Here is a 288,358-nt window from a genome sequence, read left to right on the forward strand (position 1 = left end):
AAAAAACTTATTTAAAACTTAACCTGTGTATTTGGTAGTAACAGCAAGTAGTTTGTTAGTAGTTAAACTCCCTGTTTAAGCTGCTAAAATAGCACACGTGATGGCTACCAGTGAGTTAGTAATACAATCACTGGGGAAACTCATAGGAAGATATGAAAAAGGTTATCAAGAAATCAAATTCAAGTACTTGTTTGAAAAGTGTGTGGTGCAGTGCGGGGAGAGAAATGAGAACATTAAAGTGAAAAATTAGCTGGAGGCAAATCCCAGAGAAAGAGCAAGAGGTTGGAGGAGAAGAAATGACAAGAAACAGAAAGAAAAACATGTGGCTAAGATTGGGGGGGTGGCTTAAATCAGGAGATAATAAATTTTTTGTTATACTTTTATGGAAAGTTTGCATAAACAATAGTCAGCTGTCTGTAGATTTAAGATACAGCTAAAGGGAACTCACTGTGACCGTGGGCATAAATACTCCAACGGCTTCAGGAAGACCCTCCCCCTTGGCTGCAGCCCTGCACAGCACACAGCCTCAGGTTTCTCCCACCCAGGGTCTGCACGTTGGCTGAGCAAGGCTGACCCCCTTCACTGGTCAGTGGCTCCTCCTGGTCTCCTGCTCAGTGGTGTCCCTACCTTCTGAGCTCCCCTCCCACTGTGAGTTTCCCCTTCAGCTTCTAATTTTTCAACAAATTGACATTTTGAATGCCATAGCTTTGTCCCTGGGTTTTTTTTTTTTTTTTTTTTTTTTTTTTTTTTTGGTGCTAAGGAAGACACCAAGGCAGTTGGGAAGCAGCAGCGAGTGAGCATATTTCCAGAAGGTCACTTAGGGTACAAGCAACCTTGACCAAAGTACTGAACTTTTTCAAAGTCTTGGGTGAATCCATCATGCTGAGCCCACTTCTCGAAGTCAAGCCACTGAGGATTTAAAGGCTTGTCAGGGTCACTGAGAAACAAGGACAAGAGGAGTTTCCCCTAGGGAATCCAATAAATAGCATAAAAGTGGGATGAATTGTTTTAGTGAGGTGTGGTCTTGGGCTGAAGTCTGTCACTAAGACAAAAAAATAAGAACACAGGGTTGGAAATGATGAGTGTTTGTAAGGGAAAGAGGCTTTACTTTTGTCAGAGTCTGGAAGTGGAGAGGGGTGATCAGAGAAGCCCCTGAGAAAGACATGGCATTGACCTGGGCCTTGAAATATGGCAAAAATTTAAATATGCAGGGATTGGAAGTAGGGAGAAGGTAGGGACTTGCTGACATATTACTAAAGTCAACACATTGCTTACTTTCCTAGTACTAACAGTGCAATATAAGGAAACAGACACTTCAAATAACAGTTATGGTGCCTCTTTTCCCTCTGAACCTTATAATTCTTTTGAACAGTCCCATTAGGTGCCAATAAGTCAACTAATAAAATTATGATCTTCACTGTACTGTCACATTAAGTAAGCCACCTACTAGGAAAAATTACATTTTTTTCATGTTTTGCTTTTCTGTGTTTATTTATATCTATCAAATTAGTTTTATAAAATGCTACAGATACCATTGAACAATTGAGTCAAGAGATGGTGGGTGGTGGGAGTCAGTTTTTAATTTTTTTTTTTTTTTTGGTACCAGAGAATAAACTCAGGGGCACTTAACCACTGAATTTCATCCCCAACCCATTTTTATATTTTATTTAGAGACAGGGTCTCACTGAGTTGTTTAGTGCCTTGCTAAGTTGCTGAGGCTGGCTTTGAACTCACAATCCTCCTGCTTCAGCCTCCCCAGCCACTGGGATTACAGGTATGCACCACCAGGCCCGGCAGGAGCCAGTTTTCTAACTATTGGAGTGGGAGTCAGCAGACAGGCATGGGAAGGATGCTAAAATGATCTTTGTCTTTCAGGATTACAATTGAAGACCTCAGTATGAATCACATTTAGTCTAATAGAGATAGAGATGGTTACCTATGGGAATAGCTACAGATTGTGTATCTACACAGGGTGGGAAGCAAATGTCTCCTTGCTGGGTCATCAAAGAGAAGATGAGAAGTAATGAATTCCCAGAAATAGTACACACATTTAGCACCCAGATTTTGGTATCTAATACTGTTCTCCAATAAGAAACCAGTGATTCCAAGGGTAGCGCAGGAAATACATAAAATGAGTCTAGATCTCTTATAGTGTCAGAGATTCAGGAAGTGCTCACTAACAAAGGGACGTGCAGACCCAGAATACATGGACCATAACCCAAAGTATAAAACAAACATCCATGAGTCTATGCTGATGTAAATAAATGATTTAATAAATAGTAAAAGGTGAAGAAGATACAAGTATCCTGTACAGAATTCCAAAGAATCTGTGGACATAACTCCCTACTGCTTAGGTGTCAGCTGTACATAATGACTTTCCTTCAAAGACGACAGTATGGAAACGGAAAAAAAGTGTAGTAACTTCACATTGAAGAAAGTCGACAGGTGCCCACCTCAACCCAGGCTGTCAAGGTCAATATCAATAGAAGTCAGTCATATTAAATGGTATACACTCATGAAATATAATAACAGGACTTTATGGTTGGTTCCCAGAGCACATCACCCCAGCCTAATCATGAGAAAAGCGCGAGATATACTCAAATGGAGTCCCATAGCATAAAATACCTGAATGGTACTACTTAAAACTTTCAAGGTCATTAAAAACAATTTCAGGTCTGGTAGAGCACATGCTTAGCATGTGTGAAGTCCTGGGTTCAGTCCTCAGCACATGAGCAAGCACACACACACACACACACACACACACACACACAAGCAAAGAAAAAAAGAGAATAAAGAAACTATCTCAGACCAAGGACACGTGACAGTTTTATGTAATATGGTACCTTAGATGGGCTCCGGGAATAGAAAAATAAGTAAAAAAAAAAAAGTAGCAACAAACGAAGGAGATTTAAAAGTGTATACAGTTTTGGTTCATTAATTGTGACCAACATACCATATTAATGGAAGATGTTAATAATAGCAGACCTGGTTATAGGGCATATAAGAACTCTTTATACTCTCCTTACAATTCTGGAAATCTAAAAATGTTATAAAATAAAAGTTTTATTTTTTAAGTGCAGTGGAAGTGCTTTACTCTCAAAAGCTCTCAACAAAATATGCTGACTGCTGAAATCCTTGGGCAAGTCTCCCCAAGGTACTGGTAGTTCGACCAATTGGCTGGGGCAAAAGTCCATTCTAAAAGATATCCTCTGTCACACCCTTTTGCCTGACATCTTATGAGACCATCAGGAGCCCCTTGATTCTCCCAATTAGGTCATTTTTAAAGACAGAAGACATGGAAGGGACTGTGGAAGTGGAACCTTCTGTTTCCAAGTTCATGGCCCTATCCCAAAGACGGCGAAACTTCCCCACTCTGAATGTCAATCCTTTGACATTAAAAACAAATGTCAAATAACACATGAAGGAAAATGAGGGGAAAAAAACTCCTGTCTTCTCCAATCCATTGGAGATTTGTTGTTTATCTATTGTACTTGTCTTATCAACAATGACAAATGACATGAAATTCTGCTATGCAGACCTATTGATCCCTCAATGCCAGGACCACTGAGCCATTATCTAACTTTAAGAGAGGTGCTGTTCAGGGCCAAACTTTTCCCACAATATGGTAGAGTAAAGATGGCAGCTGTTGGCTTGCAGCACAGATAAAAAGGTTCAAAACTTCCCTTGGGAGGCTGAGACAAAATTGCAAACCCAAAGCCAGTCTCAGCAACTTAGAGAAGCCCTAAGCAACTTAGCAGGATACCATCTCAAATAAAAAATTAAAAAAAAAGGTTGGGTATGTGGCCACATGGTTAAGCACCCCTGGGTTCAATCCCTGGTACAAAAACAAAACAACCAACTAAATTCTCAACACATCTTTAAAAGGGGGTGATACAGAAGTCAAACAATATCTCTTTGCATGACATCTCTTTTTGTTTCATTGCCATTTACAGAATATAGGAATGCAGAGAGGTAGATAGGTAGATAGATGATAGGTAGGTAGATAAGATGATAGGAATTCTGTAAGGGAGCAGGGCACTCCCCTATTCTTGAAGACTTAAAATGCAAATAAGCATAACATGTTTTGAGTAATTTTGCAATAAAGAAACCTGTTCAACTTTGAAAACATGCAACATCTGTCATCTAACCATCTACCTATGCCTGTCTGCAAGTTGCTAGCTACTTATCAGGCCTCTGATGAAGCAATGAGTGGCAGAATCGTACAGAAGCATTGGATATCAACAGATTCCCAACACAAAGACAAGTGAAAATGAGATGGGGAAGAGAACAATGTGAATTTTAACATACTAGTAATAAATTGTGGTTATCAATGATTGAGATCAGGACTGAGTCCAAATGTTAATAGCATATCATCAAACGAACAGATATCCTTAGAAAGTGTAGTAAAGTAAGAGAAAGTCAAGGTAGTAGAATAGAAAAATAATGCATGAAACTTCACAATAAAGAAAGAAACAAGGGAAATGTGAAGGGAGGTGATCAGAGAATTTATTTGATGGAATTTGAGGGATGGATGAATAATCAACCTAAATAGTCTCACAGACAAGTGCATATGGGCTTTGGGTAGATAATAGCCCCAATAACCTAGACCTACCCGTAGAGGAAAAAAATTTGCTCTTTATCAAACGTCGATAGATCAATTTTTGTTTTTGTTGTTGTTCCAGGGATTGAACTCAGGGGTGCTTAATCATTGAACCACATCCTCAGCCCTTTTTGTGTTTTAACTTGAGACAGGGTCTCAATAAGTTGCTTAGGGCCTTGCTAAGTTGCTGAGGCTGGCTTTGAACTTGCAATCCTCCTGCCTCAACCTGCTGAGTTGCTTGGATTAGAAGCGTGTGCCAGCACACTGGTTGTCAATAGATCAATTTTGCCTTTTGGATTCCAAACTAACTACTTTGGCCTTAGTTCTATTGTTTAATGTGCACTCATCACATCTAAATTCTCCCTATCTTACTTTATACTCTCATTGCAATTCTTTTAAGAAGATTTACACACACAAAAAAAATCCTACCCAGTCTCTCTTGAGTGTAAGTGCCTTGCTTTTTCTTGAGACTCTTGCACAGGGCAATATGCTGTGTGAATATATTCATTACACATTTGTTTTGTGTGTTAGAAGAGGAACTATTGACAGGAAGAGTCTGGAGTCACTGTGCCTAGAGAGAGGGAACTATCAATAAACCAAGTATTCCCACGGTAGGCAGAAGACTTTACAATTAAATAAATTTGAAAGTCAGGTGAATAACTTCTTTTTATTATTCAATTGTTCTCAATTTCACAGCTGCAAACAGGGTAGGAGGCAAACATTGAGCACTTTGCTTGGGTTTTCCTTATGGAGAGAAGGAAAAAAAATTCCCATCACCACACTTAAAAATAAGTTAAAACCATACCATTTCCTTTGGAAAGAAAAGATTTTTATGAGGTGTGACAATTCTCTCATAGGAGCCAGAATGTTGCCACATTTCCTCCATGCATCAAGTTCACTGGATCTTTCTGAAAGGAATATGCAATGACCTTCCCTTACCACAGAGGCCTGTGGTTCTAGAGTCAAACACAATGGATTTGTTCTCCTAACTTTGGGCCTAAAAAAAAAAAAAAACTATATAGACAAATTTACACAAGGAAACATCCTCACCTAGGGGTCTCCACGCTAATTCAAAAGATACAGTCACTGTGCAAAACAGGTCTTGAAAGTTTGCTTTGGGTAATGCCTTTACAAGAAAACTGGGCTCAATTGTATAAAGCCCCATAGATATTTTGACTAAAAATGCTGTTTCCCAGTTTAATGGTTCACTTGACAGCAAACTACTATTTGTTTGAAAAATCTGAATAAAAACAAAACCAAAAAACAGTATTCATTCTCCACAAAGATTTGCCACCACTGAGGAGAATAAAATGTACAGTTATCCCTCTGTTTCCTTAGGGAACTGGTTCCAGGACTCCCAAGATTATCAAAACCTGCAAATGCTCAGCTCTCTAATGTAAAATGGTATTGTATTTACACATACTCTAAGTCATCTCTTGATGACTTGTAATACCTAGTAAAATGTTAGTTTAAGTAGTTGTTATACTGTATTGTTTAGGAGAAAGTGGTATAGAAAAAAGTCTGTACATACTTAATACAGGCACAATTTCTTGAAATATTTTTGATCTATGGTTGAACACAATTGGAATTTGGAGCCTTGTGGACACGGAAAGCCGACTCTAGGAGATTCTGAAGACAACTGAATGTGGAGGCATTCCAAAGTCATGCAAGTGCCTCACTAGAAACATTAAGAGCCGCCTAGTGTTTACCTGGGAGGGGGCTCCATTCAGCTGGGGATAAAAGCCATAATAGGAGTACTAATACAAAACAACTCCCCAAACCAACTGCATTGCTTTATACTTTCTTATAAAAAAATTAATTATATCCATCCCTCACCCTCACTCTGTTTCAAATTCACAATCCAGAATGTGACTTTTCAACATTCCTGGGAAAAGGATTTTGATCAGAAATTTCCGTTTTTAGTTGTTTTCACTCAAAAACTCTCATAATAAAGAATGTACAACTGAAATTTGTTATGAAATCATATTAACTGACGAAATAAGTTGATCTTACCTAAAATGTTCTCTCACAAGTACCAAAAAAAATCCACTTAGACATATAACCAAATGTTATTTAATATCTTAAAAAGTAACACAATCCAAAATGGATATTTCACACAACACTACATAAACAACATGAACACAATATTACCATATGGAGGGACTTTCAAATATAGACTTACAAAAATCCCTGTCCTTTTTTTCTTTTAAGTTATTATACTAAGCATGACAAGTAATCATCATTTACAATATGGTACACTGACACAATAAAAACCATGTTACAAATGTGCTGTTATAAATCAGTAACATTAGGGAAGACATTTCATGAACTGTAATTATTTCATATGAAATACTATACAATATAAACAGAACATCCATCTTGGATGACCTTTACAGCAACCAGAGACCAAGTAATTTAAATTTTTTTTTTCAGTGCAAACACATTTTATTCAAGGCAGTCTTGGCTGCAAAACTCCTTCCTAACATACAGTAAATCCCACTTGCACTTCTTAATTCATTTACCCTAATGCAATAGTCACATTCAGTCACTCAGAGAAAGATACCTGCAGAATTATGATCCCTTTAAACTTGACGTTTAAATTTAATTCTCTTCCAGAAAGTAGTATCTCTGTCAACTGCTCTAAGGACTTTAATTTGTAGTTTTCAATACTTACATGAAGGTGACCCTAGGGCAGCTCTATTTCTAACCGGCATGTGTGCACAATACTGCACAGGATCCTGCCCTTCCAATGTGGAAACCGTGGCGGTGTCAGTGTCTAGATCAGGGGATGGGAAGGAAGCAGGAAGGGAGACTCTCAAGGAAAGGAAGGGGAGGGGCTGCTGAGTACTGCAGGATTAACTTTCTGGAACTGTGGAGGACTGGTATTGGAGAACTCAGATCTCAGACTTGGTACCTTTTTGGTGGGAGTGAGAGAATGGGGATCCCAAGGTCAGCCTTTGTACGGGGGAGATAGGCAGCTGCACAGGGCCCAGCCCAGTTTGTAACCTTACATTCCAACCATGAGTTTCCACCTCTCCAGAGTCATTGCTGCCTACTTGGAGACACCCTATTCCCTTGCTGGCATTGTGTGGGTGTGTGTTTGTGTGTTCACATGCAGAACCAACAAGTAGCAATTAAAGCCCTAGAACTGATCGTATATACAATCATAAGAAGAAGGTTCAGGCCCCCTTGAGCTTTGTGGAATTCTGAATCTTACAATTCATCAATTGTAAGTCACAGAACTGTAAAAACACAGGATTGTGTGTTAGGAGAGATCACCGGGGAATCTCTCTCTGGGATGCTGCTGCAAAAGATGCAGAGATTACACTCAATCAGAGAGGTGCCAATGCCTGTTTCAAACACACGAGGAAATTTAATAGTTTTTTTTTCATATACATATAATTTATGAAATGTCTCCAAAATAAAAATCTATGGGAAGATATTGGATGTAACGTTAATACCATAAAACCTTCTGTGAGAGGGCTGGGGAGACAGCTGATTCTTTATCTTCGTTGGCAAAGCTCAGACTGATAGTAATCTCCTTCATGCTCATATTTTACAAAGCAAAACAATATCTCCCATGGCTTTTGAAATTATTTTCCCTGTGTTCCAGCTTCCCGGAGCCCTAAATGTGTTCAGAAGAGTCTCTCACTAACAGGAGAGTACTGGATGGCTTTGGCAATGGGCAGGATGGTTCTGGGGGAAGGAGGGAAAAGCAATCATTTGCTTGGATCTACTGTGGTCCATAGCACTGCTAGTTGGTTTGAGGACAGGCCTATGGTAATGGAGAAGATTCCTATAAAGGGTTTTCTGTCTCCTAATTTGTGAAAACATTTAGCACTGGATCAGATCCTACAAAGCCGGGCTCAATATATTGTACTGAATTTCTATTGTGCCATGGAGCACTGTGAAGAGTACTTGATAAAGTTTTTAATTGAAATTTGTTTCAGCACCTTCCACTGCCCAGAGCAGTCTTGTTCCTGAAGATATTTTAGCACAGGAATTATAGAAACCCAATATGAAACTGTAAACAAGGGTGGACATCTGGATCTGCCTTGGACTGCAAGGGAATCTGGGTGGATCTGTTCATCTCCCACTTCATCATTCAATACCAGAAAGGTGTGCTGAGGTGCAAGATTCCAAACACCCTAAACTTTTTGAATGAAAATAGACAAAGGTGTAAGATTGTACTTGTTTTTTTTGACTTTATTAGCACTCATCAGAAAAAGAGCATTGTATTTAATGATTTCTCATGATGGTCTATCAAACAGATAGAAAATAGGTCATTGATAGCTGCCACTGTGTTTCTAGGTAATCTAAATCATCCCAAGTATAGGTATTACAAATATGACCTTCCTTGTTAACTGTCTGTGAACCTAATGCTTTGGAAGCACTTTGAGATCCCCAAATGAACTGAGCAACATCATCATTGGTTGTTGATTTTTAAATGAAGCTTCTAATACTACCCATGTTATAAATGGTGAGACTTTTCCAAAAATGATCTCTATTGTATCGAGAGAAACATGCCTATCATTTAAGTTAAAAATTTTATTTTCAAGTACACTTTGTGGTGATAAGTGGTTTATCCTGGGTAGAAGCTTACCAAGTTGTGCCAAACTGAGAGGGGAATGATTTTTTCTGTTTCCACAAAACAGGTTTCTTCTCCTGATGGTGACTGCAATAAAATTTAAGTTTACATTATAGAAATGCTGGTTGGGTTACGAAAAATAGAGATTTGGGAACAGCTGGTGTTCTGATCACTGTTACTGTGGATTCTTTCAATTTATCCTTCCTGAACTTGAGCTCCAACATCAGAGAAGTATTCATGTGTTATTTTTACCCAGCTAGGCCCTTTTTAGCTCTATTTGTTTTCACTATTAGATGCACCCCCTTTTCATATGCTCATTAAGGTCCCCTGAGATGTGCAAAACATATCAAATGGAGTATGAATTACTTAACAGAAGTCATGGAACTATATGGCACAGCTTCTTTAATAAAAGTGAAATTGGGGCTTGGCTCGATAGGGTGGCATATGATAAAGGCAGAGAGGCCCAAAGTGCTTCAGAGTTGGCAGTCCAAATTTCTTGTGTGACTTCTGTTACTGAAAACCTAGCCATCAAATCAGATTTCCATAGGAGTAAATAGCTTGCCAAATTATGTTTACCCATTGGCTCTTGGCCAGAGAGAACTTTAAGCAGGAATGGAGAGTGGGAGAAAGACAAGAATTTTGAAACTTCCGTTCCTTCGTGACCAAGTCAAGTGTACTTTCATGGGAAAGAGAGGAGAAGACAGAATTATACATCTGAAAGCCAAAAGGGTGCAGTGAAAGAAAACCATGGCAATGGGATAGTCATGAGTCCCCAGAGGCAATCACCGACACACACACAATGCATGGCCTCATGTTTAAGAAAGTTTTAAATGTTGCTTTTCTGAACAATACACTTTAACACGCTGCTGCCATTTCATCAAATTCATGGAGGTAGTTATATGTAAAAATAAAAATTACCATAAAGTAATATGCTGTATCATAATAATACATAAGTGTGCAAAATGCCGACAGATGGGTTGACCCTTTAAAGTTGAACGCCTCACAGAGATTCAACCAGATTCAGTTTTGTAAACCTTTCAGCTGATAAACTCTAAGACTAGATAAGCAGTTGTGTGACACAAAGCTATGGTATCACTGGAGGAAAAGAACACAAAGCTTGGAGAGGGCCCGAGGGCTTGGGCATGGAGAGCCTCACCATCCCCGTGAGACCATCTTGGACATGCACAATTGTCGCATGTCACATATGTCATGCGCTTCCCACCACCACTTCTCCTCCACTCAAGAATCCAGATTCGATTCAGGAGAGTATTTCTAAATGGAACATCTGCTGACATGATATATCACCTTGACAGTCCATCATTTCTACGCTAATGGCTACTGGTCTAAGGAAGTTTTCTTTTAAAAATCATGTACCCCGGAGCATCAGGCAAAGAGTATACACATTTTCTTTGAACAATGTTTCCTGTAAACCTATTTCTTGTGAAATATTAAGTTCATACTTTAAAGCTTCTCTGAAAGGTAATGATTTCTTTTCCTGCTCACACAGCATCTGATTATTTCAATGGCTACTTTCAGAGGGTCAATCAGAGGCCGATGTACTGTTTTAATGGTTATATTATTTATGAATTGAGGATGATGAAAATTTGAGAGCAGGTTTTTGGAAAAAATAAATTTAGACATAAAAATTTAGTAACTGTATGGTATACAAACTCCCCAAGGAAACAGATTATGTAGTCTACTAGATACGTTATCATTTCTTCTGGACATATTTAAGCAGTGAGACAGACGGTGTGTTTCTGAGTATTCGAGGCATGCCTTGGAGAAAATAAGGCATGGGATTAAAAGTCAACTGGCTTAAGCATTTCAATGGGGTGGCAGTTTACTAGGAAATGTACTTAAATTTCACTATAATAAGCACTAAAAGAGAATTATGCTAAACTTTGACCCACTGAAACTTTCAAATAGCGATAAAGCATGAGTATTCATGTTTAAAAAATTAGTCTGACTATGTATATGACTGTGTTCTTTAAACTGATTGCTAGTGATTAAATTTAACATGGGAACAGAAGTGCCTCACAAATGTTATGCCAATTATTTAAATCTGAGGTGAAAAATTATATATATAGGATTATTTTTTAAAAAATGGTGTTTGGCTCCAAATAGCACATGCCACTAGTCTAAATATGACTTTTTATCAGACCATTTACTTGGGTCAGACGAAACCCTTTTGCAAATAGTTTTCCATGATCTATAACATGTTCCATTGTTCTCAGAAAATAAAGCTTGGGAACTTTGAAATGTCTTTTTCCTATAAGGTTGGAGCTTAATTATTTGTAATCCTTTGCTGCTGAGCCTTCTTTGTGTTCAACATGACATAGTAAACCAAAGCAAAATGTTAACAAATCATTTTTGAAATAAGCTGGGCTAATGACTATACATCTGCCTAAAAACACCTCCTGAAATTGGTTACAAAGTATCTGTAAACATTACTCTGGCATAGTTCATTATGCATAATTGTTATTCTGATAAACTTTAGGGGAGTACAAATTATGATTATACCACACTAGCAGAATGAGCTCATTCTGTTGCTTATTACATGGGCATGTATATTTCTAATCAAAAATTACTTTAAAAGTTTTCTCTATAGATATCTTCCCAGGAATAAAAGGCCTGAAGTTCAACTCTCCCTAAATTTGCTCTTTCCTATAACCACTAAAAATCATCTCCCACAGCCTAATTTAGGCATTCTATTTAAAACTACATAAAATAGATTTATATCCTTCCATTAGAAAGAATAACATCCCCAGGCCATACTCTCCATTTGTATCACAAAGAACATTTTGCTTTTAAACAAACTGATTATTGTTATCTATTATAGTAAGATAGGATCATCATTAAGTATCACAAGGAGGAAATTATCTTCCTTCAATATTCGATGAATACCTTTAAAAACGTCCACATCACCTTTTCCCTCACTTAGTGCTGTGCCCCAGCCAGAATGGGAATTCCCTTCCTTTATCCACTTCAGCATCAAAGGCCTATACTCCTGTTTGTGATCATGGAAGGTTTAAAATCAAGACAAGCATCTGTCACACTTGAAAACAAAATCCTGAAAACAGACACTCCTGGTATTTCCATCGCTACCCCTTCTGACATACTTCCATGGACTCCTGCAGAACAGTACCACGAAACTCACAGTGGAAAATGACAGGTGCATAAACGGTTTACACGCAAAGGGCCAGGGGGTCCCTTCTGGTCAGTTTGGCATTGATTTCCCTCAAGGTGGACCCTTGCATTTGACATTTTGCGGTGGCATGGGTTTTTTTGTTAGTTGGTTGGTTTGTTTGGGAAGTGTCAAACATCAGTTCCGTGGCCCCACTGAACCACAGACTGGGAGCAACACACACCTGTGGCATTTTAAAAATGGAATTGGCAACTGCATGACATTGAAAATGCATATTCCACTTACAGTGTCTAGACTTTCCTATGTGTGCTCAGATACAATTAGTGAAGCCAAAGTATACATATCACCCCTACTGCTATTCAGTTGCTACAGAGCCATAAATGTGAAAAGCAATACTCTGAAATAAAGATTTTTGTTTTGTTCTTTTTTTTTTGCCCTAGCCTACTTAGCTGCACAGTTTAAGTAAACACGAAAACTGTGCTTGAGATGCTTGTCTTTCCAAAGATGTAAACATCAGTCCCAGTGTCGTAAACTTTGCTGTATTGAATGAGACAGAAGATCTGAGGCAGAAGGACTATCACACACTAGTCACAGAAGCTTGCAAGCAGTTGGAAGGTTTCTGTAATTTCTCAGCTTCGCTGGTTGGGGGGTCTGTACTCGCACGGAAGTTGAAGGCTGACCCAGCCACACCGTGGGCTGGACTCAGAGCGGGATTCTGACGACGGTTACTCTCAACAATGCTTGATGTGTTGGAAGCCAGGCTCTCCCGAGTACTAAAAGAGTAAAAAGGTTTGGTTTTGTTTGGCTTTGAACATAAATAGTTACATATTGAGCCCCAGAGGAAGAGCGAATGATGTAGTTAATGGATTTCCTGTGTCGGTTCACCATGTCATATCAATATACATCTCCACTGATGACTCGCATCCGCTCTTCCAACCGGGGCTCCGGGAGCTTGAACAGACACGTTACCATCTGCAGCATGCAGAAGGAATCAAGGGGTTCTCAACCACCAAGTGCACTTGGAAATGGCTGCGCCTTCTTTTCACATTCAAGGAAACTACTTCAAAATCCGATGTGATAGAGAAGCTATCACATTAGTTTGAGAAGGGAATTCTCATACCAGAGTGATGATTTCATTTCAGGCCAGAAATTCAGCGGGCACAACTACTCCTGAATAAACTCAATAATTTTACCCTAATGACCACATTTGCCTCTTTGATTAGGAGATTTTGACTTTGTTGGACTTCAAGCATGCTACTAGCTCATTTCTCACAGTGATGGGGATAAAATTCTTTTTCAACACTGTGTACCTCTGTGTCAAATTTTAACACTTTAGTTAAAATATATTTTCTGACAAAGGTCCTTAGGGTTTTTTTCCCCATTTATTTATCAAGTTTACATTCATTTCTGCCTTCCTTTGGTAGAAATATTTTCTTTTTTAGAGGATTCTTATAGAATAGAGGCTAAAAAGCTTTATTCCTCTCATTTTTTTTCTAACAACTTTTCTAAATTAGAAATCCTTGAACCTATTTCATTGCTTAAGCGATGTAGAACATTTAACATTTCAAACATGTAGGGCAATAACAGCAATGAAGATGACTGAGTCTGATTGAGGGGAACTGAGTAAATCCTTCATGTTCAAGGTCCTCAGAGTGGCTGTAAGAACCTCCTTAGCTTGTAAGCCTGCTCCAGCTAGTCTACAGGTCCATGTACTATGGTGGGGAGGTCTTTCCTTTCCTCTTCATCCCTAACATCACCTAAGTGGGGAGCTGTCTCTGCTATAAGATGCCTTTGACCATTCCAACGTATTAATAGTGATAAATATAGGTAGTATTCCAGTTTCTGTAAAGAATGTATTTAATAATGAGTACAGACTATGACATTCATACTGAGGTCTCAGGATATGATGATAAAAAGTTAATAGAAATGGACTGTTATCAATAAATTTAATTATTTTTTAGAGGGAGCTAATTGAATGCAACCTTAAAAATAAAAATTCCAGGAATAAGTCGGAGAAGTGAACTAAGTAGCTGTGTTGTTCATCCTCTTACTAGCCATGTGTTCACTTGGCCCTAGGCTGCTCTAGCACATGTCTCTTGCCATACATTAAGCAGGCACATCCCTGGTAGACTTTGGTCTCTTACTTTCATATTGTGTTTCTCAACCATTTTTTGGCCTTAGCTATGGAGTAGCAGGCTTTTCATGTCAAAATTTTTCATTTTTATTACAAGACCTCATAGTATAGATCAAGTTTCTGATCTTTTTATTTTTTAATTTCCAATAGATTGGACTAAAACATTTTGGAAATGTGGCTGAACAGGACTGATGGGTCAGGACTAAAACCTTTAAGTATAGGGAAAACTCATCTTGCTGGCTTGCATCTTAGTTGCTTAGTGAAATATTTTACTCAAAGATCTGAATGAACACCCCACTAAAGATTCCCATGTCTCAGCAATGGGAAGGTATCAGCATGATAATGTTACTTAGCTACAACACTACTCGTGTTGAAAACCCTGTAAATCAAATATTCTCTTGCACATCCTCATGCATTAAAAAGGTAACTTAGTGACTTTATCAAGGCGTATAGAAATGAAGTTTGTCATCTGGCTTCTAACCAAATGATATTAAATCTGAAAGGGGTAAAATTAGGAATTGTTCTGTAGGTTCTCTAACTGCATGAAATTTATGGAAAAATCTACATGTTCCTATAGAGAAGCATAGATAGACATGTGGCTAATGTGTGAAGGCAGTCTCCTTACAACAAACTTTACTACAACAAAGCATTTAACTTTTGAATGTTATTTAAAAAATCCTACAGTCTGCACTCCAAGTTTTGAGATACTAGATTATGCAGAGATACTCATTTGGTTATTTCCTGAATACTTCTGTTAACCCCTAAACAAACAAAAACTTTCAATATTATGCAGTAGTAGGGTTTTATATTAGAATCCACTAAACTACTCCTGATGTATCCTTAGCAATGACCTCTGCATGTGGAAGTCTAGGGGTCAAGAGGGCAACATTAAGAGTCTGAAACTGTAGTATGAAAAGCACTAGGCAGTAGAGTCTACGTCATAAGCAATAGGGGAACACAAAGATACAGGGACATAAAACATGCCTTCAATAAGCAATGACTTTGAGCTTTTGCCACAGACTACAGACCTTCAATTATGCATATCTGGTACCCACTACATAAAATCTTTCAAGAGGAAAAAAAAAGAGCAGAATAGGAAAATAGATAGAAAAGATTAGAGAAAATAAATTGGAGAATACATGAAAATTTGGTTTCGGATAAAAAATGATTTAGCAAAAACAATTTCTTAGAAAAGTCACTAAATAGGCCAGTGATTTAAAGACTGGGTGTGATGGCTGAGGTTTCTCAAGGATCCTCAAGGGACAGGTAGAGGAGACCTGGGGCTCTTGGTCTCCCACCCACTTTAACCAGCATGCCATCTGTGTGGTCTGTTTGGACATCAGACTTACACATATTAACTTGCAAAAAGTTCACATGACAATAATAATAATAACTATTATTATAATCATCAAGAAATAGCCCTTTTAAGAAATAACAAAGGCCTAATATGGGACAAACAGATTAATGATTCCCAGTTCTGACTTTGGGATGCTCTATCCCCAAAGTATCCAGAGAAATGGCCAAATGGTCACAACAGAATTAATTTTAATTCTTAATAATTAAAATAAAAATATGAAGTCCATAATCATATCTGGGTACTTGCTAAAAATTGTAAGTACTGTAAAATCTTGGGAATCACAGCTGATGAGGAATGTCAGTCTCTTCGAAGTATTTCTGCATCTCAGAGTCACCAATCTGGAGTAGAATTTAGAAGGAGATTTAGGACCCAAGTTGCCCTTTTAAGGAGAAGAAAGCGTTAAGGAGGAAAAAAAGGAAGTTATCTAGACTCCTCAGTTTGCTTTTGTAATTCCTGAACCACTTCAGTGCTTTGGACATGACCATCAGGCATTATACTCTCAATTATCAACTCTTCTGAATTAACAAAACCTACGAAAGGAAGCGATTGTGACGGCAGTGCCTAAATGGGTTCTATCAATTCTGCAGGACGAGAAATAAAAGCACTGGTGCATGTCTTGATTTACTAGAGCACAGGCCCCCGACCTTTCTGTGAGAGGAACATGTTTCATTTCTTTGTAGACAAGAGGGCAGAGGCAGGAAGGTGCATGAGCAAGTGAGCAGGCTGCACACAAAGTGAAATTGCAATGCAGCAAGATTCCAGGTCCTCTGGAAAGGTTTTGAGGTCTGTGATTAATATTCTCACTAGAGGGACCCCTCCTTAGCATCAGGTGACTCTCCATCCCTGTCCCCATTGACTATTCCCTCTTCAAAAAGTTATTATTTCTGAAGGACTTGTAAACAAAACAAAACAAAACCCTTTTCTTTAGCATGATGGCAACAGGAATAGAAGAAATACTGGGAAGTGCTGGTCTTAGTTAGACCAGACTGATGCAAGTCTGAGGGAAGGAGCCAACCCACCAGTCCAGATTGGTGATCTCTACAGCTGCAGAAACTTTTTTTTTCAATTCCTGAAAAAGAAGTCAGAAACAGGCTGTTAACAACACAACACACACAACTCTTAGCCCTCATTCACAGAAGCGAGACTGTGAGATCAGAAACTTCTCAAGTTATCTGCATAAAGCCCCAGGCCCCAGTGGGTGGGTGTGTGTGTGTAGACCCCTCTCCCTACCGTGGGGAGTTGAATCCACTGTCCACGGTGATGCTGCTGCTGTCCATGCTGTCGAGCCGGGCTGAATGGGTGGCTCTCTGGTTGCTGCTGCTGTCGGATTCTTTTGGGGTGAGGAGGGTGAGGTTCTTCTCAAACTTCCTCTGCAAGTCTCTTTCCTTCTCCCTCTCAAGAAGCCACTGCATGGTGCCTACATCATCTCTATTTTTCTCCTCCTCAGCGTTTTTGTTTGCCCCTTCCTCAGAGTCGTCGTCATCGGAGACATTGTAATAGTCAAAAGAGGCTTCCTGGTTCCCTCCAGACTCCTGCTGACGCTGGGAAGCTGGCATGGCTTGTGCTGCCGAGGTCCCCAGGGACGGTTCCAGTTTCTCACATCGGCCTGGCAATGTGTCAGTAGGGGTCTTCGGGTGCGATTTGAGGAGGGACAGGCTTGACTTGTGATAGCTGTTTACAGACAAGGTGCTGTGAAGAGGCTTGAACAGTGTGTCTTTGCTGAATATCTCTTTCCTCTTGTCCAGGCTGCTGGGTTCTGCACCGTGGTGCTGGACCAGGCGTCCGTTGGCAATGCCTTCAGCCACTCCACCCGAAGCAGCAGGGCCCCCGCCTGACCCTTTTGGTGACTCCTCCTTGTGGCCGACAGGCTCCCTGGAGGAATGCGGGGCCTGCCTATCAGAGGGAGACAGCTTTTTCACGCCTTCTGCCAGGGTCAGAGTGGCATGGTCCTCCTTATTCTTCCCCAGAGGCGACGGTGCAGTAAGTACCGTCTCACTAGAAGTGTTGCACTGGAAATAGTCATCAGCAGCTGTTTTGGTTGGACAGGTGCTGAGTTCCCCGTAGGGTGGCAAACTCTCGGGTGGTTTGCCTGGCTCCAAGAGGCTACAAGCACTGGAAGGCTCCTTGCTGCCACCAACTATTTCTGGAATACATACCTCTTTATAGCTTGCGGATGAAAGGAGAGCCCTTTGGTGACCAACAGCCTGAGCAGGCCTTAAAGTACTGTCGTCGATGTAGGACTGGCTGGGGGTCTGGTCGTCTTGGCTACAGCCTTCAGCCAGGTCTTCGGGTGTGCCTAGAGAAGAAGCGCCCAGGGGGCCTTTGGAGTTATCCATGGATCTGGACCTCTCCTTGGCTTTGCTGGGTCTCTCATTCCTGGACCTTCGGTCCTGGGTATGGCTGTGGCTTCGGTGCACTTTGGAGTGCGAGCTTCCCCTGGAAGGTTCAGGAAAAGGCATCTCAGTTCTCCTTTTGGCCAATTCACCGGACACATCCCATTCTGGTGTCATGGGGAAATGGGACTCAATCATGTTCGTGTTACTGTGCATGATGAAGTTGTCACCTTTGTGTTCGATGATGAAGCAGCCCTCCCTGGGCGCCCTGGTCAGAGGGTCACAAAAGTCATACTCTCTTTCACCAGGAATGTCCAGATGCGAACCGTCGGAAGGGTCTCCTTTGGACACCCGCGTCTTGCTGTGTGACCGAGACTTCCCATGGGACTTTCGATGAGTCCTGCTCTTTTTACTTCTTCCGCTGTGGTGGGCAGAGGATCCTGCTTTACTCCTATGCGCTTTCTCTTCTTCAAGTTTCTTCATTAGTGCAGTGTGCCTCATGACATTTTCCACAGTCAAGTCCGGGTTTATCCGCCGAATGATCTCCATCTCCACTTCCCGAGGGATGGTAGTGGGCGTGTCTTCGTCGCGCAGGGGCCACTCCTCTGGAGGAAACTGGGCAGAAAAATTGGCCAGCTGTTTGGTCTTGTCTTTCTTAAAACTTAGCCGGAATAACTTGAGTCCGAACTTTTTGGACTGCTTTTCACTATCTTTAGGTTTCGAGAGAGTTTCTGTCTTATAAGAAAAATTTACAGTACTTTTGCTCTTTTCAGTGGGTGGCACCTGGCACAGAGAAGGAGGGCAGTAAGGGTCTTTGCAGTCCTTGGCAGATTTCCTCTGCAGAGTGGACGCGTGCATGCTGTGCATGTCTTCTCGGCAGCAGTGGCAAGAGTCGCAGTGGTTTCTGGGCAATGTCCTTTCCCTGACACAGCCTGAGGCAGAGGGCGTTATGGTTCCAGGTTGTGGAGAGGTACACTGAGACCTGTCAGGTATCCTCTCGTCCAAATGGTACCATTTACTGTTAGTTCTTATGAGGGAAGGAGTTATGAAGTAAGTCTGTGGGGTCACAATGAAATAGCCATCCGGAGTGGGATAGATCTTCCTCTCCCGTACCAGGGTGTTCAACGTGTGCCGCAGGATTTCTTGGCTTGGGGTTGGAACACCTAAAACCAAAAAGCAAACGAACAACACTTGTGAGAGTGAAGCGGGAACATGTTGCCGATTCCTGATTTTCAGAATCTTATTAGTAATGGCAAGCTTCCAAGTATCATCTCAGGGCGTGTAAGTGGGAACAAGACAAGGTTGACCATTAAGTTTAGTGTGCGTCTTAGTCTCCTCTGATAATGTCTATTGCTATTACTTCCTATGGACTGAGAAAATATAAAAGCTTGAAGAGGGCGGGGGATGTACCAGGGATTGGACCCAGGGGCACTTAACCACTAAGCCACATCCCCAGCCCTTTCTTTGTTTTTGTTTTTTTTAATTTTGTGACAGGGTCTCACTAAGTTGCTTAGGGCCTCACCAAACTGCTGAGGCTGGTTTTGAACTTGCAATCCTCCTGCCTCAGCTTCCCAAGTCGCTGGAATTACAGGCATGTGCCACCTTGCCCAGCTAGGTTGCAACTGTCAATACAAACCTTTACTGAACTCAATCATGAAAGTGAGAGGAAAATGAAAAGTTTTACATAATGTGATATCAACTTGCGGAAAAGTCATCTTCAGTAAAAGTAACTAGGGAAGAAAGGTTAAAATAGCTATCTTGGGCTGGGGATGTGGCTCAAGCGGTAGCGCGCTCGCCTGGCATGCGTGCGGCCCGGGTTCGATCCTCAGCACCACATACCAACAAAGATGTTGTGTCTGCCGAGAACTAAAAAATAATAAATATTAAAAAAAAATTCTCTCTCTCTCTCTCTCTCTCTCTCTCTCTCTCTCTAAAAAAAAAAATAGCTATCTTGATATGAAAAACAAATATAACATATATAGAGGCTACACATTAGAACTACTTCATATACTCCTTTTTTAAAATAAGTTTACTTAATTTTATGAGTTATATAAAAGGACAATTAGACTTGATCCCTATTTCTGATATGACCTCTAATTTTGCAATCATCAACACCTTCAATATTGACTGGTGCACTGGTCAAAGTCAGGTGAGAACATTCTCCTTTTAGTCATAAGTCAGCAGGTGGAGATATTTCTTCTAGTTTCTAACCAGTGGGCCTGAATAAACACACTCGTAAAAGAAAAGACTATCAGGTTGATCACTAAGTCCCAAACCCCCTGCTTTTCTAGAATAGAAACACTAGGAATAAAAATGATAGATGCTTCTTTGAATAATGACTAATAATGTTTTCAAGGGGTTTTGTGTGCATGTTTATGTCTTCTCCACCTTAAGAGGCAGAATCAAGAGTATAAATCCTTCAGAGAGTATAAATTCATCAGGCTATAGTCCATTTACTTTATTTCCTGGGTATTCTGCAGTCCTCATCACATAAAGGGTGATATACTTATAAAATTGATCTGAATGATATAATTTAGAAACAGGTCAGGTCGAATCATATGAATAACTGCCAATATTCAACCGTGTCTGACCCACAAAATGGCAATTTCACATTGTCAACCAAACATGGTTAAGGCGGTGTGATGTGGAGACTGAAAGCTTGGGTCCTGGGGCCAGACTACTGGATGGAAAGCCCAGCTCTATCACTGATAGCTGGTGTCAACGACTGACTCACGCACCTCACCCACTGTCATAGTTTGTGTCTGGAATGTCTCAAAGGCCCACGTGTTAAAGATTCAGTCTCCAGATTGGTGCTCTGGGAATGTCATAGAACCTTTAAGCTCTGGAGCCTAATGCGAAGTCTTTAGATCATTGGAAGTGTGGCCTTGAAGAGGACTGTGGGACTTCTGCCTCCTCTCTCTCCTTCTGATCATGAGGGGAGCAGTTTTACTCCATTAAGTGGTCCTGCCAAGGGCTGCCTCAGTACAGGGTGACAAGTAATGAGGTCAAATGATTATGGGCCGAAACCTCTAAACCTGTGCGCCAAAGGGAGCCCCTTCCAAGTCAGTCATCTCAGGTATTTGTTATAATAGGAAGTTGACTAACACCGCTACCCCAAATTCATGGGTTGAAATTCTAACTGTGGTAAACACGTCCTAAGATGACCTTTGTTTTTTTTGTAGATAGGATCTTTGCAACTGTATTCAAGTTCAAATAAGATCATCAGGATGGGCTGTAGTATATACTGATGTCCTTCTGAAACAGGGAAATGTAGACACAGAGACAATAATATAAAAGGAGAAAATAATATAAAGAGATACTGGTAGAAGTTGGCCATCCACAAGCCAAGGACAGATCCCTGAAACAGATTCTTTCCCCTTATACTTCAGAATGACCAACCAACCTGCTGACATCTTCATTTTGGATATCTGGCCTTCAACTCTAGGATGATAAACTTCTGTTAAGCAGCCCTAGAAAATCAGTGCAGTTGGTATCATTAGTGAAGCTGGCAACCTTACTTCTTGGAGTTTCTGTTTATTGTCATCAAAATGTGGATAATAATGGTACCTACACTCCTGGCGCTGTTAGTCTGAATTTGGTGCCTGTAGAACAGTGACTGACATATAGTGAATGCTCAACCAATACTACTTAGTATTGGTCTTAAACTTTTGGTCAGAATCCACGAAATCCCACATTACCTTCCAAGAATGTTGTGTAGCAACCTAGAATAGCTGGGTGACCTGAGAAGTTTAGGATCCTCCAATCCTTCCAAAACTATGAAGTAGGATATAAAAATATTAGAAATGGTCTGTAATTCTCAGAGTCTACAAAGTATGATATAACACACACATTTATGTCATCCTCCTTCCTCCTTAGAAGGCATCCTTAGTGACCAAGGTAAAAAAAGATAACACTGTTCATAGATAATGTACTGATTGACATAATTATTTAATTTTTGAGTTGCACAGTTTCCTTTTAATTTAATGTTTTACTCTTTTTATTTATTTTTCATATATAGGGCCTTGCCCATGTTAGGCAAGCACACTATTACTAAGCTGCATTCCCAGCCCTAATCTAATGCTTAACTTTTTGCGGGGTGAGGGAGGGATACCAGGGATCAAACCCAGGGGTACTAGAATCACTGAGCCATATCCCCAGCTCTATTTTGTATTTTATTAGAGTTGATTAGTGCTTAGATTTTGCTGAGGCTGGCTTTGAACTTGTGATCCTCCTGCCTCTGCCTTCCGAGCTACTGGGATAATGCATAACTTCTGACCAATGTACATTGGTTATTTTGTACAAATGATTTCAAGACTGATAAAATAAAAGTTGTTATTTAAAATTTTGTGGTACTTTCTATACAAAATATAAATGCATTTTAATTTTATTAGTGTATAACCTAAACCATACACATGCCATTTTTGAGAACCATCATAAAATGAAAACAACAACAACAAAAAAATGGTTACAGGTAACCATTTTTAAAAGAATTTCTACTCTCTACTATTAGGGCCTTCTAACAGATAACTGAAAGAAGACTTCATTCACCCAGAATGCTACTCCTGAGAGGAGAATACACAGTAGCCATACTGGAGTGTCAAGAATAGTGTAGTTATTGGCACCAGAAATTAAAAGAACAAACCCATGTTTAAAATTGACTGTATCTTCAATGGTCTGAGAACTCATGATTGACTAATTTACCATGACTGCTACTAAAGGAAAGCTGAGGTGTGATTCATAAGAACAGCTATTACTTTAAAACAAGAATTGAACTGTTATAGAATGGGCTGGTTTATGGCACAGGCCTTTTAAATAATGATCTTAGAAACCTCATGAAACTATAGAGAATCATGATTACAATGCAGTCATCTTTACTTACCGTTAAGAACAAGTTCTCTGGTTGTTCCAAAAGAGATAAGAAAGAATTCCATAGAGCATTTGCACCTCTGCTTTTTGTTTTGGATTTTCGGTTCATAAATCAAATCATGTTTACTTGGAAAGAAAAAGAAACCATAAACATTCTTTTCTCTCCATCCATTTTCTATACTTCTACCTTGAATTTTCAAAGATTTAACTGAAAATTGCTGATACCTATTATTATTATTTTATTATTAAGCCCTTGTATCATGACTAACATTTTCAATTGTCATAAAATCTTGAGTTCTACCAGGAATCTGTAGGGCTGACCTGGAGAGTGGTGGCGGTGAGGAACGTCTGTGTATTCCATTACTTTCGGATTCTACTCCATCATGACTTCAAATTTTGAGGGCTTAAAGAACAAGGATAAGCTTTACATATGAACAGAGCTGAAACCTGACTTATCTCATTTCCACACCTTTACATCTTCCAAAGCAAAAACATATATTTAAAAATGAACTTGAACCCCATAACCAGCCTGATAGTTCTAACTGCATTTTGTTCAAGGCCAGCTGTCCTCCCAGAAGGATTCAATTCGAACATAACAATTTAAACAATCATTCATTCTGCATGAATGGATGAGAAGGTCTTTAAAAATATAAGAAGTCGGGTGTGTTGGTGCACACCTGTACTCCAGCTACCTGGGAAAATGAGATAGGAGAATCACAAGTTTGAAGTTAGCCCCAGCAACTTAGCGAGACCCTGTCTCAAAATAAAAAATAAAAAGGGCTGGGGATGTTGATCAGTGTATAAGTGCCCCTGGGTTTAATCCCCCTTTCCCCACAAAATGTGAGAAGCAAGTATATATCCTTTTTAAACCTTTTAAGAAATATACTTGAATTCTGTAATGGAGACTGGTATATAAAAGTTGTTGAATTGGATTTCAAAAAATTCAACCTATATAAAAGGTGATAAGATTTTTTTTCAGTATATCATACATTCTTTACTAGAAGAACTTTCACTGAAAACTCTTTATAATATGGATTCCACAATAGGAACAAAGTCCCCAATTCTAGACTATTCTTTATACTTATTGACCATGTGCTAAATATGAGAATTCAAATATTTTTATATTTAATTAAACTTCATCTTCAAATAATAAGGCATTAAAAAATAAATACTCTTACCATTAAAAACAAAAAATATAAATATGATAGTAAGCACTGTCATTAAAAAACCATTTTTCAAGCAGAAAAAAAAAACTAACAATGTTGAGTTTTTGAAAGTGTTTTGTTCTGATGTCACTTAAGTGACAACAAAAGAAAGGCAAAAAAAATCAAAGGAGGGAAAGAAAAGAATGGAGGAAGGAGGTAAGAAAGAATAAAAAAGCAGGCAGGATACGATATCTCATTTTTTAATGAACTAGTTTAAAATTTGGAACTATTGCTGAACAAAATTTTAAATAATTGTCATTATGTCCTAAGCCTGGGGTTGTCAAACTTTTTCTGTAAAGATCCAGATAGTACATATGTTAGGTTTGGGGAGCTATATGATCTGTGTTCCAACTACTCAACTCTGACAGTGCAGTATGGGGAGCCAAAGCCAATACACTGTCCAGCAGGCATGGCTGAGTTCCAGTTAAGCTTTATTTACAGATACAGGTCGTGGGCTGCACTAGGCTTGCAGGCCATAGTTTGTAAACCCCTGTCCTAGACTCTAGTTTGAACGGTGTCCTTCCAAACTTCTGGAGCTGGTCAATAGTCACCAGTGTCACAGAGAAAGTTTAGTTAGCTCCTCTCAGTTCCTCTGAAGACCAAGGCCTTGGGATTTCTGTTCATCCACCATAAAGGTTAGCAAAGCACTTATTCTTTTAAGTACGGATAATCTATGGATTTCTCTATGAGGTACTTCAGCTTAGTGATACTGTTACCAGCTGCTTCCGGTGATGAGCATTTTACCATGACATGCTGACTCTGTGTTCTTTCTCTTTCTTTTCAGAAACGGGAAGTTGAGTAGCCAATTCTGAAAAATCTAAATGATCTCCCGTGAAGCTATATAAAAACACAAGGGTTTCAAAAGCTGCTGGGTTGTTTGATAACAAGTGGCTACCCAGGAATCAGGCAGAAAGAAGGGCCATCCTTCACAAAAGCACAGAATCTGCCAACAGCATCTGTCCCCTCTGAGACAGTGTGCCCTGGGATTTTGCTTATCTTACTACTGAAAGAAAAAGTTCTATCTGCAAGTTTACGAAAAGAAACGATCAGATAGTGAAGAAAATTCAGAGAAAATAAAATATTACAACATTTAAGATAATTTATAGGTTGCAAGGGTGGGTTCATATTAGAGTTTTTAAACATCACATATAATATCAAAATATATTACTCAGATAATCGAAATTGAGGGAAGAATCACTAAGAGAGAAATTTAAAGTTTCTCTCAGGAAACCCAGTATGGTCACGCAGATTACCATTTCGCTTAGAGTTGGCACTTCCAACCTTCCACCTGTGTGGGGTACACTTCCCCACACCTTTACTTTGGGAATGGTCAGGTTTGCTTCGGGGCATGCAATGCTAGCAGAGTGAGATCAAAGGGTTGAGGAACTCTTGTACCAAGGACCTGTGTTTTTGTGCTTCTGCCATCCCTACCAGCAAAGTGAGCCTCTGCTTGCCTCTTTTCTAAAAAGGATGGGGTACAGGTAGAGCATGACCACTCTTTTAGGCCTCAGCTGAATTAGCTGACCACTGGGGAACCCACAGATAAAGGAGATAAATAAGCAGTCATTGCTACAGGCCCCTAATGCTCTGTATCATTTGTTATCCAGCATTCTCATAGCTTATATTTACTAAGGTCTCTTCTAAGCAGAATGAACAATCTATCATCTATCAAGCATTCTTTTTTTTTTTTCCTTCTTAAGCCAGGCTCTTGCTAAGTTGCTGAGGCTGGTGGCTGGCTTTGAACTTGCAATCCTCCTGCCTCAGCCTCCTGAGTTGCTAGAATCACAGGTGTGCACCACCACAGAGAGCAATCATTCATTTTTAATATAATTTCTATTTCAACCTAGAAACAAATTCTGGTGGCCCCAAAATGTATTTTACTTGACGCATATGTTGCTGGGATATACACAATTTTTGTGTTTGTGTGTGTGTATGTATACTTGAACATACACACAAACACACAAATTGTAGCATTTAAGGAAATTTAGGGATTTCACATAAAATGAATTTCCAGTTCTTCTGAAAAATTAAATTTGTCTACTCTGGCAGGATTCTGTGCCTTGCAGGTGGAGTGGTAACAATTCATTGGAGCTGAGACATGGGCTGTGTTGAGATGAGGCATCCATTCTTTAGCTTATTACCATTCCTAACATCTTCTCGCCTCGGAAGCATCAAATGTGGTTCCTACAGCCCCTGGGTTATTGCCTTCATCTTTATAATATTTAGGAGAAAAGCAAATATTTGTATTTTTCTTTTAAAACGAAATCTTAACTAACTTACCAAATAATACTTTCTTAAAGCTCACCAAGCCATGACATGAACTTGTGAAATATGTTTACTCTGAATATTATTCTTTCCATAGTTTAATTACTTTGGATGAAAATTTGGGGTTGTTCTGAACTAGCCCTTTGAACACTCATGTTCACGGATTTAAGAAAGGTTGGATGACAAAGATTGCATAGAATTCTGGTCATTTTTGCCAGGTTCTTTATGGATTCTGATTTAATTTTCTTTTTGCTCAGTGCCAATTAAAGACTATCAGAGCTGAAGCGGTGAACTTATTTTTGATGTAACTCAGGTGCCTTGACTTTTAATGATAGAAGGAAGAAAGGCTTCTGGGTAGTTTTGGTGAAGTGCCCCCCCTCCCCTGCCCCATTATAGCTAAACGTGACAAGAATGATCCCTTTGAAGTCCAACAGCCACCAGCACACATGTCCATTTGGCAAGTGCTCTGTTTGTTTCTCATTACCTGGAAAACAAGTTGTCAGGTGTTCCATCAGTGCTTCTTGGGTAACAGGTTTTCTTGCCGAGTTCATTGCTGATATTGCCAAGCAGAGGATTTCCCCGAGTGGAATAAACTGAGATTGACTGATGGGAGACATACTGATTGGTGATACATCACCTGCAGAAAGACAATTTTCAAGTGAGCGGTTCATTAAAACACCCAGTCATTTGTCACACACACACCTTCACACATACATGCCTGCTCACGACTACCCTCTATCCCTTGGATTATGAATTATGAATACTATCAGCTCTGAATGCTGCAACTGGTTATGGCCACAGCCAATTCCACTCTGATGGGGGGACTTCCACACATGGTGGAAGCTCCTGAAGTATCAACAAATAAAACTTTCCTTTTAAGACCTGAGATCTCATTTGAATAGACAGAGTACAGAAAGTCTTGCAGCAGTGAGACTTTGAAGAATGATTTATGTTTTTATTAACTTGGAGCTGATTTATTTAATAACTGCCATTCCCATCTTCCCATGCATCCGTGGTAACTTGATGATTCATTCATTCAAATGCTGAGTGCCTTTATGGGTCACACATCTGTTGGGGCCTGGGAGCTGCAGATAGAAAGTGAGTAGGCTCCCTCCCCACAAACATCTCTGTCCTTGGTTTCTATTTAAGTGGAGGAGACAGACAGTAGGTCAAAGGTCACAATGCTAATTGACAGGGGCACAAGAGAAGACTGCTCAGAGCAGAGAGAGAAAGGTAGGACACCATGGCCTGGGAGTGAGATGAGGCTCAAAGGTAGGAAGTTGTGCCAGGGATGTAGCTCAATGGTAGAACACTTGCCTAGCATGTACAAGGCGCTGGGTTCAACCCCCAGCATTGCCAAAACAAAACAAAACAAAACAATAAAAACAAAACAGGAAGTAGTAAAGTTTATCTAAGGATGTACAATATGAATCCAGTACTAAGGAGTAGGAGGGTACCTGGAGCTGGGAGGTGGGGAGGCCTTGGTGCTGGTAGGAGCTATAAGCAGGTGTTTTCTGGGGAGCAGCAGACAAGGCAGACAGGGACATGAATAAAACCAAGAGGAGAGAGCGGAGCACTGGGGGCCTTCCTCCTATGAGGAATGGTGAGCCATAGGAGGAACTTAAGGAATGACAAAGGCAGATGGAACAGCAGAACGATGTGTGGGGGCCACACGGATGATGCCTGGAGAGAGCAAGACCGAGCAGATTACAATGCACTAGGAGACTGAGGCCTCCTGCATGCATATGACCCTCAAAAGAAGTAACGGGAGCAGGAGACGCTGAAGACCCTGTATCAAAGAGGCTACGGATGGCAACTCTTAAAAGAGGTGTCCACCTGCAATGCAAATATCCATTTTCATTTAAAAAATTTTTACACCATAGTGTGGTGATTGTCAAGGAATGCTCCAAGGATCCCCAGAATTTTCTGTGAGATTTCAGGGGGCAGGAGTGACCCCACCAAAGGAGGGAGTTAGGGGAGCAGGGGAGTCTGTTCCTGACACCTTAGTGCCACCTGGTTTATTCTTTGAGGTTCTCTAAGATGTCAATTAAAAAGAAGTCCTGTAGAAGGAAGGTGGCAGCTGGGAGGGCTGAGGCAGGAGGATCGTGAGTTCAAAGCCAGCCTCAGCAGAAATGAGGTGCTAAGCGACTCAGTGAGACTCTGTCTCTAAATAAAATACAAACTAGGGCTGGGGATGTGGCTTAATGGTTGAGTGCTCCTGATGAGTGTCCCTGAGTGTTCAGTCCCTGGTACCAAAAAAAAAAAAAAGATAAAGAAAGAAAGGAAGGTGAAAACTATCAGCAGAGCAGCATACATATCTATGAGTTCCTTATCTTATTTCACATATGTATTTACATGAGCTCTCCCTTTTTGCTTTTTAAGCATTATTTCTCATGTCACAAGCTACTGTGGCTGGCCAGAACTGAAAGCAGGGTGAGATGGTGGGTGCTTCATCTTCACTGTCACTTAAAGCTGTGCATAACCACAACCCCTTGCTTGTAGGAAGGTACAGTGGTCCTCTGGGAGAACCAGAACCCGCTCGGATGGACTAGAAGGAAAATGGTTTGATGCACAAAACCAGGTGGCAGAGTTGGAGATCACCATTTGTGGGGATATTCCAGCACGTGCATCAGACAGGGCAGTAGGACAGTGTCCAAGTTTGAGGCCTGAATCCCTGCCAAGCCCAGCTCCTTCCCCTTCCCTGAGTCACAGGAGGCTCCACCAGCTCTGTTGTGGCTCCACTCTCTGCAAGACGGATGTGAGAAGAGGAACAGTACATTGTTTCAATGGCCAAAGGAAGAAGAAATACCCAAATTCAGAAAAGGAGAAGGTCCACGAAGATAAAAATCAGCAGAAACCAGAACTGATGTAACTTAGAACTCACAGACTTCTGAGACGTAAGTGTGACAAAGAGAAGCCCTCTGCAAAAGTCCTACAGTATTTGGTGGGAGAACAGCAGATGGAAACTATCACATAGAATTTGGGGCTGTTACTGAGGATGTGAGCTTTGCTCAATGACTGGGAAAGCTCAATTCACACTGAAGATTCAAAAAATGACATTATCATGTGGGTCAGACCCAACTGAGTGGGCAGGTTTGCCACTGCCCAGAACCATGTATTTCAACCTTTTAAAAGAATTGGTGTGGCCTGGTGTGGTGGTGCACACCTGTAATCCCAGTGGCTCATGAGGCTGAGATAGGAGGATCTCGAGACCAAAGCCATCCTCAGCAATGGCGAGGACTAGAAAATAATTTCTTTTGATGGAGTATAAAAACAAGATCACATGGAGATATTTAAGCATCCAAATTCCATCTTTTTTCTATACCCTGTGATTGAAATAAGCAGGTTGAAAGATTTCCTGATTGTGTATGGGTTGCAAGAGGAAATTTCTCTTTAAAAAGAAAATGACGATTAGCAAAATTAACACGTTACATCATGCATGTCCTTGTACTTTTGGCTGAAAGTATTTACTTAGTTTCACTGCATCTTCTTGGTTAATTTCTTTTCATGTACTGCAGCCAACTATAAGAAGCAGCATGCTTTCAGTGTGTCAGGATCACATGTGCTCTGGAAAAGCTCAGCTTCATTATAATTATGAATATATGCAATAACTTTGAACTCAGGGTATAGAACGAAAATGGAATTTGGATGCTTATATATCTCCATGTCATCTTGTTTTTATACTCCATCATGAGAAATTATTTTCTACTCCCTTTCCATCCCCCACCTCCATCAGCAATCCTATCTCCTCTACATGCTAAATGCTAAATGCTGCTTGGACCTGTTCCCTCTATTCCATCTCCACTGGCACCTCAACTCCAAACTGGCTGGTGACAACGTCTCAATGATGCCCAGCCTTCCTTCCTGCTCCTGACACAGCCTTCTGCACAGAGCAGCCAGGGTCCTCTTGGGAAACATAAAACAGGCCACTTTCCTGCATATAACCTTCCAGTGACTGCCTACTGCCTGTGGAGGGAAATCAGAACTCCTCATTAGACCTGCAAGGGTCTGCGGGGTCTGCACCTGTTCATTTGGAACACCTGTCTGCACACCATCTCCCTTCCCATCCCATGCGCACATCTCCTCTCTTCTTTGAACTCAGGCAAAGCCTTTTTAATTTTTGTGCTCTTAGCCTGGGATGTTCCTCAGACAGACCTTGTCAGGATTGGCTCCTTCTTCTTTAGGTCTCAGGTGAAACATCATGTCCTCATGATGTTTTTGTAGTACGGGGGATTGAACCCAGGACCTTGCACATGCTAGGCAAGTACTCCATCATGCAACCACGTCTGCAGTTCTGGGACGCAGCCCTTTCTTGACCACTGTCTAAAACAGTTCCAACATGACTTGAGTTCACTGTGTCCCTTCTCTGAATGTGTGTGTGTGTGTATGCCTGTGTTTACTACTTTACCATCTGTCTCTCCCACTAGCATGTAAGCTCCATAACAAGGATATGATCGCCACATTTCCTGGTTCTGACAATAAAGCAGTACTGACACTGGACACCCAATACGGCTGTAGAATGAATGAATAACCATTTTATAACAGTATAATTCAAGGAATTTCTTGGGGGCATTTTAATGGCTAGTAGTTTTATTAATATTTTCTGCTAAATAATTTCAAAAGAGACCAAATATACTTAACCAGGCAATTTTTAAGACCCTCCCAGATTCATTTCATCAATAGTTCCCCAAACACAGTAGTTACCATAGAAAAACAAATGTCGAGTGAGATTTAGAACATGTATTAAAAATCCATATTAAAGACATCATAGGTATCTCTCGACATGTAACACATGCAAGTTTACCAAGATTTTCTGTGGATCTTATACAAACCTATTTAATGAACCAACTAGTCATCTTAAAATGTGCTAATAGAAAATTCTTCCAATAACTAGATCACTTTTATTTCTTCAAATAAGAGACTGTAAATACTGCTACAACAACTTTGGTCAGCATAATCTACGAAATTACCAATTTACAGCATTTTGCATGAATTATTAATTATAACTTACTGTCAATAATTCTTAGAATGGATTTTTCTAATGTTAGGATGAGTTCTGAACACACGCATAAAGCTAACTACAAGCTCATGGGTACTTTATAGGCTAATGAAGTCTTTCTAAACTGCTCTCATTCTGTGCTACTGCACTAAAAAAAATGGAGCAAATATGTTTTATTTTAGCTTTATTTTCTTACAAACATCCATGTAAGTACAGTCCTCGGGGGACATTTGCTAAATCTAGGATAATTCAGATAACACCAAACACAGTGCTTTGTACTAAGTAAGCATTCAATTAACACCAAACACAGTGCTTTGTACTAAGTAAGCATTCAATAAACTTCTAAGTGGACTTAAGAGTGTAGAAGGACATGAAAATACGACACTAGGAACTGAACTTTCATTTTTTTGTTTGTTTTTTTGGTACTGGGGATTGAACCCAGGAGTGCTTAACCACTGTGCTATGCCCCCATCTCCTTTTATGTTTTTATATGTATTTATTTGTTTGTTTATTTTTGATACCAGAGATTGAACTCAGGGTCAGTTAGCACTGAGCCACATGCCCAGCAACACTGAGTTGCTTAGGGCCTTACTAAGTTGCTGAAGCTGGCTTTGAACTCGAGATCCTCCTGCCTCAGCCTCCTGAGCCACTGGAATTACAGGCATGCACCACTCTGCCTGGCTATGTTTTTATTTAGAGACAGGGTCCCACTCGGTTGCTTGGGGACTTGCTAAACTGCTGAGATTGGCCTAGACCTTGCCTTTCTCCTGCCTGAGTCTCTAGAGCTGCTGGGATTATAGTCATGCGCCACGCCCAGCTAAATTTAGGTTTTAAGAGCATTTAATGTTTAAAACAGGTCACTGAAAATTTGGACACTGCTTTCCGGTAAAGTGCTTTGGCGGCTGATCTGCATGAGGAGCAAGATAATTATTGGGGTGGATCATGAGTGGAGTGAAAGATGGATCCCTCCACAAGAGGAAGGAGAGAGGGCATGCACAGCATGCAGCAGCATGCTGAGCCTGAGGAGCTGTGCGTGCTAGGGGCTCAGCTAGAGCAGGCTGATGGTAAGGTGCAAAGAAAAGCTGAGGCCAGATCTTGGCAGACCAGGAGGCTCAGATCTTATTTTTGATGATCATAGGACACCACCCATGTTTTGATATAGAGGAATCACATGACCTATTTGTTTTAGAAAATCCCTCTGGAGCAACTGTGGAGACCAAACTGGTGACAGCTACCTCTGTTCACACAACTGCCGACAAGGGCCTGAGACAACAAGTGGAAATCCTGCAGATGCCAACTTGCTCTGCCTCATTATCTACAGCTAGTCATTTCTACCTGGGGAAATATTATCTGGCGCATCCATTTTTACTACTTAAACCCCTACATCTATTTTCCCTTTGAGCATCTGGCCAGTTATTTTAGTTGGAATTTTTATTTTTTTTTTTAAATCTAGCACATAATTTATCCTTTCAAGAAATACCTGAATGGCTATTATGTATCAAATACTTGTAGGCACTCAAATTCCAAAATTATTCCTCTATCATCCAATATGTGGGTTTAGAAAAAGTACTGTATTCTATGAATGCTATTTTTGTCCTTTTCAGTCATGAATTCAGGTTCTCTGTACTCCCAACCTTTGCACTGGAGGGAGAATAACACAACTCTTAAGATGTGACTTCCATGGTAAATGTACATTCATTCCCTCTGGGATGAGATCCATCTTTCCAAAAGATACCTACTAAAAAAAGCAAAAAATCTATTTCATCTTGAAGTATTCATCTTCATGTAACTATGTAAAGAAAAGGAAAGCCATAATTTTCCCAAGTGAACTGCATCATAATAAATGACATTCTTGAAGGCACCCCAACATCCGTCTTCCCTCTTAGTCTTCTTTCAATAATCTGTGCTTTACCCTTGCCCCAAGTTTGCATTTAGTATTAATTATCTTGTTTTACTGTTTATTTTTAGGTACTGTTTTTCACGGTAAATGTTAATCTATACTCTGCACTTAACAGTTACCTCTGACTCTAATGAAGTTCATATACCAAAACAACCTGGTTACAAATATGATTCTGAAATGGTACTAAATTATAATTGAGAAATTCCCAATATAAGAAAGCATGCAAGAGATATGCTGATAAGAACCCAGAATCTTAAAAAAAAAAAATACAATTACCCACTCTGTGCCCGTTTCCTCATCTGTAAAATGAGGGTTTGGATGAAATTATTTCAAAGATTCCTTCAAACTCCAAAGTCCCATGATCCTGAATCAATGAAGCAGAATTCTGGCAGAAAATCATAATAAGGCACTTGTGTCCAGTTCTATTTCCGTGTTTTGGGGGAAAAACATTTTAATCTCATTTGAGCTGAAAATTTAAAAGAAATGGCTAACTATACTAGCTATTATTTTTTACCCTTATAATAAAGGCTTCTTTCTAATTCAAAATCTTATTCAGCTTTGTTCCTCAGGACAAACATGACTCTTTTGATCTCCATGCTACCAAAATTAACACTCAAGTAAAAATTATAGATTCTAATAAAATTACTGCATGGAGTTGATACTGTGACTCCTCATAAAAATGGTCACCCCAGTCTGTAAAGTGCATGGAGGCCACACGGACAATACAACTCTACTCCTTTCAACACACTATTCACAGAACCTACCGACTCGCCAAGTTTTACCTTAAATGCCCTTGAGCTTGGGGAAATCATAAGCTCTCTGAGGTTACAGTGAAGTGAACAGTTTCTCTGATGCACAGCATCAGACAAATCTTGTGTTTTACAATTTAATTCAATTTGTTAACCCCAATTTTATGTATAGATGCTGTCTGGTTCTTTTAACAGAAGGTCTACTACAATGTTTTTTAAAGAGCTGTTTGAAACGGACACGTTTTCCTTTCCTACACTCTCTCCAAAAGACCACAGCACCCTTGGTGTGGGGGGAGCATATGGCTCCCATTAGTTCCCTTGCTTCTGAGTTTCCTTTGAAACCAGATTACCGTACTTGACTTTCAAATGTTTGCATTTGAAATCTGAAAGGAAACTGGAATTGCACTAAAGGCACCTTTACCAGTTTACTGTAGGTCTGTTTTAAATGCCACTGATTTCAAAACCTTAAGGCTGGGTCTTCTTTTAAAATTTTTTTATTATTTATTTTTTAGTTTTCAGCGGACACAACATCTTTGTTGGTATGTGATGCTGAGGATCGAACCCGGGCTGCACGCATGCCAGGCGAGCGCACTACCGCTTGAGCCACATCCCCAGCCCAAGGCTGGGTCTTTATTGTAATAGTCAGTGGAAGGAGACTTAATATTTAAAAAAAAAAGTATTTTAGAATATTTAGAAATTCTAAACAGCTTTTCTAAGGTTTCCCAATCTTTATTTCAACAGGTGAAGGGCCTCTTAAAGAAAGTCCAATTTCTGAGTTATTAATTTGAATAAACTTTTAATTCAAAAGTGAACATATGCAGAAGGCTTCTAGTAATGATAATGAGGTTCATGATGTCCATTAAGAAACTTCTAGTAAGAGCTGAGTCAAGAATAGTAATTACTGTGACTTAGGGCACACACACACCAAAATGAGTCCATGTCCCTCGCCTCTGCTTATCAGCTGTCTGATGTGGAGATGGGCAGCTGGAGAAATGACAAATCAATCAGCTCACAGATGTACAGAGGGAACCGTCATCATCTCAGTCTACACACATTGTTCAGTCATGCCAGCCTTTGCTCCTATCACTGAAATTCGATTTCTGATGAATAACAGTCATTGAGTAAGAGGCAGACCAGTCAAGAGGGGTAGAGTGGCAGGGAGAGGGGGCAGTGGGGGAGAACTGCCCTGCTAGGGAGTTGCCCTCCCTAACCCCAGAGACGACTCCTGACATCTTATTGTGATCCATAACATCTCACCCTCTGGACCACTTGGCTCTTCACAATAGACTGCAGCTGCAAAGTTAGGAAGGAAATATGAGCCATCAGACCAATTACACGCTTTAGCACTAAACCTTTGCTAAGGCTTCATTCACATGATAGCCCAACAACTACTACAAAGGTGGTGTTTGTGAGGCACTGTGGACTAAACCCTAGCAGTGTTATTTACATAGCAGGCACTCAAATGTTTGTTGAATAAAAAGGTCCCACACATAAAGACAAGGCAAGGCAAGGCCCTGCTATCTGCCAGATGGTCTCAATACAAGCTGCTGCCCGGATCTCTAGTCCCTCATCCAGAATTACGTCAAAGCCATTTATCACCTGGGATAAAATCATGATGAAATACCAGTCCTAACTGACAACAGTTGGTGAGATCTCTCAGATGTCACACAGTTGTGTAATGAGCCTGGCTAACCAGAACTCCTAGGAAAGATGCCATTTTCCTTTCCTGTGTAGTAAGTGCCTTGTATAGAAAAGAATCTGAGCTGGGGGTGGTAGAGGATGCCTGTAATCCCAGCGGCTCTGGAGGCTGAGACGGGAGGACCTTGAGTTTAAGGTCCTCCTCTGCAATGGCAAGGTGCTAAGCAACTTAGCGAGACCCTGTCTCTAAATAAAATACAAAATAGGGATGGGGATGTGGCTCAGTGGTTGAGTGCCCCTGAGTTTAATCTCTGATTTCCCCCTCCCCACCTGAAAAAGAAAAGAATCTGAATTCCTATTTGGAGTCATTGTGTACTTCTCTTCCTTCTCCATGATACAGCAGAACCTACTCTACTCTGGAGACGTAGGACAGGCTCCAACTCCCACTGATGAGGTTTCCCAGCTATGATTCAGTAAAGCAGCCTGACTTCTCCAGGGTTATTCTTGGCCCCGCTCTTTATAAGTCAAAGTTTCTTTAACTGTTTCTCAACCTCTGTATTCTTTGCTTCATCAGTTTAGGTATCATGACTCTACTCTGAATGATTTCTGTAAAATATAAGTGTAATGGAACTAGGCCTAATTTCAATTCAAATGTGTACAGACCAACAGTTCCACAATTACAACAAAACTTGACTGAATCACTGCTCCAGACTCCCCCACCACAGAATACCCTACCTCTCGTTCCAACAGGCATAGAGGCAGTTATGAAAGAAACGTGTAAGAATTTAGAGGGATGAATGGAAGTAAAGCAGGTCAGAACAGACACATGGAGAAAACTTCCAACTCATTGTACCATTAAGCAGTGGTAAAGACCACGTACTTCATCATCAAAACATGAAATTCAGATCCCAGTTCTGCTCCTCACTGATTGCATGATTTTGGGCAAATTATTTAATTTTTGAACTTCCATTTCTTTTTCTGCAAAGTGTACATAGTGACGTTTATTGCAGAATCACTGATGGGATTAAATGGGGTAACGAATACTGAGTGCTGTACTGACCCTAAGACCCTAATAAATATTTAATAAATAGTAGTATTAAAAATATCTTCCCCAAGCCTATCTAATTTCAATCAACTTACTCTTTCACACTGTTTTGATTTTATACCAATAAGAAATTCATTTAATCCTAAAAAGAAGCCTCTGAAAGAAACAAAAACATCTTTTCCAATGCTGAGAGGGCAGTTTGATCTTTCTTATGCTCGTTTAAATGAGTTTAATCAGGTTGCTTTTCTCCTGTCTGGTAGCTGTGCGCACCTGCACTGAGTGAATGGAATAGTAGCTGAAAGGCAAGAAAAGTGAGGACACATTGAATTTCTAACTTTGGGATTTATCATGGGCTGGAAGAGAATGGTCTTAAGGCCAAAGGGAAAAACACACCTTGCACCGGGGGCTTTAGAGGAAGCAGCTGGGGAACAGTGTGTCATAGTAATAAGGCTGTCAGAGAAACCTTGGCCTGCTTCAAAATTTTGGCTGGGCCAATCCTTCACCTACAAAAGGGAAAGATGTCTCAGTGCTTAAGTAAGATCTCTTGGTGCAAAGATCAATGGCACCAGAAGTTAAATGGTTTCCCATGGGACCTGGGATGCTCATGGCCATTGCGGTGCTTTGCTCGTAGTAAAATGCCCTGTAGGCTAAGAAATAAAGTGACTTTCACCCACTTTCAGAGTTTTACATGCCCTCCCTTCCTTAGGGAAGGCTTGTCCAACAAAATCCAAGCAAACCATAATTAATGTCCATATTTAGAGCCTCACATTCCCATTTGCTCTTAATGATAACCGTCCTTTACAAGCAGTGTATGAGCAGCCTTCCCAGATGTGGATGTATCTCACAGTAAGAATAACCATGATTTCCAGAGAGACTTGCATAACTCTCAAGGTTTACCTTACCATTACTCTATCGTGTGAAGATTCTTTCTTTATTTTTTTTTAAATTGGCACATAGTATTTGTATATATCTGTGGAATACTGAGATGATAATTTGATATGTATATTTGTAATGTGTAATTATCAAATAAGGAAGTTAGCATTTTTGTTTCTTCAAACATTTATTGTTTCTGTATTTTGAAGAATTCTGAAATCTTCCAGTTATTCTGAAATATGTCATAAATTATGGAAGACAAAGGTTACTGCACAGTGCTAGAGAACACGGGCACTAATTCCTCCTATCTAACTGTAACTTGGTACCCACTGTCTAACCTCTCTCCATCCTTCTCCCCTACCCTTCACAGTCTCCAGGGACCAATGCTGCACTCTGGTCTTCTTTAAGACCCATATTTTTAGCTTCCTTAAATGAGTGAGAACATGTGATGCTTGGTTTTCTGTGCCTGGCTTATTCACTTAACAAGATCTCCTCCAGTTCCATCAAAATGAACAAAACAGACCATTCTAACTCCACAACAAATGAATACTTCTCATTTGCTGTCCCTCTGAATCAGGTATTTACTAAGTAGTTTCTACATATAGGAAATTGCAAGGAGATGCTAATTACAGAAGAAGACACAAATCTTGATCCCTACTTCCAGTGAATTTACAATCTAAGTAGAAAAACAAGATACAAAGACATGAAAATATAAGCAATTATAAAATATTCACATTAATGTTCCAAACATCCTTCAAAGAACTGTAACAAAAAGATACATGAATTACTAGCAAACTGATTTTATGGTGGGGGTTTAAAAGATTAAGAAATGACTATCTGTTGGGGGTAGTCTCTCCCACTGGGAGAGACTTCGAACTGAATTTTTAAGGATGAGTAGAATGGATGGGTGTAGAGTATTATGCAATTACATCCTCAACATACTACACTTGTGTTTTTCCTGACCGAGCATCCTTTCAAACAGACTTAACATCCCCAAGTTTGCCTTAAAGGTGCAATGTACTACGCACAGACGCATCCTTGACAAGGAAGAAAGGAAACATGCTTCCTTCTCTTTATTTATTTATTTATTTTTATTTTATTTATTTTTAAAATTTTTTTTTAAATTTTTTAGTTCTCAGCAGACACAACATCTTTGTTTGTATGTGGTGCTGAGGATCGAACACGGGCTGCACGCATGCCAGGCGAGCGAGCTACCGCTTGAGCCACATCCCCAGCCCACATGCTTCCTTTTCTTCCATGAAAGGCCGAGCTTCAGAGATGGATGGAAGGGTAAAAGGAAAAGAGAGGTGCAAGGGTCCTATCCAATATGGAGTTTGCACTATTTTAAGATATTCTAATTATCCTTACAATTATGCAAAGGATTCAACACTCTCAGAAATACCTTTCATACACACCAACACTAAAACTACACAGTGGATGAAGTGGGAAAACCATGTTTTCAGATGTGCCACGTTTCACTTTGGAAATGGAGCACGGAATGACACTTTTGAGGACCAACATTTACTGTTTTGCTATCAAAAAAAAAAAAAAAAAAAGCTTTGTGTAAAAAGCCCATGAATGTTGTAAGAAAACAGCTGTCATAATCGGAATCCTGAAGCAGACCATAGTGAAACATGTTCACTTCCTTAGTCATTCAGAGCAGCCCCAATACAATGTTAGTCTTGGAAACAGACCCTGAAGATATAAATCAGGATTTTACATGGATTTTAGTGCATTGCATGTAGGATCACAGGACAAATAACATGCAACATTTCAGGGACTACACATTAATTGAGAAAAAAAAAAACTTCAAATAGTATTTACTAGAATTCTCCCTCCGAGGAGTGTGAGAAAGAGACACAGCTGATGGAAACGTGAAGAAGTTTGTTTCCTATCTGCAAGTCCTACAGCTGTTGACTTTTCAGTTCTGGTATGACAATGACTCACACTGGTGAGCTCTCGTGCAGCGGGCAGCCTCCACAGAGGACTTGAGCTGTATGTAAGATTGAGGCTGCAGGAGGACTCCAACGGGAAGTCCACTTCTCAGGGTCCCGTTCACCCTCATCACAGGTGTGAGAGACATTTTACCATATTTCTTTGCACATAACAACTCTTGAACTAAAGCAGGGGGAACCTACCTGACCCGTTCTGGACTGGCTCCATCTCCCAGGTAGCTTTGATGCTAAAGCCTGGTGCAAGCTAGGGGGTTGCATCCAAGCGCAAGAAGGAGCCAGTAACAGAAACGGACGTTCTAGAGTCTGTAATAAGAAGAAAGAGTAAACTTCTGAGTAACAGTATCCCAAATGAGCACTTCAGACTGGCTGCTGAGGGCCCGTGGAACACAACAGGAATCAGGTACTTTACCTTGGTAGATCTACTTTTAAAACATGAGCTCCAGAACTCTCAGCTCTTCTTATAATTCAAGGCTTGAGATACTGGCACAAGTTCAGTTCAAAAGCTGGCAGAAAGCACCTCTCAAAGGCTTTGTGAATATACTTTGCTGGTAATGATTTTTAGAAAGGAGGAAAAACAAAAAAAAAAAAAAAAAAAAGAGGAGAGGAATCCTCTTTACCATTCTTTTATCTATTTGCATGGAACAGCATGCCTATCCCATATATCACAGCCACTTGCACTGACTGAGCCAATGTCCCACTGCAGTGCCTCGGGAATCTGCAGTGTCACTCCTCTTCTGCTCGTTCTCTGCAAAGTGAAGTCATAGGGATGGATCAGCCAACCTGACTTCTCACTACCCTGCCCAGAATCCTTTGTGAGCTGAAATGAGTCATCGCTCCAAGAAAAGCTACAGCCTCCGTGTGTGTCTGGGCTAGCTCCTTTGTCTGTGCAATGCAGAGATTCTAGGTCAGGGACAGAGCCCAGGCACAGGGCTGCATGGGGCACATGCTTCTCTCCAAGGGGCCCAGGTGCCTCACATGCATTAGCACCAATTCATATTTTGTTAATCATCAAAACATTAAAAAGGGCACATACCTCCCGATACTTGAAGAAAGAACACACACATTAAAATTGATCTGGCATCTAATATACTCACCAGTTCATAATTATACACCTGACACATTTTCCTATCTATTTTTTTAAGGCTGGCTTCTCATTGTGATGAAGGACGACTCTCCACCGTGTGTGTAATAGGCGGTTCTACAATATACTCACTGGATCAAAGTTTAGCTGCAGCGAGCTATCTGTCACAAATTCCAGTTGCCGAGCAAGTCTTTGCAAGCCCGGGTCTCATCATTCCCGACACATCCCCGTCAGGCTTGCAGCCTGGGCAGCCAGTGCAGCTCTGCTACTGCCTGCTGATAAAGCCAGCGTTGGGAATGAGGTCACTATGTCAGGAACTCGCTCTCAGCGTGAGGTTCTCTGAGCTTACAACACAACTGGTAGGAGTCATAGGATTTTTATGTCACTGCTTCATGTGCCTTTTCTTTCTTTCTATTTTTTAATTTCGATGTCTAAGATCAGTAAAGCAAAAAAAAAATCAATTATATATCTGCATCAAAATGTCCTTTTCATGATATCATAACTCATGCACATATGGGTACATGTTGTTTTCACACACACACGTACACACACTCAAGACACATACACAAAAGGACCCCACTTCAGCAGAAACATCGACAAAGCATTTGGTCTTTTATTTACAGTACAAGAAAGGACATGTCAACATCTCAAGAGGAAAGAGGGGCGGGGCTTGAGAGTGACAGGACAGAATGACAGGAGTATCAGAAAAAAATAGAGTCACAGTGGAAAAGAATAATTAAAGGGAAAAAATGAATTCTACTGTATTAGTAGTTCTAATTGCCCAAACTCTTCCAAACCAAAAGTAATTCCCAAACAAGCACCCCTCACTGTCTCAACTCAGGGAACATACACCCGCCCGTTATCCCATACTCAGAGACTGACTAGATTTGGGCAGGAGAAGCCATGATGAGCGCAAAGTGGAGATGAAACCTAAAACAGGAAGCACCAGAGCACGAGGAACCATTAGCCAGGCTCTCCCAGATCTCAGAGCTGGAAGGGTCCTGACTGGGTCCCCAAGCTCAAATCCCACCAGAATCAGAACCTCTCTTAATTCCTGGGATTCAACCTGTTCTCAAACATCTCCTTCCACAGATTCAGACCCCATCACAAGTCACACATACGCTCTGGTGAGCCCAAATTGGCCTCTCCCATCACCCCACACAAAGATTCCCATTCTGCCCTCAGGGAGCTGTTAACTCATCCCTCTTCAGTCTGTTAACTCATCCCTTCTCAGTTCATTAACTTATCCACTAGCTACAAAAAGCAATCTGGTCTTCACCTTCCAGATCACCTCTTCTCTCATCACCTACACTTTTGGAAGCCTAGTAAGCATGCAGCCTATATTTTCATTCATTGGTGAACAATACATGGGATCAGAACATTGTTAGCACCTCTTCAGTGCCTCCACCTTCCAATGAGTTGCCCTTGTGGATTCCCTCTTTACTGGCAGTCAATTTCCCTCTTACAAGGCTGTGGACACTGGCTCTGTTCTCCACGTGGCACTATCCCCTCCCTTGTTCTGGACTCTGTGTAGTCGTAAGACTGTGGTAGGTTTTTGGTTATTATGTCTCACTGTCCATACCACACTAGCTGTTAAATCAGGCCTCCTTTAAGTACTTTTAAAAAACCTCATCAGTAATACTTTTATGCTTTATGATAAATAGTCTGGTCTCTATTTCGCCCTCCAATGTTCACTTGATATGCCGCAGGTTCTGACCTATGCTGTGGTCTCAGCCTGTATCCCACACCAGGGCCCCCGACCAAAGCGACTTGAAGTGACTCTACTAAGCTCAATCCACCCAAATTCACACAATTCAGGCCATTTCTGTCAGTCACAGTCTAACCACTGTGAGGTCAAAAATATACCTAAAAAAATTCGCACCTTAAGAATGCAGTGATGTAACTATATGATAAATGTATAAGAAATTAAGATCTAAGTGGAGATATCTTTGGCCCTGGCAACTTAAGACCGTTGGCAGGGGGAATCTCTAGGTTATTGTACCACCTCTTGACCGAATCCCAAGTTTCTTCTATAATCTGTAACAGTTTAAATAAGTAGATTAAAAACATCCAAATATTGAAAGAAAGAGGATGGAAAAAATTATTTAAAAAATGTATCCAAATTTACTCATATCTGAACATGCAAGTTTCCATCTCTGTGTGGGCCTATAGGACTTATATACAGATACTTCTAACCCTTATGAGAACCCTATCAGGCAAGTACGAATATGATTTCCTTCCTCAGAAAGTTAAACAGCTCAGGGTTACACAGCTCCTATGTGTCAGAGGGAGGATTTGAACCAGGAAAGCTACTGCCTCTCCACTATTATAATAACCACAGGAAACAAAAATAGTTATAGAACTATCCCTCAATTTTTAAACTTAACTTGAAGTCAATTGCTTACTTGGCACATGGGGCCCGTGGGTGAAGGTCACAGCTTGGATCCTTGCATTACCAGGTACCTGGGTCTAAGACTTCTGACTGACTGCCCCCCAACCTCAGCCAGCAGACTTTTATTGAACCTCCATGCAAAGGAGTGTGAAGGATCAGTCAAAACAAGAATCACAAACTTTTCTTGCTGTCCTACTAATAGCAAGACAGGTTTTATGATGAATACCCAGTGGCCTTGAATCAAAAGAGACAGGTAAGAAAGGCACTCTGAAGTTTTTGACACCAAGATCTGATAGACAGGGAAGCTTAAGAACTGACTCCAGCCATAATCAGCAGCCCTCCTCCTGCCCCCAGCACCTCCTGCTCCTTTTAATAACAGCTTTGGTGTTACAGTAAAGATCTACAAACATCATATAGAATATCCCAGAGGTGATTTGCTCAGTTGATGAGGTGTGGGCAGAGGTTGTGCTTGGCACTCGACTGGTTCCTTGGCAGAAGATTAAATAGTAACAGCACTTAGTGACATCGTCATGCAGAATCTTAATAAACATTTTGATGACTAATGGGCTAGCACAGTCTTAGAGCTGCTGCACTTGATAAAGCAGAAAGCAATAAATATCCTTAAATCAATTTAAAAATATCTACCGGGTGCCTAATTGCAATGTCCTATAGTGACTTGGGGAATTTAAATATGTGCAAGATAGTGTACATAACGCAAGGCATGTACATTGGTACTTTTGCATGAACAAATGCCATGGTCTCTACCTTCAAGGAGCTTAAAATGCACTCAAGGAGAAGAGATACTCACACATAACAAGTGCAAAGAATACAAGGCAGTGTCTGTCACAGGGAGGGAACAGGAAACAGGTGCCCCTGAAAATTCAGGAGAAAAGAACCTGGGTTAGAACAATCAGGAATGGCTTCAAGGAAAGGTGAACTTTCACTATAAAGAAAAAAGAAAGGACGTCCCACATGTTAGATCACAGACTCCATGCAGAGGGGGATTTCTGCATGTTTTGTGTTTACAAATGTATTCCCAAAAAGTGCCTAGCACTAAATTAATATATACTGAAAGGAGGAAGGAAGGATGGATGGATGGAAGGAAGGAAGGAAGGAAGGAAGGAAGGAGCGAGCTGGAGGGAGGAAACATAAACCCAGATGTGGAAGTATTGACAGGAAGAGGTGGAGGATCATAAGACAGTTCTTATACGTGGAAGTAAAGGGAGAGGAAGCATAAAGGGTGGTCCCAGATCAGATTGAGAAAGTCTTTAAAGGATCAGAAAAGGACGTGCCTTATATATGCAATGCATTTCACCTGGCATCTGTTATAGCCACCAGGAGGCTTTCTGCTTAGGAAGCCTCACCCCTCCATGAACCAGAAACAATTACCGCTCAACTCTGGGCAGCTGGCTATGGGAAGGAAGGTTGGCAGGTGAGGTGTGGCTTCCTCAGGGACTTCTCTTGCCTCCCCTCACCACCAGAAGTCGGAGATGCCAAGACTCTCTCTGCTTTGCAAGACTATATCCGTAGAGAAGAAAAAAAAAATCCTAGAGTGTTACAATATTACACTCACTGTACCCTAGTTCAAATCAACAGACATTTATTAAATACAAAACTTAGGAAGTGATGTGGTTTTTTTTTTTTTTTTTGCTCAGGTGAATATAAAAACAAATGAACTATAGTTCCTGTCCTCAGAGTTTAGCATCAATATCTGAGTCACTCAAAGCAAAGAGGGAAAGAGTGCCACAAGTAAAAGAAAGATGGTTACTTTTGAAAAAGAGATGTCCAAAAAATATGGCGGGAACTGAGAAGCACTTTGCGAAGGAAAAGGCACCCAAAGTGGCCATGCAGGATGAGTAAGTAAAGGTAGAAAAAAGAGGAAATGCGTCTTTCTAGGCAGTGAAGCAGAATAAGCAGACACAATGTAGCGAGAAAGTGCAAGATGTTTTGGAGAATGGCTGATGGGCTATCTGGCTTGGCTAGGATGGAAGGATGCATATGCAAGAGATTGGCAAAGATAAAGCCTACGAAACCGGGCTGGGATACGCTTTTGAAGAACATTAAGTTGGTGGAGAAAATCATCATAAGTTTTTCCAGAAGAGTGATGTTCTTGATGCTGAATGTTTGGATTATGCTGGCACCAGGGCGTAGGATGCATCCATAGAGCGAAGATGATTACTGAGACAAGGTGAAAGGGAGACTGTGGGAACCTGAACAAGATGCAGAGTGCTGAGTCAGGGAAGAGAGAAGCAGAGGGAGGTAAGAGATAATTTTCTGTTTCATGAATGTACTATCCAAAATTTCCAGCATGAATGTTAGAGTACCATGGGGAAAGCGTTTCTAATAGTAGCACATGGCCTTAACACTAATTGCTCAGGCTCTACCCAAAAGACGGTGCCCACAGCAGCAGCCTGACATTTGGAGTAGGCCCAAGGTAGAATATTAGTTCAAACTGAGAAATTCACACACACACACACAAAAAAGAAGAAGAAGAAGGAGGAGGAGGGGGGGGAGGAGGAGGAGGAGGAGGGGGGGAGGAGGAGGAGGAGGAGGAGGAGGAGGAGGAGGAGGAGGAGGAGGAGGAGGAGGAGAAGAAGAAAGAAACAATGTAAATAGCAATTCCTGGGCACCAGTAACAGATCTGATTTTCCTGGTTGCGTAAAATCTGATAAAAAACACAAATTAAAAATTTGAAGAAAGCAGTTTTGAAAACTGAAAGTTCCAGAGTTTTCAAGGCCTTTATAACTCAAGATCTACTGAGTTAAGTGCATTTTTCTAATGGGGAAGAAACAATTTCAATTAAAGCTGGATTAGATACAGCACAGTATAGGCAAGAAAATTAAATATTTAAAGAGCAAATACATTTGCTATCCCTACAAGCACAAGAGAGCATCAATACGAACGCTCAGGGAAGAACATGGATATTCTGCTACTTACTGAAATTCTCCTAAGTCTTTTGATCAGATCAATTCTCACAGGATTAGGAACATAAAATAATGACATTTTGGAGCTAGAGGAGACACTGAAAGTCAGCTAGTGCATCATTTGACAAGAGATAATTTTAGCACCCTAGTGGGGGAGGTGACTTGCTCAAGGTGACAAAGAGTTTGCAGCAAAGCAAGAACAGTGCTCAGGTCTTTTGATTCTCAGTGCACGCATCCCTCTGTGACCTGACCACACCTGATGTCGTGGAGTAATGGGAAGATATACGCTACAGTACATTAAATAGAAATAAATAAATTGAAAAATTAAGCTCCAAGCTTCCAAATGTACTTTGGATAAGAAATTATAAATTAAATATGCAGATATCTGATTTTCAATATTACAGCAATGATATAAATTACATTTTTCTCTCAGTTCTTCTAATCAAGGCCCAAAGAAGAAAAGGAGGGAAAAGATGAAAGTGAGAAAAACTAAGAGGACATAGTCTCAATAGTTTCAACATTATGTACAAGAACTCTGGGAAAACGTGGAAAACGGAAATGTCACCCTTCTCCATTTTGTTATTACTACAATAGTATTTGGATTTGTGAACTACTCATTTCCAAACATGCCTGAATCTCTCCTGGATGTTCCTCCCTAGAACTTTCAACTGCAAGAGTGATGGTATGCCCAAAGAAGCCTGCCATATATAGGGGTTAAAACTGATTGCATTTTGAAAACTTCCTGAAATTAATGCAAGGTATGCATTCTACACTGTCACAGATTGCTACGCATCTTAATAGAAAAAAAAAGAAAATTTAAAAAAATTTGTTTACATTGGACACTGGACATAGTACACTGTTCAACACTATGTTCCCAAATTTACAGGTCAACTGACCCTGCAGAGAGTCTGCTTAAATTATCTTGAGGTCAAATAATAAATTGCCAATGTAGGGTCCCTATCCCTGGGGGTAAAAGTGTCCCCAATTTGGAAAACAACAACTATACTTGAAAATGGCATTTCCCAGTACGCTTTCAAAACTATCACAAGTAAATGGTAATGATAGACCATTACTGAGTTTTGAGCTCTTTTAGCTGGAATTAGTTATAAGGTCAAAGAGCTGAGAAGCTGAATTATTTTATTGCTGGCTTATTTAATTATAGCCAAGTTAGTCTTTCTGTGGACTGCATTCCTGCTCTGTAAGATGAAATCAGGGGAAAAATATGAAGTTTGCAAAGGCTGACATTTTTTTTTTAAGAAGATGTAGCCATAGAACTAACCTCTGACCTCGAGGTGCTTCCAATTAACTGAGGAATGAAAAAAAGTTATGAATAAGAGGGAAAAAACTGCAAACTCAGTCCAGATAAAGTGTAAAGTAAAGAAACACTGCCCAAACATTTCCACTACAAAATTGAGCTGGGCATATCTGGGTTGAATTCATACTTGTTACAGGCCCCAACAAAAACCTGTTAGAAAGGGTAAACCATTATCTGACAAACTTCAGAACAGTTTCTAGATCTCCATAGATTCTGGCCTGACTCCTAATGTCTATTCTGTCTTTATTCCAGAATGAGAACAGTTTGTATTGCTGTATTCCCCACTTCACATGCTCAGCACCTAAAACCAGTCAACTACAGTAGTCACCCCCTTATTTGTGATTTCATTCTGAGGCTAACTTGTGGTCAACCACAATCTGAAGATATTAAGTGGAAAATTCCAGAAATAAACAATTCATAAGTTTTACATCGAAGGCTGTTCTGAATGACGTGATGATATCTCCTGCTGTCCCAATCCATTCTGCCTGGGATGTCCATCATCTCTTTGTCTAGTGTATTCATACTGTATACACTACCTGTCCATTATTCACTGAGTCACTGTCTATGCTATCAGATCAACTGTTTTGATATCTCAATCTTGTGTTCAAGTAGCCTTTATTTCACCTAACATGGCCAAAAAGAACAAAAGAAGTAATGACATCAATTCAGATGTGCCAGAGAGAAACTGTAAAGTGCTTCCTTTAAGTAAAAAAGGTGAAAGTACAATATTTTTAGAAACCACATTAATGCAGAGTCGTCCTATCAATCCCCAAAATTCCCTCATACTGTGCATTATACACCCCTATTCTGGAGAAACTACTGATATGTTCTTAGTCCCTATTGGTTTGCCTTTTTTAGAATGTCATATAAGTGGCATATACCATGTAAGCTTTTGATACTGGCTTCTTCACAGAGCATAATGTTGAAATTCATCCATGTTGCATGTCCTAGTAATGAGATTGCTGGGTCTTATGCTATGGATATATTCAGCCTCATAAACTACTGACCTGTCTTTCAGACTTCCCATGAACATATATGAAAACAACACAGTGAATCCCACAATCGGGTACATCCATAAGAATGGGATCCTAACTAGAATAAGATATAGTTGTATAATTATATCAAAATGGATTCTGGTGTCATGTATAACTAAAAAGAACCAATACGATTCAATTAGCAATGTAGTTCTAGCAGGTTTTTTTTTTTGGGGGGGGGGGTAAACTTCTTGGAGTTTTCTATAAGTCAAGTTGTTTGCAAAGAGACAATTTCATTAGACCTTTCAAGCCTTTTATTTCTTTTTCTTGCTTTATGCCAATGGATACAAATTTGAATACAATGCTGAATAGGAATGCAGAAGGTTAACACCCTTGTCCCATTTCCAGTCTTAAAAGGAGAGCACTCAGTCTTTCTTCATTAAGTTTGATGGTTAGCTGCAGATATTCACAGATGTTCTTTACCAGGCCCAGAAATCTGCCTTCTTTTCATATGTTGTTAAGAGATTTTTATCATCAATATATGTGAATTTGGTCAATTGCTTTTTCTGAATCAAAAGTATATGATTTTCTTCTTTTGTCTGTTAATGTGGTGGGTTACATTTTCAAATGCTAATCTAGCCTTATGTCCCAAGGCTTATCTCATTCAGTCATGATTTATTATTTTTTTATATTGCTGGATCCAATTTGCTAATATACTGTAGAAGATTTCTTACACCAACATTCACAAAGGACACTGATGTGTCATTTTCTTCTATAGTAATATCTTTGGTTTGGGGATAAGGATAATTGGGAAGTACTGCCTTCTTTTTTCTTTCTTTCTTTCTTTTTTGAAGAACTGATAGTATTTCTTCCATAAATGATTCATAGACTTTCCAATAAAACTATTTGGACCTGAAGTATTTTGGTTTTGGAACCTTGTAAAGTTTTAGCTAAAAAACAAATTTGTTAAAAAGACATGGGACTATTCAGACAGTGTATTTCTCCTTGTGTAAGCTTTGGCAGGTTATTCTTTCCAGGATTTGGTTCACTTTATCTAATTGTTGAATTTATGTGCACAGAGCTGTTTTTGGAATTTGCTTATACTTCTAGTGGGGACAGTAGTGTTATAGCCTCTTTTACTACTTATATTGCAAATTTGTGTCTTCTTAGTTTCCTATCAATCCAGACAGAGGTTTATCAATTTCATTGATATTTTGGAAGACTCAGCTTTGGATTTCATTGGTTTTCTCCAATATTTTCAATGAATTCTCAAATTCATTGATCTGTAATCTTATCTTTATTATTTTCTTTCTTCTACCTGCTTTGGATTTATTTTGCTTTTATCTACTTTGGCATAGATTGCTCAGTATAGATCTTTTTTTCTTTTCTAATATGAGCACTTAATCTATGTATTTCCCTCTAAGACTTACTTTAGCTGCTTCATATGAATTATGATATACTGTTTTCATCTTTGTTCACTTAAAAAGATTTTCTACTTTCTCTGAAGCTTCCTCTTCATCCATGGATTACTCAGAAGTAGACTTTAATTTACTAGTATTTGGAATATTATCAATTATCTTCCTGTTTTTGATTTCTGTTAAATCCCATTATGGTAAGAGACTTCTTTTGGATGATTTCAATTCTTTTAACAGTTTTTTAGGTGTGTTTTAAGTTTCAAACTATCACCTATCTTTGCAAATATTCCCTGAGGATTTGAAAGGAATGTGTATTCTGCTATTTGGAAGAGGAACATTTTAAAAATGTCAACTAGATCAGGTTGTTTGATAGTATTGCTCAATTTTTCTATATCCTTACTGGCTGTCTGTCCACTGCTTTTACAATTACTTGCTATTACTTGTTCTCCCGTTTTTCCTTTCACCTTTATTCTGTAGATATGTTTTTGTTTTGAGCTATTCAAATTATTATTCTATTTAAAATGTACTGCAGACAGCATATTCTTCAGTCATTTTTTAAAAAATCCATGCTGAAAATCTGTTATTTAATTGCTATGTTGAAACACCTTATATTTAATGTAATTTTTATAGTTATCATTTAGTACATGATTTATTTTTCCTTCTTCATTTTGTTCTTTTGTTTTGCCTTTCTTTCATTTGGATTATTTGAATAATTTTATTATTCTATATTAATTATCTATTGATTATTAATCATATTTCTTTGCATAGTGTTTTTAGTTGTTCTAGACATTTCAGTATTTATACTTATTTTTTTCAGTTTGCTGAGAATTAGCATTTTCATTTGGCAAACCTTGTTATCATATTAGACCCTTTCCCCTGTCTTCCTTTATGTTATAGTTGCCACCTGTGTTACATTTATATACATGAAAACTCTATTCTATTAATATTTGCTTTCTATCATTTTTCACATTTTTTAAAGAACTCAAAAATAATGAATTATATTTACCAAAATATTTGCCATTCTTTTTCCTTTATTCTTGATGTTCCAAAATTTCCTCTGGCACAATTCCCTGTTGATCAGCATTTCCCTTGAAATACATCTGGTAATGAATAATTTTAGTCTTCTTTTACCTGAGGATGACATTATTTCAACTTCATATTAGAAGGATATGTTCATTGGATACTTCAAAAATATTGTTGCACTTCATCCTAGCCTTTGTGGTTTCTAATGAAAAATGTGCAATTGTTTAACATATTTTATTACATATTGTGTATCATACTTCTCTAGCTGTCTTCAAGATTTTTCTCATTACTGTGTGTATATATGTGAGTGCATGACCAATGTGATTCTGCAACCTGTATACTCAGAAAAATGAGATATTATATCCCATCTGATTCAAATGTATGATTATCAATGCCATTGCACTGTCATGTGTAACTAATTAAAACAAATTAAAAGAATTTTTAAAATATTGTTTTTTTTAAAAAAAAAGATTTTTCTCTGTTTTGTTTTCAGCAGTTTATGATGTATCTAGTCTGGATTTTTTGTGTTTATCCTGAATAGATTTGTTCAGTTTCTTAAATCTGAAAGTTTAGGTCATTTATCAAATTTAGTTTTGGGACATTATTTCTTCAAATCGTATTCTTTTTGGAACACTGGCTACTCCACAAATGCTGAACATTTTTTTGTATTGTCCCATATATCCCTGGGGCTCTGTTTACTTACTTTTTCGATCTTCTTATCACTTTTTTTGAAACTGGACAATTTCTATCGATCGTATCCTCAAAGCCACTGACTCTCCTACTTTATACCCGGTTATTGAGGCCATCCATACATTTTCAATGTTGGTTATTACGTATTTAAATTCCCAAATCATGAACTGCTTCTGAATTATATCTTCTATTCCCACATTTCTGTGACCAGGATTACAACCGTTGATTTAATGTCTTTGAAAATGTCCAATATCAGTGACATCTCAATATTTGCAACTGTTAATTGTCCTTTCTCAAACAAATTGAAGTTATCCTGGTCCTTCAGAAGCTACTGTAATTTTGAGTACTGTTGATTACTATATTATGAGATTCTGAATCTTTAAATCCTAAGGACAATGTTGGAATTTTTTTTTTTTTTAACAGAGATTGAACCCAGGAGCACTTAACCACTGAGCCACTCCCCAGCCCTTTTTTGTATTTTATTCAGAGACAGGGTCTTGCTGAGTTATTTGGAGCCTTGCTAAGTTGCTAAGGCTGGCTTTGAACTTGCAGTTCTCCTGCCTTAGCCTCCTGAGCAGCGGGGATTATAGGCATGTACCACCATGCCCAGCTTGAATTTTTTTTTTTTTAAACAGATGATCAACATGCTTTGGTTCAGCTTGCCATATCCAAGCCACCTCCATCAGGAGTGATCTGAATTGAATCTCAAAGCTTTTACAATGCTATTTGGATTTGAACCCCATGTATACCATTCAATAGTCAGTCTGGGATTTGTGTGAAGGTCTAGTTCACTTTCAGCTCTCAAAAGGTTTGAAATGCTGCTTAGCACTGGTCCAAACATGCACAGCTAAGAAGTGAGCCCAGGCATTCATATAGTATTCTATGCAATAGTGTTCTGGGTTCTCTGTGATCTCCCCAACACTTTTCAGTTTGGGGACTGCGGGTGCGGGTCTTTTATGGTCTTTCTGTCACAAGCTTTAACTGCTTGCTCAGCCATGTACTTCCAGCAACTGCATCTGTCTGGTACAAGATCCTCTCTGTGATCTTCCCAATACTTTTCTTTCTTCCCTCCTTCCTTTCTTTCCTCTCTGCTCAGTGTTTTAATGTTATTTAAGAAAAAATTATTACTGCATTATAGCTATAAATTTTGAGATTCATTTGACATAATTATATGAGCATGGAATATAATTTGCTCCAATTCAGTCACCAGTATGTCCCCTTTCCCTTCCCTCCTCCCTGCCCCTGTTCCTTTCCCTCTATTCTACTGGTCTGTCTTCTATTTACTTAACAGTTTCTTTAAATAGTGCACCATAGATAAACATAAAGGCAAAATTCACTGTGGTATATTCATTTATGTACATAGGGCAGTTCAGTTGGTTTCATTCCACTGTTCCTCTCTTTTCTTGTCCCTCTTCCCTCCCCTTCAATCCTCTTCCTCTACCCCATTCATCTCTCTCTTATTTTCATGGACACCCTTCTCTCACCTGGTTTATCTTTCCCTCATATTTTGGTCTAGTTTCCACATATGAGGGAAAACATTTGACCCTTGACTTTCTGGGTCTGGCTTATTTCACTTAGCATGATGTTCTCCTGTTTCATCCATTTATTTACCAGCAAACATCATAATTCTTCTTCTTTATGGATGAGTAAGACTCCATTGTGTATATGTGCCACATTTCCTTTATCCATTCGTCTGTTGATGGGCACCTGGGCTGGTTCCATAGCTTGGCTATGGTGAATCGCACTGTTATACACACTGGTGTGGCTACATGCCTATAGGATGCTGATTTTAGATCTTTTGGATACATGCCAATGAGTGGGATGGTGGTTTCAATTCTGGGTGGTGGTGCTGGTAGCTATTCATTCTGCCAGAAGACTGGAGCCTCAGTTGCCTTGCTCCACCATGTACTTCCAGCAACTGCATCTCAGTCTCTTGCCCAGAGTTGGAAGGACACAGGGAGAAAAGAAGCAAGGAGAATTTGTCTCATTGGGACCATAGTTCCTTGGACCAGAAAAGATTCCCTCTCCTCACAGTCCTAGGGCTTGCTCAGTCCCTACTGTCACTGTGCCTCTGTCGGACTGACTACCAACTGGGGAAGGAGAGGAAAAAAGAAGAAAATGAAATGGGGACACTTCTCCTACTCACTCACTCTGAGCTTTGAAGTCCCCTTTCCTGCTCCTCAGGTCAAGAAGCAAGGGCTTCACTTGAAGAACTTTCTGTCCATACTAATGTGATTTGGCCTACCCTTGAGTGTATTCTGGGTAGACTAACAGGGCACTCAAGACATTCGTGCTAGTTGGGTGATGCTTCGAATTCTGACTCCCTTCTCCACTGCGCCTGCTGTCATCCACATTTCAGAGTCCTCATGTAGCTGCTGTGTGCACCCTGTCCAGGTTTATGGCGGTGTTCACTGTGAGGGAGAGGCTGGAGGGTGCTTGCTCCACCTGACTCTACCAGAAGCCAGAAGCCACATGATTTTCTCTTTATAATAGCACTATTAAAAGGAGAACCAAATAGGTTCACTTTATTTGTTTTCTTTTTACAAGCCTGACTTTCATTTTAGGGTTGATGTAGTTGAGTTTTTTTTTTTTTAAGTCTTATTTCAGCCTCAAAAATATTCCCTTTCAGTTCATTTGTTTATCACCATACCAGACATTTCTCTTTTCCCCACCTCTGTGGTATTAGACAGACATGGTTAAGGAAAAGTCACCTCCTTTATTGTGACTCTGGCTTCTTTGGCACAATCTGTTCTTTAGAGTTACTAATGAGAAGCCAACCTGATTGACAGGAGTACCCATCTCCCTTTCCCCAAGTCCACCCTCTGGCACACGTACTAATGAGCTTGGTCATCAGTGTCCAACGGAGAATGAGGCACCCACACTCCCCACAGACCAGGTCATTAGCGTCAAATGTAATTAAGGAGTTCACTGATTCCCTTTTTGACCCTTTTTCTTTTATCTCCACCATACAGAGAGGAGAGATGGGCGCTTTCAAAGACTCCCTCCTTAGTCTTGGCTGAAGCCATCGCCATTGAGAGAAAAAACAAGTAGGGCCTGGACTTTCCCCCCACCAAATCTTCAGACTTCCTACTTTTAGTTCAAATTGTTGTTACTTCTGTGTCACTCAAATACACTCAGTATATAAGCACAACTGGTTTCTATGTTCTATGGACTCAAAAAATTCCACCCCAAACAAAAACCCTCAAATTGTACATCTCAACAATTATACTCTCATGAGTTAAAAATAAAAAAATTCAAAATTCTAATGGCCTTCCCACTGCATCATGGGACCCAGTGGATACTTTAAAAAGAGCTCCATGAGGATCTCAAGTTCAAAGCCAGCCTCAGCAACTTAGTGAGGCCCTAAGCAACTTAGAGAGACCATGTCTCAAAATAAAAAAAATAAAAAGGGCTAAGGATGTAGCTCAGTGGTTAAGTGCCCCTGGGTTCAATCCCTGGTCCAAAAACAATAGCTCCATGTGCAGTTTTCTCATAATAGAACAGCAAAATGCCTGCTCAACAAAAATCTTTAGGCTAGGTTATATTTTTTAATGCTACCATATTAGAGAGTGAAATCTGGAAGTCATAGATGCAGCATGAGTGGATTTGCCAGAAAAGGTTTATGGGTAATGGGTAAATTTCCTACTCAAGACAAATGAGGATTTTCATTTCTGGCTATGGGCAAGCAGCACTTTGGGTCGGTGGGGAGGGGCGGGGAGAAAGAGAGGGAGGGAGGGAGGCAGGCAGGCAGAGGCAGGTGTCCACGAAGCTAAAACTGCTTCATGTGGATACCCCCTATAGTTAGTGAGAGTCACCCAAACACTTCCCTGTGCACCAGTGGTGGTGACCTTCTTTGGCCTCCATGACACTCTTAAGGCAAGGGTCCAGTGGGGGACAGTGATGTGGCCTGAATCCGAGAAAGGCTCTTCCTCAGTGAGTGACAAACTGCTTGGTCTGTTCAGTACACTGAACCCAACCACTGTCCAACCCTCTTGCTAAGGAATCATTAAAACTAAATTACCAGTAAGTATGAACATCACTGATGGGTACCCATCATGGGTACCCAGAGGGCAAAGGCTACTGGAGATGTCTGAATGTCACACTTACCGTTATTTACTGAAATCACAGAAAGAAAAGTGTGAAAAGTGTGTAAAAGTTGGTTTCTAACTCAAATTCAGGACACCCCCACCACCACTACCACACACACAGAGTTAAAGACTGATAAGATGGCACAAAGTATTTTCTCATTCTGAACCAAGAGCAATGTGACAGTCTATACTGACAGGTGAATGAGTGATCAAATTAACTCCCTTATCCTTTGGTGTGATCAGAACTGTGGTCCAAGATCAATGCCCCCAATACCAGACACATAAATTTAACATATAAGAGCTGCAAACCCTGTGAATTGAAAGACCAGAGTTGATAGTTTAGGAATGATTCAAATGAAACTGATTTTTAAAAGTACATGTTTCTGCCAAAGCCGAATGTTCTCTCTGATACACGGACGCTAATATGCATGCAATAAGGGGGGTGTGAGGAGAAGAAAAGAAAGAAGTTCATTGGATTAGGAAAAAGGAGATGAAGGGAAGGGAGAGGGGATGAGAATAGGAAAGACAGTAGAAGGAATCAGGCATAACTTTCCTATGCTCATATATGAATACACAACCAGTGTAACTCCACATTATGTATGACCACAATAATAACCATGTACTTATAATACATCAAAATACATTCTACTGGACTGGGGCTACAGCTCAGTGGTAGAGCACTTGCCTCCCATGAGTGGGGCACTGGGTTTGATCCTTAGCACCACATAAATAAATAAAACAAAGTTATTGTGTCCATCTACAACTAAAAAATGTTAAAAAATTTAAAATACATTCTACTGTCATGTATATCTATAAAGAACAAACTTTTAAAAAGAAAACAAAGGAGGTACTTCAGAAATTGTAAATATTTGGGCAAAAATAAAATAAAAAATTTTATCTTATAAAAAAAGTAAACGTTTCCGAATACTAAACTACTAACGTCAACTCTAAGTTTACAAAACTTAGCAACAGAAGTTGTCTGAGAGTGCTTTTATAATAAAAGAAGCATGGTACACGTTTTCCTCTGCATTTTCCCTTTTTATGCCTTTCCTTGCTAAGTCACAGCCATACCAGGTCTTTAATGTCTTTTCAAGTAGCACATATGTTAATGAAGGAGACTGTGCTCTTAATGATCTGTTCAGATTAGTAAATTTTCTGTTACCTTTCCAAAAATCAGCATGTCTACCACATTCATATTTTGTAATAATGGAGTCAATTCTCATAGGAGTAGCAAAACTGGCCCCTTTTAAAGTTCCACACCTCATAAAAGGCTTGTTTTAAGAACAAACGGCTGATGGAGAAAGACATTATTCCCCATGTGATACTATATCCTATTACTTTATGCTAGAATCTAAAATATTCTTGCCTACATAGCTTAAAGTCATATGTACTTAATCACTGTAAGTATTTAAAGTGTCACCTCCCTGGGTTATACTATTTACCTTTTATGCTGTCCACCCTCCCCCCCTCCCCAATCCAATCTACTCTCTAAAAAGAAGGGGAAAAAAAATCCCCTGGCAACAAAGATCCTTTTGATAAATTGGCTTGGGGCCACAAAGTGGTCAGGAAAAAGGGTTGGTCTTTTCAGCACTGGGATCTCAGAAGCAGAGGTGGTAGGATTTCTGTCTCCTGAGCTGTCCTGGGCTGGTCACCTGAGAGCTGGACCAGCACTTTCCAAATTCTGGTGGGTGAGTGGGTGAGTATGCGCTTTTGTGAACAATTATTTCACCAGTTCCCATGAAAAGAAGAATAAATTAGGATAATGTAAAAATGCTGTCATAAAGATAACTTTGCTGGATTAAAAACGTGTCTTTTATTATGCCCTTCTACTCCTGTGTGTATGTTTGTGTGTGTGTGTGTGTGTGTGTTTGTGTGTGTGTGTGTGTGTGTGTGAGAGAGAGAGAGAGAGAGAGAGAGAGAGAGAGAGAGAGAGAGAGAGATGTCTTCTTTTTTAGATGCAATAATGGTGATAGTAGGCTTAAAAAAACTACTTATTTGTCAGAACTACAAGCTGGAAATCTTACTTTGGTTCACACAAATTTTACTGAAATGTTCTCATTATGTGAAGTCCCCAAGTCTGAGGATACTTGGGTTAGATTTCAGACAGCTAAGAGGGAAAGATAAAAGTCCTTGTAGTCCTATCACACACCCTGAAACCACCCCCACCCCATTGGTGATATCCAGGTTTGAAAGCAAAGTATTACCTCTCCCCCTACCTTTTTTGATTAATAAAAAAAATACTAACACTTACAAGTCTTGCTCCCACCAACATTCAGCTATTTTTTTTTGGTGTGCACCAATTAATTTTCTACTAGCTCCCTCACTGTTTTTCCTTATACCTCCCTTTGTCTTTTCCTGCTTTAGAAAATAGAGACTTCCAGGGCTGGAGTCATGGCTCAGTAGTAGAGTGCTTGCCTGGCATATGTGAGACTCTGGGTTCCATGCTTAGCACCACATATAAATAAATATGTAAAATAAAGGTCCACCACCTGCAACAAAAAAATAAATTAAAAAAAAATAGAGAGACTTCCATTTTCCAAGATCAACATTACTATGTCCTTGGTAATGCTTGGTAAAGTTTTCATGTTTCCATACTTTTTCAGCACTGTATTTTTTGTAATCCCACACTGATGATCCTATAAACCCCATATAGGGTTCTAATGACTTTTTCCTTAGGCACTGCTTTTACCCCAGTGTACAACTATTTGATTACAGGAAACTAAAATGAAACAAACCAAACAACTGTAATGTACAACACTGAACAAACTAGATCCATCTTGGGTCCCAAACATCCAACTGTCTGGTGTGGACACCACCCTTGATTCACCATAAGAATACCAATACATTCTGACAATTATGTTACCATCATCATGGGCCCTGCCATCTTGAACCACATTCCTCTCACTGCTGATGCTTCCAGACCCTCAGTATATTTCTTCCTTCCATCTTGGTGCTGGGGATTGAACCCAGGGCTTTGTACATATGACGCAAGCGCTCTACCAACTGAGCTATATCCCCAGTCCCATCTTCCATCCCTCCTACTAATGAGTCTCCTTTATTGAGTGTGGACGTAAAACAAGTATTATCATAGGGGCTTTACACATGCCATGTCATTTGTTTCTCTCAAGAATCTTACATAATAGATACTATTATCTCCATGTTATGGACAAAATATAGGAAAGTTAGATAACTTGCCTATGGTCACAGTTAAAAGGAAAGCTTTACTGACAGATAATCATAATAGCTATGGCACTGATTTTGTATATATATATATATATAATGTTGGAAGCAAAATTTGGAGAAGAAAAGAACAACTTGCTTCATTAACACTTTCCAAGAGTACTTAGAAGTTACAATTTCTATGTGCCCTACATCATTTCCTCTAATAAACTTAACTAAACATGAGGAAGATGAGTAAAAGCTATTTTGAATTCCAGTTTCTGTTTTGACAGTTCAGTGTCCTCCTTCCTATAGCCATCTCTAGTGCTTTAGTTTCTTGAACATTAGAGCCAATGTGTGTTCTGGCCTGAGTACTAACCACCAGGAGATCAGCTTCCAGAAGGGGCAATGCTGGAAGGGCAGACCTGAAGAGATGGAAAGGCCTCGGGGGAGTTGGCAGACCACAGCTCTGATTTTTCAGTTCCAAACCAATGACTTATCCATTTCTTTGGGGAAACCTGTCATGTGTAAACTACTAAAAGAACACCTGGATTCTAAACTCACATCTAGGATCTGAGTTTCCTCTTTCTGTAACTGTTTTCCTTGACTAATCTCTAGAAAGGAGTACCTGATAGGACTCTAGCAGGAGCCCTCCTCCCTGCTCCAGCCACACCCAGCACACTCCCACCCACCCACGCTCCCAGTCATAATCCTCAGCTACATAGAGCTCATGGGTTCCAAACCCATTCTTAAACCCTCTCTCCCCCTAGATGGCCCAGTACCTAAAACTCAGCATGTCCCAAACCATACTTGTTCTCTTTCCCATAAATCCTTCTCCCTCTTGAATCTCCTAATTTGTACCTTTGGAATAAAGCACCACCTCTGACATGGTCCTAGGTCCCAAAGAATTCCCGTTTTTTCTTCAGCAACCACCCTCTTGCCCTCACCATCTAAGTCATCAACAGAGCCAGGCCACTCACTGTTTAGATACCTCTGTTTTGCTTCTTTCTTGACTGGGCCACCGCCCTTTAGGTCTTCACCTAGACTCCTGGGAGTTACCTGTTGGTCTCGCACATGCACCCCATGTGTGACTACCAGAATGAGCTTCCCATTCCAGATCCTTCTAACTCCTCCCTGATGGCTTTCCACTGATGCTCTAAATATGTTGATACGAATGGTATTACTATTTTTAAGCTGATAAAACCAAGGATATTACGTAAGTACAGGTGATAAGATTTTCTAATCATATCAGAAAGATATTCTTTTGGAATAAGTTATTAGTGTTGAAGAAGAAATAATGTTTCTCCTATCCCATCAAAAAAGATATCCTATTTAAGGCTAAAAGAATTTGGTCAATTGAGCAATTAAATGCAAATAGAGAGTAACGTCCATTGAGCACCCACTGTATGGCAGGCACTTTATGTAGGTCACCTAAATTCATATAACCCTGTGATGTATGTATATTTCTCATCTAAAGTAGTAAGACTAATGTGCTCTATGTACCCCAACAAGTAAATGGAACAATATTCAAATGGGATTCTATCCAACATCCCAAACTGATATATTGTCACCAGCCCACATTCATACTAGACATACAAAGCACAGTGAGTATATAAAGGGTCATATACATGGTGCAACTGCTTTGATTTAAATACGACTATAACATTTCCTTTAACATCAAAATTTCAAATTTCAAGACTACCAATTTTTATGTGGACTGAAAGAGGAACTGGGTAAAGAGTAACACTGTTTGATGATAAGAAAATTCAACAGACTACTCATCCAAGATTTCATAGAACCCTTCCTTTTCCTGTTTCTGAGATCAGAAATAACTTTTCATAACTTCCCCCATATAAAACCACCACTATTTCAACAACTAAATAAGACATGTGTGTCAGAATCCACGTCATACTTTGCACTGGCCTAGTACTTTGAGGATGAAAGGAAGACACACAGTACTGTCCATCAAAAGAAACAAACTTTCAGCTCAGGGATGCTAGATGAACATGTCTAAAGTGTAAAGACAGCATTTGCTATTCCAGTGTTATATATTACATACACCTCACCACATATCCAAGCTGAATAATATCAGCTCCAAATAAAGATTTGACACATTCAAACCACATTACGTGTGTAAAATCCACCATATGAAAGGAGATTCTAGGTCACAAAGATTTGAAAATTACTCCCTTCCAGACTTCACAACTGAATATTCATTAGCAGCCCACCGGAAGAGCTGTAGTGACACGCAAAGTTTACTCACCACCAAAGATACTCTCCCTTGTGAGTTTTCCAGGGTCATTAATGTAACAGAAACCCTTTCTTCATGAATGAAACAGAAGTACATTTCAGACTCGTTCCTATGTCAATTATTAGGATTCTGAATTTGAACACTATAAGGTTTTGTTTTTACAGTATTAGAAATAACGTAACATTTTAGCACAGACAACATCCACATTTAGCAGTGAGTTTCTTAGAAAGATTGGTGTCACTTGATGTTACTTTAGTGACAATTTATGAATGAAGTTAAGTATTTTACAAATGCCACTTTCTGACGTCATAATAAAGTTTGCCGAAAAGAGACCATGTTTTTCTTACTGGGGGTAAACAAACATTCTCCACTCCTCATGCTTCACCCAAAGGAGCTTCTTCTCAAATTATCTGTACACACATCCACTGCCCCCCACCCGGACTTCCCTGGAGGGTCATGTTTTTGGAAACTTTACAGAGCATCAGTATCATCAATCACATTATTTCTGAGCAGAGCCCTTTGCTAAGCTATGGGCTTCATTGGATAATATTAGTGATGAAAGAGAAACACTACAACACTGCATCTGCCATTAATCTCGAGGCATCAGGCTTCGCATCAATCGCAAGCCATTCATTGTGGAACCTGTCACAGGATATAACGACTCACACTAGTTGGGACTTGCCATTGCTCCCCTTTGAGAGCGCTTTTGAAATACTAAAAAGCTTTTGCAATGCAGTATACGACACAGAAGATTTCTTTACCTTCTTCCGTTTAACTTCATCTTTAACATGTTAATTCTGCCTGTGTTAAGTGCCCCGAGAGGACTTAACAATGAAGACCCTGACCTATCAAATCTGATCCACTGACACATACTACATCATGTAAACGATTAGAATTTCGCTACTTGACTAAGGAAGACAAGTTAGCACAGAGGACCCAAAATAATGCTGTCTTCATATGAAGACAAATAAATATATGACTTGTCAAGTAGAGGGGGCGGGACAGCCTGCAAAGCAACCAATCCTGCCTGCATAACTGGATGCATAGGATCCGCTCTTGTGTAAACTCTGAATCATTAATGATCCTAAAAACTGCTTAAATTAGCAAAGCATGCTTGAGATCTGAAACCACAAAACCTCTCCCCAGACAAAGAAAAGTAACAGAACATTAAATTGTTTACAGCGAGAAGTGCCTGTCTTATCAACAGGTGGATTCTTCTTCCTAAGGTCAATGCATCCTGCTTTTGTTTTAGACAAAGGACTCCGGCCTACTTCAAGAGCCTAAGTACAGCCTGTGTGGCTGTGGCATCTGTGCCACAGGAGAGAATCAACACGTTGGTGAACTTCACAACCCAAGATCGTACTTGCTACAAGTATTTTGAATCAGTTACTTATCAACTAGATGCACCATCACATTTACTTATCTTTGGAAAGGTCTTTCTTTACAAATACAAACAAACAGAAACCATATAGATGAGTAAAAATAAACCAGGCTTAAATTCTTGACTAAAGAAAGTGTGGTGCACAGCAAGACCCGTTACCAGTCCCAGCTACGTGGCCTCGAATTTCCTGAATGGTGATGGTATAATCAACCAGTCTCAACGCCATGCCCGTGGCCTGACCTCCAATAAAGCAAGGGAGCTGGCTGAGTTTGCTGCACTAAGCAGCAGCACCGGCGGCAGCAGCAGCAGAAGCCATTCCTTGCCATTCCTTGTCATTCGAGGTGTTTTTATTCTTTGTTTATACATTTAAAGCCTTATAAATTTTTATGAACTGTTTGCGAGGTAAATACAACAGGGTGGCAATATGACAGCTCGACAGGCTCAGTCCAAAAGCTAGCTCATATGCTTTCCATTTGTGTGACACGATGCACCAGATCATCCAACTCAGCCTTGCCCCCTAGTTACACACACCACCATTGGAGAGGCTGCCCTAACCTTTCCAGGGCACTAGGTTACTATTTATGAATGTGATAAAGCACTCTAACCACCCGACAAAACGCTGGAGAGAATCCAAGTCGCTGTGTCATGGAGAGCCAGGGTTAGGGCTTAAGGGGTTTGGCTCATGTGTCTCTGTCACATCAGCACCTTGATGTATTTGTTTCACAAACCACCCATCAACATTTCTAGATCTTTGCATCTGTAAATACAGCTTCCTTTTACAGCTTCAAGCTTAAACTGTCAAAGCATTATTCGGCAGACAATTTTGAAGCAGACAGTATGCTCAATTGATGAAATACTCTATAAGATCAATATTAGGATACAAACTGGCCAATTTCAAGGAATCAAAAATGAGCTAAACTTACTGACCAAGCAAATCCAACCCTCTTCACAACCCCCTTTATGCCTGTTATAAACACTAATCATATACAAGACTTTTAAAAAGTAAATCAATGCCAAAATATTCTCTAGAAATGAACAAGTTTGCTTACCCAACATAATGCACTTTAATATATCATTTATCCACCAAGAGATATTGTCACTGATGCCAGAAATCAAATGACATGTTGACTCTATGCAGAATGACTAATATGGAGGGTTATCTCTTTTTTTAGAATACGCTTGAGATCCTATATGACACGTACACACGTGTTATCTCTAATATACACATGCACATGTAAAAGAACGAATAAAGGCAGCTGTAAAACTTCCTAACATGTCATAGTCGGTAATTAACGCGAATAGGAATGAAAACATTCTAGACTGCAGTCTTTTGGAGACAGGAGCTCATAATCCCCAAAGATTCAGAAGCATTACCTCATTGCAGCCTTGAGACAAGCTGAGCATTCACTCTAGGTCTTACCCAGCATCCACCGGTTCACACAAAGACAACAGAGGCGTGACCAATCACATTGTGGCTAGCAGGCACTGTTTCAAAGCCCTCTCCCAATATTACCCATTGACATGCTAGATGGCAGCCTGCTGAACTTGTCGTCATGGCAACACATCCCAGCTGCTCACCGAGGCTTGTTATATTACTTTTCCTTTTCACCACTCACTTAGCTAATTAAAAATTTAGAACTATGTTTTGCATGTTGGATGCAAATTGAAACAATACAGGGTCTTTTTTCTCTTTTTCTTTCTCTCTTTCTTTTTTTTTTCAATGGAGCTTTAAAAAATGCTGGGAAAAGCTATTTGAAGGACACTCCCATGAAGTCCCAATATAACCAATCAATAGAGAGACTGCATGTAGCTGTAGCCAGATGGAATTTGTCGCTAAACCTAATCTGCAGCAAAGCAAAACCAAACCATGAACATCGCTAAAGATGTTCTTCCTGTTTTGAAATCTATAAGCCAATTTGGCATAGATTATTTATGTTGCAATATTCGCATTATTCTTGGTCGAAACGTTCTTTTATATATTTTTATTCAACGTGATTCTGATTTAAAGCAGCTTTACCCACAATTCCACAATGCAAGCAGAGTAAATAAATAAATAAAGCATAGAGAGGATCCTGTAAGAACTGCCAATATGGCAAGTGCTTAAAGAGGTTCCTGGCCAAAAACATGACCGTGAACCTGCCATATGTTTTAAATTTGACCACGAAAAAATGTACCACGGCTGAGGAAGGACAGAAACAGCAGCCTTGTAGTTGAAAGACCATGAAAAGAAAATGCCAGCTTTTGTTTACCAAAGCACAGAGAAATAAATTAAATCTCTCAGACTGTTCCAGAGGTGATGGCCGCCTCACAAATATCAGTTTTGGTTTTTTTTTTTTTTTTTTGAAAATTCCCCCTCTGCCCTTGGTTAGTTCATTCCTGGAGATGAGACCAAAAGCATCCTTAGAATTCTAAGGTACAAAATTCTCTGGGTAATTCAGGTTGTCCCTTATCATATCTAACAGAGCAGAAAGAAAATTGCAATTTGAAACTATGTTCCTTATAAATAATTGGAAATAACAAACATCAAAGTTTTGAAGGTTCAAGTATTTAAGCTAATGGGAAAAGTCTCCACTCATGTCAACTAAATGAGAAAACTGAGATACTGAAAACAGCCTGGGACATGTAGCTTGGTATGTTTCCTCCCAGGATGTTCTATGAATTTTTTGCAGTGTGAAATAATCCAGAGCTGTCTGATTTGGAGCATTTAGTCCTCAAGCACAAAACAAATATATAATCAGACAGGCTGGCCATATTCCCTCCACCACTGCCTACATCTCTGAATTTTCAGGTCTCCTGCCAAATACCACTGAAAAGAAGTCCCACCCACTGGGATGGTTAGAAGCCGAAACTTCAAGGACACTGTATAGGCTTCTCCTTGAGGGGCACGGGAGGCACTCAGGCCTGGAAAAGTGAGGCAGAGATGATTGACGGCACTATCTTGGATATTAAAGGTAAACCCTGTTTATTTCCTCCCTGTCTCCTCCAGGAACTGACAGATGGGACATCCAGGATGGGCTCCCAGTTAAACATGGTAGAGCGCAAAAGGCGTCTCCCAATCCCACTACAATGACAGTGAGAGGGATAAAAAAAGGAGAAGAAAATGAGAGGGAAGATGGAAGCAGATGAAATCATCAAATAATTTTGGAAGCTGGAAAAGCAGATGGGTGAGAGGTAGCTGAGTTGAGAGTGAAGGAAGTTTAAATATACACACAAGAGGAAACGCCAACCACCAACAGTGGTGTGGGTGTAGTAATTTGGAAATAATTTTGTGTGTATGGTTGAGGCTGAGAAAGTTAGTAAATATCTTGTGAGAGAAGGAAGACAGGGGGCAGACTGGAGGAAGGAGAAGAACCCTGGGATATCGTTATGGACTCCACATTCAAATGCATATTCTGGGATACATTGTATGTGTGAATGTATCTCTAGCACTAGCCACAGAAAACTTCTAGAAGCAATGTCACCCCATAGCCATGAGTGAACAAAACATATTCTTCACTGAAAGAAACCAGGGTTCTTTAGAGAAATAACTGATCCTCATAGATAAGTCCAAGGTAAGAAAAGCGTAAGTAAACCTTGGACTTTTTTTTTTTTTTTTTGTGGTGCCAGAAAGCAAGAAAACCTTCAAAATCTGTTCAAAAGACACAGGGGCCAGATTGAACGGGTTTCTACTGTCAAATCAGGAACAAGTTGAGCAAAAAATAACATGTCTACAAAAAACCAAAACCAATGAAATAAAAAGAATCCATAAGCCCATCCTGATATTAAAACAAATAGTTACAGGGTGTACAGAAAAGAAGAGTCCTTCTGTTTAAGCAAATGAACATCAATTTATTACTTTAGAAGAAACTATAGAACAAATATCACACTGCTGTAACCAACATTGTAATAAGTGATTCAAGCAAGAATTATTGATATCTGATAAAACCATAAGGTAAAAGGTTGTTGGGAAAACAAGCAATTAACCTCCCCTCCTTACAGAGCTTTTTAATTACAAAAGGAAAAAGACCACGGAGAAGCCAGGCCTGGCTTCAGAACCAAGTGACCGAACTTAGTTGTTGCCAATGAACAAAGAGCCACCACGCTACGCACAACACAATCTATGTAGTATATTCTCACACACACAAAAAAATGCTTAATCTAAATCTAATCATGGAAAATAACCAATTTCAAACTGAGGAATAGGAATTTTGTACAAGACAACTATCTTGTGATGTTCCAAAAGGTCAATGTCATAAAGACAAAAGGTCAATCATTCAACATAAAAAGAAACTGTGGATATTCAACATGTGATTCTTTTTTTTTTAATATTTATTATTTTTTAGTTCTCGGCAGACACAACATCTTTATTTGTATGTGGTGCTGAGGATCGAACCCGGGCCGCACGCATGCCAGGCGAGCGCGCTACCACTTGAGCCACATCCCCAGCCCTCAACATGTGATTCTTAAGAGTTTGGAATGAAAAATAAGAATGATAAAAACAATGCTACTGAGATAACAGGAGATATTTAAATATGAACTGTACACTGAATATATATATATTATACATTGATAATAGTATATCCATGTTTGCTTTCTGAATTTGGTAATCCTACTTTCACTATGTAAGAAAATGTTCTTATTCTTGGGAAATGTACCCCTAAAACATTTAATGGTGAAATGTCATGATGTTTACAACTACTATCAAATGATAAAAAAGATATCTAATAAAAGAAGATATCTGATAAACATAGTATCTAATAGATAGATAAGACAGATGGTAGCACCAACACATGTGGCAAATTATTAATTAATAAATCTAGGTGAAAAGTTCACTGGTGTTCATTTTATTTCTTTCGCAACTCTGGCGTTGCAAGAAATAAGTTAAAAGCTAGAGGAGGGAAGGAATGCTGGAAAGTCTCTATAATTCAGGTATTGTTAAAGGTAAGGTGTGGGATGAGATTAAAAACAGAACCATTACTTGAAAAACCTCATAAGAAGCATTTGGACACTCAGCCCTACTCCTCTAACACAGCTATGTCTCCACCTAAGCAGATAACAGAAGTTTTACATTCTGGAGAGGTAAAACCAGACAGGTTAATTTAGGGATATCAAGCACAGTGTAGAGGGGAAATCAAGGACGGAATAAAGTGGGAGTATGTGAAAAGTAATCTAATCAGTTTCTGGAATGCTGGCAGCCAGTCTAGAGACTAGTAGACTTCTCTGGAGAAACTGTGGGGCAAGATAAATGACTCACTGAATCCCTTACAGATCACCCTGTAGGTAGGCCTGTCAGGGGACAAGTCCCATCTCCACAGGGAACTTCCAAATAGCACTTTAGTGCCTCTAGAGATCCAAACAAGAGAAAATCTACAAAAGGAACTTTAAAGAAATGGAGACATGGTATAGAGCAAAAGGACCCTCCACTTAACCCTTTGAAATTAATAATCCTAAGAAGTTACTAGAGATGTGGCCCAGCCAAATAAGCAACAAAGAACATGGGGGCCAGGAAAAGAGTGAATCCAACACAAGAAAAGTGAGAACTCCCAGAAAATGGTTGTTACAGCCAGCCAAGAAAGCAGTAAATCCAGATTAAATGAGGAGGAAACTGTACTCTGAAAAGAAAGTCTCCAAGAAAAGATAGGAATGGATAATTTGAGATACTAAAAAACCTGGGGAGAAAAATTCTGGTGGGCACCTAGTATATCTGATGGAGCATTCTGGGAAAAAATTGAAGACATCTAAAATGTGTGCAATTTAAAAATAAAGGCAACCATTAACTCCAGGCAAAAGGAATGGTTGCACAAGAAAGTAAGTATAAGCTCACAACTCCTGATCCTTCAAAGAATAAAAGTTACATGGCCATCATAAATTGAATATTGATTGCTGATTCTTCAGATTCTTTTTTTTAATTTTTTTTATTGATTATTTAAAGCATTACATAGCTCATGATATATCATCTTTCATACATTTGACTCAAATTGTGTTTTGAACTCCCATTTTCACCCCAAATACAGATTGCAGAATCACATCTGTTACATATTCACATTTTTACATAATGCCATATTAGTGACTGTTGTATTCTGCTACCTTTCCTATCCCCTACTATCCCCCCTCCCCTCCCCTCCCCTCCCATTTTCCCTCTCTACCTCCCCTGCTGTTGTTCAACTCTCTCCCTTTTTTTCCCTCCCCCTTGCCCCTCATAACCTCTTATAATTTTATGTATCATTGAAGGTCTCCTACTATTTCCATGTGCTTTCCATTCTCTCTCCGTTTCTCTCCCCCCATTCGTCTTTGTTTACGGATAAGAGGAGGGGAAGTGAGAGCATCAGGAGACTCAAGTTCATTTACCCTACTGGGAAGACAAAAGTTAAAAATCTAAAAGTAATGAATCAGGAAAAGCATTACAGAACCACATTATTTAGAAATTAGAGAAGTACCAAAGAAACAGCTAAACAAATCTGGAGGGGCTGCCTCTGGAAAGTGAGAATCAGGAGTGGTGGGGACAGCACATGTCTTTCATTACATTACAGAAGATATTGTGTGTGTGTATTGTAACAATTGTATCATTGACTTCTTCACCTCTGTATATAAAAGTAATTTAATTTATATTATAATTTATACAGTATATATACTTATATATACTGTATTCTAAAAGTAAAAGAAATATTATAAAAATAAAACTAAGGAGTACAACTTGGGTAGAGCAGAAATCATTCCACTAGTCAGATCTTTAATGGTTACTTCCCATGGGCCCTGCATCATGACAAGACACATTCTACAGTACTGGGATAAATATTCTTTTAGTTTCAATCTTTTTCGTGACATTGAAGATTTAGCATGAAAATAAGTTTTTCGTCTAAAACCATTAGAAATTTTACCTTCACAACAACAAAGGGGTCTTTGTCAACATGAACCTGCTTTCAGGTATCTATCAGGAAAATAAGAGGTGTAAACTCCTAGTTACAAAGAGTCTAACAAATTTTACACATTCATTTGGCAAATATTTGTTGAGGACTTCTATTCTGGCTCCATCATGTACTGGCTGTTTGCCTTCAAGCAACTTTTTAATGTCCTAGTGCCTCAGTTTCCTCATTTGCAAAATGGACATCATAATAATACATATGCTCAACTGAGCTAACTATTACTCGTACTACTATGGTGGGGCCCTAGACTTGACACTAAGGTACAACATGAACTGAGACGGCATCTGCTCTACAGGTCCTCTAGTGGGGGTGGGAGGAAGGTGGCAATAAGCAGGTAATTATAACACAGAGTAAGAAGAGATGAGCCAGCAGACAGGTGCCCAGTACCTACTGGCTTCCCCTCACCACCAACTCCGTGTGAAGATTAACATTTCCAAAGTAAGCCTCAGAATACACTAGTCCCAGAAAACATTCATTTCTTTATTTTTAATTTTTTTTTTAGTGAAATCAATCTGGAAAACACTATACATGACACTCCTTTCGGAGAATACCACTGACAGTACTAGGCTTAGGACTTGATTCTGTGCTATCCTAAGCTGCTGCAAGGTTCCCCTGTAACAAACAGACTCAAGAGTAAATAGAGGGATGCTAACACCAATGCAATTTGTTCTAAAAAAAAAAAAATTTAAAAAGGTAAATAGAGGGAAATAAATGTTTGATAGGTATTTGGATTCTAATATTTCCTTTCAAAAATGAGAAGCCAATAGATGGCCTATTTTTTTGAGATTGTACATTTATTATTTGTCCTTAAACAGACACATAGCTCTTCAAAATTGGAATGTTTTCCAATTTAGTTTCATGTTACTGTTAGTCAGTTCAACACAGCTTGGGGAATGATCACTAAGTAGGAATCCAGGTGTTGTTACAGCTGCTGGTTTAGTGACTACAGCCTATGGACAAGTTATTAACTTATTAATGCCTTCTTCTTTTTTTTTTTTTCTTTCTTGGTACTAAGGACTGAACCCAGGGGTGCTTAACCACTGAGTAATATCCCCAGCCTTTTTTTTATTTTGAGACAGGGTCTCACTAAATTGCTTAGGACCTCACTAAATCACTGACGCTGGCTTTGAACTTGCAATCCTCCTACCTCAGCCTCCCCTGGGATTACAGGTGTGTATCACTGCACCAGCATTAATGCCTTATTCTTAAAATTGAAATAATGAGACCTCATTTACTGGGTTGCTATTATGATAAAGTATGAGAACATATAAAGTACTGTCCCTGGTACTTAAATGGTCCTCAGTGATGATCTCGGGTCTTCTCCTTGTCCCTAATTTATCCGCTAATTCTTAGAGATCATGAGAAAAATAATAAGCGATATCTGAAAATTCAAGTTCTACAAGGCAGTGGGGTTATGGTTTTATAACTGTTTTGAATGTTCTCATGGAGAAATTGAAGTTATCGGTATCCGAGTTAGAGGGGAGCAGTGTTTACAACCAACCAGACCTAAAATCGAGAAGAAAAGGAAGAGAAAGAAACATAAAGTGGAAGGAGAAAAGGAGGTATTGGAAATTATCTCAAGTCCCCTAAAGCCAAGAGCCAAATGATTAAACAAATACTTAGGCGAATTTTCAATCACTCACAATATGAATTCTTTAGACACTGAAATTCAAAAGTATTATTTTCCTTCATTGTTAATTTCAAGAAACTGCTGTTACAATCCTATTAGTTTGGTTTTGTGGTTTACTGTACTTTTTTGTAGCCCTGGCCACAGTCTAGGTGCTGAGGGTTACCTGAGGACATCCTCAGGTAAGCAAAGTTGAGCTCCTTCACGGACCTACGTTTGGTGGGAAAGGGAGAGAGAAAGAACCAATACAAAGGCACCAAAAAAACTGGAACCAGAAACTCTCTCAGAATACAGTGACCTGGGCAGGACCCGGGGGCAGCAGCAGGGAGCCAGTGTGGCTGGATCTCCCGTGGATTTGTGGGAGGCTGAGAGGACAGGAGATGAGTGCCAAAGGAAGTCACTGGAAGTCCTTAACAAGGGAAGGCACAGGTAGAGGGAGCTGGGATGGCATGGGGCTTGAGGGACACAACAGTGCCTGAGCCCAGCAGCCCCCAGGAGCTTCCAGGATTTGGAAGACTTCAGACAAGAAATGAGCAAGCTGCAGTGTCCCAGGAGAGCAGGCTGTGAGAAGCCCAGAGGGAGTCAGGAGCTCAGAGTCCTGCAGGGACAGAGTCCAGGAGGAGGGAACCCCCAAGAGACAGAGGGAGATGTTAGCTGGGGTCACAGCCTGCAGCTCCTCCAACCCATGCTTTTAAGGGGTTCATTTCCTAAGAAGGACAAGGGCAAGTAGTTGAAAGGCTTCACTCAAGGGAGGAGCAGGGTCACCTGGAGCCACTGCAGAAACCCACAGTAGGGTGGGGAGCTAGGGTTTGGGGTGAGGAGAGGGAAGCTGAGCAGACTGGGGCATGGCGACGGCTGCCTCTCCACAGATATCCTCATTCATGATTCAGAGGAAGACGGTCTCTTATCCAATTTCTTAAAAGTAGGTGAGCGACTGTCTTTGCCGTCCAATGCTTTCCTAGAGCTTTTTCAGTTTTCACACATTAAAGCAGTTTGGGTTTCTGTGAGATAAACAACACTGGGCTTCCAGACTCTCTTTCTCGGAAAACTTCAGTACAGAAAGAATGCATTTATGAGTCTTCTCCAAAAGCAAGAGAAGAAAGTGAATGTAAAATAATCTGCCATGCACATTTCAAAACAAGACAACTGCTGCCCAACCCACAGGCTACATTTTTTTTTTAAGCTGTTCCACCAGAGGTCTTTGGAAATAGATTGTTACATATACTTTCAAACCAGAACACACTCCATTTTATCAATGACCCCAAATTCTCAACATCCTTCTAAATCAAAGAGTAAACAAATGCTACTTTTGTTCTGAATACCTTTAACTGAAGCTTTTAAATTCTTGGTTCTGAATTATTTGAAATCAACTATGATCATTCTCAAAAGTGTGTACAGATTTCATCATTATGTATTAGGTCCTTTTCCACCAAAGAAATTCAGTAAAGGGAGTTTTCTGTTAAATCATGTTTTCACTGCAAAGATTTGGAAGTTCTTAAAATTGATGAAATAATGGGATACACCAAAAGGGAAAAATTTGAAAGCTAGAAAATAAGAGGAGCAAAGTAAAAGTTTCTCTATCTTCACAGTCTGGAAAACCTATCAATGGTCTCTTTCTGAATTTGATACTTGAGCCTCTGAGTTAAAAAAAAAAAAAAGTCCATGGTCAAATTACAATGAGAAAAGCTGGATTAAATTAAATTAAATGAAGTTAAATCACTGTGAGTGTTGATTCTTCCAAGATCATTACTGAGTAACTGAGTAACAGGGATAGTACATGACATGCTCTCTCATTTAATCACAGCAACAACCCGGTAAGCTAAGTCTCTTGTTTTAGTTTTAAGAATAGAGCATTAATAAGGTAATAGCCTGTCCAGGGGCTACACAACACAGTCACTAAACCACCTGGATATCCCTGGCTAGTGACCATTCCCCAAACTGTGTTGAACTAACAGTAACATGAAACTAAATTGGAAAAAACTCCACCTGCCAACTTTGAAAAGCTAAGTGTATATATATATATATATATATATATATATATAAAATTAGAATAAAAAATTTAAAAAAAGTAATAAACGTGCAATCTCAAAATAGGCCATCTACTGGCTTCTCCCTTTGGAAAGGAAATATCAGGCTCTGTATGCTTGTCACACTTTCTCTACTGACCCTTGAATGTGACTTTCTTACAATGGAACCTTGTTGTACCCACTTAAGGGTAGCACAGAATAGGGTCCAGAGCCGACCCATTACAATGCCACAGACCAACTTAAAAAATTCTAGTATGTGCAAAATTGTATTGAGACACAGAATGGGGAACATCCTACTCTGCTTGTGAGAATCCCCACAACAAAGAAGGTGTCAACAAAGGAATCCTCAGAAAGGACTAAGAGGGAAGGCATTCCATGCAATGAAAACCAAGCAAAATAGAGAGAGAGAGAGAGAGAGAGAGAGAGAGAGAGAGAGAGAGAGAGAGAAAAGAAAAGAAACAGCAAACATTTATTAAGCACTGAACAATACAACAACACAGCAACTATTATTTGATTTAATCTTCTAATAACTCATTCAGGTAGTACTATTATTATTTGATCTTTACTCATAGGGAAATAAAAGCACAAAGAAATCTAATAATGAAGACAGTTAGTGGAGTTCTGTATGTAATCAATGAGCCAAAAAAAGGTGGGGGTGTATATTTTAGGATGAATATTATATGAAGCAAAAGATTGGCCTACTCCCAAACAACACAACCAGCACACCAGTAAGTGCCGTGGCCAACAAGTAAGTATTGCTTAGTATTAAATGTTTGTGTTGTGTTTGGCACTTTTTACATAGAGTAATCTCATTTAATCCTCACCACGGTCTCTGAAGCAGTTATTATTATGACAACGGTTTACAAATGAGGAAACTGAGTCTAAGGAAAGGTGTGTGATTTGCTTGAGGTCACACAATAAAATAAAAGCTGGATTCAGAGCCTAAAATCAAGTCAGTCTGATTAGAAAGCCCAGAATTTTAACTACTGTGCAACATGGCTATTTTTATTAAACCCTGAGAGGTCATCTGAAACAATCAGAAAGTGTTGGCTGCCTTAAATCCTGCCAATATCTTGTATTTACTTGTTTTTGAACAAGACTGGTTACACCTAGAAAATGGTAATGCATTCTTTCCAAAACCACTTACCAGAAGCACCCATTTATATAGAAAATATTTTAAATGGTTCCATTTAAAAAACTGTAGTCCTAAGGGAGCTATGCAGCTACATTCAAAATGGTTTTATTCAGATTTAGAACATTAAGCGTTTCGTGACTGAAGTTTTTTAAAGAGCTTAAAGAAATCTGTTCTAAAGGAGGATAAGATGACTAGAGCTCTTAGCAAGGAAAGGAAATGATGCGTCCTAGCAAAAACAAACTGAAGATAAAAAGAGTACACTGAATGAGGACAAGTGATATTTCCAAAAGTCCTCGTCAGAAACCTAAATTACAAGTGTCCTTTAGTCTTCACTAAAATGGTGTGCTCTGATTTCAGGGATGTAAAAAAAAAAACTTTGCTATACCATGTTAAATGGATTTCCTCAACCCTTTGCAACATCTGTAATCCCCCAAGAAAAAGGAACCTTCTTTGTTTTCACAAAACTTTTTCTCTGGAGAAAATGCCAGCCACAGACATTCATAGCAACTTGTATCAGCAAAACTAACCTGAGCACAATTCACTTTTGCTCCAACTACAGATGCAACCTGGAAATGATCTATAAAATCTAAAGGACAAAATTACTTATTGTTAAAAATCAGTGAAAAAAAAATCAATGTTGATCAATGAATAATCAATAAGTCACTTTGCTTTTTTTTTTCTCTCATCAACAAATGGGTACATTTATCACAACTCTCCGCTTGGCATGACCTCATGCTAAATGACATCTGTCCATGTCTCCTCTATCACCCAAATTCTGTGGCTGGGATTCTCCCATGTTTTTCCTTTTGGGAGAAAATGTTTAAATACAAAAGCACTTGGAGATGTATACAACAAACACTTGCCTGGACCTACCACTGAGCAATTGTTGGAATTTTGTCATAGTTTTTTTCTATAGAAGAAAATGAAACCTTTCAAGTGAAGGTAATAATCTCCAGTCATAGTCTCCATATTGAGGCAGTCCCTCTTATGAACTGGTTATCAGTCCTTCCTTGCTTAAGACTTTTTTACATATGTAAATGTATGTACAAACAATATTTGGTATTTTAAATGCATAATAAAAGACCTAAATAGATGGTATTATATTGTATATCATTCTGTAACTATGTCTTTGTTGATGTGGTATCAAGCACTAGGCCTGGACATGGTAGATATTAGATAAATATTTGTTGAATGAATAAAAGATGGACTTATAATAGAAAAGTTCCATAATTTGCTGAATAAATATATCCTTCCAAATACTCTTTACTATTTATTATCTTAAGGTTCTCAAGTGCAAACAGAATTTATACCTAAACGACTTTTTCACCTATATATTTTAAATGCGTGCTCAATAACTACATGATGAGTCATGATATATTCTTCACATAGATTTTGAATGTTATTAACTGGAGAACTCAGTTAAGCAGTGGGATGCAAAAAGAAAGGAATGTTTTCCAGGATCCGGGAGGGCAGTGCAACCTGTCTTCATTCTGCACAACATGGCCAAGAAGTCCAGCAATAAGGATGAACTGAAGAATAATGACAATTTTACCCTGACTTGGTATTGTCAACAATTCTGTGAAGTATTCCACAACTTCCTAGAAGATTTATATACTTTCTATAAATACTCAATAACAGCCTTTATGAAACTGTATATTTTTCTTTTTTTTTTTATTTTTATTTTTTTTTTTTATGAAACTGTATATTTTTCGATTTACAAGTCTGTCTTCTGTAATTCCAGCCTATGAGCTTCTCAAGGGTGGGGTTGACTTTTTTTTTTTCTTGGTACTAGGGACTGAAATCAGGGCACTCGACCACTGAGCCACATCCCCAGCCCCTTTTTACATTTTTATTTAGAGACAGGGTCTTACTAAGTTGCTTAGGGCCTAAACTGCTGAGGCTGGCTTTGGATTTGTGATCCTCCTGCCTCAGCCTCCTAAGCCGCTGGGATTATAGGCTCCACCCCATCCACCAAGACTGATTTTTAAACAATCTGGAATCTAGAACTCTTAGCACTGTCTTCTGGGGAGATATCTTCTGGGTAGGCATTTAAAAAAAAAAACAAACACATAAATCTGAAGAATGATTCTGCACTTCCATTTCTCCTCAGATGTTTTAAATTCTTGATCATTTTCTTGCCTTATATTTTTATTTTAAAAATACCTTTAACATGGGAAATTTGAAACAATCAAAAACTCACATATAAACATTCTTATCTCCCATGTCCCTAAAATGCAGCTTTAATAATTAACTCATTTTCATTGCTCTTTATAAAAACTGAAACTAGAAACCATAGATGACGCACAGTAGGTCTGATTTATTCAAGGAAAACTGAAAAATCGTATGCAAAAAAGAATCCTTGGCTCTTTCTCAAAAAAATGATTTCAATTAAGGTATCTTAGATTTTTTTTACAAAAATGATTCTTCTCTCTAGCTGAGTTTTATCAATTGAACAACTAGTTGCTGGTCCTGTTCATAAAGAAATGTTTCTGTATTGCCAAATTTGCAAATACAAGGTCACTGTCCCATAATATCCAATACTAAAAATTAATACTAGCTAAATGATAAAATATATTTACTAACGAAAGATCAATGTCCCTTTCCAGTTCCTGAAGTCCATCTGAATTAATGAATCATAATAAATTTGGAATGTGGGCTGGGGATGTGGCTCAAGCGGTAGCGCTCGCCTGGCATGCGTGTGGCCCGGGTTCAATCCTCAGCACCACATACCAACAAAGATGTTGTGTCTGCCGAAAACTAAAAAATAAATATTAAAAAATTCTCTCTCTCTCTCTCTCTCTAAAAAAATAAATAAATAAATAAAAAATAAATTTGGAATGTCACAGTACTGTCATTCTAGAAGCTGACTGCATCTTAAATATTATAGAAACGTTTTAACTCATTACTGCCAGAACAGGAATTCAAGGCCCCAGCAAGCAGATGAACTCACAATTGATGCTTATGGAGCAATACAAAGTACAGGCCTTTTTCCTTATAAAATGAAACTTGGATTTTCTTAAACCATATTATAGAGAAAATCTGTATAAGCAGAATCCCCACCCCTTCATATGAACCTACACTAACTAGCCTTACGGTTGGTTCTATAAAGGTTCTGACTGCTGTTTGCTTCCTCAAGTTGAAGTAGTAGTTGGCCCACATTTTACAGACAACAAGGGAATTTTTAAATCTCTTTCTGAAGTGGCAAAAAATGTCAATTTATAACTGTAAATCATGTAATATGGAATGACTGTTTTTGAAGAAAAGGAAGAACATGGGCCAAGGATGTAACTCAATGGTAGAGTGCTTGCCTCCTATGTGTGGTGGCCCTGAGTTCAATCCCCAGTACAAAAAAAAAAAAAAAGGTGGGGGAGGGAGGGAAAGGAAGAATGTAAATGAAGGGGAACCTGAGAACTAGACGTTTACATTAAAATGGAAGGAGGAAGTGAAAGTAACTCCTAGATCTGAAATCCAGGAGAGAGAACCTCCTAATGAACCTTCGGTACCAGAAGGGATCCAGATCTGATAACCAGAAGTTTGGTCCTTTAGGGTGAGTCTTGAGTGTTCATTCTATAATGACCCAATTTATTTTTTTTTAATTTTTGTTTTTGTTATTTTTTTAACAAGCATTGCACATGTGTGTATTACACATGTGAAATAACTGTTTTACAAATGTCTAAACCAAAAGCAAATTAGCTGGTTGATCAATCAATAGTAAATTGGATAATGCCTTTGTTGACAGGTCTGCTCTCAGTGTCAAAGTTTATTTAACTGCTGGCTGCTGATCTCAGAGCTGTTAACATTAAAATTACATTGATGGAGCCAAAATCAAAGATCCCTCTGCTGTTTACACATTAGGCATGAAGGCTAATTACTTGCTAATCCTTGAGGCTTTTAAACACTTTTCAGGCACTAAATACCCCTGAGGACCATACATATTTTTTAATGGGTTGAGGACAGACCCTTCAACACATGAACAACCTAATAACTGAAGAGTAAGAGAAGGTTTCTAGGCATGAACAATGTGACAAACGTCAACAGAAAAATAACTGACACCTGTCATAGAGAAATCCTACCCTTCCTCTAGCCAAAGTGTAAAATCAAAAATTCGTAATCTATTGATTTCAATTTCAGTTTGTGTTCCTAGAAGTACAACTTTTGATGTATAATAAGTAAATTTAGTGGTACTGGCATTACTATGGGTCCTGTAAGCACATAATTAATGTTCATCTTCTTATCCCCATGTGTGCACTATGCTTAATAGGTGTACACCCCTGGTGAGTAAATACGCGGGTGTTCAAGAAATATCTTTTGAATGGATGGAAGAACTGAAGAGTAGCAGGAGAACCAGAAAAATGAGTGAGAATAAATATTATGAATGAATCCTTATTACAAGACTCCATCAGCATATAGAACCTATGATCCAATCTACTCATCTTATACAGTAAGTAACGTGGTTCAAGAAAAGACAAACTCAAGGTGACCTGTTTTTTAATAACTCACCATCCTTATCTCCAACCTCTGCAAAAGAAGCAGGATCTGAACTTGATTCATAAACAAATTAAATCTGGTTAATCACAAAACACTTCATATAGCAAGCTTTGTGTCTTTCTTAATGCTTTAGTTCTGTGTCAGGCTGAATGAAGCCTGGGTTTTTTTGACGTGGTATTTATCAACAAGCATTTAATGGACAACTGATAAAGGAAATGTAGAATACCATTTTCAAACATGAAAATAAGTGGGGTTGGAAATTTAGAAAGAGCACCAGGTTTAGAATAAAATACATCAAATAGGTAGTTCGATGAGGACCAGGAAATTACCTTAGAGGAAAGGAAGTCAGGCCTTCAAACTTTGCTGATTAGGAGGCAAATTTAGTACAACCAAATTAGAAAATGATACTGAACCTCTGTTGGACGTCACGGGAACAACCAGCATGGGTTATCTTAAGAGTTCCAAATAGGTCATGCTACATTCCTCTTCATGACATCTTTGTGAAGCTGGCTTCTTGGTGCCTCCTATGATAAAAAGCTGTACTGTCCAAATATCAGTATGGAACAGGAAGAAGGATGGCTACGGGTCCATCCAATTCCCAGAATAGAGAAGCTTAGCAGTGCTCAGCAGGTACACCAGTCCCCTTAATAAGCAACTGCACTACTTATATAAGAATAAAATAAGATGTTTTTCAAAGTGCTGCTAAGTTGATAGGCCATAAATGCTTCTTTAGTGATATGGGTCTCGCTAATAACTAAACAGAATTGCTAAACATTTCTTTTGCCCTAATGGTGCCCTGAAATTTTTTACTAAGGCAAGAAAAGTACTATGAACTGACCGTCAACAAACAATGATTGATTTCAAGGGGAACCACGATTCAGAAATAGTAAGAAAGTGTACCTCCCCGAGAACACTGTGATGGGGATCACTCCTGAGGTATCAACACTGCCCAGATTTGATTTTTTTTTAAAAAACCAGGATTGAACACAGGGGGCTCTTAACCACAGAGCCACATCACCAGCCCTTTTTTATTTTTTTATTTTGAGACAGGGCCTCACTAAGTTGCTTAGGGCCTTGCTAAGTTCTTGAGGCTGGCTTTGAACTTGCAATCCTCCTGCCTCAGCCCCTTGAGTCGCTGGGATTACAGGAGTTGCCACCATGCCCATCACTATTCAGAATTTTTAAGCATATTATATCTTCTCACCATGACATCATTTTGCAGATGAGGAAAGGGATATTTGGAAAAGTTAAACAACATTCCCCAGGTTGCAGTGCTAGGAGAAAGCAGCCCCCAAACAGTTCAACCCATGCTCGCACTCTTCCCTTGACCTACACCCCTCTAGCAAATTCCAGATAACACTCAAGAGACACTAAGTAATAATAAAACCTATGTCCCCCACCTGCTGAGGGCTGAGCAGTGGCCCCCCAAAAGGATACATCTCAGTCTTAACTCCCCGAAACTATGAATGTGGCCTTTTTTTTTTTGGGGGGGGGAAGGGGTCTTTGTAGATGTGATTAAGTTAAGGATCTCAGAATGAGAGGACCATTCTACATTACCTGTTTGTGTGTGCTGGGGGTTGGGGGAAGTCCAGGTAAGTGCCCCCATGAGTCAGAAAAGAAGACATAGAGAAGAGGAAAATGCCTGTTGCCTAGGACTGTGTCGTCGAAGCCAAGCAGAGCCTGGAGACACCAGAAGGTGGAAGAGGCAAGAGAAGATCCTCTCCCAGGGGACAGCACCTTCATCATGAACTTGTGGCCTCCAAAACAGTGAGAGAATAATTTTCTGTGATTTTTAAGACACCCAGCTTATGGCGTTTTGTTAGTAGCCCTCAAAAATTGACAGCCTCAAGTCACCAAATCACTAAGTTTGGTATAAACCACTTAAAAATCCAAATTACCTTGTTAACTACTTATACCTTACATAAATCCAGAATCAAAAAGTAGTCTTCTACTCAGTGCATACCAAGGAGCTGCCTCTTTTGATCAATTTTATCATATGGTCCTCATTTTTAAAATCATCCACTTAAAAAAACATTTATAATTAGCAGCCTATTAAAAAATGAACATTGTAATCAGAATTGATATGATTGCAGGCTCAAGGCTAGAAAAAAATGGAAACTGCATTTTAGAACAATTATCCTGAAATTAAGCAGAATTTTGTCTTCAAAGTGATGAGTTTGAAAACCGAAGTGATCACACAGAAGTCTAGTATTTGGAAGAGCCAACTTTGGGAATCAAATAGATTTTGACTGTTAAAAAATGGGTGCAAAAATAACAATGGAAAAAAAATAAACTGCCATTCTTAAAAAAAAAAAAAACAGAAAAAAAAGTTGAGTACCCTACATATTTCATGAAAAAATCAATAAGGTCCATCCATTTACTAAATGCTCCTAGATAAAGAGTGTTGGTAAGATGTGCTTATAAACAAACTGGCTTCTTGTTTCATCAACTTCAGATGAATTCATTTTTACAGTGCTTCTCAAACTACACGTGGCACCTGAACTTCAGATAGAGCATTCATCTCCAGGATATGTGAAGAACTCAAAAAACTTACCACCACAAAAACAAATAACCCAGTCAATAAATGGGAAAAGGAATTGAGCAGACACTTTACAGAGGAAGAAATATGATCCATCAATAAATATATAAAAAATGTTCAACACCACTAGCAATTTGACAAATGCAAATTAAGACTCTACTGAGATTCCGACTCCAGTCAGAATGGCAATGGTCAAGAATACAAATAATGATAAATGTTGGTGAGGATGTGGGGGAAAAGGTGCATTCATATATACTGCTGTGGGACTGCAAATTGGTGTAACTATTCTGGAAAGCAGTATGATTCCTCAGAAAATGTGGAATAAAACCACTATTTGACCCAGTTATCCCACTCCTTGGTATATACCCAAAGGACTTAAAATCAGCTTACTACAGTGACACAGCCACATCAATGTTTATAGCAGCTAAATTTGCAATAGCTAAGCTATGCAACCAACTTAGTTGTCCTTCAACAGATGAACAGATAAAGAAAATGTGGTATATATACACAATAGAATATTACTCAGCCATAAAGAATGCAATTATGGCATTTGCCAGTAAATGTATTAAACTGAAGCCTATTATGTAAGTTAAATAAGGCAATCCCCCTACTCTTACCCACCACACACACACACACACACACACACACACACACACACACACACACAAAAGGCCCAGCAGCTCATGAGGCTGAGACAGGAGGATTTCAAGTTCAAAGTCAGTCTCAGCAAAAAGCAAGGTGCTAAACCACTGAGTGAGACTCTGTCTCTAAATAAAATACAAAAAAGGGCTGGGGGCTGGGGACTGGAGGCTGGGGATATAGCTCAGTTGGTAGAGTGCTTGCCTCACATGCACAAAAGCACTGGGTTCAATCCCCAGCATTACAAAAAAAGCAGGGGTGGTGGGGGCTGGGAATGTGGCTCAGTGGTTGAGTACCCTAGGATTCCATCCCAGTAGGTGGGCAGGGAACCCAAAGGGCCAAAGTTCTCTTTGATATGTGGATGTCAACACACAATAAGGGCAGGGAGAGGGAAGACTAGAAGTTCACTGGATTAGACAAAGGGGAATGAAGGAAAAGGAGAAGAGATGGGAATAGAAAAGACAGTAGAATGAACTGGACATAACTTTCCTATGTTCATATATGAATACATGATCAATTTAACTCTACATCATTCATATACACTGCTGTGGGACTGTACAACTGCAGGAATGGGGTGCTAGGGTCTGGGGTTGTGGCTCAGTGGCAGAGCACTTGCCTCATACATGTGAGGCCCTGGATTTGATCCTCAGCACCCCATAAAAATGGCTAAACAAAGTAAAGATATTATACCCATGTATAACTAAAACAAAATTTAAAAAATAGGATCCTAATTAGAATAATGTATACTCCATGTATGTATGATATGTCAAAATACAGTCTACTATCCTGTTTATCTAAAAAGAACAAATAAAAAATATACAAAAAGAAATTTTTAAAAAAAACTACACATGGCAATCCAGGACACTGTTATAATATTTTATATAAAAATGGAATGAGAAAAAAGCAAGCCCAATTTCTCCCAAATTTTGTTATTGTATGCAGATATAAAATTACATACCAATAAATATAATCACAGCAAATAAAACAGGAAAAAATAAACACTTACAAATAGTGCACCTTGTTCATTGAAAGTGTGTTCACAGATTAATTTAGGGAAATGCTCTTACACCCATAATTGTCCTTTGGTAATTGTAATGAAACAAACTTATGAGAAGCAGACTCTTCATAGTAAATACCTATATGCATACCCTGAACAAACTATGTATAGCAGTAAAGTTTTTAATGTGACAAATGGGTTTGTTCCCTGCCCATTAATTTAACTAATCCAATATGGATGATGACAGTGCTATGTACAGGAAATATGTATATCTATAATGATGCTATGACTTGTTTTAATAACAGTCAGAGAATCCAGTATCACTTATTGGAAATGAGAGACAATTTTAAAGCAATTTTACCAAGCTCAGGGTTTTTGGTTGTTGTTTTATTTTTACTTTTACTCAAAATAAAGGTAGAGATTCTACATTTTCAAAACTCACCTTTAATTGTCTATCAGTAGTCAGTTCTAACAATTTTTTGTCCTGCAAATTAGAGTTAATTTTACATCATCTATTGAGGAAACCAATGGTTTCCAGGTTTCTGGGTACCAGCCTTTTGGGTTACAGAAACTAATCTTAAGATGTGGAATGTTGTAACAAGGTCCCACTGAGCATGCCTGGTCTGCAGCTCACACCACACCTGCGAACCATGGAGTCCACTAATCATAAGCCTGGGAGTTGCTGAAATGTCAAACTGTCATCAGTGTTTTTGTTGCCTACTCTTGATTCTTTAATGTATGTATGTGCCCATGGACCTGTCCACCTACCTCACTCCAAGGGCTCTGAACCAGTGCTAATGTCCCTAAGCTAATGTCCCTAATGGCCTCATCTAATAGAGAAGAACACACAGTGTTCTTTCAACTCCTGAGTGTTAGAAAGGAGGGAAGCAGTCTTCTCTCCACTGGAAACTCCCTTTTCAGGGCAGATGAAGAAGTTATTACAGCCTTTCAAGACAGCTATGTCTAAATGGAGAACTGAAATGGACTAGGAGTATTCTGGATTCATAACAGGTTTTTTTTAAAAGTTTTTTAACTTTGAAATTTATTTTTTAAAATATTTTTTAAGTAGTCGATGGACCTTTATTTATTTATATGCAGTGTTCAGAATCAAACCCAGTGCCTCACACATGCTAGGCAAGTGCTCTACCACTGAGCTACAACCCCAGCCCCAAATGACAGGTTTTTAATCTCAGCTGAAGTATCACAGGCATTACACAGGTTCAATGTGTTCGGAACATTCCTTGCATGTTACTAAGCTTTCTCTTAGGTAGGGCTTGACTTACAAGGAAGGAAAGTCCCAGTGAACGTCTGTCAAATGAAATGGGGATCATCACAATCCCTACCAAAGGATGCTTTATCTGTACATCCCAGACAGGTCCAGTGACCATTTCAAATTTTGTTCAAATCAGTAAGATAATGCCTTTGTAAAGAAAACTCGTAATGCATAAAAGTCTCAATCTTCTAGCCACCAAATGACATCTCCAAATGTTTTAAGAATTGTTCATTCTTGGGCTGGGGATGTGGCTCAAGCGGTAGCGCGCTCGCCTGGCATGCGTGCAGCCCGGGTTCGATCCTCAGCACCACATACCAACAAAGATGTTGTGTCCGCCGAGAACTAAAAAATAAATATTAAAAAAATTCTCTCTCTCTCTCTCTCTCTCTCTCTCTCTCCCTCCCTCCCTCTATCACTCTCTCTTTAAAAAAAAAAAAAAAAAGAATTGTTCATTCTTACAAACCCTTTTTCTTGGAGTGAGGAGTACTGGAGATTGAATTCAGGGCACTCGAGCACTGAGCCACATCCCCAGCCCTATTTTGTATTTTATTTAGACACAGGGTCTCACTGAGCTGCTCAGTGTCTCGCTGTTGCTTAGGCTGGCTTTGAACTCATGATCCTCCTGTTTCAACCTCTGGAGCAGCTGGGATTACAGGCAGGTGCCACCACGCCCAGAACAAACACTTTTCAATCATTAATTAGAATGGAAATAAGGTGACCCAGCATTGGCAAGACATGTAAGTGATGACTACAGATAACACTGCATGAGGTTATGAGTAAGACAGATTGCCACACAACACACCACTGGTTATGCTACGCCCCTAAGAAGCAATCCGGCTGGCAATTCAAAATAGTAACAAATTCCATGGACCTACATTTATTTTAAATAAGCTTATTTGTGGTTAAGTGTGCTCAAAATAGTTCTGAGTTTCTTAAAAATCTTGGTTTTTCATTGATTATCTGTAGACACAGTTCTACCTATAGAATATTCATGTATAATCACAATCCAGCACTTTGATCAGTATTTTCCATTTTGAGCAACTGTGTTATACAAGAAAGAGACACTGAGACCTTACAAGAAAATAAAAGGGACTCTGTTAATAAAACAAAACAAAACAACTTCATGTTCCACTGTGTAAGAAAAATGAAAATACGCAAAAAGTTTACATGGAAAATATTCTGCGATGTATCTTCATCACAGCCCTATGAGACAGGAGCAAAAATGCAGTCCAGGATGGATCTAAGATGGCAGGCAGGATCCAAGACACACCGCATTCTGTGTCGCTCCATGATCTGGAACGCAAGTAGTGAGAATACTGCTTCTCCCCAGCGATATTCCTGCTCCCACACAGGAATCACAACCACTGAGCCTATCCAGGGCTCCAGGCCTCAACGGCAGGGTAGGTCTCCCAACTACGTGCCCACCCAGGACTCCTGGGTACCCTAGCAGGACCATTAGCACCCGCAGAACTTTCGGCCACCCATCTGATTTTACCCACCTGAACAGAAATCACCAACACCACCTGGCAGTTTCTCACACGCAGGAAATCCATCCACCAGTCCTGTGGACCCCCATCTACCAATGTGGGGCTTCCCCAGTGGATGCCATGTTGGGACTCTGCAGCAGCAGTTAGTCCCCTATGCACAGCAGCCGGCCTGCACCCAGGAACTTCACACAGGCTCTGAAGTCAGCTGACAGCCACACACTACAAGCCACAGAGCTCCTCTCTGAACTCACTGTCCCAAGCCATTGCTTGGCTCCCCCAACACGAGCCAACAGTCAAACTGGGAGTTGCCCCCACTGAAGATGGTGATGAAGGTGACCCAAGATGGAGGCACCTGCTTTCAGTGGTGGACTGTTGGGTCACCTTCATCACCATCATCAGTGAGGGCAACACCCAGTTTGGAACTCTGGCTGGCCAGGTACTCGGTTTCCAACTCCCCCCTTTCCCCAGCAGCCACTAACCCAGCACAGTGAAACCCTGGTTCCCTTCACCATCCTAAGGGCAGAGATACTAGCTAACAACTGAGGACCCCGCCTATTGGATGAGAAGGGAAGCAGGAAAGATACTGATCTCCAACCAAAACAATACCTGTTTCTACCTTCAAGAGATTTTTTTTCCCTCTCCCTCTCTGTTCTCCCACCCTCACATCCCCAACATATGTGAAACCAAGAACTTTACGTGAATTACGATTTTGAGGACTGAGAAGTCTGAATAGTATATTATAGTTGAACTGTATGTTCTTTTTTTCCCCACTAATTTCTACTATTTTAACACTTTTTGTTTTTCTTAATACATATTTAAGAACTTTGGGATAGCATATGTACTCTACTGTCTTCCCACTTACTTGTCTACCCAAAATTACTTCCTTTCCCTTCTCCTGCTACTCATCTTCCTCCTTAGATTTCTTTTTCACACTTCCTAAGATACAACAACTCTATATCCTCACCTCCTACCTCCTCAGCACATCATCCTACTCCTCACCTCTGGTTCTTTGTCCACCATCAGAAACTGTAACCCCTTTTACAAACCTACTGAGTATATTGTAGATAATAATTGAATTCACCATTTCTGTACATTGGAACCAAACTGTAAATGACTTAATGGCAAACATTTGTTTTTAGGGTATATACTGTTTATATTGGGATCTGATAACATTGTCCTTCAACTCAAAGGAGTTGTACTGGATTCCTACAGGGGCACTCTAAGCCTATAGGGTAAAAACAGTAATGCCTAGGATCCACAGAGCTAGAAGGGAAGACACACAAGCAATATGAAAAGACAAGGGAAGAAAGTTCCCCCAGACAAACCAAGATACCACACTATTATAATCCATGGCAACCACAGCAGAAGAAATTACAGTGAAGGAGTTCAGGATGTACATGATTAAAATATTCTGTGAATTAAAGGATGATATAAAAGAGCAAACACAGGCAGCAAAACATCATTTTGACAAAGAGCTACATAAACAAAACACAGGAAGCAAAAGATTACTTCAATAGGGAGATAGAGGTTCTAAAAAAAAAAAAAAACCAGAAATCCTTGAAATGAAAGAAGCAATAAACCAAATTAAAATTTCAATTGAAAGCATCACCAACAGATTAGACCACTTGGAACAAAGGACCTCAGACAAATAAGACAAAATATATAATCTGAAAAAGAATGTAGACCACACAGTGAAAATGGTAAGAAACCATGAGCAGAACATTCGAGAACTATGGGATAGCATAAAAAGACCAAATCTAAGAGTTATTGGGATAGAGGAAGGCACAGAGTTTCAAACCAAAGCAATGAACAATCTCTTCAATGAGATAATATCAGAATATTTCCTAAACATGAAGAATGAATTGAAAAGTCAAATTCAAAAGGCTTATAGGACATCAATATACAAAATCACAACAGATCCACACCAAGGCACATTATAATGAAAACACCTAACATACAGAATAAGGAGAGAATATTAAAAGCCACGAGAGAAAGGAATTAGATTACATATAGGGGGAAACCAATTAGATTATATTCATATTTTTTCAACCCAGACCCTGAAAACTAGAAGATCCTGGAACAATATATAACAAGCTCTGAAAGAAAATGGATGCCAACCAAGAATCTTATATCCAGCAAAACTAAGCTTTAGATTTGATAATGAAATAAAAACCTTCCATGATAAACAAAATTAAAAGAATTTACAACTAAAAAGCCTGCACTACAGAACATCCTCGGCAAAATATTCCATGAAGAGGAATTGGAAAACAAAAATGAAAGTCATCAGAGAGAAGTATTACACTAAAGGAAAAACTAATCAAAGGAGAAACCAACTCAAGTTAAATACCAAAAATAAACAGAAATGGCTGGGAATACAAATCATGTCTCAATAATAATCCTGAATGTTAATGGCCTAAACTCACCAATCAAAAGACACAGACTGGCAGGATGGATTTAAAAAAAAAAAAAAAACTCAACAACATGCTGCCTCCAGGAGACTCATCTCACAGGAAAATATATCCATAGACTGAAGGTGAAGGGTTGGGAAAAATCATACCACTGTACCACTGACATGGACTGTGGAAGCAAGCAGGGGTTTCCATCCTCCTATCAAATAAAGTTGACTTTAAGCCAAAGTTAATCAAAAGGGATAAAGAAGGATATTTCATACTGCTTAAGAGAACCATTCATCAACAAGACATATAACAATAATAAATGTATATGCCCAAACAATGGAGCATCTACGTTCATCAAACAAACCCTTCTCAAATTCAAGAGTCAAACAGACCACAATACAATTAATTCTAGGTGACTTTAACACACTTCTTTCACCACTGGATAGATTGTCCAAACAAAAGCTGAATAAATAAACTGTAGAACTCAATAATACAATCAATAACTTAGACTTAACTGACATATATAGAATATTTCATCCTTCAACAAGCAAATACACTGTAATTTCAGCAGCACACGGATCCTTCTCTAAATGGGCCATATATTATACCACAAAGCAACTGTAACCAAATACAAACAAGTGGAGATACTACTCTGCATTCTATTAGATCATAATGGAATGAAATTAGAAATCAATGATAAAATAAAAATTAAAACTTACTCCAACACCTGGAGTCTAAATAATATGCTGCTAAATGAACAATGGATTGCAAAAGATGTCAAGGAGGTGATTTAAAAATTCTTAGAGGTAAGTGAGAACACTGATACAATGTATTGAAATCTCTGGGACACTGTGAAGGCAGTACTAAGAGAAAAGTTCATTGGATGGAGTTCATTCCTTAAAAGAAGAAAAAGTCAACAAATAAATGACTTACATTACATCTCAAAGCCCTAGAAAAAGATGACCAAATCAACACCAAAAGCAGTAGAAGACCAGAAATAATTAAAATCAGAGCTGAAATCAATGAAACTGAAACAAAAGAAACAATTGAAAAAAAATTGACAAAACAAAAAGTTGGTTCTTTGAAAAAATAAATAAAATTGACAAACCCTAAGCCATGATAATAAAGAGAAGGAGAAAGAAAACTCAAATTACTAACATATGTGATGAAAAAGAAAACATCACAACAGACACTACAGAAATACAGAAGATAATTAGAAATTATTTTGAAAACTTGTACTCCAATAAAATAGAAAACATTGAAGGCATAGACAAATTTCTAGACTCATATGATTTGCCCAAATTGAATCAGGATGATATACACAATTTAAACAGGTTAATTTAAAGTGATGAAATAGAAGATGCCATCAGAAGCCGACCAACCAAGAAAAGCCCAGGACCAGATGAATTCACGGCTAAGTTCTACAAGACCTTTAAAGAACTAACACCAATACTCCTCAAATTATTCTGTGAAACAGAAAAAAAGAGGGAGCACTTCCAAACTCATTTTATGAAGCCAATATCACCTTAATTCCAAAACCAGGCAAGGACACATCAAAGAAAGAAAACTTCAGACCAATATCTCTTATAAACATAGAAGCAAAAATTCTCAATAAAATTCTGGCAAATCAAATACAAAAACATATCAAAAATGATACTGCACCACGACCAAGAGGGATTCATCCCAGGGATGCAAGGTTGGTTCAACATACGGAAATCAATAAATGTAATTCATCATATCAATAGATTCAAAGATAAGAATCATATAATCATCTCAACAGATGCAGAAAAAGCATTTGACAAAATACTTCATGTTCAAAACACCAGAAAAACTAGGCGTAACAGGAACATATCTTAACACTGTAAAGGCTATCTATGCTAAGACCCAGGACAACATCATTCTAAATGGAGAAAAATTGAAAGCATTCCCTCTAAAAACTGGAACAAGACAGGGATGCCCTCTTTTACCACTTCTATTTAACATAGTTCTTGAAACACTGTCCAGAGCAATTAGACAGATGAAAAGAATTAAAGGGATACAGAGAGGAAAAGAAGAACTCAAATTAGCACTATTTGCCGACAATATGATTCTGTATCTAGAAGACCCAAAAAATTCCACCAGAAAACTTCTAGAACTAGTAAATGAATTCAGCAAAGTAGCAGGATATAAAGTCAACACCCACAAATCAAAGGCATTTCTGTACATCAGTGACAAATCCTCTGAAAGGGAAATGAGGAAAACTACCCCATTTACAATACCCTCAAAAAAAAAAAAAACACCAAACTTAGGGATCAACTTAATGAAAGAGGTGAAAGACCTCTACAATGAAAACTACAGAATGCTAAAGGAAGAAAGAAGACCTTAGAAGATGGAAAGATCTACCTTGTTCTTGGCAGAATTAATATTGTCTAAATGACCATACTACCAAAAGCACTACACAGATTTAATGCAGTTCCAATCAAAATCCCAATGACATTCCTCATAGAAATAGAAAAAGCAGTCATGAAATTCATCTGGAAAAATAAAAGACCCAGAATAGCTAAAGCCATCCTTAGCAAGAAGAGTGAAGCAGGTGGTATCACTATACCAGACCTTAAACTATACTACAGAGCAATAGTAACAAAAATATCATGGTATTAGCACCAAAATAGACTTGTAGACCAATGGTACAGAATAGAGGACACAGAGACAAACCCACATAACTACAGTTATCTTATATTAGACAAAGGCTCCAAAAACATAAACTGGAGAAAAGATAGCCTCTTCAACAAATTATGCTGGGAAAACTGGAAATCCATATGCAATAAAATGAAATTAAACCACGCACAAAACTCAACTCAAAAGTGGATCAAGGACCTAGGAATTAAACCAGAGATCCTGTGTCTAATAGAATGAAAAAGTAGGCCCAAATCTCCATCATATTGGATTAGGTCCCTACTTCCTTAATAAGACTCCTATAGTGCAAGAATTAAAATCAAGAATTAATAAATGAGATTCAAATTTAAAAGTTTCTCAGCAAAAGAAACAATCAGTGAGGTGAATAGAGATCCTACAGTTTGAGAGCAAATTTTTACCACCTGCACATCAGATAGAGCACCAACCTCTAGGGTATATAAATAACTCAAAAAGCAAAACACCAAAAAAACATAACCCAATCAATAAATGGGCCAAGTAACTGAATAGACACTTCTCAGTAGGTGATATACAACCAATCAACAAATACATGAAAAAATGTTCAACATCTCTAGCAATTAGAGAAATGCAATTCAAAACTAAGACTTCATCTCACTCCAGTCAGAATGGCAGCTATTAAGAATACAAACAACAGTAAGTTTTGGCAAGGATGTGAGGGAAAAGGTACGCTCATACATTGCTGGTGGGACTGCAATATGGTGCAGCCAATATGGAAAACGGTATGGAGAATCTTTGGAAAACTGGGAATGGAACCACCATTTGACACAGCTATCCCACTCCTCAGTCTATACGCAAAAGTACAGATAGCATACTACAGGGACACAGCCACATCAATGTTTATAGCAGCACAATTCACAATAGCTAAACTGTGGAACCAACCTAGATGCCCTTCAGTAGATGAATGGATAAGACATACATACACAATGGAATATTATTACTCAGCAATAAAAGAGAATAAAATCATGACATTTGCAGGTAAATGGATGGAGTTAGAGAATATAAAGCTAAGTGAAGTTAGCCAATCCCTAAAAACCAAATGCCGAATGTTTTCTCTGATATAAGGAGGCTGATTCATAGTGGGGTTGGCAGGGGGAGCCTGGGAGGATTAGATAAACTCTAGATAGGGCAAAGGGGTGGGAGGAGAAGGGAGGGGGCAAGAGGATAAAAAAGATGGTGGAATGATATGGACATCATTACCCTAAGTACATTTATGTAGACAGGAATGGTATGAATATACTTTGTATACAACCAGAGACATGAAAAATTGCACTCTATATGTGTAATATGAATCGAAATGCATGCTGCTATCATATGTAACAAATTAGAATTAAAATTTAAAAAAAAAATCACAGCCCTACAAACAATCTGTGCTGAAGCAGTTAAAATGAATAGAATCAGGTATCATTTTATGCTAACTTGGCTTCATCAGAACAGATGAGAGACAAGGTCTCATATAGACCAGTGTAAAGGGAAAAAAATGTTTGCCAAGACTTGGAGAGGACAGCAGAAGTACTTAAGTTTAAATTTGATGAATAGAGAATTACTCTTAGGAAGATGGATGGGGGGTGGTGAGGATTTGAGGTTGAAATACAATTACATGCATATTATCTGAAGCTCCTAAAGGAAAAATGTTTAATTTGTAATTTTTAAAAAGTAATCTTTGTTTTTCCTCTCCAAGAAGTGTTTTGAAGCAGCATAAAATCCAAATCCAAAATGCAGAGGGTTCATTCCAACAGGGTACATAATGCACTGGGTAACAGGTTTTCTACCTTAAAAATTAAGAACACAAACTCTTGGATATCCCCTCTTGAAATGCAAACACCAACACCATTACTATAAATCTCTTTGGAAGAGGGGAGCAGAAGGAACTTACAGTTTTAGAGTACATCCTAGTCCCAAGCACGTTGTCAGGTGCTTCGGAGTAATTCTCATAACAATCCCATAAATTAGGCATAAGTACTTGTGTTCACAGGTGAAGAAAGAATCACAGAATTCAAGGATTTTTCCCAAGATCTTAAAGCTACAGCTACAAGGCTACAGTTCAGACAGGGATAGAATTCAAAGTTTTGTTTAACTTCCACCCACTACCAACTAGTCAGCCCTTGTGCCCTGCCTCCAAGTGCTGGACCACCTTTTGTCCCTCTCACCTCAGTTTTCCTTCCACTTTTTCTGGAACAAGGAGATTGACTTATTGATCCTTGTAATTTTCCAGGGAGTTGGCCTCCAAATGCTATGTTCCAAGCTGAAGGAAAAGACAACCCTGAGTATGAGCTTCCATGAGGCTTTATGTTCTTCCCACTGTGGTCAACATGATGATAGATACCTGTAAAGAGGTACAGGATACATGAGGCAATTTTGCTTTAATTGCCACTGGTATTTGGTGGCTGTAGAGTCGGCCACACATAGGACAGACCCTCAGGATGCGTGTTCCTAAGTAGGCTTCCCAGTGTCTTGCTGGTCTTCCATGTTGGAAAATATCTGTTTGCAATTATCTACACTTAGAGCTCCATTTTGCATATGGACACAAACTGCTTTGCCTGGTTTTAATAAGAGCTGAACTTTCCAGGATTACAACTGGACATGAAATAAACTAAACTTTGTTTTGTTTGCAATGTTGCCTCCAAATCAGAAAATTGAGTCACCAAAGGCCATGGTGATCATGTTGTTTGAGGCTCCGCCTCCAGCAGCCAGCCTGGATCAGTCCACTTTTGCATTCACTGTGATGCCCCAACAGATGCAACCCTCCAGCCAAACCTCCTCTGTCTCCTAAGTGAAGCCCTCACCAAGAACATCTGATTTTTTGACAGTCATGTGTGTAGGTAGGGTTAGGTAAAGAAGCTTTACCAAAGTATTTACTGTAAAAAATAAAATAAAACATGGGCTGGGGATGTGGCTCAAGCGGTAGCGGCTCGCCTGGCATGCGTGCGGCCCGGGTTCGATCCTCAGCACCACATACAAACAAAGATGTTGTGTCCGCCGAGAACTAAAAAATAAATATTTAAAAAAAAAATTCTCTCTCTCTCTCTCTCTCTCTCTCTCTCTAAAAAATTAATTAATTAATTAATTAAATAAATAAATAAAACAAAACAAGAGGTCCGGCATCAAGGAATTGTTGAGTAAAAGATTTTTGATATTTGTTTTATAGCCTGGCAAGATGACCCACGCCTGTAATCAGCGGCTTGGGAGACTGAGACAGGAGGATCTCGAGTTCAAAGCCAGCCTCAGCAACAGAGAGGCACTAAGCAGCTCAGTGAGACCCTGTGTCTAAATAAAACACAAAATAGGGCTGGGATGTGGCTCAGTGGTTGAGTGCCCCTGAGTTCAATCCCTGGTAACCCTCCCCCCACCAAAAAAAAAAAAAGATTTTGGAGATTTGTTTTAATTAACTGGCATTAATTGCTGTGTAACTGGATAAGTCAGTTAAGGAGACTAGAATAAAGATGAGCTATATAAGAATATGGACTAAAAGTTTTTAAACAGATCAATGTGCTTGAATAAGTCTCCCTTTTCCCCATTTAAAAGAAAAGAAGGGGCTGGGGTTGTGGCTCAGTGGTAGAGTTTTCACCTGTCATGCACGAGGCACTGGGTTCTATCCTCAGCATCACATAAATATAAAATAAAGATATTATGTCCACCTAAAACTAAAAAATAAATATTTTTAAAAAATAAAAAAGAAAAGTTGTAAGGCAAGACATTCAGGAAATAATTTATTTACTTTCCTACTTTTATTCTTTGTCCATTTTTCCATTTATTTAATTTTTTTAAATCGTATTTTATTTCTGTTTCTCCCTAAGACACTCAAATCCTTCAGGGAGAAGGAGGATGAAGTGAATAACAAGTGTCCTTACAAATTGTAATAAGATATTATAATTTTAACTGCCACATTCATAATTTAAGTCATTAGTAATACCTGAGTTGGGCACAATGTATTATGCCATAAATCTTCCCTGGGTTTTTTTAATATAGATTTTTATGCAAACACTTTAGCTTCCATGAGCTTTAGACATGCTTAAGAAAAGCCACTCCCAATTATGTCTTTTGCTAAGTCTACAGGATCAAATTTAATCAGTATCATTTAAAACACCTCAGGAATAGTAGGGTATTTGTATCTGTCCACACACTCAAATAAATATTGGAGGCCAACCTAATAATCTGCTTCAGGGATATTACTCAAGAGCTTAAGGTGAAGTTTTTCTATTGATGCACAGGTAAACAGTAGGCTAATTTGAACACTAACCTAATCCCTAGATCATTCAGAAAGCAACTCCATATTTCTATATTCTCTGTTGTCATTTAGAACATGAATCTGCCTCTTGCAAACTTCCTATATATGTTCTAAAGGTGAGTGGGAAAATCCAAGCAAGCCCTTTAAAATAAGTGTTTTATAAATACAAGGTATTTTTGAAGTGGTCTTCTGCAAGGAGATATAAACGTTGTTCAAATGATGAGCTCTCATGTGGGACCTTTCTTGAGTCCTGAAGCTGCAAAACCACCTACATCTCCAGGATTCTGGCAGGGAGCCTGGGAATGCTGTCTCTGTAGGAAGCTGGGTTCCTGTGTCACAGCAAAAATTGAAGTTGCTTCCAGAAGAACAGCCATGCTACCTTTTACCACGTTTCAAACAGTAACAAATTACTCAAGACTGACAAGATCCCTCCAGTGAATCACAACAAATCTATGCACTCAAGATCTTAATGAGGATTAAAAGCCATAAACAATAATATTGGTATGTGCAGACTGATTTTCAGATTAACGCATAAAGGAAAAAAAAAAACAGGACTATCAAATGTTTCTACCTGTATATCTGCCTAAGTGCCTCCAACTCAACATGTCCAAAATGGAACCAACATTCTCTACCCCAAACTGTTCCTCTAAGACATCTCCCTCTGAGTAAATGGCACCTCTCTCTTACCAGAAATCTGGGAGTCACCTTTGACCCCTCCTCCCTTCTCATCTGCCATATCCTATCAATCACTAACCTTTATCAATTATGTGCCAGACCTGTCCACAACATCATCTGGCATCATCTGCTCCAGATGGTCACCTTCTCATGCCAGGATCCTGAAAAAGCCCTCACTTAATTTCTCTCCTCTTGCCCTCTTCAACCCACCTCTGCTTTCCACAACAGACTTCTCTTACATTGCTGTCTAGATTAACAACCTTCTACCATTTTGTTCTATTGCCTCCAATAACATGCAAAATCCTTAACCTAACAGTACAGCAACCTTGAGTCTCAGTTTGGGACTACTGCAGCTTATCCTTGCTCAGTTGATGGAACTATCCACAGTGACCCCTTGTACCAGCTCAAGTCTTGTAGTTTTTGAGGTCACCCTACCTATTAGGCTCCTCCAGACTTGCCTTCTCTCCAGACTCAGTTTCACCCATAGTAATTACTACATTCCTTTCTTTCCCAGTGGCCTGTGCACACTATGGGAACAGGACCCTTGGGTCTTTCACGGTCTCTAGACACCTGGCACCTAATATAACTGCTTGCATGTAGGCACTAGATTTCAATCATCAGATGTACTAATCATGATGCACTGAAGTAGATGATACATAAACACGTTTTGAAAAAATAAAAGGAAAAGTTACTTAAGAAGCTAGGGTTTGGTTTTAAAATCATTTTTAATGAAACAACAACAATAATAAACCCTACGGTTTCTAGACAAAAAAATTCTATAAAGAGCTATTTTGATACTAATGAAGACACTTTTATTATCCCACCATAGAAATTTCTATTTTAATCGGTATGGCTTATTATGATCAGTCTCTTTAATCTGAAGCATCTTAGAAGCCACATGTGATTATGGGGACTTCATGTGAGAAATAAACAAAACACTGTAGATCTTGATCGGTATTTGAACCAGGTATTCGAAAAAATCAACTTGTAGCATCCAAAATATATGACTTCCTCCCTCCAAAAGGGAAGGAAGTATAGCTTCGTATTATTTGAGTAAACTTCATAACTGAATATTGAAAACTCATTTCCTTCTTAAAAACAAAAGTCATGCAGCTAGGGTAATTAGTTGTAATATTTTCTAGCTGTGCAAAAATACTCACAGAGCAGTGAAACATAATGCCACAAGATAGCTATTGTACCTCAGACAGACACTTAACCAAGAGCTTATCAATGCTGCTGCACACAAGGTCACTAAACGGTCTTTTTATTTTGGTTATGTGTGGGGGTGGCAGTGAGAGCCACAAATCCTTAGCCAGAGCCTCATTGCTTATTTGGTTTTTTTTTTTTTTTTTTTTTTTTTATTTTTATTTTTTTTTTTTCTTACAAAGCAATGGATATCAAGACCCAGCCGTGACTTTATTGCTCTACGTGGCAAAAAGAGCGGGGCTGACTTTTTTGGTCTATAATCTGTTTATTCAGGAATTCATTTTGCTTTTTATTTATTTATTTTTTTTATAATATTTTATTGTTGGTTGTTCAAAACATTACATAGTTCTTAATATACCATATTTCACAGATTGATTCAAGTGGGTTATGGACTCCCATTTTTTACCCCGTATACAGATTGCTGTTAATGTTTACAAAAGAAGAACCTAGTGTGATCTATGGCCACAGAGTCAACCACTTTCTCTGCCTCTTGTAAAATACTTGAATTATGCCCAACAATTAATTGGTAATTGATATAAACTGTGTCCCCAGTGCATTCAAGTATGGCAATAACCCAACATATTATACTCCGTGTAGTACAAAGGGAATGTCTGCTTCTTCCAAATTCACCAGACCAGGATCATTCTTTTCCTTGAATTCCCAAAACATTTACCTAAATCTGTGCCAGAGTATGCAAGAGAAGGCAAATAACACTATGGGATCAAAAATAGCATAACATATTTGACTTAATTATAGCTCCGAACTTGATGTGCAGGGTACAGCTCTGAACTCTTTGAGTCTCACCCTATCTGCTGCACAAAAGAAACTATCCACCGGTAATGCAGAAGTCCCAAGCTTTGGGCAAGTTCCACATCTTCAATTATGACCACTATCCTATGCAATTTCCCAATAACTAAAAATTTTAAGTTACCTTTTTTCAGCTTCAAAGAGTGTGTACATGAACCTTAAGACAGCAAGTAAACACATCCTTTAGAGTATGCTTGAGACAGTTAGAGGAGTTACTTTTTCTGTGATACAAACCATCAGCTAATTTTGGATTTTACACTTTCTCTCAAGCTTTCCTTTCTCTGGATCAGAACTATGACCTTCTCAGATGTCTTCATTTTCTCTTAAATGCACAAGCAGTGGTGGTTGGTGTTCTTTTCAGGGCCATTTCCAAACGAGAAGCCAAGTTTTTAATTTCTCATATCTCAAAACCTTGAAGGGGAGACCACAGAACCACTCTGGGTTGGATAAGAAGTGACAGGCTCGGCCTACTCCCTAGTCACTGGACCATGCCCACAGTGACAAGACATAGGATTAGAATCTGTGGCTCAGCAAGACTTCAAGTGGATCCTACACTTCCTCCTGATTGCCCATTAATGAGTACAATCCCTCATACACACTTGAGCACCATGCCTCCATTTATTCACTCTCTCCACATCATTCTCCGAATGAACATAAATTTCTCAATAATCTTGAGGGGACAAAATCCAACCTCCTCCAGGTACTGAAGTAGCCTCCTAAGTATGTGTTGGTTCTGTTTGGTTTTAATCCCAATGGTGTGTCTTCTTCCCATAAAGGCAGACAGCGAAGCTACCAGCATTTTGTGGACAACTCTGGGAAGACAGAGTGCACACCAGCCACAAAAATGGCCCATCTTGCGGGAGTGGTGGCACATGCCTGTAATCCCAGCAGCTCAGGAGGCTGAGGCAGGAGGATCGTGAGTTCAAAGCCAGCTTCAGCAAAAGGGAGGTACTAAGCAATTCAGTGAGACTCTGTCTCTAAATAAAATACAAAAATGAGGCTGGGGATGTGGCTCAGTGCTGGAGTGCCCCTGAGTTCAATCCCCAGTACAAAAAAAAAAGGCCCAGGGGCTGGGGTTGTAGCTCAGCAGTAGAGCATTCGCCTAGCATGTGCCAGGCCATGGGTTTTATCCTCAGCACCACATAAAAATAAATGAAATAAAGGTGTGGAGTCCAACTACAACTAAAAAATAAGTACAAAAAAGGGGGGGCCCATCATTACAGCTGTGCCCCTTCCTAACCAGGGGTGAGTGAACAAACGCACTGAAGACAGAGGACCTGAACTGAAAACCAACCTACCAGAAGAAGGCTGCCACAGAGCAAAGACAAACGCAATCACTCACACAATGCACCGGGGGGCTCCTCTGGACCCCAATTCAACTGGTCATGAGCTTTCACTTTTGTCCCCTCCACTGAACACCCTGACCCCACCATGCTGCTCCTGTCATGGCAAGACCATCCTTCCACAGCAAGGAGAGGTGCAAAGCCAAGTTCATTTCTGGGGAACTTGGTGGGAAGCCTGTGCCCGGCTGAGGGGTTTGCTTACCTGCAAACAGAGCAGGGGATCTCCCAAGGAAGAAGAGAGAAGAGACTGAGGGTAGCTCCACACAGATGTGGAGCCCTGGGTAAGTCCCCAAAAGGGCAAAACAAGGCAGTAATTACCATGTCGCACCAGCACACACGCACACTCCTACCTCCTATCAGAAGACGTCGGCTGGCAACCTCATGACGGTGAAGTCTTAATTGCTACTTCCAGATCAGTCACGTGCACTGAGAAAGCACCAGGTCTGTCCTGCAAAGCCAATCTGTTTCACTCTTTTAAACCACTCCTACAGTCAAGGGGGATTGTCATCACCTAGCAGTTATGTGTTATCTACCTCTAAAAGAGAGGAAAAAAGTTCTCAGAAATAAATGATCCCTTTTTACACGGTCAAAGCTGCTTTTTGGTATGCTCAGACTAGAAACTTATTAATAATAATAAATGTTGACTTTTTGTTGAGCACAAATTGTGTGCCAATGACTATGATCAAGAGCCTAATTTATGAAGACGTTAAAAGCTCAGAACAACCTCATGAAGTAGGTGCTATTATTGTCCCATTTTACACAGGTGACACAGAGAGGTCAGGCACCAGGGTCAGGGTACACAGCTGGCTATGTGCTGAACCCCTACCCCAACTCAGGCTGCCTTCTCTACTGAGCCTGAAATACTGTTCAGCACAGACTCTAAGAAAAGCAACCGAAAAGTTAACATGTGTGCAAAGAATACATAACTGACTAGAAAAAACTCCAAGTCAAGGAGTAATGCTAATGACTAACCTGAGTAATTGAGGTGCACTATTTGGATTCTTACCACACATTACCATTTTTGCCCCAACGACACTTTTTTTTTCTATTAATAGTGGATCGATCCTCCTTATCCAGTTCCCAACTCCTACTTCTCTTACAGGTTTGTTTTAAAATTCCACTTGCGGTCTGGGGTTGTGGCTCACTGGTAGCATGCTTGGGTAGCACATGTGAGGCACTGGGTTTGATCCTCAGCACCATGTAAAAATATATAAATAGCTGGGCGTGGTGGTGCTCACCTGTAATCCCAGTGTCTCAGAAGGCTGAGATAGGAGGATCGAAAGTTCAAAGCCAGCCTCAGCAAAAAGCAAGGCACTAAACAACTCAGTGAGACCCTGTCTCTATATAAAATACAAAATAGGGCTGGGGATGTGTCTCAGTGGTTGAGCACCCCTGAGTTCAATCCCCAGTACCCCCCAAAATAATAATAAGTATATATTTTCTTTTTAAAATATTTTTTAGTTATACATGGACACAATATCTTTGTTTATTTTTATGAGGTACTGAGAATCGAACCCAGTGCCTCACATCTCTGCCACTGAGCCACAACCCCAGCCCTCCACTTGCTTTTTTTAACTGGAGAATGCAGGACCAAAGATATATCCGGAAAAAAAAATTTTTACAGATTGGAATTCAAATATTAGCTTTGCCATTGATGAACCATATTCAACCAGGAATTCCTTATCAATTCATATAAAAATAGTGCCAACCTCAAAGACATGGTCGTTCTATTAAATGAAAGAATATGATCTGGTACCTGATAGAAAGCCTATTATTATGAAATCTAGAAGATTCCTGAACAAAAACATGTTTCTTATTTCATGGCTATTTACCATTTTTGAATGTTTTATTTATTTTTAATTTTATGGCTTCTCATCTTGAATATTTTAATTTTGCAACTTTTATTTTTTAATTTATCATGAATATTTTACCTGTTTATCTTTACTTATGTATTACTTTCTTTTGAACTTTAAAATCATATCTTTATCAAATAGCTCGAAGGAACACACACTTCTGTTTTAAAAGAAAGAAAAATAATTCCATGTGTCTTTAAAGATGCAGAATTGCCTCATCCTCCTATGTAACACAATCTCATTTTAATTTGAAATCTCCCAATTTGGAGTTTGGGAATTATGGACAAGGCCAGGTTGAAAATTACTTTTACCTTAAGTTGATACAATTAAATGATATAAATAAGATTTCACAGGACTATATCAATTACTGAAGATGGAAACAATAACCTGTTTTCAAATACTAAAAGAACAATCTCTTACATGGAAATAGTTGATTTGCTATTTATAAATAATTTATCCATTCATTAAATAAACTGATGAAATGCAAGTAATAAGACTCCATTTCATTAAACATTCTATAAAGTTTAAATCTTTGACTTACTAAGGTCTTCCTCCCAATTATTCCAAATTAGTGAGAGTTTTAGTCTTCGGGTGTATGTTTTACACGGGCTAGTAAGATAGAGATAGATAGATAGACAGACAGACAGACAGACAGACCGATAGATGATTGACTGATCTCAAGTCACATCTGGCAAAGGCTTATAATTAGATGGTCAATTTTTCTTCACTACAGCTACAAAAAGGCACCAACTGTCTTTAAGAAATAATTCCTAATGATAATACAGTCTGATTTGAACTATTCTTTTTTTTAAAAGAAGAGAGAGAGAGAGAGAGAGAGAGAGAGAGAATTTTTAATATTTATTTTTTAGTTCTCGGCGGACACAACATCTTTCTTTGTATGTGGTGCTGAGGCTCGAACCCGGGCCGCACGCATGCCAGGCTAGCGCGCTACTGCTTGAGCCACACCTCCAGCCCCTTGAACTATTCTTAAAGCAAGTTTTAGAGTGAGTTTGAGAATAAGATTCAAATTTGTACCTACTGTATGCCTTTCTCATTTAGATTCCCTTTCCGAGTATTCAGAATGCCATCTTGAGAAACTATCCGAAAAGGGACCAACCGTATGGCTTCCCCATGTGGGCACCTTGTGTTTCCAAACGCCTTTCCAAATGTTTTTCCACTCTTGCTCTCAGATTGCAGACCACTAGATCATACCAATGAAAACCACTGGATCATACCAATCAGATGCCACGTGAATTCATGGTATCCACCTCCGCTGGGTTCTCTACATGGCCCGTCAACTATTTACACAGCTCTCCTCGCAGCTATGTTGACTCTTTGCCATCTTCTCTATCACCTCTTCCACCTCTCCCACAAGAGGGCCACAGTCCTGCTTTAAGGGGGAGACAGACCCCTTTGTCGAGGAATTCCTCAACATTCTGGCCTCTGTTAGTCTCACAGGCCTATCTACTCCACAATCTGCCTATCAATTTCTCCCTCTAAGGCTCTCCATCATTTTCCACCTTGAGCCAGGGTAATCTCTCTCCAGTGCAAATCCCAGCTCATCACACACCCTACTTAAAATTCTTGGGTGACTCATTACGCTCAGAATATAATTATAGCTCCTCAACTCGGAATTCCAGGTCTCCTTAGAGCCTTGCCTCTCTCTTTTGTCCTCATCTCTTACCACCCCTATCTAGCCTCCAAAGGGAGAGTCATCTGTACTGGCCTCTCCTATATTCAGTTTGTCCTTCCAGCCTCTACCTGCAGGGCTGACTCTCACTGAACCTTTTAGGGAGAATCAGAGCTCACTGCACCTCTCAAGTTCCTTCCCATCTCCTAGGCTTCTGCGGAGAGCTCCTGCTACACTGTGTCCCAGCACTGCCCACACAGCTCCATATCGCCCTGCAACTGTTGCCTGTCTCCAGGGAGCTGCAGGATCCCTAAAGGCATGAACAGATCTTAAGCCTCTCCAACCAACACATGTGCCCGGATCTTACACCAGCACCCATACTGGTTGAACGCATGAGGAAGAGAATGAGTGAATGAATGAATGGTGAACCGGATAATGGCAAAATCAGTGGCCACCCAACCTGACTGTACATCAGAATCATCAAGAGAGTTTTTTAAAACATAAGGTTCTGGGCCGCCTCCCAAGCCTACAAATACTTGGGGAACGAAGCCAAAATGTGTGGCTGCTTAACAAGCTCCCTGGATGATCGTGCGGAAGGAACCAACCCAACGCTGGTCCACAGATGGTGTCTAGGAACTTCAGTCTACACAGAATGTTCCAGTCTTGGCTACTTCCTGACGGGTCTATCTAGAATGTGAGAATGGTAACAACTCTGTGCTGATCCTGCCAAATGTAGCCTGACAACTCATGTCGCACCTCTCACAGCCCCTCAGTAAGGACTTGTGACTTTTCACGAGTCCAACATTTTGCTTTCTGCAGTGCACCCCGAAGTATATTCTGTGCTCTTAACTACATCTCAAGCAACTTGAGCCTGAGGGCTTAGATCATTATAACCCCCAGCACCACCTCATTGTATCACTGCAAACTGGATAAAATGTGAATAATCCGAAATTTATTACGCCTATATTTAATTATTTCCCTCATTTGGAAAAAAAATGAGAAAATAGGATTCAAGTAAAAGCACACAAAAAAATAGGAGCCCTTTTGGACAAGTTAGCTCTGCTTTTGCCTTCTACTGTTGTTATTTTGGGGCAACTACAGCCTTCTTGTAATGAAAGCTTCCAACATTCTCCATGTTTCTCTGTGTGAGAAAGAATAGGGTGAAGCTACAAGTATCCATACTTCTTAAGATGCCAACTCCCCTCATTAGGATTGGTACTATCCAAAAAATCTAGAAAATAACAAACATTGACAGAGATGTTGAGACTTTAGAAAAGAGTAGTGCAGCCACACACTGTTGGTGGGAATGTCACATGGTACAATATCTGTGGAAAAGCTTGGTGGTTCCTCATACAAATTCAACACAGAATTACATTGTGAGCCAGCAGCTCCTTTCCTGCTTATGTACCCCCAAAGAATTACAGCGGGGACCTGGATATCAGTGTACCCATGTTGGTGGAAATATTAATCACTAGAGCCACAAGGTAGATGGAGGGAACCCACACATATGATGGAATATTACTCCTCCCTTAAAAGGAAGAAAAGTCTGACTCTTGCTACAACATGAATGAAGCTTGATTGATGGCATTATGCTAAGTGGAATAAGCCAGTCACAAATAAATACTGTATGATACCACCAAGATGAGGTTTCTAGACTAGTCAAATTCACAGAGACAGAATGGTGGCTGCCAGGGGCTAGGACCGAGGAGGGGAAATGGGGAATTACTGTTAAAAAAAAAAAAAGCAGAGGAAGAATGGGTCTATAGAATGAAATATATCTGCACCTAAAGAACAAGCTATCTTTTCAAAGGAACAGGGCGTAATCCATTTGTGAAAGTCTTCTAACTTAGATAACTGCAGAACTACACACTGAATTTACTGTATATTGTTGAACTCTTTTCTGTAAAGAAGTAGTTAACTAATTAAACCTGTCCCTGGCAAATCATTAGAAAAAGGAAGGCAATGAGAGGTTAAAACAATAGCTAGGGAGATAATTTTAAAATTATAATTTTAGGAAATGAGATCCAGATGAATTTGACCTTTCACATTTTGAGAGCTCATCTATCTTGATGTCTTTTATTCTAAACAAGTTTATGCTGTATTTCTTAAGTATCTTTGGAAGATGTTAGTCATATATCCAGGGAAGGGTTAGTAAGAAATCATTTCTAATGATTACATATTATTTGAAAGTAATTTGGCTTTTGGGGGCTAAGATATATATCCTAAAGCATGGTGATTATTCTGAAATAGTCTAAAGAGCAGGAGTTTGCTGTATTTGTATTACTTTAAGTGTTACACACTCCAAGGATAAAGTAGGTGCTAGATTTTGCAAGTCCACCTACTAGCAAAGCTAACTAAAGATTATGCTGTCTTATTATCCACATTCACTATGTTGCCAGGGGTTACTGAATTCATCCTCTTTGTCCACTGAAAAACTGGGGAGGAAACTGGAAAGGATTTTCTCAATCGACTGACTCATCTATGGGGAGTACAGGGACACTTTTTCCCTTCCAAATTGAAGGTTTTTATAATACACATTTAATGTATTATACTCAAAACCCGTTACCTGATTCTCATTAAGACATGGTTGATTCACCCAATTTTAAACACCTATATTTTTATCATATTCACCAAAATTCCTAGTGCATTAATTTCTTGATTATCCTGGGCTTAATCTTATCTTACACCAGGCAGACCCATACAACTCCTCCTTCTCTGCCCCCTGCTACAGTCATTTTAAATTAATGTGCCACGTCCTGTCAGCCTGTTCAATTATTTGGATTCCTGGCCTATGGTTATCTTCAGAATAATGTTCAGTCTAAATTCTTACAACAGATGGTAAAAGCGAGGCTGCACTAAACCCAGTGTTTCTTCAGCAATTTTTCACAACGAAAAAAGTCAAGATCCATATACTCAGTACAAGAGAAAATGAGAAAGTAGTAAAAAAAAAAAAAAATGGTTTGCAAATGAAAAAAATCATGGGAATGTTTGAGACTCCTCTGCATTTGAAGTTGCTCATTTTGTTGTCAGGAACCTCATGCAAATGAGTTAAGACCTAGGACTTGTGCAAAGCAACTATCTCATCTCCAAGAATCCGGGATGTTCACTGCATGACTGACAGCTCGTGATAACATCAAGACAACTAAGACACCAGAGGAGCTCAGAAGGGCACGAAAAACCCACCCCACAGTGATAAGAGGAGGAAGGGTAAGAAATGGCATTAGGAAAAATACTCCAGCTGGTCCCCTGCCTCACCCTTGGGTGTACTGGAGGAGGCTCTTTTGTTCTTTCAGTAAGACAAGGTAGTTCTTAGAACTTCAGTGAGCTGAATAAAGATTATTTTCAAAGAACACGGGGCTAGTTAAAGTTAGACTCATTAGTATATGCAGGGAAGATTAAAATCTCTCCTTTCTATATAACATGGCCTCTAAAATGGGATGCCCCTACTTTAGGGTAAGTTTAAGATAAACCACTGGGAAAATATTATAAATAAATAAAATACAAGTATTTTATTCAAAAATAAGAAATTAATTTTACTAATGCTAAACAGTATTCAAACATTTCAATGAAAAGTATGGGCATGAGTTTGTGCATAAACATGTACAGAATCTTCATATTTGCCATTTGTGCTGCTTGAAATATTAGTGCCTGCCTCCGAGGATGGTTCTGAGGCCTAAATGAGGTAATGCTTATACAGTACATGCTCAATAAACAATGGTTCCCTTCCCTGGGGACGATGTGAGTTGAGGGTTAGGAGGTTAGGAGGCTAGGAGGCTCCCTCTCATAGGAGCTAAATCTCAGAAGCACCCCTAAAACACGCTTCCTAACAGGACAACAGAACTCGTGTTGTCAAACTGAGAGAAAAAGTCAGTGCTTATGTCCTACACCCACCTTGCAGGGCTGCTGCCTCCAAGACACTGCATCCCCACTCATCACACCCCCAGCAAGCCCCCAGAATCCTTCCCAGTGTAGGGACACTATAGTGCCTCACTGGAGAGGAAAGAGTTCCACACGGATAGCTGCACTTGACCATGGCAACCTCGCTTCTGGCACTTATGGTAGGAGGGTACACAACACGACCTAGTGCATCTTTGGCAGCCCAAACACACTCTAGTCATCCTCCTCGTGTTTACATCATGCCCATGAAGCAAGGTACCACGTGTGGGTAAACAGGATCTGTGCGCTCCAGAAACCATGCTTAGCAAAAGCTCAGGCTTGCGGAGCCACAAGTGGAGATGGCTTCGGAAGTCTCCTTTGTTGGCCGTAACCATAGAAAGCAAATCACTTCGTACCTTTCAGGTTTGTCTTTAGGTATTTTCTCCTGGATCTGAATTAAGGGGAAACTGGGGGGGGGGGGGGGGCAACATGTTGAAATGACTCGGTAAATGGAAACTGGGGTGGACACAGCACACAGACGTGGCTCTGAGCCCCCAGATCCTGGCTCAGCTGAGTTCCCATGAGGTGGCAGCTTTGAAGGCTGCAGAGGAGGGCTCCCCCTCTCTCCTCCCCCAGCTCAGGCTGTCATCCCAGAGCCCCAAGTCTGGCTGCCAAACCATCTGCTCCCAGGAAAGCAGCTGCAATATTAACACCTGTGAAAGGTGGACCCAGACCGTAGCACCTCTCTTTATTTCCTATACAACTCTGAGGTTCCTCTGGGACCAATATTACTTTTAAAAACTCACCAAAGAAAGAAAAATGCACTTGGCTTTGAGAAGAGTTCAAGGGGTTTTCCTTTCCAAACTGGCCTTGAACGAAGCACCTCAGCTTCCCTTTCTCAGGTTGTGTCTCTGTATGATTCATTTTTACTGCACACGCACACACGTGTACACACACATATACACCCCCTGCTCCCAAGAGGCATTTTTTTTTCCTTTACTTTCCACTGAAAAGTCAAAATAAGTACCTCAGATTAAACTGGGTCTGATGAGATAGGGTACAATTTCCCTGACTCTAAACGAAGCCAAATTCTCTTCGATTTATATTTCACAGGAATATTGAGTACACTATGATTCTTTACCATTTTTCCAAAGTTGGAAATTCAAGGACAAGTGAGCTCACTTAGATAAACAAATAATTCTGTGGGTTTTCCTAGAAGATCACACACCAAAATCAATAAGAAATGGAATATGTGATTTGTGGTTGAATGAGTATTAAGCATGAAGCTAAGAATCTGACTCAAAGGTGCCTTGAACTCTATCTGACCCTGGTTAAGTTGGCTCCGTCCTTCTGCATCCTCAGGTGCAAAACATTTAGGCTTGACCACTCTTGCATAGTTAAGTTCCAAAAGAATAATAACAAAATAGCAAAGATGGATTGAGTTTTCACTGTGTCGTGCACTGTGCTAGTCATTCTGCATGCATTTGCTCATATAATCCACACAAGCTTCTTCTTACATATAAGGAAGTAGAATAGACTGATCACAGACGCTGCCAAGATTACACGGCCAGCAAGTGGCTGCTAAGACACCATCATAAATTTTTTTTTAAATAAATAAAATTAAAAAGCCCCAAATCATGATGCTCTACAGCTATACGTAAAGGCATTTTGTAGACTTAAAACAGAAGCCACTATTAAGAATATAGAAAAATCCATCTGACATTATGACCATCTTCACTGTTCTCTGTCTTGTTAACTCTCTGACTAAACAGACTTTTTAGAAGTTTATCAGCATATGTCTGTTGTCTACATGACAAACAGCCAGTCAGTAAATGTGGAATAAACATGTCCAAATACTTCTTTCAATTATTTGAAACCCAATCAAAAAGAAAATTCCAGTGAGTTTCACTCGGCTAACAGGAAGCTCCATCAATAGTTAAAAGAACTAGTATCTAATCTAAAAGAATGTTTTATCTTAGATGTTTGGTGGATTCAAAAAAAGTTACATTGTTCTATGACTATTCCAAAGATACAGTCCGGAATGTTTTTTTTTAAAATTTTAGAGAAGCCTATATTTGTATAACCCAGTGGACAGAGAAACTGCCCTAATTTACCTGTGTGCTCCATTAGCCCGCGAGAGTTCAGCATGATGGCTGACACAGTGACAACTACCCCACAGGTCTCTTATCCTCAACCCCAGGGTGCCATCTAGGCTGAAAGTTAAAAAAGAAATGGAACACAGAGATTCCCACTGTAACTACCAGAAGGTTCCAAGACCATATCTATATGGTTATACTCCTCCAGTGTACAAACTGTACCCCTGGCACTTTCTAGACACTGGGAATACAAGCCAAGGGAGATATTAGCCATGTCCCTCAAAGAGTTTCCAGTCTAGGAAGGTCAAACAGAAAAATGATGGCAGATGTATACATTCTCTCAGAGGTGTGTCCTATCGTCACATGGTGGGTGTCTCTATCTCCTAGTCATAAAGAGAAATCCGTAATTATATTGGATGTAGGGCCCACTCTGCTCCAGTAAAACCACATCTTAACATGGTCACATCTGCAAATATTTTATTTCCAAATAAGGCCATATTCACAGGTACCCGGGACTAGAATGTGACTGCATCTTTTGGGAGGACATATTCAATACATAAGAACGGGGAACTACACAGACATAAGAGAGAGGTTCAGATAATAGGTACCAAAAAAAAAAAAAAAAGATAACCAATAATGCACCTCAATTGCTACTGGGGCCTTCATTTTATCTAATAATGAAATTGTTTCAAAGCAAAAGGCGGATGTGCTAAAAGCAATGAAGAGTCTATTGGCTGTCTTAGACAGGAATTTGCAGTAGGGGTGAGGTGGGGCTATGAACTGCAAAGCGAGATGGTTCCTCCCTCTGAAACTATGGCCATCAGAAGGATAAGGCCAGGCATTCGACCTGCTACCCCAAGTGCCCACAGGCATCTGCCAAATATCTCTTTTATCTTCAAAAAAGAGAAAACTTGGCCTGGAGGAGCCATCATGGATTAAAGTAGAAAGATAAATGGAGATTTTAACTGTATGAGTTACCTAAGCCATAATTTTTCCCCTGAATATGACAGATGTTTGAAATACACGGTATTTACATAGCTGTCCTCATCTCTTGTGAGCTACTTGCAACAGTCTACCTCTTTCCAAATCTGACTATAGATACCAGAATCATAGTCCTTTACCAACAACAACAACAACAAAAAAAAAAATAGCTTCTGAATCAAAGCAAACACTAATACAACAAATCCAAAAATTAAACCACCCTTTGCTCCTACAAACAGGAGAGCCATCTCCAAGCAATCCGAACCTCGATTTTCCAGGTTTTTTTTAAAACCCAAGAAGAACTCAGAGTCAATGGAATCCAACTGACCCTCCATCTGCTGAAAATATAAATAACCTAAGTCATCTGTTCGCCTCTGAGAAGCTGAACATAAAGTACAAAAAGCTAAACGCTCCTTGTGTTCTCAACTGACACTGCTGCATGCATGACCTCCAACCTGTCCCCATAAGTTTTACTATTCACCGTGGGCCTGCAAGATCCCTCTGCTTAGCTCATTTGTTAGTCCAGAACAGAACTGTTCATCTGCTCCACCTTTCCCAGCTTCCTGGTCATTTATTGAATTCTTTCAAAAAAAAGGTCTGGTTCCCCTTTTATTTTCTTTCACCTCTTAAATCCAGTCAAGTACAAAGAACAGCCAGCTCCTTTGTTCTCCCAGGTCCTCCCTCTCTCTCTCTCTCCTCTTCCCTCCCATCTCTACTTCCTTGGCCTACACAGGTGTTCTACTCTGCAGTTCCAATCAGGTACATGAGCTCATTTTAGGTTGTACCTAGTTAAATATTTTTTAACTGAACGAGTGATATATTCATTTTACTAGAGATTAGGAAAAAATATATATAATTAGCAAGTGAAACCCGTAATTTCACAGAAAGGGAATTTTCTTTTTAATTCATTTAAACAAAGAGTGGGTCAAGTTGAAAGTGAAATATTAAGTAAGCAACAGTACAGATGTGTTATGATTTGGATGTAGTTTGCTCCTCAAAGGCCAGGTGCTAGAAGCTTGGCCCCCACTGTAACAGTTCCACAAGGTGATGGAGCTTTAAGAGATGATTAGATCATGAGGTCACTGCCCTTGGGAAGGGATTAATTCCTATCCAGTAGGAGTGTGTTAGGTCTCATGTGACTGGATTAGCTCTCTTGAGAGTGGGTTATAAAGTGAGGCAACCCCACGTGATCTGTCTCTTCTGTGCACAGCCAGTTCCCTTTGGACATGTTGTAATGAAGCCATGGGTGAGGGGAACCTTGCCAGGAGGCTGGCACCATGCCATTCGCACCTTCTAGTCAACAGACTCATGACCCAAATAAACCTCTTTACAAGTTACTCAGGTATTTTGTTATAGCAGCTCAAAACAGACTAAGACAAGGTGGTATGTGGACATGGTTTAAAAAAAAAAATCTCCAAGGTGCCGTGCACCTGCAGTGTTGAGAAGCATGGCTCTATGATGATCCCACGTCATCTTCCTTTGTGATCTACCACAAGGCCCCCAAAACACCTCCAGGCTCATAACATCCCTGTATCCTGCAAGCCGCTGCCAGACATCGTTTCTGAAAATGTTCTTTCCTGGTTTCCCTCCCAAAGTCACAAATCTATTACTTGCCCTGTAAACTCTTGAACCCACCCAAATTTCAAGATCCCACCTGAGATTTGAAACCTACACATCATTTCTAGTTATATCCCAAAGTTACAGGATGACAAATGTCACACATCCATTCTCCTTTTCATGCCTTCATTCACACTTCAATTTTCCCCTAAACTTTCTCCTTCTCCATCTCTCCAAATCCTACCCACTCCTTCAGGACTCCATGCGGCCAACACCAACCCTATCAACCACCCCACCTGACTCTTGATTATATCCTATCATTTACTGCTTTCCAATATCCCACTGATGGACAGCTGGTCCTACCAGTCACAGTAGGAGATTCTTCAAGGGTCAGATCTGAGAGTAGGGTGTATATTTATTAAAAAAAAAAAAAAAGAACTCATAGTAAGAATTCAAGACATCTCTTCATCCAACTTTTCAAGAGAACTCATGTTTTAATCATTCATTCAATAAACATTTACTGGGTCCTGATCAGTGCCAAGCCCTGTGGTTGCTGGCAAAAAACAGAGATATGAATAAAACAGATACACTGTTGGGAGCTCACTGTCCTGTACAGGAGGTGCACAGGTACTGCTGGTACAACACATGACTGTGTTGCTATAACACCCAGTATCAAACAAATGTCATGAGAGAGTCACTTCAGAAAGGATCTGGAAAAAGACTGAAAGAGACCGCAGGGGCCGTGCTGGTTCTGGAAGGTTCAATAGGATTCCACCAGACCTAGACAGGGTGCGGGGGGGAGTACATTCTAAGAAGGGGCACATAAAGTAACAAAGATACATAATGGCAGCAAGTATAGCTGAGGATAAAGAGCTCCCAGAGCCTGGGGCGCATACAGGGTGATGGGAGAAGGAACAGAGGAAGATGTAGGAATGGTGGTGTAAATCTTACCATGAAGACTTCATACTCTGTGACTTCACATCCATCAGAGATATTGTAAAAACAAAGCATATGGGCATGATTTTTTAAAAAAAAATCTTCAGAGTGGCATGCTAATGCCCAGTAGTGTTGGAGAACATGATTCTTTCTCTGAGGGTCCCTCAACTTCTGAGTTGTGATCACCACAGTGGCCTCCCCAATACCTCCTAGCAGGTCTCCCGGCCCTAGACACTCATTACACACATCAATTTTACTTTAGGAGAGATAAAAAATAATAAAATCAAAACAAAAATTCCTCTGGGATGCATGGAGGATGGATTAGACTGGGGAAGAGGTCAGCTGGGAAGATGTTATAACAGAATAGAAGAAGATTTAAACAGCAAGGATGAAGAGGAAGAGACCTATTTTGGAAAAACTTAAGTGGTAGAAATCAACATGATTTTCTGGCCAACTGGATGCACATTCCAATGTCAAATAAAAATAGTCTAGGGATTTATTACTTGAGGAAAAGTTTATTACCTACTTTAAAAATTACCCATGTCATTTCATTTCTGTTACTATTGCTAAAGTTAATTTAGAGTTGACTGTATTCATATTCTCAAACTACAAGAGCCTTTGCTTGATTCCTTATACCACACCATCTCTATGACTAATCTACAAAAGCTTGTCCTAAACTGAAAAGTTAGTGCACTATGCCACTAGCAAGGATTTTAAACAGATTTTTCTTTCTGGTTACACATGAATTCAACATAAGCAATCTTGACCCCAAAACATACTATTGTCTGGACTGTCCATCATCTCTGGGGTGCAAGGAACTAAAGGCCTGGATTGCTCTGGAGGTGTAAATATTCTAAGATTTTTACACAATATACTCATATTCCTTTTTTTTCAAATAAAAACCTTCACAAGAGTGTACAAGATATTGAAATACCAAGAGAGGTGACCTTTGGTAAGCACATTCATGTTCTCTTGGGAAATAAAGAATAAAGTCATTCACCACCAAGTGCAATATTCCTCACTTCCACATGCCTAACGAAAGGAGTCAACATAGGTAGTTTCAAATTAAAACACAGTTGAAACAGCTCCGCTGAAAAGGGACCTCTGCAAAGAATGGGGAAGGAGGCGACAGGATGCTGTTTATTAAAACTTGAGTATGGTTATAACCTGCCAGGTCTTCATCTGTCATCCTCTCCCCATCGTACTGGTCACCAGGGCGAGCCCCGAGATGCGATCGTTTAAGGTAAGGTTTGAAGATGACAGGAAACAGGATTTCATTGCAACGTGAGCACTGTTCCCACATATAAAAGCACATGACTCCAATAAGTAGAAAAGGGCAAAGGGTTTTTCTAACAATTTATGTGCTAATGTTTAGAAGTCTTGCACTTGCTCATTACAGAGCCACTGCGGAGCCCAGTTCTGTAATGGAAGCGTGGAACCAGAGGCCTCATTACAGATGGAGGGAGGTCATATTACTCGCAGGGGACACAGCTGGTTCCTGGCAGGCCCAGATTAGAACCTCCAGCGTCCATCCTCCGCTCCCAAAAAACTCTCACGTCTCTTAAAATAACAGAGCATAAGGAACTGGAACACACAGTCAAATGTGCCCCAGAATTAGTTTCTGTAAAATGGACACTAGTAAACTAATCAAGTGGTGCGCTGGCTACTCCTCCCCACTGATTATATTCGGTTAAATTGGCAAACAAAACTCATCTAAATTTTCTTAATATAGCAATTTGGTGCTTTTGTCTTATTTCTTTTCAAATCCTTAAAAGCCATAGTATTTAAAAAAAAAAGTTCACCTCATTCCTTAAAGATGCTGTTTAAAATGACAAGTATCAAATCAAAATATGCCATGACTCTGCTTTCTCATTCACTAGCAAATAACCTTTTATGAATATGTAGAACCTGTCAAGTAAAAAAAAAAAATTACTTTGCAATCTCGATTAATAAGAATGCCCCCTAAACTTTGGTGGTACTATATATGGAATATGAAGAAGCACTCATCCCCAGGGCTGCTAAAGGAGAAAGTGAAGGAAATTCTAAGTTAGCATCATTTGGATGAAGAGGTCATAGTTCACACAGTTGTCACACAGGAGGTTCTGCTGGCTTCATCCACAACAGGTTTGGGGCCTTCAACATTATTCCTTAGCAGTTCATGAGCATGTCTGCATATATGAAGTATTTAGCGATATACAGATTGCCCTTTTTGTGGGGAGTTTTCTATCTCTAGTCAATATCACAAGTTCCAGTTTTAGAAAATGCAAAAGCATGATCCCACATCCATTTTTATTCAACACCCTTTCTTCTTCAGATAATGCCCAGGGCATTTTATTATTCGTCTCTTGATTTGAACAAAAGGCATGATTTTCCCCCTTCTGCTCAGAAACTACCAATGGGAAATTAATATGCAAAGGAACAATGAACCCATCTCCTGGCCTGTGAACTTCCTGGTTGCTAGGAGGCTTGTGAATTCTTAGGATTACTTTAGACTGGGCAGCATGGATGGAGAGATTAAAACAGTCATAGAAGGCATGGTGTTCAAGATTGAAAGTTTCAGAATCTTCCAAAACTGTCCTTTTGCAAAACCTAGGCTAGTTTTATGTGTGCCTAAACTAACCTCTGAAATGTAGTTATCTTGAAGAGATACCAAAGGCCAAGGCTAAATGTCAAGTCCACTGCCATAAATCACGTTCTACACTGGTAATTACTTATTACTAGTTAGAAATGGTGCTGCCTCGTTAGAAAGCCATCACAGAAGCCTACAATTCTGCTTGAAGCACCCACTGTGTGCTCAATAAGTATGCTAGACCAAAAGGACCACCAGTAACATTTATTTCTAAGTATTTCTAGGATCCCTCATTTCCCAAAGTTAAAAAAAAAAAAAAATCCCTTGTTTTTCAAGAATATTTGCTGGGGGAGTTCGAAAAATATTTTTTTTTAGCCAAAGCTATTTTAAGTGACTTAGTACATCTCTGAGGAGGCTATCTTGTCCTCTGAACTCAAGTAATTTACTCACACCAAAAACTCTTTTTACTAAAAATGAAGTTTGATAATATGAGTAGTAATTAAAGCAAATGACTGGACAAATAGAAAAAACGAAATGTGAAGAGCTCCATGTGTATCTAAGCTGCTTCCTTTTCTATTCTATTCTATGTGGCAAAAGCTCTGTTTGTACCCAGAGCAACTGCCTCATACAAGTGGATTTCCTTTACATTCCCTAAAGGGAAGAGAACTTCTTACAAATGATCTCAAAGAGTTTCAATATAGCATCTGTTTGTGTCAGCACTCTCATGATGAAGGAGCCATATTTGGAAAAGAAAGAGATAAGATGCTCCCTCCCTCAATTTACCCCCCCCAAAAAAGTTGACTTTACCGACTCTCAATGCTCACTGTAGGTGTTTGTCTTAATAGTTACTGTTCCTTCCCATTAGCACCAATACCTGCTTTTTATTCCATGCATTAGTTAACACTTAAAATAAAAGAATAAATAACAGCTCTCCCTCCCTGGGCAGAAACTGCATCTTACCCAACCAACTCTGTAACCCATGAGAATCAGGAAGACACTCTGCCTTGAGGAGGCACTCCACAAAATGCTGAATGAATGACACAGCTCTTCTTGTGGTCTGTAATTGAACACAATCTGGGTAAAACACCACCAACCTGAAACAAGTTACCTTTCCCTATCACCATAAGACCATCTTACCTTCTGCAGGCCAAGAAATGAAATCCTATAAAATTAACAGCCTCATTCCTCAAAAACGTCTTGTAGCATTGGCAATAGTAGAGAAGTTCTTCTGCAAAGACTATAAATGTGATGATAATAATGAAGCAAGGCCGAAATAGACAAAAAATAGTCTCCATGGGAATGAGCTTGAGATTATTGGAGTCTTGTAGGTTTGTTGAAGAAATTATGGCCACCTGCCCTCCTATACCTTCACAATTAAATCTTTCCTTAGGGAGACAGAAAAGAGGGGCCTGCTAAATGTGGAATGAAGACATTCAAACCCTAAGAATATGAAAGCCAGGATTATCTGAACACTCAGTGCAGATTTGGGCTTATGTACATTTGTGTTTTGAGGTTAGATTTGGATCTAGGTATATTTCAATTTTTTCTGTCACAAGTCTGAAGAATACAGCAACCACAACAGTGACTTTCAAATTACAGAAGCATAAACTGTAGTTGTCACTTCCTTTACAAATTTGGCTTTTCATGAAAGAGAAAATCAAGGGAGCCTTACTGCCAAAATACTACAACATCCTTATGTAGCCTGATTTTGCAATAAACAAGATAGTTATTTTATTTAGGTTTTATATGCATGGAAATGTGGTCACAAGACATTTTTAAAGCATGAGATGCTGATCCCAGTTTAAAAGGACTTGCTGTTTTAAGAGAAAGATAGGAAAGCTTGGCTATAAGTATCAACCACAAGCTTAAAACAATCTTCCCACTTAAGACAGAGCTTAGAATGGTATAGTATGTGGTTTAAAATAAAATTCTGATTTTTCCATTGCACTGTGTTTAGAAGCAAATTGATTCTTTTCAGCATGAAAAAAAAATACATAAAAATGGTATATTACACATCCTTACATATAAGTGGTTAACAACAAGTAAGGAGAGAGCAAAGAAAGATTTCCAGGATTTTCCTCCTTCAGCATTTCAAGTATATTTTCCTTGGGTTCCCAAATCAGGAACCAAAGCCATTCCGCCTTATTTCCAAAGAACCAGCTCATTCAGAAAGGCTTTTAACGCATGGCATTTTAAGATGAAACCTATTTTGAAGCCTTCACTTCCATTTACCGTTTTGTTTGTCCTTTCTGTCTGACATGCAAATACACGATACTGCCTCCATTCTTTCCATGCAACCTAATTCAAAGCAACATATGTTAAATCCACGCAGAATCATGTGAGTATTCAATCCGCATATACACCATTACCCCACAGAATGCATTCAATGAACTCCAACATAGTTCCCTGCGTGCAATTCGGAGAAGCCTGGGATGTATGTATGCAGGGATCTCCCCCGACTCGAACCATCCAGAACGGCGCATCGAACCTGTTCCCTTTAAGAAAAGGGGCCGTTTAAATACCCACTGAGGTAACTGACCACAATGCAGGAGCAAGCCAGCCTGGTCCTGCGGGCAACACTGGACGCAGGCTCTTTCACAAAGCTCAAGGAGGCTGCAGCGCTGGAGCTTGCAGTCATTTATCTCCCTGCAGCCAAAACGCCCGGCTCGTCCCCCCTCCCGGATTTTACCTAACTAATAGCTCCCAAACCCCATATTGAGAGGGCCTGCTGTGGATCTTGCGGAGGTACAAAATGGTGGATGTGAGCTAATTTTTCCCTGCTTTCCCCATAACTTATCGCATCCATCACCGCCGGTCCTCTGCTCCAAGGACCCCGGCGGCCGCGCACCCGAGCACGCCCCGCGAACCCGGCCCGGGGCAGAAACGCGGTTACCAACCTGATGTCAGGTAGCCCCGCGAAGCCTGGGGCGCGAAGGCCGCGGGGAAGCGCTTGTGCAGGCGGTAGTCCTTCTCGCTGCGGGACCTCATGCGGTCCGAGGCCCGGTCCGAGAAATCCGAGCTAGGCCAGGCTCGCCGCAAGGTTGTGCTCCGGGTCTTCTTCATGGTGGGGAGGGCGACCTGCTGCCCCGATCCTCGGGGCCTCAGCGCCGGGGCGCAGCGCGCTGCTTCATCCGTCTAAGGCGGGCACGACCCGGGCGGACTCTGCGCACATTTTCCCAGCCCCTCCTCGTCGGCGTCTACACCGCCAGCGGCGGGTCCGGCCCTCCCCACGCCCCCCCACACCCCCACGGCGAAGGCTCCGATTTTACACACGTCCCACAATGCATTACACTTCATTTGCAATCGGCCCGGCTTATAGCTTCCAGATTCCTGGGGGGAAAGGCACGTTAGGAGGCTCCCTGGCCAGGAGGAGGCGGGGAGGGGGCGGGCGGGGTGGGGGCGCCGAGACTTGCAGCGTGAAAGCAATGGGAGCGCAGACAATGGCCCGATTCAGCGCAGGAGTGCTTAGCCAACTGTGAGCCACGGCACAAAAGACCCAAACAAATGAGGAAGCCCAGGCCTCCGAGGCTGACCCGGGATCCGGCTCCCGGGAAGCCGGAGGGGCGGCCGCAGCCCCACCGCGCCCGGCGGCTCAGCGCGAGGCGTGGGGATGACAGTGTCCAAGTCGTGTCCCCCCGGGCCTATCAGCCGTGCGGCCCGCAGTCCCCGGAGTCGGCTGGCTCGGCCTCCCCTGCAGTCCCTGGGAGGCAGTCCTCATTCCCGTGGTTCGAAGGGGGGGCGCGTGAGCACAGGGATCGCGGCAGGCTCTGCAGACAGCAGCTGCGGCGAGGCAGGCGGGCTCCTGCGGAATCCAGGAAGAGCCCAGTTGTCCCGGCGACTGCGGCGCCTCGTCAATCTTCCTCCTTCCGAGGCTCCGGGTGGTGTGCGCGCGTGTGGGTGTGGGTGAGTGGGTGGGTGAGTGGGTGGGTGGGTGTGTGCGGCGGCGACACGCATGTGCCCCCCTCCACATGCATGCTCCTACTTACTGGCCCAGGCGGCGACGGGAGCCATGGCTGCCAAGGATGCCGAGCCCGCCGATCGACCCCGCGCGTTGGCACCGCGGCTCAGAAGCGGGCACGCAGAACGGGTGTGGAAGGGCAGGAAGCAGGACAGCCGCCCGGTCTCCTGCTAATCACCGAGCTGCCCCGAGTGTAGCGCCGCCGATCCTGACAGGCTTCTCATTTTCATGTAAAACACCCCGAGGCGGCGCTGGGACCTTGGCTGGCGCCCCAGCCTAAGACAGCGCTGGGATGTTTACATATTTTTAGGATGGTCCCTCCCCCTGGCCGAGAAAGCGAGGCTTCGTGGGAACCGGAGAGCTGCGGTGCCCTGCCTTGCCCACCTGCGCCAACCCCGAAGTGAGCCAGAGCCAGAGGGAGGGGGCGCCAGCGCGAGCTCCTCCGACCGCGGCAGACGCGCAGGCCCGGTCGGATGCCGCCTGGAAACGCAGTGCAAGTGGCCTCGGCTGCTGCTCTCTCCCCCAGGATCCCCGGCGTAAGTCACTGCCAGCCGCCGGGGCTGCACTCAGGTCCACAGCCCCTGCACACCCACGGCTCTGCACAGCTGTTTCTGGTCCAACAACCAATCGCTAGAGGACAACAATGCGCGCGGCGCGAGAGGGGAGGAGGGGGCGATGCGCCTCCCGGGCCGGGGCGCTGGGCCCGGGACGCCGAGGTCACGCCGAGTTAAAGAAGCCTGGCCACATTGCAGCGAACCCCAACCACGATCCGCCTACTGCCATTTTTTCCAGACCGCCCCTATTTGGCTTTCAAAAAAAAAAAATGCTTTCGAGCTGTAGGCAACAAAAATAAATATTTTCCCTTTTAACATTGTATTTTATTTCACGTTTGAGCATTCTTTTTCACCTGTGACAACGCAACGTTCAAAATCTTTTTTAGGCTGTTGTGTCACAGTCACAGGTGCCAAGATGCAAAGACAGGGGGGACAGGGATATTAAATCTGGGGATATGCTCTTTAGGCTGATAGCGAAACGCCAGGGGATTTTAAATGGTTAATGTTCAGGAAGTTCTAGCACAATCTGGTGCTATTCCAAGGGTTGAATTCTTTGGGAGAGAAACAAGATTCTTGGAAAACCAGTCAGAGGCATTGCAGAATCTAGAACTAGAGCGTCCATCGTTCAGTATGCCAAGGCTGCCCTCTGTAATCTGCGGCCAGTATGATCTCTCCCTTGGGATACCAGGGGTAAATAAATGACCACTAAGTCTCTTATGGATCTTATATTTACACTAATCAGTATTTATTACCAACTTTAAACCAATCAGCTGATGCTTAGTGACATTTTTTTAAGTTAGAATTTTGCTAAAAGTCTCCTTTAATGTAAAAGAACTGCTAAGAGCCTAAAGACTACAGCTTTAGAAGCTATAGGCTAAATGTGTAAAGAACCAAAAGGAAAATAAAAATAACTGTATTAATGAATGCAGAAGATACTGACCTTTAGAGATCTCTATTCAACACTAAGTACCTCCCATGAATCAAAAATGGTTACATGAATGACTATAATAGTTTGATTTAAGGCTAATGGTGATACCTTTGGCAACTGTGATATTCATTCATTGAGCAAATAATTCTTGACTCTTGTATATGCTAGCTAGCACCGTGATGGGTGCTGAGAGATACAATAAGTTCTGTGAAGAAAAAAAAAATGACCTCTATGGGAAATTATGGTTGAGCTGATGATACCTACAGCATAAGGAGCTACCTAAGCAAAGAGTTTGGGAAATGATGTTTGAAAACATGGGAACAGCCCATGCAAAGGCCCTGAGGTAGGAAAGAGTCAGCTTCTGTTGAAAGAAATGAAAGAAGGCCAGTGTGGCTGGAATTGGAGTGAAAGAGAGGTGTGTGATGAAGTCATGGGGGAGGGGAGAGCCAGATCATGCAAGGACTTGCAGGCCATATTAGAGATTTGTACTCTATTCCTGGTGTAATGTGAACCACTGAAGGGTTTAAAGCAAAGAAACAGCAATACTTTTAGAATTTCTATATAGAAAGGGCTTAGAGAAGGGGGTTTGTTTGAAGGGAGGAATCAGCTAGGAATTTTCCAGAAAGTAAATTTGAATCACATTTGACTTGAAATTGAAAAAATATTAACTTCTTCATCTAAAAAACTGGGGGTGGGTTGATGGATATTTGGGGAGGAGGGCTACAGCTTCATTGAGTCACTTTTGAAGGCAGATCTAGTAGGACAGCCGTATCATCCAGTGGCCAGGGCCAAACAACCTGACACAGGAGAATTTGACAGTCATATGCTGTGTTTGTTAAATCACATCAGAGGGTAAAGTAGGAGAGGAAGGGCAGTTAAGTAATTTATTCATCGAATCAGATATTTTGAATGGTTATGAATAGAAGGTTTTCATCTGGCAAGTAGTATATTGTGAAATGAGCCCTATCTGGACATGTGTAGCCACTATTAAAACTCATTGTGTCCATCTGTGATGTGGAAAAGATTCACTTTGATCATTTGTAGCCCCCACATCCTTAGCCCCAGTTTCATCTCTCTCCCTCTACCTGAGCCAATCATGTATGTGGGACATTAACTGTCCATCAAGCACGTTCAGTTTTGCAACCCCAGTATTCAGTAATAGAAAAGTTTAGCATTAAATAAAGAAATGATAATACAAATTGATTTTATAGAATAATATTCTTGAATCAGGCTTAAGGACAATCTGTGATTATGGTATTTGTATAACAAACATATTAGCAACACTAATGAGAGATTTGCTTTGTGATTCTAATTCATTTGTGTTATTGACTATAGAGTTGTAATGTTCGATTGAAAGGGGTAAGAATTTTAACTTTGAAATTCTCTTCACTTAAAACTTTATGAAGTTTGTAACAGTTGAAGGAATTTAAGGGATAATAAAATGTAAACTCCATGACACTAAGAGTTTGCTCTAGTGATTGCTGCTCTTTGTTCTTATTTTATTCATAGTTATTGCTCCAGGGGCTAGCAATACCTGGGGGTGACTAAGGAATGCCTATGAAGCACAGGGGAAGATTTGGGTTGAAGCCTTCCCAGATACATCAACTGCCTTTTAAAAATTAAATGTGTAAGAGTATGACTTGAAAAACCAGATGAACTGGACTTAATGAAAATTTTGAAATTGTATGCATCAAAAGACATTGGAAACAGAGAAAAAAAGGCAAGACACAGAATGGAAGAAAATATTTGCCAATCATAAATATAATAAAGGATGGATATCTGGAATATATAAAGGAGGCCTAAAATTTAACACAGCAACAAATATGCAATAACCCAATTCCAAAATGGCAAAGAACTTGAGAAGATATTTCTGCAAAGAAGATACACAAATGGCCAAAAAGCACATGAAAAATGCTCACATCACTTATAATTAGAGAAATGCAGATTAAAGCTATAATAAAGTACCACCTCACACCCATTAGGATGGCAACTATCAACAACAACACAGAAAACAACAGTGAAAAAAAACTGAAAGCAAGGTGTCAAAGAGATATTTATTTATACACCAATGTTCATAACTGCATTCTTCACAACAGCTAAAATGTGGAAGCAATCCAAGTATTTATCAATGGATAAATAAAATGCAGTATACATATTCAATGGAATATCATTCGGCCTTCAAAAGGAAGGAGATTCTGACACATGCTACAACACAGATGAACCCTGAGGACATTATGCTAAGTGAAAAAAAGTCACAAAAAAGGGCTGGGGGGCTGGGGATGTGGCTCAAGCGGTAGCACGCTCATCTGGCATGCGTGCGGCCCGGGTTCCATCCTCAGCACCACATACCAACAAAGATGTTGTGTCCGCGGAGAACTAAAAAATAAATATTAAAAAAAAAATTCTCTCTCTCTCTCTCTCTCTCTCTCTCTCTCTCTCTCTCTCTCCCCCCTCTCTCTCACTCTCTCTTTAAAAAAAAAAAAAAAGGGTTGGGATTGTGGCTCAGCGGTAGAACGCTCCCCTAGCACAGGTGGGACCCGGTTCCATCCTCAGCACCACATAAAAATAAAGGCATTGTGGTGTGTCCATCTACACCTAAAAAATAAATATTAAAAAAAGTCACAAAAAGACAATTAGGTGGGCTGAGATTGTGGCTCAGCGGTAGAGCATTCACCTAGCACATGGGAGACTCTGGGTTCGATCCTCAGCACCATATAAAAATAAAATAAATAAAGGCCTTGTGTCCAACTACAACTAAAAAATTTAAAAAATATATTTTAAAAAAAGACAAATATGCAGGCCCACAATCCCAGTGACTTAGTAGGCTGAGACAGGAGGATTACAAGATCAAGACCAGCCTCAGCAACTTAGCAAGGCCCTAAGCAACTTAGTGAAACCCTGTCCCAAAATAAATTTTAAAAATAAAAATAAAAAGGGCTAGAGAGATGGCTCAGTGGTTAAATGTCTCCAAGTATATATTAAAAAAAACTAATAGTGTATGATTCCACATATATGAAGACTCAGAATAGTCAAAATTATGAGACTCGGAGGAGAATGATGTTTGTTAGGACTGGGGGAGGGGCTAGTGGGGACTCACGGAGTAGAAAGTATTAATCTTACAAGATGAAACAACTATGAAGATGGACGGTGGTGACAGATGCTGATGTTCTGGATTTATTTCATTTTGCTAAACTATATCCTTAAAATAGTTAAAATTATAAGTTTATTGTGTGTATTTACCTTGATAAAAATAACAACTTTTAAAAAATTAAATACATCAGGGCTGGGGATATGGCTCAACTGGTAGCGCGCTCGATCCTCAGCACCACATACCAACAAAGATGTTGTGTCCGCCGAGAACTAAAAAATAAATATTAAAAATAAAATTTTCTCTCTCTCTCTCTTTAAAAAAAAAATGTTGTGTCCACCAAAAACTAAAAAATAAATATTAGAAAAATTCTCTCTCTCTCTCTCTCTCCCCCCACTCTAAAAAAAAATACATCAAATGTACAGATGTAATTAAGTATTCAAGGGAATTATTTCATTGTGTTTCTAAATAAAACTAATGGTTGAGTAAAGGGAATTTAATCTTCAATTTGAGTTGATCAAATGCTTTTCAAAGTCACAACTCTAAGAGTTATGGTTTCTATTTTTCTTATTTTAAAAATAAGCAGATTTTAGAAACCTCTAAAACTGTGAGCCCCCCCCAAAAAAAAACCCTTTTGTTCTTTTTAAGTTAATATCTCAGGTATTTTCTTATAGTAACAGAAAGCTAGCAAGTAAAGCAAAGCTTGATATTTGAATTTGAACCATTTGTATTCTGAACATTAATTAATGGTCTAAGTATCTGTAAACAACCTTTGCTGTATATAGAATTCCCCACCTCCAACAATTAAAAGTCCACACTGACTACAAACTGTAGGATAAAATAAATCAGAGAGAAACTGAACTACTGAAGTAATTTTTTAAGGTTGATTTGAGTAATAAATAAATAAATAAATGTAAGCATTTAAATGTAAGAAATAACAGAACTGATCCTGAACATGTAGCCCAGAGAAGATCAATCTCAGTCCAGAATCTTCCAAACACATAGCATCATAGATACAAGGAAGGTCATGGATACAATATTAGCAACTTCCATTAGTGCATTAAATTCATCAAATTGGAATTTTCATGTACATTCCATTGAAACTGAAACCAAACTGCCCCTGGCCTCTTCTCTGGCAAAGCATGGCTTTGATGTAGTAACATGACTTCAGCATGCGAAGAGGAATAAGTGTGTATGCATTTACATAAGCATGGAACTTTGTGATTCAAATATTTCTTGAATAAAAATCAGAGTCCTAAATCTGATAGTAATTTATCTTTCTGCTTCTTTCTGGAACATGAATTACAAAAAAAAAATACTAGCAGTTTAATTTTATAAATACACTGAGTAACAAGTTAAAAAAAAAAAATACACATACACACCTTGGTGTAAGGTGGTTGTGTGGCCCAGGTTATGAAACAGAGGACATCAGAAAAAGAGTCAGTCCCTGAAGGACTGAGGCTTTCAGAGGCTTGTAAGATGGAAAACTGAGGGGGGGGGATTTCTTACAAGATGAATATCTACACCCGTATATTCATGTTCACCTACATATGCCCTCCTATGGCAGTAAGTTAGCGACCAAGGCTTTGTCCCTGGGGCACATTTGAAAGATGTTTTTGGCAACTCCTAGTTAGAACTTCATCAGAAAGCTCTAGCACTTTATGGTCGTTCCCAAAAGATGCTCTCTCCTCCTGTGGACCCCCATGTGTGCATTTAGTTCTGCATCTCTCAAAGCTGTGCTGCAGGGAATGCTTGTCCAAGACTTGTTCACAGCTGTGATTTGAAAAGAGAGCTTATTGTCAAGTAAGTTTGGAAAATATTTTATTTAAAACAGGCCTGCCAGACCTCTCTGAGCGTTTGAATGTTGGTGTATATTGGAAACCTAGCCCCTCAAATGCTAATCAAGCTCTAAGAGGAAAAGGAGCATTTTAAAACTCTGAATCTTTTCTAGATCCTTCGGGTTACTCATGAACCGCGTTCATATCATGTAACTGAACAGGCTAGGTCCCAGTGATGTGCAGGGATGCTGCCACTAACACCAGGTTGCTGCTAAGTCAGAGAGCTTAAAGACACGGCCTCCATAAACTTAGCTTAGAACAAGAAAGAAGAAAATAAAATGCAAGCCAGCAGGAGTGTGCTCTGGAGCCATGGCATTCAGTAGGGATCAAGAAGAGAATCTAGAAAAGTGAAAACTACCCAAGTGTCCATTGATGGATAAATGGATCAAGAAAAAGTGGTACAGGGCTGGAGACGTAGCTCAGTGGTAGAGTGCTTGCCTAGTATGTACGAGGCCCTGGGTTCCATCCCCAGCTCCCACACACACACACACACACACACTCACACACACACACACATACTCACACACACAGTGGTATAAAATGGAACGATATTCAGCCTTCAAAAGGAAGGAAATTCTGACATATGCTATAACACGGAGGAACCTTCAAGCCATTCTGCTAAGTGAAATAAACTGGTCCCAAATGGACAAATGTATGAGTTCACTTAGAGGAGGATCCCAGAGTAGCCAAATTCAGAGAAGCAAAGGAGAAAGAGGCCCACCAGGTGCCAGAGACAGGGATAATGGTTACAGAGCATCGGTTTGGGAAGAAGAAAAAGTTCTGGAGATGGATGGGGCTGATTGTCACACAATGATGCAAATGCACTTAATAAGAATAGAGTTCAAACAACAAGGTCACAGTCAAGAAGTGGCTTTGTATGAGCATGGTACAGAGGATGAGTTTTTGAATCGTTCTTTGAGCCTTACTTGCACACACACGGGGGGGGGGGGGGGGGGGGGGCGCACGTTCCTTCTTTTATTATATTTAAAAACAAAGCCTAATATCAGATCATAAATACAAAAGAGAAGCTCAAAGGCACACTGACATGGTCAGGTTCCACCCAAATGTTACTGGAAAATGAGTTTTTAAAAGACCCATAGAAAAATGTTTTAAGCATTTAAAAAAAAAAAAAAAACTTTATAGACACCGACATTATTGCTCTTTAAATTTGATATTAAATACATTAGCAAATGTTGCATTTTCAAATGCATCCTCCTCTTATTTAATAAACCAATAATTGTTAAAGCTGAATTAAAGCCAAATCTTCATTATTATATTTATTTTAAAGACCTGGCTCAAACGTCACTTCACATTTGATCATCCCCTAACTGCCAATTTGTAAATGGGACCATTTGTACTTTTGCTGGTCCAATCTGAACCTTATAACATTTCCAGATGCATAAAGATAACTGTAAGGGTGTCTTGTCCTGTGACCTGTGACCTGCTGTGACCTGTGACCTCAAGAAAAGGAAGCAGTTGTCTGCACAGCCTGGAATCACCCATGTACCCAAAGCTTAACTTCTGATCCAGGCCTTACCCTTTCCAGGGCTGAAGATGTACAACTATGCTGGGTGCAGGACAGTCCCCTGCTCCCTTCTGCATAGGGCAAGGAGGTCCCCTCACCACATGCTTCAGTGATGACCCAGATTTCCCTACACCGGGGCTTGGCATGGAAAACAGCAGAGCACAGGGGTGTGGTGTGTGGGACAGTATCTAGGACACCTTGTAAAATTCAAATGCGGCTTTTCTGGAATAAGGATAGCAAGAGGGAAAAAAGGATGAGGAACAGTGAAAGGATGCAAGCCAATCGGGGACACCTGCACACCCCCACGTGAGGCTTTCTCCAGCCCCTGAGGGTCTCATCACTTTGGGGCACCCTATGCTAAGTAGGCTGTGCCCACCTCTGCTCCCACCTGGAGCTCGCCACAGGCATGGAAGAAAGGAATTGCTTGCTTTGTTCTGCATAGCAAAACCAGCCCATCATCTCTTTATGGCTTCTAAAGTCTCAGGAGGCACTTATTTTATAATATTATTGTTTCTCACATTGAGGCCTTCACCAGAGCATTATGCAAAAGGAAAGAGGGCACACTGACTACTAGGCACAGGAGGGACATAATTGGACATGCCGTTAAATTTTTAATCCAGCGAGAACTGGCTGCATACAGGCACAAAGGAACTCTGGGGTTGGAGCAGATGCTGTAAAACTGAATTTTGATGACGGATGCCTATTAAAACACATCAAACTGTACACTTCAAAAAGGATGAGTTTTATGATAACTGTCATGAAATTTGTGCCTCCATAGAGCTGTTTTAAAAAAAAGTTACCAAGCCACAGGGTGGAAAATAATACAGAAAACAAAGTGGTACAACAAATGAGGCGAGTCTGGATTTGAATTCCAGCCACAGAATGGAGAAGAGTGGACAGGAAGCACGGCCACGTTCGAGCCTGCTGAGCAGGGGCAGGGTGGGGGAGGACACAGGTCATAGAGGTCGCCAGTCTTGATGGACAGGTGACCCCACACATAGAAACTTGGAAGTCTTTCTTAATTTTGATCTCCTTTTTCCTGAACTCTCTAATACTTCTCATTCATGCTACCTACTATGGCCCTTGTCCTCACAGTACTTCTCAGTGTTAAGTAATTTCTAATTATATATACTAACATTTTTCCTCTTATAACAGAACTGAGAATCTGACCATTGCCAAATCCATTCAGAACTTGGGTCCTCTTTTGGTTTCTTGCTTGATGATCACCTCCACTCTCTCCTCTTAAAACTCCACTTAGCCCTCCTATTTTTGATTACACCTCTGCACATTTAGTACAGGTGTTCTCAGATTCACCTCCAATCACCCTTTCTTCCCATCTGCTATCCACTGAGTTTGACAACATCCACTGCTTTGTTTTAACCTCTGTTAGTGGATGATTTCCAAATATTCCTCACCATCCCAGACCTTTCCCCTGGATCCCCAAGTCTTTATTTCCTTCTGTCAATTGTGTGTCTTCTCTGAATACTCCATGAACCATCAAGCTCAATCTGCTCATTACACTGAATTCATCACCTTCCCGTCACTCTTCCAGCCTCTGGGTCTTGGCACACGTTTCCAGACGTGGTGGTTAGTACGTTCCCACCATCCAGTCTTCCCAGACAAGAACCTAGGAACCATCCCTAGTGCTCCTGTCCCTTAATGCTCTTGCTCCATGCAGCCCAGGCCCATCACTCCACTCAATCTGTCACCATACTGTGTGTTTCTGTCGCCTTCCTATGTCCTATGTCCTAAAGGCCTGGGCTAGAAGAGGGAGCCCCTAAACAGAAAACCAGCTCTGCTTACCAAAGACAACACAAAAAGTAACACAAATTTCAATGAAATCAGACCATGCTACAAAATGAAAATATTAAAAATTGCAATATATGATAAACTACATGTGATCATATACCTAATTTATTTGTTAAAATGCTTCCTTCAAAACAAGCATTTCAATTAAAAGAATGGAACTTCAGAATCAGTCACTGGGTTCATTAACAGTTTAAGGCCAAGATCAGGCTATATGTTTCAGTTTTTATATTGACTAGCATGGAGAAGTCTCAGGGAGAAGTCACGTGTGAACACCGTTGGGGATACTGGGAAACACGGAAGCATCTTCTCTGACAAGGCTGGGCACAATGAAGCCACTTACTTCTGCTCAATAAACCTTGCTACCAGATGTGAGCAGCAGAATCTGTATTTATTCTGCATATGCTGGTATTTAATAAAATCTATGCCTCCTCTTTCAGAAAACATCCAAAAGGCTCTTTTATCAAGCTTTCATGCCTCTCATCAAAATAGCTAAAATAAGTAAAATAGGAAGAATCCATAATCTGGCTGTTCACCTAACTGAAAGAAGCCAGTCCACTATGTTCTCAGTGTGTGGCCCATAAGTTGAATTTTGCAACCAGCCTTTCAAACTGTCTCCATCAAAAGCACTGTCTTTACAAATTAGCATGTGCTTCCACTATATTTCAAATCTAAAGTTATACTCATCAGCCTTCAAACAGACAAAGATCGCACCAAAATATGATCATTAATAAAGTCAGAAGCAAGGAGGGCCTCTCACCCAGACAACAAACCCCATGTCTATCTAAACCCCAAGTAGACAAATACCAGGTTTCTTCTCATGAAATTCAATAAGCCTCTGAATGAAACAATACTTGATTGGAGTCACCAAACTTGACAAGTTGGGGGCGGGGGAGTAGAAATTAAGTTGCCTGATTTACATGGCTGACAATTTTAACAATCCATTGAGTACATTTTTAAATTTTCCCTGTGCATCTCAGGCTTACAGTGTGTAAATAACAAGTGGTTAACTTTTGCTTCTACTGTCAAACTTCAGGAGGTAGAGCAGGACCTTCACCATGACATCTTCATGAACTTCTTCACACCACTCCTTCTATTGACCCCCAAACTCTACCTAACATCACAAAGCTGGGTTCCTCAGATGATCATGACAGTACCAACTTGTTTGTACTCAAAACAGTACATGCTGAGAGCCACAGCCAGTTGGAATGGCCCCTGGCATTTTGCCAGAAGTAATGGTTGAGAGGCGAGCCATTAAGATGATGTTGGATTGATTCAATTGTATATTAGACTTTTACTGTCCAGTAATAGGATGGCTCTTGCTGCCTCAGGCGGGCGCCCGCTACTTTGGAGTTCCCATCAAGTTCTCGCAGGGTTCCGAGAGTGAGTGCTCAAGCACAACCAGGTGGTGTTCCCAGAGAGTTCCCGGGGAGAGTTCCGGTTGGTGTGTGAGGTGTTGCTGGAGAGTTCCGGTTGGTGTGTGAGGAGCCGCGTGGGTGGAGAGTTCCCGGGGAGTGCGTGGAGTGCTAGTGGAGTTCGGGCAATAAAGTTTCCTGTTTGAAGATACAAGTGCTTTGTAGCGGCTTGTGATTTGTGCCCAGCCAGACTGCAGCAAGTACACAAAAATGTAGCTGTCATCCTTGTAAATGATGTGTATCTCATTTGAACAGGGTCTTAACGTACTTTGCCACATTAGTGGACTTTTGTGTGGTAGAAAGTATTTTTTCATGGTTATTCTCCTACTCATTACAAAAATCATGAAAATTATGGGAGCTGCAAATCCCATTTAATGAGCAGATAAAGTGCATTACGAAGCAATATGCTAAAGTAAACCACAGAATTTGGACCACACAGAAATCGCCTCCACCTAGTGATACTGCCAGACTCCCCTGTGGAACATGCCGCCACAAAACTGACCCACCCAGCATCCATTCTGGTATCAATTTTTAAGGCTTCCATTTATTTTCTAGTTTTATTTTTTTTTTTTAAAAATCACTACAAATAAAGTTCTCATATCTTCCCCCGATGCCCCAAAGAATCATCTTGGGCACTTGCTGCAATGTATAAAAGCACCGAGCAATGTCCATCCCTCAACAGTTATCATTTCCCATCTCAAGCCTTCTTGGAAGCTGCCCTGTTTACATGGGATGCTTAGTGCCTCCTGGGTCTCCTCAAAAACCCTCATTCATCCTCCAAGACATAAAATAAGGTCAGTTCTCCAAAGATTTTTCCATCTTCCTTTCTTTGTACTCCTATTTCCCTGCAATTAAAAGTCCTTGATTTGCTTATACAACAATAGATGCTCTTCCTATTATCTCTGTGTACAAGATAATGCCATAGAAAAATATCTGCCTGCCCTCCTCCTGGCTCATGATCTTCTCAAGAACAAAGGCTGTTTAGTTTATTGATCTAATGTTCACAGGGCACCTGCTATGGTTATAAGTACTGGAAAACAAAAATTTAAAAGCAAAACTCTATAACAACCACAAGAACAAAATCTTCCGTCATGAAGGAGTCCACTCTAATGGGAGGAGATCATTAAAGCCATTACTTAGTAAATTGTATAGAGTATATGCAATGGTAATATGTGTGATGGAAGAAAGCAATACCACTTCCTAAGACTGAAAATAATGCCATTTGTGGTTCAAAATGGGATGGTCAGGAAAGATGTCACATATTTAATCATTTTATGCCTGGTGCATTTCAAAAAATAGTGACATGGCTCCCTGACTGCAAAGCCCGGCTGCTGGCCTACTAGGCCTTGCAGAGAAGAGGCAGCAGAGCAGTGGAGAGGTGGAATGGCTGCCTAGGTGGGTTGGAGTGGCTGGGGGGCAGCAAGCACAGCCTGGGACATGCATGGATCCCACCATGCAGGCCTAGCGGTCCTGAGGTGCTGCAAGCCAAGGTGCTATGGCCTGTCATCCTTCTGTGGCCAGACCTACACATGGTAAAACACACCTGCTGCAGAAGCCTGCTACTTGCAGTGCAGCAGCCCAGAACCTGCAAGCATAGACCACTAGACAACCTTCACCTCCCATTCCTGATCTGCTGAGAAAGAACAGAAGTGCGACACCTGACTAGAAGTCAGGACTGGGGAGTTGACCAATCGTGTTAGTACATTTCCAAATTCTAATTAGCATAAATTTGGACTAATAGCATGTTTACAAACCCTAATTGGAATTAAGGTTAAACCAACAGCAGTGACCCAGGTGCTCATAAACCCCCAGACTAGCACACTGCACGGAAGAAAACCTGCTATGGTGTCTCTTGCACTTCAAGAGTTCTGGTCCTGTGTCTATTCTTCAATAGATCCTACTCTTACACTCACTCATCCTGGTCTGTGGATTTCATTCTTCAAATTCATGAGACAAGAAGAAGAAATTGATGGTGAGCTGCCGGGGTCTGGGGCATGGCCTGCCATTAAGAGCTGCAACATTTCTGGGCTACAGAGGCCTACAGCTTGTGCAGACCCCACCTGGCAGTGGAAGCATTGAATCGAGTTTCATCTCAAAACTCCAGCAGGGCCGTGATAAATGTGTGCCATGATATGCTAGTGTTAGGCCCCCTTCGGTGCTATGTTCCTAGCAGAGGGGCATCAGATGCCATGGATTTATAAAGTAGATTTAGGATAGTAAAGGAAAAAATGTTATGTCTACTTCATCTTCTCTAATATCCTGCATAGCCACGAATTGGTAAGAATTCTTGTGTCTCAGGGAAAAATAAATATTGCCATATGTTTGCTTAGAACTTTCTGTGGTTAGGACCTTATATGTCCCCAAAGGCCCATGTGTTGGAGCCTTAGACAACAGGGAGGCAGGATTGGGAGGTGGTGGAAACTTGAAGAGGTGGGGAGGTCTTTAGGTCATTGAGGGCATGCCCCTATGCCCTCTGGTGACCTTCCTGGCCATGAGGTGACCAGGTTTTGTTCTACCATGTACTTTCACTGTGATGTGACACCTCGGCTCAGGCCCCAAAGCAACAGAACCAATGGATCCTTTGGCTCCAAAACTATGAGCCAAAATAAATCTTTTATATTTGTAAGTTGATTATCTCAGGTATTTATTATAGTGACAAAAACCTAACACAGGACTTTGCAATTTATTGAGCCTTATAAGCAAAGCAGGGAAGTCAGGGATTATTTTCAGAATTTAAAATGAAAAACCCATGGTTCTGAGACAGAAGCAACTTGTCCAAAGTCATACCGAGGTCAAAGAACTAGAATTGCAGTCTTAGGATTTCTAGACCAGGATTTTTTTTTCTGCCCTATCCACCATATTTCTATCATGCCTAATGTGAGCAGTAACTAAACTTAAAGCTTCCCTTGTTCACTGTGGTTTATGTGGTCTGAATGAAGTTCATGTCAGTCTTTCTATTGCTAGAATATCCCCAATTTTTAGGTTATCTTGTTAATAAGTTATTATGAATATATGTGCATTTATACAGATGGTGCATGAGATTTAGAGTTAAATCCACACGCCTCCTTCAGACTAATCAATCTTGAAAGTTTTCTTTTTCTCAGTTCTGTTTGCAGGTCACCACAGAGCTGCTTCCCAAGCCAATGAAAAACCACACTGTAACACAGATGGATTTTAAAGGCTGGATCCTTTTTCCAACACGCGGCTTCCTGCAATTTAAGGAAATGTTATACTGAACAATTAAAATCATATATCAAAAAAGAAGCAAAACTCAAATATTTCCTGTTTCATCAAATTACAGTAATTGTAAAAACTAAGGCTCCAAATATTTAAATTCCAGACTTTATTTAAGAATAACTTCTTTAGGGCTGGGAATGTAGCTCAGTGGTAGAGCACTAGCCTACCATATGTGAGGCCCTGGATTTTAGTCCCAGAATAAGAACCAAAAAAAATCTTCTTTAACTCCAGCAATGATAGGACTTTTGTGTGATACCCTTCAATAATTACTAACAACATTTTCAATGGCAATGTAAAATGAAAAATATAGAGATGTTATTATTTAAAAACTTCTGCTAAGACTATTTGAAGGACTTTTAAAATCTGTTTCAATATTTAGCAGTTTAAGTAATTAAGCTTATGAATACTAACCTTAAATCTTCCTATGATTATTCACATGATATGTTAAAGGTACCGTGGTATTTTTATTTCAAACATAGGAGGTCAGAAAACCTAGCAACAGTTTGCTGGAACTTTAATTAGAGTTACCACGTTACTTATTCAACTAGGATTTTTTTTGTTTTGTTTTGTTTAGTACAAAGGATGCTATTGATTACACTAGAACAAAACATTTAAACCAGTATGCTCCTGGGCAAACTAGAACTTAAGGTCACCCTACTTTAAGTGAAAAGAAGCCAGTCAAGATAATCTGTTTTGTTTTATAAGAGAAACAAATTCTAAGTGTGACACAAGAAAAATTACCAGTAGTTTCAGAGACTTTTTAATGTAAAGTATTAGTGTGTTAGGGTAACTAGCTTCTCTTCTCTCATCCCTGAGTAGAAAGATGAAGACTCAAACATTTGCGGCAAGAGGTTAATTTTTGGCAAGACATATACCAAACTGGCCTCATGACTCCATTTACCAAAAAACAAAGACAAAAATCTCTATGGCAAATGCTGCCAGTAACAAGATCATGGGAACATGAAGTCCAGCATGACCTGCATTTTCCAGACATTTCTTCCCTCTTGCTCTCTCAGTTTGCACAGGGAATGAGGGAGCATGATTTCCAAGAGGCCAAGGGCTCCCTCCAGTCCACCAAGCCACAGACACTGGCAGCAGAGGAAAGGGGCAAGCCCTAACCTTGCTCACGTGCACGTGTTTCAGAACACAAGCCGGACGCAATCTGCAGTCCACACCTAGTCTCAGCTCACGAGGGCGTGTCCATGTGATCACACCTCCCAGCCAGACAGCCTTCCAGCCCGACAGCTGGCTGTTCCCTACCTCTCTCTGCAGGGGAAAACATCCTAGAAATGAGATAAGGCACAACCCAAAAGCCACAAGAGAGAGACAGGTCAAACCCAGAGATTGAGGGGTGGGGGTGACACGGTTTTATTCCAAAATCTTACAGACTAATTTCCAGAGGGTGTCTGATCTGGCTTCCTGCCCCTACATACATCTCACTTCTCCCCTGTCTCTGGTTCTTGGTCAGATGTCCCACTCTTGTTGTGTTGGTATGTGTCTCTCACATTGGTCTGCCTCCCCTTCAGGGTTCCCACCCGTGCTTACTGTCACCTCAGGCCTCAGCCTACTCCAGTCCCCCGCTTCCCTGGCTTGCTCAGCTCTGACACGTGGCAGAAGTAGGCCAGGCAAAGGCAGCGAGGCCTAAGACAATGATATCCAAATGCCAGGCAGAGAGCAAAGGCACTGTTGGGACTAAGGGAGGGGACAAAATCTAAAATTAGGGTGGATTTTCTTCTGTGAGAGAGGGGGTGGTAACTTCACTTCCAGACTATGAAAAGAAGATAGATATGTATGTATCTATATATGTGTGTGTGTGTGTGTGTGTGTATGTGTGTGTATATATATGTGTGTGTATTGTGTGTATATATGTGTGTGTATGTATACATACACATATACATACAAACATACATACATACATACACACACACTTTTTTTTTTAATCAAAGTGGAAAGATTTAAAGGAAGAGGTGGGAAAATAGAGCAATTAGAAGCTGAAAGAAGAGTGTCTCTGGGATTTAGGGTTTATGAAAAGGCCCAACAGCCCAGTGGAAAGGAGACATGGAGGGAGAAGAGACAGGTGGGCGAGACAGGTGCTCCTAATGAAGGTCCCCAGCCAGGATCCTGTCAGAGTGAAGGTCCTCTAAGTTGCTGCAATGTTAGAAAAAAGGAAAGACCACCTTTGCAAAGGGCTCAAGTCCATCAAATTTAGTTAACCCTGTGTTCGTATTTATTGTTTATTCATTTAAGGTATTTGTATTAGTTTGCTAGGGCTGCTGTAACCAAAACCACCAAATGGTTTCAACAATGTAAGATGGAGATCAAAATCCAAGGGTCAGTAGGGTTGGTTCCTTCTGAGGCCTGTTCCCTGCCTCTCTCCTGGCTTCCAGAAGTTGCTGGTAATCTTTCATCTTCCTTGGCTTCTGCTTTATCATATTTGTCTTCACATGGTATTCTCCCTATGTGCATATTTGTGTCCAAATTTCCCCTTTTATAAAGATGACAATCATATTGGATTAAGGTCCACCCTACTCCAGCATGATTTGATCTTAACTAATTACACCTGCAAGGACCCTGTGTCCAGATAAGATGCTATTCTGAGCTATTTAGGTTTAAGACTTCAACAATTGTGGAGGATAAAAGTCACACTCAGGGCTGGGGATGTGGCTCAAGTGGTAGCGCGCTCGCCTGGCATGTGTGCCGCCCGGGTTCGATCCTCAGCACCACATACCAATAAAGATGTTGTGTCCACCAACTAAAAAATAAATATATAAAAAAAAGTCACATTCAAACCACAACAGTGTGGTTGAAGACAATTCTTCAAATCTTTCGAACTCCTAAAGCAAAGCCAGATTCATTAAGAAAGAAAGAAATTGACCAAGCAAGACAGAGCCCAACAACACATCAAGTACCTCTTTGATAGTTTATAAAAGCAAATCTTTCTCTTTGGTAAACCTGTTCCTCCCTTACACAGGAAGGAGCCAGCTTGTTTTCTAAGGTCCAGAAAAAGGGACCATTTGCCCCCTTCCTTTACACAAAGCTCAGTGAGCTCAAGGACCAACTGAAAATCAGCTCTGCTTATGGCCACCAGCGTGACTGTGTGGTTTGAGTGGTTTGGGCACTTTCTAAAGTGCAGCGGGGAGAGAGGGAGGGGAAGGACAGAACTCAGATGTTTAATGCTCATTAACAGGAGCAAGAGTCTGCCTCATTCCAGTGAAGCCATGTGAACCTCCTGCTTTTGCTTGCCAAGCCCCAGGGCCCAGAAATAAGCAAGTCAGAATAAGAAGTAGCCATGGGATTAGCGAGGAACAGGCAAGAGAACGCATGCAGGCCCTGGGAAGCTGGCAGTCAGGCCTCTCAAAGGCTCCTTCAAGCCCAGGGGGGAATTGGAAGCATGGTTCATACCCAGGGATCCAGGTGGCATGTTAGGAAGACAGTGGGCCCTGCCTGCCCAAGTAAAATGCACCCATGTGAGCATCCCTGGGTCTCAATAGCCCCACCTGTAAAATGGGATAGCAACAGGGCTCAAGGCTGAGCCCTAAAGCTCAATAAGACACTACATGTGAACGGCTTAAAACAATGCGTAAGAAAGAGGAAATACTATAAATGGGAACTATTACAGGGTAAGTATCCTAATCCAAAAATCCCAAATCCAACATCCTCCAAAATCCAAAATCTTTTTAGTGCCAACATGAGGACAGAAGTAGAAAATTCCACACTGTGAAAATCTTTAATTATTTAATTAAATTAATTATTTAATTATTTATTTAAATTATTTAAAATATTATATAAAGTTACCTTTGTGCTATGCATATAATATGTATGTAAAGTATAAATTAATTTTGTGTTAGACTTGGGTCCCATCCCTAAGATATCTCATGACATGTGTAAATAGTCAAGTAGCTGTGCACCTCCCACCCCACCCCCCAAATTCTGAAATCCAAAATACTTTGGTCCTAAGCATTTCTGTTGGAGATACTCAACCTGGACTAGTACTCATGGGAGGGCAGAAGCTAAGGAGATTCTTGCTTAGAGCCTTGAATGTTCATCCTTTGTAAAATGAAGTTCTCAGAAGAATTACAAAAAAAAAAAAAAAGGACAACTCCAATACCATATTTTTCTCCCATGGGATGGGAGGATTCAGACAGGCCTCAGGTATTTGGCTACCATTCTACAGTGTTAACAGAGGTATGAGCTTTGGAGCATGATGTACATCCTGGATCCAACACTCATTAGATGCAAAACTTGGGCAAAGTCCAAAACCCCTGCTAAGCCATTATTCTCTCCAAGGTCAAATGGGAAAAAATAACTGTCCCTAATGTGTAAAGAATAAACGTGAACAGGGGATGTAAAGTGCTCAGCAGGGTGCCTGCTAACAACTAGTTCGTCAATCAGTCATTAGTAGAACATGCCTGATTACCAAGTGGGGAAGGTGGGTAGATTCAAGGCCTCCATTAGCTCATACAAGACCTTTGTAACAATTAGGAGAAAAGAAAGTTGCCTTTCTAATGACACATTTCTTTACCTCTCCAACAACCGTGGCAATGACTATACTGTACCAATCCATGATGTCCCTGATATAAATGGTGTCCTCTTGGTTAGGACACTCTTGTGCAGGGCAGGCCCTGAGTTGATCGGCCATGGAAAAGAATCTCAATATGAACATACCCTTCAAGAACTTAGCATGATCCTTTGGTAGAAGGTAGTGGCTGGGGGAGATGTGAGGTGATGATGGTGAGGGCAGATATTAAGGATCATTTGTTCAGTGTTCACTGTGAGATGTCAGTGATTGGGGCAGGGCTGGGTGACTGGTTATTTGAGAGAAAGATGGTTAGAAGGAAAAAACCCAGCTGTTGATTCTCCTTTCCTATGTATCTTACCCTGATAATACTTACTTAACTCTAGCCTGGTTCTCTCTTCATTCTGTACCTGGGAAGTGCCCTACCAAAGCCAAGGGCTACACGTGTGAGTACAAATGTTAGCTTTCTTTCCCCTTCTCTTGATCTCCCAGGGCCCCCAGTGGACTCACAGGCATGCAATCACATTCTCAAAATCTGTGTTATTGAAAAGTCCCCCAGATAGAAACATTCAATTTACAAAGTATGTCTTAGGTCTAAGACAACAACTCTACTTACCTTGCATCTGTCTACACCACCTGACAATCATCTGAAACTCCACCACAAGCCAAATAGCCTTCACACCCTATAGGATCCCTGCCTCTCCACCCTGTTCCTATTCCCTTCCAGAATCCTCTGTGCCCGCTCCGTCACTTGGGCCCTAATCTCTGGTGACAGATAGGCTGGAGCTAGGAAACGGTTCCTTCTCTCTAGCCAGCAGTTTCAGATGACAGGGGCTGAGAAGAGACATGTTGACACTAGAATTCTGAAAGCATTTTTCCGTGTAAACATGGTTGAAAGGGGGTTAAATTTCTCTATTGGTTTCAGGCATCTGGTACTAGCCAATTGTAATCCATGAATTTAAAACACAAACATTTTAAAGGAGGAGTTCCTACAACTCCACAGGCCAAGCAGCAACATAGTTAAAGAAGAGATTCTAGGATATATGGTCCATCGGCCAAGGGAGATGCAGAAATTTGACTCATCCATCAGGCTGAATGTCCACATTGTTTAGCTTCCAGAAGCTGAGGCGTTTCCTCTTCCTTCCTCAACACCACTAACAGAGCAGATGTGAGGCAGCTGGCCAGCACAGAGCCCTCAGATGCAGGATCCTCATTGGTCTCCCTGCACAGAGCTAGAATCACCATAACTCAGCATGGCAAGGAGGCCCCGGACTGCAGTGGTGACCACAAAAATGCAGGCCTCTGGACATCTGGGTCTTTATTCCTAATTGCAAATCAGCTGTTCCAACTACAGGTAGGATTTATCAACCACTTAAGGCATTTCCACCCCCCCTCCTGAAATACTTTTCCTCTTGGACCAGCCAAAGCCAACGGCAGAGAGAAAAGGTGAAACACAACAAGACTCTGAAAGGTGAGGGAGGAGGACTTTTTCCAAACTGAGAAAGGTGGGTGGGGGTGGGGTATGTGATGGGGCCGTGGGAGAAAACATTGCAAGCACATCACAAAGGTGCGTGTGTGACCCCCAGTTACTGCAGGACACTGGTGTGGACTCTGCCCTGGAACTCAGTCTGACTAGGCCAGCAGATGATGAATGACTGTGGGAACATACTGTCCCCTCACTGCCCACATTCAGGGTCCTGATGAGAAAGGCAGCACCCTGAGCACACAAAATATCCTGCCCTCCTCTGGGTACCCTGCCATCTGCGCCCGATCCTTCCCCACCAGCTCATTCATGGGGATGTTTTCTTTCATGACTGTGGCTCCCCAAAAAATCCCATTTCCGATTCTCACTCCAACTCCCCCTAAACTTTTCCTTCAGGAAGACACATTTTCTCTCTGATTCTAGCCAGCTTGACTAAATGCCTCACTTTCTCATGAAGCAGACACGTGACAAAGCCCTTGTTTGGGCCCCTTCACTCCGCAAAGACAAAATCTCACGCCGATCTGAGAGTACTAATGGGATGTGATGTGCATTCAAAACCAGTTCTCGGCTTCTATCACTAAAGAAATTGAAAAGAAGTAGGAGAAATGGGAAATGCATTATCAACCATGCCTCACAAAGGAATCAACTCACGTCCCCTAGAATGCTTCCCTGGGATAGAGCCCGTAGTGAGTGGAAGATGTTTCTAAGTATAAACCAGGTAGCTGAACTCCAGGAATACAGGGCATGTGCACCTGCTCAAGCGAAGAATAATCGGTTCAGGACCAGCCAGCAAAAGTAACCTTGACTTTGTCCCTTACTGGAGTGACAAGTTTCTTTAAGATGATGATACTTAAACAAGGAGATACATAAGAAATAACTGCACTGTCTTAGGAAAACATCATATTAAAATTTACTAGTTTAGGTAGAAAGAATTAGAATACTCCCAAATTAAGTGACTATCTATTAAGTTCCTTAGCAAGTATAAAGCCATGCTTCATTTTAATAGTGATATTGAGAGTCCTTAACAGCATCTCTCTCTTTCCATTGACCTAAAACACTCACCATTTTTGACAGAGTCTGTTTCTCCTTTGAAAGGGAAAACATATTTGAAAATAAAAAGACCATATAATATTCATAATAGATCAAAAAGAATGACTATAGGGTATTTAATAACATTATAGAATTACTGATAATTTATTTGGGTTATCAGGTTAATAGTATTGTGATTATTTTTAAGTGTCTCTTAGAGACACACACTGAAATATTTATAAATCAAAACTATGTCTGGGTTCACTTCAAAATAACTGAGGGAAGAGGGGAGCTGGGGATACAGATGAAAGAGGATGAACTATAAACTGAAAACTCACTGAAGCTGGTGATTCAGTTTGTCTGTCTATTCTCTCTACTTTCATGTATATTAGAAAGTGAATATAATGGAAAGAAAAAAGCAACAGCTAAATAAAATGATCTGAATTTTAACTCTCCAATAATAACACGCGTTTCCTAGAAAATTTTCAATTAGGAGTCTGGACAGAGATGAAGAATATTACTAAATCCTATTCAGAAATAAGGAATCCAAAACACTGGAGCAAGAGTTAGGACATTGGTGCTCCAGCCCTGGTTTTGCCACATGTTAGCTTTGAGAACTTGAGCATGTCTCTTAACCTCTATGGGCATTGGATCAGAAGTTTTCCAAGGTCTCCTCCAGTGATAAGATTCCATGAAATATGAAGCCCACTTAAAAATAAGAAGCAAAATATGTCAGACAAGCCGTTTAAAGTGCACCCAGGCATAGTAAATTCTAACAGCTGTTAAAATTCTACAGTGCATTTGTTCAACTACAAAAACTAAGCACTGCACTTAAACATTGAAAGAAAGATACGTGTCTGACCCGAGCAGTCTTGCCTTTGTTCCTGCATATGCAATCAGAGGTATACTCCAGAATAAGGACAGATGAAGTGATAGAATTTAACCAAATTAGTTTTTATTGAACTCTTACAATATCCTAAGGTTAACTGACTCAGTTGGAAATGAGAAACGGTTTTACGTCTGGGAAATGCCCTGTTTTCTCTTTCACAATTGCTTTTAAAAAGTGGGAACACAGCACTCAGGAATCCATCAGGATCAATGTGTATTCTGAGTCAAGAATCAATGAACCGAAAACTCTACATACAGAAAAACAGAGAAGCCGCTAACTGGAATCAAGGGAATGGCACTTCATGTCAGGGATTCAGTTTCCCAATTCCATTTTGGAAATCCTTGTTAATAATAATGGCAGTAATAAAACAGGCTGAAATTTGTTTAAGACAAACGTTTTCACTGTGATTTTTTCGGAACAGCGAGTTGTGTTTATGCCCATTAGACCTGAAATCCTCATAGCTGTCACTTATCCGTACTTTTTTTACATAGCCCCCTTGGTCATAAAGTGTATTATAGAATGGCACTTTAGATGGGACCCTCATTACATGTAATTAATTCAGTTCTAGGTCAGCTCAAGTTCAAACCAGTCGAAATAAGTTATTTTTAAATAAATTAAGTTTCACCCCTAGAATGGAGAATGCCCAAAGTTGTCTGTATCTATAACAATTCTTTCCATTAGCTGTCGGTGTTGTGAGGCTGTATGGATGATGGCTCATATACCACAAAGAGAATTTAATCAGATGAAAAATGTAAACCATAGTAGGAAATAGGCTTGAGTGGAGATGAGAAAAACATAACTAAGCACAGGAAAATTGACTGCTTCTGTGCACTTCTGCCTAAACATCATCTTAAACAGAGATTTCAATGTTATTAACAGGTTTTCCCATGTTCACCAGATATTCACAGATGCTGAACTTAGTTTTCAAGAGTCTATTTCATTTAAATGTGCCATAGAGACATCCTTTCAATTCACTGACCCCACCTTTTCTTGGTTTCCATGACTGGTCTAAAATTTTCTTGCCTTTTTTTTTTTTTTTTGCAGTGGGAGGGGGGTACCCGGGATTGAACTCAGGGGCACTTGACCCCCCCTCAGCCACCTCCCCAGCCCTGTTTTGTATTTTATTTAGAGACAGGGGCTCACTGAGTTGCTTAGTGCCTCGCTTTTGCTGAGGTTGACTTTGAACTCATGATCCTCCTGCCTCAGCCTCCCCAGCTGCTGGGATTACAGTCGAGCATCACCGTGCCCAGCCTTTCTTGCCCTTTTGATGCTAAGGTTTTTCATTCTTTCATGTACGATCTCTGAGTTTATGGGCAACTTCAACAGTAGTTGGAACTCAGGAAAGACTATTACTTCAGTCTCACTGGAGGCAGAAAGGATCTCAGAGACCTGTGTCACCCTACAATCTTCTTCATTACAGTTGGCAGTTGTTTCTAGCATCTCTCCTTCACTTGGTACCTGAAGCATGAAGAACCCAACCAATGAGGTAGCAGTTGACAGTTACACCCAATGATTTTTTTTTTTACACTGAGAATTGAACCCAAAGGCACCTCACCACTGAGCCACATCCCCAGCTTCTCCCCCACTTTTGTTTTTTTAAGAGACAGGATCTCACTAAGTTGCTGAGATTGGCCTCAACCTTGCAATCCTCCTGCTTCACCTTCCCAAGCTGCTGGTATCACAGGCACGCACCACAGCACCTAGCAGTGGTCTAAATTTTGAATCTCCAACAATAACAGGTATTCCTTGAAAAAAAAAAAAATCTCTAAAAGCTCGTATACAAGTGAAAACAATCACTAAATCCTATCCTGAACCAAACAGTTGTAACTACTATCCCATAATGTTCTTTATCTGTCTTAACAAGATGCTAAAACGTTATGTTATGTTGGTTGTTCACATTTTAAAAGGAGAGGATAATAACCGAGAATTGTCAAATTCCATTCTCCCACAATCTTTTCTGGATGATCTTTCACTCCCTATCTCTCATTTTATCAGACAGCCCCCAAGTTAATTCTAACCTAAATATTTTAATGCTTCTCTTCCATTTTCCTGATGTCCAAATAGAGTTTTTATGAATGTATTTCATGTAGATGAAAAAATTATCTTTGTCCTTGATCTGGCTGTGACATTCTCTTTGTAAAATTCTAACAATATCATTCCATTGCTCTGAAAAATTAGCACCGTGTTTTTATTTTCCACTAGAAGATCTTTGGCTGGTTGAATTGGTTGGTTGGCTCATTGTTAGGTTTCATGCCTAGATACTTTAGATTAGAACCAAATAGTCTAATAACTAAAAAAAAAAAAAAAGAATATTTTTAAATCCTTGTCCCCTACTCTCCTACCATTAAGCTACATACTGAACCTTTTTTAATTTTCTAATATTAAGAAAGTGTCTCACTAAGGTTGCTGAGGCTGGCCTCAAAATTGTGATCCTCCTGTCTCCAGCCTCTCAAGTCACTAACACTCACACTGCACAGCTAAAGAAACTGAGGCACAGAATGACATTTCCAAGGTTATATAGCTAGTGAGCAGCACAAAGTGGTCTAGGACCTAGGCCTCTGACTTTCCATTCAGTGCTATTTGCACTGTGTCCTTCTGTCACTTTTCCCTAGCCCTCATTTCCACGTCTCTCCATTCATCTCAAGATCCGTCATTCTTCTTCACTTTTTCCCCCATTCTATTCCCATCCCACAAGCATCCTCTGAAGCCGGACATATGGTTTGCACCAGTCTCTCCCTCAACTAGTCAGCAGCAAATCAACTACACCACTTGGGACTTCTGAAACCACACTCCAGATTTCTCCTGGAAGATGACATATGCAATGGCCCATTGAGAAATGTCGAAAGGAGGCGCACGACACAAGGGAGTCAACCTCGCAGTGACGGAGGCTGTAGTCAAGGTGTATCTCACCTTAACTTGTGGCTGCACAAAGCTCACTAACCTTAGTTGACATTAGAGGAGAAAATTACAGTCAATACTCTGTATCAGCGGGTTCCCAATCTCAGATCAAAAATATTCAATTGCAGATTGAAGATATGCTGGAAAACAAATAATAATAATAATTGCATCTTTAAACATGTAGAGACTCTTTTTGTCATTATTCCCTAAAAATACAATACAACCACTATTTACATAGCATTTACATTGTATTAGGAAATATAAGGAATGTAGAAATAATTTAAAGTGTACAGGAGCTAGGTGTGTAGTGTTCCCCTGTAATCCCAGTGGCTCAGGAGGCTGAAGCAGGAAGATCATAAGTTCAAAGCCAGCCTCAACAACTTAGTGAGGTCCTGTCTCTAAATAAAATACAGAAAAAAAAAGGGGTTGCTGAGGATGTGGCAAAGTGGTTAAGTGCCTCTGAGTTCAATCCCTGGTACCAAAAAATAAAATAAACGGAGAATGTGTGTAGGTTATCTGCAAATACTTTTGTCATTTTACAAGTCTCCCCCAGCCCCGCCACCCCAGTACTGGAGATTGAACACAAGGATGCTCTACCACTAAGCTACCTATCCAGCCTTTTTAAAATTTTCTAATATTAAGGAAGTGTCTTGCTAGGTTGCTGAGGCTGGTCTCAAAATCATTGGCTTCCTGCCTCCAGCCTCCCAAGTTGCTGGGATAACAGGTGTGTGCCACCCCACCTGGCACTGTTATTTTACATAAGTGATTTGAACATCCTCACATTTTGGTATCCGTGGGTTTGTGGAACCACTCCCCTGTGGACATCAAGGGACGGCTGTAGTAACCATCTGCCCCTGTCCCCATACATTCTGAACTCATGCCGGATGTGCAAGTACTTGAGAAGCCACCCACCGAGGAATTCTGTGGTTTCCTCCACGGTGATGCTACCATAGTACCATTGGGAGCTTCTGGGGAGTTTTTGTTCTGTTGGGGGCAAAAAAATCCACATTCAATACATTGTCTGAGAGTAGGAAGGTATGTGAGTAGTTGTGCACAGGGTCCATGGGGGTGGGGAAGAATGAGAAAGTGCGACCCCAGGAGGTCCCTTGGCACAGCATGGATGGCAGGAAGCTTCCTGAGGTCATTATAGTGTAGCTAATATACACCAACCCCTCCACCCCACACACAGGTCTTCCCTTTCAACATTCAAATAATGACACCTGTAACTTGGGAGAGTTTCATGGCACTTTATCTGTTTTGGAAACAGACTGTGAGCACACTAAGTTGATGTATAGAGCCAAGTCCTTTTGCTGCTGCAGATATCTTTTTTTTTTTTTAAATGACAGACACCATTGTGCAGATTTCATCATCCTACACACACACACACACACACACACACACACACACACACACAAATCTACCAATGAGTAAAGAACAATTTCGGAGAAGAAAGCTTTCACTGTAATTCTTTGAAAAAAACAAAACAGAGAAACAGCTAACCCCCCTAGTGCTGGCCTTTGTGCTCCTAATCTCAATACAAAGGTTAGGATTAAAATCATTGGCATTCAAGTAGCCCCAAAGTTTCTGCTTTGAAAGCCTAATGATGACAATAGCTAAAATCTTTGGCAACTTTTGAGAAGGCAGAGTCCTTCAAAATCCTTTGAAATGTTAAATACTAAACTGAACAGGTCGTTACTGAGGAAAATTTTTGCTAAAAGGTGCACAATGAAGCATGCTTTTTAAATTCACACTCATTCCCTTTCCTTTCAACACTGCGAAGGCCTGTATGTTCCCAATTTACTATTGTCTGCAATTCTAATTCAAAATCAAAATCAGGAACCAACTTCCTGGATTAAATGCAGAAACAACTGTTAAAACAGGATAATTGGTCCTTATGAAGTGACAAATATTTCTGATTTTGTGGCTGCTCTCACTTCTTAGTGGGCAAATCCCCACTACTGAAGACCTAAGAAATAGCTATTCCCCCAAACAATCAAAAAATAAAACCACAGACTTGAAACAGCTGTCTGAGGCCTGCGTTGTAGTCATTCTCATTCTTGGAAATTTTACAAATGGCACCTTTACCAGGCAGGTTCACTGAATCTAAAAAAAAATTTAAAAAAAATGTCCCCAGCAAGGCCAAACCCTGGCAAAGTTTGGCAAAGGAAGTTTGTACTGGACAACTCTTCCAGGATTCAGCTCTCCTGGATGCAAATCACAGTTCTTTCCCCTCTGAGCAAGTGGCCTTGGAATGTTACTTAAGCTTTCTGCAAATTGGTTTTTTATTCTAAAAAAATTCGAGTGATAATTCAAAATACCGCCATCAGGGCTTCAGAAAAATTATGTGAAAGTGTGACATCTGGTAGGTGCTTAAAATTCTTAATAATTTAATGACCCTTTATCCTCAGGCAGAGGCTCAAAGCCTCCAGGACTCCTGCCCTGCAATGCAGAGAACGGAAAAGTATATTGCAACAAAAGTCACAGACTTGATTTTCTGCCTTCATCAAAATTGATCTTCATGTATTCTGACCCATTTGTCCTTTTGTTCAGCGAATTAATCTGAAGAGTGGATTCACACTAACACAGCAGCAGGTATTTAAGTTGTCCCTCATTCTAAAAAATTTTAGCAGGATCTTTCCTGAAATGTGTGGGATCTTGTTAAAATGCACATTGTTCAGGTCCAGTCAGGGGACTGAGAGACTTTTCATTCTCTAAAGCTCACACAAGATGCTGATGTGCTGGTCCACGGACCACACCTTGAGTAGGAGGTTCTAGATCAGGAGGTTACAAGAATCAGAAACTCACAAAACTTTTAACTCAAAGAGAACACAGAGATGGTTTTGATCCAAAGACAGAAAACTGGTCGGCTTACCACATGTAAGTGGGTTTTTTTGTTGGTTTGTTTTTGTTCATTTGTTTTTTGGGTCCTCAAAACTGTGTTTACAAAATTGGGCAAGTTGTACAGATATCATAACATGGAACTTTTTTTTTTTTTTTCCTGAACGGCAATGAAGGCTGAAGCTAAATAGTGGCCTTATAGATGGGGACATATTCTCCAAGACCCTCCCCAATATATGCTCTGTGTTCCTCCCCAGCAAAAAAGCTAACAGCCAATGACTATGTACCATGGTGCGTACATTACTGTCAAGTGTTCTCAAACTAGAAATATATTTCTCAATTCCCATGTCACAGTGGAACTCAGAAGGACACATGTCCCAAGAAACAGTAGAAGAGAAGGTCCAGGAAGCCCATTTCACTGGTTTACATTATCTATCCAGCAATACCTGGTCCACGCCACTCATTCTGCAGACAAGAAAGCAAGGGGACCCAGTGACAATGTGACCAGGCTCAGACAACAGGGCAGGTAGGTAGACAGAACAGAAGGTTCTGGGTCCCTGACTGCACATTGACAATCACAAACAAGTGGGCCTTTTCAGCATCTTTCAAATCACTTGGAGTTGGCAGCCTCTCCCCCTATCCAAGTGTAACATGACTGACTACTTTGATTTTTAAAAATCTCTTTCTGGTATTGCTTTATTTCTGATCATTAATACTATAAACAAAGAATACCAAGAAGTCTACTAGTTATCCCTTTTACTGGTCACAGCCAACCCAGTTGTGGAGCCAAAACTGGCATTTTCCCCAAAGGAAACTAAGCCCAGGCTTCCCAGGCCTGCTGCTCACTGTTGAAGGCTGTCACGCACAGCCTCCACAGGACGCTTGGGAGGCTGCCAAGAGCTTGGGGCCTTGCCAAGATGCGGGTAATGCACCAGCCCACCTGGGAGTCTCCCCTTCAAGTTCAAGCGATGGGTAATAGCCTCTGTCAAAGAACCGTGTGTTTCAGAGACAGGGTTCAGGTGTCCCCAAGAAACAGAAAATGGGTCATCAAGAGATCTATACCTCTTGGGGAACTTATGGGGTTCAAGGTGAACCTTGCCAAAATGTTCCTAAGCTAAAGTCAGGCCTCTGCGTCAACAGTATCTAAGGTGTTCATGTAAGACTAAAATTAGCAAAACTCCATGCTTCTCAAGAGCCAGGTTTTAAGTTCACACTGCTGTTTATCCCTATTTTGATGAAACACAACCCAACACAAAATTTCTCAGAGGGCTTTGCAAACAGGGCACCAACCACTGAGGCATGACGGGGTGGGTCAAAGGGCTGCAGGAGCTGGACAAGCCTCTGACACCTGCTCAGAGGACTGAGAGCCCCCCAGGTACCAGAGCCCCATAGTATGCTGACACAGGCTGTTTCCTCCAAAGGGAGCCTTGGCCTGGGACCAGTGCACAGTTGTCTACAAAAAGTCATTCTGCCTCTGGGACAGTGTTCTCAAGAAGGAGGAGAAAACAGAACCATTATGGCCTCTTTCCACCTGCCCCATCCTCTAAAACCTTGGACATGATATTTACAACTACATAAGACCGAAGCCTAGAAGAAGTGGGGGGAAGAGAGAGAAAAAAGGGAAGGAGTCACCTTGTTGTTTAAGAGAGTAAAAGTTAGAAGAATTGGTGCTCAGTTTCTCCACAAACGCCAGTCACCTCTAGCCCCTAGTCATAGGCTTTGCTGGTGACCACTTAGGTAGAATGTTGGCCAGTGAGAGAGGCAACAGAGAGCCACTAAGTCTGAGGAAAGTGAAGAATAGGAGCTATTCAAAATTATCTGACTTTACTCTTGAGAAAGTACAGAAACCAATGATATCCCAAGACATGCAAATTTAATTTTAACTGTAAAATTATGTTATAGAGAGAGATAGACATATTTCTGCAAATATATGTGAACAGTTCTACAAATCAAGAACAATACTATCAGAAAGAATTCTATACAACAACTAAAAATACTTTTTAAATAGTCAACAAAGTTCATTAATTATCTTTAGTACTCCTAAGACACTCTGAGCTTTGTAGGAGTCAACCAAAGAGTGAAGCAGCTTAAAAATTATTCTATAAATCTAAGCTCTGACCACATGACTGTCTGCCTTCTGTGAGAAGCAGTAAATACCAAAAGACTTTTTTTTAAATTCAGTTTTGACTTCAGGGAGGCTGAGAATACTCCAGCATATCCAAAGAAAACTGACTTTAAGAGGGATCATTTTACCAAGGCATGGAGCCTTTTCCACAATGTCACTGATAAGAAAACATCCCAAATGCAGCTCCAAATGTGGGCTGGGCACATTGTCTTAGTCCATTTTCTGCTGCTATAACAGAAGACAGGATCCTCTGCTCATCCATGCTTTCACTTTCTACAGTTTCAATCAACTGTGTTCTGAAAATATTAAATGAAAAATTCCAGAAATAATAATATGTAAGTTTTACATTGTGCATTGTTATGAGAAATATGATGAAATCTCTCGCTTTATCATTCTCTCTTGCCTGGGATATGAATCATTCCTTTGTCCAGTGTATGCACACTGTATATGCTACCCACTCATTAGTCACTTAATAGACATCCCAGTTATCAGATCAACCATTGCAGTATTGCAGAACTTGTGTGCAAGAAAGAAGGCTCATAGTAGCTTAATGCAACATCTTGAGGTTTACATCATTCACCTCACTTCATTTAATCATGTAGGCAACACATTATCACACATCATCACAAGAAGGACAATTACAGTACGATAAGATGTTCCAAGAGTCCTTTTGTTATAGTATATTGTTATAACCATCCTATTTTATTGTTACGATTAACATCTTACCAGTCCTTATTTGTAAATTCAACTTTGTTATAGAAATGCATATATATAAGGAAAAAAAACATAGTAAATACAGGCTTTGGTACTATCTGTGGTTTCAGACATTCTCTGGAGATCTTGAAATGTATGTCGGAAAAAGGGGTAACTACAACACCTGAGACAGGATAATTTATGAAGAACAGATTTATTTTACTTAAGGTCCTGGAGTCTAGGAATTCCAAAACCATGGTGCTGTTATCTGGCCAGGGCCTTCATCTATATCATCCAAGGGCAGAGGCAGAGGCAAGAAAAGAAAGAGATACTGACTGACGGACAGACAGAAAAGGCCAAACTCCTTTTATAGAAGCCCACTATCTTGATAATGACATGAATCCATTCATGAGGGTAGACTTTTCATGGATCTCTTAATAATCACACTTCTTAATACCTTCACCATGGCAAATAAAACTTCAGCCTCGGTTGAGGAGATGCTATCCAAACCACATCCATGATGTTTTTTTCTTTTTCCCCCTCGAGGTCTCTTAAATGTGTTCCTTTACATCTTCTAGGAGACTGGTACAACCACAACTGAGTCCAAATACCCCTTCTCTTAAACAGACAGAATGACTGTCCACTCATTTGCTTCATGAGAGCCACAGCAAAACTATCCCAGATACCTAATCATATGGGAGAAGGAGTGGGCTCTTAAAGAGTTCCTCAGAGAGCAAGTGGCTGAGCTTCAGCTGGAGGGGACAGAAAGTCTGGAGAGAAGTTCAATTTGAGATGTCATTTTAAACTCACTACAGAGCCCTGAAGTTACACTCCTAGGAAAACAGCACCACTTACCTGTCCTTTGGCCCTGGAGGTTCTGTTTGTACAACCAAAACACTGTCTCACTGTGGAGCTTCCCTGAGCAATTTTTAGAAGAAGCACAAATAAAAATGATGATGAAACTAATTACCTACCTGATTTAAATAGCTTTCTCCCAAAGAACTCCAAGCATGTTCACATACATCATCTTACTTATTCTTTCAACACTCCTGTGACATGGTAAAGAGTGAAACCATTACTCCCACAGCATCTATAAAAACAATCCCAAAGCCCATTGTCCCAGGAGAGAGGATACATGCTGTATGTGCCACTAGCACAGTCACCTAAATGTTGTCAAGGCCATCCTCAATGCCCTTTCAAAACCCAGAAAGGAACCCCCAAAATATCAACCATTCACGGACATTTTCATTTGTGGAAAATACCAAAAAAAAAAAATCTATAGACATCTGAAGATCTCAACAGAATGAAACACACAGGGAGAAGACTTCATATTAAAATAAAGAGACCTGCTTCTGAAAAATAAGTAACACTGGAGAATGTGGGAAGTGACACTCGCAGCTTATACACAAATCTCCGAACGTGACTATGTGAAAGTGTTCTGTCTTATCATTGATTCCATGGACTTGATGGGTTTTTTTAACTTTCACTGAAAAGCAAACAGCAGAATCACAAAGAGCACTCACTAATCTCATTATAGCAGATCTGAATTCCTAAGTGTCAGATACACAGATATTGTAGGGTGAGAAAACACAGGATTAAAAAAATAATTATAAGCAGATGGTCAATAAGTTACGAGCACCAGAGTCATCAATTGATGTGGGTTTATCTTGTTTATTGACTCAGTTATTGGCACAAAGCGGTACACTTACCCTAGCAACAGCTCTAGGGTCTGCTTCTTAGGTTGCAACATACGCAGCTTCTAATTTTAAAAACCACATTCTGTAAGAAGTCTTCTGGTTATCAGTGTTAAAGAGGCTATTTCAAGTCTCTGACACAGTCTTTGTCTTTCTACCTAATATTTAGAAATCGTAAAACACACTTGTGATTTAAGTGCATACAAAGTGAGTACACCTTTTCAGGAATCTATCTGTAACTTTCTTTAGAGTCTATGTGAATATATAAGTTATGAGAAACAGGTCTTTCCAAATGGCTCTGCTTGGTGCCATTCTGACATGATACCAGTTACGGTGTATCCGGTGATGGGGTTTTGGTTGGTTGGTTGGTTGGTTGGTTGGTTTTCATACTGTTACACCTCATATTAAATTATTACATTTTTCATCCTTACAAAAGTAACTAACATAAGGCCCACAATCTTTCTATTATAAACCCATATTTCTGTAGTGAATTATAGCTGCACTTTTTTTTCTTGTATTGAATGTTTCATAAGAAGAGCTCATGGTCTGTCAGAGAAATTTTCCAAACTATAACTTATTACATAAGGAATTCATTTTTCCCCCTAAAAAAGAAACTGGGCCTGAGGTGGTAGTTACAAGGCAGAATAATCACAAGCAGATGTAAAAATACTTACACAAAGTAGAAAAAAATAATAATAAAATAAACTTCATATGTTTTACTCCTTTAAAAAAAAATGTCAGATATAGCCAGCAGTAAGTTGGCCTCTGATTGTCATTAATTGCCATTATTATGTGCTGCTGATGGCTCCTAATGGCACTATTTTTCTGAACAATGGTTTCATGTTATTTTTCTGGCACAAAAGCCTGCTCACAAACACCAAAATGTTCTCATACCAAAACTAAAGTGACTAAGAGATAAAAGTAATTAGTATAATTTTACTCACTGGCCTTAGTACTGAAAGCAGATCAGGATACATGCCTTTCAAGGTTCAAAACCTTTTTTCAAGTTTAGCAAGATTTAAAAACAGAACACGAGATGCCTATCAAAGGCACTAAAAAAAAATGGCAAGCCTTCCAAAGGGTGGCCAAGAAGAAGACAAAGAATTCTTATTCCCTGAAGATATTTCACAATAGATAAAGAGACAAAGATAAAGACACTAAGATTTTGAGGAGGCAAAAAAAGTGGATAAATTCTGGGAATACCCTGAGCAGCAGATCTGACCTTGAAGCATGAATACTCTTCAAGACCATTCTTGAGTGGCACCCTCCAATATCCAGAAGGAATGGTGTCCACCCACCAGAGTAATCCTCACTGTGTTCCCATATCAGTTAAAACAGATTAGAAAATCAAAGAAATTAAAAGCTCATAATTATTTTAGGCAGACCTCAGGTAAGCCACTGTAGTCAGTTATCTGCATGATTTCTAGGTTTCTTAAGTGTAACCTTCAGGATGGAATCACAGATTCAAGATTTCATGCAAGAACATTTTTACATTCAGTAAATTCCATGGATGAGGGCTTACAAAACCAAGAAAAGAAATTCCTCTTTTTTTAAAAAAAAAAAAAAGTACACTTTTCATATTTTTAAGAATATCATGTAATCAATAAACAGGATTCTATTAATTAACATTTCCACATTCAATATAGTAACAACGAAATACTTAGCACACTGTTATGTACATTCATAACTACAACTTTGAAAGATAAAGATGAAAGGCTATAAGAATCATTCAAAGAAAGTTCTAAATATGAAGAGGTTGTATTACTAAAATATATTTTATTCTCAGTCTTTGTAATGGTTTCAGTGAGTGTCTCCCAAAGGCGCATGTACTAAATGCTTGATCACCAGCCTGTGGCATGATTGAGAGGTGGTGGAAGCTTTAGGAAGTGGGATCCAGCGGTAGGAAGTTAGGTCAGTTGGGGTGGAAGGGTTGCCACTGAAGGGAATACTGGGCCCTGGCCCCTCTATGCATGTCTGTCTGTCTGTCTGTCTGTGTGTCTCCCTCTCCTTCTCTCTTCCCCTCTCTGCTCCCCTGGAGGTGAGCAGCTCCTCCACCACACACGTTCTCCCTGCTGTTCTGTGTCATCACAGGCCCAAAGCAACAAGCTGAAACTGAGCCAACAGAAATTTCCCCTCCTTCTAGGTTAATTTTCTCAGGTATTCTGTTAGAGTGACAGAATGCTGATGAACACAGTCTTACAAATCAAATATATACAGAGGTCCTCTTCTACTTAAAATTTATAAACCACAACCAATTATAGAATGCATTGTCCCAAGAAATAATATTATAAATTTTTAATTCCTATCATAGTCCAAAGTACGAAAAGCCAATGTAATCTGAAATGTGGGTGAAATTACTTCAAGTACAAGACTCTTAATATACAACTAATAGTAAAAATAATTAAAAATAATAACTGGGTATGGTGGCACATGCCTGTAATCCCAGTGGCTCAGGAGGCTGAGGCAGGAGAATCACAAGCCAGCCTCAGCACCTTAGCAAGGACCTAAGCAACTTAGGGAGACCTTGTCTCAAAATAAAAAGGAGTGGGGATGTGGCTCAGTAGTTAAATGCACCTGGGTTCAATCTCTGGTACAAAAATAATAATAATAATAATATTAATGATAGCCATGTAACCTGTAGTTGATGAATAGAAAGAAATGGTATTAGAGTTTGACAATGCTTTTAAGGATGAAAACAGTCATTTACTCATAGATTAACTCATATAATTATGGGTTAATAAGAGACTCACATATACTGTTAAAGTATCATGCAAGTGTCCAAGACAAAGCCATTGTAATCATCCTACAGCTATATTACTTAGTACTAGTAGACTGTATAACAGCATTATAGTTTGGAGATGCTAGTGTGAGAATATCACAGCTGTATCAGAAATTAAATAGGCTTTGGTGGTTAGTTAAAAATTTAGGAAATGGGATCAGTTTCTTCACTGTCTGCATCAATTTTTTTCCAAGGGATCATCATTTCTGGTATGTTCCAGATCAGCTCATAAACAAATCTCAGGAAAGATCCTCATGACTGGCTGTCAGAAGCCCATTCCTTGGTCCTGCTACAACGAAGGTTGCAATTAATACAAACCATTTCCAGGATTTTGTTAATTGACTTTTAAACAGTTTGTCATTATTTTCAAGAGTATAGGAACTTCCAAAGAAATGATACCTGAAATAGTCACTGATTATTTCCACTTACACAACTGTATAATGTAACAAGCTAGTTCATAAATTTCACAAAAGTAAACCTAGTCTAGCTTTTACCCAAGTAGTCACAAAATTTAGAATTAGTGAAGTCAAATTTAATAAAGGTAAATTCTGAGTTGACCAGCTAATAGTGTGAAAAATGACTGTTCTAAGTATTCTGACAGGCCTAATTTCACCTTTATTGATGTAATCTAAGGAATGAAAACATAAATTTCTTATTTTCAAAGCTGTGTGATCATGTGTTATATAGATATATTAATACAAGTTACTTCCAATGGTGGAAATATAAGTCAGCAAGTTGAAAAAGTGATACATTATAACTTATAACCTTTCATGGAGTTCTTACTGCTACAGGAAGAAAGAGCTCAGGAATATCATAAAAATGGGGTTTTTTTGTACCCATCACTATATATGCACCACTGATACAGATTCTGAGTGGAATCTGAATAGCTTTCCGTGATAGTCAGTTTATAGCCCCCTCTGACAACTCTGACAGCATTATTAAGGAGTGGTTTGTGGTTTCTTGTCTATTTTCTTTCCTCTTCATGGCAAAACAGTGTTGTAAGATACACAGCTTGTTCATCATGTACACTAAAAACAGCTTACATCCTACAGTAGTGGGGTGCTTTAATTTCACTAACCAGAACCCTCACACAGCAAATAAATACGTAATCAATGTTTATTTGGTTGTTTAAGCTTACAGAAAATAAATCTCCCAGAGCTACATCCTCACGTCTTATGGTAAGGACAAACACCAAAGCCAAATAAATCTAGGAAATCCTCAAAACAATAGATAAACCAGGAAAGCTCAAGGGCATCTCCACCCAACATTATATTAAAGACATATTTTCATGGGTAGACAGGAACAGGGGGAAAAAATGGGCAGCAGAGGTTACTCTTTTTGCTTTTTAATAAAAGAGCTTAGTCTTAACAAAAGGGCTTACTCTTCATACATAAAAAATTTCAGTTAAGCCAGGCTCCTTATTTCCACTCACTTGAGGTTGTGCTGTGAGCAGTTGTTACCACGCTTCCTAGATTCCGTAAGATCTTGGATTCCATAAGGTGATGATTAATTTGAATTGTCAACTTGATTGTATTAAGAGATGGCAATGATTAAGAGGCTTCTGGGTATGTCAATGAGGGTATGTCTAGGAATGATTGGCATGTGGGACACCCAACTGAAGTGAAGACCCTCCCTAAGTGTGGGCAGCACCATCCAATAGGATGATGCCTTGGATGGAATAAAAGTTGAAAGAACAAGGAAGCATGGACTCACTTTGCTGCATTCAAGAGGAAAATTGGGCCTCTGATTCCTTTTCAGCAGTCAGTATCTCTATACCACAACGCCCTCCACTTTATTTAGCACTTCCTCATTTCCCCAAGCTTTTCAAGTACACCTGAGCAAACCTTACCTAAGCAGATTGTGCTGCCTCACCAGCAGGTTTCACATCCTGAGTAAGATCCACATCTTCCATCACCCAGCTCAGAAACAGAAATGATGCAAAGAAATGATCCCCTATTGTTATGGAGGAGGATTGCTATGGAGGAGGAGGAGGAGGAAGAGGAGGAGGAGGAGGAAGAGGAGGAGGAGGAAGAGGAGGAGGAGGAGGAAGAGGAGGAGGAGGAGGAGGAGGAGTCATCACTAGCCTTTGTTAGCAAATTGGTTTCTGTGATTTTTTGACCCCATGTCTAAATGTTCTCCTAACATTTCCCTCAGATGACACTGAGAAGCTTCTACATTCAGGGCAATTACAGACGTGCTGAGCAAGCGTCCAGATCCTAGATTAGCATACACTGCAAGGTATAGGTTGACACAACATATAAATTTGCTTCCCTAGCCTGCAAATTTCACACTACATGAATAAAAAGCTGAAGGAGTTCTGACCCTCCCAGGTAATCAGCTCCTCCTCCTACAGCCCTAGCTCCCAGTGGCGGGTGTGTGTGTGTGTGTGTGTGTGTGTGTGTGTGTGTGTGTGTGTCTACTGTAACACTTGGAACTTTGAGATGGGCTGCATCCCTGTCTGCTTCCCCCTGTGGCACTGCAAGATGCCTCTGAAGAAAAGCTGAGCCCAGCCTAGAATCAGGACCAGAAAAGGGGCCCAATGAATATGGAGAAACTAAAAGTGATGGCTACAAACCAAGAATCATCGATAAGGGAGAAGAGCTGGTGTGGGAAAGAGATTCTGAGTTTCTTAAAAGGACACCTTCTCATGATGAAAAAGGAGAGGTCAATGCTGGTCTTTGGTCCCTTGTCCTACCAGAAAGCAGTATCTTGACTGGAGGGTGGATACTGCTCTAAATGATGACTTCTTCTATGCTTTTACAGATGATGAACTGCTCAAGAAAAAAACAAGACTTAGCACTCACTGAAAGCTCATCTGGACTCCTTTCCTTCACTAGCCTTGTCCCAGAAATGGCAGTGGACCACTGCACCATCCTGTCCTTCTGTTCTTGGGCTCTTGTCTTATAAGTTTTAACCTTTTACCCCCTCTCTTCCTAGGCTGTATTTTTTGAAATCTCTGTTTAACCCTTCAGTACACAGTCTCAATGAGTTTTAGAGGTAATCTGGGACTCTGGAAGTCAATCAGAATTTCAATGAAATATACTAAAGTGCTGTCATCAAACAAAAGTGAAGATTTAGAGAAAAACTACGTTCTCCACACTTGAGGCACAGCCACTTGAAAAATGTATGCATGGCGAACACATAGCCACCTTGATCTACTCTGGAACTTATGAAGTTGTTATCAGCAGTTCTAGAGCTGAAACATAGTAATCAAAAGTTTGGCCGCTGATCTCTTGACATGTAAGACAGAGCCTACTCAAGGAGGGGAAAAGGGAACTATAACCAGGTGCAGTATTGCATGCCTGTAATTCCATTGACTCTGGAGACTGAGGCAGGAGGATTTCCAGTTTTGAAGCCAGCCTTTGAAACTTAGCAAGACCCTGTCTCATAATGAAAATATAAAAAGGGCAAGGGATGTGGGTTCAGTTTCCAGCAACAGGAAGGGAAGGGGAAAGAATTATAAACAAAAAAGAGCCTTTTTTTTTCTCTAATTTGTATCACAGTACCAAACATGAGGGCAAATTTCTTCAACTTTTAGTTGTGTTGATTTACAAAATGAAATACCCTCTTTGTCGCATATATTAAGACCTATATTCCCTACTCCATCTCTTTCATGATCTAATATCTTACACCTTCTAAAGTGAGCACAGAGTTTAAGTCTATTAAATCAGCAGTGAAAACAAGTTTAATTACAAATGTTAAACTGTTAAACTGAAAACTGTCTCTGTACATGGGTAATAAAATTTGGCCCAAAGTGACCTCTCTACATAGTGAACTATCACCTGGCTTGATGTGTAAACAAATTGTGCCCTAATCTAAGTGCATGTCTTAGTAACCAAGCAACTGAGTCTCAGCCAATCACAGCAAGTAAGCTTCTCTCCCAATCACAGGCTGCTGATGGATCAGACCCCACCCCTGTAAGACAAATGCCAGCTGTAGCCAATCAGGCTACTTCTGTATGTCACCTTCTTTTTCTCTGGTTATAAATATAATCCATACACGTGGTGAGGTATAGCATTCTGAAACATCTTTGTTCTAGAATGGTGCCCAGCTCTGGAACCTCTTACTCAAGTAAACCATGTAAAATTTAGTTGATCTCAGATTTTCTTTTTACACAACCTAACTGGCAATCCAACAATATATACTTCAAAAATTTCTACTACTGAAAACCAGAAGGCCCAAGTGATGAAATTTTTCCCACATGCTTAAATTTTACTCTATTCCTAGACTTTTAAAAGAATAATAGAAGAAACGTTAATGTAAAACTTAGCAAGAGCAATAAGAAGAGGGTCTCAGAGAAGATTAAAAATGCCACACAACAAAACATGTCCTTTTCCATGAAAATGATGTATTAGATTCTCATATCCTTTCTGTACAGTAGCACGTCACAATCAACAATGAGAGACCAAAGGGAAATCATACAGATCAAATATTCAATTTAGAATGGGAATGACAACCTGATTTAAAAGTCAGAACTACTCCAATAGTATGCCATGAAGCATAATGATCACTGGTAAAACTTGAGGCGATGTCAAGGTGTTGAGTTTAAGTTAAATTTGATTCACAACAAAACTAAAAACTGAAGAAAATGCAAACCCCTCTTAACCTTTATTCCTTCTGTTAGTGATGATTATGCTTGTGCTAACAGGAAACAGTGATAAAATTCCAAACGGTAGTAATTTATAATCTGGGGGGAAAACATAATTCTATGAAAATGACATGCCAGTAAGAAAGGTAGGAAAAAATAACAAGAATACAAGCTGAATCTTATCTGAAGGTTATATTTCTTTGCGAGTCCCCTCTGCCCCTGCTTTTCCTAGTTCCACACCTTCCAGCAAAGTTCTAAGACTTGGTCATCCTAAAAGGAACCAGCCCAGATTCTGAACTCTGCCAGAAATATTTAAAACTCTTTCTTTTCCACTGTTTTGTGTTAGCATCAAGGAACTTAAATGCTGAAATCATTTTTTACATGGAGACTCATGAAGTGAGTAACTTATATAAGACCATCCGACTCATCTAAACCAATGCTAACATTGAAACGCCTTTGTGACCTTCAAGCCACTCCACATGTACAACCACCTCCTAAAAAGCAAGCCTGCCTTGCAGATTTTTAATATCGTTTGTATTTTCCACAAGAACTTCTAGAAAGGAAAGGGGTAAACTTAGTAGGAAATGCATGATTCCTATCTAGCACATTAAAGTATAGAATTTTTTTCTTTTAGAAAAATGGCATGGATAACATTTTTCTACATGCAGCAAATGCAAAAATTACCTGAGAAAAAGTAATATAATGGAGTGTGTGTGTGCACTGCAAACCTAGGGCACCTGGATTCCAATCTCAGGTGTACCTTTCCTGGTACTATTGAGCATCCCTAATCTAAAAATCCAAAATCCAAAATGCTCCAACTTTTCGCCAGCTCAGAGACCACCCAACCGCACCCCCGCAGAGAGACCACCCAACCACACTGCAGATTCCCATCTACCAGCATGTGTCTCCACCCAGATTGCCTCCATTTGGGACACTGCAGCCACTGCCATAGACCTTCCCATGTGGTACCCTCCACCACGGGACAACAGACAGGGCCTGGAGGCAGCTGCCTGCTGCACTGCCACACCCCACAGCACTGCGTCACAGCACAGCCACCCAATGCCATCACAGGCCCGCCCTTCCATCCCCATCTCTGAAAGCAGTCGCCTCCATCTTGGGACACCGCTGCCGCCATCTTGGGTTACCTGTGCTGCCACCTCTGCCATCTTTAGTTGGGGCAGCTTCCATCTTGGGACATTGAATGGGGCCTGAAAGCCCAATAGCAGGGTACCTACAGGTTTGATGCTACTACATGACTGCTTCTATCTAGTGACAACTAACAAGACCTGGAAGACCATCATCGATGTCCCTACAGGCCTGGTTTCACCAGGTGTGCTCATAGACACCATCTTGTTGCAGAGGCAAAATTCTCCAACATATGAAACTTGACAGCCATGACGACACAAGTGGCAAATCCCACATCTGACCTCATGTGACAATACACAGGTGCACCAAAAGTACTGCAGAAGATCATCTCCAGGCTGTATGATATGGTGTATATGAAACATGAACGGATGGATTTTCATGTTTAGACGTGAGCCCATGCCCAAGATGTCTCATTTGTATTTGCGAATATTCCAAAATCTGAAATCTGAAACACTTCTGGCCCCAAGCATTTCAGATAATGGATATCCAACTTGTACCACTCACTATTTCAGCTTCCAAACTGATTCCATGGTGATAATAAAATCAGGATCTACTTCCATGGATTACTAGGAGAATGAAATGAATTTTCATATGTCTGGCATAGAGTACAATTCCTAGAATACAGGAGATACTGCAAACTATTTTTATTAGTTGGGAGGCATTATATACATAAAGATACAGTGGGACTGGGATTGTAGCTCAGTAGTAGAGTACTTGCCTTGCATGTGGAAGGTACTGGGTTCGATCCTCAGCACCACATAAAAATAAAATAAAGGTATTTTGTCCATCCACAACTAAAAACATATTTAAAAAGAAGCAGTGTAAAATATATCTAGTAATTTTTTTTGTTAAAAAATGAAAGTCTGGGTTGGAGTTGTGCCTCAGCGGTAGAGTACTTGCCTAGCACGTGCGAGGTTCTGGGTTCGATCCTCAGCACCACATAAAAAATAAATAAATAAAATAAAGGTATTGTGTCCAACTACAACTAAAAAATAAATATTAAAAAAAATCAAAGTCTGGAAGTTCTAAAAATACAAATTGCTGAAGTTTTCAAAGGAACCCTAATAAAGGGCTTTGAAACTTTAAGCTGAAGAGCAATTAAAGAAAAAACAACAATGACATCAAGTAACAAACACCTCAGTGCCTGGGCCTCTGGCACTTGCACCACGCTGCTGATCTCATTAGGAGAACAGTGTAGAATATGCCCACCCTTTCCCTGTCTTCTTCATAAATCAGGCAAAATGCCTGATTAAAGCAGATGGCTCTTAAATCCAATGCCCTGAAGCTCTGAAGACTGCCCCTCCACCCGCCACCCCCTAACACTGGGAGAAACAGGATCTTCATGGTGTTGGGACAAGTTCTCTGTGGAAAACATTCTTTCCTCACTCCATAATAGGATACCTCGAGGCTCCAGTTAGAGAAATCTGGAGGGGAAAAAAAGCCACTTGGAAAATCAGCACTCACGTTTCCAGGCAAGTGAAGACCAGGCTCAGGGGTAGTTTATGTTCCTAAGATGAGCTGAGCATTTGTCCTGAGAGCATGCCCAGCTGTGGTCACAACAAGAGCTTAAGGCACCTGCGTTGTCTATTTCATAAGGAAGCGAAATGCACTTGGAAAGACAAGGGTCACCAGCACTGTCACCCACCAGTGAGGGGCCACGTCTCCTCTCCTCCTCCTGGCCAGGTCTGCTGGGAACACCCAGGAGCAATGGATCCTGGACAACCTCGGGTGAACCTTGCTTTTACTCATCTGTAGTCAACTCCTCTTCCGTTTTTCCTAGTGCATAAATTTACCCATCACTCAGCAGCTTAAAATTTTGCTTTAATGGCCTCTTGAGGCTCGCCTTGAACATGACCCCCAAGGAAAGTTCTTCTTTTGTCTCCACAGCTTCCCCACACAGCCGACACGTCAGGGTTTTCTTGGCCTCTGGTCTTCGCGCCAGCCATTTCTCTCCTCGGCTTGCAACCTCCTTTATCTCCTCTCCCCCTTTCAAGCTCCTAATTCCATCTTGTTCTTTTAGCCTAAATCACTGTCTTCTCTTTGGTGGGTCTTTCTTTACATCCTTTAAATTCCTTCTATCTACCTTCCCACAGCCCTCTGCGCCTTAAATTAGCCAGCTTCATTTCTCTATTTCTAGAACTGTCTTTGACACTGCTAGCATGGCCTTTTATTAAACTGCATTGTAATATTTATCTCCCCAAACAGACTGTAAGTTCATTTAGGGAAAATAAAAGTGCTTTTTATTCACAGAGCCTGTAAGTGCTTCATATGTTTGTTTGTGGCAATTGTTTTACAGCAATCGTTCATTCCTTTTCTGTATCCTCTGTCCCCCTGGTGGACTACAAGGTAGGTAAACTCACAATCTCGCCCACCACAGTCACTTTCAAACCTCATATCCAGGAAGAGAGAGATAAATCATCCATCTTCAAAATGAAATATCAAAGATCCTTTTCATTCAATGAAGTTTCCACTGTCTGCAAAGCTCAATTAGGGATCACCCATATGCATACGCACATATGTGCATACACACACACACACACACACACACACACACACATGCACGTACATGTTTTAGCTTCAAGGAGCAGAGACAGCATATATGTGATAAACCAAAAGGCAAAGTGTTCCTAGTACTAGCTAAAGGTGTGGAACAGGTAAGCCACTCTAAGAGGGGGATTGGGGTGGTCAGGAAAGTCTTCCAGGTGCACTGGGATTTGAAGAACTGTGGTCTTTTCATCCAAGTGCAGAGGAAAGAAATGCATACCAAGCTTGTTGGGAAAGAATGAGAAAAATATCATAAGAGGAGACTCATGGTGGGGAAGTGCAGAGTTTTTAGGAGGATTATAAAACAATCAGTTTTGCTAGGACAGATCTCCAAGAGGTAATTGGGACATGATGCTAGAGGAGTAGTTAAGGAAAACCCAGGTCAACAGACTTGGATCTGATCCTGGAACAGCATTAGCTAAAGTGAGATTTGCAGAACAACATTTCTACAAGTTGCTACAGGATGAGACAGGTGTTTACTAACTCTTCTATGCCCCTTCTGGATACCCATTAGAATCCTAAAGGCACTGAGAAGTCCTGCAGAAAAGACCCTGTTTACCTCTGTGTCTTCTCATATTTCTAAATGTTGTGTTTTGAAAACCTAATTGAAAAATGCAGAACTTCAGGCAATATGAATTATTAAAATAAAGCAACACTCACATTTTTAAAAGTGTAGACCCACAAAGTTAACCAAATGAAGACAACACACAGCTGGAGCCAGGAAATAGAGAAAAAAAAAGGTGTTTAGAGATGGGAAAATTCTGTGAGAAACAACAGAGTTGAAGTTAGCAGTGGATCAGGCAACTTCTGCACAAACTTCACCAGAGTTCAGTGGGGAGCACTGTGAGCATCTATCAAAAACATTTCCTGCAGGTTCCGATATTATTGTCCAAATCCCTCCGGTAAGAGCAAGAAAAAAAATTAAAAGAGGAGCCATCTGTATGGAAACAGGTATAGATGCCCACACGTGACCACAGGGGCTCTTTCCTACATAAATATATCTTTGTAGATAATAATCCAAATTCAAAGCCATGCATGATTTAGAACATTTATCTTTTAAACCGGATAAGACTGGCTCTTACTTTGAGATCGTAGGATCCAGAGGCATGAGCAAATCACCACACACTACTAATGGAAATACCGTGGGTTCAGAGGGCAAAGTAATTAACATTAGTGCTCAAAACAGAAGTGGGTTTATGATTTTCAACACTCTGAATCTCCATTCATCCCGGTTCTTCATTCTAAACATATGGAAGTACTTTACAAAAGTTGTTTCTAATCCTTTCACACAGAGAAAAGTTTCAGGCTCAGAAAATACTTGAACTCTTTCAAGAGACCATTTAATAAACACTATATAGCAGTGCTCTAGGCTGGTGCTTTCCAAATGGCATTTCCAGAACTTGAATTCCTTGAGATGTCAATGGATGTTGCTTATACAAGGGGATTCTATAACATGAAGTGAAAAATAACAAGGTTAAGATATATCTTCCCTGCAGAGTTTCTCAGAACCTTTCTAACATTTTACACTGAGACTCTCTGGGGTTGGTAAGGGGCACCATGTACCATGTTCATGTGTATTTGACCTGGGATTCCTTTTTTCATTAAGTAGTATATGTGATTAATTATATTAGTCCATTTTTTTTTCATTGCTATCATAAAATACCTGAGCAATTTGTGCAGGAAAGAGGTTTATTAAGCTCTCGGCTTTGGGAGGCTAAAGCCCAAACAGCATGGCAAGAGCCCCAACTATATCACATCATGGTGGAGGGCATCATGTCAGGAGCATGTGTTAAATGGAGAGATCACACAATAAGATAGTAAGTCAGGGAGTAGAGAGGGGCTAGTCATGCTCATTTATTAATAACTCACTCTCACAAGAACAACTAAGGTAATCCACCAAACCAGCAACTATCCTTCTGAGGGTAGCACCCTCAGTGACCTAAATACCTTGCACTAAGCCCCACCTCTTAAAGGTTCCAACTACCTCCCAACATCACCACACTGAGGACCAAGCTTCCAGCACATGAGTCCTTGGGGGAAAAAACCACATCCAAACCACAGCACTGATATTCTACAAATAACCTTTAGGAAGACACAAGACTACCTGTGCCCTGAAGAAGTTAATTGGTTTCTTAGGTAGGAGGATCAGAGCTGCTCCAAATCTCTGCTATGAACCAGAAAAGCTAACTAAATGTCTGCTTTGAGGATTGAGGATGGGGGGGCCCCAGGGGTGCTAAAAAAAGAGTTCTGCAGCAAGCTTAAGGTAGTTTCAACTGCCTCACCTCTAACAGGAAATAACCAGCCCTTTCTTGGAGACCCCACAGGGTGGTCAAGAGGATCAACTAAATCCTGTGTGCAAAAGGAAAACACGTTATCCAATATCCTGAGTAGGACCCTGTTGGAAGGAAGTGGAGAGGAGGCAATCTCACTTCTTCTCAATCTCCTCACAACTTTTTCTCACAGTGCTGACAGCAGTTGATCTCAAAACTCCATTTGTTCTCAAAGCCTATCCAAGCCGCCATGACAGAACCACGTTCTCACACCACCCTGGCCTTCGACCCATGCTTCAAACACAACCCCAGCTCATCCTCCCAGCGCGTCCCATTCCTCCTCCTCATGGGTTGCTTTGCACCCAGTCTTGCCTCTTCCTCAGAAGGGGTTTTGTTCACCAGCCTCCCAGAAGCACCCTCTTCCAGTGGCTGATCTCCATCCAGCAGCCACAACAACCAGCCTTATCTGATTTTAACTTATTCACATAGGTGGTTTTTGTCCAGCTCCTTGTAGAATGTAAGCTCCATGGAGACAAGAACCTGCCTACCTTGTCCACTGTGGTCTAGGGCCTGGAGTCTAGGAAACCCCACCTGTGAGTGTTACATGTTCAGGAACAATGGCTGCCTTTGGCAAGAAGGCAATGGAACTGTTGCTGCACATGGGGAGGGGAGAGGAGGCTTCCGTGGTACTGGTAATGTTTAGCTTTTACCTGGTTAGTGGTTACATGGGTGTGTGCACTTTGCAATCACTTATAGGAGATTAATCTGGGCTCTCTTTGGTGTTGAGTTCTGATTTAAAGTAAAATGGTTGCTGGTGAATTCATGCTTACATAATCAAAAATATAGAAATAATAATTATGACTATTTTTGAGCCCCCACCATGAGTCCTATATTCTGCCCAGCGTTTTATGTATGTCACCATGCTGTATCCTCAAAACACTCCTACAAGGACTCACCACGACCCATTTTACAGAGGAAGAAACTGAGGTCCTCAGAGAGAAGTACTTTGTTTGTGGTCACACAGCTGGTAAGCAAAACTGAGATCCCGAACCAGTTGGTTTGGCTCGTGTGTTTACTGAACTCTCCTTGAAGTCACTTCCAAAGTCAGAACTGCTGCTTGGGGGTTCTTGTGTTTCCCCATACCATTCTCCACCAATAGGCTGTCACGGGCTAGGAGTGGCTGAATGTCCTTGATCCTACATTTTCTTCCAGATCTACCAACACCACAGTGGTGGGGGCGCGGGTGATTGCCCCTTTGCATGGAACACACCAGCACTGCTCTGGTGCACATAAGTACAAGGGACGGAGAGGGCACTGTGTCTCAAGGAGGCAGGACTGAGGGTCTGCCATGGCCAAGGGTCGGTCCACTCTCACCTGGGAGGTCTCTGGACTCCTCAGGAGTGGGGGAAGCTCCCTCTGTAATCTAGGAGGTACTGTCTGCTCCTTAACTTGAAATCTGACCCGTTTCTGGTGTTTTTCTCCATTTCATTTGGAAACTTTGGAAGTTTCTAGTTAGGAGAGAGCTGGGGAGAAAGCTGTAGTGAGGAGAAAATATGCTTTGATTTTTTTTTCTCAAATAACTACTTGCATCGTTGGATTAGTGTACCATAACAACTGAAAAGGATTTGTTTCTCCAAACAGAGGGTCACCTTGGAGTGATTAGCATAGCTGCCAAAATATGATCCTTTGCAAACGACTAAGGGTGGCATTGACAAGTTTCTACAGGAAGACGTTTGGCAGGCAAGTACCCCGGGAAAGGCCCCGTCTCACTCCTGAGGAGATACGGGTGGAAATGAAATTGTTTGCTTTTCCTTCCATGTGTCTGACAGATTCCCCTGGTTTCTATAGGGTTTATTATGAAGGTGTCAGACCCTATCAGAAATTTGATGGCAGCCACCCATTATCAAATAAATAAAAAGAACACTCTTTTGTCCTACCTTTGAAGTTTCCTTAAGTTACTCTGAATAGCATCTCCCTCTGCCAAATTTCCTGTTTCTCGCATAATGAGATACTTTCTAATTAGCATATCACAAATATTCCTGGTCGTCGTAGTCTTCTTCTTCTTCTTCTTCTTCTTCTTTTTTTCACAAATCCTGATATATTTTTAAATGTTTTTTTAAAGCACTTCGGGATATTTTTACACTCTCATAAAGAGATAAAAGAATTAAAGCAATGCCAATTTCATTCTCCAATTTTTCCTTTCTGGATGGTTTTTTATTTTTTATTTTTCCTCCCTTTCTTTTCTGCTTTTCTCCTTTCCCCCTCCTTGTTCCCTCCCCTCTCCTTCTATCCCCACCCCTTTTCTTTCTTTGAAAGCAGCAGGCAGCCTGGAACATTGGAAAGGTCACAGGACTGAAAGCCAGAAGTCCTGGATTGGGGTTTTGGCTGAATCCCTAATTAACTGTGTCATTTTAGGCAAATTGCTTCACCTCTGAGGGCCTCTGGTTCCTTTTCTGTATACTGACGAGGGTGGACCAAACGGAAAGTCCTTCGAAGTTTAAAACACTCTACTTGTGAAACCTGAATAATTCCTTGTCTCTTTATTAAAAACTGGAACAAGTTTTCTCTTTGATTTAAAAACGTCTACCAATTTACATCCTAAGTAGGTACAGACTTCAGCAAAAAGGAATGTAATTTTTAAAGGGACACAAATATTGAACTGCAGAATCACATATTATCTTTAAAAACTGCAAAACACTCTCCCTAGGGAAGTACAGTTACGTTTTTACTAGTTTTAAAGTGTTGACAAATATATAAATGTGCCCTCAAGAGTGCTTCCCCCCTCCTCTCTCTGCCTTTAAATCAGTGAATAAAACTGACATGAACTAGTCCTAATACAAAGAAGACTTTGACAAGGAAAACGAAGTCCTAGATACAAAAAGGAAGCTTCACAGTCTTTGGTATACTAGGGGAAATAATCCAGCCAGTTCAATAAAATAATCTGGATTGTCCCAGTGACATGTGAATTTCACTAATTGAGTTCTATGATCACAATCACAAAAGTACAGCAATTTGTCATGGTTCTCATTACGAGCTACTGGGAAGCATAAGCCATTCTGGCCTGATGTGCCTCATCATTTAATTGGCCTAATCAAAAACGTCTGATGGGTGGAATGAGGAATTCCTGCGGGGGTCTCTCATTCCCCTTCCTTGCCATGGTCACACCAACAGTGACAATCTGGCTTCTGCTTTTAGCAGGCTGCCCACCATGCCAAGTTCTTTAGATTCTAGGTCTGGCTTCATCGAAGACCGCTTCCTCCTGTACCTCTGTGCACCCTGCTCACCTGGGTCTGCACTGCCCACTCTCACCTCCTTTCTCGTCACCAACTAAACTCCCTAAGTGCTCATCTCACTGCAATCTAAGCTCCTGAGCCATCCAGGATCAGAGCCTGTCCCTTGTTTGCTTCTCCAGCATCAGGACCCCGCCATATTGCATTGTCAGTAGGAGCCAGAGCTCAGAAGTCTGGTAGTGTCATGACCTGGCAATCTTGTGACATCCAATGACACCAAAGAGAGAAGGAGAATGAGCCAAGGAAGGAACGAGGTAGTGAGCAGGTGTTGGGGAATTCCAAGACTGTCTCTGCACATCCCCGAGGACCTACCTTCCTGAAAGATGTACAATACAAAATGTTAAAGTATGACAACTACCAAACTATGGTCCAAAGGATATAGCTCAGTGCAGATGAAGGAAGGAATACTTAAGACTGAGGAAATCAGAACACTAGTCCTATATAAAGGGACGGGGAGCCATAGAAAGTCACCTACATTTTATTTTTCAGAAGAGTAGCAAGAATAATCAAGTTTTGAAACTACCTAGCAGCTCTGTATACAATAGGTTGAAATGGCATGGAGATCAAGGGGCAAATTATTTCCAATTACTATGCAGCTATAAAAAGTCACTACAAATAATTATATTTATAGATGCAAAAAGGCAATCATATAGATTACATCCAAAAAAGGCTACAAAACAACATAGATTACATAATCACACTGTGTAAGTTTTTTTTTTGCATCTGTATGTATGAGAATATTTACATATATAGATACCACAGGGAAAAGTCTAGAAGAACAACTATCAAAGCATTAATAGGGATGCTATGTAATTAGTGAAATATTATTTTCCCCTTTCCCTCCTTACTCTCTTTCCTTCCTTCCTTTCTTCTTTTCTTCCTTCCTTTCTCTTTATTTATCTGGATTTTCCAATTTTTTTCGGCCATGAACATAAACTGCCTAGGTATTTTTTAATCTCCTCTGAATAAGTAAATAGCCCATTTATAAATATTAAATGGTGCAGGAATGAGGTGGTGAGGATTTGGCCGCAGGCAGTGGCGATGGGAATAGAAAGCAGGAAACACAGCTGAGAGCAATTACAGAGGAGGAGCTGGCAGAGGTGGGTGGCTGCCTGGCTGAGGAATTTAAGGGAAATCGAAAATGCAGCGAGAGTCCCATAGAAAGGCCGGTTACACAGCCACGAATGGGGCGGCAGGGAGAGCAGTGGCATGAAGGAAAACATCATCAATTTACTCCCTGGGCATGGTTTGTTGGAAGTGGTGACAGGTCATTGGAGAGACTGCAGTTTCAGTGAGAGGTTAGGGATCAAAGGGGCTGCCGATTCAGGAGCCAGATCAGGTGCCTCTCCATGGGTTCCCAGAGGAGCCTACAGTTCCCCCTAGAAGATGCCTTTCAGATTGAGCTTAAAGGACCCTGTCTCTTTCCCTTGCTAGACTGCAGACTCCAGAAGGCAGGGACCTCCTGTCCTGGTCATCCTTCCTGAACAGTACCTTTGCATAGCAGGCACTCTGTGAACGGGTGAGAAGTGAATTACTGAGTGCTCAGGATGATAGCTGAAGTAATGGGAGTGAATGAGTTTCATTATTTGAGGGAGAGAATACAGAGAGAAGTGGAATCGAACTTGGGAAATACTCCCAGTACTGTCAACAGCACAGATGCAAACGAGGACGACTTTCCAGAAAGTTCCCAGAAAGCGCAGAAGGGGTGTTAAAATACAGAAAAGGACACCAACAGCAACCACTGTGGCCGAGAGCTAGGGGAGGCAGGGCTGGGAAAAAGAAGTCCATTAATTATAAGGTTGCCCATGACTCAGGGGAGAACAATTTCAGAAGAGTGGAAAGGATACCAGCTTGATTGTTGGAGGTAAGAGAAAAGAAAAGAAAAGGAATGAAACTGGAACTGTGTTTTAGGTCGTGAAGTGAAGATGTAAAACATCATAGCTCAGGAGAAGTTGAGTCAGGGCATGTGTTAGTCAGTTTTCCATCACTGTGACAAAATACCTGAGATAAACAACTTAGAAGCAAGAAAGATTTGAAGGGGGCTCACAGACTCGATGGTTTCAGTCCATGGCCACTTTGCTCCATTGCTTTTGGGCCTGTGGTGAGACAGGACATCATGAGAGGGATTATGTGGTGGGAAAATGCTGCTTACCTCACAGCAGCCAGGAAGCAAAGAAAAAAAGAAAAGAGGCCAGGGTCCCAATATGCTCGAGGGTGCACCCCTAAAGATCTAACTTTCTCCCACTAGGCCCCACCTCCTGAAGACACCACCACCTCCCATTAGTACCACAGGCTGGTGACCAAGACTTTAGCATATGGATCTTTGGGGGACATTTAAAATCCAAACCATCACAGGGTAGAACTTCAAGATCAAGAAGGACCTACATGTGTTAGGAACAGGAGAGTTGAAGCTGCAGCAGCTGTGGGCTGGTGGGGAAGCACTCACATACAGAAGGATTTCCCTGAGAAGCAGAGGAAGGCCTCTTTGATCTCCTGACCTCCAAACCCTGCGGCACTCCCAGCACTCCCAAACCATGTAGTTTGGCTCTAATTACACACTCATGTCACTCACTGTGCTTTGTGGTCCTCCCCCATCATTCAGATGGCACAGACCAAATCTTTAGGACTTGCCACAGTCAACTCTTGATGAGATCTGGCAGTTGACTGTTTCAATCCCAGAGGACAAGTGCCAAAGAGAATAAAGCTACAGACATTAAAAATGTGCAATAACTTTTAAACATTTTAAACTTTTAAAAATAAGAATTCTGGAAGCACAATTTTTTTAAAAGACTTTTTTAAAGAAAACATCTTCACATCATCCTTTCCTTTTTCCCTAACAGCAAACACCCCATATTCTTGGGCAAAGGAGTTATCACCCCTAGGAACCGTGCCAACCAAATGCAAAACAATGTTCACATGGACCTCCCCATCATGAACTGAGAGTCAGCTAGGGACAGGTGGCTGAGGGCAGTGGCTGCTTTTACACAAGGTGTTTGCAGGCAGATTCTTGGTCTGCCCTTCAGTTCGGACAGAGACCTACACCCTATGATGGACCTGTCGGGGTTCCCAAGGTATACCGTTAGGGCATTTCTGAGAGGTACATCCCTGCAGCAAGAATCTCCTGAAATCTGCAAGAAGGCCCCCAGAGAGGACAAGAATGAACTTCTGGACAGAGCAGACCCAGGAGACCTGCCAAGGCCTCAGTTAAGCGTACCCTGTCCCTGACCCAACTGCAGTTGCTGAGACAGAGCGTTTCCAGAATTCTTATGCTAGGCTGAAGATTCCTATCAAGAGTGGCAGCACTGAGCTGCCACAATGCCACAATCACTTCAAAAAGAAGGAAGGATGGAGGTGAAGGGCCAGCAATTGTCCCCCATTTGCCCATTTCCAGGCAAATCATTATCATTCTTCAACACGTAATTCCAACCATACCTTCCACTGAATAAAACCTTCTTTGCTTGCTCCCATGTATTTTGCAATGGGAGAAGTCAACCGTGCCTATTTGGCACTTTTTCTTCTTAAGCTTTAAAATGCTTACATGTACATTTTTAAAGTATACTACAAGCATATTCATCACAAACTTTGCAAAAGATTTTCCCACACTGAGATATTTTCGAAGTGGATGCTAAACATACAGCTACTCATTTTTCTTCAATAATGAGCCTGGATTTCTAAGCTACCCTTATTTCTACCCTTTCTTGTTTTAAATTGGCCATATCCTCTGTTTGGATCATTTTGAGAATTATAGGTTACCAAAGAAAAATACTCTAGTGAAGAGTTTCTTGCTTAAACACTAAGATTTTGGGCCTGCAAGGAAAAGAACAAGTCTATCCATGGAACATTTCATCTCCAAGAGACTAGTCTAAGAACTAAAGATCTCAGATTTTAATGTTGCCAAACTAGCCAAGAATTGCCAAGTATTGCACTACATTCATAAGCACATTAAAAAAAAATCCCTGTTTGTAAACTATCTTCCATATGTGTTGGAGAGAAAAGCACTAAATAACAATTAATTGGCTGACTTCTGCAATCTGCCATTAATTGCTATTTTCAAGTTAAAATGATTCCATGAAAATTTATTTTCAGAGCTCTATATCAAACTCATTTATAAGAAAGTTACTATTTCTCACTGAAGTGTCAAATAATTTACCTAACGGTTCCTTCTACATAGGATTTAACTCTATTTTTATGTAGGCATTGTAGATAAATGGGCTTCTCTTATTTACTACTTACTTCTAAATATGCATTCCTTTTTGTAAAAATAAACTCACTGCACTGCCCCTCCCCATTCCTGGCCACCATGAATCTAGTTTTTCAAAAGCTAGAGTTTATAAATTCAGATCTAATATCTCTGAACAAATATAAGCCCTGATTAAAATATGCGTGCGCTCACACATGCACACACATATTCACGTGCGCATGTGATCTGAAATGTCTGTTTTGTATTTAGTCTCTATTAGTCTCAACCATAGAGAATCTAACTATTGATCCAAGTTATAATGTCAAATAATTAAACCTTGAGGCAAAAAATTCACATAATGATATTTAATGTGGGCTCATCCTATAAGAATCTTTTCTCTTGCGTAATAAATAAAAAAGCCCAAGGCATGTCATCTATGACAGTGAGCCTCAATTCATTATTCAAAGCTTTTAAATATGTTCCTGATGACTTTTCTACAAGTTTCTGGAAAAGAAAAAAAAAACACATTGTATAAGAACAATTGGAAATTGAAGACTAATTTACAAATAATTCTGTATTTACCGAGGAATCGTGAAAGTTGGAAGGCCTTCTACAGTAAAAGTTTATAACAATGATATAGCCCACATGAGACACCCAACTAACTCCTCCTGATGGCTCATATTTTTGACAAATGAACTATTAGTGACACCGTCACCAGAAAAAAAAGTCATCAGATTTTATGAAGTATTGTATTTAAAAATTCAGACCCATTTCTGGGTTTCTTCTGAACAGAACCCCCCAGAGTTCCATATACTTACTCTGCAGTCTGGGTCCTGGGTTTCTGGTTTTTGCAAGAGGTCTGTAAAACATACAGATGGCAATCATCTGTGGCTTACTCCAAATCCTGGCGACTGCTGCTTTTATTCTCTTGATTTCCATTGGTGCCAAAAATGTCGTTGTATTCCAGAGTTACTGCATGTTGAGGGAAACTGCTGTCAACGTTTTATTACATTCAGCCTTTCGGGTTTCCTGATCGCTAACTGAAACATTAAAGATAGCTGTGCTCTGTATATTTTTCAATCCTCTTTTTCTTTTTCCCTCCAAGGGAAGGTGTGGGCTCCCCTTAAGCAGCCCAGAGATTTAAAGTTGTACTTTCCCAGACTGCATTAAAATAAATCCTACCGCAATTCATTTCCACCTTCAGACACTTTATTCCTACCCGGGTTGCTGGGGCAGTGTTAATTTTCCCACACTCTCCTGTTGTGGTGAACGGCTTGTCTGGGCAAGTCTGATAACACTTGGGCAGGAGATTAAAAACCCACACTGAAGTCATTAAGGACCTACGTGGCTGAGCCCTGAATCCACTCAGCATGGTCTCCAAACACCATCACCTTGACCTGAAAAGCAACCAGAAATGCCTAACCACGAAGACAATCTTATTTTGGCATTTTTAGGACCTTGAACCACCTGTATTTTATATAACAAAACAATCCTTCTACTAACATGCCAGACCAGGAGGAAATACCTTACTTTCACATTTGATTTCACCTTGAGTCATGTAAACTGTGAACCACTATTGAGGTCCAGAACTAGGGTGACCAGAAGTCTTATTTCCCCTCCCCCCAGAACAATAGCAGTGCATAATTATTCCTGATACTGCTTTTTCCCTCACAGGAGTCTCCTGGTCTCATTAATAAATTACTTAGTTCCCTTATCTATGGCTTTGACCTAATTTCTAGAGAATTCTTTACATCTTTCATGGGTTTGAAAAATTAGCTGATACCTATACCACAAAATTATAGGCTCAAATAATGGTTTAGCCATTTTATCTCTCAAGAACTTACAGCTTTCTCCTATCTATGACTTACACCAACTTGAGAATCTATTTATTTTGTTACATCCTTATTAATATAAATCTTAAAACATTCCACCTCTAAGTTAATAAAAAAAAAAAGAATGGTTTAAAGGAATATTTCTTTGAAAGTACAGGGCAGATGTCCCCTCTCAAATTTTTATTTATTTATTTATTTATTTTGGTACTGGGGATTAAATTCAGGGATCTTTAACCACTAAGCCACATCCCCAGGCTTATTTTGTATTTTATTTAAAGACAGGGTCTCATTGAATTGCTTAGCACCTCGCTTTTGCTGAGGCTGGCTTTGAACTCACAGTCCTCCAGCCTCAGCTTCCCGAGCTGCTGGGATTACAGGAGGACACCACCATGACCGGCTCCTAGGATAATTCTGATGTGAACATGGTAAGATGGTGTCTTCCATTCTCCTGTTTGTGGCATAATTAAAGGATGAAGGTGAAGGCTACAACATGTTCTAACTTTTTGTTAAAGAAACCCCACTTAAGGAAAGAGGATGGGGTTGCCAGGATGTAGCTCAGTGGTAGAACACTTGTCTAGCATGTGGAGGCTTTGGGTATCATCCCCAGCACTTAAAAAAAAAAAAAAAGTAGTGGTGGATTATCCATATGTAACAATTACTACAAATGGACAATGGAAATGATACAGAATAATGAGAACAGGTTCTTGTCTTGGGGTTGGAGGATGATGGATTCTGGAAAATCAACCAGACACCGGAGGGGTTTGGAAAAAGAATTCATGGGCAAATAAAATGAAATGAAAACAAGTACAATGATTTGAAAGAACGACTCCTCCTTTATGGCACATAAATAGAAACAATGTGCTGTGTCCTCAGTGCCCGCTCTCCATACAATCTTGCGCTATCATTTTCCTCCTGTGGATGGCTCCAGTCTTTATTCTACCTGTACTCTCTACCAAGTCCCAACCTCAATGCAGTCCATGGATAACATCTCTGCCTGCATGCCTTATACACAGCTCAGACTCAAGGCCTCCTGAGTTCAAAAGTCTGGGGGCTTGCATATTCCATACTTTAGGTAAGGCCAGCCACCTAGGCTCAAAATCCAACACTGTCTTCTTCTGTCAAGTCCTGTTAATACTATCTCCAAAATATATCTGACCCCTGTGAAGCTAGATTCTTTCTTTTCCCTCCCCAACAAGGACCACCTGATCCATCTGTGGTAGGCTCAGACCTATCTTCAGTACTCAGGACCAATCACATCCTGAGGCAGGAGGCCTTTAACCTGAGCCAGCTCCACCCTGGGGTCTTGCATAAGGTAACACTGGCTATTAATCCCCCCCTAAAATCCTAATTTTAATCAAAGGGCTCCTATTTCCCTAATGCCTGCCTGCCTCCGACCTTCAAATAACAGGCTTCCCCTCTAAGCCCTGTTCCCAAGCTCCTGTTTTGGTAACTGCCCAATAAATCTGGCTCCTCCTGGGTCTGGGACTCTTGCCAGTTTTCCAACTTGGCCCTGAAAGCCCCTTCTCCCATCTCCAATTCAATGCTGGGAATCTGCTAGTCCCTGTACCACTGTTCAAACCCAGAGCTAACTAGTTTCTGAGGGTCTACATGTTGCCGTGCCTGCCAGGAACTGCTTGCCACCTTTAAATGTAACCTAAACTGCCACCAAGGGGAAAAAAAATGGAGCCAGAAACCAGGCACTCGGCAGAATTCTATTTGCTCCATCTGGGCCCTGACATGCGCTCTGTGCTCTAGTTCTAGCATCAGACACACCACAGGATTTAGCTTACGTTGGCTCTGAGTCGACGCTTCTGGTTTTACCCCAATTACATGACTGTTTGGACATTCTGTATTTCTGATCCCCATTTCTAATCCCCTACTTCCCAAATAAAAATGGCAGCTTGCTCCAATTTTGATACGGGTAGGACAGACAGCGGTTACCCTTCTAAGCACCCTTATCTGCCATTCCTCCTAGTTTCTGCCTATTGCCACCACTGTCTACCGCCTGCCTAATAGTTACCCTCATTCCTTCTTCCTGGCTTACAGAATCCTAGACCTTTGATATTTTGGAGACCTTTTCCCAGTGCCCTCCCCGCAGAGGAGATCATGAATTGGTAATAGTAATCTCTTTTTTTTTTTTTTTTTGGCCAATTGATTGATAGGAGAGTGGGCATGTGGTCTATTTATGGCTAATGAAATAGTAAAATTTTTCTGAGTTTTCTATTCCAACTTAAAAATAATGACCAAGAAAAAGTCTTTTAAAATTCTCTGGCTCAAGTATAGAGGGGATATCTGAAGCTGCAACTGCCATTTTGAGATCAAGAAGCAACAATTGAGGCTACGGGAGCCAATATTCTAATGATAGTGAAAGAGAAAGATTGCTAGGACCTGAGCACTTGGCAGAATCACTGGGCTACTTCTCTAGCCCTTGCCTACCCATCCCCAGATTTCCTGCTGTGTGAGTCAAATAAATTCCCATTTGTGTGAGGCAGAATGATTCCAGTTTTCTGTGACAGGCAACCAAAAATTGTTCCCCAAACAGAATAGATACCTGAATTGCATAACTTTCTAGAAAGATCTTTATGTTTTGGTGTCTGAAGCTGGTATCCCCATTTCCTACTTCCTTCTTCTCAATCTCTCTCCTCACCAATTTATTTTATGCCAAAAGGAGTAACCTAGCACTCTGCATATGTGTATGTATATATAAATATACTTGCATACATATACATACATGTAGTCTTCTGTAGACATTGTGTTTTTAAGTCACATGTACACAGAGTACACCGGAGAAAATTACAAAGACCTATTCCTCCATAGAAATAGTTAATAAATGAGCAAAATCTGTCATAATCAACTTTATCTGAAGTAGTATAAGTTTACAGGAACCAGATGAACAGGTAAGAAAAAGGCAATTGAATTTCACTAGTAGAGATATATGACCTTTTAACCTACCCCAGTCCCATGCCCCCCACCCAGGTCAACTGTAATCTTGAAGATAGCAACCTTCTTTCCTGAGAGGGTTCCTGATGCTGGAAAATTATTATTTTCAAGTAATTGTTGTTATTTGTTTTAACCTGTCCAGTGACTGCTTGAAGAACTGATGCAAAGGGCTCACCTTTATTGAACGTAAGTGAGAACTCACCCTGGATAGAGAGGTGACTACTCAAGTATCACTTATCTGAAATCTTTAAAAGCACATGAATTGGTTGATGATACCTGGGACAAGGTGTGCTGGTTAGAGCAAACAATAGACACCAAGAAGCCTGGGAGGAACCGCTAGGGATACCTCTCCAAATAAGGACATAGCCAAGTTCCCATATTCCTGGGAATCTAGAAATTCACTCACATGCTACTGGCAGGGAACATGCTCAGAAGAGACCTGAGATGGCCTCAAGCTCTCACTTCTGGCTGACATTAGGCTCTGCACAAGCAGGAAGTGAAGGCTAAGGCAGAGTTGCGAGCCGTATGTCTTAGTGTTGGAGGGATATCCTGACATATAATCCAGTAGTGTGCTGATTTTTCCTTTTTTCTTTTTTTATCCCTCCTTTTATTTTTTTTCTTTAATTCCTCCACTTCTCCCTAGTTTGCCTCCTTCCTTCCCTCTTTCCTTCTGTTTTCTGTTTTGTCTTTTTTGTTTCAGATGTTTAAGGAAATCCCTGAACCTAGTATAGCAGAACTATACCCCAGGTTTTTTTATTAATTTATTTTAATTAGGTATATATGACAGCAGAATGCATTTTGATTCATTGTACACAACTGCTGCACAACTTTTCATTTCTCCGTACACAACGTAGCGTCACACCATACGTGCTGTCATACACATACCTAAGGTAATGATGTCCATCTCATTCCACCATCTTTCCTGTCCCCATGACCCCTCCTCACCCTCCCTCCCCTTTGCCCAATCAAAGTTCTTCCATTTTTCCCATGCCTTCCCCCTCCCCGTTATGGATCAGCATCCACTCATCAGAGAGAACATTCGGCCTTTGTTTTGGGGGGATTGGCTTACTTCACTTAGCATGATATTCTCCAACTTTATCCATTTACCTGCAAATGCCATAATTTTACTCTCTTTTAAATGCTGAGTGATATTTCATTCCATTGTGTATATGTACCACAGTTTCTTTATCCATTCATCTATTGAAGGGCATCTAGGTTGCTTCCACAGCTTAGCTATGGTGAATTGAGCCACTATGAACATTGATGTGACTGTGTGACTACAGTATGCTGATTTTAAGTGCTTGTTTTTTAAAAAAGATCTTTAATACCACAAGACTAAGTAAACAAAACTGACAATTTTAAAGCAAAATAAATCAATTTTTCACCCTGAATTTTCACTCACCCACAAATGCTCGGAAACGTAAAGTAGGAAATGAGTTCACAGGTTTAGTTTTCTAGGGAATCAACCAAAGCTTTCCTAAAGATATTTCTCATTGCCATTCAACTAGACCATGGGAACTCGAAAGTGTTAAGATACAGAGATTAAAGAATGAATGCCATCTTAATAAAAACTTGAGATTACATGTCACTTTTTCAGAGAATATGTCCCAGAATACTAACAAATATAAATTTACCATACAGACTGATTTTTTTTTTACACAAAAGATTTGGTTATTTTTAGACTAGATATTGGCATTGCACATAACACTGAGTATGGATGAAACTGAAAAAGTACATACAATTTCTCCTGAGAACTTTATACCTGTGCTACAAAAAAATGATCTACACATTATGTACTTATACATTTAAAACTTAGCTCTTTAAAAGTACAGAACTATAAAGAAACATATAAAGAAAAGAATATAGAATAAATGGATCATGGAACTTGGGATTAGTCTTGTTTGTTTGCTTTTTCTTTTGAAATGTTCTCTCATGTTATTACCTTTATAGTAACTAAATGCACAGAAGAAAAGAAAATCTAGAAAAAAAAGTTTTACTAAAAAATTTCTGGAGCACTTGAATTAGTGCATTCTGTAACCAATTTTAAATACAAATAATATGAGAATATTTGTTGGGGACATTTAGTAAATTTTCTTTTCTCCTGCTAACATTATAAATAGTTTTTTACAGTTTATTTTCACTGTTTTTCTCTAAACATTTAAATTTAACAAGTGTGAAAGTAACTGACAAATCATGTTCTGTATTTTTTAATTTAGAACAGAAAAATGCTTTAGAACCAAGTTTGGAAACAACTGACAATTTGGGGGTTTGAAGTAAAACTTCAAATAAAACATGAGGTCATTAATCTTGTCTTTTTCTTTTTACTACTAGTGCTTTTATATTTAAGGAAAACTGTATAAGTGGGTTTTTCTCTTAAATAACCCTAAGAAGCATTTGGTTTTTATAAATACAAAATAAACATGTACTGATTATTTTATCATGTTTACATAATTTGATTTTTCAGGGAGACAATCCTGAGAAGACACCCCCTAAACAACTTTTCTTTCATTGCTTAAAATGCTTCTACTCTCTCACTATACTCAAGAAATCAGAAAAGTGAGAACATTTTAGCCACTGAACCTCGCATTCATATTTTTATGTGTCACTTAATGTTTAATGGTTTACTCTGAGAGCTAACCATAAAAGAAATGGACAAAGTGTTCATAGATACATGTTTCAAAATCTGAAAACCATCAAGGAAAACCCTAGTCTATAATTTATACATTTTTACATCATAGATATTTATATACTTTGAAAATTTATATACTTGTCTTTGGCTATTGATTGCCAAATTCCATTATTTTCTACATGAAATGAAATATTTAAAAATATCTGCTAATATTTTCTGAAAGAATTCTCCTTGAATATAAGAGAGTGAGAAAGAGTGTTTTACAATGTTACTAAATAGCAGACATCAATGGTTATTGACAGATTGAGTTACAATTCACTTTTTTATATCTTTTTTTTTTCTTAAAATCTTTACCAGATTTTGCTGGGCAGGTCAGTGCACACCTGTAATCCCAGCAGCTCAAGAGGCAGAGGCAGGAGGATCGCAAGTTCAAAGCCTGCCTCAGCAAAAACAAGGTGCTAATCAGCAACTCAGTGAGACCCTGACTCTAAATAAAATACAAAATAAGGCTGGGGATGTGGCTTAGTGGTTTAATGCCCCTGAATTCAATTCCTAGTACCCAAAAAACAAACAAACAAAAAATCTTAACCAGGTTTTGATATACTTGATAATTCACCTGCACTTCAGCCAAACTGGTTGCCCACACTTTCCAAAGCTGTTATCTTGTTAGTGAGACTGGCAAAAACACTGGAATTACTACACAATAAGTTCCGTGAGGGCAAGAACTTTTGCAATTTTGATCACTGCTGTGTCTCCAGTTCACAGTACAGTGCCTAGTATACAGTTAGTACTCTGTTATGGTTTGGATGTGAGGTGATCCCCCCAAAACTCATGTGTGAGACAATATAAGATTCAGAGGTAAAATGATCAGATTATAGGAGTTTTTTAACCTGACCAATGAGTTAATCCACTTGAATGGATTAACCGGGTGGTAATTATAACAGATATAAATTAATAAAGGTTTATCAACAACTAAAAAAAAATTAAGAAAAAAAATAGGTCACTAGACGTGTGCCTTTGGGGTTTATATTTTGTTCCTGGTGACCAGAGCTCTCTCTGCTTCCTGGTTGTCACGTCCTGAGCTGCTTTCCTTTAACACATGCTCCTGCCATGATGTTCTGCCTTCCCTTGGGCCCAGAGCTATGGAATCTACCGTGGACTGAACCTCTGAAATCATGAGCCAAAATAACCTTTTCCTCCTCTGAGTTTTTCTTATCAGGTCTTTTGTCACAGTGACAAAAAGCTGACTAAAACACATTCAATAAATGTTTGTCACCTATTTCTTGATTTTGTAGAACTAAATCAGAAAAAGACTCAGTTTAGTAGTCAAATAATTGGGAATAGAAATGTTATCAATTTTGTTGTTAGTATAAACAATTATTTTTCATACCTTTCTGAATGCAAATCTCTACTATCCAAAGCTCTTTTCGAGAGTCAGATGGAACATCATTTTAATCAGCGTAGGACAGCTCACCTTACTGACACCTTGAGATTTTTCAATGTACGACTCTTTTAAGTACAGGATCCATTAAGTGAATTGTCACTTAGCACTTAATGACACTTAATGACCACCTACTCCCCTATGGGAATGGATGCCTCCAAGAGGTGAACAACAGTGCTCTTCATCTTGTTAGAAGAAAACTCAGTTGAGCTGAGCCTTTTACCAGCCTCCCTATTTATAATTAGGAGTCCTCTTGTCATTGCACCACATGGGTGTCATTAGGTTCTATAAATATAAACCCATCTCCAGTGGCTCTCTTTCCAGTCTCTGCACTCATTCTTTGCAACTCCCATTTCAAACACTAGAAGACGTCCATTCAGAGTCCTGAACTCCTCCAATGGCTCAAGGAAACTACATCAGATGGTATTATGGATTCTGCACCCTTGACCGCATGGGACTACAGAAGTAACTAACTCATCTTCCCTTTACTTATTCTCCAGTGTTGACCTGGCTAACTAAAGAGCTCAAGTTTCTTTGGGGTAAAACTGAAACACGATGCACAAGAACAACTAATGTAATTTTGGGTGAGGAATAATTCTGTTCTCAGAGACCCTTCACACCTGCACACCACCTCCACCAGGGCAGATCATCTGTCCTCACCAACCCCTGTGGAATTCACTGGCTCCCAGAATGTCACAGATTCAGGACTCCCCAGATAGGACAGTCATCTCCCTGTCCCTGAAACAGAACTCAGCTCCCTATGAGTTACAACCCTTCCATCAGGCTGCTGCCCCAGGCTGGAAAGCCACTTCCCTCACCCTCTAACCACCCACAGCACTCCCAGCCCTCCAGTAGCTGGGGGTCTTCCTTAGCTGCTCTATCCCACTGTAACCTCTTCCCCCTCTAAACACCCACAGAACTGCTCCAGTGGGCTCCAGGATGCCCTGCTTGGGGAGGGATGTAGCCTTGCTCCAGCTTCAACAAGAACATTCCCTTGGTGATTGGTTTATATATTAGGCCCTGAGAATATTAGTTTGAAGAAAGGAGTTTGCTGCTAAACATATATAAGTAATATCTAGAAACTATCGATCTCCAGTGTTAATTTTGGTAAGCAACTGGTTACTGGATTGTTTTATGTTTAGTCCTACCTTGAAAACTAAATCTATAATAAAGACAAAATGTATCTCCTTTTGGGGGGAGGGATATCTTCATTGGTATATAGCATAGTTCTGTGATCATGTGTCCTATAAAACACGGTTGATACGGAGGCTGAGGCAAGAGTATTGCAGGTTCAAAGCCAGCCTCAGTAAAAATAAGGTGCTAAGCAACTCAGTGAGATTCTGTCTCAAAATAAAATATAAAACAGGGCTGGGGGTGCAGCTCAGTGGTCAAGTGCCCCCAAGTTCAATCTATGGTCCCCTCAAAAAAAACACCCACAGTTAAATAAGTAAATTTTAATATAAAGTTAGAATATAGTTAGAATATATCATATAGACTTTCCCTCTAAAAATGAACACTTGGGGTACCAGAAATTTCTTGTGTCTCAATGTAGGTGTTACATGTGCAGGGGTGGGGGGTGTATTTGTATGTACAGTCAGCCCCCCCATCCCCCCTCATCCTCAGATTCTATGTCTATGGATTCAGAATGTTAACTAACTAACTCTCCCTTGGATTCAACCAAGTACAGATCAAAAATATTCCAAATCGGCAAAATTATAACACAGAATTTTTTTATTATCATTATTCCCTGAACAATACAACAACTATTTACATAGTACTTACATGGTATTAGGTGTTATAAGTAATCGGGAGATGATGTGAAGTGTACAGGAAGACGGATGCTATTTGATGTACAAGACCTGAGCATATACAGATTTTGTTATCCACAAGGGGTCCTGTAAATAATCTCCCATGGATTCTGAGGGATGCCTGTACACACATGCACACATGAATGTACTTATGTAAAAGAATTATTGAGCCATCCCTTTACAATTAAAAAGTAAGAAAAAAATGTACTTACTCAGCAAGCATTAATGAAGTCCACATTTTAATTCCAGCTCTCAGAGAGACACTGTGTTCCTCATTCCTTCAACAGTCATTAGTAAATATTCAAGGCCCTGAGTTTGTCTCTATGAAATTAACATGGTCCTTCTCTTCATAGAGCTTCTAGTCACATGAAGAAGATAAATAATTAAATAAGTAACTGTAGTCAAGAACAATAATCATGTCCTAAGCCTGTAAATTGATGCTACTGTCTAAGATTCATCACTGGTAGATGCTCCAATTTGTGTTTTCACCGTGGAGAATGGGGAGGCTCAGATACAGGTGGTTACTTCCGTAACAGGTCTCTTGCTCACTCAGTGGCTTCTCCTGGCTCCAACACAAAATCCAGACTCTTTCAGAAAATAGGAATGGATAGAGCTGGCTTCAGCTGCCTGGGGACCCTGCATCTCACACTCTTGGCCCACTGGCCAGTTCTGGAGCCTTTGGCCTCCTTTGGCCTCAAGGGTCACTTAATGCTAGAACCACACAGAAGGCGAAATGTAAGGAGGGAGACAGTGAACTGCCCCTTATTAAACACCTATGCTATGCCATTACTAGGAAATACATAAACTCTTCTTGTTAATCCTCAAACCTTGATGGATTCTATCATCCTTGATTTACAATAAGGAAAACGAAGATCTCGGAGGAGAAGCAGCAGTGAGTGACAGGGCTGAGGTTGAAATTTAGGACTGGGAACCAGGACCAGAGCTGCCCAGAGTTCTTCCCCTCAGGAATTTTCAGCAACACTTGGGGACCCATGTCTATCCTTGGTATAGACTTGGAACCTCTAGGAAAACAGGAAGCTTTACTTGACCCCACTTCCCAGCTCCTGAAAATCAAAGGGCCCAGCATTTCCCTGTGGGAAACAAACAGGAGCCAGCTGCCACCCAAAGCTCAGACACCTCATCCCCAGCCTTGATGGGGTAACACTGGGCCAGAAAGAAAGCACTTCTAGAAAGGTAATTCCAACTCTTCAAATGTTCTGTGCAACTGATGCCTAGAAAAATAAGTTTATTTCAGACCTGTGAAGACATTTTTAAGACAATGATTCTTATGAGAGACCTAAATACATACCCTGGATAGGTACTATCTTTAGAGGATGACTTATTCATTTCTTTTTTAAAAAAAAATATATTTTTTAGTTGTAGTTGGACACAATATTTTTATTTATTTATTTATTTATTTATTTATTTATTTATTTATTTATTTATTTATTTATGTGGTGCTGAGGTTTGAACCCAGGGCCTCGCATGTGCTAGGTGAGCATCTACTGCTGAGCCCCAGCCCCAGCCCTGACTTATTCATTTCTTGTTTTATCATTTTTATTGTTTTTCTATCAGTCGTTTTGCTTTTTATTCTTCTGCACGTTTCTGTCTCAAACAGCATTTCAAAAAGGCCAAATCACATTTTAGAAATATTGGGCCACTTACAACAACACTGAAAAAATCAGTTGCAATTTCCTAACTATTAGAAGGTTGTTTCTAACATCTTAGAGAATTTAGGATCGTGCCAGAAAGGCAACTTTTCCCTAGAAAAAGGAAAAAGGATTTACTCCCACCCCCATTTCCAAAACATTTCAATTGAGACACAAAACAGCAAGACGGTCAAATATGACAGAGCTGGCAGGATGCGGGAAGCTGAAACAGGAAACTCTGTTATCTGGCCTCTAAGATAAGGTTTAGACAAGCGCTTTTCACCACCCAGGAGGCTGTAGGAAGTTGCATGATGTGACAGTTACACAGACCCTCAGCTGCAGGCCTGGGTTCAATCTCAGCTCTGCTGCTAACTTGTGATGTGATCTGGGGCCAGGCTCCCCAGCTCCCCACACTTCTGGCCTTGATCTCTAAAGTGGAGGTCGAACTGTGACAGCACTGCCGACTGACTTGACAGGGTTGCTGCAAAGAACAAACACAGCGATTGTGAAACCCACAAGCTATACAAATGCCAATGGCCATTACTGCTGGGGGAATACAGCATTGGGCTTGGGGGCGTTGGGCGGGAAGAAGAGATGACAAAGCAGAAGATACAAAATTCTTCACAGGTATTTACTAATAGAAGAAGTGCATTTCAGGCTGCATTTGCACTTTTTTTTTTTTTTTTTTTTTTTTTTTTGGTACTGGGGATTGAACCCAGGAGTGCTTTACCACTGAGCCACAGTCCTTTTTTAATTTCTTATTATGAGACAGGGTCTCGCTAAGTTGTTAAGGCCAGCTTCATAACTTACAGTCCCCCTGTCCCCTCCTCCTGAGCTGCAGGGATTCCAGGGGTGCCCCCTGTCCAGCCACTTGCATGGCTTCTTTTCTGCCCCTTTCCTGTCTGTAAAACCTGATGCTCAGCTGGGAAACAGATAAGTGGGGTTTTGACTTTTTGTTATCAAATGATGCAGGACGCTGGCAAGAGCAAAGGCAGGAATGTGACAACCCTCAGAGTGTATTAGCTCCAATATTGCTCTTTTTTTGAAAATGGAAATAAAGAAATTTGAAAGCATTACAGCTGAATGCTCATGCCATTCGCATTGAAATTTTAACCCCCAAAGTGATGGTACTTGGAGGTGGGCCTTTGGGAGGTGCCTAGGTAGACTGAGGTCATGAGAACAGGGCTCTTGCAATGGCATTACTATCTTTATGACAGGAGGAAGAGACCAGAGCTCTTTCTGGGTCACAGTGAGGTGACCCCCTGCAAGCCAGGAAGGGGCTTCATGTGGAACTGTTTTGGCTGGTACCTTGATCTTGAACTTGCCAGCCTCTGGGACTGTGAGAAATAAATTTCTGTTGTTTAAGCCACCCAGAGTGTGGTATTTGTTATGGCAGGCTGAGCAGAAAAGAGTAATAAGAATGATTTTTAACGATCAAAATATGTTTTATTAGCAAGAAAACTTGAAAAGGGAAGAGTCTGGTATTTTGGAGTTACCAATGCAACACTATGAGTTTTCCAGTTTTTTTTGGTGTGTGTGTGTGGGGGGGGGTTGTTTGCTTTGTTTTTGGTACTGAGGATTGAACCTAGAGGCATTTTATCACTGAGCCACATCCCAAGCTTTTTTATTTATTTATTTATTTATTTTTATTTTGAGACAGGGTCTCACTAAGTTGCTTAGGTTGAGGCTAAGCAACTACATTGTTGAGGCTGGCCTTGAACTTGTCATCTCCTGCCTCAGCCTCTCAAGTCACTGGGATTACAGGTGTGTGTCACTGCGCCCAGCACCAAGAGCTTTCTAGATGCCACTCAATGAGCACTTCCTTGAGGCATTGCAGATATCATCTCAATTAATATGAGATATCATCTCATTTCGGTGCCTTAAATTTTTGAGTCCTTAACCCTCGCAATTATTCTGCAAAGTGCTGCCATTTTTATGTTTTTCACATTGTGCAGTTATAGAAACCTCTGTACAATTAAAACCAGCCACTCTCTGAGAGGCCACCTATCCAGTCATCTTGGGAACCTTATGAAAATCCAGGAATAGGGTCCTGCATTATTGCCACCTGCTAGACTCAGAGAGGAAACTGCCATAGAACATGAGCATGCATCTCCCTGGCCTTCCGCACACACTCACCCACACCTGGCCCTTCTAGCTCCTTCCTAACTTCACTGTGTCTACCCGCCTCCATCTCCACAGCCACCACCACCTCCTCTTAGCCAAACACTGAAACTGCTTCCTTGCTGATCTCTTTCTCATCCAACCAGAGTGACCATTCTAAAACATACACAAATGGAACTGAGGGTCCCAGATAGAAGTCTTAATGGTTCCTCCAAGGCCGTGAGAGTATTCAAATTCGTTATAATGCAAAGCATAAAAAACAGTGTTTTCCATATTGGCTGCACCAATTTGCAATCCCACCAGCAATGTATGAGTGTGCCTTTCTCCCCACATCCTCACCAACACTTATTGTTTGTATTCATAATAGCTACCATTCTGACTGTGAGATGAAATCTTAAGAGTAGTTTTGATTTGCATTTCTCTAATTGCTAGAGATGTTTTTCATATATTTATTGATCAACTGTATTTCTTCTTCTTCTGTGAAGTGTCTGTTCAGTTCCTTAGCCCATTTATTGATTGGGTTATTTGGTTTTTTTGGTGTTTAGATTTTTGATTCCTTTATATATCCTAGAGATTAGTGCTCTATGTGATATGTGTGTGTAGTAAAAGTTTGTTCCCAAACTGTAGGCTCTCTATTCACCTCACTGATTGTTTCTTCTGCTGAGAAGAAACTTTTTAGTTTAAATCCATCCCATTTATTGAGAATGGAACCACCTTTTGATCCAGCTATCCCACTCCTCGGTCTATATCCAGAGGATTTCAAAACAGCATACTACAGGGACACAGCCACATCAATGTTTATAGCAGCACAATTCACAATAGCTAAACTGTGGAACCAACCTAGATGCCTTCAGTAGGTGAATGGATAAAGAAAATGTGGTATATATACACAATGGAATATTACTCAGCAATAAAAGAGAAGAAAATCATGGAATTTGCAGGTAAATGGATGGAGTTAGAGAAGATAATGCTAAGTGAAGTAAACCAACCTCAAAAAACCAAATGCTGAATGTTTTCTCTGATATAAAGATGCCGATTCATAATGCGGTTAGGAAGTTTAGATGAACTCTGGATAGGGCAAAGGGGAGGGAGAGGAAGGTAGGGGGCTTGGGGGTAAAAATGATGGTGGAATGAGATGGACATCATTACCCTAAGTACATGTATGAAGAAAAGAATTGTATGACTATACTTTGTGTACAACCAGAGATATGACAAATTATATTCTATATGTGTAATATGAATTGTAATGCATTCTGCTGTCATATATAACAAATTACAATAATAAATAAATAAATAAACAAAAATACTGTGTTTAACAAACTGTGTATCATGATCCAGTAGGAGTCGTGAGATCGATTTAGTTGGCTGGCAATTAGCACTATTGGCAGGGGAAGGAAGAAGAGAATAGAATATAAAATGATGGAATACGTTATACACATGAAGAGCATCACTTTTGTCTTTGGTTATGCATGTCCTTATGAGCGAGCGTTCTAGGTCCTAAAGTATGCCTGCATAGGCACACTGATCCTCATGTATAGTGTGTTTCATTCTTTGGAACATGATCAAGAGATGGGACATTCCTGCCATAGAGGCCCTCACTGAGGTGGCCCCTGATCACTTGCTCACCCTCATCGTATGCCCTCCCCTCTCAAACTGGAAGCTCCATCTCTCCCTGCACCAGCCCCACAGTCCTGCCTCTGAATCTTGGATTCCACAGCCCGACCAGGCCTTCTCGGGCAGCTGTTTATCCTCCCCCTCCCCCCTGCCTGGCTTACTCATGCAGAGCCTTGTGCTGAGCCTTCATCACCACCCAGCTGAGCTTATCATATGTCCACCCCCATGTGCCCACTCTCATGAGCACTTACCACAGTGTTGCCATTGCCTGCCTATGTGTCAGAGCCCCTTCTAATTGCATGTTCTCAGAGAGTAGGTCAGGTTCTGCTGCATTCCCTAGAGACCCTGTTTTTATAATAATAAATGCTCTATAAATATTTCTTGCTTGCTCAAATGAGTGAATGGATGAATGAAAAATAGCTCAAGGTCTAGAAGACCAATAGTGATGGAGCTCTCAGCTCAAGACTTCAAGGACAAAGTTTCTTCCAAATAGTCAAGCTCCTCTACCTGAAAAACAGAACAACATGGCATCATTCTAGTCCTCTTCGTGTTCACCTGTCACCAAATTCTCCCTAGTGTCTCTGAATATCCTCTCACCCATTTACTCCTCTTGAGACCCACAGACACCTTCCTCATGCAGATCTGGGTCATGAACTTCCAGATTTTCCTTCTTACTATTTCTGTAATAAAATCTTCTAAAAGCTATCAGAGGACACTTCCTGAATGATCTATTTTCTCACACCCTCCCATGCCCAAGAGCCTAAAGTGACTTCCATCTGTCCATCACTTCTCTTTCAGGACCAAGGCCTCCAGCCACCATCTTCGTCCTTGCCTCATTTCTTTAGCCCAACCCAGCTCCATCTGTCTGAGCTCTCTCTGGTAACTCCCAAGGCAGACAGACCCCTGCTTCATTTGGGGGCTGTCCTGCCTCGGTATCACCAAGCACACACACACACTTCATGCCTGGTGTGCTCCCAGAATCTTCTTTTCCAATGGTGGCCTGTGAGAGGAAGAGAGATGAGGATAGGGAAGGAAGCCCTAACTCCCTACAACTCTGAAAGAAGGGCAGAGAACTCCATGAATGTCTAAGAGAAGAACTGAGGGACAACAGGCCTGAAATAGTGCCTTCAGTGGACTAGATTTCAGTATTTTGTGTTGTGTCTACCTCTGGGGCTCTTGTTAATTATAGCTCCTTCTCTTCTAATGCTTTCTCAATTCTTTTGTGCTCTGGTGTGACACGGATGGGTGGGGCTGGGCAGAGAAACCTACAAGACCAAGGCTTGTATTCCTCTGGTCTGAGGTTGGACATCTATTCCTTAGAAAATTTCTATTAAGAAGGAAGCCTAAGACACTGGGGGGAAATTAAATATTAAATCTGAGATAATAACTTTGTAATTTTACACTCTAGAGTGTAGCCCGTTTTTAACCTAGGTCAATGGCTTATAGACCTAGTCTATATTTAACTGTCTCTTAACACAATGTACTTAAGAGAACATTTGTGTCAGGAATTAGCAGTCTGTGAGACATAAAGCAGACATATATAGCAGTCTCAGAAAAGTCTCAGGAAAGGAAAGAGATTGTCAGAGACACTGAAACTGACTACAAACGCCTTAATTTGAACTTTAGCAAAACATATCCCGCCTTCTCTTTTTTTTCCCAGAAGTAGTACCCTATATAGAATGACCTGAGGCAAATGCCAATCAACATATCCAGCCCATGAACTAAGAACTGCTTGCCCATTTTTAAATCATTGGAAAAAAAACAAAACACTTATATGTGAAAATTATATGAAATTCAAATTTTGGTACCACAATAGTTTTATTGGAACAGAGTCAGGTTTATTCAATTCTATACTATCCATGGGTGCTTCCACACCACAGTGACAGAGCTAAGCAGTTGTGACAGAGACTGTCTGGCCCATGGAGTCAAAAACACTTCTTATCTAGTCCTTTATAGAAAAGGCTTGATGATCCCTGATCTAAAATTCAGTTCCTGTGAAGCTACTCACATGGTTCTGTGTGCAAATGTGACTGAACAAGCATAAAAATTAAGTGGAGGGACTGGGGATGTGGCTCAAGTGGTAGCGCACTCGCCTGGCATGCGTGCGGCCCGGGTTCGATCCTCAGCACCACATACCAACAAAGATGTTGTGTCCGCCGAGAACTAAAAAATAAATATTAAAAAAAATTCTCTCTCTCCTCTCTCACTCTCTCTTAAAAAAAAAAAAAAAGTTATAAAAAAAAAGTGGACACAAGTATTACACAAATGATTTAATCTTCTATTTTAGTGTTTTTCACACAGACTTTTGAGGAGCCCTACAGGTCTGGGTAATGTCCCTTTGGGAGACAAGTTTTAAGATTTTTATCCCTCCACCCCAAAGAGTTATTTTGCTTATATCCTTATTTATTGGAATACCATGTGCAGGGGCTGGGGATGTGGCTCAAGCGGTAGCGCGCTCGCCTGGCATGCGTGCGGCCCGGGTTCGATCCTCAGCACCACATACCAACAAAGATGTTGTGTCTGCCGAAAACTAAAAAATAAATATTAAAATTCTCTCTCTCTCTCTCTCTCTCTCTCTCTCTCTCTCTCTCTCTCTCTAAAAAAAAAAAGAAAAAGAAAAGGAATAACGTGCAATTTTACTTGAAAAATGTTAAAAAAAGAAAAAAAAAGTTTGAAACTCACTATGACCTCTTTTATCTATGACAGGGCAACTATGACCTCAAGCAACTTCCAAAGGTCACATGTAAACAGGAACAATTATGCATGTAAACATCACCCAAAACAGGATTGGAAACCCATCAGCCCTACTTCCCAAGCATAAATGTCACGCCACAGAACATAAGCAGCCAGCATGGTTTGTCATAAGACATGATTTTTGTACCAAAGCACTCTCCTCTACCCCAGCTTAACTCATTTGCACATAGCCCTGTTGTGCCCTTTATTAAATATATAAAATTACAAAGCAATTGGACTCACATTCTTGTATGACTGCCACACATCCATTTGCCTGGTGGTAGCCAAATCAAAAACTTTAAAGAAACTACAAACAAGCTTGCAGAGCACCTATAATTTATTTTTATAACTAATGAGTCATTAACAGGTACTTCAGGAGGTAATTAAAGGGAAATTGATAGGAGTTGACTGTAAGGCTTGGAGTTTTCATGTTTGCTTTTTTAGTAAAGCAATAGTCTGCTCAACTCCATTCAAAGCATCTGAAAAATTAGTTTAGTCATGTCGTATGGAACTAGTAAACTGATACACGCTGGTTCCATCTAGAAACAGCAGTTCTCATACTTTCTTAGAAAGACTGAGTTTTGCTGAATGCCTGGGGCAGCCAATAACAAGACTGGCTTCTTAAATACTCAAATCAATAAAGGTGGTACAAACTACTAGGGAAATGGGGAATTACCTGTGTGCTATATTTTAATGAATATGCATTGTAATGATCATGAAAGGATCAAGTGGTTTCATTATCCATCTAACTTTTCTAACAGGGATTATATGAGGAAATTAATTACCTAAGCCGCACACTGGCAAGAACACAGCTGAAAGCAATACCAGTGTTCATAATTCCACAGGCAAAATTTTTTCCATATAAATGACTCCTTGAAATCATATAGCTCCGTGGGAAAATAAAATCCCTACTCCAGTGTAAGTATTTATCTTACCCATTATTCTTCAATATCTTGACTAATGCAAGGTCAACTCTGTATTTGTTTTCATTGTTCCCCCAATAATAAACTTTTAGAACAAAGTTGTTCTCGGCAGTCATCTGGTATATATTTTGGAATGCCTAAATTAGTTCTTTATTTTTCTGCCCGTATTCTTATTCTAAGAAGTTTCTCTAGATAGTCAACAAGAGTGAGCAAGGCAACTTAAAATAAACCTCACTTTAAAATAATAAGCAGGTTAAGCACTACAGAGTGGGGAAGGACCCAGGATGCTACAGAAGTTTCTGATTATTTAATAAGATAGGCAGGGTATTTCTTTTTTTGTGGGGTTGGGGAGACCAAGGATTGAACTTAGGGGCACTTGATCACTGAGTCACATCCCCAGCCCTATTTTATATTTTATTTAGAGATAGGGTCTCATTGAGTTGCTTATCACCTTGCTTTTGCTGAGGCTGGCTTTGAACTCACGATCTTCCTGCCTCCGACTCCCCAATCACTGGGACCAAAGGCATGCACCACTGAGCCCGGCAGGGATATTTCTAATACACAGATACAAACGGAAATGTTCCAAAATCTGAGATTTTTTGGTCATCAACAAGTGGAAAATTCCAAATGTGACCTCACATGACAGATCAGTCAAAAAACAGTTACACTATCCAAGCATGGTGGTGCATCCCTATACTCCTAGCAACTCAGGTGGTTGAGGCAGGAGGATCACAAGTTCAAGTCCAGCCCCAGCAACTTAGGGAGATCCTGTCTCAAAATAAAAATTAAAAAGGGCTGGGAATGTGGCTCAGTGGTAAAGTGCCCCTGGGTTCAATCCCCAATACCATCAGAAAATAAATACATAAATAAAAAGGATCACTAAAAATACTGCATAAAATTACATTCCTGCCATGTGTATAAAGCACATCTGAAACAAATAAATTTCCTGTTTGGACTCAAGTTCCCTCTCCATGATATCTAATTATGTACATGAAAATATTCTAAAATCCAAGAAAACATGAAATCTAAAACACTACCAGGCTCATGCATTTTTGATAAGAGATACACAACCCATATTATATTGAAAATTCTTTCCACAGATCTACAGTCTTCAATGTCCCTAACACACTAACCTAAGCATTTTTTTTTTGCAGTCAGATAAATAGATAACAATCAAAAGATCCCTGGCAAGTATGAAATATGCACACTTGGTAGGCCCCTTAGTCTTAAATTTTCCGTTGAAAAAAAACCATTTTTTTAAATATTTATTTTTTAGGTGTAGTTGGACACAATGCCTTTATTTTATTTACTTATTTTTATGTGGTGCTGAGGATCGAACCCAGGGCCTCACTCATGCTGGGCGAGCACTCTACAGCTGAGCTACAACCCCAGCGCTGTGTTACAATCATTTTAAAAAGATTTCTAAGAGGCTGGGGAGAAAAGCTGGCAAGTTTATGTAGGTAAAATAGATCAAATAACCACGGCCCCTTCCCCAGTGTCTGTCTGTCTCCCTCCCCAACCCCCCCAACACACAGAGGCATAGGTAAACCTTGGGGTTGCTGTACATATGGTAAGAAGGTGGCAGAGAATTTGCAGTGCAGAGGGGTGTGTCAGAACAATTCTGCTTTTCTTCGCTTGCCCCCTGGTGGGGAGACTCAACCTGAGTCAGCCACCCAAAAAAGGGTACAAAAATAACCAAAAGAATTGGTCCTTTAAATACTGAGAATTGTCTGTAAAATTACAAGAGAAGAATATTTGAAAGAACATAGTATTTTCCAAAGATGTAAAATCATTATTTTAAATCATCCATCCATTCTCAAAAAAATTCAGCCCTTCATACCCATGGATTATCTGTAATGGTAAAGTATTAGAACATTATCATCTAAATATGAAAGGCCTGATTCCCAAAGTGAAATGATCAGATTCCTTTTCACAACACAGCAGAGAACAATTATTCATTTCTTATTTTGTTTTGCATTCCCTTTTCCCCTAATACCCTCTGCTGCCAACCACACACACACACACACACACACACACACACACACACACACACGGATCTGCATGCTGATTCTTCATGTGCCACAGCCTCCTTGTGTGACTTGAAATCAATATTTTGCAAAAAAGAAAAACAAAGAGATCCTCAGAGTGTTCATCAAAACTAGCTCTGTACACAATACCAACAAAATCTGGGTATCCTGAAAGTTTATCATTTCATAATTCATGCTTAAAAGTTTTATGTAATTTTAACTCGTGCAATTTGCATAATATATAGGTGCCACTTCATCACATGTAACTTAACCAAAATGACTCAGATAGATTTCAAGTTATTTCCACTAAATTATTAATATAGAGTGCTGTAAAATGGAAAGAACATGAGAAGTCCACACTTCTAGTACCAACCTATATCATTAATTTACTTGGTACCTTGCAGTGCAACCCTGTACTCAGTGACAGGTACTTTCTCAACTGCAAAATTAGGGACATGAATGGAGAAATTCCCTCAGGTTTCTTGTTGGTTATTCTAAAAGAAACAGACAAGCCACAGCTTCCATTTCCCATGTTCACAGTGCCCTCAAGTGGCTGTCAGGAAAAATTGTTTTGTGCTTTAAAAAAAAAAAAATCTTGTGTTTACCAAATGTAGAACTTTAAAGTCATTAGTACCCAAACTTTTTGGGTCAGCGTGATGGTTAAGTGTATGTGTCAACAGGTTAGGCTACAGCACCTAGATATTTGGTCAAACACCCATCTGGATTTCACTGGCCATGTTTTAAATGAGACTGAACTTCAGTCAATAGACTTTTCGTCAAGCAGATTACCCTCCACAAAGGAGTAGCCTCACCCAACCACCTGAAGGCCATAAAGGGAAAAGACTGACCTCCAAGGAGGAGAGAATTCTGTTAGCTGAGTACCTTCAGACTCAATCTGTAGTGCCAACTGTTGTCTCCAGCTTGGCCTGCTGTGGGGTGTGTGTGTGTGTGTGTGTGTGTGTGTGTGTGTGTACACATCCTCTTGGTTCTGCCTCTCTGGAGAACCCTGGCTAAAACAATCAGTGAGTCTCAAGTGTTTCTCAAAAAACACACTCACATACTTCTCTCTCCAAAGTGAAGATTTCTGCAAAGAATGAGAGGCGCACATGCGTAACTCCCATGAAGGAGGGGGAAGCAGAACAAGGCCGAGAGTCCCTACAAGCAAATGGAGCCCCCAACCCTGTTATCTGCCAGACTTTATCCATCCACCATAGGCTGTCCTCAGTGGCAGCACAGACAGGGACAAAACCTTTAAAACTTATGCACAGCTTTGAGAGAGAGTATTACTATACTGCTTTAAATAAACAGGGTTCCTCCTACACTGCCATTTGGCAGTGACAAAACTCTGACAAAGTAATCTGACCACTTGTGATAATCACATTGAAATATGCATATCTTAGATGTAGTGATTTCATTTCTAAGTAAATAACAGATTCATCCACGAAGATTTATGTGGATACATTCATCTCAATGTAATTTATAATAGATCTCAAAATTATCTAAACCAGCAAATGAAATAAGAAATTATTACATACCCACAAATTTATCTTCATTAAAAAATATAAAATTTTGATATACACTACAACAGGGGTAGACCCTAAAAACATTATGCTTAGTGAAATAACCCAGGCACAGAAAGACAAACATTGCATGATTCTTCTTATGTAAGGTACTGAGAATAGGCAAACCATAGAGATGGAAAGTGAAACAGAGGATGTCAGGGGCCGAGGGAGCTCTGAAGAGTGGTAATTGCTAAATGAGTACAGAGTTTTTGTGGGGGATGATGAAAAGATTTTGGTATAGACCCTGATGGATGGTTACATGATGACATCAGGAATGCTATGAATTGTACACTCACAAGTGGTCAAAATGATAAATATTAAACATATTTTGCCATGACTTTAAAAATGGAAATGCTCAGGATCCTTCCTCTCACTCTGAGTTGCTCCTCTGCTCCCAAGAGGCTCTCCTCCTGCTATTAAAGGGCATACCCCTTCATTCACAGCATGATTGCCAGTCCACTGGGTGGAGCTCTGGTTAATCCCTTCTGCCCATCACACAACAAACTCTTAGAAACGTAGTAGGTACTCAAAAAAAAAAAAGAATTCTAGGAATGACAATACAAAAGATAGAAAAGATCGCTCATTCGAAGTTTTACTGAACCTGCTGAGGCTAATAAATTAGAAGCAAACATTCCAGATCAATCTTAACGTCCCCAAGTGAAGTTCTGTGGTTTCACTGGACCAACCAGGATATTTTCAAAAAGCAACTGTAAAAGATCAAATTGAATGTCCTTTCTCCTTTTTCATTTTCATGAGGCTGGGACTCCTGCACAGAGTACAAGTAGATGACTAGGATAGATGCTACTTGTGCTCATTAAAATCAGTCTCCCCTTCCTGGGACATGGCAAGCTACACTTGTTGGATTCCTCTCCATTGCAAGGAGCCTGGTGACTGTCTTCCACCTGCCTCCACGCAGTACTGGAGACTGAACCCAGTGACACTTTATCACTGAGCCACATCAGCAACATTTTCTTTCTTTCTTTTCTTTTTTTCTTTTTTTTTTTTTTTTTTTTTTTTTGGAAACAGGGTCTTGCTAAGTTGCCCAGACTGTCCTCAAACTTGTGATCCTCTTGCCTCAGCCTCCAGAGTAACTGGGATAATAGGTGTGTACTACCATGCCCAGTTTGCTTGCTCTTTCTTTTTTTCCTCGATGCCTGCCCACCCAGTGCTGGAGATCAAACCGAGAACTTCACACATGCTAGGCAAGTTCTGTACCACTGAGCCACACCACAACCCGAGTTTTGCCAATGCTGAGGCAATGCAAATCACCTAAGCAACCTCCCAGCTGTTTGCCTTCTTGGAAAGCAGAGGACAGCCATAACACTGAAGTTGCCAGGATTGCAGACTTTGAACAGAGGGAGGAACAGGGTTTACTGAGATGTTGGGATTATTACTTCAGCATAAAACAGCTTATTCTGACTATCATAGTAACATTGGTACATACTGATTTCTAGTGGTCCTCAGGCAACTGTTTCTGCTGGGTGCCCCTCTACTACTACCACATCCATCAACTTCAAGAACCAGATCTGCCATGTAGCCTCAAAGGGTAAAAATAAATCCCATCATCTAAGAGTCACTGACTGTATAAGGAGTTGAAAACATATTTCTCCAAAGACTATATGTAAATAGCAAGTAAGCACATGACAAGAAAACCAGCAACACCAGTCATCAGGGAAATGCAAAACAAAACCACACTGAGATGCCACTCCACACCACAAAGATGGCTAAAATTAAACAGGTGGACAGGAGCAAATGGTGGTGAGGATGTGGAGGAACCAGAATCCTTATGCACTGCCACTGAGGTTGGAAGGTGGTGTCGCCACTTTGGAAAAGAATCCAGCAGTTCTTCAAGGTTAAACCCGGAGTTGCCATACAATCCAGTCCTTCCAATGCTAGGCAAACACCCAAGAAAAGAAAAACATAGGTCCACACAAAGACTGGTACATGAACGTTTGTAACAGCATTACTCCCCTAGCCAACAAGAGAAACAACTCAACCCAGATCTTTCTTCTCAAAGATCCTTTCTTCTCAAGGCTGTCTGGTCCCTGGGCGCACCAGAGCCAGAACTACTAATCTATGGATCCCAGAGATCTTTCAACTACAGTAAAAATGTGAAGGATGGTTAGAGGAAGAAAGTGAAAACAAATGGATGTTAATTAATTAAGTACACTTAAAACCCATTGATTGCAGTGGCGCACGCCTGTAATCCTAGCAACTCAGGAAGCTGAGGCAGGAGGATCACAAGTTCAAAGCCAGCCTTAGCAAGGCCCTAACCAACTTAGCGAGACCCTGGCTCTAAATAAAATATTTAAAAAAAGGGCTGAGGATGTGGCTCAGTGATTAAGCTCCCCAGGGTTCAATCCCTGGTACCAAAGGGAAAAACAAAAAGCTTTAATTGCCAATGACTGTGCCAAGTGTCCGGGTTTTTTTGTTGTTGTTGTTTATTTATTTGTTGTTGTTGTTGTTGTTGTTATTTTGATGTTTTGGTCTTCTTTGCCCATTTTCAGATGAAAAGGCTGAGATTTAAAAATATAAAATAAAAAATAAGTCATTCGCCTGAGGATCACACATTTATTTAGAGGAAGAGTTGACATTCCAATCAGCTGTGCTCTGCTTCAAGCGACACAGGTTTCCTCCCCCACCCCACACTATGGAATCATTTACTCCTTTTGCTCTTCCTAACATCCCAACCCTGACATCAGAAGATTCACAGTTCACCCAGGGGTTCCCAGAGCATCTGGTCGGCATCCTGAACCTTCCTAAGGAAAGACAATCAGCCCCCAGGGTGATATGGGACATAGAGTAAGAGCTAAATTATGGTTTGGTGAAGAATGAATGAATAATAAATGTCTAAAACTGGAATTCAAAGCAAACATTCCCTTGTGAAGCAAATCACACTGCTGTGGCCATTCTGCAGAAGGGGAAACTGAGACCTGAGATCAAATACTGGCCAAGGAGGCTCAGTGGGTCATCAGTGAGGGAAGCACACTCCTGCCAGAATCCGTGGCAACACGTTCTCACGTTCTTTCTACCTACTTTGGTCAAATTCTTTATGCCTACAGTGGGGGCAGGGAACCTGTACCAAAGTTCTCTCCTGCCTACAACATTACATTTTCATTAATTCCAGCTCTACCTCCCAGTTGCAATTTCTCTGTTGGGACACCTGGAGCAATTGTTTCTAGTGCATTATTTTTGATCACTGGATTGATTCAGGATGCTGTCTATATTAGCTGAAGGTTTTAAAGGATGGATTATGGAGATTAAGGAACATTTGACAACGGCTGTGGAAAAATACCCATGCTATGAGCTTACAGGGAAACAACTTTTTAAGAGCAACTCAACAACCCCACCACCATCACCACCAAACATAGTTTGACCTTGTTTGATTGTTTTCTGGACCTAAGTGCTCTGCTCAGTAATCATGGAAAGAATTCTGATAGGTCTCATTATAAACACAGATTGAGTTACAAAGCACAAACGTTCCTATAAAATCAGACAGAGATTCTGGCCCTTTAGTCTAGACTGGGTTTCTTGCAGGCTGGTCTCAGACGTAGGAAAAAAAAAAAACTGAAGCTAAACTTACAAGGATTTTTAAGAACTAAACCCATTAATGTTAAAATTTTACTGAATCATTTCCATATCAGGAGACAAATTTTAGGCACATTATCACCCTGGGTAATTTAAATTTAGTAATAAATTAGCAAAATATTCTTAATAGCCAACCAATCTTCCAATGTCATCTAAGAAAGATATTATGCCAAAGCAGAAAGGACTTAAAACAGCAGTGCTTGGTCGGCAGAAGTGAAGTTCAAAGAAGACGGCACTGTACCTCAAACGCATTCAAGCATATCCTGTATGAAGCTTACTTCATCTTCATTTTAACTAAGGAAAGACTGAAAGAAAAAAAAAAAACCTGATCACAATAAGAAACTAGTCATGGGCTGGGGTTGTGGCTCAGTGGCGATCCATCGCCTAGCACGTGCCAGGCCCTGGGTTTGATCCTCAACACCTCAAAAAAATAAATAAATAAATAAATAAAGGAATTGTGTGCAACTACAACTTAAAAAATAAATAAAAATAGTTTAAAAAAGAAAGAAATTAGTCATGAACTACTAAAGAGTTGTAGAATCTAGTTTTCTGGAGTTTTAAGAAATTTGGTCATTTTTTATTTTCCTTAGCTAATTTCAATAGGGAAGTGTCCCTAAAAAGTGACATGGCTATGGTTACAAGCCAAAACTGGTATTTTTTAGAAGCACTGCTCAGAAAAAAAAAAAAAAAAAAAAAAAAAGGCAGAAATTACTAAGCCCCAGAAATGCCAGAGGAAGCCTCCGGGAGGAGATAATAAAGTGATAATAAAGTGACTAACCCTTGGAGACTGGGAGGATCCAAACAGGAGAGTCTCAGTAAAGAAAACCAGAAGAAGAAGAAAGACTTAAACATAGGAATCAGGTGTTTGGGGCCCTAGCAGGAGAAAGCAGCAAAGAATTGGACAAACAAAATGTATTTTTTTAAAGTTATAAGAGGTTTTTTTTTCTATTAGTGGATTAATTTTTCACTGTCCCACCAAATTCCAACATCAAACAAAATATTCCCAGACCCTCCTTCATCCCCATAATTTTCGTCTGACATTCACAAAACATTTACATATTTCTAAACTTTCCATCCGGGTGTTTGAAAACTGATTTTCGAGATCCACACAATGACTTGCCTTTCCAGGAACTGTCTAACCCATGTGTTTCCTGACAGGAGCTGCCATCTGGCAACACCCGTAAGCAGAGATTCCACGCTCGAGGCAGAATTAGGGGTAGGAATGAGGAAAATCGAAAAAGTCAAGCTGTTTTCCTGCCAAACTTTTCCCTAAATTTGTACCAATTCTGTGGGTGTGATTTTTACAGGACAACCTTTTCCACTTCTGTATCCTGACTTTCCAATTCTCCACTCCCAGGCAACCCTTGGGCACAGATAGCTCCCCCTGAAATCCCCGTCCCTCCACTGCCCCATCCCCACAGCCCCCACCCACCCAGCTGCTCAGGCCTGAAGTTCAGCCTAGTCCTTGTGCCCCTGCCCTAAGATCTGACCTCCACCCCACCCTAATCCCATGTTCCTCCTAAGGCTGGCCTAGCAAGTATCTAAAAGCCAGGGGTACAATTGAGAACTATTTAATTCCACACAGCTAATGAAAAAATACATATATATATATATATATATATATATATATATATATTTCCTAAAAATGCAGAACTACCTCTTACAACAACCTTTTAAAATGCATTGCATAGTATTCTTATTCCGTGTCCCTGGCTATGGTGACTTTCCCAAATGAATTGATGGTGGGTGGATCAAGTGACACAAAAACCATAACCAATTCCCTATTCTTGCAGAAGGGCCCTTAATTATTGCTTTTCAGTTGAGAGTGAAGTACATGACTAATTTCTTTTCAAGGAACCATTGGTCTAGGATAAAAGAGATGTTTTCCACCCCAGTTAATTTCAACCAACAGACATACCCTATGCAGCCCTCAAGTACCTTTCTCTAACCCACACGAAGAGAGCGACTAGACACAGGGCCAGACTATCTCTGGACACCAGCCCAGAGGGCAGAACCAACAGGGATGTCAGCCCCAGGGTCGGAGCACAAGGAACACCACTCCCATTACAGCTCCCAATCCTGGCCCTCGGGCCTCGCTAGACACCTGCCTTCTCAAAGGAAAAGGGGGAGAATTCTAGCTCATTGCATGGCCCTGGAGTCTCCAGAAAACAACCACAGTAGTAATCTCTCCATGCATCTAGAATGCACTATAGCTAATTGGTTTTTAAAAACCCATCATGCATAACCCTAAGAGTGGGATCCTAAGTAGATTAAGTTATATACTCTATGTATTTATATTCTGCCAAAATACACTCTACTGTCATGTGTAACTAAAAAGAACAAATAAAAATTAAAAATAACAAAAAACCTTTTATATGCACAAATATAAAAAATGAAAGGAAACAAAGTCTGTCTGCTTGTGTTGGATCAAGGGGAAATACAAAAACTGATTATTATGAGAAAAGGAGCTACTCCTGTCATACCCAACTAAAACAGAGTCAAGAGGCCAGAGGGGGAAACATTCAGGTCACAAACACCTGATCCAGGAGCTGTCTCCCAAACCTAATCCAGAACCACAATGGCCGGCTACCACTTTAAGACAAGCTATATTTAGAAACTGCTGCCACTTGCCAATCAGAGCTCCCCAGCTCCTAAGACACTGCCAGTGCCGATGAACTTTCTTTCAAAACAATCCATGTAACTTTTCTCTTTTCCTAATAAAACCCCAGACTTTCCCTTGGTTCTTCCAACACACTTGAAGCCATCGTGTCTCTGTATGTGTCCCATTATGGGTACATTATTCCCAAATAAACACTTGCTTGGAGATTTTTAATTATAGTTTAAACACTAAAACTTTTAATTATGCTTAGAACACTGTATTTGGCCCAATTGTCTACCATGTATAAAAAAAAAAAACAAAAAAAAAACTGGTCAGCAGAAAAGCAAATAGGAATGCACAGAGTGACCCTAGGCACCTTATTAGGGGTGGAAGTGAGATTAATTCTCAGAAACTAGAACTACTACTTCCTCCCTGAGGCATATGCCCAGGGCAATGTAAAAGTCTGTTGAGTTCCTAGAAATAGCCACACTCAGCATAACTCCACCACAGTGCACTGAGTGGTATAAAGTACCAATCCCACCCCAGTGTTGTAACTGCATGGACAGGTGAACAGGGACAATAATGCCCTGCTGCAGGATTAAATTAGAAAATGGCTGTGAAAACCCTTAGCCCAGTGCTTAACGCACAGCAGGTGCTCAATAGCTACTCACTCTTTTTCCTGTCTCCTAAAATTCATTACAATTAGGATCAGTTACGTGCTTTCAGTTGCAAGTAACAGAAACCACAAGTCAAACTTTAAAAATTACAAAGGATTTTGGGCTCGGGATATAGTTCATTGATAGAGCACTTGCCCAGCATGCACAAGACCCTGGGTTTAATCCCCAAAACCACACACACACACACACACACACACACACACACACACACACACACACCAGATAGATAGATAGATAGATAGATAGATAGATAGATATATAGATAGATAATCCATTGACTCGTCTAACAAAATTCCTGAGTAGGGCTGAAATCAGCAGGTACTTGTCCCAATATTCCAGATAATGTGAACAGGGATTGATTTGCCAGATGAAATTTTAAATGTCTTATTTACTACATTAGTCCATTTCTATTACTTTAAGAAAATAACTGAAGCTGAGTATCTTATAAAGAAAAGAGGTTTTTGTAGCTTATAGTTTTGGAGATGAAAAGTCCAAACAGCATAGGGCAGGCTCTGTTGAGAGCTTACCTGCCTGTAACATATCACGGTGGATGGCATCATGGCAGGAGCGTGAATATGAAGAAGAGATCATATAGCAAGCCAGAGAATGACTGCAGTCCCATGGGAACTACCTTAATGTCTTCTAAGAGCTTACCTGATGACCTAACAGCCTCCCACTAGGCCATGCCTTTTTTTTCAGTTAACATAGAATAAACGTATATATGCATATGTTTGAGAGTTATAGTGTGACAGTGTGATATTTCAATACATGCATACTATGTGTGATGCTCAAATCAGGGCAATGAGCCCAGTTCTTCTGAAATATATAATAGATTATTACATAGTCAATTCACCCCACTGTGCTGCAGAACACTGGAACTTGGCTGGGGATATAGCTCAGTTGGTAGCACTTTACCTGGGTTCAAGCACAAGGCCCTGGGTTCAATCCCCAGCACACACACACACACACACACACACACACACACACACAAAAACCCAAAACAAAAAATCAGAACACTGGAAATCATCCCTCCCATCTACCTGTATTTTGAAACTCATTACCCAACCTCCTTTTATCCCTCCTCCTGCTAGATTTCCAGACTCAGTAATCACTATTCTCTTCTGTTCTACTTTGAGATCAACTTTTTCAGCATGCCCATGTGAGAGAAAGCAGGCAGTATTTGTCATTCTGTGCCTGGCTTATCTCACTTAACAATGTCTTCAAATGACAGGATTTCATTTTTTAGTGTAAGCCCCACCTCTTAAAGGAGCCAGCACCTCTTAACATTGCCAGGATGGGGATCAAGCTTCCGACACATAAACCTTTGAGAACACACTTAAAACCATCTCTGAACCACAATGTGACCTATACCAGTGACTTATAGTTTAATATAAAAACACAAGGGAGACCTGTAGCCAAGAGCAAGGAGAGTGGGGAACTCAAAACTATCGTCTTGCCTACAGGAGTTTTCTAGATATATATATATATATATATATATATATATATATATATATATATGGGCACTAATGGTCTAGAAGCTGGATAAGCCTGCAAAGGAGAGAAAGGCAATAAAATAACAAATGGCATCGGACATAAGTTTCCTATATTCACAAATGAATACACCATCAGTGAAACTCCACATCATATACAACCAGAAAAATGGGATCCTAATTAGAATGTTATATTCCATGTCATATAATATGTCAAAATACACTCTACTGTCATGTATATCTAAAAACAACAACAACAACAAAAAATCCTAGAATTTACACTTTTGCCAAGTTACACTTTAGAAGTCCATAGAAATCCTTTAGGTGTACATGAAAATATAAATAAAATACAAATGGAAAAAAAATAGCAATGGACTAAAAGCCTTTTTAAAAGGGGACAGTAAACAGGCCATGAAAAATTATTCAGACATAAATCAGACATAATTTCTTTAACCAAAGAAAAAGATTATAGGCAAAAGTAGGGGCAAGTAACACCACTTCTTTGGGTAGGAAAAGAGTAAACGTTTATTTCTTACATCTCTTGTTTCGTAATGCTAGTTGGCAAGATAACTGTGGAGAAAATTAGTCAACTTTATAAATGTTCCTATAAAACAGCTGAAATAAGCAAATTGCTATTCTAATCCTCCGGTTGGCACCAAAGCCAAACTGCTTCTTTCTTCTGCCTGTTACAACTTAAATCTACTTGATGAAACTCATGTGTCTGCAGCAGCAGGTTTGGTTTCAGTGGTGGATTTTTATAACATACTCATGATTCTCTTTCTAGATTTAAAGTGCGATCTTGGTTAAATACAAAAAGAAGAAATTCCATCAAGCTCAAGGTAAATCAGGATACTTTACTTTGAAGTTAGCAAGGTTCCCCAAACAAAGAGATGAATGATTTCAAAGCAAACAGAAATATTTCACAGAATTGAATTCTTCCAGTGACTCTGAATGCTTGCTCATTTGACAAGATGTTTTCAATATGTAGAGCCAGGCTGAATAAAAAAACCACAAGTCTAAAATTTAGATCTGTCACCAATGGGATTATGCCCCAAATGAAGGGATTTACCCCATCACATTCATTTGCTTGACTCAAAGACACTGCCATCATTAAGGACATCCTTCAATTTCCTATCCGTATTTATTGTTGTTGTTGTTTAGTTTTGTTGTAAGGGAAAGGGAAGACACCATAATGACTTTCCAGACATCACTGAAAGAAGAAGCAAGTGCAAGGGTAGAGATAAAAATGAAAAGCAGAAAACAGACATGCAGGACAGAGTATGATTGAAGATTCTAAATACATACCCCAAGCCATACCGGTCATAGCTTCCTGGGGCTATTTCTTCCTTCCACCTTCTCTGTCCCTGTCAAGAGCTCTATCCTGTGTCATTCACCCAAGCAAAATGAGAGGCAAAATGAGCCAACATTGTTTTTCTGAATCCCATCAGTCACCATAGCCAGCTGACAGCTTCTTCTAAGTACCTTTCACCATCCTCTCATTGTGCCTTGCAAAACGTGGACACAAGAAATATTAAATAAAATGCAGGAAGCAGGGCTGGGGATGTGGCTCAAGCGGTAGCGCGCTCAACTGGCATGCGCGGGGCACTGGGTTCGATCATCAGCATCACATACAAAGGAAATAAAGATGTTGTGTCCACTGAAAACTAAAAAATATTGAAAAATTCTCTCTCTCTCTCTTTAAAAAAAAAGAATGAATAAAGTCTATCTTTTCAAAAAAAATGCAGGAAGCACACAAAAGTTTCAAGTGCTGTGCTTTAAAAACCATCATTAAGAATAGGTTACCTTTTGTTTGAATCCCAGTTTGAACAAATGAACTGCCAATGGACACAAACTGAATACTGGATATTAAGGAACTACCAGGGTTTTTAAGTGGGATAATGGCATTGAGGTCATATGGGAAAAAGTCATCTTTTAGAAATGTGTTTATAAGTTTTTACATTGAAGTGATATGATTTCTGAGATCTGCTTCAATATAATCCAAAATGGGGACAGAGGAGTAGGTAGTAGAACAGATTGAAAAAAAAAAAAAAAAAAGGCCATGTGCTGACTGCCATGGAAGCTGAGTAAACAGGAATTGATTACGTCATTCCCTCTACTTCCACATATGTCTGCCATTTTTCATGATTAAAAAAAAGAGTTTTGGGTTTTTTGTTTTGTTTTGTTTTTGGTTTTTGGTTTTCTTTTGCTTTCCTTATTTAAGTGCTATAGAAGTACAGAGGCTGCAGCCAGACTTTCTGAGTTCAAATACTAACAAGGTCACCATGAAGTGACTAGTAATAGCACCTACCTCAAGGCTTCATTGAGAAAGCGGCAGGAGTAACATTATATGCAATGCCTGGCATATCATAAGTACTTACACATTTTTTATGACTATTCCTACCATTACCACTGTTGACTCCTATGTTATGATTATCTGTTGGGCAGTAAGCTCAGTCTTTCTCTTTTGAGGGTCTTTTGGTTCAGCTGGGGATTAGGACATAAAGGGAAACTGAGAAATAATGTTTGCCTACACACATGCTATGAACTAGAACTGTGCAGTCCCTGCACGTGTGTTCTCTTGATGAAGCCTCACCAAGACCTGAAGGATGGACTCCTAGTGAATGTGCCAAGCCAAGACATTGGCATTTGGTGCTGATAACGCCAAGGTCGCGGGTTCGTTCCCCGTACGGGCCACCAAAATGCCAGTCTTGGCTGGGCACAAGAAGTGAGTTCGGGAATAAAGATTGCTGTTTGAATCTACAAAGCTGTGTGGTGGCTCGTGATTCTGTGCCAAGCCAAGACATTGGCAAGTGAAGAATGAAGGGGAAGGAGATGAGTGACCTGCCCAGGGTCACAGGGCTGGCGAGCAGCATCCCAGGGCTTTCTGACTGCAGGTCCTGACTCTCTCCACAAATTGGTGACTTGTACTTGAAAAGAATTTGTTAGAATAGATAATAAAAGCCATGGAAATAGCAGATAGGGGAGCCCTTACTCACTAGGGAGGTCAAGCCAGCAGATTCCTCAGGGAAGATGAACTGAGCCACATACACGTGAAGGGCCAGCAATGGGGACAGCAGTCATCTGAGCTACAGGCTGCCGAGGGCTGGAGAGGTACACACTGGTGTAAATGAGCAGGTCATGCCAGAGGCAACAGGGCTCACCACCACCAGGACAGGCAGAGAGAAGGCTGAGGGAAGCTGCCAAGGGTCAAGACAACAAGTGGCAATAAGAACAGAAAGAAGGGCCCACCTGGAAAGGCAAAAAGAACAAAAGTTGTTCTATTCTGACAACTAGTGGGGTCAGTGTTCTCAAAGGTGGGCCTCAGTACAAATGCACCAGAATCACCCAGGAAACAAATGCAAATGCAGATTCCCAGCCCTACTTCTGGCCTCCCAAATCAGAGATCCCCAAAGTGGAACCCAGGAGCCTGTCATTCATCCGCTCCCAAGTGAATCTGGCATGCACTGAAAGCGCAGAACTTCTGGATTAGATGAACAGGAAGAAGCCAGATTACACAAAGGGTCAGTCTAAACCCCTCCGCCTTCTCTCCTCCTCAAGCAAGCCAGGCCCAGCGACCTCCTTATTCCACTCTACTTAATGCTGCACTAAGGTTAAGGCTGCCCCATCCCCCTCCAGCTAACCCCAGAGAATAACAACAGAAGCAAGGATTCAGGGAGACACGGAGGAAGGGGGAAGTTCCATTCAATCCAGGCCAAAGGGCAGAGACATTATGAGGCTGTAAAGTGCAGAGAGCTGCCTGCCATTGACTCCCCTCAAAGGCTACAAACAGACCTGGGGTGAAGCCTGTCTCTATTCTACTAAATGTGCTTGATACCTGATGTACACACCTTTCACTGGGGCGGGGATGATCTGACCTCTGCCGTCCCCAACAGGAACACAACACAAGCCAGAAATGGCTCAGCTGTTGACCCGCCCTGGGCTGGCTTGCTCCCATTGCTCTGAAGGCCTTCTCCAAGCCACTCCTCCGCCCTCAGGCTGCCTCCTTTCTTCCTCACTCACAGCTTCTTCATCCCTTCTATGAATAAGAAGCTCAACATTATTAAAGAGAAGAATGTCCCAGCTATCTCGAACTGCCCTGCCCACTACTGACCTCCTGACACCATGGAGTGACCCTCACTCCTATCTCTGCCTCTTCTTAGCAAATGTCTTTGATGTGCATTTTTAGCAAATGCCTTTGATGTGCAGTTCCCTTGGTCCCTAAGAGCCAAGATTATCCACCATTTTTCTCCCCCATCCCCAAGCCTGAGGCCATGTGAGGAGAGTGGAGACAGAGAGCATTCTGGATTTGTAGTCCAGTAAGAGACCAACTTGTGTCCCACCCAACAACTCCTTTTGGCACTTAGCCACCTACCACAATCTACCCTATGGTTCCTGGTGGAGCTATGGTCCCCTGAGGAGCTGGCACCACATGCATGACATTGTATCCTCAGTGATGCCTAAAACCTGTGTATCACAGAATGTCCACTACAATACTTGGTTCAAATATTCCTATTTTCATAAAATATACATTTTTCTCTTTGCTTCCCTCTGAATTTTATTCCATAAGTCAATGAGTATAACTTTTGATTACAAATTTGTTGAGAAAAAATTATAAAATTGTTGAGAAAAACCGTTTTTTTCTACAATCACATCATAATATCTTATGGTTGCCTGAGAAGCTCCTGAGGTTTTTTGAGCTAGCCATTCCGTTGTACTCTCTGCTATGCATTTTCATTTCAGATGTAAATGAAATTTACCTAAAAAATTTACCCAAGGTCCATGACCTGCGATAATCAAATAGGTTTTAATGAAAGCAGAATACAGGTGAGAAATGATTTGTTAAAATACAGGGAGGAAGGATCAGGTGGTAGTAAGAATATTTTAATAGCTTTATGACCCAGAAAATAAAAAGTAAAATTTACTATGAGAATATCACTGTTTAAATTTCCCTATTCTGACCAGTCTCAATTGATTACCAGACTGTTTAAATCTCAAAATTATTTTCAAGTAGAAGAGAGCTTATGACATAAACCTCAACAAAACCATTATATAAAACTGTTCAATCATTTTTAACACTTGATGACTTCTCCAAGTTTGCAATAACACAGCAAAATGCATCTTGTAAAAACCACTCCTCGCCGAAAGTTCAGGAGCTGATTTTACAAGATACATGGCTACACACGTCTGCATATCTGGGAGAAAGATCGAGACCCGGGGCTGCATTTGAGGCACAAGGTTGTATTGTTGTACCATCTTTAAAGTATGGTGTACACCACCCTGTACGGTAGTTAAAATGTGCCAAAGAACCAATCCTTGCCCTGGAGCATTTACAATCTAGAGGCACAAAGAGAAAGAGCCAAGTAAAAACCTCAGGGTAGCTGTGGAAGTCACTGGAATTGAAAAGCCTGCTCATCAGGTAAGATTTCAAAGCTGTCCACCAGATGTACTTGGGGAGGGCGAAACATCTTGAGACCCTGCTGTCTCTGGTTTGAGGACTCTGAATACATGCTTTGCTGTAACCTCTTGTGGGCCAAATATCTGGTGACTCAAGAAAACCACTGTGACTAGGGAGAAAAGGGCAGAGCCACAAAATACCACAGTCCCTCATTTTCCAGGTCTGTGAGACTAAAGGATACAATAGAGGAGGAAAGAAAGCTTTTGATTGCACAATCTGCCTTTGATGACTACTTCCCTGACAACCATGGCCTCTCCATGATGTTTTTAAAAGAAAGAGGAATATTATTAGATCATTGTAGTCAAATTCAGTGGTGCATGCATGTAATCCCAGCAGCTGGGGAGACTGAGGCAGGAGGATCATGAGTTCAAAGCCAGCCTCAGGAACTTATTGAGGCCCTAAGCAAGTCATCGAGACCCTGTCTCTAAGTAAAATATTGAAAAAGGGCAGGGAATGTAGCTCAGTGGTGAAGCACCACCCTTGGGTTCAATCCCTGGTACCAAAAAAAAAAAAAATGTGTTAAGGAAAAAAACTGATTGAATAAGGTTTGAAGACCACCTGGAGGTTGCCTGCAGAGCCAAAGCAGACAGGCTGGATGCATGCTTTCTGTGGGGAAAGCCTGGGCTGTAGAGTTGGATGGATGTGGGCTGAAGTCTCAGCATGGCCACTCTTTACCCAGCTGCCTTGGATATGACACAAAACCCCACTGAACTTCAGCCTCTTACAAAACGGAGATAATAAGAGGAACCTCACTGAGTTTCTGCAAAGATTAAATACACAATGTAGATATGCATGGCTTCACAGCAGGGATGCAGTCTGAGAATGTATCCCTAGCCAATTTTGGCACTGCGTGAACACCAGAGTGGACTTGTACAAACCTACATGGTAGGAACGGCTATGCACCTAAGCTGCACAAAACCAATACAGGATATACAGCCCATTACCAATCAGGATATATCAGAACATAATATATAGCAAATATTCAGTAGATAGTAGCTTTGTAAAGCTCATTTATTTATCTTTAGGGGGTTATCAGGAATTCAACCAAGGGACACTTAACCTGTAAGCCACATCCCTCCCAGCCCCCTTTTTAATATACATTTTATTTAGAGACAGGTCTTGCTGAGTTGCTTAGGGCCTCACTGGGTTGCTGAGGCTGACCTTGAACTCACGATCCTCCTGCCTCAGCCTCCCAAGCTGCTGGGATTACAGATATGCCTCACTGCAGCCAGTTTAAAGCTCATTCTTAAGCAACATGGGTTTTGGTACCTTTGAGAGGGCACAGGAATCCTTTCCAGGTTCATGTTTTGCGGGGGTTTGGCCCTCCCTGGCCAGCTTGGGAAAGCCAAGCTTTCCCAAGCCATCACATGGGTAGCAAGGATACCACAGTCTCTGCAAAGCTGACTGGGACAGGGAAGGAAGCAAATCTGAAGGGCAGCCATGCTAGGGGACAAAGCCCCAAACCCTAGGCGGCCCTGGGTCAGTCATCCTGGCTGGGGAACCCTACATAAATCACATCAACTTCCTACTCTTCAGGTTCCTACGAGTAAGGGGCTGGGGAGGGGATGCCCAGCCTTAAGGTCCCATGCAATCTAATCTAAACTCCAGCTCTGTGGACCCCAGCTACATACTGACACCCTCCTGGGGCAAAGATCAGCCTAGCAGAACAGCGATGGGGGGCTTTGGTGGGAAGGGGTGACAGATGCAGGAAGAGAACTAGGATTTTCTGAACAGATTAACAGTCTGCTGTGCTCTAGCATGAATAATACCAGTGTAATGCTTTCATTTGTACTTTATGAAGGATCTACCTGCTCGCACAGGTCTCCGCCTATTAAAACAGAGGGGGAAATGAAGCCATTATCTGCATTCCATGAAGTGCCATGTACTTATACATGGGCAGCCAGCCAAGGGAGGGTCCTCACCAAGCCTCTGGGCACAATTCAAGAGCAAAATAAAGTTGTTACACTACACAGGATTAGCATCAGGAAAGGAGGGCCAGGAAGTCAACACAACCGTGCACAGAAAACACTATTAGCTTCAGTGTTTTATCTTCTGGTTCCAGGGTTACCTTGAGTGTCTGAAAACCCATGACTGGAACCAGCCAGGTCAACCAGCAGCTTACGGTACTAGATCAGCACTTTGAAACCAAGTAGGAAAATGCCAGTCATTTGCGAAATACATAAGCTCATAGTGTAAAATAATCACGGAGTACTGTGTGTAAATAAGCAAGCAGACAGAAAGAGACAAAAACCAAAGCATCCTGCTTTATTTGTTCAAGATACAAAGCTTTAGGAGTTGGGGATGTGGCTCAGTGGTAGAGCAGTAAGGCCCCAGGTTTGGTCCCCAGCTCTGTTTAAAAAAAAAAAAAAAAAAAAAAAAAAAAAAAAAAAAAAAAACAGATAATGAATAAATGGCTACATTTGTAGTTCTTTTTATTTCATTTAATCCTCCAACAGGATAACAATGTGCCCAAGCCCTCAAGTGGTAAAGAGCTGAGTAGGGATGGAAATCCAAGTCCACAACCAGAGATCCTGACGGGCCACCAGGTTTATCCCTGGACAAAGACATCAGTAAGAGAAGTGGCAACAGGAGAGGGAAGAAAAGCAGACTGCTCACGGCACCCCACCAAGCCCTTCCTCAGAGGGCAGATGAGAGTGTGGAGATAAGGTAGTGCCACCCACTGCCTTGCTAGGTGGCATCCTAATGATAGGGACAAGCTGTGAAAAATCAAGGTGAGAGACACACGTGCAAGAAAGAAGGTTATCAGCCTCGTGGACACAGAACATGATTTCAGTCCAGAAATTTTAAAAATCTGGAATTTGGAGATTTTTAAAAACTGTACAACAAAAGCACACTTCAAAAACAGAGAATGAGGACACTATTTTTAAGTACTACTACCCGATACATTATAAGAAAATAGTCATTTTAACCACTAGTATCTATTGCGATTTTACTCTAACGTGGATACTTCTGCCACAATTCACATCCTCTAAGCCTTCTAAACTCAACTGTACTATAAAACCATTTTCTAGAACATCTTCTTATTTGAGAACATCATCCTCCCACCTTCTCTTCCAGGGGCAGTTTGCATGGAAAAAAAAAAAAAAAAAACATAGCCCTAAAGCCAGCAAGTCAAACACAGGAAAACCATAGTTTCCCTACTTGTGATTTACGTGACAACATGTTTCAAGCTTTCTCAACCTAAAACAAAACTTGGAGGTGGGGGGGGGAAACGCTTCCTTTAATTTTACCTGAAATTTCAAACTTACATATGTCATAGAAAAATATCAAATTTAAAAAATATATATTTACAGTAATACACATATTTTTAAAATGCTGAGTATACGTGCTCACCAAAAGTACAATGATAGTTCATATTCAAGTGTTCTGCTGCTTTTTTTTTATAGGCTGGAAAAAAAGCCTAACAAATGTATGTACATGAAAGAAAGAAATAGTTGGAAAAGCATGTTTGTTTAATATAAATCAGGAGCTCACCACAGTGTTCTGTAAAGCACACCCAATGCAAGAATCGATGTCCGATGCCCAAATTTCTCTTGGAGTTCTCTTTCCAATAACATCAAGGTCTCTCCTCATAAGCTCACAAATGCCACTTTCTACCAGTGTCGAGAGCAGGTTGCCTAAATTCAGCCAAACTCCGTGAAATGTTAACTTCTTTAAAATCACTTTCAGGCAGCCTTGAGAATGTCATCAAACTAGTGGATTTTATTTTTTTTTTAATGTATCTAAAAGTTTATGAATTGTCATGTTGGTACTATAATGTTGGTCTTTATCCCATGACATATCCATCTCTGTGATTCAGAATTTCAACTCTTTCCACCAAGAAAGAGTTTCAACTCTTTCTACCAAATATTCAACTCTTTCTACTCTTTCTACCAAATATACAATGCTCCATTGAAAAATTTTTCAAAAGTGCAAAGAAGTTGGTCTTTTCTATGGAGTTCCCAAAATGGAGCTTGCATGTCTTTTAGATCATAAATCTTGCAACCCTGTTTCCCTCTGACAACCCATCAAAGGATGGACCCCATAACCAACAACGCCAAGTCACATCATCTAGTCATGTGCACATTTTCACACACAATAAACTACCTTTTAGTCAGAATTTTGGACTCCTAGATTACTGGGCAGTTTTAGGAGCCAAAGTTTGTTTATTTTCTTTCTTTCTTTCTTTCTTTTTTTTTTTTTTTTTGGTAGTAGGGATTGAACCTAGGGGGGTGTTTAACCACTAAGCTACATCCCTGGCCCTTTTAAAAACATTTTTATTTTGAGACAGGGTCTTGCTAAGTTGCTGAGCTGACTCTGAACTTGAGATCCTCCTGCCTCAGCCTCCTGAACTACTGGGAATCACAGGCATAAGCCTCCATGCCCAGCCCAAAGTTTATGACACAGTTCAGCCCCCAAAATAGTTAGAAAGTTTTTTTGTTATTTTTGTTGTTTTGTTTCATTTTTGTTTTTCCCCACTGATTCAGTTCATTATTTTTACCAGAATGTTCACATCATTTCAAAGCTTTAAGAGTGGTCTCCTGCCTTCAGAAAAAAACAGTCCTTTTCTTGTAGCATGATTTCAGGCATATATTGCACCCAGACCAGGGACTGAACACAGTTTCAATTTATCACGGCTAACAGCAAAAGTGATGATTCCATCTGTGGCTGCACCAGAACTTCAATAGTTTCAACTGTCATTTTACCCAAAATTTGAAATTTCAGGTAAAATTAAACTGTCATTCAGCCCAAATTCAGCTCTATCATCTGGAATTTTTTCTCCATTTCCTCTCCAAAGTGGTTTTGGCAGATGTGAAATGTCAGTTTTCATGAGAATATCTTTAAAGAGGACTTATGAATCTTTTTAATTAAGGAATTATTTAATATAAAATTTTCACAGTTTTCTTAAATTTCTGGTAATGAGTTCAAGTTCCATTCAGTCTGATATATGGAGGAAAACTGAACTTCCCAGGGGGGCGAAAAACCACCATTTTTAATAAGATTTTTATGATTAAGGCTAAATAGTATCATTGCTCAGGTTTTAAAACTAAATATAAGATGCTGGCTCCTGTAAATAATAATAATAATAATTTTGAGTATTGTTTGGCCAGGCCTGGAGTCAGGAAGATGTTAATGTTGGACACTGGAGGCTCATGCTAACTACTCTAGGCATCCAATTGTGTCAGCAAAATGTTTGATCCTGTGTATTCTAATATATACAACAATATAAATGCTTTTAAATATTTTATTTTTAGAATATACACATACAACATGTACAAATTTTGACATCTTCCACTGCCGTCTTAAAAAAATAGAAACTTTTCAATTTCCTTTAAGGTTTACATGTATTCCTGCCTTGGGGTGATCCAATATGGCAACCTACAGTGACATAGAGACCTGATACTGAATATCACATGGTCAAACAATAACAATAATGTCCATTATGTCCTGTAGTTACTATTTAATTTCACACCCTTTCCTCTAAACTACAAGAAAAAGACCTCTTTTTCCCCCTTACAAAAAATGTTCTGTGATCAAAGTTTCCCTTCTCTCATGTCAAAGAGGTAAACAGACCAGTCTACCTAGCTCTTCATAATTATCCAATTTGTTTTATTTTTTAATTGAGATATAATTAACATACCATTTAACTTATTAAAAACTGATAGTCCAGTTATTAACTCTTGCGCTATGGGTGTCCTATTGAGGAATTTGGAGCCCGACCCCACAGTATGTAGATCATAGACAACTTTTTCTTCTATCAGACGCCGTGTCTCTGATTTGATATCAAGCTCCTTGATCCATTTTGAGTTAACTTTTGTGCATGGCGAGAGAAAGGGATTCAGTTTCATTTTGATGCAAATGGATTTCCAGTTTTCCCAGCACCATTTGTTGAAGATGCTATCCTTCCTCCATTGCATGCTTTTAGCCCCTTTATCAAATATAAGATAGTTGTAGTTTTGTGGATTGGTTTCTGTGTCCTCTATTCTATACCATTGGTCCACCCGCCTGTTTTGGTACCAGTACCATGCTGTTTTTGTTACTATTGCTCTGTAGTATAGTTTGAAGTCTGGTATCGCTATACTGCCTGATTCACACTTCCTGCTTAGCATTGTTTTTGCTATTCTGGGTCTTTTATTTTTCCATATGAATTTCATGATTGCTTTATCTATTTCTACAAGAAATGCCGTTGGGATTTAATTACATACAAGAGGAAGTGAGGGGTAAGGGAAGAATAATACAAGTGGAAGAAATGATTTACAGTAGAGGGGGTAGAGAGAGAAGAGGGGAGGGGAGGGGAGGGAGGGGGGATAGTAGAGGATAGGAAAGGCAGCAGAATACAACAGACACTAGAATGGCAATGTGTAGATCAATGGAAGTGTAAATGATGTGATTCAGCAATCTGTATACGGGGTAAAAATGGGAGTTCATAACCCACTTGAATCAAAGTGTGAAATATGATATATCAAGAACTATGTAATGTTTTGAACGACCAACAACAACAAAAAAATAATGATAAGTTATTGATTTAAGAGGATGAAAGTTACCTCTGTAATCCAGATTTTTCTTAATATAGATTGAATTCTAGCATTCTATCAAAAAAAAAAAAGGAAAAAGCAGCTTTACATGTATGAAGACATGAATTGGTGTGAGCATATTTTATTTACAGAGATATGAAAAATTGTGTTTTATATGTGTAATAAGAATTGTGATGCATTCTGCTGTCGTGTATTTAAAAAATAAAAGAAATTTTTAAAAAACTGATAGTCCAAGTCTTAACTTCTAAAGCATTGTTCATAAATCAAATAGATTTGATATATGACTGTAATCATCATTAGACTAATGTATTTTGTAGTATTTTGCCAAGATTAAGCCTCTTTGGGATACAATTCTATATTCTTCTCTTATGCACCCTCACAACAGACTGTTTAAAGAAGGTACATATAATTCCCCCCCAATAAAAGAGGTACTATTTAAATTAAATCTCTTATTCAATTTTCTCTTTGTTAAATTCTTATGCTCAAAGTAACATCATTTCTTGCCAAAGAAAATTTGAAAAATAGAGAAGTCACCCTTAGCCGTATTACTCAAATTCAAACACTATTAGTATTCACAATATTAATATTTAGTGTATTTTCTTTTAATATACAACAAACAACATGTGCAGAAGAACTTAAATACTGGTCACAGACTGACAACGAAACCAGGTTTATATGTTAAGAACACGGGCTTCCGGATGTCTTACCAGGTGGTTCTCATTCAGGAGGTGGGCCAGAGAAGATTCATTCATTCACCCATTCATTCATTCAAAGTTTGCAGATGATTCCTTGCAGAGAGGATTTGTGAATACCCTGTTTCAAGCACAGACTTTCTTATCTCAAAAACAGACCTGACCCTCAGAGTGACTAGGAAAAGTTGACATTCTAACAAAGAAGCCCATGTTACAAATACCACAGAAATCTCATCACTTAACCTAGCCAAGCAAGGTTACTCAAGCTCTCTACGCTCAGCTTTTTCATCCACAAAGTGGGCACACTTTATAAAAACTAAATGATGGCTGGGGTTGTGGCTCAGTGGTAGAGCGCTTGCCTAGCACGTGTGAGGCACTGGGTTCAATTCATTTAAATAAATAAAGTCCACTGACAACTAAAAAAATATTAAAAAAAAAAACTAAGTGAGAAAATGCACTTGGTACAGGACCCAGTAACATTGCTATCCGTTCCCATTATGCCTGAATATCTAGTTTAAAATTTAATTCTGATTTGTATACTATGACACATTTTTTTAAAATATTTTTTAGTTCTTAATGGACCTTTATTTTATTTATTTATATGTGATGCTGAGAATTGAACCCAATGCCTCACACATGCTAGGCAAGCACTCTGCCACTGAGCCACAGCCCCAGACCCACTGTTAAATATTAAATGCATTTTAAGTAACATTAGATACCATAAACATTTTTCCATGTTGCTTCATGACCTTCACAGACATTTTAATACCTGTGTAGTTTTCTACCCAGTAAATAGAATTATAATTTATCTAATTATTTTCCATTCATCTCACTTAGATTACTTGAAATTTTTCTTTCTTAGAAATTGTGTAGCCAGGCGTGGTGATGCTCCTGTAATCTCAGCAGCTTGGGGGGCTGAGGCAGGAGGATCTCGAATTCAAAGCCAGTCTCAGAAATTTAGGGAGGCCCTAGAAACTCAGTGAGACCCTGTCTCTAAACAAAATATTTAAAAAGGGGCCATGTGGCTTAGTGGTTAAGCACCCCTGGTACCAATTAATTTATTTTTTTGGTATCAATCCCTGATACCAAAAAAATTAATTAATTAATTAATTAAATTGTATAATGAGTAGCCTCCTACATGCAGTTCTCTATATTTTGGATTGCTATCTTAGACACAGTTTTAGAGGTAAAATTACTACATAAAGCTATGTGCTTTTTAACATATAGTGCCAAAATGCTTTCAAAAAAATTTTTTTTTCAACTTACAGTATCATTGGCAATGCATTAGATGTCAGAATAAATTCAACCTTACCAACACGTTTTCCCCTTAATGTTAAACTGGAAGCTTAGAAATTACCAGCAGCAGCTTGTTAATATTAACTATAATTTAAGTAGACTTATACTATTTCTATAAATCCACATCACATAAAGAATTGGACTAGAAAATATAAACTGAAGTTTGCAGTTTCCACCTTCAAAGAAATCACATTCTAATGGAAAGGACACAAAGTGACCTGCTCATATAATCAAGCAGAATATAAATGCCAACTATGTTTTAAAATAATTGATCACATAAAAGGGAACCATTTGTGACTTTTATGACTTGAGAAAGGCAGTATCTTAATTGAAATGTCTGGATAATCTTTTTGGCATGAGGACAAAATCAGCACAATGACCTACTACTTGGAAAATTAAATATGTTCCCAATTTACAAAGAACTACCTTCATTCACTAGAGTTCACATTTCCGTCATCAGAATTTTTGAGTACAGAGGGTCAGGGTTTAGAGAAAAACAATTACATTCTCTCTCTGAACAACTTCACATATCCAAGTCCTTCTTCTCAAAAACAGAAGCATTTTTTTTTAAATAGATCTTACTCCTGATCCTCAGATTGGCTAGGAATGACTGACATTCTAACAAAGGAGCCAATCTTACAAATACCATGGAAATTACATGAACTCATCAATTCATATAAAACTGTTCTTTAGAAATCATTTCAATTAATAGTCTATCAGCATATCTTCTAATAAATTTTCACAAATTTTAATGGAGACAGGAAAGAAAAAATCACTTTAAATGTAATACTTATTCAGCAGTTTTTAAAAAACAATCTGAAACCATTTAGTTTGTGCACAAAGTTATTGTGCACAATGTGACTTGATCAACTAATCATCAGTTTGAATACATATAAATTTACGGTAAAATTTATTCATGTAAATTGGTTGGCTAAATCTGATTTTTATATATTTTCACTACACATTTAGTTACACAGAGTGGGACCTCAAAGAATCCAGGCTTTCTTTCTTTTGGCCCCTTTATAAGAAATGGGCACATACTTGATAACCAAAAAATAAAAAATAAATACCTGACATATATTTTAAGAAAACAGAAAATCTTGGAGTTTTCTGAGTGTTCTTTGTTCTACAGTCTCAATGAAACACATTAAGTGTTCATTTTGAAGAGGAGAGAAAGGAGAGCAAAGAAATTTATTGATTAACCTTTTTTTCTCTTTACAGGAAGCATTTTCTTATTAATCACCTACAGCTGAGGTAACACCATCAATTTCCATGTGATTTTGGTCTCCATGGACCTCTTCAAATGAAAGACTTTCCTGTATGAGAAACTTCTATTTTTATTCCTATCTTTATTTACTTCTTGATTTGTGACAGTTTCAAACCCAAAGGAAATGGGAGATTTATAATGAGAAAAGTGTGACAAGAACGAAACTTGTCACCCAAAGAAAGATCATGACACCCGTACTGCTTGTACCCTTCAAAATTCCCTAGAATTGCCTCAGGGCGCTGTAGCTTTGTGAGCCAGTTTAACTCAGTAACAGTGCCAACATCCTCACTTTTCTGCTTCTGAATCCTGGATCTAAAATACTTATACAACATGCAGTTGACCCAGTATAAACTAGCAAACTAACAAAAAACAACTTGAATTTCAACTAACACTGGGTCAGTCTCCTTAGGAAAAATGGATGCCACTGTCCATGTACTCTCCAAAATCCCACCCTGTCCTCTGAGTCCTGTTCAGTGACAAAGAGCATTTGCCTGACCAAACTTTAGTCTGGTTCCTGAACCTTCTCCTAGGCTCATCTGTGCATTTGTAAAATACAGTTTCAACAAAGATCCCTGCTAAGTCATCTTAGCAATAAACCCCATTCTTGATACCTAATCACTCTCAATGTCTGATTACCTTCCTTGTCCTCCATCTTTCCACAGGGGATGTCTGACCACCTGGTCCTGTGTACAGCAAGAATCTTGTTAGGTTGGTTTGCCCAGGTTGGTTCGTCTTATCTCTTATTTTTAAATCATTTTCCAACCACTGACTCCTCTCTGCTCCTTGGCTATAAATTGTCACTTGCCCATGCTGTATCTTTGGTTGAGCCCAGTCTCTTCCCTACTGCAAAATCCCATTGAAGTGGTCCCTGTATCTACTACAATGGTCCTGAATAAAGGTTTCCTTTGTGGTACTAGGGATCAAATCTAGGGGTACTCTATCACTGAGCCACAACCCCAGCCCTTTTTATTTTTTTCTTTTAAGATAGAGTCTCACTAAGTTGACCAGGATAGCCTTGAACTTGAGATTCTCTTGTCAGTCTCCCAAGTCACTATGATTACAAGTGTGTGCCACTATGCCTGGCTTAAATAATTCTTTCCTTAACATCAAGTACTCAACAACCATAGGGTATTTTCAGGCCAGGAAGTAAACGTTTTTACCAGCTCACACCCATGCTGCCTCCTTCTGTACAACTACAAGTAGCAACTACAATTATCTCTTCCCTCTTCACTTCCTTAGGATCAGTCAGTGGTAGAGAATACAGAGTTCACTTATCTACAGAATAATCTGGTTTACACACCAGGGCTGCAGTTATGAGGTCAAAAGGAAATCACCAGCCAAAATAAAACCCATTATTTTGTATAATAAAATGCAAAATGTATTAAATAATTTTATTTTAAAAAGGAAAACACCAAAGATGACACTTAATTTTTCATTGATAAAAATGGCAGGGATCACTCCAGGCACAGAGTAGCGCACATATGTAATCCCAGCTACTTGAGAGGCTGAAGCAGAAGAATTGCAAGTTCAAAGCCAGCCTCGGCAACTCAGAGAGACCCTGTCTCAGAATAAAAAATAAAAACGGCTGGGGATGTAGCTGAGTGGTAAAATGCTCCCATTCAATTCCCAGTAACAAACAAACAAACAAAAAAAAGATGGCAGTGTCCATTTGAGTCTTGAACTTTATTACTCCAATCAATTCAATACACATGATTTACAAAAAGCTGATATTTTACTGTCTCACATGGAGAACCTTGTAACTTTTGGAGAATGAAAGGTATATAAAAGTTGTTCATAATTCAGTTTGGTACTAAGGTATTTTCAGAGGAAAAAAGCTAACAGTTAAAATATTTCATCAAAAAATAACTAATACAAAGTAAATACACCAAAGGAAAACATATAAGAGTTATGTTGAAAAGTCTGCTTTTCTGTTTCATTTTCTAGAATGTCAAATTTGTATAAATATACAACTTATACAAAATTGGACAAATAAAAAATATATGAATATATATATATATATATATATATATATATATATATATGGCAAAGTCAATAATCAAGATGGGTAGGATATCAAAATATCCAAACACATAGAGGAAAAATTATTGGTAATATAATTTAAAAACTTACATAACTTTCAGGAGATGACTTTTGTATACTTACAACAACAAACCTGAGAGTGATAAGGTATCAACTTACCAACATCCAACCCCTCAAAAATAAAAATAAATAAATAAATAAACACAACAAAGTTGAGCAATAAAATAAGTTTAATATATATATTTAATAACAAGATTTAACACACAAACATATCCTGTGAAAAAAACTCCTTTTTTTCAAGTTTCTGGGGAACATAAAAACTTGATCTCTCTTAGGCAATAATATAATATCAATAAACTTGGAAAAAACACATACAGTAGGCTCTCCAAATCCATGGGTTATTTATCTACAGATTTAACCAAAAACAGATTGAAATACTCACAGAAAAAAAAACTGTGTCCCTTACTGAATATGTGTCCTGTCCTTATTTCTTAAACAATATAGTATAGCAACTACTTATACAGCATTTACATTGTATTAGGTATTGTAAGTACTCTAGAGATGCCTTAAAGTCTAGGGGAGAATGTGTGGAGCTTATATGCAAGTATTATGCCATTTGATATAAAGGACTTGAGCAAAAGCAGATTTTAGTATCCACAGGAATCCTGTGACCAATCTTCTCACTATACAGAAGAATGACTATAAATGTATCGATATATTAAAACTTCTCTAATAGCAGTTCAAGTTTTACACTCCTCCCACCTAATTTTTGTCTTTGTCTCATGGTTATGAAATAGAGTCAACACTGGCTACTATAAAATATGAGAGACCAATAACAACAGGTTGTTTTTTGTTTGTTTTGGTTTGTTTGTTTGTTTGATAACTCACAATTTCTAGAGGGGAAAGGGAGAAAGAAAGTAGTCTAGGATACTGACCAGGTCAAAGAGGAAATCAAAATACTAATGATAGACTATCTAAATGAAAACAATGAGAAAACTATAAATCAAAGCTTATGGACTAGATCAAAGCTATACTCAAAAGCATTTTCATAACTTTGAAGACTTTACATTTTACATTTATACTATACATATGTACTGTATAAATCATGCAGCCCGACATATTTTTTCACAGAACCTATATATCATGCTGTTAATTTTGGGGGGAAAATTCTCTAGCATCATAACCAAGAATAGAATTGAAAAGAACTGAAATACACTTTACCATACATAATTAATTTTTTTCTAATTTAGGAAAATTCAAGATAATATTTTTACATCTATTACTTTTAGGGTAAACTTTTATGTAGAAAACAAACAGACTTAACTAGGAGAAGCAATGCCTTAAAATTAGATTAAGCAAAATAATGTTGATAATTTGCTTACTCATAGACTCAGAAGACCCAAATGCCATTTAATTCCGGATCCTCAAAAAAGAAAACTAAAGAACAATGAAGAATGACATGATTAAATTTCCTTCCAGCACTATTTCCCATTTTTATTATTAAAACAATTCACTCAATATCCTTCACAGTGTCTTATTTTCTAAAATAAAGTACTTCTCAGTTGGTTGCAAAATATTTCTTATCATGAGTTACTTCCTAAGGCTCCAGTTTGGCAACACTTTGAACACCCATCTGGCATTGCCATTATCCTGCAGTCACCTGCTGATGGTGCATTTTAAAACTCTTTCTATCAAGAACTGGGCTTGCAAGTCACCCCAAAAGTTTGTGTCACTTTCTACAGATGCTCCAAGCAGTACCACTTGTCTGACTTAAAATATCAAGACCAGTATTATCTTTAGTACTCTGCTTAATTTATTTGCTCAGATATTTGCATGTTTTAATCAAGTTTCATAAATCATAAGTCTTTAATTTTTAACTTTCAGAAGAAATTACAGTACCGTATCTTTATATATATAAATATGTGTGTGTATATATATTTTTTTCAATGCTAGTGAACAAAGTCAAACTCTGCCAGCAGAAATGGCTTGCAGTCTCAAAAGGGTTAACAGCAGAAACTCAGGAGTCAGATTACTGGGATGAAATTTGAATTTACTTGCTCATTCAGGGCTACTCCCTGAATCTCAGCCCCTCTTCTATGAAATGGACACAATATTAGCACTACTTCTCTAGGGATTAAGTGAGGATGTATATAAAGTGGTAGAATAATCCCTGATCCACAGTAAACATTAATAATTGCTAATTCTTCCTCTTCTCCTGTTCCTCCATCCCTCCCAACTCTGAAGAATAGCAAGTATTAATGAAAAGAAGAAGCATATGTATGCAGACTGTCTTCTACAATGTTCTTTTTCAATATAAAATGAAATATTGACGATAAAGGCAAATTTTTTTTAAAAAAAGACACTAGAATAACCAACATTATCTGAATGCAGAGGTGGTTTCTGAACCACTGCTTTTGTTTTTCTACATTAGCGCTTCATGGTCTACTAATCATTAAACACTTTCCTTGAACAAGCTTTCTTTTTTTTAACAAATTAATAACCAGGCTTTGATGAAAGGAAAGTGATCAACCTAGATAAATCATGCCAGTCACAAAGTCTCCCATAATAAGAAAAAAAGAATTACTCATGTTTTCAATGGTTCTGTATTAGCTCCAAAGTCAGTAGTCTTTCCAAGGCTTTCCAAGCTTATCAGGAACAAAACAGAAGGAACAGGGGGGGAAATGATGAGTTATCAGAACCTAGAGGGTAACAGGTCATTATCTCAAAAGGAGAAAGACCAGAGAACCCGGATGAATATGGGCAACTTAATTAAGAGTCCAGGACAATGCAGGTGCAACGGATGATGGATCTCAGTCATCCTCACACTCCTAAAAGGGTCCAGAACTGTCTAGTTTATTGATTTGGGGGAAAAAAACCAAGGTGAATGGTCCAGAATAAACATTTCTTATATTTGTCATATTTGCAGCTTCAGCATCCGCAGATTCAACCAACCACAAATTACAATATTCAGGAAAAAAAATTGCATCTCTGATAAACATGCACAGACTTTGTTCTTGTCATTTTTCCCTAAATAATACAGTATAACTACTGTAAATAATACAGTATAACTACTATTTACACAGCATTTAAACCTTATTAGGTATAAAGGTATATAGGTCATCTAGAGATTATTTAAAGTATACTGGAGAGTGCACGTAGGTTATATGCAAAAGCTACACCATTCTCAGGGACTTGAACATCTGAGGGTTTTGGTATCCAAGAAGGGTTCCGGAACCAATCTCACCAGGATATCAAGAGAGGACCATGTTAGATTTCTTAATCCTCCTCCTGCCTTGGCAAGATCAGCTAAGAGAATGCAGGGGGTTCAGCCTCCAAACCCCAGTAGATAAAATTTCCAACGAAGGGATCCAACTCATGGCAAGATTCTCTCCAACCTAAAGTCATCCAGCAACCTCGTCTAAACCACACAGTTCCAACTCTGACAGGAGATCCTGCTTTCTTCTCTTTTCCCTTCCGTACATTCTTCAGCTCCCCCACCTGGACACGTGCTCTTTCCTACACTCCCACCTTCCCCCATGACACACCCTGTGTATCTCCAAAAGCATCATAGGGGACCTCACCTGTCTATCCCTCATCCCCAAGCTCAGTCTCTTCCGGTTCAATCCTCCCTCCAAAGGCTATCAAGCAAGTGGGAAGTGTAAGAAATCAAGCTGAAGGGGCTGGGGATGTGGCTCAAGCGGTAGCGCGCTCGCCTGGCATGCGTGCGGCCCGGGTTCGATCCTCAGCACCACATACCAACAAAGATGTTGTGTCCGACGAGAACTAAAAAATAAATTAAAAAAAAAAAGAAATCAAGCTGAAAACAGGTGCCACCTTCACGAAGGTGTCAAAGCCAAATTACCAAGAAGTAAGAAAAGGAGAATTGGTGGCAGGAGTGGAATGGCAGCAAACACTGACAGCTGGTGCAGGCAGACTGGCAGCTTTGTCTGGCTTAGAAAATCTGCAGGTCCATCCCAAAAAGAGAAAGCCTCTTAAAGGGGTAACAGCTCAAGATTTGGGGGTTTCTGTACATAAATAAAATTTTGTTCTGAAAATGGTATCAGTGCTTGTGTCCCCTCCACAACTCTCAAAGTTCTCCCCTCTTTTTCAGCATGAAGGTGTCAGGCCATCTTGGACCTAGAAGGCCACCTCCAGGTATGAGTGGTTGATGTGGTAGCAATAGGGAAAGCCTGGAATCTCTGAAAATGACTTTCCCTGGAGGAACATGTTCTGAGTCTCACTGTGTCCTGAAAATGGACACATAAAAAGACCCTTTGTTTTTTTTAAAAAAAAAAAAAAAGTTTGTGGGGGGTGCATAAAACCTCACTTTGAAGTAGAAAAACAGAGATGTAATCCTAACATTTTGTTGCAAAAGTTTCAAAGGAAAAATCTTCCAAACCCTGCGTAGGGGGACTGTGCAGGAAGGATCAGGGAAGCTGTCTTAACCAGCACTGAACAAGAGGTGAAGAGAGGGACCAAAAACACCGTGAGAGCCAAAGTTCCTGTGGAAGAACCAAAAGAGAGGACTGTTGGATTCAGTGCCTATCCTTTGATCCAGCATCTCTCAGCATCCCTGGGTTCACCACAAAGACAGAAGACTGCAGCAATCTTAGGTGGTTAGAAGATGAAATCCCACTAGACTGGATTCTCCCTCTTAAAGACACTGGTAAATCTTTAGGGGGTTCCAAAGACACTAGAGAAGAAGGTTATTTTGGACTTACTACTAGTCACTGGCATACCCTGAAAATAATCTACAAGGTATGGTGTGCTCTGCAAAGGATCACTTTACATCCTGACTACAGAGACAAGCATTTAAGAAAATTATATTCTAGGGCTTTCACACTAAATTGAGAAAATAGATTTTATTGTATTTGTTTAGGTCTTAAGAGTAAATTCTCACCGGACACAGTGATGCACACCTGTAATCCTAGTGGCTGAGGAGGCTGAGGCAAGAAGATTGCAAGTTCAAAGCCAGTCTCAGAAATTTAACAAGGCCTTCAGCAACTAGAGAAATTTGGATATCCCATCTCAAAATAAAAAGGGCTGAGGATGTGGTTTAGTGGCTAAGTACCCCCTGGGTGCAAAAAAAAGAGTAAATTCTCCAACACAGAGGTATTCATTCATATTATTAATATCATAAGAACATCTGAAGACCTGCTTATGTGGGCTTTCTCACCCCCTAGGAGGTTATATCCTCATGGTCAACCCAAAGGATTGGATGAGTCTTCTTTACCTCTTTATCTAAGTCTTTTATCAAAGTCTTCAAAGAGGTAACTCTAGTTCTGGCTCTTAACAGTATCCACTTCTGACAGTGTTGAGATCAGCTAACATCAAGATACAAAAAGGTATATAAAACAAATCCTCTAATAACAGTATGACCTAAATATTATGGTTTGGATATGAGATTTCCCCCCAGAGTTCCTGTGTTAATGCAGGAATGTTTAGAGGTGAAACGATTCTGTCCTAGTCGGAATGGACTGGGTGGTAACTGTAGGCAGGTGGGGTGTGGCTAGAGGAGGTGGGTCACTGGGGACATTCCTTGGAAGGAAATGTCCCTTCCTTGTGGCCCCTTCCCCCTTCCCTCTCTCTGCTTCCTGGCTGCCATGAGATGAGCAGCACTCCTCCACCACACCCTCCCGCCATGATGTCCTGCCTCACCTTGGGCCCAGAGCAGTGGAATGGACCCATCTTGGATTTAACCTCTGGAACAGTAAATCAAAATAAACTCTCCTTCCTCTAAGTTTTCTTGCCAGATATTTTGGTCACAGTGATGCAAAGCTGAATAATACATCAAGTTTATCAAAAGCTCTTGGCATAACACCTTCTTAAAGATATATTTATTATTATGGTATTATATATCAATAGATTAGATCTACAGCTAACTCCTTATCAATATTCCTATTTAATCTTAATTAAGATAAATTAAAAACCAGATAATTAGTTCCCCATATTAATAAGTGTCTGCAATTATATCATGCCTACACCTATATTATAAGGCTTAAAATTTGTTTCACAAATATAAATCAAGTATGATACCAGTACAGTCTCCAAACTTCCAGTAACTATGCTAACACCACTGCATACACTGAAAATTCTGTTTTTGTTTTAGTTTTTAGAAACGGAGACTTATTGTGTTGCTCAGGCTGGCCCCACACGCTTGGGCTCAAGCATCCTCCTGCCTCAGTCTCCCCAGTATGGCAAAACTGACATGTGCCACCGTGCTGGGCTGAAATTTCTGGTTTTAAGTTGTTTAAATCATCCCTATGTGAGATATTATAAGTAGACTGAAAATGTTTAAAATTACTAGAAGCAAAAAGTTTACATATAACAAACTTCCCTGCCCTTTTGTTTTCTTTTTTATCTTTTGCTTCAAAATATATGATCATCTCCTGAACAGACGCACCTTTCACTCTTGCATAATATGCACAGATAGACACCCTTTCTGTTTTATGCACTCTTTTAAAGAATTCAGTAACAACTGGCAAGTTTACCTTTCAATGTCATTTCTTTTCCAAATTCCAAGGCAGCCTGCAAAGAAGCAAACATGTGCTCCAGATCATAAGTAAACTATTTGTAATGAAATTTATAAATCTTTGCAAAACCTCTCAGTTATGGTTAGGCAAGGCCTAGATCTCACAAGTTCATTCCAAATGCTTTAGTATAATGACATTGACACACCTTTGCTTAAAATATCTGTGAGCCAGACTAAGGTAATTCATAAAAAAAAATATATATGACTACCTAGAAGTTAATACAACTTTAAATACATCATTGTTCACTGTTTAGATTTAATCCTAAGATTTTAATATGAGAGGTAAACTTCTTTAAGAATGAAGTCCACATCAATCTTTTCTGGATTTTCTATAGACCCCCAAACCAACACTCTATATTTATTGGATGCTCACATCTTTTCATCACAGAATAAATGCCCACAAGTCCTCTCCAGACCTGACCTTGGCCAGGCCCTATGACTTTCTTTTCTGTTCTTCCAACACATCAAGATGGCTTCCATCTGCTCCTCCATCATTGCTAGCTGATGCATGCCCCATCATTCAAGTTCCCTCAGATAAGGTTGCACAGAGTAACTATTCAAAACACTGCTCTTGAATGTATCTGCCTGGGTACAGAGTCTTTCTCTATCATTTACTAATTAAATGTCCTTAGAGAAATACTTATTGTCTTAGTCTATTTTCTACTGCTATATCTGAATACCTGAGACTGTGACACTTACAAAGAAAATAATTTTATTTGTCCAATGCTTTTGGAGGTTGGGAAGTCCAAGAGCTTTAGCTACAATGTCTTCCAAGAGTATTTTAACATGGTGAAAAGCTGAAAGGGTAAATGGGTGCAATATACTGTAAGCAGCTGCATTTTATAACAGCACACTCTCCAGGTAATTACTACAAAAATTAATTCAGTCCTTTGAGAAAGGCATGATTCTCCACTTGACAATCTAACCTCTTAAAAGATCTCACCTTATAAAACCACCACAATGGCAAATTACATCATGAGTTCCTGAGGGGACAAAGCATATCTAACTACAGCACTTATCTTTCTGTTGTTCAATGTCCCATTTTCAAAATAGGTAATATAATGATACCTAAAGAGTATCTGAAAGATTAGCTAATAAAAATAAAGCACCTAAAATAGTAAATAGTCAATATTTATTTTACATTTATATATAAATCAATATTATTTTATATTTATATTTATTATTATGTCATTACTCTCTATCATATAACGTTTCTCTAATTTTAAAATATCTGATGCCCACTAAAATGTAAGTTTATATATAACAAAAATGCCTGCTTCGTTCTCCACTTCTGTGCCTAAAACAAATTCTATAAATTGGCAGGTGCTCCAGTTGCTGAATGAATCAATCTTTATAACTTAAAAAGCTTCAAAACAATTGAGTAGCTCAAACTATTAGTCTAGAACTATTATTCAATTTTAAATTTACCTAAACAAGCATTTTAACTAGAATTCATTGAGTATACAAACGTTTTTGGAGTATACAGTTGTTTTTTTTTTTTAACAATTCTGCTTTGAAATTTGATTTCTTAGAGAAACCACTTCAAGAGGACAACTCTTAGGGCTGGGACTGTGGCTCAGTGGTAGAGTACTCGTCTAGCAAATGTGAGGCACTGGGTTGAGCCTCAGTACTACATAAAGATAAACAAATAAAGGTATTGTCCATCTACAACTAAAAAATACATATATTTTTAAATAAAGAAGAGCAAGTTTCTGAGAAAACCAATAAAAAATTGAAATAGAATAAAATCCTGGTGCCCCTATGTTCTGAATAATTTTATAACATAAACTGAAGTTCTGATACACGGTCTAAAAAGAATATTCAAGTCTTAAATGTATATTTGGTCCTAATTATTTGAATATCTAAGGGTCAAATAGGAAAGTATAAAGAGCCACTGAAGACGACAGAGATGAGTCACCCATGTTCCCTGAGATGTGAAGTCAAGGGAACCCATCGGGACTGACAGGTGAAAAATACCAGGAGCCCCAGGAGGGAAAGGAGCACGTGGATCCACACTAATGCCTGCGAGTTTATGGAGTTTATGGTTAAGGTCCTTATAAGAACCAGGTACAGCACTTATCATTTCTTCCCATGACTGCTTCAATAGACTCTAGCTGGTGCTCTTGTTTTTAAGTCCCTCCCAGTCCTATCCATCACCCCCACTTACCCCTCAAATCTCATATCACAGATCAAATACTGACACCCTCCTCCTGCTTAAAAGCCCCCAGTGGCTTCTAAATCTTCATATCTTGCCTCCTTTCTGGTGTCCTACACCACTCTCCCCTATGCACCCCACCCAGTTCCCAAATATGGAATAAACTCTCCACTCTGCATGATCTCCAACCCCCACTTGCACAAGGCCTTCGCCATCTCCTCCCTGGGAAACCTCCACTGCCTGCTCACTAGGCAAAAGTAACTGCTCCTTGCTCCCTCAAAAAGCCAGAGTCCTCAAACCACTTGACACACTCAGTTTTTCATGTCAGAATCCCCTCCCCCAAATTGCATGCCTTGTCAGTCTCAGAAAATGATAGAGACAAACACTAGTAAGTCGTTAATAAACATGTATGGGATTTAATTTAACATGATGTACTCAAAATATATAGCACAATTTTTAAATGCTACTAATATCTTGTATATACATATGCAGACCTTTCAAGGGAGTCCTAGAAATCAAATGTCTGACCTTTTGTTCCATATGCCCAGAGTAGGTTATTTCTAACAATGGACATGAATATTACTATAGGTTATTTCCAAGTACTAGATCTGAATATAAAAAAAAATCAAAACTACTTTCCCTTCAAGTTCCTTAATTCCCTGCTTTTTGTTAAACCGTGAATACTACCTTGTTTTCCAACCTTTGCCAAAATTTTACCATTGGTTAGAACCACAGACTTTTGGAATTACAGGCACCAAAATACTTGCATTTTTCAACACAGATTTTTCAAGTTACAAAATAAAATACAAACTTGTGGATCTGCCTCAATTGTACTACAGAACAGCCAAGAGAAGATGCCCAGGCAGACGGTTTCTCTGCTTCTCCTTGAGTAGCTTCTCCACTGCAGGTTTTGTGAGAGCACAAACCCAGGAAAAGCAGAATTCAGAGAGGAGCAGGTCATTCCTTTCTGTTCTTCAATGAGACAATCTAAGATAAGAGTTTTATTACAACGCTCCACAGTGGGGTTCAAGAGAACACCTAGAAAACAACCAATTTTATGAATAATCATTATCTACCATAAGAATAATAAAACTTGAACCAGCATTTGGCTACCAGTTTTTTCAAAGGACTACTGGTGATTGATGAGTTTTATTCAAGTTCAACCACTAGGAATAACAATGCCCTCTGCAGTGCTCATCAATGAGATACATTGGTTCTATAGGTGTTTCACATTCACAAAATAACTACCTAAAATCACAAAGTAGCATAAAACTATTTGATAATATATGTAATACAGACTAGAGGGTCAACTGAAAGGGATGCTGCAAGAAATGTATTACTAATAATAAAGTGTCAAAGACAGTGACTGGTTCCTGTTTTTGTATATAAATTTCAAAGATTCCAGGACATTCCTATGTTAACGTCAATCACTCCCACTGGACATTCCCCTGTGATTTTGCCTCCTGAACCTCTTCTTTTTGAGCATTTGAACTTGTCACCACTCGTATTGTGGCTCAGAAAAAAAAAAAAAAGCCTGCAAGTCAGTCATCAGTGGCTCTCAGACATTGGCATTACAAAGCCCAATAAAAGATCTGGCAAGAAGAAAAAATGAGGAAGCCAGCAACCGACACTAACGTTCCATTAGAGAATGTTTATAGCAGATAAAATCTTTCAAACAATTCAGCATTGAACCATCATTACTGAAGCAAAACTGGAATTCCATTAGAGATGTTGATCCCTCAAGGCACTTCAAAAGAAAGTTCTCACTTAGATATCAGCAGGTATCACCCCTGCTCCTTCATCTGATGCCTCCCTTTTAAGAGGAAGTCCCTTTGCTTCCTAGGATGAAACTAAGTTAAGGATTGAGTCAATACTACAATAGCCATAGCAAGCCCCATCAGAGGACAGTTAGCTTGAGATAGCTCCCTCAACCTCCCAGATCAGATCAAGGTAACAGATCACTACAGCAATTTGGAACCTTTAAAAACTGCCAAAATATTTCTCTTTGGTTAATATGATAGATCATGAATCCCTATAGGCTTATAAATTCTGCTGAAATGGAAAAAAAATGAACACGCTAAAATATTTACAAATGCAATTATGTTATCATAATTGCATATTTGAGATTTCAGAATGGTGGTGTGAGGGTGGATGAAATAAGATTGGCAAGGCCACTGATACATTTGGAAGTTGGATAATGGGTCCTTGAAGGTTTCAATATACTGTTTTTATATTATACTACTTTTGTATATAATATTTGAACATTTTCAATATAAAAAGCAAAAAAAATAAGTATGAAGACAAGTCTCAAACTATTAAAATGCTGTAGGAAAATTTATATAGTGCAGAAATACGAATATATATATATATTCTTCCTAAAGTGTTAAAGTCCCACAAGTATAAGAGCAAATCAAGTCTCAGAAGTATTAACCTCAGCCCCTTTACTAAGCAGCTTAATTACATGAAGGCAACTGAGGGTTCTGCTAAACTAAAAAAGAAAAGAAAAAGAAAAAAAGGAGGAGGTGGTGGTGGAAGAGAATTAAAGCATCTTTTGAAATGCAGCACAGGTTACAAAACCAACAAGATGCAAGCTGCTTTTTGTCTATTCAAGGACAGCTTTGTAAAAATCTCTGCTATACAAAAATAGACAAAACACAACAAAATTGAAAATTCTATAAATTTGTCATGCGCATATAAGACACATTAGCAGGTAAAAGCTAATCCTTCAGAGGAAGGCATCATAGCAACCGTGGGTAACGAAAAAGGCAACTTTGCTTTTAGAGTTCGAACTTTTGACCTCTTCCCAAAATGTCACGAAGGAATTTTTAAACCCCTGAACTGTAAAGAATGCTTTCTTCCTTGAAATCGTTTCATAAAGCATTACTATTTACTATACTTTTTTTTTTTAAGCCACCGGGCCCAAGGTGCAAAACTAAAAAGCAAATTCTAAAAGCTATGCAAACCGGATTAAGAAAAAATGTTAAGTAGTGCAATAAAAAACAGCAAGTCAAGGCAACATTGGAAATTCGGCGGCGAAAATCACCTCTCGGACTCCTTTCCCCTCTTAACATTTTTCTTTTTCTCTTTAGTCAACAAAGAGATCGGACTTTTTTCACCGTCCTTTGTTGCCCCTTTCTTCCTTCAATCACACAAAATGACTTGGATAAAGTACTGGAGGCAAGACATTGAAAACGAAATCTACCGTTTTGTCTGAAATGCAGGTGCGTAAAAATTCAGCCAACACCTGAGCTACCTGACGCGTCCCCCGAGGTCGCCACCCTGGGAAAGGACGCCCGGGGCGGCGGCGGCGCACCTGAACTGCCAGCAGTCGCTTCGGAGTTAGAGCCTCGCAGCTACCTGACGCTACCTGAAGCTGCCCTCTTCACCTTCTTCAGCTCCGCACGCACCTCCGCGGCCCACGCTGCGCAGATGAGGTAAGACTCACCGAGCCCGGAGCGGGCTACTGCTGAGCTCCCGCGCGCCACCGCGCCGCCTACCTGGCCGCCCCAGGCACCGCCCCGCCGGGGTGCGCCGCCCGCGCCGCCAGGGAGGCTCCGTGGGCCGGACCGGGAGGCGTGGGGGAAAGGCACAGCTCCCTATTTTAGGTGCCAGGAAGTTCCCCAATCCCGAGCTTCCAGAGTGCCCACGGTCCCCTCGGTCCTCCGCCGAGGCGCCTGCATCCAGAGATGCCAGGGCACTCGTCACCTCCGCGGTGCCGGCAGCGGACCGACTCAGGGCAGCCTGGGGGTCCCGCGGACGAAATGGCCCCGAGCGGACGGGGCGCGCGGCGGCCTCACTCACCCAGGCAGCGGATGTGGAAGCCCGAGGGTGGCCGCAGCGCCCGGCGGGTCCAGCCCTCTCGCAGCGCTTCCAGATGCTCCTCCTTTCCCTGGATCAGCAGGACCTGCTCGTCGATCCAGCCCAGGAAGAAGGTCTCGGCCACCGCCGCCGTGACCTTCTTGTTCCAGAAGTGCTGCATGTTCTCGGCCTTGAAATCGGCGAAGATCTCGTAGCCGATGTGATGTCGGGCGAGCTGCCGGGGCTGGACCGGGGGCTCGGGCTGCGCTGCCCGGGGCCCCTCTCCAGCCGGCCCCTCGGCCGGGCCCAGGACGATGGCTAGAGAGTGAGGCGCGATCTGCAGAAACTTGTCCATCTTCGGAGGCATCCGCCGCACGGCCCCCGCTCACCGCGGCCGCCGTCCCTCGCCCGTCCAGAGAACAGCCGCTCGGACGTAGCTGCACAGCAAGTGGGGAGCGTCAGTGTCCCCCGCCCCCAAACCGAGTCCAGCTGACCTCCCCCCGCGACCAGGCTGCTGTGGACGCCGACCAGGGCCGAGTCCCAGCCCGCAGGCGGTCGCAGCACGTCGCTGCGCAGGAAAGGGAAAGGGTGCGGAGCCCGTCCCCGCCCGAGGTCCCGCGCACGTTACCTGCAGCTCCGGGCCACCCTCCCGGCTCCGCTCATCTTCCTGCGGCTGCACCCTCGCCTCCCACGGCACCCGGCGGCCCCGGCGGGGGGCGGAGACCGGGAGGAGGGTGTCCAGGGGGCGGGCAGTTTGCACAGAGCCCGGGAATCCCCTTGGCTGGACTCGGCCCGAGGAATTCCGAGGAGTCCGGTGTCTAAGGTGATCTTAGTGGCTCGGATGGCCAGAGAGGTGCATTTAGGTCGGGGGGCCGTAAGCATACCGGGAGGCTGGGGGAGGGACTCGGCGACACTAGGAAGGCACCGATTCCGGAGCTTCGAGTGTCGCTCCTCCCCAAGCTCCACCCCCGCCCCCACCTCCCACCTCCCGCTGACTAGTTAATGTACCCTTGAAAGTGGCTTTTTTAAAAACTTAGTCAACCACGAAAAATTGTCATCAGTACCTCCTCTCAAATTCCTGTGGAACTCTACTGTCGCATCTTCAGCAGGTACTGTGGGTCTACCCTAAAAGAAACCCAGTGATTCCTAGTATTAGCTACACAGCTTACAGTTCATGAAGAGGTCATAGAAATTTACTAGAAAAGGAAGCGATTATACTTTTACGTTTTTAGGCTTGTTTCTATAAAAGGTTCTGGTTTTTCCTATTTTTTTTAATCGAGAGAGAATTGAAGTCTTATCCAAAGAGGTGATTGACATAAGAAGTGTAAGGGGTTAAAGCTCCATTTACCTGGAGCAGTGGTTGTCCAGCTTCAGTGTGCATCAGAATCACCTGAACGTTTATTAAAACCGAGAATCTGGGTCCCATTCCTAGAGTCTCTGATTCAGTAGCGAATGAATCAGAATGGTTTTTTATTATACCTTTTTCCCCCCTAATAAATTTGTAGGTGGTGGTCCTAAACCACGCTTTGGAAAACAATGAACCAGAAAAAAAATGTTGTTCCACCTAGGCTTGGAGGTTGGAAGGAATAACCGAGCAGTTTGCCACTGGTGTCCTGTGATTTTCCTCTCATGAAATAGTCACTAACCTTAGGTTTGAAGGCCTAATTTTTTAAATTTTTAGTCTTGTGGAGTGTGACCTTGAACACAAAATTCAGTCTCCCCATCTATACAATGGAACTTAAGTCCTACTCAGTCCCTGTCACTGGGCTGGGGAAAGAATCAAGAAAGGAAAAGGATATGAAGTCGCCTTAGATTACAAAATTTGCATCATTCCCAGGACATGTCACCAGTCACAGGTCTGCTCCTCAGACCTCATAAAGCTGAGTCCTGGGTTTGGCATGAGTAAGGCAGCTGCAGCTGAATCCTGCCCTCAGAATTTCCCAGGCACCCACGGTGGGATGAGACCTGTTATTTTCTTGCCCAGCTTTTAGTGTTTTAGCTCTAAGCCTCAATTTGGTGCTGTCAAAATGCTACATTCTTCACCTCCTTCCTCAGTGCCTAGTCCTCCAGAAGAGAAGTAATGGTGAATGGGAAAAGGGACTTGTTTATTTGTATTTACCTCTTTATTTTTTTTAAGAGAGAGAGAGAGAGAGAGAGAGAATTTTAATATTTATTTTTTAGTTTTCGGTGGACACAACATCTTTGTATGTGGTGCTGAGGATCGAACCCGGGCCACATGCATGCCAGGCGAGCGTGCTACCGCTTGAGCCACATCCCCAGCCCAATTTTTTTTTATTTTGATATAATTTCAGACAGATAAAAGTTTTAAGAATTGTACAAAGAATCACCCACATATCTTTACTCAGTGTCTTCAGTTCTTAACATTTTACCCTCACTACACATACACAAATTCCTTTTCTAAGCTGTTCGTAACATCTCTCTAGTATAAACTCCTTTTATTGTTTGTAATGAACAAGTATCTTTTTGAGATATATAAATCTGCTTTGAGATATATAAATACCATACTGTTACTACCCAAATTTTTACCCATCAGCTATAATGATTAGTGATTCTAACTTGGCTTGATTATTATAATGGTTGCTAAATTCTGGTATTATAATCCCATCATTCCTTCTATATTTATTAGTTGCATTACATAGTAAGGATATGCTTTTCTTTCTTCTCTATTATTTATTTGTATTGATAGAGACTATGCATTCCTACTTTATTCAATAGGTTATAATTCTTAACTATCATTTATTTTTGTGCTTATATAATCCTAAATTAACCCAGTATGACCCTCCAAAGCTGGATTTTGTGTTCTTTTGGATATATCCAATCATCTCTGAGAATTTTCTTACTTTCTGGCATAGCAAGATGTTCTAGGATCTTGTCACTACAGGGTTGGGGGTGAGGCCATCAGCCATTTTAACAAGGAATTCTATTTTTTTTTTTTTAATTGAAGATTGGTACTCAGAAGCCAACATCTCACCACTAGGGGTGCTCATTGCTACTGAGGTGACATTTACGTTTGTTTCTTTGTTTGTTTGTTTGTGGTGCTGGGGATTGAATTTATGGCCTTGTGCATGTAAGGCAAGCACTCTACCAACTGAGCTATATCCCCAACCCCAACATTTGTTTTTGATTAGTCCGTTTATTCATGAGCATTCCCTTTCCCAACATACTTCCCCCTTTAAATATAAATGTCCTCAGTCATCTGTACGATAAATATTAGCATGGCTTAGTACAAGTAGTTTGGCTATGGAATCTTACATATTCAATCTACTTATCAGACAGATGAGGAACCTTAGGCAAGTTGCCTCTGTCACTCTCAAATTTCTCATCTCCAAAACAGAGAGTTGTTATGAGAAGCAAGATAATGTGTAAAGTTGCAGGCATTCAATAAAATACCAATTTCTTCCTTCTCTAGTCATTCACATATGGAAATAACATTTTCCCCTTAGTGTAGTTCCTTCCCACTCCCAGTTTCTGCTTCTCCCAGAGCCCAGAATACAACTGCATTGCAATGTTTAGGCTTTCCCTCTATTGAATCAGAGGTGGGAATTTTGCTGCTTCTATTGCAAGTTCTATCGTGTCTTGCATTTTTAAATAGCATATAATCATAAGAAGGAAGGGACCTTAAAGATCACCTGGGCAAACTATCCCTTCCAGGCTGAATCCTTTTCAGAGCTTTTCTAAATGACTAGTACTTACACACAAGACCATCTTGTGGTCCAACCTTTTCCATGTGATTGCTTCCAAACTAATGTGCCAGAAACATAAACATAGCATCTTCTGTATTTGGAGCCTCCTGCAATGCCTCCCTTTACCTTGATCCCTGCTTAAGAAGCTCCTCAAAGGCTCCTTATCTCATCCTAATGCTCTGAATTATCTTGCCTAAACCATGCTGCTTCAAGGAGTAAAGGCAAAGCGTGTTCCATGATGCAGGCCTTCTTTCCAATTGAGGGACACTGTTGGTCATCTGACTCTGAAGCCATTATGTTTGTTCCCAGAATATTACCACACATACTTTTCATTTTCCAACAGCAGTTTTGGAACAAAAATGTCCAAAGTACCACAAGAACAAGCATTTGCACATGTGATACATTTCCCTAATAAAATAAATGTAAAACTACCTTCAACCTGGGACACCTCTGATATTCTCAACCAGATGTATTTCACTTTGAATTCCTCTCAGACATCTCCTACCCAAAGGAGATGTATTTCTACGTATTAATACATCTGCTATGTATTGTATAACTAAATACATTTGTTTGAATGATTTTTCCGAACAAGGAATACTTCCTACAATCAAAGGAACAGTGTTTTCAAATAGTTACTTGTTGAAAGACTGTTTCAAAATGAAGAAGATAGGTCTTCCTCTTTCTGCTACTCCTGTCTAGGCTGAAAAGTCTTTAGAGCCAAGTGTTGGTCAAGACTAAGACTCAAAACATTCCGTATCCTATCCCTGAATCTGCAGAAAGAAAGCCTCTTTTCCAAAATACATAATTTAGGAGCTAAGCCAGCTCTAAGATATCTGGACAAATCTTATCTACATACTCTTTCCACATCTAGAACCAAGAGCCATTCATTGTCTTCCTCAAGCAGCAATCCCTCCTGTTAATAATAATAGAGTGGAATTTACTTTAGCACCTAACAAGATGTAAAGGTCTTTAATTCTTATAATGGCCCCTTGTAGTACATATTATTACCATTCTCATTGTTTTATGGATGAAGAAACTAAGACACTCAGAATGTAAGTAATTTGTCTCAGATTCCCCATCAATGAAGTGGTAGAACTAGAATCCTAATCTAGGCAACTTGTTTGCAGAGCTCAATCTCCATGTGTTCACTTAGCTAACCAACTACTGGTAAGGTAGACTTTCCTCAAAAAGTCCTTCAACATTGCCTCTTGAATAAGGGGTATTTAAATTTTTTTTTCAGTTGCTACATAACATGTTATCCCAAACCCTAGCAACTTAAAAAAAAAACAACAAACATTCATCATCACAGTTTCTGTGGTTAGGGATCCAGTTTCAGCCATACTGACTGCCTTTGGTTCAAGTCTCTATGAACTTGTAGTGAAACCATCTAAAGGTCCAAATGGGTGTGGATCCACCTCCAAGCTCATCTACATGACTGCTGGCAGGATTCAGCTCTGGAGAGTTAGTCTTAGAGCCTCACATCCTCACTCTCTGGAGGTCTATCTTGTTTCTTGCAATATGGACCATAAGTAACTCACCACATACCAAATGGCTTTCTTCATATCAACAAAGATGGAAACCAGAGCCTAATCTTACAATTGACATCCCATCGCATAACCACTGCTGCATTCCGTTTGCTGGAAATGAGTGACTCAAGCTAAGCCCATGCTCAAGGAAAGGGAATTAAGCAAAGGTATGAATACCAAGAGGTACAGATCGTTAGGAGTCTTAGAAGCTGCCTACCACAACATTTATAATGAGCCATGATAAGATTCCAGTACTCAGCTAATTGAAATGACATGACAAATTAAAAGAGCAATTTATAATATAAATGCTCTCCTTCGCACATAGAAAGCTCTTAATATACACATACATGTAAACAAACAAATATCAGAAAAACTGTCTCTCTTCAAAACAAGGGTCATCTTAGAGGTTGCATCATTAGAACTCAATGGAATGAAGAGGAAGAGATACTTTATTGGTTCCTACTACTGTCATCATCTGCACCATAACCAATCTCATTAGCATCATCATCACCCTTTAATAATCATTGCATGCCTAGCAATGCCTTGAGAAATTTTCTTAAATAGTCATTTTATTGTGATTTTTTTCAAGAGGTTGATATAATGGTAGTACTATTTTGAGATAAGTAACTCAATATATTTTCATTTTCAATAATTCTTGGTTCCCAGCTGTCCCATAGTGTTCTCCACCCACAGACTGAATTATTTCTGCTCCATGTCGATTCACCAAAGTTTGTCTATGAAGATAGTTTTCTTCTCTTTTCAGTTTATCCTTCTTTTTCCTCCCCCTCACATTCACACCACTCCAATCTCTCCTCCCTCATCCCCCAATCTCCAGTTGCTAAAGTAGCAGAGACCTAGAACAGAGATAAATTAAGCATCTCTTCAAATGCTGTTATGAAGACAAAAGAAAAACCAATCAAGGGAAAAAAATGGGCATAGGGGAAGCACTAAGTAAAGAAATTACCAAAAGCATATTTACAGCATGTCGAACAGGTGCAGTGATGAAGAAGCAGGTAGGTCCTTTGTTGGATAAGATATTGAGAGAAGACTTCTCAGAAGATGTTGTCATTTACTCTAGTCCAAAAGATGAAAAGTTCAGCTTGTCAAGACTTTATTGATCACACTATTGAAATTGCTGGAAATATTGTTACTATTACTTTTCTGTAACATCACAAAGGAATGGGCAAATTCTGCTTGACAAGGAACTATTTCCTTCCCTAGATTCAGTATCCAAGAACTTTACATTAACTCTGATAGTGATAAGATTTCCTAGTTATTTTCTGAGGGGAGAATATTTAATGTTTACCAAATGCCTCATTCTTATAAAACTCAGTAAGTTAGAATAATTATTATCCTAATTTTCAACAAGAAAAACTAATTAGTCAGATGTTAAGTAATCTATGCTCAAGGTCATGCATCAACACTTGATGAAGCCAAGATGTGAACTAGATCTCTAACTCCAGACCCATGATTTCTCACCATCCACTGCAACTTCTGGAGGAGCTAAGAATCTACAAGATAAACCTGTGTTATATTATTCACAAGAAATTTATGCTCCAATTTACTTGAAAAACCTTCAGAAAAAAAAAATGGTGTAGAAGTGCATGAATATCTAACCACATAATCCTCAAAGCTATCTCAAATATCCTAAGGAGAACACTTGCTTCAGTTGTCTCAAGATCGAAGTTTCAAGATGAGTGGGATTTTGTGCAGGATGGAAGAGCACTGTGAATGAAACTCTTTGTTAGCCCTTCTCCCCACCGCTTGCAGCCAACTGCCTGCCATTTTTACTGGGGAAAGAATGCTTTGCTAAACTTGTTCTTGTCCAAGCTTATCAATTGCTGCTTGTCTACTGTGCTATAACAGAAGCCCAAACAATCATCATTAAGGGAGGTGCATTCCAGCCTAAGTGCCTTCAGATTGACATTTCTGTTCGTGGCAGATGGTGTTTTCTAAAGATGGCTACCACGATCTCTCTCATTCGTGTGCACTCTGTTGTGATAGGATGTTGTCACTCCTCTACTAAAGAATTAGTCTTTCCACAGCTTTGACTGTGGTCAGACACTGTGATTTCTTTGACCAATAGAAGAGACTTGAAGGAAGACTGTACCAAATGGTTGTAAACCTTATTGATCCCACAGCTCCCAATTTTTTGCTCTTTGAAGCCAGCACCATGTAATAGGCGTAACTACCCTGAGACTATGATGTGAGGGATCTCAGACTCAGCATGTGGAGAAGGTGTGCAGCAGAGAGCAACTGTGGCCATTCCTCTCTTGTCCTCATGATCCCAGACCAGTCACCAGAAACATAAATGAGGGAGACATTCTAGCCCCAGCAGAATAGAAGAACTAAGGACCCCAATTGATGACCCCAACTTACAGCTGTCCCAAACATCTCCAGACATACTCAGTTGAAGCTTCTATTTTGGTAGCAAAGGTGAGACATTCCCACTGTGCCCTGCCAGGATGTCTGACTTAACAGAATCATGAGAATATAAAATTGTGGCAATTTTACATCACCAAATTTGGGATGATTGGTTACATAGAAATAGACCCTCAGATAGAAATAGATCCTCAGATAGAAATAAACACTCAGATAGAAATAGACCCTATTGCTCTTGCAATATATGCATGATTCAGGTAGAACTATAATTCATATGACTCTAGACAGGAAATGATAGTTCATTGACATCTTGATTGTGGAATCTATGAAAAGTCAATTTTTATAAAGAAAAAAGAATGTCCTGATATATTATTTTTATAGAAGCAGTGTTGTGTGTGCATTTGGATACGTAAGTCCATATTTTCTGGTATTAAATGGGTATGCGTCAGAAACAATGGCATCTGCTAAAACCACTCAATAAAACCTTACTGCAGTAGGAATCTAGAATTTCCATAGAACTCCTATAACCATGAGGTGACCATTTGTTTTAATTACAAGACTTCCAAAGGCTTCTTTCAAGGATAATCCACCTTTAATTTTGTCACATCAGGGCTGGGGATGTAGTTCAGTGGTTGAGTGCTTGCCTAGCAAGATGAATTCCCAACACCACCACCAAAAAAAGAAAAATTTATAATTTTATCACATCACTTTTTCAGTATTCATGATTTTGCTTAATGATATAACTATGTGCTCACCTACTATCCAGAAAGAACAGAATCAATTATTAATGCCTAAGTTACAACTGATCTCCGAATAATAAAACTGCTGACATTTGTATGGCTTTTCCTATGCGTCATGTACCATGCTACGTACTTTATGTATGTTTATTCATTTAATCTGCACGACAACCATATGGAGTAGATACTGTTGTTATCCTAATTTTATAGATGAGAAACTGATTCCCGGAGAAGTTGCGCAATTTGTGCAGCATCTCAGCTGTTAAATCATCGAGCCAGGATTCACATCCAGGAAGTCTGGTTTTAGAATCTGTGCTTATAACAACAATGCTATCAAGTCCCCAGTACTCTTTCTCAAAGAGTTAGTAATCTTTTCATCAGGGGCTCACGTGTGAATTACTTACTTTGATGGTATTGGTGCTATCTTGTGGTTGAGAATTACATTGATATTAAAAAGACTGCAAAATCACATCCCATACCTCATTTCTCCCTACAACCTACTAATGACACTTACCTTTCTCAAGATCCTAAGTTGATTTTCCTTATAGGAAAGACTTTATAACTGCCTAAGACACTTTCTCAATATGGCTCAGTGTGCTCCTGGATACTGGTCTATCTATTTTGATTCCTCATTTATTTTTCCCCAAATGAATTTTCTAGAACAAAATTTAATTTATTGTCACTAGAAGTAAAAGCCTCATATGACCTGAACATTATCTGCAGATGGTTCTTAAGAGGCTCCTGAAAAATGCCTCTGCATTCACCAACTTTCTGTAACAAAATACTTGTGATGATCAACTTATAAAGAGGAAAGGTTTATTTGGGTTCATAGTTTGGGAAGTTTCAGTTTGACCCACTGCTTTGGGGCCTGTGGTAAGGCAGCACATCATAGGAAGCTGCTTACTTCATGGTGGCCAGGAAACCAAGAAGAGGAATACCACACTTCCCTTTGAGGGCACACTCACAATTTGACCATTTGACCCACCTCTCAAAGGCTCCACCACCTCCCAATAGTGCCATGGGTTAGGGACAAGGGCTTTAACATATGGTCCAGGCCATAGTAACTTCTGCTGACCTGCACCACCCAGGACCCTTCTTCACTCTGGCATTTATGAGATACTGGCCTGGGCACCTTAATTACAATGGCAGAAGTGCATCCTGGGCTAAAACAAAATTTCAAAGAACAGTGTGAAAATTATTTTTCTTATATTTCTATTAATGGTTTGCTCCTGTTCAATTCTTGTACGTATTCATGGCAGTAATTGAGAGCAGAAAACAGCCTAGGGTCATATTTTCTCTATTAAGATATTTTATTCTTTTTCTGTTTGATATTATAAACCCAATCCAAATTTCATGCTCATTTTTATTCCATCACCCAAACCAAATTATTGAAATGTTTTACAATACTCATGTCCATATCATGAGCATGCTTGCCTCAAGCTTTAATTCAGAATGACCAGAATTTAATAAGTCTTGCTCCCATTTATCAACAATCATGTACCAAACAACTACTGTATTCTAAGCAGTGTGCTGAGCACCAGACATAGAGAAAAAGATATGACATGGTTCTTGTTTGGGGGAAGCTTATGATTTGTAAGAGAAGACAGAAGTAATCACTGTGAAATGAATTTATGCCTTATTGCTGCCATGGTAGAAGCAATACTGTAGAGAAGAAAAAAAATAGGAGAGGTATTAAAGGAAGGAGAGGTTAATTATAAATGGGTGACACTGGGAATGAGAGAAGACTTCATGCAGTGGGTAATATTAAGCTAACACATGAAAGATTACTATGCTTTGTTTGGTGCCCTAAAAATAAGGACTTATAGTATGATGTTGATGTATAGTATGATGCTGACTTATGGCTCTTTAAAACCTAGGGGTCTTTTTTTAAACTTTCTTTTACTTAATAATTTTATTTATTTATTTATTTATTTACTTTGTGTGTGTGTGTGTGTGTGTGTTGTTAAGGATCAAACCGAGTGCCTCACACATGCTAAGCAAGCATTCTTCCACTGAGCTATAGCCCCAGCCCAACCTAGGGGTTTTGATCCCAGGCAGAGTATCTATAACTGGAAATTGTGTTATAAGAAAATGGTAATTAACACTAAAAGGTCACTTTGGGATTGATTTATTTTTAAATTAGGTCTGATTCAAAGTGTCTCCAGTAATAATTTTATTCTCATTCCTTTGCATATTTATGGGCTTCTTAGGTAAGAAATAAAGGAGTGGACTTACAGAAATCCTGGCAGTATTTGAGCATCTCACTGTTTCTTCCAGAGGGTTGTGTTCTTCATGTAAACAGCATCCCCTATGAGGGCCAGGTGGGCAAAACTGACCAACTACTGCAATAATACATACTATATTATCATTGTTTTTCTATACAGATGGATACACGAAATGCCCCTGTTGCTACTTCATGTGAAATAACAATAGCTGATGTTAATAACAAAGCTACATGGTAAAACACAATTTTATGGATTTTCTCCTGCTCTCTGCAATAACAACAGTTCATTATCCACTCATTTTTCAGAAAATTTAATCGCCAAGTTCTATCTTTAATTGTATTTCCCCCAAAGAAGGAAGTGAATACTCAGTATCTGAGATCTCCAGCAGGGGAAATTATAACCTGCCAGGACCCTGCCATCTTGCCCAAAACACATATTCTCCAGTAAACCAGCCCTTCCCCCTCTGTGATTACTGCAGATGGCAGATTTCCAAAGGGAAGGAAAGGGCCAGCTAAAAATAGGGAGTTTTAGGAAAATTCTATGATTAATCAGATAACTGTTATCTGAAACATGCAGATATCAAAACATTTAAAAGGCACAAACATAGTCTTTCATAGGAAAAAGCATAATGATCTAATTCATGTTGCATTTATTAAAAAGTACAGCTTCATGGAGCTGGAGTTGTGGCTCAGTGGTAGAGCACTTGCGTCGTATGTGTGAGGCACTGTGTTTGATTCTCAGCACCACATATAAATTAATGAACAAAATGAAGATTCATCAACATCTAAAAAAATTTTTTTTTAAGTAGAACACCTGATTGGGGCATGCAATTATAAAGGAAACTACATCTTGATGCTGTGTTATACTTTAATCACTTTAGATGTAACTAGGCAAAGAGTTTAGAAAAATATTATATATAGTTGATTTTTTCCTGATAATTCAAAATAAAGTCACTACCTTTTAGTCATTTATCCCATTTATTCTTGATGAAAAAATATATATGTTCACTTTAAAAATTAAAGTAGTATTGGTTGTAATTTCACATTTCCTTTATGCTATTAATGGGGATTGTCTTGATACTAGAAAAATAAGTAGCACATCCATAAGACTTTTTTACCATCTGTGATAATCATGCAAACTTACTTTCTTTTCAACTCACGATTTTTAATATGTTCTACTTATCCATTTTTTGAAAGATTTAAGTATACTTTGTAAAAGTAACCAGACAAGCATCTCATGTCAAAAAATGACATTTCATACCAGAATTATACACACACACACACACACACACACACACACACACAGAGAGAGAGAGAGAAAAAAGATAAAGTATCTTTATAGAAAATGTACCATCAAGAGAAAAGTACATTTAAGTCTTTCATTTCTAGCAATAGAGCACATAAGTTATCCTACATTTTTTTTACTACAAGCATTAAAAAATTACATATATATACATGTATGAATATCACCTCTGTATTCCACACACATATATTTTACATAATTGGAATTAATCTTAAAATAATTGATTTTTTTTTACTTAAGTAGTTTTAGACATTAAATAGTAAATGTCTCAGAGATAATCAATATATGAACCCTACCATTACAATAAATAGCTTTGAGAAGTTATCTAAAAAAAAAAAAAAAATACGATCTCCAGCACTGACCCTGTGCTTCCAAGTAAGGTGATGTTGAATATGTCGGGCCAAAGATTCTTCCAGGAACAACTAGAAAAGTCAGGTAAAATATAAGCATGTCTGCTCCTGAAGCAAAAAGGTAATAAAATTTCCAAGGGAAAAACTATGAAGCAATGAGCCAACCTCTTACAGCCACCTTTCCTGAAGGAAATTGGGTAATCTTCAGGCTTTTCCTGAGTAGAGAGCAGCTTCTGATGGACAGAGACTCTGTGGTGGCTTTATGTAACTAGAGTGACATAAATTAAAAGGCCTCAAACAAGGACATTTTTCTTTTTAAGACACCTACAAAGGATGGGAGGATCAAACACTCGGCTGAAAAACAGTAAAGTTTTGTTAGCCTCATCATAATGATGAGACAAAAATTAGAGTTTATGACCCAACAGGGAGAGGAACCCTAGGGCACGCACCAGGTCCTCAGTTGAAAGCCCCAGAGCCTATTAGCATAAAGAGGAGGGAGGAGCCTAAAGTAAACCAAGCTAGGTCAAAGTGTAGGCCAGACTAGGGGCTTCTCCGTTCCCTATTGAATAAAAGTGATCAAACCCCACTCTAAGAACTTAGCAAGGGGACGGGTAAATTTTCTCTGGTGGAAGATGACATCATCTGGAGATTTTCCAATAATTCATAGACAATGTACGGCATTCACTTAAAAGTTATAAGGTATCTGAGGGAAAATTACTATGTTTAGTTTGTTGAGTTCCTTGAGTGGGGGAGATAAATATATACTAAAAAATATATATAGCAAGAAGAACTCTTTAAAATAAACTGAATTGTTCAAGGAAAATATGGAGAAAAACAAAGCAAAGGAGAATTTTACCATAGAATCAAAAAATATGTATGTATCAAATGAAATTTTAGAATGGAATGGAAAGTACAATCTCTGAAAATAAGATTCAATGTATAGGTTTTAAATTAGACAATATACAGAACAAGAAATTACTGTTGAGCTGAAAGAGATGAATAGAAACTATTCAAAATTTAAAGCCAAAAGAAAGTGCGTATGAAAAAAATGTGAAAGGAATTAAGTGGGGTATATTGAAGCAATCTAATACATGTGTAATTTAAATTCCATAAGTATGAGGCAGAAGAAATAGTTGAAGAGATAAGAAAAACTTCCAAAACTGTTATATAACATGATCTCATAGATTTTGCAACAAGTAAAATAAACACAAAAAAAATCATACATGGGTTTATCAAGATAAAACTGCTGAAAACAAAAGACAAAAACAATTCTAAAAGTAGCCAGGGGAAAGAATATGCATTAACTACAAATACATAACAATAAAACATTTTGCTGACTTATCAATAGAAAGAATGGAACTGGAAGACAATGGAATATATTTTTAAATATCAAAAGTAAATAGTTGTCAACTTAGAATTATTGCCAATGAAAATAATCTTTAGGGCTGGGGATGTGGCTCAAGCACTAGCACGCTCGCCTTGCATGCGTGCGGCCCGGGTTCCATCCTCAGCACCACATACCAACAAAGATGTTGTGTCCGCCGAGTACTAAAAAATAAATATTAAAAATTCTCTCTCTCTCTCTCTCTCTCTCTCTCTCTCTAAAAAAAAAAAAAAAAAAGAAAGAAAGAAAATAATCTTTAAAGGGCCAAGGTTGTGACTCAGTGGTAGAGCGTTCGCCTAGCATGTGCAAGGCCCTGGGTTCAATCCTCAGTACCACATTAAAACAAGTAAATAAAATAAAGGTATTATGTCCAACTACAACTAAAAAATAGATATTTAAAAAAATAATCTTTCACAATGAAGGTGAACTAAATTTTTTTTCAGACAATCAAAACCACAACACTAATTTAATAATTCTGACCTCTTTGTGATAGGATGGTCCGTCAACACTGTCCACACAATAATCACTCAAACCTGTGAATATTTTGCATTACGTGGAATAAAAGGGACTTTGGAGATGTAATCAAGCTCACTGATTTGTTGACCTTAAAATATAGAGATGATTCTGGATTATCTGAGTGGATCCATGCCATCACATAAGTCCTTGTAAGGAGAGATTTCTTCCAGTTGAGAGCCAAAGAGAGATGAGGCAGAGAGGAAGCCAGAGAGATTTCATCGCTGAGAAGGATTTGGCACATCACCTCTGGCTCTAGGGTGTGGAGGGCCATGAGGAAGAACAAGAGAGAGGCCTCTAGGAGAAATGGGTGTCCCACTGACAAGCAGCAAAGAAACAGAACCTTCACCCTACAGTGAGGGTTGGGGTATCTAAACATGTGCACAGGAGTCTTCTACTGCTATGAGACGGAGCTGGGAGGGGGAGAAGAAGGGGGAAAGGCCAGGCTAAGAGTAAGGGGCTGCTTCTCAACGTTGTGAGGCAAAACTCCAAAGTAAAGGATAGAATGATTCTAAATTAGAATCTGAATATAGAGGAAATCATCACATTTTAAAAAAACACAAGATGAACTACAGGAATCAAGAGAATATGGTATTAGCATAGTGTCAGACATGTTGATCAATAGAAAAGAATTGAAAACCCAGAACTAAATACCTGCACTTAGAGCCAACTGATTTTCCCTTCCCTTTCCCTCCCTCCTCTCTTCCCCCATTTTTCCTCTCTCCCTCTCCCTTTCTCTCTCTTTCTCCTCTCTCTCTCTCTCTCTCTCTCTCTCTCTCTCTCTCTCTCTCTCTCTCTCTCTCCACCTCCCTTTCTTTTTTCCAGTATTTGGGAACTGAAATCAGAGGCCTTCTACCATTGAGCCATGCCCTTAACTCTTTTATTTTATTTTGACACAGGGTCTCCCTAAATTGCTGAGGCTGACCATGAATTTATAATCTACCTACCTCAGCTTCCCAAGTATTTGGGAGTACAGGTATGTGCTACTATGCCCAGCTGGGCCAACTGAATTTTAATTTAAAAAAAAAAGGTCAGTGAAATACAGTGAAAAAGCAATAACTGTTTTCAACAAATGATGGGGTACGATGGGTTCACACAAGCAAAATACCTTATACTACACACAAAAACTAACACAAAATTGATCATAGACCTAAAACTTCAAAAATCTTAGAATAAGGGTGAGTAAATCTTTATGATCTCAAGTTAGGCAATGGCATATATATATATATATATATATATATATATATATATACACATACATATATATATATATATATATATTTGAAGAGATAAGAAAAACTTCCAAAACTGTTATATAACATGATCTCATAGATTTTTATATATCATGTTAATATATATATTAACATGATCTCATAGATATTTATATATCACTTGCAATAGAAGAAAATAATAATAACTCAGATTTAAAATTAAAAACTTTTCATGTCAGAAAACACTTTCAAGAAAGTACAAATGAAGCCAGGAATGGTGAGACTAAGAAAAATTATTTTCAAATCATATGCCTGATAAAGAACTTATATCCAGGATACATAAAGAACCCTCCAAATTCAGTGGTTAAAAGAGAAGTAGTTTTATTAAAAGACTGGCATAAGACAGGAACAGACATTTCACTGATATCAGAAATCAGACCATGAAAGGAAGCTCAATATCATTAACCATCAGGGAGATGCAAATTTAATTTGCACTGAGTTATGGTTATACTCCTATCAGAATAACTAAAATAAAAAACAGGGACACCACCAAATGCTGGCAAGGATGCCTCCAGAGAAATTAGATCGTTCACACATTACTAGTAGAAATGTAAAGTGGTTCAGCCACTCTGAGAAACAGATTGACAATTTCACATAAAACTAAACACGGCACCACCAATGACCATGTAATTTCATGCTTTAGAATTTATGTCGAAGAAATAAAAATTATGTGTACACCAAAATCCATGCATGAATGTTCATAGAACCTTTATTTACATAGTCAAAAACTGGAAACCACAATACATTCACATCACTAAATACTACCCAGGTATAAAAAGATATGAGCTAGTGATACATGTAACAGCTTGGATGAATTTCCGAAGAATTATGGTGAAAAAATCCAATCTTCAAAGATTACATATTTTATGATTCCATTTACATGGCATTCTTGAAGTGACAAAATTATAAAAATGGAAAATAGATATGTAGTTGTCAGAAATTAGAAACAGTGGGTGTGGAATAGTGTGAGAGGATGTAGTTACAGAAAGGCAATAGGATGGTGGGTTTGTAGTTAGTAAAATGTAATTAGTAAAATCTCCATATTACTTTACACCCACTTTGTAAAGCAATATGGAGATTCCTCAAAAAACTGGGAATGGAACCACAATATGACTCACCTATGTCACTCCTTGGGATTTATCTAAAAGAGCTGAAATCAGCATGCACACATGCATACTAATGTTTATAGCAAAGCAATTCACAATAGCAAGTTATGGTATCAGCCTAAGTACCTGCCAACAGACAAAAGGCTAAAATATGGTACATATACATATGGGGTTTTTAACTCAGTAATAAAGAAGAGTGAAATTATGCCATTTGCTGGTAAATGGATGGAACTGTAGAAAACCATGCTAATTATAATAAGCCAGGCTCAGAAAATCAAAGTTCAAATGTTCCTTTCACATCCAGAAGTTAGAGGGGAATAAGGAATTTTTAAAAGGGGATTTCATGAAAATACAAGGGGGGCAGTGGAGTAGAAAAAGGGGCTTGAAGGGGGTGAGGGGAAGGATGAGGAAGGGGAGGAACTGTGGAATGTAATTGACCAAATTATGATTTGTGCATGTATGAATACATCACGATGAATTGCACTTTCAATATAACCATAATGCACCAGATTTTAAATAAATGATACAAATAGAGGGAAAACCAATAGAGTAGAGGAGAGGAAGGGGGATTGGGAGGTAAGGGAAAGGGAAAGTGCAGGGGATTGAAATGGAGCCAATTATGTTATATACATTTATGCATATGTCACAATGAGCCCCACTACTATGTATAACTATAATACACTAATAAAAACATTAACCAATAATAAATAAATAAAAGGGCAACAGGAAAGACAGAGAGATTAGTATTTACCTGAGGCCAAGGAGAAATGGGAAATGACTGCTAGTTGATAAGACATTTCCTTTTATGATCATGGAAATGTTCTAAAATTAGATTGTGGTGATCATTACACACATCTGCAAATAAATTGAGTTTATTTTAATTGTACACTTAAAAGAGGTGATTGTTGTGTTATTATTCTATATAAATTTTATCTCAATAAAACTGACAAAAAAGATATAACAAAATTAAGAAATAAAGTATTGCCAAACATATTTTAACAGTTGGTTAGCTTGATGTAAACCTGTTGACTATCTAGACATGTGCCATATGGATCTCCACTTGTGTTGGGGGCAGCCTGTCTGCCACTGTCACTAGTGGTACCACAAACAGAGGACTTTGTTCACATAAGGAACTGAGCACTAAGAAGTGGGTGACTGAAAAATGCTTAGAGTGCTTCGTTGTTGTCCTGTTTGTATTTTTGTTTTGTTTTTTTGGTGTTTTTTGTTTGTTTGTTTGTTTTGTTTTGTCTTGTTGTTTTACAGTATTGGGGATGGAACCCAGGGCACATGACCAGCCCTTTTTATGTTTTATTTCAAGACAGTGTCTTCCTAAGCTAATAAATAATCACCATGCTGCTGAAAGTATAGACTCTAAGCTATAACATATCATAATTAATATACTTTCACATTGTTCCGATTACTGTCTTGAATTCTGTCCTAAACCAGTGCTGTGATTTGAATGCAAACCCTCCAAAATTCAGGGGTTGAAACATAAGGGCCAATGTGATCATATTGAGAGGTGGGACCTTAGAGATGAATGGGACTGGTTGCCCTTCTGCTGTCAATAGAACTAGTTGCCTTTATAAAGAGCTTGATGGAGAAGATTCCTCTTTCTTTGCCCTCTGTCTCTCCAGCCATTCCTCCCATCCAGAGGATGCAGCCTTCAGGGCACCCCCTTGGAAGCAAAGACCTGATCCTCACCAGAAAATGAACCAACCTGCACTCTGATCTTGGACTTCCCAGGCTAAAGAACTATGAGAAATATATTTCTGTTATTTATAAATGGCGTAGTCTGTGGCGTAGACTCTGGCTTCAACTTAATATTTTTCAGAAAATTGCAGACAACAGTGTTACTCTAGCCACAGCAGAAAATGATGCTTTCTACTAAAATTTAATTTCTCTCTTGTTGTCCTGCTCTCTCCCTAACTCATAGAGTTCAACCATAGAGGTGTGTCATTTTGTAAAGCATTGGCTACTGTAAGTCTATCCTAATCAATCCATGGGCAAAATTAAAGAACAATGTGTTGAAAGTTTTAAAAACCAACCTTTCTAGGCCCATATATGCATCATATGGCTAAAAACATTATAGTATCCTAATATCTATACTAGTATGACAATATGAGAAAAGTATTACAAGTAGGGAAAAGGGTTATAGATAAACAAAAGAAATTCTGTGGTTCTTGGTCCGAATAGTCTAAGCATTGTATTTCCAGGAAGGAAAAATGCCTCTATAATTTGTCATGCAGTGGTGAATAGCTAAATATTCTTTCATAAACTTCTGCTCTGTGACCCAAGGATCTAAGTGATTACCACCTGGATTTGATGAATCAGGCTCTAAATAGTGAAACATCCCCACAGGCCACATCTGTTGTTCGGGTCTGCCCTTGGTGGTAAACTATGTAGCAATTAAACATTTGGGAGCCTCTTACTCCCCCTGCCAGCTGTCATTTTTTAAGGGTTCATCCTTCACAGAGATAGGAGGCTACCTATGTCCTAAGAACAAAGCCAGGGAAAACTGTCAATGGCGTATGTTATGGGGACACTTTATAGAAATGAGGTTGTGGGTGAGCTCCGCCTGGCTAGATTTCTCCATGTCTCCTTCCTCTTTCTGTCCACTAAGGAGCTACACTGCCATACACTGCACCAATGGACTCCCTATCCCTCTTATTTCTAGTTGGATCTGGATGATAGGAGATACTGCTAAGCAACTGGAGGCCAAAGGAGAAAGATAATGGAGAATTTATTCTCCTGGCTCTTCCTGGTCAGGCCCCCAGTTGGCAACAGTGCATTCCTTTACCCAAGGCCATGCATGGTCCCTCTTTAGGGCCTTTTTCTACCATGGCTGCTCTTGTGGGATTGGTAACCACCCCTTCCCTTGTTCAGCTCTTGCCTGCATCCCGGGTGGGTGGTGGAATGGGCTGGCTGAGAAATAAAAGCTAAGAAAAATAGAATGATGAGAAAACCACAGGACATCGAAGTAGTTTCAGAACTAGAGGCAGGACAGGCAAGCTGATCAGACAGATTGAGCTTCTAGACTCTGGCAAAATTGAGCCCATGCCTGCTTTATTTAAATCGGAAAACACCAAAGGCCTTCATCAAAAAAGTTAAAGGTAGGCTGTTCAGTTCTCAACAGGTTACGCCCATCTCCATTGCTACTATGAGGTATCTTCCTAGCAGAGCAGAGATAAAGGTCACATGCACTGGGCAATCTATTGCCCACAGGAGAGCCCCATATAGTTCACAATGCCAAACCTAAATCTCCTTGGCTACTATATCGAGAGAAGACCCTCATGTAATTCACAGATGGCTTCCTGCAACAAGCCATCTAGTCTAGGGGATTTTGTTACAGCAGTGCACACAAACTAATCCCTGGGTCCCTAGGGAGTCGGGGATGAGTGTGGAAAGGGTGAGGGTTTTCACACGAAGGAAATGCAGTAAGTAGGAACATAGCTTGCAGCTGGATAGTGAGAGATGAGTTCATAGAGTTAGAGGGTAGCACATCACACAGCATCTTTGGGATCTATGCATCCACCCACCAGCACCTGGAAATTCACTGGTCTTAGCTACTGGGTTCCAAAATGCAACTGGAGCCAGGAATTCCATTTGGAGCCATATTACAAAAGGCCTTGGAGGCCAGGTAGAGGAATCTGGACCTGATTCAAGACTGAATGAATGCACACCTCACCAGCTGGAGCCAAGGGTTTATTTTGGCTTAGCATTCTGGAAGTTCAAATCCAAAATCTGATGGCCCCATTTCTGGGGACCTCTGGCAACAGTGACACATCTTGGCAGGAATGTATACTAGGGTAAGTGCTTACATCAGGAATGAGGAAACAGAGAGATTATCCAGGGGCCCATAATCCTCAACTGGCCTAAGGACCTCCCACTAGGGCCTACCTCTCAAAGATGCATGGCAACTTCCAATACTGCCGCCTTGGGACCAAGCCTTTGGGGGACACTAATCAAAACCATATTCACATTGGATTAGGCCCCGACCTCCTTAACAAGACTACTAAAGCACAGGAAATAAAATCAAGAATCAATAAATGGAATGAATTCGAACTAAAAAGCTTCTTCTCAGCAAAGGAAATAATCAATGAGGTAAACAGAGAGCCTACATTTGGGGAGCAAATTTTGGCCACATGAACATCAGATAGAGCACTAATCTCAAAAACCTTAATACCAAAAAAAGCAAACAACCCAATCAATAAATGGGGTAAGGAGCTGAACAGACACTTCTCAGAAGAAGATATATAATCAATCAACAAATATATGAAAAAATATTCAACATCTCTAGTAATTAGAGAAATGTAAATCAAAACTAAGATTTCATCTCATGCCAGTAATAATGGCAGTTATCAAGTATACAAATTACAATAAGTGTTGGAGAGTATGTGGGGGAAAAGACACACTCATACATTGCTGGTGGGACTGAAAATTGGTGCAAACAATCTGGAAAGCAGTATGGAGATTCCTTAGAAAATTTGGAATGGAACCACCATTTGACCCAGCTAGTTCACTCCTTAGTCTATACCCAAAGGACTTAAAATCAGCATACTGTAGTATCGAAGTCACATCAATATTTATAGCAGTTCAATTCACAATAGCTAAACTGTGGAACCAAACTAGATGCCCTTCAATAGATGAATGAATAAAGAAAATGTGGTATATATACACAATGGAATATTACTCAGCATTAAAAGAGAAAAAAAATATGGTATTTGCAGGTAAATAAATGGGTGGGGTTGGAAAATATCATGCTAAGTGAAGTTAGCCAATCCCAAAGAAACCAAAGGCTGAATGTTCTCTCTAATAAGTGATTGCTGATCCATAATGGCGGGGGCCAGGGGATGAAGGAACTGTGATTGGGCAAAGGGGAGGGGGGCAAGGGGAGGAGGCATGGGGGTAGGAAACATGGTGGAATACGATGGACGTTTTTACCCTAGATACATGTTTTGACTGCACATGTACAGATACATGTTTTGACTGCACATGTTTTGACTGCATCACGTACAGCCATAGAAATGAAAAGCTGTGCTGTAATTGTGTACAATGAATCAAAATGCATTCTGCTGTCATATATACCTAATTAGAATAAATAAATAAAGCTTAAAAAATACACCATACACCAGTTCCACCCTATCTATAATGTGATCATTATAATAATGATAATCTTACATAGAATTTTTATCAAGTCGTTTTGTTATTTCACCTTACTGCCCAATTTTTATATCATTTACAATAGAGAAAATGTGCACCTAGAATATTTCTGTTTGAAACACATTTTCCACTTTGACACATTTGAAAAACTGCCATTATGTCCTCTGAGTTAGTCCAAGATAGTACAAGGCTTCTATGACTTCAGTACTTGGTGGCACCCTTGTGTCTCCAGTATTGAAAATTCTTACCAGAATCTCTTTTCCTGTGAGACTTGAACATGAAGCCTGTGGATCCTTCTTCTAGAAAAATATAGGCATCTTTCTAACACAGGTACCTTGTCAGTCAAAGACCAAATTACAAGTCCCTGATACAGCAGTTTTGCACAGTGCTCCTTCAAAACCTGTAACTAAAGAGAATAAATGGTGAAGGGATGTGTATTGTAAATGATTTCACTTTAGGCAGAGCAAGCACACCTGCTTAAGGACTCCAAAGATGTAAAATTACTGTATTGTTATTTTTGCTTTGTCTAACCAACTATTCATGCTTTAATCAATAAAGCACAAGAATAAGCCAATTTTGAGACCTCAGATTTCACTGAAAGCTTAACTTGAGGCCATTATATGTCTAGCCCCACTTACACGGATTTCAAGATCCATTTATGAAATGCATTAAATTTTGCAAACCTATCCTATGCTTAGTTGGAGGCCAGTCTGGGCTGCTCTCTGGTGCTCCAATGAACCTGAACTGGTGACCCTTCCTTCTGGCTCCCCAGCTGGCAGAAATTCTAGTTTCTTCATTCACTAGTATCTTCCTACTTTCTCCAATTTCCATTTTTTCTTTGTATTTTGCTCTCTCAGCTTAGTTTTTCCTTAATGAAAATACTTTCTTCCCAGCATTCATGAAGGAGTTTTAAATTAGACCTCAAAATGCATAAATGATTAAATCTAACATTAGAAATATTGAGTTCTTCCAAATCAAAACAGTCATAGTAGTCACCAGTCTCAAACACACACACAAACACACACACACACACACACACACACACACACATACACGGTCCACAAACAATAGTGTACAATGTAAAGCACATACAATCCCCATTCTAGGAGCATATAATTTAATAAAGGGGGCAAAGTTAACATTTTCTACACACCTTCATAGCAGGTCTATGTTTTACTATATTTTTTCTTGCACACTGGGATGTATAAGAAATGTCAGTTTAGGGCTGGGAATGTATCTCAATTATAGAGGATTTGCCTCTCATGTGTAAGACTGAGTTCAATCCCCAGCACTATGAAAAAAAGAAAAAGAAAAAGAAAAAAGTCACTCTATTTTTCTTTATCTTGCTCATTTTCTCTTCCTAGCCACCATTACACCATTACCAATATATCAGAGGGAGAGGAACAAAGTCTCACTTAACCCTTAACTGAGGTTGCATCTAGGTGTTTTGTGGACTGGGGGGGGGGGGCGCGGTGGGCTAAGCCAGGTTTTGCAAAAGGGAAGTAGAGGCCTTTCTGTCATCTGCCCATACAGGCATCAATTAAACAAGTGTCAAACTGCCTCGCCTTGATCTTTGGTCAACAAAGGTCATCACAGAGATAGTTCTCTTTCAATCACTTGTTCCTTCAAGTTTGGAGTGTGATCACAGTGCATATGGGATTTGAATGGTTAGAATGTGTCACACAGATAAGCCCAAACTTGTTCCTTGGGCAAAAAGGAAAAGTGAATGTATCTGATTAATATGGGTTACCCTTGGCCAATACTAAGAGGACATTGGTTAAAAATTCTAGAAACACAAACCTCTGTCTTTGGATGGTAGAAGAGCCCTGCTTGGGTGATACACGTTCTCACTTTCTGGCTGCTTCCTGGGCCGTACCGTGGCTAAGCCCATGTTCTGCTCTTGCACCTGGGGCTCCCCTCCACCTGTCCTCTTGCACCATCCTTCCAAACTGACTGGCATGGAGCTCAATAAACTCTTTGTTTGAAAAATTCCACACTCTCTGTCCCTGAACTGGGTCTTTAGCTCTGCAAATATTCCCTTGGGCTACCTTCCAACCTGCTTAAGCCTCCTTCATAACTGCATTGAAGTCTGTTTCCTTTCTTCCTCAGCACTTGCCAAACTCTCTCATTTGCCTTCACTCCTGGAAAACAAACACCAAAATAAAATTAAAACAAACCCTCCTACATTTGATTCCATGTGCATTTACACCTTAACTCTACAAGGTCAAAACTTAAATCATCGTAAGTTCATGGTTTCTGGTCATTTATGCAACAAATATGGCTTATTGCATGTTTTCCAGTGGTGGGGATTGACTTTAGTATTGAGATGTATAAAGCTGTTATGACATTTTGTTTTGTTGTTCTTGCTTGGTTTTTTTGATTTTTGTTTTTTGGTTTTTTTGTTTATGTTTTGTTTTGTTCAGTGCTGAAGATAGAACCTAGGGCCTTGCCCATGCTAGACACATGCTCTACTGCTGAGCTACATCCCAGCCAAGCAAGACACAATTGCAGTCATTGAGAGGACTGTGGTCTGATGGGGGAAACCAACAAACAGAATCTTACAACCCAGGGTAGAAAGTGCAACCACAGGAGAAAACCCTGGATGAAGTGGGGGTGCAGAGGCTGGGGTAGAGTTGGGGGGGCCTAACCCTGTTGGAGAAGTTGGAAGAAGATAGGGAAAAGAGTAGAGCAATGCAGAAGCCTGGAGTGGAAGGGGGTACCTGGAACTCAAAGTAGGAGCAGGTGAGCAGGTGAGCAGGTGAGCAGGTGAGCGTTCCTGGAGATTCCAGCCTGGGGCTGGGGGATAAGAAAAGTGGTTATAGGCAGCAGTGCTTCCCTTGTTTCCCTGCAGTGCAGTGACTCTTAGGTGTCAAGTTCAGCATGAGAAAAACAACTTGTTTTGAATTTCAGCTCCTTGGAAAACTACCCCTCGGGTTGCTCCATGCTCTGTGTCCTCTCTCCTTTCCTGTTATTTCCTTAATAACAGGGTCATTCTTCCCGTAATACTAAATGGAATGGCCCTGAAATAATCAGCATTATTTGAAAGAAGCTTGAACACTCAAAAATGTAGGGTATAACCAGGGCGAGGTGACATACACCTGTAATCCCAGCGGCTCAGGAGGCTGTGGCAGGAGAATCGCAAGTTCAAAGCCAAGCTCAGCAATTTAGCAAGGCGCTAAGCAACTCAGTGAGACCCTGTCTCTAAATAAAATATTAAAAGGGGCTGGGGATGTGGTTCACTGGTTAAGCAGCCCTGCACTCAATCCCTGGTACCAGAAACAAAATGTAGGATATGAATCATCATAATTAATAAGATTTGATATACCATGAAAAGAGCAGAGTCTGAGATCCCAAGGGACTAGCCATGGTTCTAGTCCCTTTTCTCATACATGACTTGGAGTAAATTCTAAACCTCTTCACAGGGCATCTTGTCATTTTTTCCATCAAGCATTCTGTATTCTTTAGAGCAACGCTTTGATTCAGACTGCACACACACTCACACAAATGTACCTTGGATAGATCACGTAAAGAGGAGAACACGTTTAAAAATCTGTAATATAAATGGTATATAGCTGAGTGGTCAGTACATTATTCTACTTTAAATTATATATTTATTTTAATTAACACAATAATTGTACATATTTATGGGGTACAATATTTCAATACATGTATACAGTAGGGCACAAATGTTCTTTTAATTTTTGTGAATGTTTGAACTTTCTTAGTTTTAGATGGACATTATATCTTTATTTTATTTGTTTATTTTTATGTGGTGCTGAGGATCGAATCCAGTGCCTCACACATGCTAGGCAAGTGCTCTACCACTGAGCTACAGCCCCAGCCCCTGTCTGAAACTCTTTATCATAAAAAGTTAAGAAACACAATCTCGTCCTCTAGCCAATTTTCAATCTGTGATCTGTACTTTTCCCTCCATTTAGGGCACCCTTTCAGGTCCTGCACAATTTCATGCCACCTCTTTCCCCAATATAAAAATCTGCTCAGAAACGGATAGTGACCCATTATCACATCTCCTTAGCTTTGGGTATATTTATGTCAACCTCCTACTGAGACACATTCACATTTTATCTCTAACAATGACATAAAGGTTCTGTATCCTCTTAAACGAATTTCATGATGAGCAAATAAGAAAGGAGAAATTAGGGAATGCCTTTCCAGAGCCCCCTCAAGCATACCATAGAAGCAAAGTTTACTCTGTCAACACCTAGTCTGGACAGCTGAGAGTCCCTCTTTAACCCACGTATAGCAAATGGGTTCTGCTTTAAACTGGTTGCTATTCATGCTATTCATGTTACCTCTATAGACCACTGATGGATCTTTTGTGAAATAGGCCATTGGACTCGCTGGTTACTGGATCAGCTCTCCTGGGCCATGTATTAAGCTTTTGGATTTTTGGTCCCACCTCCTGGTGCACATTGTGGTCAACGTGAGAAACACTGGACTGGCTGACCTCTAAGGCTGCCTTGAGCTGTGAAGCACTGTAAGTTCACAACCAGTGTGAGTTCTGTACCTCTTCTGTCTTCTTGTCCTCTTTACCTACTCACTCCTTCCTCCCAAGTCCATTACTACCACCTGAACTTGACCCTAGCATTTCTTCTTCTTTTTTTTTAAATTTAGTTTTGTTTTTTGGTACTGGGGATTGAATCCAGAGGTTCTTTACCACTGAATCCATCCTCGTCCTTTTATTTTTTTTATTTTGAGACAGGGTCTCACTAACTTGCTAAGGGTCTTGCTAAATGGCTGAGGCTGGACTCAAACTTATGATCCTCCTGCCTCAACCTCTGGAATCCTTGGGATTACAGGCATATCCATAGTTGACCCTGTCATTTCAAAAAGAGCAGCTCTCCTGGGCTTTGCTGAGAGGTGAACCTCAGCAAGAGAAGTCAGAAGGAAGTGCAGTCCAGGCAGATATTTTAAAATCCACAAGCTTTTTCTTTTTTGCTCCTCTTTTAAAATAAACTAATATCATTCACTTCTTTCTCATTATAGCAAAATATATTTTGTGAGCCAGACTCCCTTAACTATGATTTAGAATGTATTTTCTCCTGTTCAGAATGCTCCTTTTAAATGTGTTTTCTGAGAAAAGTTTTGTAGAAGCCTATTTCAGTCTAAAAATATAAATGCTTCCCTTTAGGAAGTCACCGCTCCCTTCCCTTCACATATTTGAGGAAATACTGCAGATCTAACTGTAATGATGTTAAAAAAAAAAAAGGAAACCCAACCACCCCACCACTTACAAACCCCTCCCAATGTTTTCACAGGAGCCTATAACAGCTAATGCCAAAATGATGTGAGGTGGGCGGGAGCCTCTTTCCCCAAGGTCACACTCGGCCTTCCGTTTTCTGTGGGTTGAATGTTAAATAAATCTAAATAAAAGTCAACAAAGAGCCTTTTCATTCTGGGGCCACACAAAGATGTAGGACTTAGCCCTGAAGTTTTGAGTCTCCTCTCCCTTCCATCACCTGAATAAACTCCAGGAATTCACTTCGTAATCCTCTGGAATGATCCTCTACATAGAAGCATCCACTGGGCAGCTGCAGAGGTGACCCCTTTTCCTTCCTGGGCTGTTCCTTTGCCCTGACTTGTCTGGATTATGTGATTATCGCGAGACCAGCACACAGGTGAATCCTTGAAGGGGCTCTGGCTGCTTTTCAAAGACTTGACAGAAGTATTTTAGAAAATGATCTCCTCCAGCTTTAGCACTGCTTCGGGCACCAGGACACGAGTCTTGCAGGTACACTTGCTCCGTCAAAGGCATCAAGTCAATGGGAGGATTCACAAGGCGCCAGGTCACTGCGACACTCTTAGCAGCTGAGGTGAGCCCAAAAACATCACGTTATCATGAATATCACAGAGTTTCACATCCACTTAAAGAAGATTATCAATGAGCATAACACAATTAAAGGACATAAGTATATGAATACAACTGACTACTAATACCCGTGAAATCATTTGAAAGAAGGGGTCAGGTTGAGTTGAATATTTGGGGAAGGCTTTATGCAGAATAAACAAACAAACAAACAAACAAACAAACAAAAAAGGAGCAGACAATGCCATTGTTTTTCATTGCAAGCTGCCTTGGTCCAGAGCTTGGCTCTAGAACTCTGTTGTAGAACTAAGACAAAACACTTTACCTATTTTTGCCCTAGTTTTCCCATCTGTAAAGTGGGGATTATACAAGAGGTTATTTCAGAATGTTGTAAGGAATATACATACAGACACATTTATTCATTCTTATTTATATTCTTATTCAAATGTGTATTTTACATATTCGTTGTTTTGGGCTGTTATGGTGAATTTGTACTGTGTCCCAGCTTAGCTAAGCTGGAACTGTATTTCCAGCATTCTTTTCCCCTGCTTGTTTCTGGATTAGGGTTGACCATAGGAGAATTTTGAAAAGACTTGGCCATACCTTTATTCTCCAAAGGTCAGTGAGGGTTGGAGGCAGTGTATCATCTCACACAAGCCACCACCAATCTGCTGGCACATCCTGCTGCAAGATTCAGCAGCCAGGCTTGGGCTTCCCAGGTTCCCACCAGAGCTCTTTCTTCAACATCTCTGAATCCTGGATCAGGCCTATATGCTGAAGCTCCATATTGAAGGTCACATGACACTGTAGGTGACCTGCTTATCAGAGTTGGAGGCAATGAGACATAGAGGTTCCAGTTTGTTCTTGTGGGTCCCAATTTGTCCTTGCTGTCCCAATCTTCTGTCTAGCTTTCCTTCCCATTCTGGTCTCAGTAATCTGTAGATATTTCTTTATCACCAGAAGAGAAGCAGCAGCCTTGCAGGGACCCCTCCAGCAGCTCCCACAATCGGGTAAAGACTACTCTTGGAAATAAATCCTTATACTTTAACACTTATAATGATTCTGCATCTCTGGCCCAACTCCAATTTGTGTGGAAGTTGGGACCAGAAATGGTTCCAGAGGATGTGTTCTCTGAGCTGGTTTGAGGCTATGAGAAATTGGTTTGCTGATCTGATTATATTTAAAGGTATTAATGACCCTGTTGTTACTAGTAAAACAAATAATTGCAGTACATAAGATAGAGTGACTGAAGTTATTTGAATTATTTTTCAAAATACCAAAATCAAGTGCCTATAGATAGACAGTTTTTAAAAAATATTTTTTAGTTGTAGATAGACCCAATATCTTTATTTATTTTTATGTGGAGCTGAGAATTGAACACAGTGCCTCACACGTGTGAGGTAAGTGCTCTACCATTGAGCTACAGCCCCAACCCCTAGTTAGCAAGGTTTTTGAGCAACTAGTTTCTACCATAGAACTTTATATATGTAGGTTCTTATATATATAAAACACACATATATGGATTGCTTTGGTTGCTTCTAAGGTGTTCTGAAGTTTACCTGGGGAAAGAAAATGATGAACTTGGGGCTTCAAATAAGATCTGGCCAAAGGACTAGAAATCTCCTGACTGCCCCCTTGAAACCACTCCCTCTCCCCCTGCTTTTGTGTAACTACTGGAAATTTTCTGAAAACCAAATCCAAAGTCCAATCCAATTAAATTCCCAGTCTTACAAGATCTCTTTTGCTAAAGTTAAGGCAATGATTGAAAAGGAATGGGACTCTAAATTTTAATAAGGAGCATATAGACATATTCAATGTAGCTGGGACCTAAATTCTGTCAAGACTTCTTTGCTAGAAGAAGCAGCTCTTAATTAGATGTGACTTTACTATGTTCATATATGAATACAGGACCAGTGTAACTCTACATCATGTACAACCACAAAAATGGGAAGTTATATTCCATGTATGCACGATGTGTCAAAATACACTCTACTATTATGTATAACTAAAAAGAACAAAGAAAAAAAGAAAAGAAAAAAGAAGCAAGTCCTTTCCCCTGTCTAGAGTGGTTATGTCTTATGCCTGAAGATCTTTGATGGTCTCTGTTGAGACAGTCACCTTCCAAGGGCCCTGGTGATCCTCCTCAGCATCAGTCTCAATCCTACCTCTACTTTCCACTGCTAGACTCAGGCTGTCCCCAACAGGTACAAAATATGACCTGTCAGGTTTCAATACCCACCAGAAGGACCATAAGGTTGTATCCATTTGTACCAACAAAGAACATAAGTAGAAATTCAATAATGTTAGAACAGAAAGAAGACAGTATTGAATTGTAACCAATTTACTTATATAAAAATATAATAACATACGTTACATAATATAAATTGAGATTCTTGATTCAATGTGTTAGCTCAGTGGCCAGGAAAAGCTGTAATAATTTTTTTTATTTGGTAACTGAAATTTAGCCTAAGGTGGTGCCACTAAAACTTAAAAGCAATAGTGTTCGTTTTTCGTCACTATGACCTAAATACCTGACATAAGCAACTTCAAGGAAGAAAGCTTTGTTTTAGCTCATCAGAGGTTTCAGTCCATGGTTCACTCCAAGTGGGAAATGTATAGTAGAGGAAAGCTGCTAGCTGAGGCGGGTAGGGTCAGAGGACCAGAAAAAACCACACTTTCAGGACACACCCCCAGTGACCTATTTCCTCCAACCAGGCCCCCACCACCTATGGTTTCCACCACCTCCCAGAGTCCATTCAGCTGTCAATGGATTAGTCCACTGATGAGTCAGAATCTTCATAATCCAATCATCTCCCCCAAACCCCACTCTGAACACCACTGCAATGGGAACCAAGCCTTCAATACGTGAGTACTTGGGGGATCCTTCATATCCAAACATAACAAATAGCAAAGAGAAATCTTCTGATCCAGAACAAACAGAGGATTGGAAGAGATATGTTGGATTCAAATATAGACAGTGTTCAAGAATGAATAAAAAGGTTACAAAGATATGAAAAATTGTGCTCTATATGTGTAATAAGAATTGCAATGCTTTCTGCTGTCATGTATTTAAAGAAATAAAATCAATTAAAAAAGAATGAATAAAAAGGAATTGATTATTTTTTTACACATATCGAAGAAACTTCATCCTTATGAAATTTCAATTTTTGTTTGTTTGTTTGTTGTTGTTGTTTGTTTGGTGCTGGGAACTGATCCTAGGGCTTCCTGCATGGTAGGCAGTGCTCTATCACTGAGCTATGTCCCCAGCCCCACCCCTTGTAAAGTTCATCTCATTTTTTGCACTAATTCCAAGTATGAACATCAAAGGCCATATTTTCCTTGTGCACATACCATTTACAATTTTCAAATATTCCTACCCAACAAGGCTGCAAATATGGCTAATTTTGATGAGAGATTCTAGTGAACTCATTTAGCCATTCAAGCACAATGAACTCTCTTTCCAGTTGTTCTCTCTCCTTTTGAAGTACTTCTTTGAATTGAGTCCAACAAGAACAACATTGTCCCCGGTTCTAAAGACTACAGGGTCCATAAGTTTTGTGAGTTTGTAGTTTTATGACCCCAAATCTCCTATCTTTGTGGGTTAGGGAAGTTTAAATTTCATTTGCACTAAGACTTAATGAACATGGCTGAGGCCAGAGTTTGGCACACCTCATAAGCCAACACTGAACAAGGAGAACAGTGGGACGTGCCTGAACCTGGTGCCAGCTCTGGAATTTCAGCATCCCTGGCTTCTATCCCCAGAAATACTACAGTTGTTGGGCATTTTAGCAGAAAAAGCTGTCATGAATTTAAGAATAGAGTTGGCTGCCTGAGTATTTTTTAAATCAGGTTTAGTCCCCAAATACTCTTCAGATTCTTAGATTCTGCTTCAGATTTTTAAAAAATATTACAAACTTCCCCCCAACACACACGCACACACACACACACGCACACACACACATGTATTTCTTTCTTTTTTTTTTCTTTTTAGTTGTAAATGAACACAATACCTTTATTTATTGATTTTATGTGGTGCCGAGGATCGAACCCAGTGCCTCATGCATGCAAGGCAAGCGCTCTACCACAGAGCCACAACCACAGCTTAACACAACTATTACTTATATAAAAAATTTAAGGCTGAGAGATATAGCTCAGTGGTAGAGCGCTTGACTAGCACATGCAGGCTCGGAGTTGGATCACCAGCACCACAGTAAAAAACAAAAACAAAAACCAACCAACCAACTACAACAAAAACAACGCAACCATTTTTGCCCTTGAAAGGAGATTTTCAAAAGGAGTAGGGTTATGCAATGGCTTCCTAGGTGTCTAAATCTCAAAACATGGCCTAACTGATAGCAATCATGTTTTAAAGCTCATACTCACTGTGTTCCATATTCATACTGAAATTATTCAAAGGGAGAGATTTGGACTCTTTCACTCTACCTTTGTGAAATTTGTCAATTTAGTTTAACTTAAATTTTTTTGAATCAATAGTTTTAATTTTTATTTAGAAAATTAAATGCATTATCTATCAATATCATAATGGGAGAGTTGGGCTACTGCACTGTGAGTTTAATTCATCACCTATTATTAGCAATGTTTAGTCAAAGATCTAACTTTTTGTTCAATGCTTCACCATGCAACCCCAACATATCCTCATATACTCAAACCAAAAATATTTAAAAGTTCCACATTCTTATACTTTCCCCATAATATTTCTAATTCCATGGCAAAATTTATAAAATATATAGATTCCATTTAGGGATCTCCCTAAATCTCATTTATGACATCATAAAAACTATTTCTTCTTATGTTTTTATTTTTAAAATCTTTTGCCATATCAGTGTATGAACTGAGAAGTGATTAATCTTTTTCTTTCTTTGTTTTTATTGATAGGTAATTTTACAGGTATGGAGTATGGTGTGACATTTTCACACAGTTACACATTCTGTGTCAATGAACTCAGGTTACTCAAGTTATCTATCATCTTCAAATATTTCTTCTTACTTTTGCAGTGGATTGATACTTTCTATGACATAAAATAAAATATTGGACATCCAATTATGCTGAAATTTCAAATGAACAATGAACATATTTCTAGCATAACTATGCCCCAAACATTGCAAAGGATGTAGTTATTAAATTTCATTCCACGGTTTTATTTAAAATTCAAATTTAACTTTGCATCTTATATTTTTAAAAACATCTTTATTGAGACATTGAAGCCCTAAGGTTGTTCTTTACAACCAGACTTGGATCCAACCTGCTCCTGGAGCTCCTCTTTCAAATCTCATACATCTCCTTTGTGCTCTGCATTTGTCATTCTGGATTTGGAGGTCTGGGATCAGAGGCAACCCCGAGGCAACAGGATAGGGGGAGTTGGTGGAGAAGTTGCCAGGAGGTAGAGAGAAAGGACGGAGAAAGGGATGGTGCCCAAGAGATGTCGCCTTTTAAGATGTCTTTCGCTCTTCTATTTCCTTTTGGGGTTTCTCTAGTTGTTGGTTGTAACAGATATTCCCTTTATGAAATCTTAGAGAAGAAGGATAAATAACCCAGTGGGGTTTCCCCACGATCTCCGCATGATTTTGCAGCTGCCAACACGGCTCTTCTCCAGCTTCTATCCTCAGACTTCCAACACCTCAGCCCAGACTCCCCCAAGAACCCAAGCTTTCTCAACACATAACCTGCTCCTCCAGGCCTGATGTTAGCTACTCTTGAAGACATGGTAATTGAAGGCCCAAGGTCTTGCCTTTGACCCTGACAGGTCCCCCTGCTCATGGCCTTGTCACAAAACCCTGGGCATCACTGCTCCAAGCTTTTCCTACTAGATTATGGGAGAGAAAGCTTTAAACCTTAGCAATTAGCCACATGCTTTCTTTCTTGCTTCCCCCACACACAAACACACATTCCACCCCTTTCTTTCTTTGTGTAACTACTTTTTTGCTTCCTCAGAATTTGAGAATTTTTGCTTCCTTAGTTTGGACCAGAGAAATTATGTGAGAGGGCCTGGCCTCACAAGGGATTGAAGCAGTTAGTTCACCGCCCTCTCTGCCTTGCGTGACAGGATGCTCTGTGCATGCCTGACGTAATCAGGGACACCATCCCTTACCCTCCACTTGTAAAATATGTATTTCAGACTTGATGTAGCTTTCAGCTTAAGCCTCCATCACTGCCATGGCCAGCATGTAGAACTGCCCCAGAGGGCCTCGCCCTAACACTTCTGTCTCCCACAAAGAAGGTTGTCCGCTCTCACCCGCAGTACATGCTCAGCTGGCAGAGTGAATTTTTGTCAGTTTTTTTTTCTTTTTTTTTTTTTTAAGAAGAAGAAGAGAGAAAGAAATTGCTAACCCTCGTTCTTCACAAACCCTGGCAGAAAGGTCAGCTTGAATGCAGTGCTTATCAAATGCATTTCGAGGAAGTTGGGCCTTGGCTAACTTGTTCCCAAACTCTAGTTTCTGAAGACATTTTAGTTTTAGTGCCCAATCCACTTCAAATTCCAAACACTTCAGGTTCACCGAGAGTGGGCCTGCACACTCTACAACCTGGCCGCCTCAGGTAGCATTCTTGCCTGTCAGAACTCTAGAAGGAGATGAAAGAATGATAAATGGGATCTGCTGCGGTTGAGCTGACTTTGGGCTAAAGGGAAGGTTGTTCTTCTGTGCTGTGGGAACAATATCCAGAAGCCATTCTCTCCCTCTGAGGAGCCCAGGACGGGAGCCTTGGGGGCCTTCAGAAAGGTGAGGCCATCCCCCTCTCCTCTTGCCTCAGCCACTGAACTCCTCAGCCTGCTCCTCATTCCTGACCAATTAAATGGTGAAAACACTTAACATTTCACAAGTTCGATTTTCATCCTGATCACTAATTAACCACAAAACATAATGGCTCCAAATGCCTGTTTTATGTGTAAAAACTTTCTTAAAGCATTAAAAATGAGGAACAAAGCATGAAGCTACTGAATGATCCAGGAGATTTGTTCCACTCCTGGAGAAATACATACAAATATATGTGATGGACATCATCTGTAGTTTGAGAGACCAGATCTGGGCTAACTTGTTCTCAAACACTAGATTCTTATCTCCTAACACAATATAACTTTCCCAAATAGGTAATTGCTGACCATATTTCTCTCAAGAGGCATCTTAGAAGGCAACATTTATAGTTATGTCACCAATATATCCATTAATCATTATATGCTGAACAGTGCCCCTGTATAAGGCACTATGCAACTATTGTCTGGATTAAAAGGACTGACACATCTCTTCCAAGGGCACAGGATTCTAAAGTACCTCAAAATAAAAAATTTAAATTAAAATAATATTAAATTCCAAGATTTTAAAGAGACTTGTAGCTTCATAAATAGTGAACTCTCATAGCAAACATTCCTGAAGAAGATAATGGCTCACTGATCCTCCCTACTTGGTATAATGCTATGTTTTGGGCTCAGTTCATTGAACCAGAGAGATAAGGTGCTTTCAGCTGTGTATCATTTACTAGGCAGGTCTCAGGAGAGAGCAGAGGTTTGATAGAGTGTCTAGAAGACCCTTTGTCCCCAAAAGCACTTCTGTTCTATCTTATACAAATACTGTGTGTGCATATATGTATATATACACATATACACCCACACCCATATAGGTTTATGCATACATCCCTAGCCTGCCCTTCATTAAAATGAACACATGTGCTTTATCTGTATAGTTCTTTCACCATGAAAATTCCAGGATTCTGTAGTAGGGGTAGTCAGTGTCCAGCTCAGCTCTGAGGAAGAAAATAGAGCAAGGCAGATGTTTTTAGAATTGGGACATTCTGGAGAGTGAGCTGCTGCCAGAGGAAGAGAGCTCCAAAGGGGGTCTGGGGCAGAAAGGGGTGGTCAACTAGGAGGAGGAATCACGTGGGAGTCCCAAGAGCAGCCACTACTATCTTCCCAGTGCCAGGTCTATCCTCCCAAAACTGAATTTTTAAAAAGTCATTTATGTATTTATTATTTATTTTAATTTTTGTGGTGCTGAGTATCTGCAAAACTGGATTTAAAGGCAAAAGGTCTAAAAATATGCTCAATAAAAACAGTGCGTACTGACCCTCTTTTCAGAAGAAATGATCGCAAGACACAGGAGGTCAATATTTGAGCTTTCACTTTAGTGCCTGGAAGAATTTGCATTTACACAGTCGATTCTCCTCCTGAGAGTTAAACTTTTGACTTCTCCTTTGTTGAATTCTGGCAGAAAAGGGGCCAGAGGTTAATGGATTTGGGAATCCCAGGCTCAGTAATATTAGGACAGTACATTCCATTATCACTTGAGCTTCTTCACATTATCAGACTAAGTAAATACAGGAACACCCCACTCATCTACAGCTCAACTGTATAGCAAACACGTAAGTGGGAATCAGGAAAGCAGAAAAGGGGTCTTATGGTGGGGCAGAAAGGACAGGTACTAGAAAAGCAATGCTTGGGCTAGGTTGTGGCTCAGTGGTAGAGCACTTGCCTAGCGCATGTGAGGCTCTGGGTTCAATCCTCAGCACCACATAAAAATAAATAAATAAAATAATGGTATTGTGTCCATCTACAACCAAAAGAAAAAGAAAGAAAGAAAAGCCATAATTGAGTTAGAGAGGGGCAGAGACACAGACAGATGGACAGAGCTGCAGCTTTTCCTGTCAACACACAGAGCAGGCAGCTCATATTTTGGAGAGTATATGGGGGAGGGGCGGGGAAGCAAAGCCTTCTAAAGAAATCAATTAATGAAACTTGGGTAATTCAAGACTTTGCTTTGAACAAGGTATAGAGCTGTGGATAACAAGAATAGCCTTAAAGGAAAAGGAAGGACTCAGTGCTAAAAAGAAGAGCCAATAGCACGGGGAGAACACAAGGAGAAGAGGTACTCAGAAACATGGGAACTAAGGCTGGGTCCTTAGCTGCAGCGCTGGTTAAAGAATAGGAAGTTGGTATTGCTATACATAATTGCTAATTTACCTGCCTTAATGAGCGATAATATTGTCTCACTGAGTTCAAGGCTTCTCCACAAACTACAAGTTAATAAACCATTAAGATTCTGGATTATTTCTCCGTGTGCTACATTCAGTATTTACGTTAAATCTAGTTGATTCTCTTCATGGGAAGCCCTTTCTTACAAGGACTAAAACTAACTTCTGCAATGGCAGCAAACTTGGAGTTCTAGTTTCTAACTCACAGAATTATAAGTAACAGAGGCTCCACACAAACAGAAAGGTTTACATGAGCCAAGAGACAGGTAGTCACAACAGGGCCTTACTTACAAACTCCAATGTGCCAGTCTCAAAACCAGAGAGCACAGCAGTACTCAAACATCAACACAGAAGTCTGTGACGTGTAACTGGTGCCTAGGTCTGCAGAGAGTGCTTTTGGAATGGATATATTTGATGTTTAAAATGTTAAAAAGTGGCCAGGTTGTGGTGGTGCACACCTAGAATCCCAGCTACTTGGGAGGCTAAAGCAGGAGGATTACAAGTTCAAAGCCAGACTCAGCAACTTAGTGCAGCCCTAAGAAACTTAGCAAAACCCTGTCTCAAAATAAAAACATAAAAAGGGCTAGGGATATGGCTTAGTGGTAAAAAGCCCAGGTTCAATCCCCAGCACCCCTACCCCCAAATGCTGAGAATTGCAGAAGAAAATTAGAGGGGATTTTTGTCCAACTGGTTTAAAAAGAATAACAGGTATCTCCTAGAAACTTCCTTATCCAGAGAAAATTGTCAAGGGAGGTGGCATTGAGGTTCATACTGTGTAAGATTTCCCCCCCAGCACCCCAAATTTCATGACCACCTGAAACCTGAAAATATAACCTCACTTGGAAATAGGATCATTGCAGACGTATTCAAGTTGAAATAAGACCAGAGTGGATTAGGGTGACTACAAGAAACAAGAAGTTTCGAAAGACACACATGGAGGGCCAAAGGCAATGTAAAGAAGAGGCTGAGATCATAGTCATGCTGCCAAAAGCCAAGGACACCAAGAATTGCCAGCAACTTCTAGAAGCTGAGTCAAGGAAGGATTTTCCCCTAAAGCTTCCAGATGGAGCATGGCCTTGGTTTAGATTTCTAGCCTCTGAGCTGTGGGAGAATGATTTTCTCTGTTTAAAGCCACCTACTTAGTGGTACCTAGTTTTGGCAGTCCTAAGAAATGAATACACGTCCCTATTCTGCCTGACTCATTCAACTAATTCAGACAATTGTCTTTGGAGTAAGTAGATTTTGTTTGTTGAGTGATTACCATTTGCAAGACACCCTGCCGTGCCAAGCATTTATCATGGACTGACTCACTTAATCCTGACAGTAACCATTTGAGGATGATATTATTATCAGATGGGAAAATTCTCATATATTTTGAAGTTCTGTTGTTACAGATGAGAAAATGAAGCAGAAAGAAACTGAGGAACTTTCTTAAGTTCACCCAGCTAATAAGTGTTAGAATAAGAAATGGGCCCAAGCAGGTTGGCTCCAGAATCACACTCTAGTGCCCAGAAACACACATGGGAGCTTAGATCATCCAAGCCTATGATTCCATGGATCATATGATCCAGATAATTCACCTAGTTTGTTTTGGATAATCCAAGTTTTTTGGGGGGAGAGGGAGTGGGAGGTGGTACCAAGGATTGAACTCAGGGACACTCAACCCCTGAACCACATCCCCATCCCTATTTTGTATTTTATTTTGAGACAGGGTCTCACTGAGTTTTTAGCACCTCACGTTTGCTGAGGCTGGACTTTGAACTCTTGATCTTCCTGCCTCAACCTCCCAAGCTGCTGGGATTACACCACACCCGGCTATTTTTATTGATTGTAAAATTCTAGATCAACCGGTTGTTTCTTTCCACATAAGCACTTTAAAGATGTTTTTCCATTGTTCTCTGCCTCCATTATTCCTGATCGTTATTCTCTTATATCTAATGTGCCTTTTTGATTTGGCTGTTTGTTCTCTGATTTTTAGCAGTTTACCAATGATTTGCCTGGTGTTATTAGTTTTCTTAGAATTCATCATGGTTAAGATTTACTGAGCCTTTGGGATCTATAAGTTGAAGAGCTTTTTTTCCAAATTTAGAAATTTGGGGCGATCATTTTCTTGAAATGAATGGTCTGCCACATTTCTCTTCTTCTAAGATTCAAATTATACACCAAATATTATCCCACAGCCTTGAGTCTCTCTTCATTAAAAACAAAATTTCCGTTTGCTCTTACTTGCTTCAACTTGAACAATTTCCATCTTTTTGTTTTCATTTTTCCTTTTTTCTGCAGTTAAGCCTATCTACTACATCATTTTTTTAAAATTTCAGATATATATTATTCACTTCTAGGAGATCCATTTAATTCTTTTTTTATTTATATATGACAGTGGAATACATTACAATTCTTTTTTTTAAATATTTATTTTTTAGTTTTAGGTGAACACAATATCTTTATTTTACACTTATGTGATACTAAGGATCGAACCCAGCGCCTTGTGCATGCTAGGCAAGCACTCTACCACTGAGCCACAACCCCAGCCTACAATTCTTATTACATATATAGAGCACAATTTTTCATATCTCTGGTTGAATACACAGTATATTCATACCAATTCATGTCTTCACACCTGTACTTTGGATAATAATAATCATTACATTCCACCATCATTAATAACCCCCTGTCCACTCCCTTCCCTTCCAACCCCTCTGCCCTATCTAGAGTTCGTCTGTTCCCCCCATGCTCCCTCTTCCTATCCCACTATGAAGTAGCCTCCTTATATCAAAGAAAACATTCAGCATTTGGTTTTTGGGGAGTGGCTAACTTCACTTAGCATTATCTTCTCTAAATCCACCCATTTACCTGCAAATGTCATAATTTTATTCTCTTTTATTGCTGAGTAAAATTCCATTGTGTATATATGCCACATTTTAATCCCTTCATCTACTGAAGGGCATCTAGGTTGATTCCACAGTTTAGCTATTGTGAATTGTACTGCTATGGACATTGATGTGGCTGTGTCCCTGTAGCATTTAATTCTTTTTTTTTTAAACAACTCTCCTGGCAGGCAGTATTATACAACCTCCAGGAGGGCATAGCATTTATGTACTGCATTATCCTTCTTCCCAGGAATTGCCATAATATTTATTCATAGGCAAACATATGACTCCATCGCCAAGGTTGTGGCTGATGGGATGAAGAACAAACAGACTTTGTAAAGGTTTAGGAACAAATGAAGCCTGCATAAGCCATGCGCTGTGGCTCACGCCTGTATTCCCAGCAGCTCAGGAGGCTGAGGCAGGAAGATCGAGAGTTCAAAGCTGACAGCAGCAAAAGCGAGGTGCTAAGCAACTCAATGAGACCCTATCTCTAAATAAAATACAAAATAGGGCTGGAGATATAGCTCAGTGGTCAAATGCCCCTGAGTTCAATCCCTGATACAATAAATAAATAAATAGGCTTCATAGTTCTCATAGTTCTTCTTCAGTTTGCTCCAGTGTCTGATGACCTCAAAGTCTGCTGATCCTTCTCTCATGAAAATCTATATTTAGGATGTTGCTGGTTTCCTTAGCTTGGGTTCCAATGAAGCAGACCCCTAGGACCCCAAGACTAAGATTCAAGTGCCATCAGTTAGGAACTGAGACAAGGAAAGGAGAACATCAATAAAAGTGCATTGTCAAGAGCATCAGTACGTGCACAACTGGAGCTTCATCCTAGTGGGGAATTCTGGCGGTTAGTGTAGGGTCACCCCACCCAAGGAGCAAGGGAGCTGCAGCTTTTAGACACCATTTCCATAGCTCCATTTCCATCAGTTATTGGTTGAAGGCTGCTGGGGTTGGGGTGAGAGAGCAAACTCCCCCATGCTTTTAGTCTGCATACTAGCATTCTGGGGATAACAGGCTTTGGAGCCCAAGAAAGACCTCAGGCACTCAGAATTCCTGCAGGACACAGGACATTGGCAAGGCACATGGACACATGGGTGGGGTGACTCTATCAGCTGCTACACTGATTTATTTTAACAGTGAGTATCTATTAGGACACACTGAATACAGCACCAGGCTCACATAAATATTAGCCTGGGGTATCAGATAAATCACAGATTTTGGAGTGGATCCAATTTGGGCTTAGTTATAATCCCTTCTATCTACCTCTCTTGTGACCCTGAAAAAGTTACTTAGCTTCTCTGAGCTTCAGTTCCCTCCTTTATTAAAGGTATTATGTATAAGATTGATGTGGAATATAAACAAGAGAGTGTCTGGCCTTCAGCTCAAGAAAAGTAGAAATGTGCTTACTTTCTTTCTCTTGGCTTTAAGCCAAAGCAATAAATTATGGAATTTCAAACATCAGTGAACCAGGAGGAATTTGTATGGAGGGCAGAGGAAAAGGGAAGGCAGGACTCTGGCATTCCTGAATTACAATGAGGAGGGAATGACTCTTTGCCCTGCTCCCTGGTTCAGACTCTAGTGCCCAGGAAAGTGGGGAAACATTTACAGAAACAGAGAAACTGGAGAAAGAAATTGTTTTAGTGCAAGAATGACTAAGAGTAACCATGTTCCTTAGCTCCAGATCCCACCTTTTCTTAAACTAACTTATTCTTTCTTATTTTAAAAATAATAGAAGGTAAAGCTGGGCACCTTGAAGCACCAACAATCTTGGCAACTCTGGAGACTAAGGCAGGAGGATCACAAGTTTGAAGCCAGCCTCCACAAATTCTCAAGACTCTTAGCAACTTAGACACTGTCTTAAAATAGCTGAGTGGAAAAGCACCCCTGAGTTCAATCCCAAGTGGGGGAAAATTTATAGGTGAAAAATCAGTTGTATTTGCAGAAGAAAAAATAAAAATCGATTCAGGTAATTTGTGGGTTACATAAAGTATTCTAAGTATTCTTAGACTAGCTGAATAGATGCTTGACTTGCTCTTATAGTGAAACAAGCAAATATAAAACAACAAGATAGACTGCAATGAAGTAAAAATGACCTGAAGACTCAGGTTAACCTTTGAGCCCAGTGAGCTGGTCTGGTCTATCTTGAGTGAGTTCTTGTGGACAGATACCTTCTGCACCTCTCTCTTCCCTGGGCCTCTTATGGCGTCACAATAGCCCCATTTCCTAACAGCTCTTCACTTACATTAGAAGTGTTTTACTTCTCACCCATTTATAGTACACACTTGTATATTTAATAGAATAGGAAAGAGACAGATTGGTGGGATTAATCTTTAGCACTTTTTGTTGGGTTTTGTCTAGTTTATTTCATGAGGTAAGCTTATTTGCTTTTATTTGAGCAACTGGGAAGTTATAAAATTTTAAAAAATCTTTCTTAAAATAAAAAGAAACTTGAACTTACATAGTGAAGAGCACACGGCATACCTGGGAAAATCAATCACAGTGGCCCACACAGAAATATATTCTATATAAACCACTGAGACGTACAGAGAAAAAAAAATCATGTGGGTATACAGACCCCGTCCCCCAAATTTTCAACTGAAATTGAGAAAAGAACAGATTTGCATCAGACTTGTTAAAGCAACACATCATTTCATAACAAGACATTATATTTATAATACTCAAGGACAGAATATATGAGTCAAGGAGAGTATATCCAAACTGACAACCAAGAATAAAGGTCATGCAAAGGTTGAATAAAGGTTATAAACATGCAGAATAAAGGTTATAAACATGCAGAATAAAGGTTATAAACATGCAAAACCCCAGACAATATTAACCTACATGACTTTCTAAGGAATCTATATAAATGATCTCCAGACAACCCTTCAAAATAATCATAAGACACTTCAGCCCAAGATCCTTGATAAGCTTTAAGTGTTTTATATAGAACTAAGGTAAAGTAATGGGAATAAAAACAAAAGAAGATATTATTATTATACACTCTGACAATATAGATAAAATTCTACTAATAAAAAATGGTGCTGAGTGAACAAAGTATTTAGAAAAATAAACAAGTTCAGCAACCCATAGATATTAACTTTGTGTAAAAGACTCCACTTTAATTTGGATGCTGGGTAAGAGAGAAAAAAGAAAAGGAGTGATAATTGGTCAGTTTTATCATTATCTATAGTTGGGGACAAGCATATATACATGAAAAAGAGGGGTCTAAATGTCTTATACAAAGATATTAATACAATAATAACAATTAGTACAAAATTACTAACGTTCCAAAATATTAAGACATATCAAGAATAAAAAAAATCTGTATTGTAAAAAAAAAATGACATCATATATCATAGAGCAGTACGACAGAGTTGGGACCTTTTGTATAAGAAAGAAGAAATAAATACAATTAGTTGTTTAAATTTGCAAAACAAAAACAAAGGAGGCAATAATAAAAAGCTAATAAAAACAGTTATTATAAAGGTGAAGTTTAAACACCATAGACAACTGAAATGGAAGCAAGATTTCAGTAGAATTTTCCATGTGGTATAATTTAGACTTTGGAAACATTCAATGATTTACATAGTTAAAAAGAAAATAAAATTAAAAATAAACAAAGGGTTGGGGATGTAACTCAGTGGCAGAGTGCTTATCTCCCATATGTGGGGCCCCAGCACCAATATTAAATAAACTTTTTTAAAAAGCAAAACTAAAAATGGCAACAAACTGAAATATAGTTACAGAGTAAACTAGTGGCGTGTAGATAAAGGAATTATGTAAATAAAACTATTAAGTGAATGATAAGGCAAATTAAGTGAATTAATAAAGGAATTAATTAAAATTATAAAGTGAAACATAATTTTTACTGTATATCCTGAGAGTTGTAAGATCTCAAAACACAAAGTGTCTCAAAGAAATCTGAAAATGCAGTTAAAAGTATTTCAGTGATATTGGCATTTTTATTTTGAAATGATTCTAGATAATTTGTAGGATAAGCAAATAATCGTGTTGATGTCATTAGGAATGAACATTTTTACCATCAAAGACAAGAAAGACAAATTTAAATTTCTAACAGTAAAAACCTTGTAATCTTTCAACTACATCTGAAATAATTTTAAAACATATGTAAAAAGTATTTCTGCAAGTTACTTTGGAATTTCACATAAAATTATACATGGATATAAAGTAAAATCAGAAATTCATAAAACTTTTAGAAAAAACAGGAGAAATCTTTAGGCTCTGTGTCTAGACCAAGAATTCTTGACCCTGACAATTAAAACACAATTTATAAAAGGAAAATTAATAAATTGAGCCTCATCAAAATTAAAATATTTTGTTTTGCTAAGACTGTTAAGAGGATGAAGAGACAGTTTACAGATTGTCCAATATCCCTTACCATGTGGTGCAACTTCCCAGAGATGGATTGAAGTTGTTGTGTGTATCAACAGTTAATTCCTTTGTATTGCTGGGTTCTCTTTCATGATGGACATCCCATCATTTTTTGTCCATGCACCTGCTGAAAGTGTCACTATGTCCACCTGTCCAATAAAGAACTGGTGTCCAAAATAGATAAAGAAAGTTTCAGAATTCAACGGTTAAATTATTCTCATTAGAAAATGGGCAAAAATCATGAACATTTATTTCAATGAAGAGAACATATAGATGGGGGGAAAAAAGACTTGAAAAGCCGTTTTTTTGACACCATTAACTACCAGGGTAATACAAACTAAAACCTGCCAGTGCCAGTACACATCTATCAGAATCGCTAAAATAAAAAAAACATGGCAATATCAAGGGCTAGTGAGGATGCAGAGAAACTAAATCACTTAAACATTGCTGGTGGGAGTATAAAATAGTTCAGTCACCTTGGAATATAGCTTGGCAGTTAAAAAAAAAAAAGTAAAGTTAAACATGTGATTACCAGTTGATCTAGTAATTGTACCATTGGGGATTTATTTCAGAGAAATGAAAACTATGTCCACACAAAAATCTTTAAAGGGTGTTCAATTTGTAATATTCATAAACTGGAAACCATAGAGATGGGTGAGTGGTTTAACAAATGGTGGGCATCCATCACACACACCTTCAGTAGGTGAATGTTGAGTGGCACATCATCCTGTGACAGGACCCTGCAATACAAAGGGACAGACTATTGATACTACAGCTTGGATGAATATTTGGGGAATTATACAGCATGGAAAATGCCAATTCCCAAAAGTTGCATATTGTATTAACCTATTTATATAATATCCTTGAGGGGCTGGGGTTGTGGCTCAGTGGTAGAGCGCTTGCCTTGCATGAGTGAGGCACTGGGTTCAATCCTCAGCACCACATAAAAATAAGTAAATAAAGCAAATATATAGTGTCCAACTACAACTAAAAAAATTTTTTTTAAATATCCTTGAAATGACAAAACTATAGAAATGGAAAACTGATGAGCTGTTCCAGACGTTAGATACTCTGGGAGTTTGGGAGGTAGGTATTATAAAAGGGCAACATGAAAAATTCTGGTAAAGATGAATCTATTTTGTATCTTGATTGTGGTGGACACCTGATCCTACACATGTGATAAAATTACCTAAACACACACACACACACACACACACACACACACACACACACAAACACACAGAAATCTGAGTAAGTCTAGTGGGAAATCTGAGTAAGACTAGTGGATTGTATCAATGTCAATATCCTGTTGCAGTCGTGTACTGCAGCTTTCTCAGATGTTACCACTGGGGAAAAGTGAGTAAAATATACAAAAGATCCCTCTGTATTAATTCCACAACTGTACAAATGCATATGAATCCATAATTATCTTAAAATGTAATTTTTAAAAATGCACTGCTCTGGGATAATCAATTTTCTTAAATAAATATTTAATACAGGAGAGATGTCCCTGATGGTGACAAAGACAATGGTGGTAGTGTTGGTGGTAATGATGCAAAGCTATGCTTTATGGAGCTCTTGCTCTGAGCTCCAGGAGAGCTGAGGCTTTGTATTATTCACTACTGTATCCAAAGGCTACCATCTACTAAGCAAATAGTTGATGGACAGTTGACATTGAGAGGACATGTATTGAATAAGTCATTGAACAACTCTTCAAGATGCTATTGTCATTGTCATGATTTAGATAAGAAGACTACGATTCCTGAAGTTTAAGTAATACCCGAAGATAAAACAATTTACAGGGAGGAAAAGCCAAGATTGGTTAATCACAAAGTCAGTGGTATTAATAACTACATCACAGCCTCCCCAACCAACATGAATATTCACAATAATCACTTTAGCTGCCTAGTATCTCTCAACTAAACCTCACGACAATTCCTACTTTAGTTCTTATTTATAGTAATACATCATCAGCTTTCCTCCCATGCCTTATTGTTCTCAGAACATCATTGTGAGAGATGATTATTAGTGCCAAATAGGAGTTAGAGGGTAAATTCTTTCTTCCTTCCCATGTGTATGATTACAGATATTTGAAGAGAAAAAGAGGAACAGTAGTTCCATGTGCATTCAGAAAAGCTAACGATGACCAAAGCACTTTTAAAGCATGTTAGGCATGTTGGAAATTTCCATTATATTCTCAGAATACACTTAGAGATTGCATTATTCCAATTTAAGTTGACTGCGTTAAAATCTGCAAATGGATCTACTGTCATATGTGAGGGATTGTTTAAAAATAACAAATCTATTTTGTGAAAAGATTACTTAGAAAATAAACACTTTGGGATGGGGATGTAGATGGGTAGTAGAATATTTGCCTAGCATGCAGAAGGCCCTGGATTCAACGCCCCCCCCAGCAACACAGACACGGGTGCACACACACACATACACACACACACACACACACACACACACACACACACATTCTCTCTCAAATTCTTGATGAAAAGAATAAAAACTGGGGGCTGGGATTATGGCTTAGCAGTAGAGCACTTGCCTCACATGTGCAAGGCCCTGGGTTTGATCCTCAGCACCACATAAAAATAAATAAATAAAAGTATTGTGTCCAACGACAACTACAAATTTTTTTTTTTTTAAAAAAAGAATAAAAGCTGGAAGAAAATTCTCTAAAATATTTAAGGCCTTTCATTTGGTAATGATGTTATAAATTATTTCATTTTACTCTATATTTTTCTTCATTTTTTCAAATTTTTCTACTATGAATATAAATTCTTTCATTAATAATATAGAAAAAATAAGAAAATAAGTGATCTAGGCCAAAAATGTTACAAACCACCAGGCATAGTGGCATATGCCTGTAATCCCAGATGCTCAGGAGGCTGAAGTAGGTGGATGGAGAGTTCCAAGCCGGCATCAGCAAAAGCAAGGTGCTAAGCAACTCAGTGAGACCCTGTCTCTAAATAAAATACAAAATAGGGCTGGGGATGTGGCTCAGTGGTTGAGTGTCCCTGAGTTCAATCTCCGGTACCCACCCCCCCCCCAAAAAAAAAAAAAAGTTACAAATCGATTTTTACATTGAAAAAAGAATTCAAGATACTCTGGAATAAACAGATCTTAGGCGAGGAAGAAGATCAAATCTTAAGAGCATTACGGAGCTGGTCACAAGTACCACTGATTTCTCAGTCTTGAAGAATATCTTCAGAGAGGCTGAATAAACCATGTCTCCTTCAAGAGTTCACATGAGGGAGAAAGAACAAATTTATCCTTTGACTCCTATCTGCTCTTGACTAAAACTTGCCCCATAAACATCAGCTCCTCATCTCCTTCCTGGGTGGGATATCTCCAGACAGCCACTGGGAAACCAGATCCCAAGACACTACCAGAAGCTCCCACACCCACCACCACACCCCAGGGCCTGGCAGTGAGCAAGCATAGACGCCAAGAAGTTCCTAGGAGTCCCCTGCCTCTGCTGCAACAGAGAAGTGTCAAGAATGAGGTGAGAGGCAGGCAGGGGGCCAGGTGCTGTCTGAAGGTGCTTACTCCATTGAGAAAACCCAGAATACCACCATGGCCCAGTGGCCGTGTGAGCAGGTAGAGCCCTTCATGAAGTTGCTGGCATCATGAAGCTCAGCATGCCTCCCTCCAGCAGAGATGGGAACATCCTCTCTGAATACATGGGTTTATGAGGAGTCATGGACAGAGCACATGCCCACACAGGGCTCCCACAGTGGGCCCGCACCTGGTGCTGCCACTGATGGAGCCTCAGGGGCTTTGAAGGAGTGAATGATGGGGAGTGAGTCACCCAAAGTGCTATGTTCTGGTGACTGACTGTACTTTGGGTCTTGTTTTCAATGAGAAAATAGAGTTCTTCCTATTGTTTGCTGCAGAGAAAATATGAGCAAAATCTTGTAGGTAGATTTCACTGAGACACAGAAATGACATCCAGTCAGCAAGGATGGGGTGCACACGGTGGGGGGGGGGGGGGCGGGGGAGCTCAGACTCACTGGTGCCTGCCTCTGTCCATCCAGGTTTTCCTCAGTGTGACCACCAGCACAAAGATTTGGTGTGAATAGCGTACACAACACACAGTCCTATCCACACCTTTGGGTGTTCCTTCTATCAACAGAGGGGATCAGGTCATCCGTTCCTAGCCTTGTATTTGTATCCATGACCAGGGTAAATCCACGTCATGTACAACCACAAGAGTGGGAACCTAATAGAATAAGTTACACTTTATGTATGTATATTCTGCCAAAATACATTCTACTGTCATGTATAATGAAAAAAAATTTTTTAAATAGAGGGATCAGGACTCCAAATACAGGAAATAGTTTCCTCACAAACTGGAGCTCTAGAGATACAAACAAAAGAAAGAATGACAGAAGAGGCAGCAGAGTATGTCTTGTCTGTCAGGACCATTGCCCAGCTTCTACAACTGTCCTGGCTTTAGGCTTTAGGAACATGACTCATTCCCTGTTTTGTTGTTGTTGTTGTTGTTGTTGTTGTTATTATTATTATCAATGAAAATGCCATATGAATTTTTGAGGAAGTTTCCAAAAAGCAAAGTGTTACCTGCATCAAACTTTATTTGAAGAGCCTCCAAGTCACCATTTTCTTCTGTTTTCAGAAGAAAAGATGGCAGTTGGAATCTTTTCCTGCCCCGCAAGTCACAGAAACACAACTTGGGGAAAGACAAAAGGACTGTTGTAAGGGAAATAGGGTTCCTTAGCCTGAGGGGTATGAATTTACACAATAACATGGGTTTATCTGCTGAGTTGTCTGATAAAACTGTTCATGTTCACGTCTTGACAGAAATCACTGGTATCTTTATGGCACATCACTCACACCTCATAGTAAATCTCAAATTCACAGGGAGCTGGCAGTGAGAATAAAGGGCACCCTTGGGACATTTGTGCCTTGGCATCTGCTCTCAAAAACCTCAAAACTTTGTTGTAATGGTGCTTGGAAGCTTCTGGGTGTTTTACAGGACTGACTAGTGGTTTTAGTTGATGTTGGGTGGGAAACTCTGCTTTGCCTAATTGAACTCCACTTCAATTAAGCACCAGCATAAGAGGAAGTGGGTGAGATGTGGACGGGCAGAGAGGAGAGGTGTTTCAGAGAGGAAAGTGGGTTGAGACCCCAAACACTTTTGAGTGTCAGGGAGGCTCTGAACAGTCTTTTTGTTGGAAACCATTAATTATGAGTTTATGTGAGCTATCACAAGGCAGGGAGATTGCTTTTCTGGGAACTCCTGGGTGAAAGTCCCTGGTTTGAGAAAGCCCAGATGATGCTGACACCTGCCTTAGCTCACAGCCCTAGGTTCAAATGCCCCAGAGGTAGAGGTGGTGGCCTAACCTGCCAAACTCCAGGGGAGTTGTTTCTGCCATCTTCTTCCGGTTTCCTCAGGAAGTTCTTTACAGGAAATCCCATTGGGTTTCCCACCCACTTAAATAAGGCCCTTGGACTCCATTTTGGGGAGTTAGAACCCATCAGAGCTGGTCCCCATTGGATCCTGCTGTTCCACTTATTTTTGTGTCTTATTTCTTAAATTTCTCATACCCAATTTCTGATCTGACTCACTGCCCTAGCACAGGGAAACTGAGTAAATGTCACTCCGGTTGTGTGTGACATCCTTTCTCTTTCTGGACTATGTTTCCTTATGGAAATAAATGGTAAGTGTAATACCACTTACTCACTGTGACGAAAAAAAAAGAGAGAGAGAGAGAGAGAGAGAGAGAGAGAGAGATAATCAAATTATGAATAAGAAAGGTTTATTTGGGCTCATGGTTCCAGTCTGTGGTCACTTGGCCCTGATGCCTTTGGGCAGCACAGTGCATCAGGGTGGCATGGTGGAAGAGCTGTTCCCCATCACTTCCTGGCAGCCAGGAAGCAAGGAGAGACACAGGAAAGGGTCAGAGTCCTACTATCTCTTTCAAGACACTCTTCTAGGACTTAACTTCCTCCCAGGAGGTCCCCTTCCCCCAAGCCCAAGCAGGCTAGAGACTAATCCTTTACCACACTGACCTGTGAGGCACCTTTCAGATGCAAACTCTAACAACCTGGCAAAAGCTTACAAGAGCAGCTCTGCAAAAGCTTACAAGACACTCTGCTTGGGAAATGTGACTTGTGTGTCTCCTTCCAGGAAAGTGAGGTCAGCAATGTCCCTGTCGTCCCTGGCCTTCCCCTGAAGCCCAGCAAGCCAGAGGGGTGGGAGGTCCCCTGCTACCTCCTAGCTGCCCCTGCTAGCACCAGGATGTGCCACCCAGGCCCAGCATCCTGGGCCCACAGTCCCTGCAGAGCTGATAGGAGACTGGAGAGAAAGTGAGCCCCAGGGGGTGGCACACTACAGGGGACCCACTCAATCTGCACGAGTTTCTGCAGGATTTTTTTGTTGTTTTAGCCAAGTACAAGAAAACCTTTTCCTTTTCGCAGCTGGGTTCCTATTTTAAAACATAAAAGCTCATTGTCCTGAAGTCACCCGGCCTGTCTGACCACTTTGGAAATTTCATTATGCTCTGCAGAACTTGGAACCAGTCACCCCACATAGTCCTGGGTAGTGAGACTTATTATTCCTGTAGGGGAGCTTGATGTGACAACCTCTCCAAAGAGGCCACGCTAGTTTAATTTTCTATGAGTGAAAGGGAGGGACACTTGAAAAGGCCCTGCTTACCCAGGGCCTTGGGCAGAGTGGACTGGAGCAATAGTAAACACTCCACTAACTGATGGAGAGGAACAATTAACCCCAAAATAAAATACCGGCAAGTAGTCTTCTGTATACTTTGAGTGCTGGGTGTGGCAAAAGAGCCATCATTCTGTGATTACCCATGTCCAAAGAATTAACGTAAAATCCATGTGTTACATACCACCTTTTTTCCATGTCAGGTTCTTACACTGATTCCTCAAGGTGATCACTGGGGAAAAGCCTTGAATTAATATTGACTTTATTTCTGGTTATAAAGGTTTGTGCTTGTAGACGTTGTCTTATTGATTTTATCCGTACAGCTCAAGGTTTCTTGTAAACTTAGTGTTTCCAAGGGTGAGGGCCTTGGTTGTCCTTTTCAGAAGACATGGCCACCACCAAGAGCACCAGAAAGCCCTCACACCAACCTGAGTCCTGTCCACCAGTCCTTCGTTGATGTTATTATTTCTTAAGAGTGGGGGAGGAGAAGAGGAGGACGCATAACACAAAAACTAAATCTCTAGAATAACTTTAGAAATCACAAGGGCACCAACTTTTTACTCTGAAATGATAAAGAATTAAGTTATGAAAATTCTCTTATTTTAATATGATTAAATACACCTAATGGATATGGAAAAATGTTTCCATACAGAATTCCAGTCAATAAACGGATAACAGCACTTTAAAATGACATTTTGCAACTTCTGTTTAAATAACCGATTCAGGTAATTGCCACTGATAGATGTTTAGCTAAACCTCATAATAAAGAGATTAGGTTGTCATCCTGTAAACCCGTGGATCAATCTTAGAAACACTATAAGTGAGATTACCAGAGAGATTGCAGAGGGATGAGAGGGAGGAGGGAAGGGAGAACTTGAATTTAAGCATGTTTTTAACTCTAACTCCCAGTCCATTGAAAATACAGGAGATAGAGGCATGAGTTATACAAACACTGTGGAGAAATAATTAGCCAAATACAAATGTGGGATATTTTACAAGACAACTGACCCTGTTTCTTCCACAAGTCAATGATGTCTCTGGCACAGTGGAACATTCCTACAATTTCAGAAACTCAAGAGGCTGAGGCAGGAGGATTGCAAGTTTGAGGCCAACCACAGCAACTTGCGAGACCCTCAGCAATTTAATGAGACCTTGTCTTAAAAAGAAAAAAAAAAAAAGGACAGGGGATGTTGCTCAGTGATAAAGCACCTTTGTGTTCAATTCCCAGTAACAACAACAAAAGTCATTGACGAGGGATAGAAGGTTGCGGGGGTCGGGGGGGGGGATGTTCTATATCAAATAAAATTTAAGACTTGAGACATAACTAAATATAATAGTAGACCTTATTTAGATTTGGAGTCAAACAAACCAGCTATAAAAAGTTTGCCTAGGGCTGGGGTTGTAGCTCAGTGGCAGAGCACTTGCCTCACATATATGAGGCACTGGGTTCGATCTCAGCACCATATAAAAATAAATAAAGGCATTCTGTTCATCTACAACTACAAAAATTAAAAAAAAGTTTGCCTAGTCAACCAGGGAAAATTGTATATAGTGTATTGTAGACAATTTCAAGGAATTATTGTTGAGCTTATTAGATGTAATAATGCATTGTGGTTTTTTAAAGTCTTTTTGTGGGTGAAACGATTTGAGACAGATGATAGATGGCAAAGTATTATGTTTGAAACTGAGTACAAGATGGCAGTTTGTGTTACAGTGGTCGACTTTCATGTCTGTTTAGAAATTTTCACAATAAAAACATAAGATGAAGTGAAAGATGCCGGTCAGAAAAGGAGAAACTATTGTAAATGTAGTCTTAGTCAATTAGTTGTCTTGAACATCTCTGATAAAACACTGTCAGTCAAAGAAAGCTTTTGTGGAGCTCCTCTCAGCCTGTTCTTAAATAATTCAAGATATCATCTTGAACAAAGGGCTCATTTTTTCCCTGTTAGATTGGCATGTGGATTCTGTCCTTTGTTGAGATAATAGTTGTTGAATGACACCCGAGTACAATTCTTCAATCAAATGGGCATTACCAAAAAAGATGAACTTCAACCCCAAATCCTGGAATTCGAGGAGAAAAAGTCCTGCTCTCCAGGTGACAGCAGCAAGGACTCCTGGCTTTCAGTGAGCTTTGTCCCACCCACTCACATTCTCTTATCAAGGAATGTGAGTCTCTGGGGTAGGAAAACAACACTAGCTTTGCTCACTGGTGGACAAATCTATGTTGGAGGCAGTTGGCATGTCATGGTGCAGGCAGGGGCGGATGCCAGCATTCCTCTTCATCATCACCTAGAAAGTTCTTCTTGCTTTGTTTATTTTACAAACTTTTATATGTTCTCCACAATTCAGCTCACATAATATTACCTGTTCATGGATAATAGAAATGCATTCACATACAACAAAGACAGAATAATTTTATTATGAACATAAAAACTTGCCTTTGTCACTCCTCAGAGAAGTGCTACCTCCCTGTTCCTTCCTCACTCATACTCTATGAAGTGACTAACCTCCCCAGGGCTTCCCTTCTACTTTGTATTATCTATTATTATTTTTGCAACTGAAATTTTCAAACTTATCTAAAAGGAGAGTGAAGAGTGAAATAAGCCCCCAGGTATGCTTCACCCATATTTAACAATAATCAACATTTCCCATATCTTATTTCATCCATTCCCCAACTCTCACCCCCCACCTAGTTTTTGGTTTTGTTTTCTGGGGTATTTTAAAGAAATCCCAGATATTCCATCATTTCACCAGTCTTGTACCTACTTCTACTACATTTATTACGTTGTGTTGGAATTTGGTTTCTGGGTTTTCTACTGCACTCCGGTCTTCAGAATAGGGATCCCTTTATGGCTTGAACAACTTGCACAACTGGCCCAAAGTAAGACCATGATGAACACTTGGAATCAATGAATAACGAAGAGCAATAGATTTACTGCCATAGACTTAACAAAACCAAATCATGTGCATATGTGCATATGTATATGTAGGCATCATACATATTTAGCCAAAGACTCATTTATTTATTGAGCACTGGCAACATTAGACTGGTGGCATGTAGAATGGTGGCTAGGAACACCAGCTGTGCAGGCAGCACGCCTTCATTAGAGGCCCAACTCTTGAATCCCTTGCTATGTCATTGGGTATGGCAGGTTGTCTCTTCTAGACAGATACAATAAAATCTCCTGTCCCACACCTCTAGGATGACAGAGTTCATAGTTTATGTCCCTTCTGGTGGACTTGTGACCCCACAGAGGAAACGACATTATGCAAAAGTGTGCAAGGTCAAAAAGGCAATACACCTTTTTTTCTTGCTGATTCTATTCTCACTGCCACATAGCATTTCTACTACCCTGAGACTGCCATCTTGTGAGGATGCCCAACCATCATGTGGAAAAAGACCCTAAGACTCAAAGAGATGCCTGAACAACCCCAAGCTGCTCCAGCTCGTGCTGGCTTCTCACTATACCCACTATTCTAACTCCAGCTATTGTCTGACTACAATTCCATGAGTGACTCCAAGCCTGAACAGCTCAGTTGAGTCCTTCCCCAATGCCTGGCCAACTGAAACAATTTTTTAAAAAGCCATTAAGCATTGGAATGTGTGTTTTGTAGCAATAGCCAGAACACCAGGCAAGTTACTTCACCTCTTTGTGCCTCAGTTTCTGTATCTTTAAAATTGGCATAATAGAATACCTCCATCATGTTGGACTTTTCCAAGCAGGATAAAAGCATACTTGTATGGCACATTTTACTAATCAATAAATGTTAGCAATTATCATTTAGGAAAGATATACAGTTTAGAAATCCTGACCAACCTAACAAAAATTTCTGTTTCCATTTGCCATGCATGCTGATACCTTGTGGATAAGGAAGGGTGTGTTCTCTAAATGAAAGAGCAACTTCAAAGATGCTTTGAGTTTTGCATTCTTTCTATGACTGGGGAGAAAAGAGAATTTAAAAAATTGCTTGGGGTATAATTTGCATGGTACATATACCCTGAAATGCACGCTTTCTTGGCAGTTTTGACTTCAGTTCTACTTCCCCCTCTGGTGTAACATGCTTCAGAAAGCAGAAACAATAAGGCCTTGTGATCACTTGCTTTTATTCTCAGGCATAAGTAAATTGAGTGGAAGGGAAAGTTTCTCACAAAATTCCTTGGGAGGAAACTAAATATAAGTAAACTATGAGTTTCTTTTCTTTTTAACTAAAATGTGGGATTTTGTACTCATTTAGTGAATGTCATGGAGCTCTTTAGTAGATGTGTCTGATAATGGCAGTTTTCTAATAGCAAGGACAAGATGGCTATGGAACTTACCAAATGGTAATATGAGTATCTCTCTTCAGAAATGTTTCAAACGAATGCTTGAATCTACTTACGTATAAGTTTAAAAAAAAAGTTATTTCAGAGTATTTGAAAAATAAAGTATGAATTTGTTTTCTTATCTATCTTAATGCATAGGGTCAATGTTTTTTACTTAGCAGTCATTTATAATGCTTCAGTTGGAGAGGATTTAGCTCTGCAGATTGAATTCATGTGGTGTGAATGGGGGGACAAGACAAAATGTACATTTCTATTTGGTATCATATATTAGACAATTTTTAGTTACTAATGGTGCCTCTATAACCATAATTCTTGAAAATTACAATGACTACTATTTATTCTACCATTAAATATACAACTCATTGCTAAGTAATTCATAAACCAGGAGTCAGAACACTTTGGGTGCCTTTTCTGGATTGAGGCCCAGGGGAAGCTCCAAAACAGTCTTTGCTGGAACCCAATGGGCTTCCCCTTTAAAACTGTGAGCTTAGCTTTTCCATTTGCTGCTTTTACCTTAAAAGCACTCCCTCTCCTCCCATGGCAATGCCAATGTGGAAATTACAGTTCAGAATTCTTAACACTATC

At 39.9% G+C, this 288,358-nt stretch overlaps 2 protein-coding genes across 12 annotated transcripts; one reads left to right on the plus strand and one right to left on the minus strand.

Annotated features, from left to right (window-relative positions):
• Positions 1 to 6,663: 6,663 nt before the first annotated feature.
• On the minus strand, positions 6,664 to 234,183 carry STOX2 (storkhead box 2). Of its 11 annotated transcripts, XM_081268915.1 has the most exons (7): positions 233,022 to 233,133; positions 143,511 to 143,607; positions 50,760 to 50,884; positions 43,934 to 43,998; positions 26,978 to 27,130; positions 17,055 to 19,320; positions 6,664 to 13,106 (listed from the first exon to the last, which is right to left on the minus strand). In XM_081268915.1, the coding sequence occupies exons 4-7, from the start codon at positions 43,935 to 43,937 to the stop codon at positions 12,911 to 12,913; spliced, it is 2,619 nt and encodes an 872-aa protein (XP_081125041.1). In that variant the 5' UTR covers positions 43,938 to 43,998; positions 50,760 to 50,884; positions 143,511 to 143,607; positions 233,022 to 233,133; the 3' UTR covers positions 6,664 to 12,910. The 11 variants fall into 11 exon arrangements, with proteins under 11 accessions (XP_081125041.1, XP_081125043.1, XP_081125035.1 ...); XM_081268917.1 differs by lacking the exon at positions 43,934 to 43,998; XM_081268913.1 differs by lacking the exons at positions 43,934 to 43,998; positions 50,760 to 50,884; positions 143,511 to 143,607 and adding exons at positions 16,844 to 16,893; positions 233,647 to 234,183 and having other exon boundaries at positions 12,975 to 13,106; positions 233,022 to 233,455.
• LOC308634810 (uncharacterized protein) lies at positions 117,620 to 119,016 on the plus strand. The gene is made up of 2 exons (XM_081268920.1): positions 117,620 to 118,206; positions 118,298 to 119,016. Exons 1-2 carry the CDS (start codon positions 117,914 to 117,916, stop codon positions 118,539 to 118,541), a joined length of 537 nt encoding a protein of 178 aa, XP_081125046.1. The 5' UTR covers positions 117,620 to 117,913; the 3' UTR covers positions 118,542 to 119,016.
• Positions 234,184 to 288,358: the final 54,175 nt, after the last annotated feature.

This window comes from Spermophilus citellus (assembly GCF_964194105.1).
Source record: "Spermophilus citellus genome assembly, chromosome: 16".
Lineage (NCBI taxonomy): Eukaryota > Metazoa > Chordata > Mammalia > Rodentia > Sciuridae > Spermophilus > Spermophilus citellus.

What these genes read in the sequence shown, in the direction of transcription:
- LOC308634810 (XM_081268920.1), top strand. Translation starts at nt 117,914, where the DNA reads ATGACAGTGTCCAAGTCGTGTCCCCCCGGGCCTATCAGCCGTGCGGCC. An exon ending in GTGCGCGCGTGTGGGTGTGG is followed by an intron (nt 118,207 to 118,297) that starts GTGAGTGGGTGG and finishes TTACTGGCCCAG; the next exon opens with GCGGCGACGGGAGCCATGGC.
- STOX2 (XM_081268909.1), bottom strand. Translation starts at nt 233,385, where the DNA reads ATGCCTCCGAAGATGGACAAGTTTCTGCAGATCGCGCCTCACTCTCTA. An exon ending in CCTGACAACTTGTTTTCCAG is followed by an intron (nt 19,321 to 26,977) that starts GTAATGAGAAAC and finishes TTTTGGTTTTAG; the next exon opens with GTGTTCCAACCCCAAGCCAA. An exon ending in AGTGGATTCAACTCCCCACG is followed by an intron (nt 13,107 to 17,054) that starts GTAGGGAGAGGG and finishes TTACTCTTTTAG; the next exon opens with TACTCGGGAGAGCCTGGCTT.